Source organism: Thunnus albacares, chromosome 2 (genome assembly GCF_914725855.1).
Source record: "Thunnus albacares chromosome 2, fThuAlb1.1, whole genome shotgun sequence".
Classification (NCBI taxonomy): domain Eukaryota; kingdom Metazoa; phylum Chordata; class Actinopteri; order Scombriformes; family Scombridae; genus Thunnus; species Thunnus albacares.
Genome location: NC_058107.1, coordinates 31,775,960 through 32,003,522, shown reverse-complemented (window position 1 = coordinate 32,003,522; position 227,563 = coordinate 31,775,960). Strand labels below are relative to the sequence as shown.

Below are 227,563 nucleotides of genomic sequence, written 5' to 3'. Positions count from 1 at the left end.
GTTACAGTCATTTTAGCATAAAAGTTTCTTTTTGTGTTCCCCAGTGTTTCCTTGTTGAGTTATGATGGAGGAACAGTAGCACAAAGAGGGAATTTTTCACTAAAAAGACTAACTTTGGAAGATATCCACTTGATTTGGCTGACTGCTGCAGCCTCATATTATCTTTGGCTAAAGATTTGAATGTATTTTTTATAGATCAAGGACTGTAGGTTTTGTCCCTCATTTCTTCCCCTGGAAGCATGTTAGAGAGAGAGATCTTTTAATGGCCAGTATAACCAGGAGGAATGATTACAGCAAGCAAAAACTGTTTCAATGTTTATATGGGCACCTGACTGTTGTTTTAACACAGACATGAGATCTCAGAACATGGTGACATCACCAAAGAGAAATCCTAGGTTAGCCAGGAGGAGTAAACAAAGGTGAACAGTAAACTCATTTGTCACACTGTTCATTGTAAACATTCATCACAGTTTATAGAATGACTTTCTGGTTCAACTTTGACCAACATACCTACCATTGGTGTCTTGTGCAATGGGGAATTATTATAAACAAGTGTGTTCACTTTCAGTTTTGACTCCAAAGAAAGTACTGAACTGCTTGTTTACTATGCGTATGATGTCTTACTGCTTGTGTTTCTTGCTCTGTTGGATTTTCTTGTAGTGTTGCTGTCATGTTTCTAGATCTCAACAGTTGGTTAGGGTAGTATATTATTGTTTCTGCTAGAAATGATGGATGAATTAATAAGACCCAAGTTGTAATAAACAGCAAATTTTTTTTGGTAATTTTAAACAGTCTTTTTGCATACAGATGCACGTTCCATTCACCTCTCATTCATTCTCTGCTTCTCTGTCTGTTTTCTATTCTTTCTCCTTCTTTTTTTGTCTTTCTTTCAAAGGATGTAAAGCTGAGCGATGTTACAATAAACATTCCTGAGGGTGTCACCCACCCGGAGCCTAATTAGAGGCCCGGGAGGCCAAGCAAGATGGATGACGGCTGTGTGTGTCAGCGGAGAGAGACGAAGGAGGAGGGGCTGTGGTGCTCCAGCGGCTGCTGGTTATGTGCAGGTGGCTAGATGTAAACGTTAGCTTTTATCTTGGCTTTGAACACGGGGAAGCTCAGGGGCCTGTACAGGTGTGTGTGTGTGTGTGTGTTTGTGTGTGTGTGTGTGTGGGTAGGGGATGAGAGTTGAGAGAAGATGGTGGTTGGGGGGTTGTTACTGGTACAGATAGAGCCAGAGGCAGTCATTTGTCAAGGGGATCCCACTTCAAGTGAGCTTTGCTGGGGTCAGAGAGTGACACTGTAATGTGTGTTGTGTTGTGTTTGCAACCCCTAATGATGTGGATCATATAGACACTGATGTGGCTGCGTGGGGGTTGTTGGCCGGGTCGCACAGACTTCAGACAACAACCAGATGCTTTGGTTGAGTAATTGTATTGACTCACTGTGTCCCCCATAGGAGTAGATGCAAGACGTTGTGCGTCAGTGTGTGCCAGTCTGTTTTGTTTTTAATTAATGTAATGAGCCAAGTGATGGCAGAGATTATTTTGGTAGTGAGGAGAATTATACCGACAGCAAACAGTGACTCATTAGTGATGTCAGAGAAGGAGACAAAATCATCATCCTTTATTCTTGTCTCGTTGCTGCCAAAACAGAAAAAAATAACAGAAAAGTCTTTTCATCAGGGTGCAAGACTCATTTCCCCAAGTGCCCAATTTTAGCCACAGAAGCAAAGTCTACAACCACATAACACACTAGTTTTAAAGGATCAGTTCACTCAGTAACAAACAACATATAGTTTTGGTTTTATGTACTGAGGTTTTAAGATATCCTTTTGAGCCTTCTGCTGCCTCCCAAATATTGCTTTTGAAAAACTTCCCATTGTACGCTGTTAAATTGTTTCAACAGCAACGTGTGTTCCAGAAACAATATTACTCTGAATAACCCACAGAGTAGTGGACTGTGATCAGTTCTCAATGGAACTACTCTCTACCCAACTAACAATTTCTATCAAAACCGATTAATCTGCTAAACTTAATTCATTGTTTTATGCCAGAAATAGTGAAAAATGCTGATCACAATTTCCCAAGGTTGTGTTCAACCAACAGTCCAAAACCTAAAGATATTCTGTGTACCATCATATAAGACAAAGAATAGCAACAAATCATTACAAATTTTCAGTTGCTGGAACCGCTAAACATTTGGCATTTTAGCTTGAAAAGTGACTCAAATGATTAATTGATTGTGGAAATAATTGCAGATTAATTTCCTGTGAACAGTGTTCACAGCGAGGTCTGTGGATTATCATGAATAACCGGGACACAGTGTTTCGAAAAGAGACTGACTGGGAGTGATGAAGAACAGTGCAAAACAAAACGTTAGAGATCTTATGAGTTATTATGGGAAGTGTAAGTGAGGAAAAAAACCCCGCAGTCTCGCGCAGCTGCTCGCTCGCGCTGACAGAGTGCGAGCACGTGCACGAGCGCAAGCAACAGGATGCTAACTGCAGTTCATTTAATGGCCACTGGTGTCACTAGTGAGGAATTTCTGATTCTTACATATAGAACTTTTTTAAAAAATTGCAATGCTGTGAGCACCACAAATTAAATGTCATTCTTTTTTTATTGTATTGAAGTGGTTGCAGAAATGTCAGTAACTCAAAACCTGGAATAATAAACAGAAAAACTGTCTTCATAGCTAGATACCACTGCAGGAAACTGAGGGAATATGGGTTTGTTTTTTTATTTTTGCAATTACGGTTAACTGACCCTTTAAATTCTGTGCTCTCTCTCTCTCCCGGATGAAATTAAATGACGTATCGGGAAGAAAAGTCATACTAAAAAAGCGCCTCGGGTACATTGCGAGCACAGATGGATGCCAACAACAAAAGCATGGAAGGAGGAATAGCTTTGACCACAAAGGGGAGAAATGTGGCATTAAAATTCAGGGACAGGCACTCATGTTTACCCAGGAGAGAACAAGGACATGACATAGTCTTGGCTCCTGAATTCGTGAATTCAAAGTATCTGGGCCAACTTCTAATTCAACTATGCATAACTTCCCATCGGTAGGCAGGTCAGGGATACCAGTGTACTTTCTGATACATGTCAGTGGATTATTCTTGCTGTGACCTCCAGCCTCCGTCTTGCATAACTCATCAGGTAGAACACACTGGCAGGGTGAAGGGCTCAGCTCTCGCTGCGGACACACACGGTACTTTGAGGAACTTTGAATACCTGTTGTCTGACGTTTTCAACCTACAGTCGGACCTGTCTGAACGGCAAAATGCCAAAAAATAAAGTGTGAATGTCGTGTGTGGAAGTGCTGAGTTTTATCTGGCGAGAGCAAACATACAGAACAGAATTACAGTAACTCCAGCAGACCACAAGGAATGTGGCCGGGCAGCCTGTTCAGACAAGCCCAACATGTGATCACACACACACACACACACACATACACACGCATGCATGCACACACACACACAGACACACACACAGAAAGAGAGAGACAAAGAAGACAAAGGGAGCCTTGCTACCACAACTGCATCACAACATCACAGACTGATAGCAGGGAAGATGAGAGGTAATGACTCCAATTCAGGTTCATTTTCATATGGACACATCTATTTTCCCTCAATCTGAGGGCATCAAGTCAGCTCTGTATGAGCACAGACTCTATCCTGGATAAATATTGATAATAATATATAGAATACAGTGGTGGAAGATGTATTCAGATGATTTACTAGCAAAAGTCAGAAGTCTAGAAATTAATCAGTTCATAAACAGAAAATTAATCTGTTTAACCGGCTTCTTGAATGTGAATATTTTGTGGTTTTCTTATGATTCAAGTTAATCTCCTTGGGTTTGGTGAGAAAAAAAAACATATGAATAAGACATATGGAACTATCACTATGGATTCTCGGAATTTAATTGAGAAAGTAATTGCTAGATTGATTAATAGATGATGAAAATAATTGTTAGTTGCAGCCCTATTCAAGTCTTACCTGCCACATATACTTTAAATATCAAAAATAACGTTGTAGTGTAATATTATTACACATTAAATTATTGATTATTATCAATATACAGATGCATACATGGGTTAGACACATTTTAAAGTTCTAGCTAAGTGAGGTTGAGCTCATACTGTATATCAAAATTAATTATATTTTATGAACTAATCACATGTTTTGGTGGTATGTAAAATATTAATCTGCAAAGTAACTAGTAGCTTTGAAATAAATGGTCTAATATTTCTGAAAAAGAAGTACAGAGGTGAAGTAGTAGAAACTGAAAATACTCAAGTAAAGTGCGAGTACCTCTGAATCATTCTTAAGTACAGTGCTTGTGTAACTGTACTTACACTCCACCCCTTATTTGAGATTTGGTGCATATAATGTCAGATAGTAACTTTAGACTAAAAAAACAGCTGTCATGCAGTTTCAGGAAAGGTTGATGACAGCTCAGTCATAGCAAAATGTCAGTATGATTATAATACCTAATTTCACTGTAATCTAAGTGAGTTTTTTTTTTTTACTATCTCTGGGCCACACACTTACATTTCTCAAAAGGGCACACGTCATGCTAGATTACTTTCCCAGTGCACTCCATCTCAACCCTGTCGGTTTTGGCAAAATAAATGTTGGACTTACTTTCTTCGAGAGTGGTGAGATCATACTGTATTTTCTATTTTTAGGATCCTGGCTGCCTTTGGTTTGGACACCTCTTCATAGTGCTGCATGATACTCGCAGTGAAACACACGAGGGTGCTGTTTTACACTTAAGATGGGAAGAGATTGCCAGTCTGAGATAGAAAAGAGGTGAGAAGCTCACACTCTGTGCACCTGTTTCTATCTAGTGAATGAGATAAGAAAAACTTTAATGGATGTGACGTCATTCAAGGAGTACAATTAGTATTTTCCCACATCCTGATTGTACATTTAAATCTATTGCGTTTCCTTTAGGAAAGACATTTTTGCAATATTACTAGTCTTTAAATGAATGCCTGAAATTGACATGAAAATAATTTGCTCATTTTTTTTAATGCAACTCAGTTGGAGAAAAAAAACTTAAGAAAAATACTGTGAAAGATGTGTTTGACTCCCAGTTATTCCCACCAAAGGTTTTTTTACCTCTATTTAATACATGTTAGCAAAAACACAGACAATATTAAACAACATATAGACTGTTTTTGAAGTTCCTTTCCATCAGCTGGAACAAATTTTGAATTTCTGCTTCAGGAAATAGTTAACAAGTAAAATAATTTCAACATGAATCAACATGATACAATGCAGGATCATGTACAAATCCTCCTCATTCAATGTCCCCTCTTTTCTATACTATAGCCATAAACATGGTGTATTGCTGAGGTCTTTGTGTGCAGTTTAGTACTGAGCATGCATGTCATAGCCCAGAGGTTCCCAAACCTAATTGACCCCCAAGTAGATTTAAACCTCACCATAAAAATCAACACAATACACCCATAATATTCCACAGGGGACTTATTGTGTGCCTCTGGTACTCCAATAACTGTCAAAGTTTATGGTTCTGGTCTTCTGTGGTATCTCTTGAATGCCTGTAATCACTATAGGGACCTAATAGTGAATACATAATGAACTTTTGGTGCTTTAGTTTTTACCTTATGAAATTCCTATAATATTCCTATGATGTTCTGTTGTATTATGACGTTATTACAATAGGAATATGCAGTCTTTAAGCGGAGAAGGCGGTTTACACTTTACTAACCTGCTGTTCATTGCAGCATTGAGTCCAGCCTCCAACCCCAGCACCGCCACCCTCCCTCCACCTCCCCTTTTCTTTCTGTTGCTTCCCCAGCGCTGCAGGTTGAATCTATTGCCCCTATTTCCTGTCACATGGGTTGGAAATAGGATCCCTGCTTTCTACTATCTAGTCCCGTCTTTGTGGTGTCAGTGTAGTAGTTGCAGCTGAAGGACCTGCCTTGAAGTTCAGGGACTTTTAACGTCGACCAAAGTGCGACTACTGCACAGACCCGGACAGTCAGTCAGCCAGTCCAGCAGCCCGCCGGTCTGCGCATCCGTCCGTCAGGCTGCACTTCACCTGAGAGCCAGTTCAGACTCTTTAATCACACGATGGATTCCTGGACAGTCACCTCTGCTCTTCTTCTCGCGGGGTTTATTTCTTCCGCGGCTTTCAATCATTTCGAGACCGGTGAGTTAAAACTTTTCTTCCCTGTTGTTTGCGTCCTTTCTCGGGGATGTCTTCCCGATAAATATCTACGTTGTCGGCAGCGTCTCCAAAGTTGCTCTTTTACGCGCCGGATAGGAAAAGTACGACAAGATCATTGTTGACTTCCCAAATGTGTCACTGTTAGCTCACACAGAAACATTGAGGTATATATTTGAATGTTATAGCGATGTTTGCTCATTTCTCATCGAGCATGTCACAGATTGCAATCGCAGTAACTTCATTCATCGCTTTTGGTTCAAATCCCACTACAGCACTGCTGCTTCCCAAACTGCATGAGGTCTTTAATTTGGAGGTTTCAAGAGGGCAGCCAAAGCAAAAAAAAAAAGAGGAAATTGGTTTGTTGTTATTCGATGAGTTTAAAGACAGAATGTTGAGGTATTTTTAGCGGAGTGACTCCACACCTACAAGGTAAACACTTCTAGTCCATACCGTATCCAAAGGTGTCCTCAGACTTAGAGACAAAATCCCCCTAAAGTGGAGGTGCATGTAAATCTATAAAAGGCGTAGAAATAACCAGAAACCCGTGTTAAGTTGTTTTAAACGCTTCGACGGGCTTGCAATCCAAACCTGCAGCTTTTACGCACTGACTCCCAGTCTCCAGCACACTCTGCGCTTCTTGTCCTGCTGTGTTTACCTGCTCTGCATCAGCTCGGCATCGTAGCTGATCGATCACAGTAAAGTCTTATTTGATTTACCATATTTTCAATGGATACGGTCAAATAAAAAAAGCCCTATGTCCTTTTTTAATCTCCATAATAAATAAATTCTTTTGGCTACACTGCACTGCAGGTTATGCGTTTTTAGTTGACCCATACAGACATCAGTTCCCCTCGAAATGAACTTGAAACCCTCAGCGTAGTCATCTGATTAACATCCATTTAATTTGCCATCAAGTTCAGACTAATACGCAGGGATATGCTCGAGTCTGTCTGCAGGGCTTCAAAGTTACAGCCGGATCACCATTCAAAGCTGCCGTCCCAGAGAAAAATTTGTTTTAATGTGAATATCTAATAATGATGACCACACAAACCAAGCTTCTCCTTGCTGTAATTTGTGCCGCGTTTCATGTCGAAGCAGCAAATCCTCATGCTTTCCTTTTTAATTTTTTTGTCTCTTAATTATACCCTTGGATTTCAAATTAGAGGGTCCACCATCTGGGCTAGTGCGTAAGTACTCCCATGTGTACCTATGTATTAACAAAGTATTTAAAGCAATGGTATTCCCCCTCATAACACTGGGGAGAAAAAAGGCCAAGTTTATGTTTAGTTTAAGTCAGCTGTGCCATATTTACTGTACAGTAAAACAATAATTTCATGCCTCTACAAGAAGTCAGTCCCTATGTTGTAAATGTAAGAGAGATGACTGTTTTCATGCTGTTTTTTGCTATATTTTGGCCAGATGCCCCTAATATGTTTAGACTGTGCAATTAAAAGGTCAAACTGGATGTGAAACCTGACAACACCGAAAGGAAAAATCCACCCTAAAACCCTTGTGTACTTACAGTAAAGACACAGCAGTTAGTTAAGCTTTCATTGCAGTTTAGTGGTCTGTTTTTTCTTACAACCACAGATTACTTGTTAAAAGTCTGGAGTTGCCATAGAGTATATTAGCAGAAAACTGGTCACATGCTAACTGGCCACTGGTCAAAGAGTCAGAGTACTGTACAAGTCAAGTTCTTTTTAGATGTGCAGTTTTGTGCTCATGTTTAACAGGAGAAATGTATCGAAGGAGATGGAAGTTTATGGTTGATGCAACATGTTCGTGCTCTGGAGATTAGTGCAAAGGCATTCTGGTAAAAGCAGGACCCTCAGGGGAAGTGGATTAGTCAGGTTGAGGGCAGACAGGCTCTCCAAAACAAACAAAACAGAGACATAACTCCTGGATTGCACTGATTGATCTGGATATTGTGTTATTAATGTGGTTTAGCACCATCCAGATGCATTCATACGAACGTGAACAACTCTGTCAGAAGAATCCAGGACATGTCTGTGTGGTATGAAGACGAAGTAAAAATGCGGGCATGTGCAAATATGAATTCTTAAACGCAGCAGACTTTTCCTTTAACTGCTACAGTCATGCAGCAGTTTATCAATGCACTGCAGAAAACCTGCCGCTGTTGCTTTTGTGACGGAGCGTCTAAAACAATTATACTGAAGTGCTTTCATTGTCCTGGTAGACTGCAGTGTCACATCAAGCTGAATTGTATTAACAGCAAAAGTGTTTTTCATCCTGCGCTGAGGGATAATCATGTGCTCGAGTGATATGCACGCACACACACACACGCTGAGATGTATACACACATTCACACATAGTATGCCAAGAGGAAAAGAGTGAAAATGTAGCCGAAGGTTACAGATGACGTGTGGTAGTTGTATCGGTGAAGCAGCTAAGTGCCTTTATGCAACCTATGATATGAGAATGACTCTTCATCCATGCAGCACACTTCATACTGTGCGTTAGTTAAACACCGACTCTTATCCATAATGTATATGATCTATCATCCAGTAAAACACCTGAATTTAGAGGCTTTATAAAAGAACTCATCCAGACTCCCACATGCTGTTTTGTCTGACTGCGGCCTGCCGTTGTTCACTTGGCAGCTGCTTAGACCCTTCACACAAATGTACACACAAGTGGAAGCTGAATCCTGTCAGAGCTGTCAAGATGAGGCGTAATTGAGTTGCTCCGTAAGCCGGTAATGATGTAGCTGATGGTGTTGGTGTCGCGAAACAAGCTCGAGCTGGTTAATCAGCGGGGAATTATTTTGTTTCTTGATGTTCCTAGAATGACCGGTCTTACTGGCAGACTGGAGATGCATGGCTCCGGTGAAAGCAGTGGCGAGAGTCCCATAGTGCATCACACACATGCTTGTGCTTCTCTTGTTTATGTATATGATGCAACATCCCATTGAAATGGAGGCTGGGGCGGCTTTTTGATGAAGCTGGCAGTGTTGCTGTTACATTAAGGTGGCTCACCTTTAAAGTGATCCATTTTAAATTCAATAGCAAGCTGTTTTCCTGTTTGCACTTGCAAGGATAACTTATGTCCCTATCTATCTTTGTGGTTCCCTGCCTGGGGTTAGAAGAAGATTAAAGTAAGTCATTTGCTTTCCTACCATAAGTTAGATGAGAAGATTGATACCATTCTCATATCTTTCGGTTAAATATGGAGCTGCAACCTGAAGACAGTTAACCTAACCTTACCCCAGGTAACAAAATACTGTAGACAGGAATAAAGTTAGACCATGTTTGTTTAAGCCATACAAAAACAGAGATGTAAATATGGCAATTTGTCATTTAAAAGGCTTATGTGCCAATTGTGACCTTTTCTTTGCTTGGAGCAGTAACTCCGCTCGTTGTCTTGCAACTGTTTGTGGCAAAGTAATACTCCAGCACATAAGCTCCCCTTCAATGACAAATTGTCATTTTTACATTTTGGTTTTTGTACAGATTAAATAAACAAGATATAACATGTAAATTTGTGCACTTTAGAGGTGCTGGTAGGAGGATTTTGGTACCTTTGGACAGAGCCAGACTAGCTGTTTCCAGTCTTTGTGCTAAGCTAAGCTAACTGGCTGCTGACCGTAGCTTTATAATTAAATAGACAGATATGAAAGTAGCATCGATCTTACCACCCAACTCTCCGCCAGAAACTGATTAAGTGTGTTTCCCATAATGTTGAACTATTACTTCAACAATCTTTGCATTTTTCTTGGCAAATACTGGATAGTTTTACCTATTCAGACCCTCTAAACATTATTCAATGAAAGAATCTAAGAATGGTTGAACTGCTCACAGCTCAAAGTCATATGCGACCTGTGACAAAAGATTGTAAGCAGGTGTTGCTTGCAATTTCAATGAAAGTGTCACAAGGCAAAAAATGTTAGGAACAATTGATCTATCTGAGCCCACTTTTCAAAGTCAGAGCAACATGAAACAAGTGGAGTCACAACCTGTGTGTCTCTGGACATTCTTTCTATTACTTTCAAAGAAAAACAGCTTTGGCTCTGTCAAGCAGAGACCTGAAAAGGGCAGCTTGTGACATTTTGGCAGTATGGAAGGCACTCTGATTATGAGATCACAGAAGGCAGAGCTGTCAGAAATGAGGCTAGATGAAGAAAACATCAGGTTAATATCAGCAATGTGCTCAACCAACTGAATCTTAGACTGATTGGAGGAGGCGAGGAAGTTCCTTATAGGACTTTTTTTTTCATCTGCAGTCTTTGCCAAGTCTACTTAGCTGGAAATGCATGAAAAAACTTGTAAGGCCACACTGGGAATATTTGCAGTGGCTGATTTCTGTGCAGTTAGGTATCTTATCGAACTAACTTATGGCAGGAGAAGCAGATAGATTATTTCTATGCTGAGCCAGAGATATTTAAGCTTTTTAAACTTACTCAGCACGGGCACTTTAGTTTCTTCCTTGAAGAAGTGCAGACATCAGATAGAGTGATGGGTTGATGAATGACAGCATGTGTTGTGATTTCTCTTTGTAGCTTGACATGCATATGAGCTGCTGCATAAACTGGCATCCCTCTGTTTCATCTGGCAACCCACTCTCTTTCCTGCTCCCCGTCTGATCGTTGTCCAGCAGGGCACGGTGTTGGCCTGGACTCTGTCAGATTCATCGCACTCAGCCGCAGACGGAACTGGGCGTCGCTGTGTGGTGCAGCAGGCGAGGCGAGGTGGCCGGAGCGTGGTTTAAAACATTGCACGAACTCCTGAGCAGTAGCTCACACAGAGGTTTGGATTGTAGTTTTTGGTCCTGGCAACAGTTCAGCTGCTGTGTTCTCTAGGTTTGATGTGTGATTGATAGGAATCTGCAGTGGCTACATGGCTTATGGTTATGGTTATTTTCAGATTTTTTTAGCTTAACATCAAGTTTAAAAAGATGTGTGCGTTTGTGCGTGTATACGCTCACCTGCCTGCGAAACAGCAGGCAAAAGGATGCCAGAAGCTATTCAACATTTCTATGTATGCAAGTCAAGGTTTTTGTCAACTTTTGACATTAGTCTGTCAGGATGTTCAGTGTTTTGTGTGTTTGCTTGTGGACCTACCTGCGTATGTGTGTGGGGCTGCATCTAGTGGTTATTTTTATGATTGATTAATCTGTTGAGACTCAAAGTTCGTTCTTGACCTTGGAGGCAGCAGCTGAGAAAACGATCTTACCACAAGGTTCATTTGGGGCTTTTGATCATATCACATGATCTTCATCAGCAGATCAAGTTAGCGCTTTGAAGTGGACATGTCCGAATCTGATCCGAAATATGCAGGACAACCCATGGAACAACCTTAGCAATGAAGGCTACGGGGATATATGAGCATGCGAAAACAATCTGATGTCATCATGAGGAGGAGAGGTGACATTGCAAACAAAGTGTTCAGAGCAGGCTGAATGTCTTGAATGACTTTCATACATTCGTTCACCACGAGGTCCAAGTTTTGGACCTTTGACCAACATAGACATCTGACAGCATAACAGTATATAAATAACAGAAATCCTGTTGATTGCTTTTATGATAAATCAATGAATAAACCTTTAAAATATCAGAAAACTAAAAAAAATGGCCACAACAGTGTCCCAGAGCCCAAGGCGGTGTCTTTAAATGGCTTGTTTTGTCCGACCAACTGTACCATATATAGCAAAGAAAAGCAGCAAATCCTGATGTTTGATGTCAAATTTCCTTGAAGGACAATAAAGAATCCATCTATCTGTCTTTTGCCTTTAAAGATTTTTTGAAGATTCATTTTCTGCCACTTTACTGATCGATGAATCACCTAATAATTTCAGCGCTACATGTGTGTGTTTGAGTAAAGTTCAAATGTGAGGCAGCTGTGGCCATCTGGAGTCTCTATAAACTTCCAGTATTCTTGGCTGCTCAGGATTTTAAAGGGGCCACGTCAAGTGTCAAACCAAGAAGTCTCACATGCTCTATCTGATGCCCCTCCTCCCATCAAACCAACCCCCCCCCACACATACACGCACACATGTACACATACACACACACACACACAAACACACATGACCGTCCATCTCTGCCCAGACCCTAACTCTTCCTCATACACCCAATCACCATAACTGTCTCGACTTAATCCACTCTCAACTTGTAAATGCAGTTTGTGACCCCTACGACAGAGGGATCTTTGTGACTGTGTGAGTGTGTGTGTGTGTGTGTTTGTGTGACAGAGAGGAAGAGAGAGAGAGAGAGAGAGAGAGAGAGAGAGAGAGAGGGAGAGATACTCTGAATCGTCTGTAAGATAATAACAGACCATCTTCAGCCGTTTGAAGAAACATGAGCTTGTGTTGGCAGAGGTGTTTGCGATGGAGCGTTGCTTTGAGGAGAGACAGCGGGTTCTTAAAGAGTTTAACATAAGGGCTTTTGGTGTGCGGGTAAACCCTCTGTACTCAGTGTAAGGAGTGTCAGAAGGCATTATGGGAAGAGGGTGCATGGGGTCTGGGTCTCAGATGTGGGCCCTGCGGTCCCCCCCGCTTTTCCGGTTCAGAGATGGAGATGGAAACCTCTCCTCTCCTGGTGAGCTTCTGTGTAGCAGACACAGTTCAGACAAACCACCACAGCAGACTTGTGTACTTTAGTGAGTGTCTTCATGATTAAAGACGTGACCAGTCAGAGTTTTAAGCCTCCAGAGTGAGGACATTTTTGCAAGGCAGGTTCATCTTGGTCCGGACTTCTTTCAGGATTTAGGCTTATGTTTAATTTAGGCTCAGGACTTTGAGTTAGGGTTCAATTTAGGATTAGATTTTTGCAGTAATTTAAAAGGACAAATTATTAAACACCTTCTGTCACTGAACATCACAAGAAAAGTGTCAGCCTGCTTTAAAGAGAAGCATTCATATATTAAGCGCGAAGGCGTTCCATCTGCTGATGAAGACCGTGAGATGTGGTTGAGAACTCTAGAAAAAGATAGTAAGTTGACCTTGAGATAAAATTTGACAGTAACAGTATCTATTTATTTACAGAGAGAAGCTGCTACTGAGATTTTTCAAATTAAGTTATTTCGCCCTTTGAGTGCCTCATGCCATGTGACATTTATTCCTCTTGTACTGGGTTTAGCTCTGGACAAAATCTTCATACCTCTGCATATCACACCAAATCTATTTGAATGAATTTTTTTGCACTCTGGGTAAGAGGAAGCATAAGTTTTGTAACTATTTTTCTCTCTGATAATATGAGTCCCCTGCCTTTCAGTCAAGGGCATGCAAAAGTGTCAGCATCAATCACAAGACAGAACAATCTTCCAGGCATACATGGTTGCTTTTACTCTCTATATTCTCATCAGTCATTGGAATGATGGGTAAGCTGACAAATGGGCTAATCTCCCTAAAACATTTGTATCATTTGGTTTACAGTCTTCCTTTAAATGTCCTGCAGGTTGCATGCAGGTTTAGTCAGTATGTCCTTATTGTTTTCACAGTAAACCCAGCCAGCCTGTCTCCTCTTTTGTTGTGTCCATGCATAATCAGCTGCACACAAGCCCATATGGAGCCCTCATAAATCTTCAGTGGAATGCCCCAAGAGGTTAAGTTTAGCAAGACAACAAAAAACACCAACAAAAACCAACTTTGCATATCGACTCCAACTGCCACTGGCACTGTGAAGTGACTGAAAACAGACAAGGCTAGAGGGTTATAGTGCAGATATGCTAAGATGCTACTCTGCTCTTAACTGTTAGCTTAACAGTTAGCTTACTTTACTTTAGCTGTACTTAAGTTTACTTTAGCTTACTGTGTAAATAACCTCAGCAAGGATGCACATGTGCTTAAGTAGGCAGCTATAGCTCATCTTGCTAACAGAGATACCTGAATGAAAATTTTAGATCAAATGATTGATGCAATGAGACTAGTAGTCAATTGATTGATCAGTTGACATTCCCTCATTCAAGCTTCTCTGCTGCTTTTCTCTTTGCTGTAAATATAATATCGTTGGGTTTTTGAGTGTTGGTTGGACAAAACAAGGGAATTATGATGAGAATGTTGCAGTATTATTTGACATTTGATAGACTGAACAATTAATCAAGTAAAATCTAGAAAATAATCAACAAATCAATACAATTTGGCAGCCTTTCTACAGCCTTTCTATAAATATCACATAATATGTTCCACTAAAAAGTATGCTTCCAGGTTCACATAAATAGATTGACACAGATGATTGTGGATACCTCTTCCTCTGAACATCACCCAGTATTGTTGTACATTTGTATGATACTTAATGGACCATGAAGTAGATCACAAACTAATCCATAGCTGATTATATAAACCTCTTTATTCTTCAAAGGGATGAAGTGTGTGAGAAAATAGCCTCATCTTGTGCCTCCATGACAGCAACACCAGCTCACAGAAGCTACCTAGTTTTGATAGATGAGGAGACACAGAAAGTCGCACTTAGTGACAAAACCAGAAGAGTAGAAAGTTTGAAAAGGAAGAAAATAGAGCAGAGCATTTTCCTTTTTGCATATCCCAACACTCATGATACTCAGCATGTCTTGACTTGTGAAGACAGGCCAAAGTTTTGAAGAATTCCCTCATTTACTTGGCTGAAACTAAGTGGAATCTGGCTCAAGGTTGGTAACAGAAGAAGAGAGAAAAAAAATACTTTAGGTAAGAAATGTGTGCCCCTGTGTCAAGCTTCTGCCCATTTACTTCCTGTTGACCTCTGGGTGGTGCCCTGCGAAGGTCAAGTTGCGGGCAACGCCCTCGTTCTTTCATGCCAAGGGATTGGACCGCCCAGAAAACCGCCAACCACTAAGACGGAGAAACAGACCTAGTTATTATAAACACAATCATGCTTATTATCATGCCGCTGTGATTCTCGTCCTGTCGTGTTCAAAGGCTTACATTTGTTTGATCACAGTACCTCTTTCTGTGTCACTCCCTGCTCTCTCTGTTTCTCTTTTTAAACTTCCGCTGAGTCTTTTTTTTCTCTCACCTTGTGCAAATCACCACCTGCTCAGGCGGTTGGTTGGACAACCCAGCATGCAAAGCAGCCTTGCCAGTTCCAGCTTCAGGAAACATGATGGTGATAGGTAGCCCACCTCAGAGGTGACGAGGCATGACGGATGCGATAGTCATGTAAAGCACAGATCGCCGAGAGAAAGAGGCGTCCCCAAACAAAGTAGTGCGAGGTTGAGTGTGTCACTCCAGTCCCTGATCCACGGAGGCGGTCCCGTGAGACAACATGGAATTAAGCTGTCAAGCCGCTGCTGGCTGTACACAACTGTCAGGCTTGAAACAGATAAACAATGTTTAGGTGGGAGAGTGTACTCATGTGGCCAGAATAGTGGTTTGTGAGGTTTTGTTTCTCAAAGGTCAGTCAGGACCAGTCAGAGTATTTTCTGAATGAACTGTGACATGTTAGTTTTGGATGGAGCTCTCTGAAACAATGCAACATCTTCCACAACTCTCCTCGTCTCAAAGCTATCTAGATTTTTCTCCCAACTTTTTCCCTCCTTCTCTGTCAACTGATCCACCGCTCTCTTCTCTTCCTCTCCTTCGTACATTTTAATACTATTATGCATGAGCTGTGTTCCCTGGCCTCTCCGTGTAACTTGACATTTGCGTATGCATGAAGAGACCCACTCCAGTCAATGCCGAATGACATTCTCTCTCAGCTTTGGTGGTGCAGTCAGAGCCCATCAGCTGGAACACACTCCAGGGCAAGGAGGGTAAATCAAATAGTCAGAGAACAGTAATGAAATACCATAGAGCCTTATGTTCCTCCATGAATTCTATTAACTTTCAAACAAACAATTGTTTTCATTATAAAAACACAATTTAATTCACAGAGAATGGAATTTTAAGTTTTAAGGCTCCGGGGAGCAAGTGACTGATGCATGAAAACATAAGACAAATATAACTTTCTCCCTTCAACATAGGATTCATATAATGAAGTGAAATCAATAGAGCTGCCCCTTAACAGTCGACCAACCGCCTACTGTCTACTGTATGAGAAGAGTCTTAGGCCATATTCAGACCAAATCAGGCAGTGCGGCGGAAACGCCAGTCCTCCCATTCATTTGAATGGGGGTAGTGCATTTAGGCTGCAGGGGTTTTGGCCACAGCGGTGTGGCGCCGCAGCGGCGCTGCAGCAGCTCTGCACCAGCCTGTGGCGAGAAAGTTGATCCAGAATCAACTTTTGAAGAAATGCTACCCAACGTTACGCTGTGGTGGCCAATCACAGCCGACGATCAGACTGATCAGAGCTGTATGTACAAAGACATTACTAGAAGGAGGGGGGGAGGGGGGGGGGGCAATTCTCTTTGTTTGTTAAGAGTAAAATTAGACTTTGCGGTTGTCTTCCTGACTCATTTTAAAAAAGATGAGAGAAAAATAGAGAGAGAGAGAGAGCACCAGCGAGCACGAGGGAGAGAGCAGCTGTGGTCGAGTGAGCTAGAGAGTGAATGAAGAGAGGGAGCAGTGGTAGCGAGAAAGCAGGTGAATCAGATCAATAAAATTTTGTCTGAATACGGCCTTAAATTTGGTCTGATTTGGTCTAAATATGACCTTAGACAACCAAGTTTTCATTGGTCAGTTAGTCACAGGAAAATGTGTCACATTCAGGAGTTACACCTTGCCAAGATTAGATCAAAACTTAGTATGGCTTGACTGTGTATGAAACGCTAGAGGGCTTTTAATTTGAAACAACGGATATAGGAAATAGCGACACGTGGCGTCACCCGGCCGAGGCGACCAATGAAGTCCGCTCAAGGCCAACAAATGGTCATCACTCAGTCAGTGACTCAGTCTGCTGTGATAACAGAAGCATTGATTCCCATGGAAATATCTGTCCACTCCGGCACGTTCCTGCCAGGAAACGGCCTAAAATGAGAGATAGGAGGATTTAATGGAACTAACTGACCCACAGGACTGAAAAAGGTAACTCAGTCGCCCTGCTGCTTGTTCAGACACATTCATTGTCATTAACAGGCGTCTCGCTTTATGTGCGTTTGAAAAATTTATATTTAAAAGCTCATTATTATGGTTTTGTATTTCTCTGTTATGTAGCACAGTGTTTATTGTGGTACTTCTAACATTCTGTCTCAGCTCTGGAACTCAAACCATTTTCTGATGCCCCACAAAATATATATTTAAATAATTAAATTAATATCACAAACATGCAATGACTAGTTGACTAATGGCTTGAACTAACCAATCTTAGGCGAATAGGAAAATCTTTGGTCAGGGGCAGCCCTCTAAATCAAAATGTGTCATCAGCTCTAAGCGTGTTGACATTAGGAAGTGCAGCCTTGCTGTTTCCTAACGGCGCTCATTGGCGGTGTATTGTTTCTTCATTTCAAGGAGAAAGGAAAACGATTAGACTTTGGTTTGATTTGTTTGGTACAAGCTCAAAACCGTTCTGGCATCTTGTCTCTGTATTTCTCTTTCTGAACATACTATTAATAAAGCTTTTGGCATAGTATGATTAAGGTAAATGAGCTGTTATTCTTTCTTTGATTCAAACATGTAACATGTTCCAAACATCTCGCCAGTGATTGGTTGGGTGTTTTTGCAAAAATCTCCACAGACTGAGTTTCAAAGCAACCATGTATTTTTGTGGTGTCACATGCAATTCTGAGTTTTGAGAAGCGTAACCAAGAACATAACGGGAGGATATTGAATTGCTACTGTGTGAGACATGACCTGTCCGGCGAACTTTAGTTCTTTTTATACTGCAGTTATGGTTGGTCCAGGGCCACTGAGGTCTGTGCTCCACTGTGGTAGAGTAATGGCAACCACTTTAAATAAATGGAGAGTAATTTCGCTGCTGAGCCCCGGGGTCTGGTTTGTGTCCAGCTGCAGCAATTTGTGGCCGAAGAGGCAAATTGTCGCCTTTCCTCCTTGGAGGAAACGCCCACAGACAGGACTGATTTGACAAGGCCAAGCAAGTGGACATGGCTAAGTGGACAGAGCAAACATTTGGACAAGTGAAGGGAGCAGACACAGCTAAGTGGACAGCAAACAAAGGAACAATGCCAGTAGCGGGCAGAGCTAAGAAGCCGTGACAGGGAAATGTGCAGTGGATCAGAGAGCTCAGAACAGAGGTTGGACAACAAGATTCGGTGTGGTCGTTTTTGAAAGAATATGGAAATAAACGTCCATTAACTCAAACAGTGATACCCCTGCGATAGTTAACTGAGCTTAAACAGTTCATAGACCCTACTTTACAAGTGCATAGAAACATCCCAGTCAACCGTTTTCACTAACAACCATTGTCCCTCAAATTGTGGAGCCAGTGATATCCCATTGCAATGTGAGACCCTTTGAAAAAGGCTTGAACTCAAAAGGGATGAAACTCAAGTCACCAAGAGGCCCTGATTTAGTTGTCTGTCTTGTATCGAAGGTGAATACAGCTCCCTGAGGTGAACACAAAACCCGGCTGGGCCTGCAGCAGCCTACGTGGCACCAGACCTTTACCAACGCCAACCGAGGGGTGGTCACACTCGGCCGATGCCATGAAACAGAATCTGCTGGCCCTCAATAGATCCACCGTAATGGATCCCCTTCTCAGCAAGGCCAGTGGGATGCCCCCTATCTTTTACCAGAGCCATCTGGTTCCCAGTACTGCTGCTCTTCCCACAGCCTCACAAACCACAGTGAAAAAGGATCGCTTTCACAGTCAAGATCAGGAATTGGAGACGTGGCTGGTTAAAAGGGGTCTGAATGTTGAACACTGTGGTCCCCTCTGTAGGAGCCTATTGTGCTGTTGTTATTGTGTCCTGGGAAGTATGCCCTGTTGCCGTTTATCTGACAACCTTTTGTGATTTGATACAGTGAAAATGTGCGCTCTGTTCGTATTCTGACCAGGTCACTCAGGCAAAATAATTAAAAAAAGAAAGATTTGAACATGTTAGGAAATAACAGAGAGTACAATCCTCAAATTGAGATGAATGTGCACTTTGGTGATAATGATCGCGGATTGTTCTAAAGCCAACAACAGGCACAAAGCAATTCTGTGTAGCGAGAGATTACAGTAAAACATCTTGACTGGTGTGTGGCTCTAGCAAAGGAGCTTTTCTCCGCAATGTACAGGGATTTAAAGTGTAAAAAAAAAAAAATCTAAACATACCCAGGAATGCTGAGGGAACAGACCAATGCCTCCATCTGTAGCTTACAAAGATTGAAAAAACAAACACGTTGCAGCCTTTTTTCTGATGTGTTTGCCACTCTCTCCAAACGAGCACGCTGGAGATTCATTGGATGTAGATGGGTGCATGTTTGTGCCACTGCCACAATTCACCACTGCAAGCAAGCAATAGTAAAAGTTGCTTAAACCTCAGAATTCAATATACATCTATTACTGCTCTTTTGATGTGGACCCCACTCCCCCCCGTGCAAACTCCCCTCTTTTGTCTGTCTAATTCTCTGCACTGCCTGAAGGGTGAGCAAAACCCACCATTGGTCTGCTTTAGTTACATTTAATCACAACACATTGCTCTAAGCCTCACTCAGACATTTGACCAAGTTAAGCCCAATTTCCAGTAACCATGTTGTTCCATTTCTGAAGGGAACAATTACCAAAAAGGGGCCTCAAAGCTGCCTATATGGCTCAGGATCCTCTGGCTGATGTGACACTCGGCCTTGGTGGTTGGATTGTGGAGAATATCCAGGCATATTGACTATAAAGACTTATTCAGCGATTGTTTATCTAGTTTTGTCAATTTGCACAGCAATATAACATAGATACGAAGGTAAACAAACACAGTAAACACAAGGGATAAGTGAGAGAATTATGGAGGTCATAAATTCATACAATAAAAGAAGTTAACTTACTCCCTATGACTTGTATAGTCCTTTATTTAATTAAATAAATATCAAATAGAATATAGGTCATACAAAGTGAAAATTCAAAGCAAAATTTTAAAAAGGAAGAAAATTACCCATCTAACCAGACCATCTAACTGTTAAATGGTACTGAAACAGAGAAGAAATGCCTGATTTGCTAATTTGCCAAATTAAATTTTGGTGTCACATGTGACGGCTGCAAGAAATCTTCACAACAGGAAATAAGTAATCAAAACCTAAGAGCAAAATATGAAACTCACTTCCAAACAGTAGTGAAGGAGTGCTCTGTCAGGAGAAAGCTGGATAGCATCTGCTAAAAAGATAATCATCATCACCTGTACCCTCACCAAAAAGGAAGAATTTAAACATGAGGGGTGAAATGACATAATGATAAAGTCCCCAGACTGTATGAAAAACGGCCTTCTGCAAAAGTTCTTTGACTATCACGACTTTTAAATCATCCATTCACTTGACAGATGAAGATGACACATCGTTCTGATTTAATAATGATGCCTGTTAAGAATAAACAGGAAAGAGAACTGAGCTTTTGATCTGGCGCAGGAGTGTTTTGCCTGTTGAGTGTATGTGTGTGTGTGTGTGTGTGTGTGTGTGCATGTGTGTTTTTGCATTAGCAGGGCAGGTCACATTGCTCCCTCCCCTCGACCCAAGACCTTTATTTATCCAAGTCAGACTTCATCTTCCCTGGACCCTGTAATCACACAAGACCTTTGAGAGAGAAAGAAGAGACAGAAAGGAGGTGGTGTGTGTTTGTGTGTGTGTGTGTGTGTGTGTTGAGTGGGTGGGTGGGTGGATGAGTGGGGTGGGGGGGGGGTGGGGGGGGGTGGGGGGGTCTGTTGCACACAATCCCCTGCAACAGCACTGACAGAGCTTCAGCCCAAACCAAACCACATATAATTTACATTCCTCAGATACCAGCTAACCTGAGCACAAACAGGACGATCGAAAACAGGTGTGTTCAGCGACAGCCCTTCTCTTCTTCTTTCATGGTTCACCTTTCCATGAGGTGCTATCTAGCTTTGATGTTAGGGTTGGCTTAACGTACAGGTCAAAAGGCCTAAATATGGATCTGAGGTCCAACGCTGCGTATGAGTCGAAATGTTATCATTGGCGCAACAAGAAATATGGAAATCATCCTGGACAAGAGGCGAGCTGAAGCTGTACTGGCCCAACAGCTTACATAACGTTACCACAAATTGATTACTGCCTTTGAGAGCCGGGCCCATTGTGAGGAGAGGAGTTAGGAGATTGACAGACACGTGCACACAAAAGTTCAAACACACACAAGCTCAGTGGGCGATATCTACAGTTCAATGATGAGTGGGTGAGAATGGCATCACCACAATGACACTGGCCCTACCACTGAGGGAACAAAGGGGCCTGTGTGCGTGTTTATGTGTGTGCGCGAGTGTGTGTGTGTCCTTCCTTCCCTCCACATCGGATCCATCTTAAAATACTGCGGCTGCTCTACTGATGAAAATTGCTCCCTTTCATTCTTACTGTAAGTGCATCTGGGGGGAAGTTTGAGTATGTGGGGGGAGAAGGAGGGGAGAAAGAAAGAGCTGGAATGATGTGGGTAGGAGTGCAGATTAATGCATGTTTTGTCACTGCATATGTTTATCGGGGCATCTGACAGCGCAAGTTGACTGAGAGATCATTTTACCATCCATTTACAGGCAAAAAAAAAAGAAAACACCCCCATGCAAGACCATTAGCAACAGTGAGCCATCATGTCTTGTATCACAAGCCGTAGATCCTCTGCTTATCAAAGTCTGCCTGCGATGAGGAACCCATATGGGGATGTGTTATTTTCCTCACAGAAGACACGCATTAGCAAGACATATTTTCTCTCTCTTAAGCCCAGCATTGGTTGTTTGTTTACTGGTAAAGGGCGCGCGCAGCTGTGCCACAGAGCACAGAGGAATGAGATTTGTACCTTCAAACTCAGACCTCTGACATTGCATATGCTGTCTCTCGTGTTTGCTGTTAATTTTATAAGCCTGGGCTGTGTCGGCCCTGTCTAGAACCTGGGGAAATTTGAAATAAACCAAGTGTTCACTTCATTGGTGCTATGCACATGGAGGAGAAAATTAGAGCGTGGGTCTGCAGGATCATAAAAACAGTCTTAGTCCCACCCTGACTCACTCGGGTAGCACGGTGGCTCAGTGGTTAGCACTGACACACAGCAAGAAGGTCCGAGGTTCATATCCCAGCTGTCCCAGGTCCTTTCTGTGTTTGTGAGTTTGTATGTTCTCCCCACGTTTGTGTGGGTTTTCTCCCACCATCAAAGACATGTATGTCAGAGTTAATACTCCTGTCAGTGCCCCTGACCACTGGCACTGGCAAGAAAGAACTGGAGTCGGTCCCCGGGTGCTGCACCACAGCTGCCCACTGCTCCTAGTGTATAGGATGGGTCAAATGCTGAGGATACATTTTGTCTCAATGTATGTGGGTACAGAGAAATGACAGTAAAGAAATTTTAATTTTAATCTCTGTGTTTGCCTCTCTGTTTTCCTCTCCTCTTTCTTTTCTGGTTAATTTTGTTTCCCCTGTCATCACTTTTGTTTTTCACAATCTCTCCTTTGGTCTCAATGCTCTGCTCTAATTTGAAGTCTGGTTTAATTTAACATGGATCGATCCGAGAAGTGCTAATTGTGCACCGCAGAAAACTTTGAACCGAACACCCTCAGCCCATCTCTTCGTCTCTATCTCTGCTCCCTCCTCCCTCCTACCTCCTACCTTCACTTAGTCCCTGCTTTCTCCTGACTGCACAAGTCTTGTTTACTCTGGTGTCAGAGTTGGTTTAGAGCAGGTTCAGTGGCATGTGTTCAGCATGCGGGAGATTTCCCCTTCTGTTTATTTAACCCTGTAACCCCCTTCTACTTATTGTATGGAGAGGTGTGCAATTGTGTGGATGTTTGAGTGCCTTAGCGTGTCAGGCATTATGGAAAACAGGGACAGCATTAGAGGTGAAGAAGCTTTTAATCATGTTTGGATATATGGCCTCTGCTTTTGGCAGATGTTGAGTATGACTTGAGGAAACAGTAAGGAGGTTCCAGAGGGAGATAACTGAATGCGACACCCCATCCGCCCTCATGTCAGGGTGGCTGGCGGGTCCCTGGTGTCGACATTCTGCCAGTGGCTTTTTCCCCCAGGGTTTCAGCAAGTCCCTGAATGTCCTTTACGTCATTGTCAGAGTCTGCAGCCCATCAGTCACTGCCTGAACGTTTGCCAAGCAAAGCTCAAAATTGTCCCACCTTATTCCATCCTTGTCCACTCACAGAGCCAAACTACCCTTGATCCATCTGTGCTGTTTTTTGTCAGATACCATCCCAGGCACTATGGGAAATTCTGCAAAGGTGGATGTTTTATCTGCCGCCGTGTTTTTGCTGATTGAATTTTCAAAATCACTGGAGACATAACACTTAAATTTAGGGCCAGAGAGCAGAAAAAACCTTTTTAAGCTTGCCATTTTTGCGACAAGGAACTTCAAACAGAGGGTTTTTTTGGCAGAGCGTTTAGCCCACCAGTGGCTCCAGCAGATTAGACTCTTTCCATTACAGAGCTAAATAATAGGGGCCGTACTAGAACGAGATGGGGCCATGTTTTATAGGTGCTACCCAGCAACTTTGGCAAGGAGTCCTGTGGGTCTGTGGCTACTGTGGTTGTGAACTGGAGAGGTGGTGCAGCAAAGAGTTTTTGCAGGAAGAATGGTGGTGGTGGAGGCTATTTTGAGCCTGAATGAGGTCTTGGTTTATGGCCTGGTTATCTGGGGCTACAACCTATGACAAAAGCATGAAATGAAAAGGAGGACTGTAAAATCCCATTGGAAAGTCATTGACCGAAGAATTAACTGGTTAGAGGCATCTGTTCTCATCACATGGGAGGCACCATTGCTTTTCTTTTGCACTTTCATTGACCCTCTCCCATGAGTGCGCTTTGAAAAAAAAAAAAAAACTCTTTACAGGAGAGGCGAGATCAGAGAAGCAAAGAGGCGAGGTGTGGTCCATTAACCGCTGAGTCCCCCCCTCTGAGAAATCACTGACTTCTCCTCAGCAAGATCCAACTTCATTATAAGAGCCTCACTGAATCTGTGACTATCCTCCTGCAATCCTCTGAAGTCTGGTGTGGTTTGCAAAATGGAAATGGATGCTGTTGGGGAAAAGGGGAACCAGACTTGTGTTGCAGCCAGCTGTGTCCCCCCAGAAAAGAACTCTGTAACCCGCTACATCTGGCCTGGTTTGGCCTGGCCCTGGCCTCTGTTCTTACTATACTGACATTAATGAGCACCACAACAGTAATGGCTACCAGGATACTGTGGAGGGGAAATATATTATAACAGATTGTGTATTAATAATCTGCCATTTCTGTCATCTTAGTTTGTTGACTTTGGAAGGAAAGGAAACTTCGTATGTGCTCAGTGTGCAGCTTCCAGTTTTTGGTGGTGGCGGTGCCTCTACAAATTAACTTTTTGTGTACAATACTGTACATCCATGTTTCTCTCATACGCTCATTTTGTGTAATTTTATTATAGTGGAAATATTGCTCATGCAGTAAGCCTGTTTTGCTGTCCCCAGAGCTCCAAGCATATAATAAAGATGGAAGGAAGCTCTTTATGTCAGCCCTCTGTGAGGAAGCAGTCGTCTGTAATTATCGCTGCTTTTCATCCCTCGTAGCAAACACAACAAATAAGTGCTCTTGTGTGACCTGGCAACGCATTTCACAGAAACCATTTGTTTGTAAGCTTGTTTGTTTGTGTTCTTGAGATCACATGACCAAATCCCCGTACTCCTTTCTTTTTCTCACTCCCCCCTCTTTTCTTGGAGCATCAAGTGCATTTGAAGTTGCAATGTGGAAGTCATTAGCCACAAATCCCAACAAATATAATAACAGGGCGATTAGTTCTTTCTCAGCGATCCGCTGTTTTTCTTTTTTTCTCTCTCTCTTGTTGCCGGGGTGGTGCAGTGTTCTGTGAGCGCAAGGCTTGGTCAAGGGCGAGTCCTCCTCTTTCCTTTCCCGGACTTTCTCTATTTGTAGATCTGCATATATTTTATAGGATCCCCCATCCCCACCCCCCTTCTCTGCGTCTTTCATGCGGTGGTGGTTCTGTTTCCCATCACGGTCTATGATGAAACCACAAGAAAGCCCAGGCCCATGTGACGAGAGCGCAACAGTTGCTTGGTGACAAGGAAAGAGTGGTGAGGTGGGGGCTGGGCGTGTTCAGAGGGGAGTGGGCCTGAAGTGGTGATGGTCCAATCAGCAGATGAGCTCTTCATTTCCTCTAGGACAAGGATAAAATGCTCGTATCCACACTACTCCAACTTAAAATTGTCCTTTTCTTTTCAGCTTGATAGATGTGTGGCCGTCCGCAGGGCTCTTAAATGGTCCATTCATCTTTACGATGGCCTCACTTATCTCTGAGTCCTTGCAGATCTGCTACTTCCCATTCCCACCACAAGCAAATGGTGCCTTGAAACCACATGGAACACTCCACCGTCTCCCTCCCGGTGGCAAAACGCTGACATATTTACCATCTCATCCTGGAAAGCTAACTTGGCTGCAGCAGGGCGGGATGATTGCCAGCAGCAGCTCGTTCCAATCGGACCATGTGCAGACAAGCTCTGCTTCATCCTAAAACTCCAGAGTAAAGTTTCCTGAAGGAGGATAGGAGACATTTACAAAGTCATTTGGCCCTTTCTTTTTGATACAGTGCATTGATCAACGCTGCACACAGCCAAGTTCAGTCATTTTAATACCCGCTCTTTTCAAGGAGAAGATATTTGAAGGACGTGAGCTCATTTGGGATGCAGTTGGTTGCCCTGTGCCTGCCCGATGTTATCCTCCCTGACTGGGGCAATAACAGTCATGATTGCTTTTGGGGAGCAGTGACTCATGATTGTGCTTGTGCAATTGCCAAACTCTCAATAGCAGTGTTTCCTTCTCTTTCTTTCTGTTGCCGTGGCTGCCGGCATCAAGAAAAGAATGTAAATACAATAAAAATTCATCATCTTTTCAAAGCTATATATATCATAATGTACTGTGCATATCCAAATAACATCAGTCTTGAACGGAGCGCTCTGGTAGCCGAATGGTTTCTGCACATGCCACATAATTCAGTTCGATTCTAGCCAGAGACCTCTGTAGTATGTCATACCCTTCTCGCTCTCCTCCTGTTTCCTGTCTGCCTCTTCACTGCCCACTATCCAATAAAGACAAAAATGCCCAAAAAGTAAGATTAAAAAAAAAAGAAAAAAAACATCAGTCTTGAGCTATGTTGGTATCAGAACCAAAATTGCTTCCACATCTCCAAAATCTTCTGCAGTTAAAGCACTCCATGGTGATCACACGCAGCTAATGAGACCTGCCAAGTGTGTTATTACTGTGTTATTTAACACACCTCATCTGTCCTCTGAGTGTCAGCCCGACGATAACTTGTTTCCTCCACCCCTCTCATTCGCTCCTTCGTGTCAGGGTGGCAAGAGCGTGACCCCTGTTGTAACACCAATTAAGCTGTTTTTCTTATTTTATGAAGTTATGTTCTGCCTGAGCCACTGTCAGGTGGATTTACGATCCGGTGGTTGATATCCTTGCATGCCAAGGCAGTATTAATTTGCTAAGAGAGAGGGGAGCCATTTACAGACAATAGAGTGGCATTATAATTGTAGGAACCTGACACCCTGCAGCTCTTTGCTGCTGTTGAACTCCTGTCAGCCAGACGATGGATGGCTGATAAGCTTGACTGAACAACACAGCCGAAACAACTTTAATTAAAAGCAACTTTGGCTGACACACTGAGGATGGCCAGGGCCTCTGATTTACTAAATAAAGTGATAGCTCTACTTTTGTGGTGGATACAAGTGGCTGGAATGCATGTATGCGTGCAAACTAACAGCTATAAATATGGCAAAAACTTGGTAGAAAGTATGAGAAGCTAATTGCTAAACTCATGAAACTTTTGCAACATTTGTTTCTCGTTAGGCTCCACAATTCTATATTCATTCACTTTCCTCTAACGTAATTGACTCACAGAAATTTGATTTGTGAGTTTATTGATCTCTCGCATATTAGAAAAGAACTCTTTTTGGGCTTTTAACTGTAATAACTGATTCTGCCCAGCTCCTCTAGACCTGTGAAATGACATGTAGAGGTTGCCATCTAAGGATGGACCTGGCAACACACTACAGAAGTTGCATTACAGAGCTGTGAGGCTGAACAGCTTTGTAATCCCCCAAGAAATTTTTGTCTGTATGTGAGTTGAAAGGGGATGACAGAGATGGCAAAAGCAGCAGAGGAGAGAGGAGAAAGGGAGCAAGGAGAACAGACAATAAGATACGAGAGATAGAGAGAGAGAGGAAGTTGGGAAACTTTGGACTCAAGAGAGAGGGAGAGAGAGAGGAAGTTGGGAAACCTTGGACTCGAAAGAGAATGAAAAAGAGCCTCGGAGCACAGCTGGCTCACCAAGGGGTATAATGACTGTCATATTGCAATGCATTAGCTCATACTCAGCCCAGACAGCTTGACTTGATGAAAGGGGCCGGTCATTGGCTAACCACGTACATAGCAACAAGACCCCATGGAGACGAGCCAAACAAGCCAGTATTGTTTTTTTCCTGTTAATGTTTGATTGACAGGCATGATGTGAAATTGCTGTAATAGTTCCGCGTGCTCTTGCTTGACATTTTGAAAAGCAGACGTTAAAGTTAACACTAGAAAGTGTTACATATTTTAAGAAAAGAAAATGTATATATTGCGAAACTTCATCTTCAGATCGTTGCCCGTGTGGCATCTTTTGCGTCTACTCTTTGCATAATGCAGAGTGAAAAGCCTGTTTTCGTCCTCGTTGGTTACACTGAAGGGGTATTCTGCTCTGTCAACAGATGTAGCAATTGTGAGCACCTGCAGTACAAGTAATCATAACAGTCACATAATAAATCAATATTTTCCATCGTAATGCAATCAAAAGAGGAATTCAGTTGTAGCTAAAACTCTCTTAACAGGAGCCCCCCTGAGGCTCAGTGCGATGAGCGGTGACGGCCCATCACACTCCCATCAGCTATTGTTTATTTGAATTTTCTCTCTCAGGGAAGAAAAGTCTATCACCAGCCATGGTTTTGCCTTGGGAACTCAGCTCTCTCTCTTTCTCACTCTCTCTTCCTGACTCAGCCATATGGTTGTCATACACTTCCTGGAAATTCAAGCCATGTTTGCTTTTTCTGTATATCCGTGGGGGGGTCAGGGGGGGTTCTGTGCCTGTGCGTCAACATTAATTGAAACAATACTGTGATTGATCTTGCTTTAACACGTTTGGCCAGAACCTGGCCAAAGTCTACAGTTATTCCAGAGTTATTGTCTATGATCATTCCAAATACGTTAAAACATTTTAATAGCAAGAGAGCATTTCACTGAACCCAGATTCGGAATAAAGCAGATCACATATGTGGTTGCCTTTTACATGCCTGCATAAAAGCTCTTTCCAAGCTTTTGATTTCTATCTTAATATATGTCTAATCCCTTATTACAGACACCAGATTTTGATTTTGTTTCATTTCTCTCACTTTCTCCCTTTTATTTCTCTCCTTCCAGAGTGTTACACTGCCAACGGGGAGGACTACAGAGGCTTCCAGAACCAGACTAGCCTGCATGGTGGTAAACCTTGCCTCTTCTGGAATGAGACCTTCCAGCACCCTTACAACACACTCAAATACCCCAACGGAGAAGGCGGTTTGGGCAGCCACAACTACTGCAGGTGTGGGTTTTTTCTTTATCTGGCAGTTTACTGATTGTAATACCTGCAAAAAAGATTTACTTTTTGATAATGGTGATACAAGAAGTCATCAAATCAACTGTTACCTTAATGTTCAAGTTTTTATTTCAAATAATATGATTGTGATTGTTTGAGGAGGGGTCAGCTGATACTGTTGCTGCCTTAAAAACTAAACTGAAAAAAATTATTTTATTGAGAGTTTAGGCTTTTATGTAATGTTTTCTATCTTTTTTGCAGTTCTTCTTAATGCTGCTTATGTCCTGTGAATTTCCTGACTTTGAAAATATTTGAATGCAGTGTTTGGCAATAGGACAAACACATTATCTATAGGATAAATCTAAGAGGGACTACCACTGCTTGAGGCTGAGGCCAATGAGAAAGTGCAATACCACCAACGGCCACTAGATGCTGACTACAAAAAAATCTCTTGCTCCAACTGACATCCATTCAAAAAGCATCAATTTGTCTATAGAAATACTGAGTCAATATTTTTTTTCAACGAGTCATTGTCTCACGTCATTGGTCTCAATCACACAGGCCCTTTCATGAGTGTGTTGGTGGTCATTTTGGAAATAATTTCTCCATTAATAAGATTTGAAGACTTGTAGTAACTTTGATGTCGGCCAGGATTATGATACCTGCCCTGTTAGCTAATGTAGCTAACGTTAGCCCAAGTGTGCACCTGCTCAGTTGTTCCCAGTAAGCTAGCATTCGCTTCAGTCCGACTTAGCAGGGTGTGTTTCCAGAGCGTGTTAATGTGACACCCTGTACTTCTTATTTGGAAGGTTCTGGCTCCAAACAAAGAGATGGCGCTGACCATAAGCTGCAACTGTGGGCTTCAAATCGGCTCAAATGTAAACCAATGGGTGATGTCACAGCCTGCTACGTCCATCTTTTTAGACAGTCTATGGTTAAATCTAGGGCTGATTAAAGGTTTTGTAATGCAATGGTGTACTGCAGTTGTAGATACTGGTGTACTGCGACATACTGTAAAGTGGGTCAAAAAGCAAATGAGACCGCTCTGCAGGTTCCTGTCTCATACAGTTTGTGTGTTGATAGCACCTGTGTTTTTTGAAATTATTACCATGCGTGCTGCTGCTCTAGGTTCATTTCTTTCACAGTGGCTGCAGCCATGGGGCAAGTCAGTGAGACATTTTTCTGTAAGAAGTTTTCACTCATTTCGCTACCCAGAATTTCAAGTAAGCTTTAGCTCTGTCTGCACTGGGAGAATAACAAGGTGTTTCTCTTGTCTCACATTGTAAAGCAATCTCTTGTCATGCTGAAAATCCAGCAAATTTACCACAGAATCCTAAGCAGTGGCTCACAGTGTATTCCTGCAGTTATCTTGTTTGCTTATGATAATTATAATTTATGTAACTGATGTCAAAAATGCTGCGTGTGTTACCTTCAAAATTCATCTGTCTGAGACTGACTGATACGGATGTAAATAAGGCATTTGATTTTCAGAATAATTCAGAACCAGGTCGCTGTCATTTGGGTTTGAGAGCAGGGTACCCGCTCAGACATTCACCTCTGAATATTTTATTGGTGGTACCAAAACATAACGTTTAGCTCTGTCATCACAAGGACGCGAGCACGCTTGAAGAGTTTGTGCAAGCAAATCTCCATCATCCCTGGAATGTGAAGGGACACGGTGGCTTTGAGTGTCTTGAAAACCCTTTATATCCGTCAGTCACACTCCGAGTACAACTGTCAACGTTGTATGCATGACTGTCAAACGTGTATATTTGTAGGGTGCTGCACTCTTTTCGTGAGTCAGTTCAAATTCACCGAGACGTCCAGAACAGTGGCTTGGCCCAGATCACCAGCCATAAGAAACAGAACACCCCCTCCTCCTTGGCCCAAAGCCTCTGAAACATTTCTCTAAGTCATGGTTGTAAACTCATAACACAGCAATGCTTTGAAGTGCTGCTGGATGGATTTGTTTTTACTTGAACTGGATGGGAATTCGGAAGATTTATGAGTAGGATACAGGCAGAGGATGGAGGAAGGCTTTCCCTGCACATTAGGAGTGTATTATGTCCAACAAGCAATGCAAAATGGACATCTTCTTTGTATGGATTTGGCTGTTTTTTTGGCCACCTATGCAGTTAGCAGCTTTTCCAACTCACTGACAGCTCACAGCTTTGTTTCTTCCTGACAGAGGGATTTCTGTCACTTAGGACTGTAGCTACAAATATTCCCAGTCTCTCTCAGACACCCTCCTTGTAAAGAGTCAGTCATCAGCAGTGCAATGGGGACCAAAGTGGCCACTTCATTGTGAAAAGATGAGGGATGGCATTTATGGCATGTCTGCACAGGGTCAAGTATTTGTACATGCATCCACCCACACGTGTGTGTGTGTGCGTGTGTATGTGTGTGTGTGTGTGTGTATGTGTGTGTTTGTGTGCACATGTTGGGAACATGTATGTGCCAGTAAAGGAGAGGGTTATCCTACCACAGAGAAATGCTCATTTGTGATGTTTGATTTGCTTGATCACAGTGTTGGCTCGTGACATGGATTTTTCCAGCCATGTGGGGAACTGTCTTGGATGTCGTTGCTTAATTTGATTTGCAAATCTCCTTATTTACATGAAGTGTGTCTTGCAATTCAAATTCTGTTTCCAATATTTCTTTTGCCCCCTTTAACCTTCAAACGCTTTGAAATCTCCTCACCTGAGGCTTTTGTGTAGGTTTCTGGCTAGAACTCCACAATAGGTGGTAATTCTTAGACCAAAGGGGGAGATAGCAAAATGAAAGCGAGAAGGGGAGGGTTAAAAAAGGAGAGCCAGGGCAGTTTTGGCATGTCTGACCCTGGAGCTAATTGTGGTTTTATGAGTTGAGAGCAGAGGGCAGGGCACAGGTGGATAATGCAAAGTTGGGTGTTTAAGTAACACACGGCTCTAAGCACATATCAAATGTTGAGGTAGAGGATTACAAACTCAGTTCTCGTCCCATCGCAGCATTTCCCCCATGATTTATTCGAGAGGGCACCAGAGTGGTGCCGGAGAATTTGAATTGCTCAACTTGAATAGTTGCATTAAAAAACTGAATTTGAATCACATAATTTGAATTTGTATTGTGTAACTTGAATAATTTCATTGAAAAACTGAATCTGAATAACATAATTTGAAATTGAATTTATTTGTTTGGAACTGAATTCCAATAAACTTGAAACTGTATGTAGTATTATGAAACTGAATTCAGTTGCTCTGAAGCTGTATTTGATCCTCACTGGAAATTCAACTCTCTATATACTACCACATTCAGTTCTCACAATTTAAATTCTGTTCTTGCAATTCAGTTTCAGTTGTCTGAGACACACATCCGGTTGTTGAGGAAGAGCAATCGAGTTCAGATTCGCAGAACTCCTTTTCACGTACTGTGACGATTATTTTCTCTCAATGATATCAACGACCAATGGGAGCTAGATATATTTCGAAAGACTCAAGAATTTTCTCTGTTCTATGTAAAAACTGTAGTTTTTTGTCTTGCCGTTTTGGAGAAAAATTGCTTTATTTGAGTTTTGTGCCTGATCTGTCACCATAGTAACATTTTGGCGTAAGTGGGCTTCTGTTAATACTATCATATCGTAAATGGATCTAGTTCATTTTTGAAATTGCGCAAAAATCCCCTTCAGTTCTCTGGACATGATACTCCGAGCTGAACGCCACCAGTTTTCAGCATGTTTGTATAAACATATGAGAAACTGAATTCAATTTCATGATATGACATTCAGCTTCAAGTTTATTGGAATTCAGTTCCAAACTAATAAATTCACTTTTAAATTATACTATTCGTATAAATGATTCAAATTCAGTTTCTAGTGACACATATTTCTGCCAATAGAAAGAGCCCTTAGAGCACCCACATTTCATCTTTATAGCCTGCTATAAAATACTCCAGTGAAAACAGGGAGAAACTGTGAAGAGGGGAAATGTCACATTATTCCCCTGCAAAAAAGGAGCACAAAACCTCAGGAAAAGGACAAGAGCTCTCGTGTCTAAGCTGAGAATTAGGGAGACTCATTTCAATAGTGAATATCACATTACTTATCATGAGTGCGGTTCAATCCAGAATTCATTTCGTATCATGAAGTACAAGTAAATGATTTACTCCTAAGTCTGGTATTGAGTTTAGTTGTAACTCTGCAGTCATTCTGCACTTTTACACTTAAACAAGACACTTTCTTCATTTCCTAAGTACTTCTATGACCTTTCCGGAGTACTTCTTGACATTCACACACAAATCGAAGTCTCGATTTATAATTCATTTATTGTTCCTTCCAATCTGCCCCTAGCGTATTAGTATGAGGGTGTGAGGTGCACGACGGTTCAGTGGGTGGTTGAATAGCTTTGCCAGCCATTTCCTGGCTATTTATATGCAGGTGTGTGTGTGTACTGTAGAATTTATGAGTGTCCACTATGGCTTCTAATGCTTTTCCCTTACATAGATGAGATAATGGAAATGCCAGAGTGAATAATGCTCCCCAAGTTGATTGTAATTGAATCTCCATGATATCAGGTGCAAATCTGAGGTCAGGCAAACTGCAGCCAAGTTGTCCACCATTTGTATGACTACATTATGGTCCCAGTGCACTGCTTTGTTAAATTGAAGAAGTTAATAGAAGTGTCCCATGAGAAGATGTACTGTGTGGCACTAAAGCATCAGCCATCAACATTATAATAATCTCAGAATGCGAGTAGGAACCAATTTCATACAATGAAATGTGTCATTTAAATGTTTGGACATCTGTCTTTCATAGGTCACTTCCCCCAAATTACAAGCAAACATACATCTTTGAACCATGCAGATAGTTTTTCTTTTATTTGCCCAGGTTTTGAGATATTACAGAGGTTTCCGTCCCCACCCCAATTCAATAGAGGCGATCAGAATTTTGTTTGTGTCTACCAAAAGTTGAAAAATTACGATTAAAAAATCACATTATCTCTTTCCAGAAACAAACAAACAAAAAAAAAGAACAAAACTCTCTGAGACACATATCTATATATCTATATATCTATCTATCTATCTATCTATCTATCTATATATATATATATATATATATATATATATATATCTAGGTACCGCTAAAGGTAAGTGAGAAATTGTTCTTTTGTAATTTGGGTGAATAGACTCTTAAAAGATTCGTCAAGGAACACGGTGGTTTGTTCACCAGCACACATGACACAAGAACATCCCAACCTTGTATTTAGCGCAAGTAGACCATGAGAGAACAACAATAGACAGTAGACTATACATATCAGCTCATGACCAACAAGCCCTCTCCTTCAATACATGCATTCATGCAGTGCAGCAGCAGGCAGCAGTTTGCATGCTAAATCATCCAAGTCAATTAAAGACTCTTCTCTCAGGCAGTAAATTGCCAGACTCTGATCTGCTGTTGACCTCAAATCCCAACCCAGACAAGCTTCTCACTACCACTTTCCAATCAACATTTCTCCCACTTTACCATTCTTCAAAATGAGGCTCGTTTAGCTTTCATCTTTTTTTTTTTTTTTTTTTTTTTTACACATCTACCAGTTTTACTAAACAAAGGCAGTGTAGAATCAGGCAGTTAAGTTTAAGCTCATGAATAAAAGACTTCAGCTCTGCACACAAGAAGGATGTTATTTCCAGCATTTGCACACATAGTTTGATGTAAATTATTTAGAGATTTTTATGTGCAGGTTCACAGTGCCAGGCATTTTAAAGATGATCATAAATTTTCTGATTAAGGTATGTGGAAAATGGTTATTAAAGAAAACCTTTTGAACAGCAGCCAGCCAAGAACAGCTGTTTTTCTCGGCGTTCAGATGTGAGCCACTCAGTGCAGGCCGGAGAGCCCTGTGAGGCAAATCCAATGTGGCTATAATTGGCTCTGTACCGAAGTGTGTGGCTTACTCCGAGCAAAATGAGTCAATCAGCGTAATTGTGACAATTAAGTGTCCAAACATCTTCTGTGATGTACCTCTGGGTATAGGAGTTTTTCATAAAGCTCTTCTATACTCAGAGCCAAGCAGACCATCTCTGACGCATATGGATATAAATGCAGCCCCCCCCCCCCTTGCCTCCCCCACCAAAAAAAACCCCTAAAGACACACACACACACATATACACACTGGCAGTAACTTTTATCAGAGTGCCTCCACAAAGACCAAAGTCTGTCTCTGTGCTGCCGGGTTAAATGAATGGATTTCCGTCCATGAGGTCTGCCCTTATCTGCACTGTGGCACCTCGGCTAATCTGAGGCTGTCTGCTTTCCAAACTCTGTTCTACCCTTCCTCCCCTCACACACACACACACACACACACAGAGATACACAGGTACCTCGGGGCAGGATTGATTATGTTTCTCTGTCATGTGGGCTGGCCTGTTCACCTTATCCTTGCGGATGATGTTCCCATGCTTCTGCTAAAAGGCTGTGTACAGGTGTTTGTGTGAGAAAGAGAAGCATGAAGTGCTATTTGGGGACCAGTGGGGGAGAGTAAACACAAAAGGGGTACACCACATCATTTACTGATCAAAGATGCCGGTGGGTCAGACATGGGATGGGTGGTCTACAGAGGATGTTTTTTTTTTCTTTTAACGCTGATGGTTGTAATTCATGTCTGCCTCCTTAGGGGGTGATTAAGAAAGTGCAGTAAATTACATAAGTGGCTATAGATGAGGCCTTGGGAGTCTTATTTCAAATAGAGCTATTACCCGTTGACAGGCATGAAAGAGAGAAGGGGAGAAAGAAATAGAGAAAGGGTATATAATCCAATGTTTTGATGGTTGGACCCAGTTTTTTCTCTTTTCAGCCATTTCAGCAGAAGCCTCAGGCTAAACAAACAGGTGTCTGCCTCTGATCTGGGTGGAGCAACAAACAGATATGGGCTCATGATACGGTGCTGAAATTTACTGGAAAACAAGGCTGGTTTGCTGTGAACATGAGAATATTTCAGGTTCGGGGTCACAAGAGAAAGTCAGGGTTGTTTTGATGGCAGGATGCTAGAATAAATATTAGATAACAATGTGACTAGATGAGTTCTTTCTTCACACATTTCTGTTGCTGTCAGGGTGCAAGAGAGAGGGATAACTGATTGCCACATAATGAGAGTGAAAAGCTTTAAGGCACTTAAATTTGAGTTCAACCCAAAAAAGTCTTTACAACGACATCTTTGTCAGTACCTCATTCTGAGTGTGAAAAGAGAGGAGGAAACTCAGGATACTGTTTTTGATAGGAGAAGAAAAGAAATGGAAACGCCCTTCACAACTTTGTTCACAAAAGGCGAAATGGGATAGTGCAGCGCCGCGGGGCTTTTTCGAGATGCTACAATGAGGTGTGTCAAAAAAGAAGAGAAAAGGTCTCTGGCGATTACAGTCAGGGTTGAAAAAAATAGCTATGTCATCTTAGAAGGCTTTTTTAGTTGACGGGGTGTGTATTTTTACAGTCACAGTAATCCTGAAATAGAGCTTAAAGAGCTGAAACAGCACTAAGAGGAGCTCCCGCTGCATTTGATTTCATTTATCTGCTATTAAAAGGGTCATGATTAACAAGGTTGCATTATTACCCTGGAGATATGGAGCCTGCACAACGCTTTTAGGTATTTCTATGTTAAATCCTGCTTCTCATTGCTTTTGTAAGTGAAACTGAAAAGCAAAAGCACCGAGGGGCCTGTCAGCCTTATTATGATGGGTTAAAAGTGCCTTGATGAGGTTCAAAAGAAGCTGCGGACTCAGACAAAAGCTTTGCCCCATCACCCATCCCTTTTTCAGGTCTGTGTCTGACCCAGAACAAAGAGCCTCCCCCTCCACCCCTCCCCGACCTCTAACCATCTCCACCCATCAAGACCCATTGGCCTGGCCCTTAACTGACATGCATGGTCAAGCCTCCAGAGTGCCGAGGAAAAGGCTAAACCAACAAGCGCCAAGGGGTGCTACTGGGGATGATTGACACAGCCAAGATAATCTCCCCCTCGGAAACACTATTGAGCATTCAGCCTTCTGCAGCAGGGTTTTCAGTTGATAGCCTGTCATTGTCTTGTTGTTTTTTGCCCTCATGTCCCTCCTATCATTCTTTCTTCCCTTCCTTTCCTTTCTTTTTAACCTTCAACACCTGCCCGACGCACCTCTTAAACTACAACCACAATCTGCAAATGCAGTTTGTGTGGGGAAATAATGTGCATCCTCACAAGTTTTTTCATTCCAAGATCTCTGTCCACACTTAAACCACCAAACATTTGAAACATTGCTAAATATCATCCTGATTATGTTTTGGTTGGCCAAAAAACAAAAACAAAAATGTGCATCACAACCAACATCTGGTAAGGAGTAGGAAAAACACAACCTGTTTACTCTGTTTTGTCCCCTTGAAATACAGCAGTTTTCATACGTTTGTTGTTATCGTTTACATTTTTTTAAACTGTTTGTGTTGCTGCAGCTGAACGAGCAAAAAAGAGTGATTTGATTACAGCTTCTAAATGCTTCTTGTTAACCAGGAAAACAGCAGTTTTCTGAGCTGCTGCATTCAAACATCAAGCTACACTATTTTATGATATGTGAAGACATCTGACATAAACATGAATACAACTGTGTTGTGTGTTCAGTTAAATTGGATATGAAATTGAGAAAATGAGAAAATCACAGAGTGGGTTAGAGACAATAGAAAGTTGACAGTGTCTGAGCAGATACATGTCATATTTTTCCAATTTGACACAAAAATGCAAGGCTGGTGTTGTTGCATTTCGCTGGTTTGGAAGGAGGTTTTCAAAAGCTCAATTTTGTGAGAGAAAAAAAAAAAGAGATGCCAAAAAGGAGAGAAAAAGCTGTTTTTCAGCTTTAAACAACTTTGTGTGTACATGGTCTTAACATTTTGGCCCGTATCTCTGCAGGAATCCTGACGGGGATGTTCAGCCGTGGTGCTACATTGCAGATCATGAAGACGGGATCTACTGGAGATACTGCGACATCCCTACATGCCAGAGTAAGAGACTGCAACTCCTTTTTCTCTTTCTGTCTCTGCCCTTCCATGCCCCCGGGGGCTATATCATGGGCACACGGACCAGCCACTTTCATTGCTATGCTCATCTGCTCGCCTGCTATGAATAGCTTTTATAGACTGTATGGCTTGTACACAGCTATTATCATCTAAAAAATGCCTCTAATTGCCTCTCGTCACCCCTCCTCCTGCCATGCCTGGGCCTGCCCCTACTTTAATGCGAGCTGTCAATCACTGCCTCTGTGTGTGAGTATGCATGTGTGCGTTTTTTGTACGCGCGATCATAAGTTTCCCCTTTGGCTTTTCAGCTTGTTTTGACAGGCTTTTTGATGTGAGTGATTATGTGCATCTACCTGTTTGTGGATATATTTGGATGATTTGTTCACATGTGGGTATGACACTGTCCCGGTCCAGTTATGCCTGGATAGATGTGTGATGGACTGTTTGGTTAGGGAGACTCCGTGCTTCTGTGTGTCTTCTCTACCAGTTTGGCACACATTTACAAAGAGCTGCTTGTCTTTAATCACATTACTTTCATTCCCTCCACCTTTTTAATCACTGCTGTTGAAAACAGACTCATGTGGATCAACCTACACTGTTTTTGATGCCAAAGATCAGAATTCCTGCAGAGGAGATTGAGATCCAGCGATTTGCTGCGAGCATGTTTGTTTTCTCAAGTAACTGTCACAAATGGTTATATTTCTTAGGTAATTAGAGAGTTCTATGCTATTTAAAAATCATGTGTTTTTCACTTTTATTCTCTCTTAGTACATGGTGGTTTAGATCAGAAGAGTTATTGCATTAGTACCAAAAGAATCTGGTGACTGAACACATTGCAAAAGATAAAGATGGCTCTTGAATGTCAGCCAAGTGGAACACAAATTCTTTTTAACTGAAATAAATATTTCATTTCTTTAATCATGAATTACATTCCCCTTTCTTATGTAATCAATCTTTACTCTTTTCCTGTTTTTTTCTCTGACATTAAACATTCATTCTCTCTATTTCTTTTCTTTTATTTATTTTTTTTAATGCCAGTGTTATCTCACCTTCTGGCTATTGCAGTGGGTCTTTAGGGGGAGATAGCATCAGTATATGCCACATAGATGTGGTATACATCATCTGAAAGCTGGGAACATGAAGATTAATTTGAGATGCAGCTCAGCACTATGTGTCAAGTCATAAAGCTGTTATAAACATTGTGTTCTGGTTAGGTGCCTATTCAAAATTTGAAGGTTTAGAGTGTATAAGGGCTAAGAACATTATGATGGAAGTATATGATGATCATTCCCATGCTCAATTATGTCTCATAAGTTGGTGCAGCAATTTTTTGACGTTCAGCGATTTCTGTAAGAATTGCATTTTTCATCCTCTAAATGCGCTAGGTCTCTACCTTTTGGTTATGTGTGAGGCTGTGATTATCCCAGAGGTCACAATAGGTCATTTTATACAGTGAGGTCAAGTTTCAAAAAATGGTCTCACTACAATGAAATGGCTACTGTGGGGACTAACATCATCACACATGAATAAATGGGCAATGAATAATGGACTCATTGAATCCTCAAGAGTCTCAGCTTTCCAGTCATACCCAATTTATGCAATTCCAAGACTGTTTAGGGACTGCAGTTGCAGAAATATTCAAATACACCATTTTTAGAATAGGTGAAAATAACACATTTGTACCGCATGCGAAAAACTGCATAATTTTTGTCAAAAACTGCATGGCATTAGCATAAAGTGGGCATGTCTGTGAAGGGGAGTCTCATGGATACCCACAGAACACATTTTCATTCAGATATCTTGAGTTGAGAGGTCAAGGGATCTTTTTGAAAATGGCCATGCCAGTTTTTCCTTGTCAAAATTTTGCCTAACTTTGGAGCATTATTTAGCCCCCTTCCTAACAAGCTAGCATGACGTGGTTGGTACCAATGGATGCCTTAGTCATTTAGTTTGATATATTCACTTCTTCACTGTAGTTTGAGGTTAATGTGCACTTGAGGTGGACACTAGTGATTGGGGAACAGGGAACAGACTTTCTTGTGACTTTTCATCGTAGTAGGTACACTGTACCGCTAGGTCTCGAGAACCCCCCTCCGCCCCCTATAGCCATCCCACCATTATACTGTCTGAGTAGATTTTTGACTAAAGGCTGCTGTTTGAATAGCCCAGGACCCATTAACCCATCTGATAATGGCTGTTGGCTGGATGGCTTGTGTGTATCCATGTATTTATCCATGACGTTTTTTGCATGTGTGAATGATTTCATGTGTATAGGAGCTTGTGTGTATACCATTAGTCTTTTGACTGACCTATTTCAGACAACTGTCAATTTAACTCAGCATTTCCCGGCCGATATCCCAAACCTTTGTGGTTTCAGAGGAAAGAGGAGAGCAGCCCACACCGTCTCTGTTTGGAGCCAGGCTTGTCCCTTATCTTTGGTAAAATTAGGCCAGCTTTTGTTCCAGATGGGTTTGCCATGTGCTGGTTCAGCCTTGTTTTTGTCTAGGATCCAGGACTGCACAGCGTGTAACCCATCCTTGCGACATGTGGCCCATTTCTAATGGCTGAGAGCTTCGCCTGTATCAAATCCTGTCTTACAGGAACATTTCTCTTTCTTTTAGGGCATTAAGAGTTATGCAGAACCCTGTAATGTAAGAAAAAGAGATGAAGCTTGCTGTGAGCCAAGCATCCAGTGTCTTGAAAACATGCCTGTTCAGTAGAGACGGTTTCTCCCTGCAGGGATATGAGGGACCTTTCAGACACGAATGCTCTGTCTCATCTATTGTGAAACCACAATCGCCACAGGGTGCCTCACCTTCTGGCGGTGCCTGTTCTCAATCTGCTGCGCTTGAAAGCTTTCAAGCTGCCAAGTGAGAGAATGCTGATGCTCTCTCAGTGTCAGTGTTCTCACATGCGGCTGGCAAAGAAAGGCTGAAAAACACTGTGGTGTGCCAGAGAAAGGGCAACAGTGGTCTTTGTTTTCATTTTGTCTGGCTTTTTGTTTTGTCTGTGCCCTCGTTTTGTCTACTTTTTTTGCTTATGTTTGATGTTGCGTGGTTGGTAGTTGGTGGCCACTTGCTGAGGCACCTGGAGCCTGCCAACGGTCAGTCTGTTATCCAGCTGGGTTCCCTGTCATCTAGGGTCATGCCACCCTGGTGAGGGTGACACACCCTGGTGGAGCGCAAACTGCCAGGCAGGTCACATGAGGCCAGAAACACATAGTCTGACAGTGTGGATTACAGTGTAGGTCACGACATTTGTTGATCCTAGTAATCCCTCATGGCAGCAGTTATCATGCGGTGGAATTATCTAAGCATTTCAAAAAGGCATGCTGTCAAGGCACATCGTCTACTGTACAAATTGACATTTCCACGGTGCACGTTGTCCCGGGTCCTTCTCATTTCCAGGCCACTAAATGCTCAGCTAAGCATAGCCTTGTCATGATTGTTATTTATTGAAATCCAGTTCCTGTGTAGCAGACCAGCCTAAAAACTAAAACTTCTAAAGGATGCATTCCCCTACGTTGAACCGATTAACTTGAGCTGTGTTGTAACAAACATTTATATTTATTGTTAAGTTCAGTTTTCTCTATAGGCTAGTTCAGTACTGATGCATTTGTGTAAAACATAATGTCAGGCTTCAATGTGTAGGGCAGAAAAGGCTTATTGTTGTCTTACAAAGAATGCACATTCTAATGAGGTGTGAGGAATTTACCAGTGGAGCCTCTGGCCAAACCAGTAGGTTCACCAGATACAAACTATAGCTGACAGCTCAATCCATTATTACAGGAGTTTTTAGTTTTACACAGACACAGTCAGACGGTTCCTGGAAGGTCTTGAACATTTGGTTTTGGTTATATGTCCATTTGCATTACTGATTAATGTGATGACAAAGGATTTGTTTGGGATTTTAAAGACAATCCAGTCCGTAAAGTAATTTTGTTAAGTGTTAGTAAAACCTTACAAATTTAAAATTTATTTTCATAGCTCTGTATGTGTCAGTGTTGTGATACTGTGGTATCTGTAGATGTCAAAACACTTGTTAACAAGAGGATCAGCTCTATAATTAGAAAACATTTGACTGATTTGACCAGTGAAAATGTGATGGATCCTGTTGACCGTCTATCCTTTTAAAAAACTTCCTTTCTTATAATGTTTCATACTGGCAGGACATTTTGTTTTTTGTTGGCTCCTTTAAGCTGACATGCATTTACTTGACGATATGCCCCGGCTGAATTTGATTGACACAGAGTGAAACTGTCAGGGTTAAGTCCTACAGCGTTTGCCAAGACAAAGACGGTTTGATCTGCACGTTGGGAACTCATCTCTCAACAGCACAAGAAAAACTTGTTGTGCCACTGTGTTTTCTTGCAATGGAGAAATGTGGAGCAGCTATGAGGTTTTCCCCTGTTTCAGTACAGTCCTAAAGGGATAGTTTACAGCACAGTAAGCGTTAAATCCACATTGACGTTTATCCACCTTTTCTTCTTTTTTTTTTCTCAAACTTAATTTTTCCAACAATTCTTGACATTGAGCAGAGTTGACAGGTATTTACAAACAAGAGTAAACCTCAATACATATCCTTTTTAAGCATTCATAGTCCCAAGTAGGAGGAGTCCATCTTTGTAGAAATATGTCCATTTTCATTTGTAAATGTGCCGTCATGCATTCCATTGTGTATACCTGTTTTAGTCTTATCCAGTCTAGTCCATTGAGTTATGTTTGTTGACAGTACTTTCATCCAGTTTATTGCTGTTAAATTATCTATTTTTTTTATCAATATGATACCATATGTTTACAGTATCTTCTTATTTAACACAGTATTATTGTTGGTGACATACCTGCTGTGTTGGGTAATGAGACTCTGTACGTCACAAGTCCTGTACACTACTTTTGTGATATTTTAAGATAGTCCTTTGTTATAGACCTGTCACTGTGTTTGCACTTCAACTTTTAACCAACTTGACATATGACTTGAATTCCTCACTTACAGTAGGTCATACTTTCATCTATCTGAACAATCGAGGCAATGTCTGATTAACCTTGTCTGTCACCGTCAAACAATAGTCTCAATACCAGAGGCACTACATCCATCCGTCTGGCAAGCTAACCAGCCACACCTTGAAGACATTAAAACAAAGTAGTTATGTGTTTGGCCCAAGATTTTATTACTGAACGCTGAGGAAAATATGCAGTGATGAGATATTGCCTTCATTAAGGGTGATTTATGAAGCTGCTAAATGGCACTTTGAAGTTGTAGGACACCTGAGTCAACCTCCAGCGAGTCATGAATGAATCTGACCAGAGATCTGTGTCCAAGAACGACTAAGCTGCTCTTGTTCAGTGTTTTGGGATGAAACTGAGCTGTCCAGGCCAGGGTTTTACAGGGTTTCACACAAGTCTTTTTTGAAGTCTGCCTCCATTGTTGTAAATGTCTGTCTTTTCTTCTCAAATACAAGCTGTTAAATTTACTGTTTTCTGCAATAAAAGAACTCCACTTCCTTACGGTTAAAAAAGATCTCCACTTCGAAACAAACGTAGTAGAAGTGCTGTAATCAAAATAGGGCTGTGATTATTGATTATTTTCTTTATCAGTTAATTTATGGATTCTTTTTTTATTTCTATGATATGATATATTCATAGATTTTCCTCTGGCGCCACCATGAGGTTGACATTTTTGATTTTTAGCCAAATGTCTCCACAACTATTGGATAAATTGCCATGAAATTTGGTGCAAACATTCCTGGTCAAACATTCATGGTCCCCAGATGATGAATCCTAATGACTTTTGGTAATCCCCTGACTTTTCCTCTAGCTCTACCAGCAGGCAGAGGTCCAGTGAAATGTCTCAACAACTATTGGAGGGAGTACCGTGAAATTTGGTTCAGACATTCACGTCCCCCTCAGGAGAAACTGTGACTACTTAATGATAATAACTTTATTTATGCAGTACTTTTTAAAACAGCATTACAAAGTGCTTTAGACAGGAAAAACAAAAAACAGATCACAATTAGATCAAATCCAGCAAATAAAGGTGTAGAGAATACAATAGGAACAGCCAGAAGGGCCCTGACTGAAGTGACACCCAGAGCCATTGAATTCTTGGCATTTATGCTTAGTAAAGGACTTAAAATGATACAAGTTAAGCTGAGTCCAAATCAGTTCCAGGGCCAGACATAGTGCGGTTTGAGACAAGAACAGGTCCAAGTGGTGTCAAGCCAAGTCAGGACCAGATTAAACCCGTCACCAAAACCGTCAATAAGCATGTAAAAAGTAAAGCCTCTTAAAGAAGACAAAGTGTACCTTTCTCTGCACCAGCTACAGTAGGTGCGTCCAACAATGCATGGATTATATAATACACACATGTCTTATTCCTTAAATAACAGCGTTGTAAAGAAAATGAAAAAAATGTGGATCAGGTTGTAAAAAGATGCATCTTTGAAGATTTTATGATAGGCAGGAAAAGTCAACTGAACAAGCTTGAGTCAAAATAAGCAAGAGGCCGAGACAAGTCGAACATGTTGGACATGTGGTCTGGAAATGGATCCCAGACTGAAGTACCACAGCCTTGCCTCGTGGCTGTTGTGGTTGCCTGAACCATAGATGCTTTCAGGTTCTGTTATTGCAGTATTTATCTCACTCTCTGCCATTGTTTTCAGAGGCTGAATAGTTCCCCTAGGTGGTCTTGTACCAGCTTTCACCACAACCAACCCTCGCAACCAGCATACTGAGGCAGGTTCAGGCATCACTGTGTGGAGAAGGGTGTGTGTGTCTGTTGTGTTTGTTCCTGTACTTTTGACAGTGTAAAAACAGCTCTGAGATTTAGACTTCTTTTAGATTTCACAGAGAGGATATTTTTATGAAGTGAGGTCATTTTGACCATTCCTCAATTCATTTAGAGGCTATTGTAGGTTAGAGTACAATTAAAGAACTAACAGTAAAGGTCAGTCATGTTGTTGATGGTTATGTTTTGGCTATGTGTTCTTAAAAAAGGCAAATGGTTGACCTGTTCTTCTGCTTAAAGATTCATACAGTTATAACAGATGTGCTGACAGAGCCAACAAAGAAGAGGCTTATCATGTGGCTCTTCTTGAAAGAGCTACATTCATAAAGAGTCACTTTCATATAATCCAATGAACAAAGTAAATAGAGGGGCCTCTGAAGGATAGAAATAATGTGTGTGCACACGCGCATGCAATCAATGTCCAAAATTATCTTTTTGGCCTCACCGCCGTCAACCTTTAAAAACTTACCTACCAAGATGATATTTTTTACCAACCAAATTAATTCATATACATTTTTTATAAAAAAAAATATGCCAACCTCAGAGTAATTTCATGTATAAAATACAGCAGGTGTTGTGAGAGTAGATTTAGAGTTCTATTTTAAATCCTGCACCCTCATACAATGGGACTTTTTGTCTTGTTTTTTCTTGCCATTGGCCTCACACTGACTGTGTGCCTCCACATGGGGATGAAGTAAACTTCCTGCTAATATTAGACTCAATCGGCATCCACAAAGACACAGAAAGAAAGCTTTGAAGTTGTTTAGGGACTACAGCTTTAAAGCAGCAAATCAGGAGCCTGTGAAAAACACAGACATACAAAGACTGTACACAACTGAGACTGACATTTTGAGTTCTGCAGAGGCAAATTTTGGAGACTTTAAGGCACTGACGTCTGTCGGTTTGACGCGTCCCCTTTCACCTGCATTAGGTCTGTCCTTACCTGGGGAAGAGGGAGGGGGAGCTTTGAGCATTGTTATCTTCTTCTGACCTCTGACCTCCTCATGGCTCCACCCATACCTGCCCTCAGGAAAAATACCTGCCTGCAGTGCTGTGAGGAAACTCTCAGACAGAAAGTAGAGACTCTCACAAAAACAAACCAGAGAACATCACGTAGATTTAATCTTCCAGCCTCTCTCTCTGGCTCCTTCCTTTTCTCAACATAGCTGGGGTTAAATCAGCTAGGGCCATTAGGGAATTAAAGGTATTGATTACGAGGAGAGCCGGTTGTGTAGAATGTTTGCTAATGAGAAGAAGTAAATGGACATTGTTTAGTTCTTGTCTTGGGGAAGAGGAGGAGATGAATAGTGGGTCAACCGATTTTGAGGGCTCATAGCCAAATGTAGACCAGCATGACTCTGCACAAGTGCAATAAATGTAATTTTGTTATTGGATATTGTTCAGCAAGTTTTTCCCTGTGCATGTGCATTTTGCATATTTAAGCCAAACTTGATTAAAATTAATTTGCATAGTCGATATACTTTTTAATCGTGGAAAGTAAGACTGTGACAGTGTGGTACAAAACCGGATATGTTGGCAACAACTGTCCATATTTTCCATTAAATTAACTATGGATAATGACAGTCCAAAGAGGATGAATCCTAATGTTTTTGCTGACCACCTGACGAGTGTCTCATAGGCCAAAAATTCTCCACAAGACACAAAAAATCGAAATGTCCAAATCTAAATCTATAGACTGTTGTGAAATTATGCCCCCCAGAAGATAAATCTGTCTGATTTCTTCTTAAGCATTACATTAACTTCTGTATTGTACTACCCTCAAAGCCAAAATATCAACTTTGCACACATGACATAGTTTATAGTTTATAATAATCTAATGGGCATGTTTGCCACGAAATTTACTGAGCACATCAATATTCCCCCCTTTAACAAGCCCCTTTGATTAACGACCACATGTCTTTTTCTCTTGCTCCATCCTCAAAACGAAAAAGTTATATGATTAGTTCCAGGACTGATAAAGCTCTAAAAAAAATAATCAGCATGTTGTTCATTACTTTCATACTGGGGGATGTGATGGCAATTGCAGCTTGTAGGGGCCACTCATGGTGCCTTCAGCTGTAAGTCTGGTTGTACATACACACAAAGATTGTTTCAAACAATGGCTGGAACCATGCTTTTTCTCTCTCTTTCCAGTGTTGTGTCTCAGTTCGGGATAAAACAAATTGTCGATCAAGCAATTAGTCTTTTCAAACATCGTTAGGTTTTGTATTGTTGGTTGGACAAAAGAAGGAATGTGATTAGATAAACTTTAGGAAATTATAGAGTCCATTTCCCACTATTTTCTTCCATTTTATAGACCAATCAATCGAGAGAGTACTCAGCAGATTAATCGATAATGCCTTGGGATGAATTATGTGCAACATCTCCTAATTGGAATTAGAAAAACATCATATCATATGTCACATGTGAGGGAACGTGACAGAATTTGGACTTTTTTTTTGGAATTTCTTTTTCACATTGGTGGCGACTTATTCACTGTCATCGACATCCAGATAACCAGGACGACGTGCCGCGGTAGACAAACGAGAAGTCAATCTCTTTGGAAGTGAATGATGATAAATGGAAGTGCGCCGCCATGCTTATCTGATGCCCCGAGGTGGTCACAAAGTGTCTGCTCATCTTTTCATCTCCCAGTCGCCCGGGTATCAGGTCCCCTGGGACTCCTCGGGACATTGGTTATTTGGTTTGTCAGGTGAGGCAGAGTGATGCAGTGTGGCGGCCATTTTTCATCTCTTCTCTGCATTGTTCGGCCTGGTCTCTGAGAAGGCACTAATTATTTATTTAAAGCTCCGGCTCTTCCCTCTTCCCTCTAATTAGATGGTTAGTCACTCTCCCAGGGCCCCGGGCTGGGGCATTGATCTCCTCCATCCCAATCTTGTTGTAACACAGCCTCCACTGCACACACACACACACACACACACATACAGAAATGTTTAAAGGGTAAGGCTGGTTATTTGCTATATTTTTCTTATTGTCAACAAATCTCATGTGCAGAGCCAAACCAACAATGAATTGATCTGTTTACAAGTATTATATGTGTATTCAAAGCCTGATATATCTTATTCCTCTGTGCCGTAGACCTCCATTGTTGTAGAAAAACTATTGAAAACACTCTCGCTGAGCCACACTGTTGCATTGGGCGACTGTTCCTTCTCCCCAAAGAGGAGTAGGCACGGTAGTTTGTGTAGAAATGCCTCCAAAGAGTAATAACAGCAAACATGTTTTCAGTCTACTACATAGTATATTGGACTAGTAACTTAAGTAGAAAGTCAAGAGGTTGCGATATGTTGCGCAACAAGTTAACAGAACCGTGTTCCCGCACATACTGAGTTCAGCCTTACACTGAAATACTCTCCGGAGACTGAAAATGCCATCGCTGTCATTTGTCTTTGGAGCCATTTCCAAACAAACTATCCCTCCCAAATTTTTTCAGGGCCAAGGAACATGTCACCCGATGCAACAGTGTGGCTCATTGATGTGTATTTAATAGTCTTTGGACAACAATAGAGGTCTACGGCACAGAGGGATAAGATATAGGATTTGGATACGCGCGCGATACTTCTAAGTAGATCAATTTGTTGTTGGTTTGGCTCTGTACATGATCTTTGTTTACAATAAGGAACATATAGAAAATCAGCCAGCCGTATCATTTAAATGGGATAAAAGAGGACGTACAGATACAGTAAACATGCACATACCGTACTGACATACAGAGTCTCCCTCTCACGCACACATGCACACAAATACCTGGTTTTCACTGACACTCACTCAGCCCAGCAGCGTGTCTTGAACATCTCACTAGCAAAGTCAGTCAGTCACATACAAATACTTCTCTGGTTCTGCCCAATAATAAGTCCTTTATTGTCTAACTGTAAGCTGTTCCCATTTACATGCGGGAGAGAATTTATGATCACCATAGAAAAACAAAGCATAAACCCAACAGAAAAACATAATAGCAACTCCCACCTACTTACAAACAATGCTGAGTTTCCAGAAATGATCGTCCTGGGGGAGTTTGTGGGATATTTCACTGTTTCTTCTGTGTTCTCCCAGGCTGCGGTGCAGTCGACAAGACTAATCATGGGCTTGATGAAATGCAGCAGCTGTATTTGTTTATGTATTCAATATACTGTACTACAAAGGGAGTAATAAATGGGGCAGAGACACAATGAAAGGGAGACAGAGCGAGGAATAACGGCAGAGAGACAGAACTGGATGGAGGGAGGAAAAAAAAAATCACATAAACACCGACTGTGATAAGTGTTGTTTCCTTGGTTTGTTGCACTTAGCATTCCTGGGAAGGCAGTGTATGTTCCAGATGTGTGCGCGTGTGCGTATGTGTGTGTGTGTGTGTGTGTGTGTGTGTGTGTACATCAGAGTTGAATGGTTAACCTGCTGGTGGTGCATTAATGGGCTGGTGGGAGTGTTTCGAAGGCTCCAACATACCTGTGTTTTAAATTACTTGTATCAAGCCTTTTAGCACTTGAGGAATGTGCCTTTAAAATCCCATTTCTCCTCTTTTGACCTCACTGCTTAAACAATCCCTTTACTAACGTGGAAGCACTAATCACTTTTTTGTCTCCGGTTACAGTGTAATTCGATGTTAACAAGGTGTTATCAGAGATTCTTATCAGAGATTTCCTCCTTTCAAGGCGCAATTTACTTTCATTTTATTCTTAAGTGATATCAAAACTAAATCTCTGAGATGTCAAATTCAATGTAGGAAAATAATACTTGAAAGAAATGTGTGTCTGAAAAACTTCTTCAAGGCTAATGGGGCATAAAAAGAAAAACATTTAAATGTTTATGCATTCAAAACACTGCCAGAAGACGGAGCATGTGATATTAGACAGAAATGTAAACAGTGAAAGAAGAAGGTGAGACATCGTAGCGGCATAACAGCACTTTGGGAATGATTGGTGTGATTTGTGCATAAAAATGAGGTGAAGAATATATAGTATATATACAGAATATACTGTATGTAGTGTGAAAAAAGAGGAGACAGCTGCTGTAGTTTGGCTGGTTTCCTTTTTACTTGATGTCACAACTTTGACAGAACGTCCCACCTGTTGCAAACATCTTCAGCTGTTACCTCATGTTGAGTCTCTCAGCTGCCTGAATGTTGTTTATAGGAGATTAATCAGCTTATATAAAAGACAAACAAATCAGCAAATAAAATGTTAAGTTGCAAATTTAAAGGACAAAGACATTCTGGAAAATGGGCATAAATTTCACCGTGACCACAATCATTAATTATAGAAAGCCCACGCCATCACCTACACAGTGACGCCACAGCGGTGATGTTATTTATGATCTGTGTGGGTGCTTTAAACTGACCTTTCATGCTCCCACATCCAGAATTCTTCAGGCAGTAAGTGAGAGGCCATTCAGTGTTTTTTTTTTTTCATCGTGAGAACAAGGAATATTTTTTTTTTTTACCTGCCCAAATAAATTCATGTTGGATATATATGCATCTGTTTCAAATGTATAGATTCAGGTGATGGTATAGGTGTCTATATTTAAAACATCAAGAACATATATTCTGTACATATTATTTCAGCTTTTTATTTAAAATGTTTGATATCAGGAGCCACCTGAGTTGTGGTCCTGGAACCAAACGATACTTTTTGTGATACCTTAGCTGGAGGAATATGTCAATGTTCCCTTTTGTCTTTTAACAGAAGAACTATCATCTGAAATTGGTGAAGTTATAATTGAAATCAGAAACTGTCTGATCAAAGAACAAGTAAAGAGGAGTTTGAACAATTCCATGCCAGCGGTAGGCGCCAAAAAAAGTATAGACGTTCGGCACCCAGACCTGATTTTGGTGCGTTATTTAATGTATTTTCCATGTTGCTGCAGGCTCTTTTTACATACATTTTTCAGTGTCATCTTGGCTTCTCTAGATTACACAGAGGACAGGTTGTGAAAATAGTTTTGTACTGAAATCCTCCAGTGTTTCAACAGTGATTATAAAGCAGAGACTTTTAAAGGTTGATTGTTCCTTAAGGCTTTATATTCTCTCTCTTTCTCTCTCTCTCTCTCTCTCTCTCTCTGTCTTACCTCATCTTTTAAGTGAACATATCTGGCACACTGTACTGGGTGGATGCAGGCAAGCAGAGTCTGGCTGTTAAGAGTAAAGCTATTTTAAAAAAAAAAAAAAAAGAGAGAGAGAGAGAGAGACACCCACAATCCCATTAAAAACAAAACCATTCTTTAGCTCTTTCTCCTTTTTTTTCCCTAGATATCTTCATCTTCTTTACACTCCAGATGTCATAGAAATTTATAACTTGATGACATGACCCCCTCCCACCCCCCCACCCCCCCACCCCATCCACCCACCGGCTCATCAACCTGCTCGCATGCGCTCCCTGCCAAGTTGCACTTGCCAAAGCCTGTCGTACATGTTTGATGTTTTGTTTGTTATATCCCTCTGTGTTGTTCCTTTCTCTTTCTCTCTGATGTGTTTTGGGTCGGCACTGTTGTTGTGTCTGCTGTGTGGAAAGAGGTGTCTCCTGTTCCTGGCTAGACAGACACCCGTGAACTTTGTTGTTTTGCCCGATGCCTCCTGTCTGCGTAGCACATTGTATTGCGGGAAGACTAACTAGCCGCTCCTTTCTGAGCTAAGGCAGCAGGCTTCCAGGTTGTGATGGGTATGGCTGCAGTCGAGCTTTGTTTAGCTCTCTGTCTTCTTTTTTTTTTTTTTCTTCACTTTTTTTAAACTTTGTGGGAGTCCCCCCCCCTCCCTCCCTCCCCTCCCTTCCCCCCCCTCCTGCTGTGATCTCCTGAGGTTTTCAGAGGTCTGGTCTGGGCTGACTGGAGCATTTATGCACCTTGTGTTTCCTCCGTTTCTCCCCTCTGGCTCGTTAAAGTCTGAATTCCACCGACAGCTTTGAAGTGTGTTGAATGTGTTTGTGTGTTTTTTTTTTTTTTCTTTTATTGTACGTGGAGACATTTGCACTTGTTGCGTCTGCAAAGCAGATGTTTTTAAAGGAACAATGCTTCGCTCAGGCGTTTTTCATGCAAGGACAATTTCACACAATTTATTTTTTGATAAACGCCGTGTTCGTACGGAAGGTGCAGTGCAGAGGCTGCGGCCCTCTCCGTCTCCGGTTCCATACAAACCTCCGAACCTCTGATGTGATACGATCCCACCACCTGCTGTTCTTCAGACAGCGCTTCGCAGCCCCTGGGACGAGAAAAGGACAAAGACAGATAAATTGACTGTAGTCTGCAATCTTCTTGTCAAAGCAAAGTGAAAAAAGAGCACTGCTGCCTTTAATCTGGCTGTTGAGCCCCGCAGTAGCATTTTCTCCTCCACTTTTTCAAAGGCTCCATTGATGTGGTACCTGCGTGCCTTGCTTGGAGGGAGGGTTGTTGGTTCCCAACCAGGTGTTTATCTCTCTTCTCTTCTCGGCTCTCCTCCTGCACACTTCACTAGGGTTAATCCAGTGTATAGCTAAGCGACGGATAAAAAAGAAAAATGCTGTTACAGCACTGTCCTGCCTCACCCTAGAAAATGTGAAGTATAGAGAATATTCTCATTACTGTCATGTTTGCAGTTTAACTTGTCATATAATCCAGCCCTTAATTCTGCAAATATGCATCATGGAGTCTTGCTAAATGATTCAAACACCCGTATTAATCCATTTATGAAGCGTTGTGGCTAAAAAAAAAAGGAATATTGCACACGGTTTGTTGCTGGTCTGAGGCAATCTCAGAGCGTTGTCTTGAAGTGTTGAATCATCTGTCAAACACGGTTTCAAAACAGAACCAAATCATGGCTGCAGCCAAAGGCTCGCTGGTCACTTTACAGTCAGCAAACGTGAGTGAAACGCAGGGAGCAGCCTTTTCCTCTCCCAGTCTGTTTCATTTCATTCCCCCCCCCCCCCCCCCCACCCCCCCCCCCCCCCCCCCCCACCCCCCCGTCTCCACTCCTTCACTTTTCCAGTCTGTGGTGGGCATTCTTGTGGACAATAATTTATGTAGAGTCTAAAACATGTCACACTTTTACCCCAAAAGCCTTTGTGCCTCATTCTTACATAAACAGAAAGAATCTGCGGCATCTGTTGTACATGTAGACGAGGTATCGTGCCAGCCGAAAAAGTTAACATTGGGAACAAGTGGCATGCCAAAGACAGCGCACGTGTGTGGTCTTTATCATGGGGAGGGGACAGGTTACTCCAGTTCACGAAGACAGTGAGTGATGCCCCTCTACAGCGATGTTATAAACATTAAAACTGAGTTGAGTGCTATGTTCCTATACCTCTTTTTTTCCTTATGCAGAATCTGAATATATTCCAAAATTGAATCATGACAGGCTTGTAAAAAATGGCTCTAGCGTTTTACTGCCAACGACTAGATGTTCACCGGTGGAACTAGCTGTCATGAGACAAGCAGGCAGCTTTCAACATGCAAGTGTTTGAGAAGAGAAGACACACACAACAACTGAAAAGCTCTGGTGTAATTCATTTTCTAGGACAGTGTTGGTATACAGAGTCAGGGGACAAAACCACCCCGCAGTCTCAGCTTGTTGTCAGACTTTGCAGCATCCACAAAGTAAGACTCACAAATAAGACATGCTGCTGTGTGATATCAAACTTATGATCAAATAAATGTCTTGCTATTTTTTTTTTATCAGTATGTGAGGAAACTGCATTGTTGAATTCTCTGCTGAATCGCATATGCATTTATATCGGTATCAAGCAAAATAACCCCCTGTGGTGGGCTTACTCCGGGAAATTCACCATAGTTTTTTACTGTATGTTCCAAATTCAGTAGCTGCAACACTGTTACTTTTCATGATTCTAATATACTGCCAGTACAAACTTAAAATATCAGACTTGACCTGTTTTTCCGCTGATTTAATTTCCAGTCGTTTTGAGTTTAAAAGACTGCAAGACTGCAGGAAGATCAATCACACTTTGAAATCTGTATTAAAGATGAGTTGTACCTCATTTAACTTGCAGTTAAAGACACTAGATGGAAATTGTACATGCTCGATTAAGAACAAGAATGTACTGTAATGTCACATGCTTTTGATTTTTGCATCCTTATGTTGTATCTGAAAGCAGCATTGACAACTATTTTGGGCACAGACTTTGCTCTTGTCTTTCCTGTCTTCTTCTAATGAGCTCTTTTGTACCCTTAGGTCAGATGACACCAATTCCAATTAGAGTGAAGAGCTTTGGGGGTTGATTTTTTTTTTTTTTTTATACTTGCAGTGAAAATTACTTTCAGATTGTGCATTTACTTCTGTGTGTCAAATTCGTTTAACCTCAGAACATGGAAATGAAACAGGAGTAAGCCCGTTTTAATCGCAATGAAAAACAAATCACAAGCGGGATGTAGACCGCTGGAAGCTTTGTTGGCACTTCCTGAGCTATTACATTGAATTTAAAGGCTTTGGAGGGTTTAATCACCGCGCTGGATTTTGAGAGATTGCATAGTATTTGATGAATACACAGTGGATTAGGGACGGCGGGCTGATTCATCTGACTCCAATGTGATCTAGAAAGGTGTCAACATCCATTTTCCACCTATCTGTCTGGTCTGGGATCCATCTGCGATTGTTGGCCTATTTGTGTCATACCTCCCCCTGGTCTCACCTAACAAGCATTTTCAATAGATGTTGATACGATGGATGGCAACACGCTGAAAACCAATAGGGTATAAAAAAAGTAAAATGAAAAGTGATGCAGAAGTTGTACAGTATGTAGCTGCTTCTTGCATCAACCAAAGTATGTCTCCGGTAGCAGTTCAAAACCAAAAACAGTTTATGTGTTAATATTTTATGGAAAACTGATCCTGTGTTTATTGGAGAACAAAGGTGTTGCCATCTGTCAAATACCAGCTAGGAATTCTTGGCACATCAAATATAGAAAACCCATTGTCTCACCACACGCACACACATGTGTAGAAGAGGCTACATCCCTAATCTGATGCAACTTGCTCTCATATCTGACAGGGTACATTTTCGAGATTCCAGCTTCCTCTCGTTATGACTCAAACATCTTTGTCCCCTCCATCGCCTCCTCATCCCCTATTATCTCTTTCCTCTTCTTCTTCTCTTCTCTTCAGAGGCCAAATTGTTGGCTGGCCTGTTGACAGTTCACACCAAAACACTGAAACAGAGGCTTTATTACTTCTGGAGTGTGTGTTACCATAGAAGTCCTGTGTCTGGGGTTTACAGAGCAAAGTCTGAACTTATAGGAAGATGTGGATGATGCGCTTCGTAGTGTTTAAGACACATTTTGAATGAAGGAATGAAGTCATGCACTGACCTTTTCATGACTTTCTGTAGAGATGTCAAGTTTCTCAATAAAATGAAAATACCACATCTGGTCACATCTACATCATGTTATTGCTCAGCAGCAAACTGACCTCACCCATGATGACACTGATAATCAAAATAATCAAAAAATGATATACTTCAAACTCCAACACCCATTTAGACTGAACCCTGCAGCGGATCCAGAGGGAAACCTGGATCTACGATCGAAATTACAAAAAACACTCTCACAGCTATGACATTTGTACATGAACCGCTAATAGTCAGCATGTGATACAGAGTGCATCGAAGTTATTGTGCGTAACTAATCGTTTTTTTCCTCTCCTCTCTTCTTCTTACAGTGCCTGGGAACTTGGGCTGCTTCAAAGACAGCGGCGATCCCCCCACCCTGTCCGGCACCAGTGAGACCTCCAACAAACTCACCATCCAGAACTGTATCAGCTTCTGCAGGAAGCAGAGATACAAAGTGAGATTTGAAACTAAAGCAGGATTGTATAAAAGAAAATCTATAACCCGAGAGCATGTTTTAAGTCAAATGAAAACTGGCAGCTTCTGTGGGAGAAAACATAAAAAAACAAGCTCCTGGCACTCATACTGGCAAGTTCAAATGTGGCCACTCACTGAATGAGAAAGCATTCAGTCAGTTGCCCCTGACATGTCTAAAGTTGACATGAGCTGTCTCTTGCAATAGTCAAGCTTTCATGTAAATCATCTGCATTTACGGGCAGTTTCCTGACAATTATCACCATGATGTCCAGTGCAGTCAGTACCCCCTTTATTCAGCCATCAAACTTCCTGTTTGAAACCAAGCAGCGGATGACAAATCATCACAGCAATCAAGGCTGACAGCTGGAAATGAACGGTTATTAGCCCAGTGGGCACCTCCTCTTCAATGCATTTTACTCATCTCTGAATCTGGCATGCCATTGTCCCAGCTATAAACAGTGCCAGGTGTTCATTTTCTGTCTCAGCAGATCCGGTTCAGCTCTGTCTGCATCGACAAATAGTGACAGCTTCCCCCTCCCCTCTCAATTCAGCAGATGTTACCAGATGTGGCGGCAGATTGGCATCGTCTGCCTACCCTTGGACTGTCACTGTCCTTAATGTGCATGTGAAACATCAGTGCTCGGAAGTACAGATCCCGTGTGACTTTTTGACAAAGAGCATGCCTGATGAGTTAGACAGCGATACATCACTTGTTTGCTCCGCCAGAAATATTCACGTTGGTGTTTTCAAACGTTACTTCATCAGATAGAATAATGCAACAAGGACGTAGCTTGATACATCTTGGCGAGAGCAGAGGCTCCATAAATTCCTATTCCATGAGAAAAGACGCAGAGTGGGAAATGATGCAGTACCTTCAGTTGTGTGAACTCATTTAGGGCCTGAAAATTGGACAATGGTGTCCTTTTGAATGAAGGACAATAGCTCTTTTGAGGACAAGCAGCCATTGGTGGCGAGGTCAAGATGTGTGATGGTTTTTGACGTTCCACATTCCTACTCCGACTCCGCTTTCAGGAACAGTTTACTAACAGTTTTGATTTTGAAGATAGATAGGTGCTATTTCTGTAAGGTTTATTCTGTACTCTCTTTGTACAGCTGTGTGTTTGAAAGGCACAAGGAGGCTTCTAATCAGACGAACTGAGAGGTTGTAGTTTTCCAGACTTGAATTACAGAATCTTGTAATCACGAGAGAAAAAGTAATTAGGGCACTTTAGTCTAAAGTCACTTTCAAAAAGACAAGGAGTTACATGAAGTGTTTACTAAGTGTTAACACAATGTCACATAAAGCTGATATGAGAAACTTAACTTATAAAAAGTACATGAATATGTTTTGTGTGTGCAGTTATTTTTATTTTCATGCAAATTTGTTGTGCAATCATATAATAATTGAATGGAAAAAATTTAAAATATTTTTAGAGTAGAGAGAAAAGCCAAAATCTTCATGTTTCCTCTACAAAGCATTCTCTGAGTCATCAGAATGACAGTCAATGTTTTCCTCACAGGCACCCATTGCAAATGGATTTGTAATGAGTAGCATTATGAGAAGCGTTACCCACAGTTTGTTTTGAATTCCTGACTCTTTTTGTGTTGTGCAGCTTGCCGGTATGGAATCAGGATATGCCTGTTTCTGCGGAAACGAAGTGGACCTGCGTGACCACGGAGAGTCACCTAGCATGGAGTGTAACCACGTTTGCTTCGGCGACCACACCCAGCCCTGCGGTGGAGACGGCTGGGTCATCATCTTTGACAGTGAGTATGAGAGTGTGTTGCTCTGTCTCCGACTTCATGATCTTTTCTGCTACTACACAACTTTGCAAATTGAGATTCTCTAGCTGAATTTTTCGAAAATTTGTAGTGCCTCTGTACCAAAATATAATGTACTCTCCTCTTCTCAAGGGTACTCATGACACCTGCTGTATGTCTTACTGATCAAGATTAATGTGATGGCACAAAAATGCTGAAATTGGCCCCTGTTTGGTCATTAGTTCAGAGACAAACAATCTGAATCTCAGTAGCTTCTAAACTTTGATAGCTTATACAGTATCTCTGACTATATCCTCCTCTTTTTTGTCCTCTAGCTCGAGTGGGGGCCTGCGGTGGAAACTACAGCTCTCCATCAGGAGTGATCTACTCCCCTGACTTCCCAGACAAATACTCGCCCGGCCGTGTTTGCTACTGGACTATCCAGGTGCCTGGATCCTTTGCCATCCTCTTCAACTTCACCTTCTTCGACATCTCTGACCAGACGGACATGGTGGAGCTATTGGACGGCTACACCAACCAGGTGGTTGCACGCTTCGACTGGCGCAGCCCACCACGGGAGCTGGTGAACATCACAGGCGACTTCGTCATACTCTACTTCTACTCAGACCGCACAAACCAGGCCCAAGGATTTGCTCTGCTTTACCAAGGTACTGCAGGATTTCACTGGCTTTTCTGACATTTCTTATGATAAGGGGTCCACCACAAGTGCTTTGAAAAAAGGTAGTTTGGTAAAAGCCTATGACAGTATCACTTCTAAGGTTTGAGTTTCAGCAAACTGCCTGAGCTACAGTATCCCTCACACCCACCAAGAGTCACATTTGCATGATCAGGTGCGTGCTGACTTGCTGGCTCCGTGATGGAGTTTTGTATGGCAGCCCTGGTTATTAGACTAATGTTAGCTCTTGTGAGGCAGTTGTCACGCCACTGGCAGGCCCTTTTCTCTTTTCATTTGCTAGTCAATGTCTCACAGCCCTGGGTGATACTGCATATTTAAATAATGTTTTGTTTTTCTAGGAACTCGCTCCTTTTATCAAGCCGCAGCAAGCTGCTTTGCTTCTTCGGAGTGTGTTCCTTGGTGAATTACATACAAAACACTGTGATACTATGCACCGTGCCTTCTGATAGCATGATTGCACTGCAGAGCACATATACGGCTGAGGAACTATAGCCCACGCAAAGTTGAAGACCTTACGGCAAAATATTTTATCTTTCCAGACTAATGTGGAAAATATAGATAGACTAATGTGGAAAAAGAAAAGCTGTCATCTTTTGTTTTCACACTTTGTTCTCCAACAATGAGTCTCTGCGTGAACAGTCTGAATGCACCAAAAATGATTTAATCGATTCATTTGTGGAGGTATGAGCAAAGCACACCCTGATATAATTCAGTGTAGGTGACATTCAAGCCCGCAAGTCGCTACACCAGCGAGGCAATCTGTCCCCGCTCCTCCCTTTCTGCCTCCATTTGTAATCTAGTGTCATTTTTCTCTCCCAGTGGCGTTACAGTAAAAACAATATCTGGAGGTCAGAATCCTCTGACCTTTGGACAGGCATGGTACTTTCTCCTCACGTCTTGGTTCTTGTTTGACGTGTGGCATCATGTAGCCAAGAAATTGAATCTCAGATATGTTAGGAGAAAAGGTCACCTCCTAAAGTAATAGAGTTTTCTGTTTTCTTAAAGAAAGATAGAGAGAGAAATATAGCGAATGAAGACAGAAACTAAAAGGCAAAGACAACAGTTAGGCTGAGTATCAACACTAAATACATCTAATATCTCCTTGGTGACACACTGAGTGGTAGAAATGGTAATTTCAGGGTAAACACTCTCAGATGATGATGGCAGAGGGTTTCAGCTGTGCCCGGGTTTTGAAGCAGGGTATTTTGTTTGCAAATGGGGAACATGTGGGAAGTTTTGGGAACATCACAGTCAGGTTGAGCTATTATGTGAAAAGAAAAAAAAAAAATCCCATGCTGCTTTTAACATCCAACCACCATTCATGGATGAGTGGAACAGGCCTGGATCAAATGGTATTAGGAAATAGTTAGGGAGTGTTTGATTTAAGCTAAGTGGGACACAAGATGGGTGGGGTTTACCATATCGGGACATTTTGGTAACCGGCTCGTCTGTTATGTAATCTGAAGGATCTGAAACTTAGAATTATGATTATATTAATTATATCTTTTAAATTTCTGTTTCTTATTGCTTTAAGAATAATTTAAAGAGACGTGAGTTTAAACATGTCTTTGAGACAAATTAGAAAAGCATGATATCTCATCATTTCAGGTTGCTTTTAGATTTCGGACATGTTTTTCTTCGCCAACGCCTAGAACAAATATAAGTAAGAAAAATAAAGAAAGAGTCAAGTGAGACATGAAAATCAGCATGAGACACATCCAAAGTTTTTTTTTTCTCACGAGCAGAAGTAAAAGAAAGTTCTGAAAATCACACAGTGATTTTAAATAAATCACATCTATGTTTAGGAGAAGTAAATGAAAGGCAGAGGAGATGTTATTTAGGATATTGCTTTCCTCTAGGAACACACAAATGAGTTGAAATAGTCCACGCTCTCTGGCACTGTTGTTTTATGAAGCAAACTCTGCCCATCTGGTGCTCTGAGCAGGTTAAAACAAACAGAATTTATTGCAAACACTTTTTGAATCATGTCTGGAGCGCACAGAAAAGCTCTCAACACCACATGTTTACAGCATGCCTGAGTGTTTTTGCAAAGTCGGTCTGTTTCTTAAGAAATGGAGTTAGTATTAAATATTCACTTGTGACTCTGCTGTGTATACTTTCAACAACATAATCAACATGATGTATCCTTTTACTGCGTGCTTGCACCAACAGCCCACTTTACCCACAGGCATAATTAAATGGGTGTTAAGTGATCAATGTCCTCAACTTGTAGAAATTACAACAACATGGCAGACTTTCTTCTTCTATTTCCCCACTTTGAGAGCCATGAAAGCCTGTAATACATAGAAATAGTCACATCTTCACCACATAAAGATGAGTAGCATGTAGTGATCAGGTGATATCACACATTGCAGAGAACTGTAATGGTATTCCACTTGAGGCTGAGAGAAGTGCCTGAAAGAAAGTAATATTAACAATTATAATATAATAAGACTATTTTTCAGAGATGGAAAGACTAACTCTGAGAAATGATTTATAGATTGCAAGATGGACAAAATGAATAATAGATTTGTTTGAATAATGGAAATGGCAGCTGGTTTTGCTTCTCCAGCCTTCTCTAAACTTGTTTCCACCCTTTTCTTTTTGTTTTTACTGTTCATGTCAATCACATTCAAATTATATACATTATATACATAATGTAGATGGTGCCAAGCAGTGTTGTTGCTTATTTTGTTGTTATTGACAAATATAAAAGTATTGCAAAGAATAGTTTTCCAGTATCAGTAAATACGTATATCACAATTAAAATTACATGAATCAAATTTTACTTGAATCATTCATTTAAACAACAGGATTTTGTAAAACTATGACACACTATGCTCTTATCAGATAATTGGATAATCAGAAGATTATTATCTCGTCCCACAGTAATCCAAAAACCGTAATACTTTCATAATGATGTTGTTCTTATAAATGTCAATCTTTTGAGCTTGAGAACAAGGTTACTGTTGAAGATGAAATGTTGGTAGTTCATGCGTACTATCATTCTCCATTGCTGAACAGTTTGCCAGTAATACTGCATGTGTGCATGTGTGTATAGGTGTGTGTGTGTGTGTGCATCTGGGTGTTCGAGGGGATTTCTGGAAATGCCAGAAAGTCGAAACAAATGTCAGCACCTGGCAAAGTAATCCTTGGGTCACTAGCATTGATCAGCACATGGGTCACATTGTGCTTTGGGGCAGTAAAAAAACCTTTAACTGATCTGAGGTAATGTCTACACCTTGATAGCGTCAGTAACAACATCCAACCGTCTATAAATCTGTCTAAATCACTTTGTCTTGTTTCCGCAGCGCTGAGAAGCCAAGACACCAAAACAATGGATGCTGAAGGAGAGGACGAGGATGAAGGAGAGGACATCTCCAGCACGGTGGGGCCCCAGCTGGCCGGCAGCGTCACAGAGAGATCCAACAGCACCTCTAATGGACGTTCCTCCCAGATCCTCTACGTGATCACGTCCAGCCCCGGTAAACCGGAGCACAACATGCCAGGTCAGTGGGCTGGACGCGGCGAGACCACCGGCCACAGCGCTAGTATGTTAACACCCATGATACACTGCACTTTCTGTATCTCTCTCTACCTCTGCGGGGATGTTGTGGGAGTTTTCTTGGCTCCGATTTAGCATGACCTGAAAGCCCACAGTAACTTCTTATAATCATACATAGGACTAATGATACATTATGCTCATGTTTTTTTCCTGTCAGTGACTTATAGGCTAAATTAAGTTAGTTCAGGTCTCCCTGCTGATCACAATCAGAGCACTTCTTCGCCTGAGCTACGCAGAGTGGACTAACGTGTTTTGAGCTCTTCTACTTTGGTTAAACACTATCCTCTCCAAGCTCTGAGTGTTCTGTCTCAAAGGGCTAACTGATGTATTTCTCAGCCAGAGAAGAACAGATGTGCATTGATAATGCATCACCATTTCTTGACAATTTGCTGGCTGAACACTGGTAACAGGTGTGCTAGCGGTGCTTGAATATTTCTTTGCTTGCTAATCCTTTCAGTCTGCTTCAGTTTGTTTTCATTACCGTGTTACTGTATCTGATGTCTTATAACTGTGTTGCTCCCTCCCTCTCTGTAGTGTGGACCATCTACGCTCTGGCTGGTCTGCTCATACTGACTGTCATAGCCATGGTGGCAAAGCTGCTGTTGCACATCACAGTCAAGTAAGTATGAGGACGATTGAGGTGTGCATGATCAACCAAGCATCAACTGTCAATGCATTTATATCCCGGATTACGGTTCATTCATGTCATATTGGAAAAGGGTGAAAAGACAGGATGACATTCACACATTTAAAGCTCGAATTTTTATGTTATTGTGACATGTCTGATGGTATACTGTAGAAAAATGAGACAATCTTGGTGAAACTTAGTGCAGTCTATGTGTTGCTTTCAGCTCATGAATGATTGCCATGAATTCCTTTATAGTACCACTAGAAGTCTCCAAAGCCTGAACTTTTTAAATCCTACACATACAGTCGGGGAAAGTTTGAAATTTTCTGTGTTAATTAGCTTCCACTGACAGAAAATGTTTAAATAGATACAAGAAAGTTTTAAGTTGGACCAAAGCCAAGTGTTTGGTGCACAGCAAGCCTTGTCTTTATTTTTAACTCCTAAACATACTATAGGGGCTTTAACTTTTTGCCAAACAGCACAGCATTAAATCATCTTTTTTTTATCATGGAAGTAAAACCTTCTAAAAAACAAAGCTCAACCTATGCTGCCAACTAAGTTAAGGTTGAGAATTTTAGATAAATGACACAAAATATTCCTACCATCGATAACTGTGCTATAAATGTCAAATTAAGTAGTAGATAATTGAACCTACAAAAATATCCTGTGTGACTGCCACTAGAATTTGTGTTTTAAGTAAACCCATCATTGTTTTAATGTATTGAATCTTTTTCCATTATTCTCTTTCACTCTCTTGACTCTATCTTTCCTCATCTCTGTTTCCTACCTCATCTCCTATTTCCTCTCTCTAATTGTTCTCTGTTGTCACTGTTGTCTGTTTTCTCCTTCTCCTCCTTTTAATTTTTTTTCCCCTTTGCCTCTCAGGTCGCCCAACATCCCAACAGTCAGTGGTTCAGACAGCTGCAGCCAGAGTACGGCCTCCTCTGAGCCCTGGATCATCCTGTACCGGCCCTCCACTATCTCCCTCTTCAAGAAGAAGCTAAAGAACCACCACGGCGACCTCAGCCCCCTGGTGGGCAACTAGCGCCACTGCTGCGCTGCTACCGTTAACCAAACGCCACCACCACCCACAACTTCTCTGTACAAGGGCCGTCAGATGCCAAGCCCTCAGACAATGAAACTCTATGAGGCGCTAAGCTAACAAGCCAACAACTGAGCGGCTAATGACAACTGACTGAGTGACTGCTACTAAATGGCCCGTACGTGGGCCGAAAGTGGCTGGGCCCTCCCATCCTGCTCAGCACCAAAGACAAGGAGGACAGACAGGGCTGTCAGTGACCACAGAGTGGGAGAGGAGAGCGAAAGAACGGAGTAAGATCTGCAGCTCTGACAAAGACACAAGGACGCTTTTAACATGCAGGGGAAGCTTCGCTGGCTCAGTGAGATTCCATTTCCATCACACACGGACGTCCATAACAATCAACATACTGTACCTCCCGAAAACCCTCCAGACTGCAGGCTCACCAGTGAAAACACAACACAGCCAGGCAAAGAATAACGGCTAACTTCACTGTCTGTGTTCAGTTTAGGAAACAGGGAGCTTTACCTCTTCCTGGTGCTTTAGAGTCACAGTGGCAACCAAATCATCAGTATCAAAGAGAGGATGAAGAAACGGAGTCTTTGATACACATACACATATGCTGTAACACTTAACAGCTTAACAGTTTTATATAACTCTTCTAACTGCCTCATAGGGATGATGAACACTTGCAGCCAAAAACCAGAATCCTCCCATCCAAAGAGTTGTGTATTTATTTGTGTCTTGATTCTGTAAGCAAAGTGCTAATGTTTCTTTTTGATGTGTTTCACGTGACAAGCAGCTTTCTGAAAGGAGAGGGGAAACAGGACATGGAGACGTCACACCGAAGGTAGATATCACAGCACTTTGGGGATGAATCACTTGCTGTAAAATGAAAAGATCAGAGAGAAAGAGAACACGCTCGCCCACTCGTTCACTCAGCGCTCTTGCAGATTTGGGTGGGGAGAAGAAGTAGCGTCGTTCGCTGGGGGGGTTGGGTGGCGCAGTTTGCAGACAAACTGCCATTTAGGGAGGCTTGGGAAGATCTGAGGGCTTTTTCTGCTCGGTTGTGGGTGGGAGTCTTTCCGGTTTGATGGTGTTCAAGTGCCTTAAGGATCTCCTCTTCCCTTGTCTCAGATTCCTCACATCTGTTTCTTTTACAAAGTGGACTAGGGTCCCACAAGAGTCTGCACTTCTTTAAAATCAGCTGTAAACTCTGTATGTTCAGAGTTTCATTCCAAAATAAGATAACCACCAAAATGTAAAGGAAAAAAATTATGCCACATCTTGTACAGTGGTTGAAAGCATTGAATCAAGAATACATCATAGTCTTTTTAAGCAGAACACACTCAACTAAACACCTCTCCAGACTGGATCTTTGGCATTTTTGTTATATGATGGACATTAGATGATTTATTTTTTTCTAAGAAGAACACATAGTTATTTGGAATAGAAATCTTCATGTACTAACGGACAAGGCTTTAAAAGACAATTTTGTTTTCTAATTTCTGCGTTTGCTCTTATAGTCTTAGTCTTGGACATTTACTGAACATATTGTTCACATTAAGTTGTCTTTTGATTACAGGGGGGGGATGAATATTGTTGTATATTATGTAATTCAGTGTGGTAATGATGATATGATGATATTTATGTCCGCTCTTTCATTTTGTGTCTCGGCAAAGCATTTGAGAGACCCGTCAAAGTGCTTTTTGTATTTACTCATCAACTGCAACTTTGTGGAATGCAGCTTTTTTTTTTTTCTTCTCTTCTTTAGACAGCAGTAAATTGCCTAAATTCACAAGACGCTGCAGACACCGAAGCTTTTACTTGTCGCCTTGATTTCAGGCCAAAAGGTTGAGCGCAAACAATATACCCAGACAGAAATGTAACCAAAAGCACTCAATGGTACTATGCACAAGCTGACAGCAGGTTTGCAGCTGTGAGGGTTTTCTGTGCCATTTAAACTACTTGTGAAAGGTCAAAGTCTACTGGTGCAACATTGGCATAGTAATTGGCCTTTCCTGTCGTGGGACTGGATGTTAGAGGGTCAAAAATCTTCCAATGACTGTCAGAATAAATAAAGAAGAGACCCGAAACGTCAATGCACTTAAATTTGCTTCTAGTTCCACGTGAAACGGTACTTGTTTTTACTTTTTAAGTTCAGTCTCAGTGAAAAGAAAAAATGCACTTAGAAGATGTGCAACAACCTGAGCACTTGAGACAAAAGGTTATATTTTACACATAATGCAGCATCACAGTGACATTCAAAAGAGAGGATTTATAGCTTTCAAGAATCAGACAGACTTTTAGGCCCATAAAAAGACGAATAACCTTTCTTCCCCAATCAGAAGTTTGTAAAAAAATGTGACTCTGTCCTATATTCTGCCTGTCTGCTCAACTGTAACTCATGTTAATTATTGCAAGGCAAGAGCACATGCCCCTGGGTCTGTGATGTTCAGAGCAGACCATGCGTAGAGAGAGAGAAAAAAAAGGAGCGTGGATGTGGGAGCGATGGGAAATTAATGTGCGTTCAAATCAAACACAAGCTAACGAAATCTGACAGTTAAAATCTAACATGGGCATATTTGTTTGGATAGCCTGGTGAATTATGCAAACTCCCATTTTCTGTCCCGTCCTCCAGTCAATCGGAAAATTCCACGCTATCTTCTGAGCGGTGGAAACCGTCTTTTCCAAAACTGTAGTTAATGTGAATGTCCTGTAGTGTTCGTTGATGTGAAAACACCAGAAGCCCTGTGGAAAATGATCTCGAGGGGCCAAAACATTGTTTTCATGAAATTGTACATAGCAAAATAGTGAAAATTTTAATTTATACAGTAAATTATTGTTATTTTGTATGTGAATGGGATATAATCTATCTTTTGTATAAGTGAAGTACCTTTGTAGTTTTATTTAATGTGTCCTGGTTCCAAAATAAACACTGTATGCATGTTTCTTAATACTTTGTCATGATGATTCTTCTGTTGTCCTCTGTCCTCTTAATAAAACATTTATTTCATCACTGTACATAACATTACATACCCAAGTGGCTGAGAAGCATATGGGCCACAAATACCAGATCAAGCTAATCCCATTCACTCTTCCCCTTTGAAACCTTTTTTGTGCACAGCACTGTGAGAGAAAATCAAAAGGTGCAGTGTGATTTTCCAAAATCTCCCCGCTTGGCTTAAAAAGATTCAGACTTCAGTGTTTGCATGGCGGGACATCTGCACAGCCTTCTCCTTTTCTTTCTGTGAAGCTTAATACTTATCTGTGAAATGACTCCCAGACTGTTCAGAGATGCACACACATGGAGGGAGGATTTAGAGTGCCATGTGTAACCCATTGGCTCCCCTCCGGGATGAGGTCAAGCATGCAACCTGCAGATTTTTGAGGGAACAGCAGGAGTCCAGCTTTACAACTGGAACACCATGAAAAAAACAAACATGGAGGGACGTGTAATAAGCTGTAACACTTGGGATGTTTTCAAGAATGATTTCTTAATTCGTGAAAGGTGTTACTGTGTTTCTTTCATCAAGTACTCACTCTGAAGCGGTTTAAGGTCTGTTTGTTTATGTGAAACTTGCTATTTGTTGGCAAGGCCAATGCAACTCCACAGAGAACCAAAATAATCCTCTAAAATATTGCGAGTCTTTCCAAACAGGCTTCTATTGAAGTGCATTTTCAATAATGAAGCCGCTAACTACAGACTATGTAAAACACAAAAACATGAAACCGTTTAGGTTTCCAGAAAAATCTCTTGATGATGAAGAAAAGGACATGCTTCCAAAAAGCAAGTTACCGTAGGACCTGTGAAGCAAATTGAGAAGCAAAAGGCTTACGCAAAAGTTAATCAATAATGTAATAAGTCTATTAATGGTCTGAAACATTCAAAATCATCCAGAGATCAGCAAAAACACAGAGCCTCAGGTCATTTGAAGATCATTTAGGTTAATTTCCAATAAAAACATACACATTCCAATACAGGAGGCTAGAAACATCAAACTGTAAATAATCCTTTTACTCCCTCTACTGGTGATGTGATGTTTGAAAACACATTTCCTCCAAAGTACCCTGATAATAAGGCTCGCTGACAGCTCGCTGGCTGAATAAGATAGTCTTTTTAGTAGCCACAAAACCCAGAAAGGTGCTGAATAACATTGAATTAGTCAAAAGTACTGTAACTATAACAAACATAGATTTTTATTTATTTTTTGCCCATGTGGCCTTTCTGTAAAGTTCTGTCATCCATACAGCCACAGTAAGATATCAAATCTTTGAGGCCTTTTACACACCCTCCCATTGATCCCAAATGGTTTTCTCTCAATAGCAATTGTGCAGCTGTAACATTAATCCTTAACTAGACTCTGAACATTATCAGCACTCCTCTGGGTCCCTGTGAAAAACCCTTGGCTTGCAGACCAAGGAAAAGAGACTGGTGTGAGCTGATCCTTCTGAACCCGAGTCGACCAGTAATTAAGGCAACAATAGGACAATACATTGCAGTGTCTGGTTACTATAAGAACGAGAAAGTGAGAAGAATGGAAGACAATACCTGCCACTTTCTGCACTCAAGGTACTGAAGTCATGTAGATTGGGAATGAGGTACTGTACTGAGCTGGTCTCTCTCCCTTGATGGATTTGAAAAAGAACTGTGTGAAAGCGTCTGGTTTACTGGCCGTGCAGGAACTTGTCTGTTTTGATCCGCCTCGCTCTGCCATATTGTCTGTGACCCTGGTGCAATTAAGGCAGCCTTATGCCCTTCAGTGGTTTTGAGTACATGCATTGACCTGTTTAATGCTTGAGATTTCCCTTCTATTATCGTATCTTTATGCTGTTGAAAGCTGTTTATATATACACTACGCAGCTTCTACTGTCAGGACAGCTGATTAGTGAGGATGAACCATTTTGAAGATGTTTTAATAATTTAGTCACAGATTCACTTGTTCCAGCTTCTCAAATGTGAGGATTTGCTCGTTTTTCTGTTTCACTGTAGGGGTGGGGAGTTGATAACCTGATTCTACTAATGCCACTAATTCTACAGGTGATGGTTCAATCCTGTGGGTAAAAATATCACAGTAAACGGTATTATGATGATAATCATCAAAAAATTATTGAAACTCTATCATTATTGTTAAAATATAATTAAATGACTTCACATCATGATCGCCTTGGATTTATTCACTGCACATTGGTCTGTTTGTTGCAGCTTTGTTGGAAAGAAATAGTATCAAAAAAAAGTTTAAAGGACTGATTCACAATTTTTCAAGTCTGTCTTAAAACAACAGTCAGGTGTCCAAAATGAATATTGAAATAGTTTTTTCTTGCCATCATCATTCTTCCTGTTCATACTGGCCACCAGAAGATTCCTTATGCACGTACAACGTAAGTGATAGGGGCCAAAAACCACAAGCCTCCTTCTGTGCTCAACAGGGAAACACTGTCTGAGGAAACACAAAGAGGGAATTTGATGCTTAAAAAAAAAGACTGTAAATGTGGCAGATATCCACTTGACATACCTAACTCAGACTGCTGAAGCCTCGTATAAGCTTACAAGTTAACATTTTGAAAATGCATCATAGTCTACAACAGTGGTAGGCAAATAGCGGCACAAAGCGCCAGCAAAAATATTTGGCACCCTGATGAAAGACATAATACATAATGACATCATTTTCCACAAACCTACTCTAGATAACAAAATAAATACAAGGCATGTGTAAATCCCAATGAATATAAACTTGTTTCATCTAATCCTGCCCCCACACCAGGAGAGGTATTAAAACCGTGGTTGCACCATGCTGTTTGAACAGTGCATGCTGCTGAAACTAAGTCTAATAAACCAGAAATGACATTTTGAGATTAAACATTGAGTTCATTCTAACACAGTTTTAATTCAACGACTTAGCCTGACCAGAACTGATTTGTTCTTCACAAACACAAATAGGTGGAAGGTGAACAGAAATGGTGTGTTGATGCAGAAGGATGCTGTCTATCATGTGTGGATAACCAATAAAGTACATCTCTAGTCTTCAAGTGCAATATGTTCATGTATGAATAATGGGGGAAATGAGATCTGCCCTCAGATACAATCCTAAAGAGTGTTATAAATCAATTTCATTTTTTAATGAATTAAGAGAAATAAACAAAACATTTAGGCCTGTGTTTCCACCGCACTAACTAATGGCCCCCCAATGAAAAATCCTGAAGAAACTAGCTTATGGTTGAACCTAATTGCTGATCCCTGGTCTAAAAGTTTGAACCAAATCAGTGTGGCAGTGTGTTATGTCTCTATATTCAACATGATATCTTCTTCCTTGGCACAAAAATACAAATTATAATCCTGCAAATGTATAAAGTCTGGAAAAAAAGCACTCACAAGCATCAGGTCCGGGAAATCATGCAGTCAAGATATTCTGTTTGAAGTATGTCATTTGTTTCATTTGGGTTTCTGCCTATGTAGGTATGGAAGGAAACAAGGGTGTGGATATACTGGCCAAACAATGACTTAAATCACAGTCAGTCAGCATGCAGGTTATGTTAAGTAAACTATCATTAAAAGTCAAATGCAAAAAGTGTGGCAAGAATACTGGAATATCAATGACACAGGAAGACATCTCTATAATATACAAAAACATGTTGGTACTGGAAGGAAGCTGGGCAGGAACCGAAGGGAAGAAGTAGTTATGTCCCTTCTAAGGAGCACAGAGGACTTAATCAAACACTGCATAAAGTAGGTGAAGACTCAACTGGACCATGCATGCATTGTAATCAACCTGCATCTATTCAACATGTGCTACTGGAGTATCTATGAGGGGGGAAAAGGAAACTGATATCAGCACTGAAAGAAGCAAAGCATAACATCACATTAGGGAATCTTCTTGAAGAAGCATCATGGCGAATATATTAATTTATTTTCAATTAAATGCAATTTTATTTATATAACATCATAACAAAAGTTATCTCAGGGCACTTTTCACATACAGCAGGTCTAGACAGTACTCTTTAATTTACAGAGACCCAACAATTCCCCTATGGGCAAGCATTTGGTGACAGCGGCAAGGAAAAACTCCCCTTTAATGGGAAGAAACCTCAAGCAGAACCGGGCTCTAGGTGGGCGGCCATCTGCCTTGACCAGTTGGGTTGAGAGGGAAAGAGGGAGAGAGGGGAGAGGGGGGAGAGAGACACAGAGAAGCATAACAACAACAACTAGAAATGCATTTCCTGTGCAACATGCGTGTGAATGCTGACAGCTGAAATAACTTGCAAAGCATTGCGGCAAATACTACACACTTTTTCAGCATCTCCATCTGTACAACTTTACAGGATTTGGTTACCACGGTATATTACATTTAAGAGATATGGCAGTTAATAAGTAGTATGGTGATGATTTACTCATGACCACAGGGTGGAGCTATTGGTCCCATGTGTTCATATGTTAAGCATTTCCACATAGGACACCTGTCCATGTAGTATGAAGCACTTTTAGTTTTTGAGATACCACCTTGCAAACATTCCTCCCATAGACTTTCTGTCATGGACTCTGTGTTTTTGGACTTTCTGTGTTTTGTTTTTTTTTGTCTTTCTGTCTGTCTGTATGTATGTATGTAAAAAAAATGTTGAAAACGTTTAATATCTTAAAAAATATAAGTTATAAAAGTAAAAAAGTAAGAGCATTAGAAAGTTGTTGTTGTTGTTTGCTGGACACCACCTCCACAGCCAGTGGTTGAATGATGACATGCGGCTATGTATGTTGATCTGGCAGCGGCCCAGAGAAAACGACGGACTCCAACATTGTCTTGCATATGTACACACCGACTCAACATTAAATATACAGTCACCTAATCAAATATCTTAAGGAAACAGGTTTAGTAGAGAGAATGTATCTATCTATTTTAATCTACTGTTTCATAATCCAGTCCAGTAGGTAGCGTTAATGCACTTTTATGTTGGTTTTCAAACCACTAATAAACCCAGAAGAAGACGAAGAAGAAGAAGAAGAAGAAGAAGAAGAAACGCATCAAAGAAATTCATATTAAAAGTTTACACAGACACTATTCCTGCAATGAATTCATTCACAACTTACGACCCAACGTTTATTTATTTACGTTTATTGTATATTTATTGTCTGTACTTATTCATGCAAATTTTGGACTCAAATTTCCCTATTAATCTGGGAGACTCATCACAATCTTGGTTATTATTACAGAAAGTATTGTCTTGTTTTTGAATGTAGAGTCTAACGACAATGAAGTTGATAACTTGATAACTTCTTCAGTTTCTCCCAAAAAACAAACAAACAAACAAATGAAAAAAACTTGTTTTATGTTCAGATTATGATTCTATCTGCAGGGAATCTAAAAACAGACAAACAAACAAACAAACAGCTTTAAAGATATCTCATTTCTTGAGAAACATTGTGGACAACATTTCCAGATGTGATTACCTATACTTTTACATTGTACGATTTTATTTCTGCTTATGTTTCATACTCCTGTACTATTGTTTGTATTGTAATATTACTGCGTTGTTAATAAAGTTTTTTTTAAAGGAGTTCTATGTTGCTGTCGCGTGTGAATGACGACAGACCGACGGGCAATTGAATAACCACGGTCAACATGGCGGTGTCCATGAGACAGTTGGTCCGGAGGGTGATCCGTCTCTCTAACAGAAATATTAACGTTACAGCTGGTGGAGTTTCAGGTCGGTCCGGTTGCTGTTGGGGACCGTCGTCTTGTCGTTGTTTCAGCGATAGAAACACGCATTTTGGCTTCGAGACTGTGCCAGAGGCAGAAAAGGCGAAGAGAGGTGGGTGACAGCGTCCCGGAGAGCAAACCTCATTCAAAAATCTCGCTATTCATCAGCTCGTTATCTGCCGGTAAATATTCACACCGTGACGAACAGGAATTGAGATGTTTTTAAAATCCTGAAGGTCTCCTGGATAATTCGGCGTTACAATTGATCCATGAAGTGACACTTCTGCTCAATAAAACTTCTAAAAAGAAAAATGTATAGGTGATTCCCACCGCTGTGCAATGACTATTTAAGTGGGAATTGTATGTAAATTTGTGATGTTTGGTGTATTATACGTATGCCAAACTTAATGGTAGAAGGCATTAATTAATATAACGTTTTAAAACATGTTGTACCAGCAGTTTTGCCTTCACAGCAACGTATTATAATGTGTCAATTTTTTGAATGGAGTCTGTAAGGACACTAAAAGGGGCGTTATACAGGGCTGGGACGATATGGCAAAAATATCAAAATTGTTAACTATTTTGTATTGCTTCAATAAATATAGTTAAAGTATACTGAAGAAAAATAAGGATCAATCAAACATTCTGTATAGAATTTCACAATTATTATTAGGAATATCTGCAATACGATGGGTTCATCACTACCATCTCATGGTTTCTTGTCCTAGCATTTACAAATCCTTGGTAGTAGTATTTGCCTAAATATATAGTGACATTCTAGTAAACAGTTAATATTCAACATTAAATTAAGTGCAGTTGCATTCACTGTCCCGTACACATATTCACCCGTCGAGCATACATTACACATAAAATACAAAGAAAGGAAATGTGTATGCTTACTATACATATATACGTTAATGTCTGACATTAAAAGCATAAACGCAATGACTACATCCCTGTGTTACTTTCAGGCTGCTTTCAGGATTTTTAAATGATATTTGTCATTTACTTGTGTAGGATTGTGTTTTGTAGTAACAGACACGCAGACACATTGCTTCATACACTCAAAGTGTTGCATACTTATACAGACACATAACAAAACCTGTATATCTTTATTAACCATATACAATTTAAAAAGTATTTTGTTTGACCATATTTTATGTCTGGCTATTGCAGACATCCCATTATCCAATTAAAGATAAACTTAAGCTTGTAATATACTGTAGATCATGTGAAAAATGTAGGAGTGCTTTACAGAATGACAACATGAACCCACAGATTTAAGTTAATTTGTTTATTTGTCACTTCAACTGGAAGAAATATTGTTAAAATGAAATCATGTTTCCTCAGCACCAGAGTGTAAAACTGACACAAATGTCACACAAAACACAAAGCTGTCAAGACAAAAATACTAAACATTTAAAGTGGATTGGTGCATGTAAACCTCAATGCACCAAAATATCTGAGTATATTCAAATAAAGTGCTTACAGCAGAGTAGAAACATAAAACAAGCCCTGAACAGCTTCCACTGATACAGATGCTTTCTTTCCGTTTTGCTTTTTCAGTGTATAAGGTGTTTGAGAATGTGGCCCAGAAGTATGACATCATGAACGATGCCATGAGTCTGGGGATTCATCGACTGTGGAAGGACGCGCTGCTGCACGTCATGAACCCACAGCCTGGTGCGCGACTACTGGATGTGGCAGGCGGAACAGGTAAAGAAGCTGAAACATCTCATATTTAATTTTTGTTTATGTAAGACATAAGCATAGAAATTCAACATAAAGTTTACTGAGCTTACTCCCACACTGGTATCACTCCGCTGCAGGTGACATTTCTTTCCGTTTCCTGGAGTACGTTCGTTCTCAACAAGAGCGCCAGAAGCGGCGGGTGGCGAGGACCATGCAGACGCCTTCGTGGCAGGACATTTCCAACAACTACTCTGCCGAGGACAAGGAAGGGCCCCAGGAATCCAGAGCGGTGGTGTGTGACATCAACAAGGAGATGCTGAAAGTGGGCAAGCAGAAAGCCGACAGCACGGGCATCAGTGCTGGTAAGTTTTCACCTGTAAAACTGCTCCGAGTGTCCCAAAAGAAAGACACCTGATCCCTGTGTTTACCCCTCAACTGGGAGGTTTCAGCGAGCATGTTTACATGTACATAGATCAGGTTTTTGGGGTATCCCACTCATGTAACTGTGCATGTAAAGATTCTATGGTTACATGAGCCTGTAGAAGCCCCTATCCTGGCTTTTGATTCTGATTGGGTTGTTCTGAAAGCAACTGGGATGTAAACACTTCATCCAGGTTTCTGATATGACTGGATATAAAAACAGAAATGTGTCAAAAACTGTTTGTTCTTGGTCTTGATTAATTATTCTTTTATCATTTTTGATTTAAGTCGTAATATTTTGCTCATTTTAGTTTTATTGAGGAAAAGTTCTTGTACGACTGTTTTGTGTTACAATGAGATTAAACGCTGATGCTGATTTAAGAAGGCTTATTTTGTAAATTTGAAAAAACGGTTTTGTACAAAAACATGGTATTGATGAGGAAACTCATTAGCATGTTGGCACCAAATTGAAAAAAAATAATCGTCAGCTTCATGCACATGAGCATCTTTGACTCAGTTTAGGGAGTAGTTAGTCAGAAAAACAAGCTAAATATCTAAACATGAACTGATTTTGGTAGGAGTGACAACCTGACGCCAGTCAGAACAGAGGAGACATTGAGGATTACTTGCTGCTCTGGTCTTAATTTACTGACAAGAAGTTGGGAAAAACCAAACCCACAGCGTTTGATTTAATGATTGATTGACAGTGCCAGCCGCAGCGGAGCCTCACCCAGGATTCAGTCCAGTAAATCAGGTACAGTGGCTTCATCTTGAGATAAGTCACCAAAAGTGACTGATGTTGATGTTGAGGAGTGAAAACAGTCCTGCATGGACAGCAGACAGTGATGAGAAAACTGTATCTCCTCTGCTTTTCTATGTTCTATAAAAGCAGCAAATATAATCAAAAGATGAGCCGAAGCTCACGGCTGTTGAAGTATTGCGCAACTTAATGTGTTCAGTGACAGAAACTGTCTTTACTGAGCTCAGATTGCGGTTGTAGAGTTGATTTGACTGGATGTCAACAATCTGCAATCACTTTATGCATGAATATAAATTAATTGTGTGCAGACGTTCGTTCCCAAGCAGTGGAAGCTCAATCCTGAGCACAGCGCACAAACTGGAACCGCAGATACAAAAAAACACTTTAATTATAAGTGTGTGAGACTCCTGTGCAACCATGCGTAACCTGAACAGAGCGCACAATAATTGTTGCAGGATTACGAAACAGAACTATTGGTTCAAAACTTATCACAAGTTTGCAAACTGGAATTACAGCTTAGAAGTTAATCACATGAAAAAAAACATGAAAACTTCGATCAAGTAGAAAGTTTCTGTTATTTCTGACTTGAGCGTTTGTGCTTCTTTGTGTGTCAGGTCTGTCGTGGGTGGTGGGGGATGCAGAGGAGCTGCCCTTTGATGATGACCAGTTTGATATTTACACCATCGCCTTCGGCATTCGCAACGTCACTCATATAGATCAGGTAAGTGACCGGAGCGTCACTGCTGCTTTTCTCTAACGCACAGAAGATCTTTGTAAGAACAAGGTGGCGCTGCAGCAGCTCTGCATTTAGTGATTATCAGCCTGTTAATGGAACATGTTTGGATCCACAAAGCAGCGTCCGTCCCTGTCAAACTGTCATTTAGCAGGAAACTGAGCATTACTGTCGACTCCTGTACAGTGATCCATTTGAATTAATAAAAAAAAAAATGGTGTCAGAAAGGTTGCATAGAAAGACGTGTGATAACATTACATATAATATGTTGATTCAAAGGCTTTAAATTAGTTAAAAATCCTGAAAAAAAAAATTATTTTACCACTTTTAGTTACATTTCCATCTCATGCACAAGCATTATAAGGACTCAGGGTATAATTTTTTTAGTTATATTTATATTTAATGTATTTAGTAGCTAACAATTCTGTTCATTATTTAATAAACTCTTTTTTTTATTTAACTGATTCATTTTCTATAAAATGTCAGACATTCATAAAAAATGTCCGTCATAATTTTTTAAGAAGGTGACATCTTCAATTTAACAAGTATAAAAACAAAGAAACGTTTGGCATTTCTGCTTAATAAGTGACTTAAATGATTAATCGATGATCAGAAATCTTACATTATACATACACATATATTCACTCATCATTTCACCCCCATCATCTCTACTTTTGTGTAGGCGCTACAGGAGGCTCTGCGGGTCCTGAAGCCTGGCGGCAGGTTCCTGTGCTTGGAGTTCAGTAAAGTGACAAATCCTGTGTTGGCAAGGTGAGGAGGAGTGTTCGCTCATGACGGATGACTTGTGAATATATATCAGCCCTGTAACCCTCAAAAGTTAGATTTATTGCTGCCGTTATGAATCCAACAACTCGTTATAGCAGCTGCAGCTTGTTTTTTTTTGTTCCTGGAGGTTGTTGTGAGACTGCTGATGATCTGTGTCCATCCAGGCTATTATAGACACCAGGAAAGATCTGTGCAAATCAATACATAACAGAACTAATCTTATCAGTTTCACCATGTTCTGGGAGAAGTGTTAATTATTTTCCTGCTTTGTTAAATGTGTTACTTTCATTTTTCATTTAAGTATTTTACCTCCTGATAATTAATGTAAACAAAGGAAAACCTGCAAAATTTAGACATTTCCAATAATAATATTGGCATTTTTGCTTTTAAAAATTACTAAAATGATTAATCAATTATAAAATTAGTTTATCTGTCAATCGCCGTATCAATTAATCGACTAATTGTTGCATCTCTCCATCTATCTATCTATCTATCTATCTTTTTTTTAACCTTACTGACTTTTGTGTCCTTCCACATCTGCAAATGTGAGAGATGACGTTAGCTTTGTTAGCTTTGGAAAGACACTGCCCTCTTCTGGTTTCGTACCACAGAGACCACCAGTAGATTTCCTCTTAAAAGTGACCTCTGGCTGCGTAGTACTCCATAACTATAACATCAATGACGGCTCTGTTCCATTAAGTGTCCCAGTAAGCCATTCCAGTGAACCAGCATGCACAATAGCAGGGCCCTGGAACTGGCTTATCTAAATGAAATGCAGTTTTTGTTAGCCTGTGTTTTTCCTGCTCCACGGCAGTAGAGGCTGATGAGGCTGCCAGCCTTTTAGACGATTGACCAATAATTTCATATATGCCTCAAAAGCAATATTTACATATACTGTATAATTTAAGATGTCATGGGAAAAGCATTTCATTGGAAATATAGTGATGTTTTACTCTATGAAAACAAAACTTTCCAGTCTAAGAAAACATTGCAAACATACGTAGACCTTAGAGACATTTGGGATTGGCAGCCAATTCCAGAGAAAACAGCTTTTGACTCTTTGGGTAACTCGTTTCCTCTTCCATTTTTCAGGCTTTATGACACTTACAGTTTCCAGGTAATTCCAGTTTTGGGAGAGGTGATTGCTGGAGACTGGAAGTCCTATCAGTATTTGGTAGAGAGCATCCGCAAGTTCCCCGACCAGGTGAGAAAAATGCATTCCTTTATCTCTGTCTCCCCATTTCAATTATCTCCATATTAAGGCTATCTTAAATTATTTTGTTATTTCCCTTCTTATTTTACAGCTGTTATTATACAAATTTCCACCATGTTGCTTCTGTCATTTTAATTTGATGCTGTTTTGCTTTTTTTCTGTAGTTTACATGTTTTTGTTAGATATGTAGTCTTTCTTACCTACTTATAATCTCATGCTTAAACTAAAGACTGTTTTCATTATAGATAAATCTATTGATTATTTTTTGTGATTAATTGATTGTATGTTTTCAAATTGATTAATTATACAGTCTATAAAATGTCCAAGGTGACTTCTTCAAGTGTCTTGTTTTGTCTGACCAGCAGAAATGACATTTTTATGATATAAAACAAAGATAAGCACTACTGTCTTAGAGTTAGACGCTGGAAGCAGAATTTTTTTTTGTACTCTATAAATGACTTGAATCAGAATCTTTGCTGATTAATTGTCTGTTAATCACCTAATTGATTAACCAATTGTTTTAGCACAATTTGCTACCGTTAACTTCTCTTCAAGCTAGTTAGATTTTCATTGGCTTCAGTTATTTGACTGCGCCGTAGTGTCGCTTTGTGGCTACAGCGTCGGTGTGTCATTTCTTCTACTCTTTTTCCTTCTGCAGGAGGAGTTTAAATCTATGATTGAAGATGCAGGTTTCTACTGCGTGCAGTATTACAACCTCACTGGCGGTGTGGTGGCTCTTCACTCTGGTTTCAAGCTGTGAGATGAACTTCTAAAACCTCCAAATGAGCAAATACACTGACTCTGTGTTTCAGGCTTTTCCGCCTGTATGACAAACTGTCTGCAGGGTTCTCAGACATATCATAGAGCAAGAAGCCTCAGCTCTTCTCCGCAGATGTCACTGCACGACAGAGGAAAATCTGAGCTCAGTGGACATATTTATTACCTGTAAACTGTACTTTTTACCATTATTAATATAAAGAATTTCAAACTAAATTTGTATTTGGTGTATCAGTGGTAAGACAATTGCCAAGTAACTTAAGTTTGAAGTTTTTTTTTCCGGTAACCTACATTTTGGTAATAAATAAAACCTACAAATGGTTTATAACTACATCAAACAACAGCTGATGACTTGTGGAAATAACGCTGAATGTAAATAATGTAAAAGGAGGACACCACAACATGAGTTACTTGAATAAAACTGTATATTTTACAGATCTTTGTACACTTTAATTACAAAACTGTATGGTACTAAAGTTTTAAAATCGGTTTTTTGGTCAGAGAAGATTTAATCGTCTTGTGTGCAATTACCATGTATATACAAAGTCTCATGTTAGTGATTTTTCTCAAAATAAAAAGCAACCAAATAACTCAAACGTTCATACACTCTGAACATAAGACATGGCTTAAAGATAAATATATTAGTAAATAAATATTCAGAGAACATATTTCCATTCATGAAAATGTGTTGCTATACAGGTACAGAAATATACACAGATTGATTTCTAGCCTTTTTTAAACATTTGTAATGGTAATGACAGAAAATAATTATATTCTTAAAAAATTAAAAAATATTAATTTTTGTACACATTTTAATCTTCTTAAGTGCTAGAAACAATAACAAAAAAAAAATTAAATAGTGACTCAAGTACCCCAAAATGTTATATTTGCAGTAGGTACATATCTCTATGCAAAAGGCAAGATTAGATTCTCACTTGATTACAGCACTGGGTTAACTTATAAATAGGGTTATTTCAGAAGGATTTCCTCTGTGTAGAGAATGTGTATATTTCATAGAAACAGTATAAAAACAGTCTGCAGGACAAACAGAAAGGCATGAATGACAAGCATTGATATCACGAGTACTGTATGTATTATGCACGGCACGATATGATTCAAACGGAAAGACTGTGGTATGTAAAACTGCTTTTTTTTAAAAAAAAAAAAAAAAAAAAAAAAAAAAAAGTCACAGTACAATAAGGAACCCTTATGAAATATGAGTCTTTTCCAGCTACTTTCCTTTGGCCTTTTGATACATGCTAGAATCTTAAGAACCATAGATATTTATTAGAGCATGCCTCATGGAGGAAATCGGGTAAGTGACAGCAAAAATACACGTTTTAAGGGCTTCCGAACAAGAGGTAGAGTGCTGCACTCTACCTCTGAAGAAATCTACTGACCCCGAGACACCTTCACTTTAAGTCTGGGATTCGACCAAAAGTTTTGCAGTGTCTTTAGATATTGCTACAAATAGCTTACCAGCGTAAGGCTTTCATGTTGCTCTGGCACATCTCATACAGGTAGGCCACTACTGGACAGAAATGCAATGCATAAAACAAATTCTGTATCATATTGAATAGAGACCAGTGTCAGCCTTGCATTCACATTTCTATGCATTTTTTTTTCTGTAATATATAGCTTCTTCTCCTCAGAGAAATGTGTGGGTCACAGACACTTAGACCCATTTCCCTGCTCTTGGAAAAACAAAAAAAAAAAAAAAGGAAGAAAAAAAAAAAACAATCATGTCTTTCTGTTTTGGTATAGCTATGTCCGTACAACCTATTTGAGTTGGTGGTTGAAGCTTTATAGGCAGTCAGTGTTCATGTGCGCACATATACAAAATGTATACATGTAGATGTTTGTGAATTAAGAGTATACTTTTTTTTTTTTTTAACTTTTAGGAAAACAAATACTCCTGTATTCCTAGATCTTACACAGAAGATGGAGTCTAGATGTTTTGTTCTTGACAAAGTCTGAAAAATCTCATAAGAAATGGGCCCAATTTCATAGCATTGAAGGGGCCTAACCCTTGATGGCAGCAGTCTGCAAATAGATGCCATTACCAACCACTCTAATTTCTGAGACATTCGTGGCCACAGGAATGAACTTGATACACTGTATATCTAGAAATAACAGGCCATTTCAGTAGAAATCCACACAATCTAAGATGAAAACATTCAGCGCTCGGAGAGCACAGTTAGAACAAGGCAACTGAGGGTTTCAATGATTGACTGACTGACTGATACGGTACCAAATACATACTTTTGACTGGACTCAAGTTCATATACCCAGACCTCCATCATTTGTTTTACTGCTTCCCAATGCATTAGGGCTTGCAGAGAGCTGAGAGTGAAACAAAGCCCTGGTCTCCTCCTCCTGAGGGTATGGCTGACCTCTGAACTGTCCTGAGGTGAAGTACCCCTCCCTGGGCTCATGTCGCTCCCCTGTCCGCACCTCTGCCTCCACTGTCACACTGACAGGCAATAAACTGCTCTGGGTCTCTGCCCCTGTGCCCATTTCACAATCTGTGTCCTCAGGAATTATGGGTATTCTCTGGTTGAGTTCGCAGCAGGCCTGTCCAGAACAGGCCTCCGAGTCTGCATGCGCATACTGCACATTAACAGCGTAGTCCTCTGTGTAGCGCCCTGCTGTGGCCCTGTGGACCTTCATCTCTTTGTAGAAACAACAAGGCAGCCCTTCGTAGCTTACCTGCTCCGAGGAAGGGCACATGTGCTCAGAAGCAAAGTAGTTCTTGGAGGTGGAGCTCTGAAATTCCATCCCCCTGTGACAGTGTCCTGAGGCCAGAGGCCCAGCTTGGTCCAAGTCCTGCCCCTTGCACTCCACATTGGGAGGAAGCACCTCGAAGCAGCAGCTACAGGCTGCAGCCCCAAGCTCCCCTGACTCGTCTTGCGCCCCCTTCCCCCTGTCTGCTCCGGTAGCCTCTAGAGCCCCGCCTGAGGTAGTGCTAGTGTTGCTGTTCTCCCTGGGTTCCAGTGATGAGCGACTGCTGTAGTTGGGCTCCAAGCTGCAGTTGGAGAGGTGGTCCCCCGAGTTATATCCCGAAGCCCCAGGAGGAAGCTGGAGGCAGTCATGTCCCAAGGGAGCAGGGGATGATGAGTCCTCGGCAGGAACTGAGGTGCAAGCCGCAGCCCCCGCTTCCCCCGCAGAGCCCCTACACGGGCTCTTACTTCGGTAGACGTAAGGATCGTAGTCACTGCTCAGCGAGCTGCGGAAAGTAGAGCAGCTACCGTACACCCCCTGGTTGCTGACCTCAGTACAGTCCAACATGGAGTCACTGGAGGAACAGTGACACTGGCCTGAGCTGCTGCTGCTGCTGTCACTACCAGGGCAGTCAGCGAGGTAACCGCTGCACACTGAGCGGTGGCCATGGTAACAGCTCAGGCCAGAAGTGCTGCCGGTATCACCTATCCTTGAAGAAGAGGCAGGTGCCATGTGTACCACTGTGGGGTATAACAGCCCCTGCTGGAAGGCCCTGCTGTGGTGGCCCTTATGAGCTCCTCCACCGCCGCCGAGCTGTCCTGCCATTGCAGACCCTTGGCCACCCTCGGGTTGCTGAGGGAAAGTCAACCCCTGAAAATAGTAGTGCTGGTACATAGTCTCGTACTGCGAGAAGCAGGCTGCTCGGGAGAAGTTGCGCCCGTGGAATTTGGGTCGTTTAAAAGCAGGGTGATGTGGTTGTGCTTGGTAGGCAGGGGGTCCACGGTGCTCCAGTCCGCAGTGGTGGGGGTTGAGTGAGTGGTCCAGATGGAGGGTGGGGTGGTAGCTCCGGAGGAAGGCAGACGTTGATTGGGGTGGGTACAAACCTTGAGGATCTGGGTGCTGGTCCACAGTGAGCACAGTGATGGGGTTGCCGTGGGGGTCCATGCTTGTTCTGGTTGGGTAGGCTGTCACCTGGCCTGCACGGTGCACCCTGCCAGGATAATGGACTGGCAGCACCACCCTCTGCTGCCGGCCGTGGACTGGGTTGCCAGGGTCCATGCATGCTGGTCCTGGATTTCCCTTCTTTTGCTCTGTGAAAAAAAAAAAATTAACATTTCGAATCTTACAAATGATAAGTACCTTTATGAATGAATGTGTTCAGTGCTGTAAGTACCAATGCAATAACAAGTCAGTCTTTCATAACAGGGGACAGTTTTTGTCCATCAGTGAAATAAGTGTCACTGCTACTGACAAAGGGTTTTTCATGTAAACATCAAAGCAATTAGAAGTTGTGCACCAACTTACCGATGATGTTGTGTCTACAGTGGGGACAGGTGTGATGCTGGAGCAGCCAGGGATCGACACATTTTTTATGGAATCTGTGTGCACAGGGGATAACCCGCAGCTCCTGGAGGGGAAAATAAAAGATTTAATGGTCACTACTTGTATTGTCATCTACCAAAAATAAATAGCAGCAAAATACAGCAACAACAATAGGATAGGAGGATTAGGCTACAAATCAAAATATGCTGGTTCATTTTTGTTATTACATTAATGATTATATTGGAACTTTTAAATATGAAATATTAACCTCCAGAAAAGGTACACAGCAGGTGGACAAAAATAACAAAACATCTAAAGTAGGAGGAACACTCACTCACTTTTCTTCTTGTATTTATCTGTAATAAAATCAATGGCAACAGTCCAGCATAAACACACTGAGGTGTGAGTGAAATGTTTGTGTTGTGTCTGAGTAGGCGGTTGTTTTTTTAATTTAATAAAAGAAAAACACAAGAAGAAAATCTGGATCTTTGTTCCTACCTAGAGGCACCTTAAAAGGACTTTTACACATTCAATATGAAAGATAACAGGTCGAGTCTGTTTTTTACTTCAAAACTGCCATCATAGTACAATACCCCCGCAGTTACTTTTTTTTTTTGTGAAACCCTGTTTTTCCTTTCAGGGTTCGCATCAGTAACCTACTACTGAAAATCACAAAGATAGCTGCACGTTGTTAATGTGATTTAGTTAAATGTGCCAAAGTACATCTCCAAGGCAATAAAATTCTTAATATTATATGTATGCCAACAGGGTTTAAAATTCTCAGAGGGTGAATTTAAATGTGTGGTCGAGAGCGTGTAGATGTCCAGAGGGTGGCAGCAAAGCCTTACAGAACCCTCAGATGTGGTGATAGTTGTGACTGCAGGAGCCAACTTCACATCATGCCACAAACAAAACTCTTAACTAGATGCCACACCACAGTACAAATACAACTTTCATACTCAATGTCACCGCTTTCTAGAACAAAACAAACAAACAGGGGTGTACACTTGAGGATTGATATGAAAAGAATGCGACACTTTGCATTCAGATAGAGAATTGTCATTCCAGTACACAAAAGCAGGAACACTATGAATATGAATTATAATATTCTTTTCCAGTGAGAGCTCTTTCACTGCCATAAATACTTTACTCTGTGGCTTAATGTGACTCATCTTTGGGCTCTTTTCCACCCAAGCTTTTGTTGCTTGGTTCACTGCTCAAAAACCGCTTTGATGCCATTCAGCCTTTTATATCGCCACTTCCTCTGTGCAATCCTGGCGCCATGCTTTGTTGTGTTTTCTTCTCCTCCTTACCGAAGAGACACATTACCACAAAAAAAAAAAAAACACACACAAAAAAAACAAAAACCCACACACACACACACACACACACACCAACTATGTCCCCCTGGGCAGTGGGGTTTGTCCCTCCAGTGTCCATGAATGAGGATGAGCAATGCTGTTTCAGTTAACCATCAAAGTCCAAGATTAGGACACATATGTTGACAAGAAGGCCACACGCAGAAAACAGGAAGCCTAATCACAACCCGATGCACTCTGGGTACCGTTATCTCTCCAGGTGCTCTGAAAGACTGACTTAAACATCTGAAAAGGCGCCGGAAAGAATGTCACTGAAGACTGCAGTACTGTGGTCCCCAAGCACATCAGGGGAACTTCCATTCTATTGTCCACATTACTGCATTATGTTTCATGTCTGCAGAATATGCGAGGAAAAAGAAAACAAGCTCAGTGGGTAGATGACCACACAAACACTGCCAAAGCTAAGAGGCCTGGCTTCAGCGTGGCCCACTTAGACAGTAAGGTGCTTTGAATAAAAATCATTCACCAAATGCAGATGGTGCATGTTACTTCTGTGTCTATTTCAAATTATCTTTCTGTATCAAAGGTCAAATGTTGCTCAAAATGCTCTTCTGGTGAAAAATGTGTATGATGACCTTGTGTGATACTCTGTTAATAATGTTTTATAAATGTAATGAAAAAATATTGGACATTTTCAAATGAGCAGATTGATTTAAAGTGATTTAAATCATTTTCTGTCCCCACACATCAAAACATTGTGCTTTGTACTGCAAGAAGACACAGTTCACCACTGTTTGCAATAAACAAAGTCTTCTTGTTGCATGCGCCGTGCGTAAAATGCTTATGGTAAACAAAAATGAAAAGGATAATGAGTGGAAAATGCAAACAAGCTGCTGATTATGAGCCTCATAGTAATTTTAAATCAATACATGATTATTGATTCAAGTATTTGTGATACAACGTATTGAAAATCTCTAACATTTTCATGTAAAGCTGGAAATAATCACAAAGTTTGAGAATTCAGAAATATTAAAGGATGACTCCATCCAATTTTCCACGGACGAATAAGACCTGGCGGGAGTAGAGCAGCAGCAACAGTGAGTGCTCCGTCTGTGTGTGTGTGTGTGTGTATGTTAGCATGTTTAGCAGAGCAGCAGTAACAGTGCATGCTCAATCAGTCTCTGTGGCTACTGGCTAGACGGGCTAGGGCGTTTATGTTGGTTTATATGTAGCAACATCATCATGCGGAAACCTACGTCAGGTCACATGGGAAGAAGTTTTTAGAGGGGCTTGGGGAAAATGCCATTTTGATGCTAAAACATACGTACCTCAACCAAAATTAGAATTTTTGGATTTGAATACATATGGAACAATGCTGGGTGGCTACAGAATGATATGAAAAACCTCCAAAAACCAAAAAAAAAAAAAAATGGACCCACCCTTTAAAAACACAAGAAGTAATGTAATGTAAAATGAAGAAGAAATACTTAAGATTCTGCACTATGTCTAGGTCAGCAATCAAATTTAATCAAATGTGTGGCAATGACCAACTTAACTCCTTTGTATAAAAAGGTCAGATTTCCTTGAGTTATACTGTCATGTATTACTTGATTGCAGCTCTGCATAGCACTTCTGCCCAAGTCAAATTCCCTTCATTTATCTCATCTCATCTCTTATCTTATCTCATCCCTTCCATTGAAGCATGTGTTCAGATGACACTCAGGTGGATTTGATCTACTCATCATTCAAGTAACTCAACATCTAGCCAGTGTTCACCTATGCTCCAGTATATATGGCTGTGCCTCAAGTTTCCAGCAGATCATTGCTTACTAAGTAGCACTGTGATAGTGGGGAACATGGCATCAGTTGTATCCAAAGCACAATCAGACAGACCAAAAGTGACCAAACCATCAGAGGATCACTACATGAAGCTTAGTTCCCTGAGAGATAGAAAAGCAACTTCATCTCAGATACAGAATTTGTTAAATAAAGACTCCAATCAGCAAAAGTACTGTCGAAAGAAGACTGTCTTCTAGTGGTCTCAGGATGAGTAGCAGTTTCTAAACCACTTCTCAGGAGGGGAAACAGGGCCAAACGCTTGGGGTTGGCTGAGAAATGCCAGCATTTCACAGTGGATGACTGGAAAAAAAGTCCTATTTACTGATGAATCCAAGTTTGAGATTTATGGCAGTAACAGAAGGGTGTATGTAAGGAGACAAATAGGAGAGAGAATGATACCATGTATCCAACTGACAGTGAAACATGGTGGTGGGAATATTTAAGTCTGAGGGTGTTTTGCCTACTCTGGAGTTGGACACCTGCACCGAATCAACTACATCCTGATCAAGGAGAAGTACCACTCCATTCTTCAGAGACATGAAACACCCTCTGGTTTGCATCTTTGTGCAGAAGGATTCATAACTGCAGCAGGATAATGACCCGAAACACAACTCAAAGCTTTGCAAGAACTACTTGAAGACCAAGGATTCCTGACTGTCATGGACTTTCCTACTACAGTCACCTGACCTCAACCCCACTGAACATTTATGGGGGGCACTTGGAGACTGAGAAAGCCAAGCATTCTCTGACATCATAAGAAGCTCTTTGGAAGATTGTCAAATCATGCTGGGATAACATGCGTCATCAGGTTTCCCACAAACTTGCGGAGTCCATGCCAGCTCGAGTGCATGTTGTCATTAAGGCAAGAGGGAGACATACCAAATACTGAGATATTCTGAAATTCATGTACACTTTTCAAAGATTCAACTTTTCACTCAAATTGTTAAGCTGATATTATCATTTGGACTTTTGGATCCCACTGTATAAACAAGAATTTTCTAATTTTATTCACTGTAAGAACAAGTAAAAACAACCAATATAGTAAGCAACAGTTCATGGCAAGTAACAACACTGCTTGAATGATAGTATTAGATTCGAAAGGACCTATAGTGTCAAGCGAGGCTGAAAAAGACAAATATATAAATCAGAGTTAAGTGTTTTTTTCTTACCTCCCCATCAATGTACTTCTCCAGACAGATGGCGCAGTCAGAGGTGGAGCTGCTGCTCAGTGAATCAGAGGCTCCGCAGCTGCTCTCGCGCTGGGCTTTTCCTTTGGCCTTGAACTTGCGTGTTTCCATTTTTTCCAAAGCCTGGATGGCCATTCTGTTCATCGAGCTCTGCGGAGGGGGGAGGAAGATGGACATGGTCAGCAGGAATATCTGCGTGTCTTGATAAACAACATTTAACTTTAAAAAAAAAAAAAAAAAAAGACCCTTTTAGAGTTCTGCAGAATTTAGCATGAAAGCCAATAAACATGAGAGAGTCAAGATAAGACATAAAAATGACAAAACTATCAAAGACTCAGGTCAACTCAGTGATGTTTTTAAGCAAACACGCTGCCAAATGTCTGTGCTTCACTGTTGATGAGTGTTTACTTGTGAACTGTGTTCAATGTTGATGTGAGAGGCTTGATGTAGTCACGATTTGAGACTTTTCCCTTTGACAAAGTACATCATTTTGCAATGTTTGACTGATGAATTAACAACACTCTCTCCGGTTATGACTCCGTTCTCTTTTATCTCTAATTTGCTTCGTGCCGCCCTAAAAATGTTACTTATTAAAAAATGGAGACTGATACAGAGCTGCTTATCAGGATTAAACTTAATGACTCATGTATAGCAGCCTTTATGATTTATAGAAGTCACTGCTAGTGTACGTGACAGAGTTATTTATGCTCTGGCTTTGCTAAACTAGTTTCCCTGGTGGGTGTTTCTTCCTTTAGCGAGGAACTTTACTCTTTACTCTCTTGCTGGTTAGCAAGAGAGTAAAGAGTAAATCATTCTCATCACAGTGTTGACAAAACATGAAACATGAAGAATGTAAAATCTGTATAGTTAGTACGTGGTTAACTATAGTTTTGTGTGGGCAAACCCTTAAGGAATCCTTCATTAAACCTAAAAGATGTTTGTAAAGTTTGTCTGCTTTTTACAGTTAAATTGGATTTTTAAAAAGTCAATAAACTATGAACTATATTTACCCTCCACAAGCAGTTCATTAATTTTTCACATTTCAGGAAGGAAAAGGTTGTTACATGTGACAAATTTGCCCCTGGTGTGAGTCGTTCTCTTAATTAACCACCAAAGGAAGTCACGACCAAGTCATACACTGCTGTGACACACACACACACACACACACACATACACACCCATCAAACACCCATTATACACCCACGCACAGAAAAACGAGTATGGTTAAGACACATTCACACACACACACACATGTGCTGGCAGGATTACACCTGTCTTAACGGATGCTGCTACAGGTTTTCTGCTCCGTCATGACATCTCTCTGCAACAGCCAACCTCTCATCAGCGTTAATTAAATGCTAATCCTGATTCATGCGCCCGACGTAAGCCTCCACTGAGAGCTTTTTGTCAACACACGGGGAGGGAATCAATCAGCGGCAGAGCTACCGTCGCCCGACTCGACGCCTGCAACTCCCAGTGAAGTCGCGTTGACTGGGAAAACAAAGCGCTCGTGTATTTTGGGTGTGTTTTGTTTGTGAAGCATGCAAAGTTTGGTCCTGTGTGAATCAAACTTGAATAAATAATGTTTGTTTTTTTTTTCTGAAGTTGGTTCTTCAAACTTCTGTTCTAGTGGTGATGAGTGATGTGTGATTAGACTCTAACCTGGCTTCTCCTTTGCTTGAGTTTGATCTTGATGAGCAGAATGAGGCAAACCAGCGACACGACCACGAAGAAAGCCAAGAAGATGCCCATGTCGAAATATTCCGTGGGCTGCTGTGGAAACAGGAGGGCGAGAAAAAACACAAATTTGTCAAATAATCTTCACATACAGCTGGTGTAAAGGGTCACCAAAAAAGGGTTATTTCCATTCACTGGTTGTTTGAGATAACACTTTTGTTAGATATTGAGTAAACCTGTGCACTCAATGCTGTGATTCATTCACTCTACATTCTGCAAATAAAACTCAGGTTACTCCTACATCTCCTATACAAGTTCTGCAGAGTTCAAACAAGAAAAACAACAAATTTGACACCTTCTCTTTTTTTCTTGAGAGATATGAACCAGGATAAGAAGCCGACTACCTCAAAGAGGTAGTTAACTTCTGTGTGCCCATGTCTCCCAAACATCTGTTGAAAATCCACTGGGAGAGGTCAGATTGCTTTAATTCTCCATCAGAAAATGGTCACTTATCGGACAGTCCTTTCTCTCGGGCTTTCATTATGTCAAGCTATTTGACCTCAAAGTGTGCTGGTCTCTTATCAAATATTCCAAGCAAACAAACAGCTCTTTGAATGGCTGATATTAATCTTTCACAGTGCTGTGAAAAAGTCCTCGGCCTCGGGGGCAGCGGAGAGCGGAGAAGAAAGAGAAAGGGTCAGATTTCACAGCTGGAATTTTTCGTTTGTCTTTCACATCTAAAAACTTTTCAGCACTGTTTTTGAGCAACATGTCTGCCTCTTCATCATCATGTTCCTCACATGTGCCTTGGATTTGTTTCAGACACACACACACACACACATGCACGTGATCTACACGGAGCGGTTTTCGGGTTTGGCAAGAGTCCTTACCCTCGGTGGTCTGTGTTGTATCCGAGCCCGAGCCACTTTCTGCTTGTTGACGATGTTCATCAACTTAACGGCGTCGTTGCCCTTCACGTACACAACCGGCCGCTTCAGGGGGTCCTCGGCAACCTGATTCAGCTGAGAAGAGGACAGAGGAAAAATACATTCAACACCAGATGTGCTAACGCAAAACCAAAATCAGATATAAATCTGGGTAATAACAACATTTATATAATAATTCAGATGTTGTACAGATGTTTACATCAAACACGACACCCGATTATAGCTAAAACGTAGCCAAAGGTTGACGAAAACTTCTACCTGAAACACGGTGGTGCTTTTTTTATTACACTCAAGGACTCAACAATCTGAAAATGACTCTATGGTGAGACATATGCAGTATGTGATGAAGCATTGCAAGCAGACATATCTTAATTTTAAGGGGACATAAGGCAAGCAGTTTGGGAACTACAACCCTAATGGATGTGAACTGTCTGAGGGTGAAAAAGCCAAAGGCATCAATTCTTCTTTTACCAACTGGGGAAAGTGACCTATAGGCTCAAGACATGGAAACTGTGGTCACGGTTTGCCAGTGGGAGCAGGAGGAAATAGTCAATGAATAGTATGTTCTGGCTTTCGAGTCAGTTGACATACTCCTTTACTCCTCCTCTCCCTCCGTCCTCTCCCTCTCGTCTGCTGGTGGAATCTGTAATTTGAAAAGCCCAAGGGAAATACCGAGGATATTCGCATTTCTATTTCTTCTGCTGTCGTCATGTTCCCCAGAGAAATACTGTATGTTCTGGTTTCAAAGTATAGATGTTGGAACTTTTGATCTCCCGCTCGATTCTGGCGTGCAGCTCACCGCTTTGAGAAACGACTCCACCAAGATTCTAGCTTGGCCTTTTACAAACAATACATCATTTAAAAAAAAAACACACCTATAAGTCCTGCATTAAACTCCAAAGAAAGAAAAAAACCTTGAGTGTATCACTTTTGAAAGAAAGTTAATCACAAACTTAACTCTTCTCCCAAACAAGTGTTTTAGCCACGAGCAACACTTGGCCTCACATTAGAGTATAAAATGATTTAAAAAAAAAAAAAAGAAGTCAAGTACATTAACTTCATAAAGATTCTCTCTAAATTTCGGCCCCGGGATCTTAATTCTCCCTAAGCTCCTCCTCCCTGCCCCTCGGCCTTGTGGGTCCTGTCTCTGCTGATCGGGCCGCTCTGACTGGAAAAGCCTCTCGGGGGAATTTAACACAGCCGCCCAGCGCTGCCTTTCATGTGGTCTCCGCGCAATCCCTTTTATCTCTCAGCTACGCGCTTTACGACCCAGCGGCAGAGAAGAAGAGGCGAGGAAGGGAGGAAAAAAAAAAAAAAAAAAAAAAAAGCTGCAAGTCCAGGCCTGGCGTGGCGAAGATGAATACCACAGGAGAATTCTTGCGACAAAGGCGCTCAGACGAGCAACTCGTGTATTATACCTCTCGACAGCGAAAGACACAGGAGACAGAAAGAGTTGGAAGAAGCAGGAATGTGAGTGTGTCTGGGTGTGTGTGTGTGTGTGTGAAAAGAAATATACTTTGTTCTTACAGTAGCCTACAGTATGTGTGTTTCCCCCCCCCCCCCCCCCCCCCCACAAACATGCACTCAAAGACAGATCCATGGTCTCAGGGGTTGAGGTAATGTGCGCTACCTGTGCAATTATGAGCTCAACAGAGTTTGGTCATGGTCTAGTGAAAGCTGAACCTGGATATCCATTTGCAGTCCTCTCACAGCACAACTCACTCCTCCAAACACACAAAGTTAGAGAGAGCTCAAAGGCCCAAGAATGGTTGAATGAGCAACGCTGATCCACATGCTTTCGAACAGAAACTAAAGATAGAAAGATCATTGTTTGTACAAACAGCACACACACACACACACACACACACACACACACTGCCAGTCAGAAGGGCAGGGCATGCTGCTGAGCTCTATTCAGAAGTGAAAGGCAGAGTGTCTTTAACAGACAGACCGAGACAGATTAAAGCGTTACAGTGTTGTTGAAACGTGAGTGTGTGAATGCCTGGGTAATTTTTAGGGGGTGTACAAACCTGATCGATGGCATCTGGATTTTCTGACACATCAAAGATGACGGCCGTGGCTCCTCTCTGCACCGCTCTCTTCGCCTGCAAACAGAGGAAAAAAAAAAAATCATTATTATATATACTCAAGTGAAGAGGAAAAAGCGAGGAAATGTATGATCAGATTCTTCTTTGTCAACTGCAATATTTTGGAGGTGTCACGTTCAAATTAGGGCCACTAGAGGGAGTTCTCTGCCTGAGTGTGACCGCGGATCACCTGGAACCAGTGAATGAGGAAGAAAAATGACAAGAAAAGCAAAAGTCAAGTAGTAAACAAGCCATCGATCACATTTGCTGGGATGTACACATGCGGTCTTCGATGATGTCATTCCATGTCAATCTGTATCGCGTTACCCTTAATAGCATGACATACACTAAAACAGTTTCATCCTTGTATCGAGGACCGATGCATGCGTTGCTGAGTCGCATCACATGGAGCTGAATCTGAGCTGAAATTCTGTCGTGCACGCTCAGGAAAGTTGAATAAAAGTTATCAAGGGTTTCCAACCGCTTCAAATCTGAGCTTCTTTCATCTGAGAGTAGAGAAAGTCATAGCAGAGAGAGAGGTCTTTTGAAGACTTCTGCTGAAGGCAAAAGATAAAGGAAATGCTTGGATCTGCAGAACCCCAAGTATCTCCTTGCAGAATCCAAATTGGCTTCCCCTCTACGGCAAAAAAAAAAAAAAAAAAAAAAAAAAGTTCCATTATCTTAACTCCTGCTTTCCCCTACAACACGTTCTCACCCCGCTTGATTCATGGTGCCCTATTTAGACAACGTTTTGATGTCTGCACTACATGATCTAAAAGAGCGCGGCTGGGATCATATCCTGGTATTATCAAGTGCCCTTGGGTTCTTGCCAGCGCTCTTCATAACTGGAGGGAAAGGGGTGGGGTGGGGAGGAGGAGGGGGGGGAGATCAAAGTGACAATGTACAGTGCTGTGACTCTGCTTGCAGAGTGGCTGGAGAGTGTCACCGCTCCGGTCTGCAGGCACTCACAGAGGACAGAGAGAGAGAGAGGAGATGGGAAGGAGTGGTATGTGCAGGGGAGGCGCAATTTCTCTTTTCACAACACATCATGTTGATTTCTGAGGTAACGACACTCAACAGCTGGGTGTTTCTGCATTTTTTTTTTTTTTTTTTTGGAGCAAAGAGGAAAGACTAAAACATAGTTTTGTTCCACTATGAGGGGCCAGAACAGATTAAATGCTCCAAATATTCCCAATATTTCTATATTTGGTGTTTTGATGATGGTTGTGGAAAAGCTCTCTCTAACACAAAAATCCAAGATCTGGTGACCATGAGGGTCACATGATGATTCACATCACTTATCATACTCCTCAAACATTACGATGACTCATCATGCTTTGTATGGAAACATCTGCATTTGTTCTGTTTGTCCAATCATTTATTCAGACGGCTGTCATAATCCTGTTGGTTAGTTTCAACTTGTGACAAAGGCTGCAACTAAAAAAAATACTTTCATTATTCTTTGATCAGTCAATTATTTTTCCCCAATTACTTGTTTAGTCAATAAAGTGAGAATGCCTTTAGAGCTGCAACAATTAGCTGGATCAATAGAAACTTAATCACCAACTGTTTTGCTAGTCGATTCATCGTTTTGAGTCATTTTTTTAAAGAAAAAAATGCTGAGATTCTTTGATACTAACTTCTCAAATATGAATATTTTCTGGTGTCTTTAGTCCTCTAGGATAATAAACTATCTTTGGATTATGGACTTGACAAAACAAGACATTTGCGGTTGTATCTTGGGCTTTGACAACTTATTGATTAATCTAAATCGATTGGTTTATGATAGTTCCTCTTTTTTGAGGCAGCTTGTTTGGCATGATCTGACACTTTTTTTAAAAAAAAACTCATCCAAGGTTTATATTTATATACATAATTTGGCCTCTTTGCAGCTCTGTTAGTTGTCTCCTGCTCGCTCTGAAGCTCATACTGAAGTGCTGATTTCCTGAACTCTTATATAGCTGACGAATGCTACACGGCACAACAACATGATGCAGCTCTGTAACTGTTACAGTGCTTATGTTATTTCACCAACTTCCTGTGTGTATTATCTTCAGACAGAGGTTAATGATTAACTATATCTGTCTAAGAAGTAGCACATGTAGCTTAAGTAAGTTGCGATATCATTTTACCAATGTTTCACCAACAGTAAGCATGGCACATTTCACTTGTTTATCCTCCAAAACAAGAACTAGCTGTGTTTGCATTCTCTAAATATATTGTATATATTAGATGAACTCTTGCAACACACAAGCATGGGCCTGAGATCTTCTTCTTCACTGTAGATACTGTCCCGTATGAGCAGTTAGGTGGGACTACCGCTGCACGGACAAGTTACAGCAGGAGGGGAAATAGAACCAAACTAACAAAAAGCTTTTGATAATAATGGGCGTACAAACGTACCGCGATCTATGAATTCAACTTCGAGTGTAAATCCGCTTCAGGAAAACGTTATCATGCATCAGAAGCGTACGAGCTACGTCTCAATTAGATTTCCCCTTCGGTTTAATCCAAAAGACAAGATGTTTATGAATCTGGCTTTCATAGCTCATTAAAGACTAATTAACCCTGCAAACTGATTCGATCTTTACGAGTAGTGAATGAAAGCCTTATTAAAAACACTGAAACATTAAAAAAAAAACAGCGACAGCGCTATAAATACAAGCTCTTCCAACTTTCTCTCTCTCTCCCTGCCTCCTTTACATAAACTAACATCGCTCTTTTTTCTTTCTTCTTTCTTTTTTTTTTTTTGTACTTGGAAAGTTCAAAAGCGAGGAGAGCGAAATCTCGCTCGGCTTTTTCCCTCTCACCCAGTTTTTCTCTCAGCTCCACACTGCCAGGCTCCAGCCCCCCCCCCCCCCCCCCCCCCCCCCCCCCCATTTAATTCAGCACAAGTCTCGCTCCTTTGATGTTAGCTCTCCCAGTTAATAATTAATAGCTCTCGGTAAGACGCTTTCAGAAGAAGGAGATCTCCCTCCTAAAGAATCTCCACTCGGGCAGGCCTAGCGCTGCAGTGTAGGGACTTGCCTGACGACAACAAAAATGCACCCACAGGCAAACTGGCTCTCTCTTAAAAAACATGACACATCTCCTTCTCAGCCCTATAAAAAAAAAAAAAAAAAACCTACAACCTCTGACACCAAAGGAAGGATAAATACTTCTTGAACTGTGACTGTTTGTAATATAAAAAAAAAAAAAAAATTGTCATGTTGCTACAAAGTTTTAAAACGCTTCAGTGAGGAAATACTGTTTACTTCACTGACTCACACCGGCTATATAGGATTTCAAGTGGCAGAGCTCCTGTGTAAGGGGATATTGTGCAAGCAATTCGAGACAGCAGTCAGTTCTCCCCTGCCAACTTTACAAAAAAAAAAAAAAAAAAAAAAAAAAAACCACTGGAGAGCTTTCATTCATAAAAGTTTCATTGAGATCGAAGAGGAATTTCAAAAGTCTGTTCCTCGAGTTTATCAGGGTGAAGTCGATGCCGCTTAGATGACACTCTGATCCTCTCATTCAATGATTAAAGATGATTGTGTCATTTCAGGAATCCGATATTTTCGACGACGAAGGCTGCGATAAGACACCGACTCTGGGAGAAATTGTTGAAATCTTGCTCTTTTTTTTTTAACCGTCAGAGTGCAGAAGAAGAAGAGTTTGGCAGGTTGCAGTTTATTTAAGATCTGAGCATCTCTAAAAAATAATTCAAGCTATAAACTTTCAGAGAAACTGCAGCAGGAATGGGAAAGTGAAAATCCTCGAAATCCTAGAAAAAAAAAGGCACTGATAATGATGTTTAACTATCAAAAATCAGGAAAAATTGTTCAAACCTCGTCACTTTTTTTAGCTATCAGAGAGCAAACAGCTTTATACAAGCACACAACAACCTTTAAGACAAAGTCGACGGGTCATCAGAAACTTGCACCATTTGAAATCCTGCAAAAAAGCACACAGCTAATATTCTTCTCAAGGCTGAAACATGATCACTAGCCCACAGCCTGAGTGCCTGACTGTCATTTATGCTCAGAAATTGGAAAAGTTATTAAGATGCATGAATTTTTCAGCCAATAAGGGAGTGGCAAGTAGCATTTTTTAAGATTTGAGCTTTATACACATAGCAATACACCTGTAACAATAAAATAAAGGTATAATCTTGAGACTAATAGAAAGAAGGCTGCTAATCAGGAACTTTCTCTCCTGCTAATATTGTCCCGAGTCCTTTGATCAGTCATCCATACTCAAAAAAATCAGCTAAACTCTCAACCTCAACACACGGGGTGTGTGCGGTGGGGGGGGGTTTCACAGGTACTTCACAACACTGCTGGCTAAACAAACTTCCCGCTGGCTTGGAGGCATGAGAATTAGGGTACAATCTTCCCTGAGTGAACGAAAAAACCGCAGCAGAGAGTACTGAGAAGCCAGTCTAGACACAGAGGAAAATGAAAGCTATGTTTAGCATCCCTAAGTAAGCCTGCCAGCTTGTAAGATCTGAGGGAGACATTTTCACTCGTCTGGAAAAAAAGAGACTTTTTCTCAGCGTAGGCTCTCGCTCCGTCGTTCACATGGACTGAGGATTCTCATGTTGAACACAGCGGGCGGTTACAGGACGGTGCAAATGTGTGTAAATGTGTGCATACATGTAAAAAAAAAAATATATATATATATATATGAGACAGGAGGTTATGTGTTCAAATAGACAGATACACACACACCTGGATTACACCTGCAACATCTGGCTCATGCACTAGTTCCTCTATCACCTCGCTCCCCTCTTTCTTTTCTACTTTCCTCTGCTTCCCTCCTTTTTCTTTCCTCCTCCTCCTCCTCCTCCTCCTGCTTTCCTTCCCCTCTCTCTCTCTCTCTCTCTCTCTCTCTCTCTCTCTCCCCGCACTGCTATAATTAAGGCAATTAAGTCTTCAGAAGACTCTCCACTGCTATTATGCTGTAATTTCATGTTGCCTCCTGGCTTTACGGTTTATTAAAAGATAAAGGCATACTTTTCTCCCATGGATTTTTCTTATATGTGGTTGCCTTTTTCTCCCCACTCTCCCTCTCAGAGCGAGCAAGCGCGCGCGTGTGTGTGTGTGTGTGTGTGTGCCAAGACATTATTTACAATCAACTAAAATAAAAAAAAAATCAAAAGTTTTCAACGTGGCAATGTGTCATCTGATTGCGAGCTGGCGAAGCCCGGAGAGAGAGAGAGAGAGACATTAAAACTATGTTCCACCTCTTTCTCATTCATTTCGCTCGTACATACTGTACTTTCACACATGGCGTCATCCGTGTTATCTCGGCGTTTTTCATTACGCCGGAATTCAGTCATTTACCCTGTTCGTCAAGCGCGTTACTCAACATCTTCCTGATCTCCTACCGTTTGATGTTAACACCTCACTGACAGACTGTTAAATCTGTCATAACATGTTATTCTGTTTACAGATACTCCACATAATCGTATTGGCCCTGTGACATGTTATCAACTGGTTTGACACTCTTCACCGTGCTGGATTCGCTATCTGCCGTGTCATGACAGCTCCGAAAAAAAGGACGTCCCTGTTCCCACAGACACATAAAACACTATTCTGAAAAAAAAAAAAAAAAAACATTTTACAAGGGTATAACATGAACTCAAATAACCTTGTTGAGCTTAATCCTGCCAATAACTTCTTTTCATGAATCCCTTTCCGCTCATATTTAAAGGTTTTTCAGTCACGGCTGTTAATTTTCATCCCTGTTTTGCAGGTTTAAAAAAGAAGGAGGTAAAAAAACTTTCTCTGGTGAACGTGCGTCCCTTTGAGAGTTTAACAAGTCATTGTTCAGTTTCTCCCCCCCCCCCCCTCGACCGTCCCAAACTTTTGAACTCTCCCATATTCCTGTTTAATATTAATGTGGATGCTGTTAAGCCCCCAGCTGGAGCGTTTTACACAAGTCCCTGGACATCTGAGGCACCATTTGTCAAACTGCATGCAAAATGTTTACGAAGCACATAAAAATCCACTTGTGTGTCACACCGGTGGATGACAGGGGCCAGCTAGCCTCCTCGAGCTGCTCTCCATTCGGCCCGGCTTCATATAAACGGGCAGTTTACCCAACATAAACACACAGGGGAAAGAATCACTTGAAGTGCTCAGTGAGCTCAGTGACTGCCATTAATATCAAACTGCAGATAAGAGGTTAGGTCAGGAAGTGAACACACAGAGCTGATTATTAAGTGTCTGCAAGTCCGGGCGCCCATCTGAGTTCAGTTCACGAGATAAAATGAATCAAAATGAGATCTTAAAGTCTCCCCCTCAGGTCAAAAAGAAGTTTTTCTTACTGTTACTTAAGTGTTTGAGCTTCGCTGTGCAGAAGGATGTATGTGCACTAGAGTTTCTGTGTGCTCACCTTGAGATCTGATTTTAAGGAGGCGGGCCTACGAGTGTGATTTGTGACATCACAACTAGTTTGGAGCCAAATCGTGGTCCAGTATGAAACGTAGGAGAAGCAGTTGATGTCATTTTAAGGATTTTTGTGACATAAATGAACTTTTTTTTGTGGAAAAAAACACATTAGACACAAAGTATAACAAGTATTTTTATGTCTTAAAACATGTCCGGAGGGGATCTTTAAGCTTAAAGCTGCAATAAGCAATGCTTGGCCACTAGGGGGCAGAAAAATATCAAAACACTCCCGACAGGTATATCGCCAACACAAATCTCTGGCTTATGAAGGCTAACGTGTTGGCTGGCTTACACACACCCATTAAACATCCAGCAAACTCAAAGCAACATTGACATTCATTCTGTCCACCTGAAGAATGCCGGGTGTCCAATATAAACTCTGGTTTGGTCTCCACCGACCCCTGAGAGAAATATCTGGCTCTTTAACCGCTAGATGTTTGATCTTCTTCACTGCTGTCCTTGTCAGAGCTAAATCCTCTACATGACTCTTATTATATTGTGTCATTACGGAAATAATAATGTGTTTCAATTTATTTCCTTTTTTTTTTCTCCAAATTTTCAATCATGACTGAATATTAAAGTCTTTGTACCTCAAGCACCAATCAAGACGCCTTAGACGCTGTCCTTTGAAAGATGTTGTGAATGAAGATGTGAAAGTGTGGTCCACATAACTCACTGTTAAATCTCACTGTGAAATAGTCAGCACATATATATATATATAATCAAACACCTGCATGAGCTCTGTGACATACTGCAGATCAGGCTGGATCAATCATCAAATATGTGGTCAGATTTGTAGTCTTGATAGTTTGTGATTTAAATGAGGCAAAGTTCCTGTATGGCTGATTTTGGTCAAAGTGTTTTGTCGAAAAACATGTGTATGTTTCTCAAAGTCATGTGATCTATAAAGTTTTTGTATCTGCTCTGAATGTCAGGTGGTGTCGGCACAAGTGCAGAAAATTTTTGAAAACTACTGAGTGCAGAACAGGTTGAAATATTGGCTCACGGTGCCAATATGGAGAAACGTAGCGGTTTGTGGGTAAACGGCACCATCAGTGCAGGAAGACCGAGAGAGAGAGAGAGAGAGAGAGAGAGAGAGAGAGAGAGAGAGAGAGAGAGGGAGAGAGAGAGAGAGAGAGAAAGAGATTTGGGGCGGATGTAATGACCTCACCATCAGACAAAGACGAGGCCCGCCCCAGGTACACTGATCCCCAACCATGCCTCCCTGGTGTACATCATGTACAAGACCAGGTAGCATGCGCATGCACACACACGCACGCACTCACACACACACACACACACACACACACACACAGTATGTAATGACTATCTCTCACTGTGTCTTCCTCCCTGAGGCAAAATCAGTTCCCATGGGTGAAGTCTCTTATTTCCACTGGTTTAAATCCCCAAATGGGAAACAGAGTTGTGGAAAAAAACGATGATGAGATGAGCCCATTGCATTTATTTCCTTTAGGGGGGGGGGGGGGATGTGTTTCACAAGGTGGCCATCTCCTAGATGGGTGTGAACAGTCTCTTTAAGACAGTAATGTCAGGTTTGGAGAGAGAAACAGAAATCTCTAAGGGGGACAAAAGCATAAGAACAGCAGGTTTTCTCCAGCGATGCTTCTAACATCAGTTCTCCAACTGTCTTTAAAGCTAAAAATGACTCTAGAATCGTTCAGTATTTCTTCTTTTCCTCTTCTTCGCCTCATCTTTCCCTACCAGTAACCACTACCCCCCTCCTCCTCCTCCTCCTCCTCCATTTCTGTCTCTGCCTCAGCGCACAATGTGGGGTGGCCATTCACCGACTGACCATTGCATAACCAGAATTATACAAGTGAATTGTGCTATCAAAATGTGTGTGTGTGTGTGTGTGTGTGTATGGGGGCACCTCTGAGGAGGCCTGCCAGTGGAACTTGGCAAAGAGCCGGCTCCCATTAAAGAGTCGAGAGAGAGAGAGAGAGATAGAGAGAGAGGTGTACTGGGGAGCGCTCCCTCTCTTTCATCATAACACTCATACATACTGTCTCTCTCTCTCTCATACACCTCCTGTACTGTACTAAATTCTGACCTTTTGGCTGGAAACTTCCGTAAAAACACTGAAAGGGCCAAAACTGCAAATTCATACTTGACTGGTTATCAAACTTTGATACTAATATCAAAACTTGTCATTGAATTCCTGGTTTGATTCGTACTCTTGACCCTGATAAAAAAAAAAATCATCATTTTGCCAATTTTAGACTTTATTTGATTTAGACAAAGTTCTTAGAAAGTTGTGTATGACAACTTTGGCTTATTTTGTCAAGAAAAAGACGTCACACACTACATTCACAAATCAAATCACAACATATAACTTTAAGATATCAGTCACATATTGATTGATGGGATAAAAATCAAGTACTTCAGTTTCTTAATATAAAATATATGACAAATCCATCTTTATTGGGAGCGTCAGTGTCCAGACCGCTTTGAATTTTTATCACTTGAACCGTTTTTGTCCTCTTGCCAACACACCTGATAGAATAGTTGGATGTGCACGAACTACTTTGTGGATTTCCTTTGTTAAATGAGAAAATGTTCTCAAAAGATACTGAAAAGATGAATCAAAACCCAGGTGTCATATTGAACCTACTTTCCAGAAACATTGAGATTTGGAGGCAAAAAACAACAACAACAACAACAAATAAACAGTATGAAGCATGAAAAGAACATGTCAAAAAGGTCAAAAGGTTTAGGAAATGACATCCTAGCTGACAAAGTGACTTATACAGGCAGAAAAATGATCTACAGGATTATGGAACACTAGAAAACTTTTTTTTTTGGAACAAAACACCTTCATCAGGGCAACATAACAAAGAAAACTGTTCTGAAACACTTAAACACTTGTCATCGTGTGGCCGTGATGAAGGATTCCTGAGGAAACACTGCGGTTTCTATGAACTAACAGACATTCATCAGCCTCTGAGCTTTTTTTTTTTTTTCTTCAAGTCAACTTTCCTATAATTTTCCAGCAAGTGCGTTTTTAGCGATGAAATGACACAGCAGCACTTTCGAGCGTCGCGAGCAAAGATGCGACGAATAATAAATGATGGATGAGGCTCATCCGCCGGGCTGGAGAGTTCCTGTCAAATACCGAGCATTTACACATCTTTTCTCTCTCTAAATATACGGTTGTCTTGCTTGTTGTGCACCACAGGCAGCATTTCCTGTCTCTCTCTCTCTCTCTCTCTCTCTCTCTCCACGGTTTGAGGTCTTGTGGCGTCGAGCGAGCGCGCGCGCACACACACACTTACACAAACATAAACACACAGATGCAAAGGCATTGACTCAGTCTGCCACTAATCAAGAAGCCTTTTGAGTCCTCCTCTCCTCCCGCTGCCCACCGCTGCTCTGCCCTGCCGAGACCAAACGCTGGGGCTGGAGGAATGGACAACCGCTAATTAAATTTCCTCCACTTTTCCTCTCCGTCCCTCCCATGTTGTTTTCTTACCGGTTTTGGGCTCTGGCCCTTTGTGAATCACAGGAAAATAAACAAGCTTTCCGGCTAGGGACTAGAATACTACTTTTAAGTGCCTCTTCTCCAACAAGTTGTTTGAAATAAAATTACCGGACTTCTTGGCGAGATATATACTGAGATAATTAGTGACGGCCATACCTGTTTGTTTTTTTTTTTTATGTGTGCAAAATATTGAAGGAGTAAAATACTGATATAATTTTTTGAGATTATCTGTTTTATCAGTCAAAAGCCATTAAAGTTTTAATCTCTCTTCTCTGCAGCAGTAAAACAAGATGTTTGAGACATGAGGTAGGAAATAACTCGGGATAAGAAATAGAAATTTTGATACTAGGTTCTTTTTTTAGTCCTAAACTCTCCAAGGAACACCTGAAGGCACCAAAAACTTATTGAAAATTCAGGATTACCATACTTTTCACGAGATGAGGGGCTGTCAGACGGAGGGAAGAAGTAAATGGAGGGAGGACGATGACGTTGGGAACAAGTAAAGACAACGGAAGCACGTGATTTATGCTCGACTGTGTACTGGCACATATGAGATCAAATCTTAAGTGTTTTTATTCGATGGGATTCCATTTTTTTTCCCAACAAAGAGTTTGGGGGAGAAATCTCTTACAGCCTTGAACACACACACACACAAAAAAGTTAAATTTATGTTACAAGCTAGTTTGAGATAGCATTCAACATAGCCTGTATTATCTTGACTCCCCTACTCCCCATTGGAGTTTATATTTCCTCCATATTATATAATATTTTAATACATCAATAATTTGTCAGGGTGAAGAGCCATTCACCGTATTCATATGTGTCATATTAGTCCTGCACCTGGACTCCAGATGTCCTTTATTCAAACAGCAGATGTCCATTACATCAGTGATATTACAGAGACCGCTTGTTTTAATGTTGTCCTTTCTGAATTGCGAGATTCGTTTATAAAAGGCGTACGAATTCTAGTAGTAAATTTGTGATTATGTCGAAAGCATATGTTATGCAATGTAGCGTCCGAAGACGCCAGGAGATAACGGCTAGTCGCCTCCAGCATGACAACATGAGCAAATCAGCAACCTGATGAAAATAATACAGTTACTCAGTGACTTGAACTAAATAAAGATGCGTTCACTTCTGGCACATATAAAAAAGGGCATAAAAAAGGCCTTAAAGGTTGCGTTAGTACACGGAAGAAAGCTGAGGTGCCGCTCTACTTCTGGAGGGACTTTGGCCTTCACACGGGAAGCTGATGAGGTGTTTTATATGCCATAATATTTTTTTTTTGTGATACGTGACACATATTACTCTGGGCAAGAGTCTACGCCGGGGCCAATTGATTCGTGATAATGTCCCATGGAAAAAAATGAGCTGTGGGCCTTTGTTGTGGTGCACCCGAACCCATTTTGCACCAAGCACCAAGCAGTATTCCTGAATGTGGTGTTAGTTTGCAGAAATCATTTTAAAACACAAATTAGTTCAAGAACATAACTGAAATATTAAAAAGGTATTAAAAGTAGATTTTGACACAGGCAGGACTCCTTTATAAGACAGGGTTACAACATTAGGTAAAGCTGTGTGAGCCTTCGGGGGATTTAGCATTTCAGTTTTTATTGTGTTGTTGAGGTTAATATACCAAACGACTTCGCAATTTATTAGATTACCACAAAGTCATTTCCCTGAGGCAGTTGCCAAACTTGGCTGCTTGGGAATCCAGCCTTGGTGTATGCTAAATTAAGAAACACTGCTGTTAGACTAGAACATTGGTTTTTTACCTCCAACAACTATAACTAACTGCTCATTAAGTCAACAGTAGTTTTCCAGCCTTAAACAGTGAACTACTGTAACTACAATATCCAACCACACAGGTGCACCTGTCATTAACAGCTGACATGAACGCCACATTTAGCTACATGCATCATTACTAAACCCACAGAAACCATAGCGTCATATTAACAGTATAACCTGAACATGACTACAAAACTAGACGGTAACATGGCAGCATCTGTGCTTCCCTTTACCCAGGATGCTACAGTGTGAATTCACACTATGTCAGAATATAGTGATCTGAGTCGAGCTGAGGCGTCTCAGTAAACAGCCACTTTGCTCCTTCTCTTAATTCGTCTGCAGTCATACGGGTTTTCTCTAATCTCTCTCTGCCTTGAAGCTGCTTTAGGAGACCATGTCCCTGCATGCATGAAAGAGAAGTTGCTGTTGTTGCATCTATCCTGCTGCAGATGGAGGGGTGTTGCTGCCGCCGCATGCTTTCCCTGGGCAAACAAGGCAGAGCAGGTCAGGACTCGGCCCTCTAACCCCCCCATGTAGCCTCCTTTCTTAACTGTACCTCTTTTTTTCTCCCGCTGCGTAGCCGCCTGCTATTGACTTTGGTTGTTTATTTCATCTCAGAGCGGTAAAATGTAAAAAGGAAAGTGCTGCAGAAGGTGCTACTGGGTTCATAAAATGCTTGAAACTTTCTTCAGACTGACAGATATCCCTTTGATGAGATCTATCACTGTCAAACTTGAAAGGGTAAGACTGCAAATGCTTTGCCTTTTGATGGCAGAATGAAAGTGGAGCAAAAGTAGTGGTCTAAGAAAAGGTGCGGTATGTGCTGCGGTTCAATGGGGCATTAAGTCATCTATGATAGGAGTTCAAAAACCTCACCACTCAAGTCTAAGGGTTCCAGAGATGGTTCACAGGATAGAAAAAAAAAAAAAAAAACACAAAGAAATAACGTGTTTGTTTGAAACTTTCTTCTAATCTTCGCCTGTTTTTCTCGCGATATATACCGGATGACTGAACTTTACATCGTCACGCACATTGAAACACATTCAGATAAAACAAATCTGAAAAAGGTAGAAATCATCATTTCTGGTTGAACCGGTCACAAAAAAACTGACCAAAAAAGGTGGGGTAACTACCTTTTTTTTTTTTTTTTTTTTTTTTTTTTATAACAGTGAACTGGATTTCTTATCTTCATCTGACATTGCATGCACCTTTCCTTTTGTTGTGTCCCAATAAAGATAACATCAAAGCAGGAAATGTCTGTGGCTGTAAAAAGGATTTGAACAAACCATGGCAGCGAGATGGTGCAATATTCCAGTGTTTACCTCATTCAGTTACCACTTATCTCACCAAGTCAATCTATATGACTGTATCTTAGTCAACAATTAAACTGCCAGATCCTTCCGACGGGTGAAAAAGTACATTTACTCATGTAGCGTACTCCGGGTTTTGAGGTACTTTATACTTCTACTTTACCACATTTCAGTGGTAACTATTGTACTTTTTACAAATTTATTAAACCTTCTTATCAAGTAAAAAACTTCATCCACCGCTGATCATAAAGTCACATTTAACCATGGACAACCACCATCCAGATGTCCCATTGAAATTTTATCACTATATTGGTCTCTAATAAATGATACTAATATCTCCCGGCGTCTGCCAGGTGAATTCCTGCCCTCCTTATCTCCATGTTTCTCTTTCTCTCTCCTTCCATTACCTCACTGTCTCAGCTTTAATGTCGCCCTCATACACCCACACACACACACACACATATACACACACACACCACTTCTTCTCCATCTCCTTTTGCTAGGCCCAACCTTGGCTCCCTGGCGGAGCATAAAAGAAAAAGTTTTAAACCACAAGAGCAGGATGCCATTTTCACCCCCGCTAACCCTCCGGTGAAGGAATCATCTATAGCGGGGAGAGGCCTCAGATTAGCTGTGCGGGGACCAGGGGAGGGGAGGGGAGGGGGGAGGGGGGGGGGCTTCAGTTTCCAGCTTCCGTGCCAGGCCATGGGCCCGAGCCTTAAAGACAACATGGCCCTGACATACACAGCGGGGCGGCAGGACACGAGGATTCTCACGCACACACACACACACACACACACAAGCGCATTCCCCCTACAAAGCAACCGGCTTAGACGGAGATGAAGAGAGAAAAGACAGGGCTTTGGTTGACGTGGGTGGATGTCTGGTTCTATCTTTACTAAGATTTACTTTTTCCACGGCTCATCTTTTTGATCCAGCGCCGCCCCGTCTTTCTGGGTGCTGTTTGACAGACAGGAGAGCTTTAGCTGCGGCTGGTGTCTGACTTTCAAATAACAATCGTGATTAAGAACTAAAAATCAATGTAAGAGTGGGGGGGGGGGAGAAAAAGAAGTAGAAACTACTCCGCAGCGGTGATAAGGGTACTTTTCTTGTCTTTCCTCTCAATTTCCCCTCCTCTCTTCTTCTCCTCACTCCCTTTTTTCTCCCCTCGCCTTCTCTCTCTCTCCCTCCATCTCTCTCTCTCATCTTAAGTCCCCGGGGCTCCTTTCTTCTCTCTTTAAATAGGGGCCTGAGCTGTGAAGTCTAATAATGGTCATTTGGCCTCCCATTGAAAGCTGGGTAATTCGGCCCAGGGACGGCTCACTTTGAGCCACATGACACAAGGAGCTTCCCAGTGACCATGGAAACCAGCTCTGTGGGATCCCGGGCGCCTCCAAGCGCCGTGAAACGTGGTGAGGCAGTGATTTAGGAGAGGGACTTTTTTTTTTTTTTTTTTTTTTTTTTTTTTTTCAGGAGGAGGAGGGGGGGGGGGGGTGGGGTGGTTGGGGATCGACGTAGGAAGGTGGGTGCGGGTTCCAACCAACGCAGCCTAAGAGAGAGGGGGGGGGTGAGAGAGGGAGAAAGACATGCAGAGACACAGTGAGTGTGAGAGAGAGAGAGAGAGAGAGAGAGAGGCCCCTGCCTGGTCACAGTGGAAACCTCTCCCGACACCCCACCAGGAAGAGCGGCCAAGATAATATCAGCAAGTTGAGGCGTACACAAACATGAAAGGAGAGCCCAAGAGGCAGGCCCCTGAGTGCGCCGCGCTTCACAAGCTTTTCTCTCTCTCTCTCTCTCTCTCTCTCTCTCTCTCTCTCTCTCTCTCTTTTTTCTTCTCTCCCTGCTGCTGCTCCTCCTCTCTTTTTCAATTTCTCTTTCTACCTCTCCCCCCTCCATGCTGCGGTGTTTGAAAAGTGTTTGTGCAAGCATGTTTGGGGCAAGGGGCAGGTGGAGAGGAAGCAAAAGAGTTTACCCCCTTAACACTGCTAAGCTAGCCGGATGCTGCTGATTGGTTACATTTGTTTCTGTCCTATAACTTTTTTCATTTTTTCAGTTTTTAATTTGGTGTTTAGGGCTACTACGGTATCAAAACATTGTGAATGCAATTGCTTATTGATCATTTATTGAGTGCCCTGTAGTGAGTTTAAATAGTCTGTAAGAACTTTCAGGTTTTTTTTTAATGTTTTTGTGGGGGATTTGCAACCTTGAAAATATTTTCTGTAATCCGTGAACTTGACAAAAAAAAAAAAACATATAGCACATTTTTAGAGGGCGACATAATTTCGAGGAAAGAGAACTGAAGAGAAAGTTGAAATCCGCCTCAAACCGCTACATCTAACAAGGCAGAGAAGTTCATGAAGTTACTACAACATTAGTCACCATTACACTTCAGGCTACAGCTGCCAATGTATCGCTGCTCTGATTTAAACAGCCCAGAATTGACTTTCAATTCGCTGCACTCAACTGAAAAGAAGTAAGCCCTATCATTTTCAGGAATAGCATAGGGGGAAAATTGTGTTATCGATATCCTTCTTGCATCTTTATGGCTACACCGTGAAAAGATTTCTTTTGAGAGCTTTAAGGAAGAAACAAGCTTCATCGGTATTGAACAAAAGCCACTGAAGTAAATCAATCACTATTGTGGTTTCACTGCAATTTAACAAAAACATTCTGGAGACTGCACAGTGTCAAACTACATCAATTTCCTATCTGTTGTCAAGGCTCTCTGCCTCGCTAAAAGATCTTTGCAGTGAGAGGCGAGGAAGAGGAAAGGCATAAAAGTGGAAAAAGGAGTGAGAAGAAAGTGATGAGAGAGACAGTGAGTCATTCAGCCGTCTGCATCAAAACACGAGCCGATTCGCCGGGCTTCTACTTCTTCTTATCCAGACTGATAAACAGCGGATGAGCTAATGCGTGCACACATACACAACATCAACGAATACACCCACCGATCAGACAACGTTGCAAACCATGAAGGACAACACAGTGTATTAGAAGTGGTCTGAAAACAAGGCCAAAATCCAGCCAGTTCAATCCAGCATCGAAGCGCCTTTTTTACAACAGGCCCCGCGGCATGACACCCTACTGGCAACGCCGTGGCCTCGACGCGACCTCTAACACACACCTGAGTGTGTAGGACAGCTAACCTGGCCGCGGGCTCGGAGCCAGTCGACCGCGATATCACACTCATCTGTCTGTTGCCGTTTCTTTCTTTTTTTTTAATGCAGGGCTTTCTCTTCTTCAGACGCACACACACACACACACACACACCCCATCCTTGTAGGCCTGGTGTACTTTCTATGTCCCCATCATTCCACTCACATACACACACTACACCCTCTCTGCAGCTCTGGCCGAGATGCCAGACACAGTTAGAGTCCAAAAGCCACTTAGCACTAAGAAGCAGCAGCTGTTTGCTCTGGCGTGCTGTCCCATAGTGCCAACTTGAGGGCCACGGTAGAAGACATAGTCCTCTGCCCGCTCACATTGTTCCATGGCAACTGTGGTTTTCGGATTATGTTTGTATGTGTGTCAAAGACAGAGCTTCCCACACAGGATACACATTTTATGGTTGTGTGCCTCTGGCAAAAACTTTAAAGTAGCTAGCTTTATTTCTGGGAGGATATGTCAATAAAGATCTTGAAACTTTTCTTGTTGCTCTAGTTATTTTTAAGTGCTTTGTAGCGGCCTGTCTTGCGCTCCGCTGCAATGAAATGTTGTCTTTGGCTGGTGTTTAAGGTGGAACTGATCGCGGTTCAGAGAGACGAGCTGGTCAAGGGCAGCGCCAGGCCACACACAACAAGCGCATACCAGCGAGATTTACATGCTATGCCAGCCAAGAGGCTTGCTTTACACAAGCTGCAGGGCTGTGTGGGAGGATGGGTCGCATTTTTCTGCTTATGTGCATACAAAAAAAAAAAAAAAAAAGTTGTACCAAGCGAGACACAAATCCCAGCCACCCACTTACCAAACCAGACACATTCGCCTTCGTCATCTTCTCGAGAAGCCAAGCCCCCGACCTCTTTCCCTTCACTCTGTCCTCTAACTCCCACTCCTTTCTCTATCCGCCACCGCTCGCTCCATTCCTCCTGCCCTTCCTCCCTTGGCTGCCCGAGTTGGGGGGGGGGGGGGGGGGGGGGGGCTGATGTCATGAGAGCGCGGGCAGGATGAAAGGGGGAAAAAAAAAGCCGGCATGCTAAGGCCCCGTGTGGCCGTTGGACTGACATCGCGGTACTTGAAAGAGGAGATATCTCACTGGCACGGCGACAAAGACCCCGACCAGCCTGGGCCACCAATGAAAGCCAGTGGCATGAGTTCATGTTCCAGAGGCGCTGCCAAAAATCGCAGTGTATGTGTGTGAAAAGACAGTGTAGAGAAGTAGGGAGGGAGGCCAGTTCTGAGAAGCAGCGGGGAGGAAATGACAACCGAGAATATGTTATTGACTGCAATAAATAGTTCAAATTGAGAATGGATACATGCGTGCGGAGGTGTGAGCGTGATTTACAACATCTACAAACACCTCAGAGAAAACAAGAGACTTGATAAGCTCTAACTAAAAACTACTTGCGTGTGTGTGTGTTCTGCTAGCGCTGGGACACCTTTCAGTGTCACCGAACCGCTTCAAACACTGTCTCAAACACATTTAATTAGCTACAGTATGAAGCGATATGCTCTTGGCTTTTCTTGCTGTTGGGGGGGAGGGCTACTGCTCCTGGCACACGGAGGTCAGAGGTTTACCAGTCCTGCAGCTCTCACAGGAACCAGACAGGAAGTGCAGGAAAAAACTGTGTACATATATATGACACGCCAGCACTTTTGTGAGGGTTTGCTCGTGGACTTCAGAGGCCCGGCACGACTGCCCCTCTTTTCCTCCTCTTCCTCTACTGCTGATATTGGCTGATGTCAGAGCGTCTCTGCAACAGTGAGAAATCCTTAAGTCGCTCAGCTGGATAATTTAGTAAGAGCTAAAAATCACATTGGTTTAATATTGACAGCAGCATCAGCAGCATATAAGGAACTGTGCGGGATTTCTTTTAAGTCGAGTAAGGAATAAAGATTAAAAGAGAAAAAAACGAAACTACACAAACTATGCAAAGACCTGCAGAACCTAGACAGTGAATGCATCAGCCAATTAGGACCGGACACTTAAAATAAAAGCAAACGCCATCCTTGTGTGCAGCCGACTTTAAATAGAGGAGAGAACGCCGCTTCGTACACGTTGACCAGCTCCTAAGCACAGCGGGGGGGGAGGGGGGGGGGGGGTCCTTGTGTTCCCAGACACTTTATATTTAGACATGGATTAGAGTAAACAGCGTGTTTTCCCTGCAATTCCGTTTTGTGCATTCACTGGGATTTTTTTTGGTAATTGAATGGAATCTAAATTGACCAGACAAGACCCCGACACTGTTGGTGGCAAAGTGGTAGCAAAGTGGAGTGGGCTCTTGGGTTCAGACAGGGGCCAGTCGGGTAGGGCGAGTGGGGGGAGGTGTGTGGGGTTGCCACGCATGAGGCCAGACCAGGCGGGGTGAGTGTGTGTGTGTGTGTAAAAGAGTGGGCATAGTATCCGGACTGGGGCTGGGCACGGTGGCCTGGCTGGCTGGGCAGAGTAAGCAGACTGGCAGGGGGTAAACACTGCGCTGTCTGGCCTGGCAAAAAGCGGCGGTGCCAACGCAAAGCACCCAGCTGTGTTCGGGCCCCGGGGCGAGGGTCTGTCAAGATGCAACAATGGGCTTTCCCTCCTCTAATTATAGTCCTGGCTGAATAAACACAGAGGAACTAGAGTGGTGTAGAGGTTAGGGGAGGCTGGCTGGAGGCCAAAAGGTCACAGGGCAAGGTTCCTGCCATCCTCACTACACTGTCCCTTAGTGAAGCACCAAACTCAGAATGTATAAAAATGGCCTGCTCATTAGCGCTCTGCTTTGACTGGTTCCACTGGGCGGAAGGTGTGGGTTTTCTGGTACTCCGGGCGCCCTTGTGGCTCAGTTGGCTAAGGCACATGCCCTGTACCCAAAACATTCTGGGTCTGAATGTCCACCCTGTGTTTTCCATCTTTCCTGTTTTTAATTTGTTCCATAAAGCCTTAATCTCAACAACAATTAAACAAAAGACAAGCCGGTATTGAATCGCTGCCCTTTTGACTTAGCATCCTATCTGATGTTACATACCTGTAGCTAGCCACAAGAGACCAGGTATCAGTATGCTTACAGTATTAAAAACATCCCCTACTTACCATTAAAATCATCATTTTTTTTTATAGGCTGAAACCCTGTCAGTCTTACCGTCCTACAGGCATACCGTTCTCATGACAGGCATTCAGTTCCCATGACAATTATAGTGGTGGTAAATAGCAACTACTTTTGTAAACCAGTTATAGTTTCCTTGGTTTCCCTCTGGAACTGTTAAACACCCCTCAAACATGGATGCATTACCCGTGTGAAGGCCGTTTACTAGTGAGCGAAGCCGCCGCTGAGATGGATATATTCTTAGCTGCAGTCGAAGAGAGAGAGAGAGAGAGAGAGAGAGAGAGAGAGAGAGAGAGAGAGAGAGAGAGAGTGTGTGTGTGAGCGCCGAACATTAGGTCAGTTTTCAGGTCTCACTATAAGCATCTGTTAGGTAGCGGCAGCAGCAGCCGTCACCGGAGAAAGTGCACCATTAGCATGTCTATATGGTACAAGGGCTCCTTAAATTATGAATGGCTGCTCTCTTTCTGTCAGCGGGCATGCACAGGATAAATGAGACTATAGCCAGAAACACCCCCCCCATCCCCCCCCCCACTCCCCCCACCCCTCCATCCCCCATCCTCTGGGGAATGTTGGTACATTCCATTAAGAGGAACACTTAATTAAAGCATGATAAAATACCACTCGGAGACTCCAGAGGGGTCTGGGCACTGGAGGAGGGAGGGGGGGGGGGGGGTGATGAGAGACAAGGGAGGGATTCAGTTCAACCTTCATTCTTCCAGCAATGGGGAAGTCAAAAAAGGAAAATAAAACAAAATCATCCCTCTGTGAATTGTCTGCGTGACTACAAAAAGATCAAAAAGATAAAATTCTTAAAAGGTTTTTAATTAAGTGGGAGAAAGAATTTGCTTTAACTTGACTGTAGCAAAGGGGGGACCGGGGCCGTCTATATATATAAAAACACAAAACAACGCAGAGCCGTCTGCACATTTCTGCTCCGTCGCTCCCAGGAGCCAAAAAATTTCTCAAGCTCCAAACATTCAATACACACCTGATAGCCATTTCTGTTTATTTTGATCTGTAGCCTTGAGACTTTCAAGATTCTGTTTGCATGCAAAAAGTAATCCAATTCTCATCCTTTTAACGTCCAAAGATGTGAAGTTTGGCTGTAGATAGCAGATATAAAAAAAAAAACAAAACAAAAAACACTAAATTCTGGGTGTTCTGGGTCTGGAAGTCTGAGTATTTTTACCCTGAATATGGCCGTATAACAAATATGCAGCGAATGAAGCAGTAATCCAGTCATCTGAAGTCCAGTATTAATACCACAAATATGTTTTTCAACTGAGGCAATTAATCACAATAAGGTGTCAAAAATAACTCGAGTCCAACTACAATATATTTATAACAAAGATGATGTTTTCAGAGCTGTGTTGCTACATTAGTATTCTTTCTGCCTCACACACACACACACACACACACACACACACCACAAAAAGGTTAACATCACTGATATATTTACCTTTCCCAGTACGGTGAGACAACTGGGGTCCAGCTCTGGTTGCTCCAGTTTCACCACTCCGACCCAGCCGTACTCATATAGGTCCTCCTCATCGTTATTGTTACATAATCCCAAAGGATGCATCTGGAAAGAACAGATAGAAAGAGAAATTAGTATTCGCATCAAAACAACAGAGTTAACAGGTAACTTCAAAAGGCGATGATGGGTAGCCTTGTCATGAACCCTTCGGTATAACATCGCCGATACAACAAGTAAAAAGGATAATAAGTCACATGCACACATGGCAAGTTGTATCTCCAGTTCCTTATCTCCATGACAACATGAAACGCTGCCCCACACGATGTGTCAAAGTTTGAGGGTCCCGGCATCAACGGCTTATAGATTTGCTCCAGGCGGCTGGAGAACTGGACTAATCTCTCCTGGATAACCCCCGTTGTTTGAAGGAGTGCAACAATTTATAATCCACTTGTCACCTATTTTCCATTATGAAACATAAGAGCTTAAGAGCATTACGTGTCTCTGAAGTATTCACCGTGTGCGGCGAAATCGTGAAAGATCTAAAACACGGGAGTACGGTATTCTACCTGACCCCCTCGAAGAACAGCGGTTGTATTTCTATTTAAAAGGTGCTTCTACTCTTACTGCTGCAAATGATCAACGTTTCTGCAGATTCTACTGTGCGTATGTGCACAACGACCGGAGACTTTTCATCTTCTCTCGCTAAAATTATGAAAATGGATGCTGATGTTTCCCATGCAGTGTGCTCAGTGTCTATCAGACTATTTTAAGTTGTCCTCTCATTACACTCAAGGCCACTAAATTGGCCCAGTTCTCTCTGCCAAAAAAGCTCTGCAGAGCCAGCTCCTAGACGATGTCTTTAGAGAAGATTAAAGCTAAAGGATGGCAGACATCACAAACACTGACTCACTCCCTGGGCCCAAAAAGAAAAGAAGTTGGCAGCCTCCTTAATTGCAAACTAACAAAAGCATTTATCTTAAAGTATTTATCTCAAAGCGCTTCCGTTACTTTACTTGAATTATCTTGACTGTGGGAAGATGATGAAGAAGGCTAGAAGACTCGCCAAGTGTCAGACAACTTGTAACAGAATGAGATTTTTTTTTTTTTCAAAAAACCTGAATCTGTATCACACGTTTTGACATCAAGAGACGGCTAGAGGCCGGTTATCTGACCGTCAATCTTGCGGATGTGCTAGTATGCACTCCCAAGAGGTGTCTGTATCGTGAGGGAAGTTAGCAGATAACCCTAACAATCACAGCGCACAAACACACGAAACCAAAAGCAAAAGGCGGAGGAGAACAGCTGTCAGCCAGTCACTTTGAATGGAATAATATACTTTAAAGCTCTGATGAAACAAGCTTGGATTAAAACTGTAACCAAGTGGTGGCCCAAAAAAATCCTGGATCCATTCCCCGTCCTGGCAACGGAGCAAAGACAAGTTTCTGTATTAGCATTAGAACTGGGCCAAACTGACCTGCAGGCCACTTATCCTATTAACCCAATGACCACAGCAACCCAATCAGCCAGCATTGTGGCGCCGAGCCCTTGGCCACTCTGGCCCTGGGGCCACTGCTGATGATGACCCAAGATACCCTTCTCCCTCTGGTGACCCCTGACCTTTGAACCCCACTTTATCACGTTGGGAGCAGGTTAGTCGTGCAGCAGGCCAATTGAAGAGATATTCAGCTGGCGCCTAGTCACTTCAGTGCCACAAGGGGCGAGGGGTCAAGCCCCTGACCTGAAGGGGTTTTTTGGGGAGGACTTAGCTAAGAGTAAGGGGGTCAAATGCAAATCAGGCGGACTATGGAAGAGTCATAGGGAAGGAATGTGGACAACGTGTGCCGCTCTAGAGCTCCGCAGCGTAGCGTTTCTGCCTTAAGGGACGAAAGCTGACTGAAATCTTCACACTATCGGCTCTAACTGTGAAGAGCGAGGCAGGCTGGAACAGCAGATGTCGATTTGGAGAAATCACAAGCCTTTAAGGTAACCACGCTGGAGGAACATTTGAAACCGAAGACACATACACTTTCTCTTGAAACGGATTCTGAAAAGATCATTCATCCTTGAATCCTCCTCCTCAGGCCTCCCACACACACACACACACACACACACACACACACAGAGACAGACAAATGTTAGTATGACAAAAGATTAGGCTCCAATGTACAATCACAATCCTCGTCCTTCGAATCAAAACGGCTCATTCTCACAACAGAGTTCAGAAAACCAAAGAGGAGGTCATCATGAAGGAAGGCTACTCTGTCTCAAAATACCTTTTTTTCACAAATCCACAGGATGCAGTCGTCTTGTCCGCCCGGATTTCATAGATTCACTATGCATTTTCTGAAAGCTGCTTTTCTACAGCGTTTAATCTGTTTCAAATCCCACACACACAAAAACCAGCCGTGTTCACCTGATGCGAGTGCACAAAACAGAACGGGAGGGTAGCCCCGTACTCACGGGACCGCATTTGTGCACACGGAGCAGAAACGCTCTCTCGCAAGGATGCTTTTCCTGCTCCCGGATACTGCTCCGTGTGTGCTCGCATCACGTGCACGTACCTGCTTTTTATGTGCGCTGGGTTTTGCAACTAATTAAAACGCCATACTTTTCCTCTATTGAGCATACGTGTGCGGAGAGCTACTGAGCCCCCGGATGACTGTTTTGGAAGGTAGATATTAGCCTAGGGGGCTGGCAGGAGCAGGGAGACTGCACAGGTATACATTACATACACATTTGGTATGATAATTTCAGAGTGTGTTCTCCCTCTCAGCCTTTGGAGGACGCCAAAATTGAAGGGGAAAGAAAAATATAAAAAGAGCGTAACCTCGTCAGGTTTCCATTCGAGCTGCATATCCCGACATGCCGTTCCCACTTAATATCATTCTACAAGCTGACAAATTCTCCTGCGCATACCGTACACATCCCAGTCAACTAAGGTAACGTTTTGAATTTGATGTAACATACAGTATCTTATGAGGATGTTGTTGGGGAGGAAGCAGAGCGAGTCAGTGTAGGAGGGGATCTAAAGAGAGGCCTAATCTGTCTCTCTGTCTCAGTCAATCTAAAGGAGGACCAGGAAGTGGAGCGCTGCTTGCTGTGTGATTATGACCTTTCTCTCCTGCTTGTCTAACAAGATGGCAGTGGGGAGCCCCGCCTGTGCCCCTGGGTCCTGAACACTGGGCCATTGTGCAGGGGGCTGTTGCACTCCAAATGGGGCAGTGTTGTTGTTGTGGACCATGTTGTTATTTTAGAGGCTGGCCATTGCACCATTATCTCCACCGCAGGGATTTTTTTTTTTTTTTTCTTTTTTGTCAGATCTTGACGTAGGCGTTGATGGATGTGGGGATGGGGAGCAAAAGGAAAAGGAGCTCGGTTTGGATGAGAGACGAGGCGATTTAGTGAAGTGGGTCACAGCTACCGGGCCGCGCACACAAAAGAGTAACGAGCACATATGCAAACATGCCTTCCCGCGCGCACACGCACGCACACACACACACACACACAGACAATATGACAGAGACTGTCGCCTCTCTTGTTCCAACTAGCTAGCTTTCCCCGCTAGGCCCCCAAATCACACAAGCTCAGCCCACTGGAAACACCCGGTTGCTCCACTTAGCTCTGCTCCTCTATACCCAGTGTTTTGGGTGAAGGGCATCCGGCGCCCCCCAAAGTACCACAAGGGGGCGGCTCTTGTTCTGCCCTGCCTTTTTTCCTGCCCCTGGGGGGGAGGGAGGGGGTGAGGGTGGTGGAGGGGAGGCAGCCTTTCACATGAATATCCCATTACACAGGCCACACTCTCAATGAAATCCTGGCGGGGATTTGAACTCCACCTGTCACTCACGAGCTGGCCACACCCCCCTGCCAACCCTTTCTGCAAAACCACCTGTAGAGAAAGTTCTTGCTCACATGGTGATGCTTTTTTTTTAAAGCCAATACATCTCAGTGCACAATGCTGTGATATTGTCTTTTTAGTACAATGACATTGATTATAATATATCGGTTCATAGTGTGGTTTTGTGTTATTAAACAGTGCCTCAATCTTAATTTAAAAGCTGGTTGTCATATTTATAAAAGCTTCCACTTCCTCTATTATTATCTAGGAATGTTTGTATTTTATATATTTGCCAAATTTCTTTACATAGTTGCCTGTTTTCACATGCTCACATTCAGCTACGAGAAAAAAAACATAAATCACAAAACCTTCTTCCAACTCTCTGGTCTCACTCTGGTCTTTTATGGTCCTCTTCTCCACCAATAAGTGACCTGAGAGTAGGGTAATGGGATCAAAACGGGGCCCTACTTCTAAAAAGCTCCCAACACTCCCCCCCAACCCCCCCCCCCAAGGCTCTCAAAGGACATCAAAATGCAAGTCACACCATCCAACGCCATTCTTCTCCGTCTGTCTGTGACACAATTCGCCGAGCCTTTGATCATACAACGACCACTTCTGGCCCCCTCCTCCTCCTCCTCCTCCTCCTCCTGCCGCACCCCCCTTTTCCTCTCTCCCTCTAAATTATTGGTGGCCCCCGGTTACAGCCCCCCCCCCCCCACACACACACCATAACCCCTCATCCCTCCCACACCTCCAAAACAAGTCACCCTCCCTTGCCCTCATCATGCTATGTCGTCCTTGCATGAAAGAGCTCGTCTTTTTTTCCTCTGCACAGCTGTGTATGTGTATGAATTCTATCCTCACTTGCACTTCCACTTCAAAAAAAAAAAATTAATAATCAGCAAATTTGTTTTCCCGCTTTACTGGACTTTTGAAAAAAATCCCTTTGAAATCCTCATAACCACTCCAAATGTCTGTATTTGCAAATGAAACATCCCCCAGGGCTAAAAAAAAAAAAAAAAAAAAAGCTTTCTTTGTGACAAAGCAGAAATTTCAAAAAGATTTCTCTCCTCACTTGCATTTAGCACCAGCAGCTAGTAAAACCTTGTGAACTTCAGAAAAAAAAAATGATGCTTGTAGGGTGGCAAAAAAATCTAAAAAAATTCTAAAAAGGAGTTGCTGAATTGCATGTCTATTTAAAGTTATGCACTTGCTGAAACATGGCGCTTAATGTGCTGTGCATTACAACAAGGCATCCTTCGCTATAACACACCAGGAGCTCACAACATCAAAGGCAAGTAGGCGGATTGGAAAAAAGGAGAATGATCCCTGAGCTAAAAGTGATCTATACAGGATGCAGATATAGACGCCGGGCATGTACGTCCTTGAATCATCAACTCTCAAAAAAAATCTGTTTTTAGAAAATCTCAGGCATCAATATTTTTACCCAGAACCCTGTTCCAACACTTCTCGCCATGGCATTCAGGTCACGCTGAGGATGAGTTTTCCTGTCGTAACAATCAAAGCTGCCTCGTTGTCTGAAGCGTGTGCCAAGCCAAGGACAAATTTTTACAAGATGTTCTTTGTGAGGCCGGCTAAATGATTAACTGGACGAGATCTGTTGTTCATGGATTTCTTTTTAGAAATTCTGGAAGAAGAGCTGGCACCTATTTCACACGCACACACAAAAACCTAGAGGAAGAAAAACCCGGGCACGGCGCCAGTCCTCACACCCACCTGCTTCCCCGGCGTCGCGCATGTGTTTACGTGTCTCACTGTTTGAGCGCAGGCGTGTGTGGAGGCCGGTCTGTAGCCTGAAACGCATCATGGGTGACCGAAGGGGGTAACTCAGTGGCATCTCTCACTGCACTGACCGTCCGTTCTCCGTGAACTCATTCACCCCCAGCGATGAAGCATCCCGCCCACCGCCTCCCGGGCCTTTAATTCAGCCCGACCCCTCCGACCTCCTCCGACACCCCCTCCTCCCCACCGACAGTTTCCCCCTCCCCAGCACTATGCTTCGACCTCCCTCTCTATGGGGGGGGGGGGAGCATTGTCAACTTCCTGGAATAACACACAAGCCTTTGCCAACTGAGGATGGCGGGCGGTTGTGTTGAGGGATGTGGGCATGGGTATGGTCCGAGGGGGGGGGGGGGGGGGGGGTATGTCTGATCACAGCCCGCGAACCGAGTCTCCTCTGGGTTCTGCGGTGTCCTTTCGGAGTCTCATGACCGAGGCGCGACTCTCGGAGCTGAAAGATGACAGCGAGAGCTTTTTCAGGCCAGGATGGAGTAGTGTGTGCAACAGGATGTTCATGACTAGACACTAACAAGCACACACACACACAAAATACACCCATTGCACCATCCTGAGCCACATAGTACCTCTGCAGACACTCACACACCATCTAGCAGTGTCAACTTAAAGAGGTACTGCACACTTAAACATGTAAACTAAAATTATATGACTGTACCGTGATGAAACACATCAGCGCTGGTGTTGATATTGACATGATAAGTTTGTAAAAAAAAAATCGGCATTTCCTGGCTTGAAAATGGCTCAACATGTTTTGTTTTAATTGTAAAAATCAGCCCTGAACCTTGCAAGGCCAATGCTGACAGAGTTGATTGTTTGGGGCTTATCTACGTCATGAAATACCTCCAGCGTCACACACACACTACTTAGTCACAAGGCCACGCCCCCCCCCCCCTTACAGTCATTGCCCTGCTACATATTTTAAATATGCTGGGAGGGAGGGAGGGAGCAGAATTTGGGTGTGTGGTTACTCTTTAATCTCTAGTCTTTAAATCAAGCCAAATTAACTCTTGCGAACACAGCATGACAAATAATATCACAGTAACGTTCAATAAAAGTCCAACATATTCATGAGCAACTGAATGTTTTGCAGCTCTCTGACTGCTACGAATGACACAACAGCTCCGAACAAATGCAAACATTAACTGTTTTGTGTATGATTAATCTGCCGTTGTCTTTTATCAGTTAATCTATAGTTTAGTCTGTAAAATTGTCAAAAAAAGTAGTAAGAAATGTCCGTCACGTTCAAGTTCATCAAGTTCAAAGAGCCCGAGGTGACATCTTCACACTGCTTCTTTCGTCTTAACAAGTGTCATAAACACACACACACACACACACACACATATATATATATATATAAATAAAACAACAAAGAACTGCAAATTCTCACATTTGAAAAGCTGGAGCCAGTTAATGTTCAACATTTATGCTTGATAAATGACTTTGAACGATGGATCGATCACTAATTTCTTCATCTTTTAAGGAAAACAATCACCTCAGGGGTGATGCGTGTTTTGTTTACAAAACCAACTCAGCAATTATCATTAGCGCTCGCCTCATGATGCACTATAACAATAAAAACACAAGCCGATATAGCTTCACAATATTTTCATGTCTGTCTTAAAACAATAATTCAGGTGCTTGAATGAACACTGAAACAGCTTTTTCTTGGAGCTGTAATCATCTCCTCTGTTCATACTGACCATCAGGAGGTTCACTCCTCATGTCCTTTCAATGTAAGTGATGGGGGACAAAATCCACAGTCCTGCTTGAGTGCAAAAAATGTATTTAAAAGTTTATCTGAAGCTAATATGAAGCTTCAGCTGTCGAAATGGATCAAATCAAGTGGATATATTTCAAAGTTACTGTCTTTCTAGTGTCTAATTTGCAGTTTTTGTTACAATGATGCCCACTCGATTTTACTAACTTTGACTGCTGAAGCATCAAATTAGCATTAGAAAAACTTTTAAGTACATTTCTGTACAAAATGACAACTGTGGATTTTGTCCCCCCCAGGAGGGATGATCACCTGGTGACCAGCTGACTATTAGTTTAAGACAGACTTGGAAAAACTGTGAACCTATCCTTTAAATCATACGCAATATCACAATACCCCTGCAGTGTAAATAATAACATTTTATGCAAACCAGCACATAACGACACTCCATTTTATGCAACATCCAGCAAAACAAGCTGAATAAAACTGTTGGCCAAAACACACAAACTAGCAAAATGTCAACACCATGTTAGCACCAGCTCCTCCACCAGCCACCCTCCCTGACAGCAAACTGCGGTGCGGTCAGGACGCAGTCAACTTCACCCCCCCCCCCCCCCCCCCCGTGCCCAGCAGGGCAGACATGGGAGCATGCTTTAACCCCACCCCCCACAACCTTCCTTCTTCTGCAAATTGCACAAACGCCTTCCATTAGTAATAAACACAAATAATACTAGCACATGCTCTTCAGACCTCTAGTAAATATATAGAAAAAGAAGAAGGTGAGGCTGTTTGCTTGGAGCTTGAATGAGCTCAAAAAAGTGGCATCCTAATTTAAAATATGTGAGAAGAAAAAGTACTGTCACGCAGACACACACACATGCTAATGAACGCTCGGTTGCACAATCTACGAGATAGCCTCACCAGCTGCCACATACATGCAGCGATATCTCATCTACAAAATCTGCTAACTCGCCCCCGGTAACAACACGCCTGCTGAAAGAAACTCATCAGATTTAAAGAAGCACAAAAAAAACAAGAGAATGATCACTCCGCAAGGTGTGATTTTCATTCATAACTGCGTGTTTGCGTGTTATGATATAAGTACATATTTTTGCAAGAAGTGAGTAGCGAGTCGCCATTGATTGACAGTCATAAGTCAAAAGGTCAAATTTTCCCAAAGTCTTGTGGCCATCTGTTCATGTGGAATGCCTCCTCTTCCATCTAGCTTTCATCCCTCCCCGTCTCCTCTGTTTCATTATCTCACCTTCCCCGCTGGAAGACGAGTTGTCTGAACCCTGAAGAGCTAAAAGGCATCATGCCTGAAGGACAAGAGGAAGGAAATCAAAAAAGGGCCTTTAATCCAGAATGATGACCCAAAATAAAATCACCGAAGCAGAGAAGGAACGGGGAGACTCTCTCTCTCTCTCTCTCTCTCTCTCTCTCTCTAGCAAAGTCATTTTAGTTCAGGCTCTGTGAGGTTAAGCTTCTGGTACCCGTTGGGATGTGTGTGTGTTTAACAGACACTCCTATAAACCTTGCCAGGAGGATTAACAGCGTGTGTCCTTGGCTGCTCAGGTCAGGGTTACCACCAGACTCAAGACATGACAAGTATGGCTTTTCTTTTGTCCGTTTGTTGACAAAAATGAGCCCGAAAAGGTTTTAAAGTGACTTCAGGCCAAATTATTACGCAAATATTGTATGTATATAATAATCTTGTTTATGGAATTAAACTTGTTTAGGAGGAAAGAAATAGAATAAATATTTCTTTTATTTCTATATATAGAAATCTGTGAGAAAGAAAATTCTGCACGTCCCCTGAACTTTCTGTCCAGGGGGGATGTTTCTCTAAGTTGTTCTATCAATTTTCTAAACTAAAAACAATGTCAGTAGAGACATGGGATGTATTTTCCTAGTCAATAACATGTCTTCAAGGGTTTATTCGTTCAGTTACTATCACAACATGTCGGATAATCTCCAATCAAAACAACACATCTTCTGAGTTTTCTTATCCTCGCGCAGAGGTTCAATGTCGGACAGCACACGGGAGGGGTGGGGGGGTGGGGTGGGGGGGGAGAGAAAGGAGCACAAGAAAGGAGCAGGAGTTTTGAATTGCAGCCTTCTATGTATAGCACACACAAATAGACTCACAAACTTACATACACACGACATACATACATACACACACACACACACACATACACACACCTCCCCTCTCACTCTCTCTCTCTCTCTCGGTCAGTCTTTGCCCCTCTCGGTCGCTCTCTGCCCCTCTTTCCCAGCACTAGAAATAACTTCAAAGGGGGCTGGTAGCCTTGAGGAGAGAGAGAGGGAACAGGATCCAGTTACAGCGGAGCAGCTGGGAGGGCCCTACAGGTGGGGCCCCCGACACTCCTCCTCCTGTAACATTATCAGTGTAAAGGGATCCCTCTGCTTCTCCTCTCAAATAATGAAGACTTCCTCTCTTTTGTCTTCCCCGTTGGGACTAAAGGAACAATTAGCCGAGCTAGCCTGGGCATCCATCTTTTATTTTGGCGGTCTAAAATCAAAGAAAAGGAGGAGTGTGAAAAAGAAGAAAAAAAAAAGTTGGGGACTGAAGACAAAAGTTTATGAAAGTCAGCTTTACTCTTGGCACTGTTTTTTTTTTTTTTTTTTTTTTCTTCTTATGTCAAGGGCGTGCGAAGCGAGCTAGCTCGGTGATGTGAGCCACAGTGCAGGCATCATCTGTTCATACCCCCCCACCCCCACCTCAAACCAAGCCCCCCCCCCCACCCCCACCGGTCGCTGTCCCCTCCTTAACCTCCTCTGAAAATCACCTCCGCGCCATCTTCATAGCAACGGGCAAAGCAAACAAGTGTCATGGTTTCAGTGCGAGCAGGGGACGCTGGCAGAGGACACCTAATATCATGTAAATGTCCTGATATGTAGCACAAGGCTCCGGGGTTGACAGCTTTAACACTGAGCAGGACGCCGAGCTTGTGACTCTATTAACTCTATGCGAGTGCATCCCGAAACCGTCAATGGCGTGTGTGTGTGTGTGTGTGTGAATGTGTGTGTGTGTGTGTGTGTGTGTGTGTACGCACACTCAAAAAAAAAAAAAAAAAAAAAAAGTCTCCCTGGTGTCACTTTCAGCTCTTCAGTCTTTAAAACCCAGAGTGACACGAACAAAGGACGGGCCGACAAAAGTACAGGGGTCAACATTGGGCTGGATGCCACCATTTTGGAAAGAGAAGGGTGGGGGTGGGGGGGAGTGGAAACAACTGCACCCCTCTTCCCCTGAAGAGATCACAGAATCTATGCGCGAAGATAAAAGTAACAACAGCGAGCCAACATATTGTCTCCATGCGCGTGAGGGCCGCTGCCCTTATGAGGACAATTACAAAAAGTAGGTGAACACGCGCATAAATTATTTGTCAGCATCAAGGTGCCACAGAGAATTAATTAGCATGACTAAACAATGCAAACAAGCAATGGGAAACGGGGCTCGTTAATAAACTCTTCTACACAGCGCACAACTGCAGAGTAGCACTTGCAAGTACACGTGTTTTTCTACCCAACATTTCTCACAAGATTCTCAAAGTTCTTGATCAGCTAATTGATTCATCCTTTAGACTATAAAATGATAGTGAATGATGCTCATCGCGGGTTATGACTGCTCTAGGTGATGTCATGATTGGCATGTTTTGTCCGAGCAACAGTCCAAAAATCCAAAAGATATCAAATTTACAATGATGCAAAACAGAAAAATACAGCAAATCTCCACATTTCAGAAACTGAAAGCAGCACACGTTTGGCACGTTGGCCTGATAAATGATTCGAAATGCATGATCGATTAGCCAAAACTGTTGTTCTTTTTCTGTCCGTCGACTAATTGTTTTATCAACTAATCATTTCAGCGCTACCCCATTAGTCAAACGGCTTTAACTTTCTGCAGGTTAAGTTTCCAAACCACATTCAGCTTTGATGCGGTTAGAGATTCCGCTCGCTGCCAGCACTGCCCCAAATATCACTGGCATCCCCCGCTCCGGCCCGCTCCTCTGCAACCCTCACCATAAAACAAAAGTCAATGTCACTACTTAATGAGCTATGATTAATGCTGCTGCAGAACGGCTGGTGAGCCCGGGGTGGGGGGAGGAGGAGGAGGGAGGTTGCGCATACCTGGCGCAGTCAGTCCACTCTGTATGTGTATGTGTGTGTGTGTGTGTGTGTGTGTGTGTGTGTGTGTGTGTGTGTGTGAGAAGGCTGAGGGGTTGAGCTAAAAGTGGACCGAGGGGAGGATTGCAGTCATCAACACCTAGGCTCTGACTGGCCTTTGAAGTTACGCGGCGTCTTTGATGGCCCCGGCCATGGAGGAATGCTGCTCACCCTCCCTCCCCGCCCATAAAGCCCCCGGAGTTGTGGAATGCGGCGCAAGCTGCTGCTGCTGCTGCTGCTGCTGCTCGGCCCGCTGGAATGGGATTAGAGTATAGGCCCATATTGCCCTTCCTCCTCCTACCCCCCCACCTCCCCCCCTCTCCCACCCTGCCCTTTGTGGTGGACAACATGGCGGCAACCTTGCCCAGTCCCCCAATGTTTGGGCCAATGGTGAGAAGAAGAAGAGGAGGATACAGTATGTTCCCAAGTTGCGTTTTCCCTTAGACTCTCCTCTCTAATTCAGTCTGTTTTTTATAAATGAAGCATGAACACTCAAACTGTTTCATTCAGACAAGACACTTCAGCAGCTTCATTCACTGATTTACACTTTCTCATCAAGAAAACATAAAAACATCTGATTTCATCTGATTAATAGTTTAGTCAGAAAATTGCGCTAGGTGACTTCTTCACATGTTTTGTTACATCTGACCAACTCACCACAGCCCCAAGATATTCAGTTCACTATAACATAAGACAAAGTAAAGCAGCACTTTTTTTTTTTGCATTTTTGCTTAAACATAAAAAAAAAATATTATTGAGCAATCCTCAGAATCATTGCAATAACAATGTTGATGTTGAATGCAATGATTTGAAGTGTTCCGGTGGTTTGTATTACACCACAGTGAGTCTACACATGTAAAACCTTTTTCTTTTTGTTTGTTTTTAAATCACAATTTGAAAAAAGTATCATTAACACAAACAACAGGTGTTATGAACACATCATCATGATTCCACTAAGTCCATCATTTCCAGCTTTTTTTTTTTTTCCTCTCTCATCACGGTGACTTTTCACCCACAACAAAAAAAAAACTGATTTCAGTGTGGTCGGTCTTCATTTGAAATTTTCAGTATTTGGATTTGCGGTATGAGGGGAGCGGTGGCAGAGGTGGCCTGCGGAGATCAAACACGTCCGAGGCAAGCAGCTGGCCCATTATCAAAAGCTGCACCACCTAAACCTTGATGCTTTGAGTAATAGATTAAGGGAATGGCAAACACTAGATGACCAAAGCCACATGCTAAATATGCACAGTAACCCAGGCATATCAAAGCTGCAATATGAAAGCGACTGTGGACTCTCACACACACACACACACATATATATATATATATATATATATATATATATATATAAAAATAAATTCATGTGTGTGAGTATTGTGTGTTACAGCAGGAGATGAGTGTTGTAATCCAGCCGCTCCTCAGAGAAGAGACAGACAGGGCTTTCTGCAAAGGTCAGGTTCATTTTGTCCACACACACACACACACACACACACACACTTAATGTAGTGAATGACCTTCCACACAACAACTACACAAACAAGCCATTTTGGCCATGCATGCCGACGTCTGTCAGGGCTTGGTTACACAAGGCTCAGCTAACCAGAGCACTGGCCAACGCTGCACACAGTGTGTTTGCTGAGGATTGTAGCTCCCTGCCAGTGAGAGTGAGAGGAATGTGAACAGGACTTACAGTACATGCACATGTTCACACACTTAAAACGAATGTGTGCACAGACGGTGAGTTTCATATGGTAAGAGCTACTCCCCCCCCCCCCCACCTTCCTCTTTACCTCTGCTTTCCCCCTGGCCACAGTGTTTAGGGAGGGAAGGAGGGAGGGAGGGAGGGCAAGGTGGAGAGGCAGCCAGCATTAGCACTGGTTTCAGGTTTCAGACGCCTCTGACTTGTTTTCTTTAGGAAACACTTACTGGGGCTCCAACTACACCAGAGGAAGTGCTCACCTACATCACTTCCGGGTCGGATGGCTAGGGTCACGCTGCACTCGGGGGCTCCATTAAACCACATGTGGAATGCGTTTAGTGTCACCAGCAATTAACCTCATGAGTTAGTTTCAAATGTACCGACCTTTAAAGAAAACATGGAGTAATAAGGGTGAGGGGGGGGGGTTTGCGAGATTGATTTTCTCTTGTGAAAACTGGCACACGTAGAATCAGCCCCTGACACATTCCCAGGTCTTTTCTTGGCTCGCTTGTGTCTTTTTTTTTTTTTTTTTTTTTTTCCTGCCACCCCTCTTTTTCTTTCACTTGCTCTCTTGTGTCTGAATGGCTGTACGATCACCTTTCATGACAACCTGGAGGGGGGGGGGGGAAACAGGAGGAAAGCTTGATGGAGGAGCTCAAGGCCCTCCAAGGAGCTAATGATATTCCAGAGGAAATGAGAATGTGAATAAACAAAGCCAGGGCCATTTCCAGGAATAATGCAAGAAACATGGATTGGGGTGGACTAGGGGGACAGGATGGAGTGAGGGGAGCCATCATGCAACTTCCTACTTATATTCCTTCAGGGAAGACCTTGAATGGCAAGAACAGGAGCACCGGAAGCTATTTGGATGTTCTCCAAACCGCCAATAGTCTCCAGTCTTCTAATTGTTGTAGCTTTAAGGATAATATACAAGCTTTTCACACTGACACAATGCAAATACATACATGCTTGCAAGTTTTTAGAGCCCAACTGATAAATCTGCATAGCCAGTACTTTCAGTCGATATTTGTACTGATATATATGATGGCCAATAAGTAATTAGAAATGCCTGAACTATGTTTGAGGTAATTACAAAAAGAATGAAATAGTTTGTCTATTAAAGCGCACTGACAAATGTATTTTTTAACCAAAAACAGCTCCCGCTCACAGACATCTCCCATACATATGCTGGTTACAATTCTTCAATAATGAAATATAATGGATCCTTATCAAAATTTTTGTTATGTGTTCATGTTAAAAATTGAATATCAGTTGATATACTGTTATCAGATTTAAAAAAAAAAAAAAAAAACTCTCAAACATCAATGTCAGTATCAGCCAAATCAAAACTCCAATATCATCAGGCTCTACTACAGATAAACACTAGTTCTGAAACAATTAGTCAATTATTGGATCAATAGAAAATGAATCAAGAGCGATTCTGATAAACAATCAATCGTTTGAGTCCTTCATAAAGCAATAAAATCTGTTCCAGCTTCTCAAATGTGAGGAATATTCGGTTATTTATCATTGTTCATTGAACATCTTTGAGTTCGGACAGGTAGTTGGACAATACAAGATCTCTGAAGATTTGACTCTGCGATTAAACAACTAAATGGTTAATTGACCAGAGATACATTAGATACATTAATGAATACTTAAGATCATTATTTGCTGTTTTAATGAAGAGACAATGTAAAATAATTGCAGAATAAGCATCAAGCAAACCTTTCTATTTTGACCGCAAAGTCAATTAAACTTTGGACAATAGTCAATGCAAGCCTTCAAAAAAAATGTAAACATCATCGACATAATGTGAGATACTTCAATCGATGAAAACACTGTTCATCTAAAAGTTTCCATTTAAGGCACTTATTAAAATATTCTTTAAAATTCTGGGAGGTCTGAGACACAAGCTAGGCTAAAAGGCACCAGGATGGACCAGTGGGCAGGTTTATCCCACCTCTGAACATGAAAGCAGTAGCCATCTCTGCATGTGTTTTCGGAGCCTCTCCCTGCGCTTATTCTGGCTAGTGATCAGGTTATACAAGTCCCTCTTTTCAGAGCTACACCGTAATACCGATATCCCCAAAGAGGGAAAAAAAAAAAAAAAGAGAGAAGGAGGAGGTAGAGAAGAAGAAGGGGGGGAAAAATCCTATCTGAGAGATTAACTCGCAGCACCCAACCGAGCCAGTGCTGGGTTCACTGGCTCACTCAGTCCTATCTTACCCACTAGTCTCTTGTTCTAAAGCAAAGCATGTCTTTGATACTCGACTAGAAGGAATCTGGAGGCGTTACAGGTTTCTTTTGTGCTTTGCGCTGCACAGAGAGTCTGTGTGTGTGTGTGCCAAGGCTGGGATTTCTTTTCTTTACCCCCCCCCCCCCCTCCACCCTCCACCCCCTTTCTTTTTCTCCCTCGTCCCTTTGCCTTCATCTCTTGCGCCCCTTCCCCCATCCCAAACACTAAATCAGTGAATCATAAACCTTTTCTCTCTTTTTTTTGGAGGTGGGGGGGGGGGGGGTGGGGGGGGTTGGGGGTCGCCATCACAAACTGCTTGCTGTCCAAAAGCTCAAACTCTTCCTGTGAAAGTTTCCAATCTGCTGTAATTAGGGATCAAAGTGACCATATTTGGGTGGGGACTGAAGGTGATGACCGCTTCAGAGTTTGGAGGGTGGATAAGGGGTGGGATTTTGGACAGAGGAGGAGGAGGGGAGGGAGGGGGGGGGGGGGGGGGGTAGTTGGGGGTGTGTGTGGGTGAGGTTTGACTCCCCTTGGAGATTTTCTTAAACCCATTACATCAGCTTTTTTCTGCTTCATGGGCTCCAAGTCCGGGGCTTTTGTGAGGGTAGAAAATGACCTAAATTGACATTCAGAGTGGTTGTGGTTGGTTAATTGTGGCCAGGCATTTTTGGCATAAATAAAACAAGATTCAAGAGGCCTTCTTTAAGCCTTTTGCAAATTCTGCGTCTTTGTAAGCACGGCCTCCAATGAATGTAAAGTGGTCATACCCAAAAATCACGTGAGCTTTGTCAAATATGCTCAAACCTTGCAGATCAAACGCGGGAGGGGGGGCAGCTCTATCAGAACGATTCTGAGTAGCGATAAGAAGAGCACGATATCAAAGTGAGAAAACGCTCAGCATAAACACCCACGCTGTGATCAGGCTTTTGAATAAAAAAAAAAAGCTCTACAGTTCTCACCGACTGTGCAGTACATACCATCTCTGCTTTCCGAATGACCAAAGTATCAGACTGTTTCAGCTTTGATTAGCCACAAAGAGGCTGTCAAAGTGGTGCATCCACATGCTGTGGCTCCCTTTCACTTGATAGCACATGTTTTTCTATAGATATGATAGCAGAAGTTGATTTCGGTCAAAACAAGCTCTTTTGAAAAAAGAAAAAAAAAAAAAAAAAAAAAGGGGGGGGGGGGGGGGGCAGAATCAAGAGAAAAGTGTGAAATAAGAAATGATGCAGCAGTCCTGCTAAGCTCTACCCACACATTCTAATCAAAGGCTTCACAATGGTTGGCCTAAAAAAACATAAAAGAAAAAAAGGAGAAATTCAAAAGAGGCCACTTGCTGGTGCCGGGCAAACTGATCAGCAGCACATACACTGTCAAAAGCTAGTGGGAATGTCAAAAGCACCACTGATCTCTCTCTTTCTCCCCTAATGTGATCAAACAGGGGTTCATTCCTCGGAGGAGGTCAAAGAAAGAAAGAGAGGGAGAGAAAGTGAATGGGAGCTTTGGTGCGCCATAGGAAGCCGGCCACCAGCAGCACAACCAAGCAGTGAGCACAAAACAACATGCTGTCTCTCAAGCTTTCCTCCAGTCCCACGGCAAGGGGGAAAAAGAAGAAGAAGAAGAGTGGACCGAGGAGGAAAGAGTGGCTGGGCAAACAGTGAGGGGTAAGGGCTCAAAAGGGGCCTGGTTGCCCGGGTGAGGGGGACCCGCTGCTCCAACAATGTCCACATCAAGCGTCCGGCTACGGGCCAGGCCCCGCAGAGGTGTGCTCCCAGTGCGCTTGGAGGTCAGTGGCATGGACAAAAGGGAAAAGGAACAACCCTACCCTGGCAGAGCAGCTGGGCTCAGGACATAGAGGCTTAGGACTTGAGAAGAGGTGTGTGTACAAGTGTGTGTGTGTGTTTGGAGGATGATGAGGGGGGGTAAATGATAGAGAGAGCAAGCACAGGATGGAGTATGCTTTGAAACACATCAAAAAAATGTTCCCTGAATCATCAATAGAATTGCAAAATCGGTGGAGACGCTGGTCGTGAAAGTAGTTTTTCCCCCTCACTGTAAATTCAAAGTTTTCTTTTCATGAAATCTTCAATGGTTCACAACAGAAATACAAATCTTGCACATGGTTCTAAATACTTCACAGCCCATGAGTCTTAGTCACCATCACTATGGAGAGGAAGTCAGTCACAGGTACAAAGAACAAAGAATTCAGAACATCTCATCATTGCAATTGGGAACAAAACACTACACCAACAAAACTGACCCGTAATCCTACAGTAAACCGATTGAAATTGCAGAGTGTTTCTACAAAGCGTAATCTTTAACTTCTGATCACCGTTAGCCACATACACAACAGAATTTTAAGCTCAGTGATCAGATGTTTAGTGTACATTAGGGGTCATAGTTGACTTTTTTTTTCCTCTTCCTATTAAGCAAGGCTTGTACTTTTTTGGATTTTTTTTTTTTTTAAATCAAAGAACTGCATGTTTTCTAATACAGCTCATCTTTTGTGTTGATCATTCAACCAGGAAACTTTATTTCCCCATCAAAGCCTTGGAAGTGCTCCAACTGCAAGTCATCTAACACTGCCTATGCAGACTGTTACTTCCAAAATCTTGGATGCTCAACATAACTTCACCTTCATTACAACTCTAAAGAAGAAATACTCAGAAAGTTTTTTTTTTTTTTTTTGCAATTTAGGTTGCCATAACGATCCAGCCACACCTCCTTCTGGCTGCTTGAAAAACAGTGTGCTCACAAACCCACACACACACACTCACACACACTCACTCACTGTCCCTCCACACACACACACACACACACACACACACACCAATAAAAGGGGGGTGGGGCTGCTGCGGCGGTGATCGGACAAACACTGTTCTTGGAACTCTGCCGAGCGAGGCTATTGTGCAGGCGAGCGGTAAAGAGACAGAGAGAAAGGTTTGGGAGGGGTGGGGGGGTGGCGTTGAGGTTGCTTCAATGGCTGGCTCCATCAGTGGGTGGAGATAAAAGGCAGCAAAGGTGCTGGGCCAAGTTGAGGCCTGGCTGAGGTGGGGAGGGAAAAATGGTTTGGAGGAAGGACTTGCAGACTCGCAGTGGCAGGTGTGAGCAGGTGAGGCGGGTCAGAGAGGAACATCTAGTTTAGCCAATCTCTTATCAAATATCTTTCCTTCTTACTCCGTTTTATTAACAAGAGTACTGAACAGTACTGTAAGCAGTTATTTATTTATTTATTTTACCATATATTTGAAATAATTTGGGTTTAAACTCAAGACACGTGCTTTAAAACCTCAACTGTCTGCATGGCTAAATAACATTAAAGAATATGTGGGTTTTTTTTTTTGTAATTTGGGTGAACTGACCCTTTAACTGTGAACTCTTTCTTTTCCTGAAAAAAAAAAAAAGAAGTAAATGTTATCTTGCATGCCTGTATCCTTTTACCAGTCACCTCAGGGCCACATGGGCTGAAGGTCTGGGTGTGGATCCATGTCACCCGGCCATTCAATCCCCCTCATCTCCTACTCCGTCAACCCACACCACACCGCCTGAGGACATGGGCTGTGGATTTCATACATTCCACTGTGGGTGGGGGGAAACACTTCAGATTCTCTGCTTAAGTGCTTTTGATTTGAAGGATTTCATGAGATTTTGCAAAGCCGCCTCTGAGAAAATTGAACTTTTTTTTTAAAAAAAAAAAAAAAAAAAGGAAAACATGTAAAATAACATACCCCCCAAACACCATGAAAACAAGTTATTTAGGGCAGGGGGGGCGTGTAAACCACCCTGTAAATATTACCACAACATCAGCGGCAATTACAAGGAGAGAAAGTGGCATAAACTAGACTGTCATGCCTTCGTCACTCCACCCTGTGCAAAGCCTCTACAAAAATGAATGTTTGCGCCTTGGGCAACAGAAAAATTCCCTTTCTTGCTGTAGGAGCAAAATAAATAGTCTACATGAGGGCAAGGGGAGAGAAAAGTAAATTTTAATTGGTGTGGAAATAATTCCATTACCATATAGCTCCCTATAAAAGGCTGATTTGTTCTTTTGATCGCCCCAGTGAGTGTTTATGAAGTCACTGTGGGATCAGCCCGGGCCCAGGGGCAAGGCCAGCCACCAGAATTCCTCCGAACATTTGTTTAGCAGCAGGCCGAGTGCAGAGCGGTGCACAAACGCGGTATTGTTCCTCCCGTTCTCACTGGTCGCGCTGCCAGAGGTAGGAGCTGACTGGGCCGGAGAGAGAGAGAAGGAGAAGAGGGGAAGGAGAAGTTGTGGGGTTTGAGGGAATAAGCAGACCCTGGGGATAACCCGCCCCTGAAGAGTTAAACATCAAACCTGCTTTACACACACACACACACACACACACACAAGCACTTCCTGCCGTCAGCGTTACCGGGCCCGCTTTGAAAAAAAGGTAATGGCCAACTTCTAAAAGATCAGGTCGTTTCACAGTCGAGAGGGCTGTTCCATCGCTGAGTGGTCAGAGCTTCCCCCCCCCCCCCCCCCCCCTCCCCTCCTCCCCTCCTCTACACTCCTCGGCAACGTTGTGGCTTATAAATTATACAATCAAAGCCAACAAGTTCCTCCCACATCCATGCCTTTGTATGGGGATATTTGGAAGAGATTTATCTGCCCAAGAGTTCATGACTCTAGTGTTATAAACCCCTAGGGATCCATGTTATTTGATTTGTTTTTTATTAGAAACAAGGAACCACTTAGCTGGCTGTAACCTCTGGGGCATTTGGCTCCACATCTAAGAGGATTGCAGGTTGGAAGCCCTTTTTTTCTGAAAAGGGACAGCAATGGCAAATACTGCCTCTAGAGATGAAAAACAAGCTGGCAAAACTGTGCAAAGTTACTGTAATGTAACTGTAATGTCTGGAAGCCAAAAACGTTGGGTGAGAAGGAATTTGCAGATTTGGCAAATTGTACGGTGATAAATATTAACCGTTCAATGTAGCAGATTCACCATCTCCTGAGAGAGACTCCCATTCAAAAAAAAAAAAAAGAAAAAAAAAAAAATCATGGCTTTGAGCTGATTTATACCGCAGTGTGATTATGTGATTTATTTTTAAAATCCAGTCTGCTAGAGCAGTTACTTTGAGGTTCCACCTCCATGTTTGTGTTGAACAGTGAGGCGATTGTCAAAGCTAGACTTTGTCTCTTTTGATAGGCAATACAGACCCTTTTCAAACTCTTAATCACCGTGATGAAAATATTAAAAAAAAGAACAGAGAGGGACGAAGGGGTCAGGGAAGGAAGGTCTGTCTGTCGCTGCTTCAACCAAAGCACCTCACCATGACACCTTGAAGACGAATACCTCAATTCTGAGGATCGGAAGATGATGAATGCTAAAAGAGGACGAGTGCATATTCAAATAGCTGGCAAGTCTGGCCTATTTTTTGCATATGAAATTCCATTGCAACTAAGGGTCAGGACCTCTGGGTCCTTAAGGAAAGAATGTGTGACTTGAAATTGAAGACCAAAGGGGCTGCTTGCATCCCCTGGCCTCCCAGCTGGGGAGGACAGCATAAGCATCAAAGAGGCCCTGTGAATCTTCAGAGGGTCGATCGGGATAAACTCGGAGGGCATGTGAAGGGTCTCAGAGAGAGTTACCGCTGATCGTGCATCGCGTGTGGAAGCCCCCCCCCCCCGTCTTCTCCGTCTACAGCTTCTCCGTATTTCGTGAATTATTCAAAATAACATGAAAAGACCACACTAGCCTCAGCCATTAGAGTCCCCAGGGCGTGCTGTTAGCATGTTAAAGCGTGAGTCACACAGTCCAGTGAGCAGTGCGTTTACCTCACGTTTGTCTTGGCCAGCTGTGCGGTGCTGTATTAGTGCAGCGCGAAGAATGATGAAACCTGTTGTGACAGCCACGGCGGCTACTTCTCCTCTGTAATGCCCTCCTGTACTGTAGTAGGTGAGCGGTGAGAGAGCTTTTTGACACTTGAAGGCAACATCTGCATGCTATGTCTGATCTCCAAAACCAACATAGTGGCCTATAGACAGGAATCAATGCTGTCTTGTCACAAATTATCATCCCTCTACTCGTCAGTTTTTAAAAATCTATGCAGAATTAATGCCTAAACAAATCTTCACAAAGTTGCAGTGTTAAAGACTGTTGTAGTAAATCTTCCTAACATGCATCTACAAAGGCTTTAGTCAGGATGTGGTTTTTGAAATAAAACTGCCATTGCGGTACTTTGTGATGAATTGCACTGACCATTTTCATGTATGACATGTGCAAAAAGCACAATCATTAGATATTTGCAACATTTTTTTCCTGCATGTGATGGATATCTCCCTGAAACAACAAGTGACACTGACAAACAGCGACATGATTGGCTAATATAGTGTTGTTAGCGGCTATGTATGGCAGGTCTGAAGCTGTTGAGTAAAAATCATAATCTCTGTCATCAATATTGAGCAATGCTCAAAGTTCAAATTCACAGAGAAGCCAACATCTGAACAGAATGATTATATCCATCTAAACCTAGAACCACGTCAAAACATTGAAAACACAGGTGGGAGGATACAGGCTCGGGTTGGCGCTGCGGGCCCTTGGCTTTCAGCTAAACCCGTGTGTGTGTGTGTGAGTGAGTGTACCTGGCATGTCACAATAACAAGCGCTGGTCATAGGCAGAGAACAGAGTGTCTTTTGTAGGGAGAACCAGGACAACCAGCATCCCCCTGTTGGGCTCCTGCCCCTATGAGAGAGCTGAAGTGTCCCGACCTCCAGCACCTAGTCTGCCAGCCAGCCAGGGCCTGGCCCGGAGAAGCCTGTCATCACTACCACAGAGGCCTCTATTCATCCCCCCAAAGACAAAGCCAAAAGTGTACAGCAGCCATCCAAGGCATCCCAAGCATCCAGATATCCACCAGCGATATCATTTTAGGCTTTTGTGAGCCCGTGCTTTGGTTTCCCCGCCGTTCTCAACCCACCATCCATGCTCTCCATTCCTTCCACGTCCAGGATTTATCCGCTTTGCGGTGCAAGGAACTCACATGCAACGCACATCCTTGGTGCACAGCGACCACACAATGGAATCGACTGGTAATTAGCGACATCATTTTCAACATTTTTTTGACCAAAAATCCATGAAAGCCTTTAAATTTTCGTAAAAAACACCTGGTGTCAGGTATGTTGTTGATGGATGCACATGAGGTGATGCTTCTTACATGTCCTGCAGCAGTAACAGCTGTTTCTGTGGGATAACCAGATGAACAACTGGAATGCTTTCAATGTGAAAAAACATGCACGGGTTTTCATTTTTCAACAATATCTTTCCTCCCAGCTGTGGAAAAATGTTTTTCTTTAAGAAATCTTTGCTCTCTCATTGGTTGGGTGTGTCTGGGTGAAGACCGATACGTTCGCAAAACCGAAATCCTACACAGCAATGACATATGTAGAAAAACAAAGTGTTGCCATCAACACACGATGGAACTCATTTTGCACGATTAAACACAGATTTTAACCTTCAGTTCCTAAGCTCTCAAGGATTTATTCAAACAGGACACACATGGTACCAAAAAACTTTGCAACACAACATTTCACACACAACGTTCAACATAACATTTTGCTTTGTTTAGGCGGCGTTAAACGTAACTTGAAGTTGAAAAGCACTACCGGTGTAACTGAAAAGTTGAAGAAAAGAGCAGCGGCTATAAAGAAATTCAACCTCATCAACGACAAATCTTAAGAAAGAGACATGTTTCTGCCATCAGTGTTTGACTGGTGAGATATGTAGTGCAGAAACACCATTTATGTTACTTTTGTATTAAGAATAAGGAGAGAAAAAAAAAAAAAGGCACGTGTTCACATTGCTCACTCCCGTGTCAGACCCTTCTGGTCTGGCCGTCCTCTGGCCACACTGGACCCCTGAACTCAGTGGTGAAATCTCCACCTGCTGATAGCATCAGCTGCCCCCCCCCCTCCCCTCCCCTCCCCTCCCCTCCCCTCCCCTCCACACCACCACCACCACCACCACCCTCCTCTCTCGGGCATGTGTGGCGGCTGCTGATAAAAGAATTGTAGATAAGAGGAAACACAAGCTGTGATGAGGAACACATTGCCACCAGGAGAACAGAACAGAACCCAACATCAGCCCGGTGGAAAGGAACGAGAAGGAGAAAGACAAGAGGGAGAGAAGGAGGGAATGAGAAGAGAAAAGGCGAGGAGACAAAAGAGGACGGGATGAGAGAGAGAGAGAGAGAGAGAAGAGAGAGAGAGGAATGAGAGGGAGGCGGAGAGAGAATCTGAAAATGATTATAGGAGAACACTGAGTAGAAGAAGAAAAAAAAAAAAAAAAAGCTGTTGTGTATCCCCGGGCTAAAAAGAGAGAGAAGAGGAGGCTCTGTCAAACAAAACTGAACAATAAGAACTATAAATGGCCAAAGAAGTTAAAGGAGCAGTCATTCCTGAAGGGAAATCCCCTAAAACTGCATTAAGTCTATGTATTTCTACCCAGCCGGCTCATTGTGAGATTTGGAATACATGCGGTTTTGTCAAAACAACAAAAAAGCAACTGCAATCAAAGTTCCTATATATCCCATAAATATGACACGAGACGCTAGCATAAATACATAGCACTGTCAAAACATATACAGAACTGGACGTTGTTGCCGTCTTTAGCGAGCACTACTGCAGTATTTACCCTGCAGGAGCTAGAGTGAAACTGAAAGCAAGACTTTTTGGCAGCTGCCGGTTTAAGAAATACTGTTCCAATAAAAAGGTAGTGCATTGCAGTAACATTGTTACACAAGAAAATAGTCATATTTATCGAATTAATCCAGCAGACTCGCTCTACTAGCGACTCCATCAACTGACAACAAACTGACAAGCAGACGTTCCAGAAGACACAAACCGATCCTCTCTCTCTCTCTCTCTCTCTCTGCCGTTTTCCAGTTCACTTCTCTGGAAAACAAGAGTGAATGTAAATAAATCTGAGCTGTTGACACGGTCTGAGAGTGGAGGGGACAGGTGCCACAATGACACCAGCGACCTCCAGGGGGGATGTATGCATCCCATAGCAGTGTCCCCTTTCAAGATGGACACCGGAGGGGACAAGCCAGTTGGTCCACCCAGGGGTGTGAGCGGCACAGCAGCGGGTCAACTCTGCCACAACCAGGGAAACACCGACAGCTTAGGCGACACTTAGCGGTGCATTGTATCTAAAAAAAATAAAAAAAAAGGCGTATAATCTTATTTCTGTCTCCTATGCTTTAGATAACAGTCTCAGTCTTATGTTGAAGAATAAAATCCCTTCTGGTGCTCTGTTAGATCTTATTTTTTCTTCCCTGCATTTTCTTTCTACATGATATCTTTTTTAGGGAAAACTGCTCTCTTTTCCAAAAAAAAAAAAAAAAACAAATGTGCTGTGCTCACTGTAAGTCATGCTGGATAAGAGCAGCAGTGGAATGCTTAAAATGTAATCTAATATATATAGCTCAAAAGAATCCATTAGCCCGCATTTGACCAAGTACGCCCTGCTTCTGGCCAGGCTTCCTCCTATTGGCTCTGAGTCAACGCAAAGTGTCCTGCTAATCCAACAGTTGTCTGGCTACGCTGAAAGTCACCTCTGAGTCCAGCTCTAGCACTCGCGTCAGGAATCCACAGGCTCTTTGCATACCGAGCGGCCGGATATCCTCTAGTTAAAGAGGGCCCACTAAGCCAGGGCCATGTGTTGGGTTGACTAAGGGGGAGGGTGGGAAGGGGGGAAAGGGGGTGTTTTTAAGGGTGGTGGCAGGGATGTTCAGGCAGTGCTTAAAAGGCCTTCAGAGTGACATCAGCATCACTTTGAGCTCACACAAAAGCGAGTGAAGTGAGAGCGGACTGTTCAGGTTCCATAGAAACCAATCCAGTTTCCTGCAGATCCTCTCGGAGCCGTGCACCGCGCCGACTAAAAAAAAGTGCAGTTGCTTCTTCTTCTCTGAGCCCGCGGATCTGTACATCTGTGAATGGCTTTTGTGTTGCTGCCGGGGCAGAACAAAGTGAGTTCAGGTTACTGCACTCCTCCCGTTATTGGCCCACATTGTCTCTAATTATTCCAGCAAACATTGACACAGCATGTGTGGTCTCACATTTATACTCCGTCCCCCCCCCCCCCCCCCCCCCCCCCCCCCCCCCTTCCCCTCCCATGCTTAACAGAGTGGGAGAAGACAGAGAGAGAGAGAGAGAGAGAGAAAGAGAGCAGAAAACAGAAAGAACTTATGAAAAGGAGGCAAGGAATGATGAGAGAAAGGAATGTGCACTTTTTTTGGTGCTTAATTATGATGTAATTATAAATGAAAATGCATCGAGATGTACTAAAAATGCTTTGGTTGTTTTCATGCCAGTACAGAGAACTGCAGCGTATACTGCAGAGTGAGGGGGGTTTTCCCTCACCTTTCTCCCAAATAATGCCATGCCAACTCCAAGCTTTTAATACATGAACAACCAAGACCAACCAACAAGGGTTAGAGGGCATAATGATGGAGTTTTTTAGGATGCAATGACTGAAAACAGAAAACAGCCCTTCTCCACAACTTTAAAGCTCAATCCCACACTCTAATTTGAATTCTGAAGCTTTCCCGTTGCCTGGGCGATTCTAACTCCAGCTTTTGCAAAACAATAATTATGACGAATGTATGCATCAGTAGCTTACCAAATCCTCTGTCCATAAGCTTAGCTTGAGGCAATGCTGCAGAAAAGCTGACCCAAATATGCTACATGTGGTTGCCAATGGGAAATGGTTTAAGGTTAGGCACCAGAACGGGTTTGGTGTAAAATCAAATCACGAAAATTTAGAAATGGTTGCAAGCTTGGTTTCAGCTTAGTTACAGTAAAAGTGGCACTAGTCTCTTGTTAGCGTTTGGTAGCAGCCCTATAGAAAACCTTAGTGGAGTGTGAAGCCATTGCTGTGATTGCTTTTCACATAAAAGCACTTCGGAGCAGATCTGCTGCAGATTTTTTACTGGAAGCCATTAAAGCTAATGGACTGACTCATCTGTTAGGAAGTATAACATTTTAAGTTTCCTCAGATGGGGTCTGAGTACGGACTCAGACTTTTTTTTTTTTTTTTTAATTTTTCACATCTCTTCTGAGTTTCAATAAAATCCAGTTTTCTCACTGAGAATTTGCAGCTTTATCGTATTTGAGAAAAGGCTGAATATATTAACGCTGCAATCAACATTCGCAGACAGCTGTACCTTTACAGGAGAGATGTGGTGTGACACGACAGCATAACCTCGCACTACAAAGCACTGCATGTCTTTTTCTGCAATGTCCGTGGATGAAGTTTCTGTGTGCTAAATCTGCTCAGCCATAGTTACTGCAGATGTTTTTGCTAACACTTGATTCTATTAATTCCAAAAACAACATATCCTGGTCAGGCTGCAAACATAAAACACCTTTCCTGCACCATAACACCATAACAAAGAAGATGGAGAAGATGGATACCACTCTTATGTCTGTTTGTTAAATGTGAAGCTACAGCTAGCAGCTAGTTAGCTTTGCTTAGCATAAAGAGTAGAAAAACAGCTAGCATGGCTCTGTCCAACAGAAACAAAATCTTCCTACCAACACCTCAAAAGCTAAATAACTAACTTGTATTTCATTTGCTTAATCCATACAAGTGTAAAAATGGCAATTTGTGCTTTTACAGTGGGAAGAGCCAGATTAGCCATGTCCAGTCTTTATGCTAAGCTAAACTAACCAACTGTCAGCTGAAGATTCACATGGAACAGACATGACACCATGAGAGCATCAATCTTCTCATCCGACCTTCAACAAGATAGCAAATAAGAGTATTTCCAAAAAATGCTGAACTATTCCTTTAATGACACTTTGCTCAAGAATATATTTGAACTTTTCTATTGCGTAAATAAATCTACAACATACAAATTGCAGATCCTCCTGCAACTATTATATGAGAGAGAACCATGCTTCCAAACGCCTGGTGAGGCCACTATCCAAATCTCAGAGCCACATTCCCTGGGACGTGTTTATTTCAAAATGCCTGCGGGATTCATGTCACCCCCGGGGGTGACAATTTGACTTTGTCACATGCCTGTGGGATGCAGACGGAATAGCAAAGGGCTGTATTGGCCCGTCTTTTTCTGTCATTCCCATCTTCTCCTACTCGATCGCTCCTTTCTCTCAAAACAGCATTCTGAGAAAACTAGATTCCTTGACAGGTCCAAGGACAAGTTATCATTAGCGAGCCAAGTGTGTTTGGACAAACTGCCCGTATGCTGCCAAGCAAAGAATAGCCAAGATCTCTTCAGTGCCTGAAAAATTGCTAAAAATGAAAAATGCTGCTTATACAGTGACATATGACAGACAGAGGAATGTAGATAAACGGGGGAGAGGTGTGATTGAGAAAGTGCAGTGACACGAATAATGATGTGCTCCATCTTACTACGCAAAGAAACAATGATTTGATTGCTACTAACATTAGAGCCCCATTTTCTCTCATATGCCCGCCCTCTAATTTACATTTGAGTAAAATAATCAGACCTAAAAAAAAAAAAAAAACACAACCTTGACATTTTTTCTTGACAACGACATACTGAGGCAATGAGGGGTGAACAGATGGATTGCAAGGGGACATAAACGGACACAGCTGGCCAGGAGTAATTGTCCTGACCTTTTCATATACACTCAGGTTCACACTGAGCCAGGAGGGGGGGGGGGGGGGGGGGGGGGGGTTTGGAAGGTAGGGGTGGTGGAGGGAAGAGCACAGATACAATTTGCATGATGGAAAATGTCATTTCGATCAGCCTAACTGCTGACCGCTGTCTGTAAAGATCTTGTCTTGACATTTGTATTCCATCCTCAACTTTCTCTCACTTATTCCCCCAATTCAGAACAGAATCGAGGAGTATATTCATGTATATATATATATATACACTCTTTATGATCTATTGTAAATAACATACTGTGCAAATTAAAATATCTGTCTCCGGATTCCCTGAAAAACAAGTGTTTTGCCTCCAATCCCGATCAGTCGTTTATATGTAATAAGTGCAGACACAGAGTAACATTTTACTATGTCATACAGCTGCAAGGTGAACAATTAGAATAAAGAAGCTCGACATTAACATTTGTAAAGCAAATTTAAATTTAGTTATGTTTGACAGCTGAGTAGCTCTGAATTAAGTAGCCTCCATCACAGCTTTCCTTCAGTGGTTTCCTACGGTATTTTGTACAGTATCCCACAGTGTTTCATATAGTAACTGTGTAGATTTAGACAGCCTCTCTTCATCCACAGCATGAAGTTCAACTACAGTTCAGCTACGACGCCGACAAAACGACTGAAATAGAGGCAACGCGATCATTTACCAACATGAAAACGGACGTGCCCGCTTCTTTCAACCGATACACAATATCAGTATGGATACAATTATTTGAAACTGCTGACTACGCTCCGCATCAGGAACAGGTTTCAGAGCTTTAGCAGAGTGCGATGAAGCATCTTTAAACAGTCGACACGCTCGCAGCACATTGTGTTAAAATTAAAAAATGGGACTGGGAGTTAAACTGGCTTTACTGGATGAATTCAACCAATTACTTAAATTATATAGGAATTAAAACAAGTCAATGTAATTGCCAACAGGAGAATCTTGCTCGCAGTCAAGACAAGTCACGCTTCAATGATTAACCTCGATTCATCATTAGATACTTAATCATCCGGCTGGGTGGCAAAGTTCATAAACAACTATTTTAATAATTGTATAATCATTAACTCATTTATCAAGCAAATATGACAAACTTTTTGCTGTTGCACGTCAATGTAAACTGAATATCTTTGGCTCGGTTAGACAAAACAAGGAAGATGTTACTCTGGGCCACATCTCTGCATTTTCTGACATTTTACACACTGCAACAATGAATCAAAAACAGAGTCAACAGATTAAATGATAATAAAAAAAAATATCTGTCAGCTGCAGCCGTACTCAAAGCGAGGTTAAAATCACGTTATGAGCCGTGTTTTGTCTCAATCCATTCAAGTACAGCAGATTAGCTGGACGGTCCTGTGATAGTCATGAACGCTACAGTCTACGTGTCGGAAACAAGGAGCTCTCTTCTTTACAACCCGGCAACAAAGGCTTTGTGCTGCAGTCCTGACTTTCGAGTTCGACCCAGAATGCAGGATGAGTTAAAAGGCCGACCTCCGCGTGAACTCCGAATAAATAAAAGTGCAGCTGTTTACTGCCAATTGAACATCAAAGCGATATACAATCACAAAACAAGGGCGGGGGAGAAGATAACTTCGATCAGAGGCATGCAAATAACCTTTGGCAAACCGAATCAACAACGGTGAATTATTGCCGTGCGCTCTCAACAAGCCAGATACTTTTCCTGCAGTGTGTGCCTCTCAACTGTCATGGGAGCTGTCAAGGAGTTATCAGCCTGATGATCATGTGGGCATTTTTGAAGGGATCTGTGGTCATGCTTAGTGTAACACACATTACAAGGAAAAGTACATGCACACACACACACACACACTCACAGGCCCTGTATAAACTTTACAAAGAACAGAGTCAACTCTGTTCCACCTGTTGTGTACTTTAGAAACGCCCAATGGATTAACCTATCTGCTGAAATCAGATAAAAAACTGTTTCCCGTTCCAAGTCCTCCATCAAAAACGTAAATAAAACTTTTTTTTTTTCACCAGGATCCTTACGTTAGAGGAGCGTCAGGAGGTGACCTAACACCTTCACCTGTGAGGCATTCTGAACACTTCGGTTTCAACAAAACACTCCAAAGTTTTTTTTTTTTTTTTTTTTCACCGTGCTTGTGCAAGGGAACACCTCCACCTTTATTTGTATGGGAGAGGATTTAGCTTGAAGGCCTGCAATTACATCATTCACTTTTGCAGTGCTGCATATCAGGGCCGGCATTACTCAGAGAGGCCTTTGAAGAGTTTGGCCCAACCCTCGCTCTGTCTCTCTCTCTCTCTCTCTCTGCTTCCCTCCTCCCCTCCACCACCCCCCTTCGGCACTGCCTTTGATGTTAGCGCGTGGAGCTGCGCCGAGCGTCGCGGCCCTCCCAGGCCTCCCCGCCTCGCCTGATCCTATCTGCTCAGGCGGCACATTCATGTGGTTTACACCCGCAGCACGACTCCCGGCAGCTATTCACCCAGCCCTGTAGGCCCCTCCCTGTTCAGGGTCCAGGGGCTAGAGAGGGAAGCAGTGTGGCCTTAGCTGCCAACGGGGGTCCAGAGGAAGGACAGGAGGAATTGTGGAGGCTTTATCAAAGCCCGAGGCTGTACTACAGAGCTTTTATTGGCATGGTATATTAGTTACTATATTTGTAGATTCATAAAAGGAAAAGCTACACCTGACCATTTTAGATTTGAGGAGTTCGAATCAAAATGCAACGGTGAAGGTTTAACTCTTACAACTACGGAAACAGTGATCGATCTTATCATCGCTTGCAACTGCAGTGCACCAAATGAGCTTTGCTTCAAAAATAAATATCGAAGAGAATATTTATTTCTGAACAGAATAATCTTTTAGCGACCGTGACAGCGAACAGAAAATAGAGAGAACCCTGTGTCCCCGATATCTTCAGTATACCCATGATACAGAGGAACGACATAAAAAGAAACCTAATTTTTCATTTCAAAAAAAATCTAGGGCGCTTTTTTAGCAACAGGAAGAGGAGGAGCTGAGAAGATGCAGTGATATATCTTCACTGTGGAGCCAAGAGACATGCAGCACTCTACCAGACGGCACAAAAAAAAAAAGAATGCACGGATAACCTAGCTTGTTCTCATCTGACCAAGCAAGCCCTATCCATCATACCTCTGGCCCCATTGTGTTACAACCTGGATCTTCCTCATTACTGGAACTACCTGCACACACACACACATGCACCAAGTAGGCTCTAGAAACCATGAGGTGTGTTGGGGGGGGGGGGGGGGGGGGGAGTAAGGGGACAGAGATGAACATAATGGGGTCGGAGCTTCCACCTGAAACTGATTTGTCCCCATCTGGCACCCCTGTAAATGACCTTTGCCACGGTTGTGTAGGAATCCATTAAAGGAAACAAAAAGGGGGGGGGGGGGGGGAAGAAAAATGGCAGGGTTTCTGACAGAGGGCCTGTCAGGAGAACCCTCACACATTAATATGATGAATTAGACGGTGATCAAGTGCGCAAAACCAGTAATGGCTTCCTTGAACAATAACTACAGAATCTCAAACTAGGCCTAACGCATATCAGTATGAATCAAAATGACAGGGGAGGGTAGGATCTCTCTTACATTAACAGCAACTGCGATATGTTTTTAGACATAAGAGGCTGATAATTATGTAATGATGTACACAAAAGGAAGAACTTTGAACCCTGTGTTCTTGAACTTGGGTGAGTGGGATAGATCTGCGATAAGACCTCTCCTTTCTGGAAAACAAACGAGAGGAGCGAAGGCACAAGTACATTGTAAGGTAGGAGGAGGAGGAGAAGGAGGCAGATGGAGCGTACTGCTCGGAGTGAAATGGACTCCCTGCACAGCTACCTTCCTAGTCTATTGGCAAAAAAAGTACAACAAAAGAGGAGGCTGGCGTTGTGGCCTTCCACGGTTAGTCAGCACATTCCTGGCCGACAACAAAGCATGCCTTTGCCTGGATGAGCCACTGTGAGCATTGTCATTTCATAACCCTCGACCCCTTAGCCTTTGTTTTGCAGACCCTCTGTGTCAGTGGATAAAAATGTGGGCTGAGGGGATGGACTGGCCTTTCAGCGCTCTTGCATCAAATGCAGACAGACACACCAAGGGCTATTCAGAAAGCAAAAAAAAAAAAACCCACTCTGGACTCTTCTTTATCTTTGACTCTTAATAAATGTGACTCAAAAATAACCTGAGTGAAGACAAGCTGTGTGAAAAATCACTTTTTTTCACCTGTCAAAGTGTGACACTATGTTGCGGTGCATTTGATATACCCCGGCACACACCATAGAAAAAATAATCACAGCCTCAGGGCGAAGCTGAATTAACATTTCCTCATGATCGGAGTGTAAAGCAGAGGACAAACGCAAGACGTTCATACAAATGAGCTCAGACAAATAATCAATACCAGTTCAGGAGTAGAGCGACAAGAGGGAATAGGGTTCCCCCCCCCTGGGAGAGGCCTGGAAGCTGGAGAGAAAGCTGCAGCGAGCACCAGCGCTGACTGCTAATCTCTCTTGGAGTGGAACATCAAAAGATCTGCTCAGCCACTCAGCCCAGTGGAAACTAACATAGCTACTGGGGCCACCAGTACTAACATGCACTTGTTCCAGGTGGAGCTGTGCAGTGAGTGGGAATGAGAGGATCAGAGAGAGAGAGAGAGAGAGAGAAAGACAGACAGGAGAAGACAGAGTAAAAGAGCCAGGGGCAGGAGAGTAGAACAGGGGCTGCTGGGTAGGGAGGTAGTGTTGGCCAATTAAAAGAAGTTTGGACAAGTGGTAAGAGATCCAACGGGAAGATTGACATACACCTGACTGAATGTTGACAGGCGATCAGTGCTTTCAGTGAACGGCTGAAAATATGATCTTAACTTACATTTACATTTTTACAGAATGTCACATACTTACCAGCAAGATAGTAAACAACTAGCGCTGAAACACTTTTCGATGATCAATTAGTGAATCGTCATAAAAGATCGGTTGTTTTAAGCATCAAGTGCAAATACCAAATATTATCTGGTTCTTGCTTTTCTCTCGTTTTACATCACTGCAAATTCAAATCCTTCGTTTTTTTTTGAAATGTCAATATCACATTTTATAGACAATTAATCGAATGAATAATTACATTTATCTGATGTTTTTAGAAAGCATTTTCAGAGCCTTTTATGCCTTTATCAGAGAGTTGACAGTAGAAAGATGACTGGAAACAAGGAGAGAGAGAGAGAGAGAGAAATTGGGAACGACATCATGCAGCAAAGATCCGGAGACGATGCTGATCATAAAACCGACCACCGGGGAACCCCAAAACAACTGAAGTGTTAAGTGACAATTCATCAGTGCACGCTAGTAAAGAAACAGTTGTAACCATCACTTGAAGTCATTCACATGCAATATAGGATGCATGACAAATTTTGGCTGCATCACAAAAGAGCAGACAGGCGGTGGGGGGTGAGAGTGTATGATAGTGTCGGGGTGGGAGGGGGTGGGGGGTGTTAAGCAAGAGAAAGAGAAAAACAGTTTAGTCTGTTCTATTCCGAAAAGGGGAGAAAAGCAGCCTCAAATTACTTTGGCCGGGACATGAAAGTGAAACAGGGTGGCGGTTAAGAGACGATAGCACTTAAAATACAGCTGTGACCGCCAAGCCAATAAATGGAAAAAAGTAGGGAGCAGCACTTTTAACCTTTTAAACCAGCGTTTGTGTACTGCTACTGTTGCTTTGGCGCTGGGAGTGGCCCGGTCCCTGGCACCTCCCGTCTGGGACCGGCCCATTATGGCCTCTTGGGGTTTCCAGCCTGTGGTGAGAAAGCGCGCTGGATGCCTTAAACCACTAAAGCTCTCATTATAGTCTAAATGCAGCGCGACACAACTCCTGCCAGCTCCAAGGTAGGAGCTCCAGTATTTAAGCTCATCGTTGTCTTAGCTCAAAACCACCACTTTCCCCCCTGCGCATGCAGTCAGGAAGAAAAAAAAAAAAAAAAAAAAAACTGCCACTTTCAAAGAACCACATCATGAAGTCTCCCAGCTATAGTTACTGGCACTTCATGCGCATGGGGATGAAGTTCAAAGGTGAAACAGCTCGTGGGTGTTGGGAAACTATAGCCTCTTCTTCCTGACGCTGGATTCAGAGGATGCTCTGTGTCCCCTCCGAGAGGAAGCAGGCGAAAGCCACATTATTCCCTCTGGTTCTGGCCGACAACACTATGAGTTCCATCTGGTCCTCTCGGTGCCCCTGCCACGTCCCTGCCTCAGCTCCTCACTCACATGCTGACAGCAGGGCCCGCTGGAAATCAGAGGCAGATGTGTGCTCGTGCGGTGCATCTCGCCTCATCTCGCTACAGGAAAGACGATTTGGCGTCAGATGGAGACAATGGAGAATGACGAGCGGCAGATGGCGTCTCTCTCCCTTCACGTCGAACACGTTCTAATCAGGAGAGCCGTGCGTGCGCTGTCAACAGTGATATAAATGTGACAAACACGGTGATGAGCAGTCTGACTGAGCATCCCGTGGAGCGAGGCCAGTCTAGGAATTCAATTATCAAGTACATCTGGAAGAAGAGCGCTGTCAGTCTGTTAAGCATCAGCTGGTTTCGTCAACCCACACCAATCAAGGTGTCTGTCTTGGTGACTTAATCAGGGGGATGATATGATGGTGCCATCATTGCACTGCTTAACGAACTTAACCCAAGTCCAAGCTGCTGCTGCTGATATGTGGAAAGGTGCAGCAAGACTATCAGAACTTCTAAACTATGTAAAATATGAAGTCCAGTGCAAGCGCTTACATCACGGTTTTTTCACTTAATCTCTTCTGGCCCAAAGCACTGCTGGGTTTTCATTTTACCAGACAGTTTTTTTTTCATTCTAGCTGTCTAATCAGGAAGTATCTAAATCTGGGATAAGAGGTGAATACAATTAACTACCTGGCAGAACGGACAACCTGCAGTACTCTGGTTGCCAAGAAGCAGAGTTAACAGGCACTGTTGTAAATACACCCTTTAAGTCCACTCATAGGGGAAATGCCTGTTGACACACACAGTCTAATTTCTTGACAGAACGGTTTAAGGAGACATTGATTACTTTACTATTACTGAGTCAAACTGGAGCAATCAGGGAACTGGCGTGGGAGGCCTGGGGTTTGGCACTGTCGCCAGATCTGCGTCGTCATCCTTCCCCTCTTAGAGCAGAGCGAGAAGCAAATTAACTTAATTTATTATTTTTGGCCCTGGCAGCGTGTGCCACATTTCGCACTCTTCAAACAGGGCTGAGCGGGTGTTAGCTTTAGGGAATTAGCAAAGGCGAGCTGGGAGTGTATGAGCGGTGATCGTGGTTGGGTCTTTGCTCAGGAACGCTGCCAAACTTCCCCGCGCGCTCCCCCACCCACCACCCACCACCCCACACCCCCCCCCCCCCCCCCCACACTTCCCCCGTATTTGAACCCATACCTGCTGAGGTCTGGCCACTACTGTACACACAAGGTAACGCAAACCCCTCAGGGCCCTGTTCAAACAGCAGAAGAGAGGACATGAAGGCCCTGTAAACCTCAGACAGACCAAAATCAAACACCCTATTCACAGAACATGAGACGGCTCAAAACCTTGAATGCAAAAAAGTAGACAAGTGCAATGGTTGCAGAGGTCACTGCGGACAACTGAACGCACAAGAACCTAAATATTTGTGTTCAACCCAATTCCAGTGTAACACTATATCCGTTACAACACCGCAGCAATTTCTCAACACGTTACTGCAATGTTATTTCACAAGTATAGAATTTGCATGTGGGGAATGTGATACCAGTTTAAAATTGTACTCTTCAGGTTGTATGGCTGTCATTGGTTGTCAAGTTTCGACTTTCATAAATCTTTGGTAGAATATGTGCTGTAAGAAATTCAAGACAGTGTGCCGTGCTGGATAAACTGCCCCTCATTATAGCCTGACAAAATATAAGCTGCCTCTAAGTGGTCAGAAGCTATGTTAGCAAAGAAAGCAAACCTAAATAGATGCGGTTTTCGATGTAAAGCTGAGGTCCGACATTTCTGTGTGGTTACTGAGTGGCGCCAAATGGCCATCACTGTGTGTAAACAGGGACCGTTTTTTTTGTGCTGAGTATCCCCTCCTTTGATCCCCACATATCATCTTTCTTTGAATGCAACAGTCTGCATTTTGAGGAAAAAACAAAAAAATGCATACATGCACTGAAAAGATGCTGCTGTGTGACTTGATATCCATCCGGGGGCATCGTTCTTACAGAGTAGCAAAGGGGGTGGAGAAGAGGATGCAGCTAGCTGGGTACATTCAGTATGAGTGCATGTTAACAGACACACAAATGTGCTAATGAGTCACAGTCTTGACTCACCGAATACGACGGCTCGTGATAGTAGCTGCTGAAATTCTACGACGCATCCTTCCGCTACACGCTGACTGAGTGAACTTGATTGAAACCAAATTTGCAGCATTTAAAAACAGCCCTCAACTCTCTCCATAGGCTGCATTGAAACCTGTATCCCCACCCTCCCACCACCACCATCACCACCACCACCACCACAGACCAATGATCTCATGGAGTTCAACTGTTTCTTCAGTGTCGAGGCCACACTTGAACAGCTATTGGCTTGTATACAAAAGATACAAAAACCCGAACCATCATCTTCTCTGCTTGTGAGGCTTTGTTCTTGCAACGACACTTCATCTTTTGATGATCCAGTACCATCTCGACATTGAAGAAATCCTTCATAGTGAAGTGACTAGCGTACAAGACTTGTTGGCCCAATTATCAATCACAACCTCAATCCAAATAAACTTGACATGTGTTAGAAACAGTTTGGATTTGAAAGATATGGCCAAATAAACAGATACCACTTCAAAGAGTGGATTATTGCTTCACATTCAAGTGACTACCAATCGATCATAAAGAGCTCCCCTCCATCATCCTCCTTCTTTCACACAGGACATGTTAGAGGTCAGTAAATAAAACATTTGGCTTTGGCACATGACTACACTGTACCTCAAACTCTTCAGTGCCTCACAAAACAGTGGCCAAGTAGATTAAGCAAGCGTTATAAATCTTCAAACAAACACTTGGCCCTAAAGAAAAGCTTCATATTTTAGTGACTTCCACTAAATCAAAAGTTGGATAGCCGATCCAACCATAACCAAGTCCAGCCAAATGCACTTGTCATGTTTCAGGGAAATAAAAGATGGAACATGGAGGAGTCCTCTTATGATAACTAGTTTCTTCAGCGTAATTCTTTTTGTACTCGATGTTTAATCCAAAAGCCGTAAAACGGTTACATGAAAGCCTCAGCCAAAAAACATGCAACTTCAAAGGCAGTGTTGATGACGGCTACATAGTAACTAACAGGCTGCAAGCGGCGGGACGTGTGGGTCAGTTTAACACGCTGATCAATAAAAACAAACCTAATCCACTATTAAAGCGTACTTTTTCCGAAATGAAAGCGAACGTTTGACCGAAACACAAACCGATAAACTATCACAACTGAGCACAAATCGGTCAAAGTTTACAAACTTTTTTTTTTTGAGGGAAGCGGTGGCGGATTTGTAACTTTTTTTTTTTTTTTTTTTTTTTTTTTTTTTAGGAAAACGGTTCCGAAAAGCGTGCATTTCTAGTTGAGGACAATTAACTGTAAAAGAGCGCTCAAGTGATCTCCAGACATCAACAAAATAACCTGCAAGAGCATGTTTTCCCTGTGAATGAATTCCACAAGATAGGAGCCATCTTGTGACCGCATATGCTTGCAAGCTTAGTACCATCCTCACACAGCCTACACACACACACATACATACACACATACACACACACATACACACACCGTATACAACTCTTGTCAACCCCCCAGCCTCTGTGGAAAAAAAGTTTTAAGAAGGGCAGCTTGGTAAAATTACACCCCGGGTCCCGGTAGTGTCGCTCGGGGCTGCTTCTTGTCATTCCCCCGTAAGAAAAAGACACTTTACACGTACTTGAACGATCTCCCCCTCCGCGCTGATAGTGGCTCCTGCTTTGGAGAACCGTCCTTGCAAACCAGTCGTGTAAGTAGTATAATCTCCATTGGGACTGGACTCGAACAGAACCACTTCCACAAAGGCAGTATCCTTGGCGAAAACGGTACCAAGAGAAGCGGCGACCACCAAGATCACCAGGACCACCGAGTCGGGTACACGATCTGAGCCTCTCCTCGGTGAAATCATCATCTTGCCGGCTGGATCTGCGCCGATCGGGACATAATTTCACACGGATTAATTAATCGGGTGAAGGTAATTGAAATCAGGTCTATGCGCGCTACGGGCGATGCGTCAAAAGAGTCACAATTGTGCAATAAAAGCTGAGCCTTGGCTGAAGCGTGTTTATTTCACCACTGCAAGCCTTGTCAATTACATTGCCTGCAAACGCTCCCTCTCTCTCTCTCTCTCTCTCTCTCTCTCTCTCTCTTCCTCCCTCCCTCCCTCTCTCTCCCTCTTTCTTTCTCACCCCCCTCCTCCTCCTCCTCTACAAAGCGGATCTCCTTTGATCTCCAAACACGTGATTTTTTTTTTTTTTTTTTTTTTTTTAGTTTTTTTTTCTCTCTCTCCCAAAAGGGTTATATCCCCACCCACCAATCTTTCTGACCCTCTCCTTTGCACTCCCCACTCTGAAGTGCCAGCACTCCAGTTAAGGAGGCACCGCGGACTTCACTGAGCTGCAAAAAGGGGACTTATTGTTTGTCAAATCTTGAAATTACGCCTTAAAGTTTGAGTTAATTCACGTTTTGTTGGGTTGATCGTCAAGCAGAGGCCACATCTACAGCCACTGTTGTAAAACCGAGCTGCCTGGTGCTGTTTTTTCCTCAGTTTGACACGTTTTTTGCAGTTGTACCACCTTAAAATAAACACTACCCTCTTCAGGACGCTTCATGATTTAAACCGGGCTAATTTTTCTAATCTAATTCAGATTTGCTCACCTCCAGGTTGCAAGCATGTCGCTGGAGTTTTTTCAGCAATCTCAGTTTGAGTGTGAACGTTTGTACAGAGTTTTTGTTTGTTTGTTTTGCTTTTTGTTCTGACTAATTAGGAATTTTAATCAAATCAGTCCAATGCGAAAATCAACACAATATTCCCTACAGTATCCCTGCACACATACTTTATGGTACTAATGTTTTCACCCATATATGGAATCACAACCTTTTACCTTATATCTCTTTAAAGATTTAACGGAAAACTCCTTATATCTCTTTAAATAATCACAAATCACTTCACTTCCTAAAGCACGTTTTGCTCATGAGAGCTGTTGTATTCCACATTAATTAAAGGCAGTTCATTTTGCACATATATAATTGTGCACCGCTCTTTAGACAGATGGATCTCCAATTAACTGCTGGCTTTGATCTTCAAAGTAGTTGTCCTCATCGAGACAGGCCCGACAAGCTTAGTCATATATCATTTCAGGCATTTCACAAACCTCTAAATATTTAAACGTAATTTGACATAATTTCTACGTGCAGAAAGTCAGCTGCAAATTAGCGGCTGAATGGGACATCTCAAGTGAAGTTGTAACAGTAGGCGTCTGATTTATCATGCATTAATCGATAAACATCACATTTCCCATGATCTGCTCTTTAAAACATGCAGGCATTTCCCCCATTTAAATAAACTGTTGATGCTTTTATTTACAGAAGAAGACAATTATTTCCCAATCATTCTCTGTTCTGGATAAAGAGTCTATTGTGAAACGTACATGCTGCCCAGTTCCTAGAGAACATCTTCTGCCTGGCGTCTTTTCTTTCAGTGTGTGACTGTTCATTATGTGTCTGCAAATGACCACATTGTGTCTTGAAAGGATGTTGAAAGAATAGATAAACACACACTATCTTTCAAATCCTATACAAAAGAAGACAATTTGAACCTTTGTGCAGCTGAGAAATGCATGAAAAGGCGCTCACAGTACCATGATGATGATACTGTACGTACACTGTTTTTCCTAAAGAGAAGCAACAAGACTTAAAGATGCCAGTGTAACGTTGAGACAATTTTAATATGATGTACCTAAAATAAAAAGGTCGCCGTTCGTAACCGTGGTTTCATTTGAAAGGCCTCTCTTTAAATTTTAGAACCAAAAAGTCATAATGAGTAGTGATCGTGAACCAAAGTTACAAAGTGTCCCACGGATGGGACAGTGTCGTCTAACAGGTTAAACAATAACGCATGAAATTGATTAATACAACTTTGGCAAGGCCTGTTTCCAATAATTCTAATCTCTCGCTTGCAAAGAAAACAATCTGGTGTTTTAAAGCTCTCAAATGAAGGGTGAGCTGTGCACAATGATAGATGTCCAAAAAAAAAAAAAAAACCCCGAAAACAAGGTCTCATCTTGCTGTCAGCTGTGTGGCAGTGTGATTATTAAAACCAACTGTGAGGACTTTTTAGGTCAAGAATGCAGCCGCCTCTGGAAGAAAGCGTGATGGTCAACATGTGTTCGGACTCAAAAAAGCAGGGAGGAAAACAATTCAAAGCTGAAACTTAAGAAGTTCTTCAGCGCCTCCAGCATGACAATAATTTACAGATCACATTGGATGTCACTCTGTTTTATGAATCCTGATCCACACCACATGGCCCATATCTGTCTTGTGGCACTTAACTTCTCTGTTTCTGTTTGTCTCATTCTCTCACACACACACACGTGAAATACAGATACATGAAGAAGAAGAAGAAGAAGTAACAATCAATAAATTCCTGAGAAAATATAAAAGGCACAACCAGCCATATCATGCATAAAATTCCTGCAAGCCTGATTCACTTTACCAGTTTACTAAAGGACCACACAATGCATCAGGGCAACAAGTTATAGTGATCCAATTACTTGTAGAGGTAATGTTCCTCTTTAATGGCAAGTCTGCCCTCTGCTGGTTGCTGGAAGTTTTCATTTCATGAGAGATATCTCGCTCTGCAGCTCCACTTTTGTAGTTTTCTTTAACTTACTTGAATCGACTGTTTACATGGTTTACTTTCCAACGTATTTACAACTAGTTTGGTGGCTATTCTGCCCTTTAAAACTCTCCGTGTGTGGTGTTCGTTCAATAGCAGCTGCGGATCTTCTCCCGACGCTCAAGTCTCTCTCTACACCAATGTCTAAACTCAGGCCAGCCTGAGAAGAATCAGCTGTCCGCTTTGTTTAGGCTGAGGGAGTGCTGAGGATGAGAATGACTTTGAGGGATGATAGCTGGCCCGGCTTTGTGTATTACTGTGCCATCTCTCCTGACAGGCTTGTCAGTTAGCAGGTTTACGCTGGTTTTCTTTTTCCAGATGGACTTGTAGAAGTAGGATTCTGCTACTATACTATAATAAGGACAAAGAGGAGAACTTAGAGTAAACCTAGAGGTGAAATAGTTGATTAATCAATCACTTGATCGACAGAAAAATACATTTTCTGCAGCTCTTTTGATGATCACTTAAATGTTAAAGTCAAAACAAACCCTATTTTTCCAGCCTCTAATTTGTGATTTTGAGATATGATGCTTGTCTTTGTCTTATATGACAGTAAACTGAATATATTTTAGGTTTTCGATTGTTAGGTGGATAAAACAAGCAATTTGAAGATGACACCTTGGACTTTATATTAGGAGTATTTTTCACGAGTTTGAGATATATTTGACTAAATGATTGATCCATTAATCAAGTAAAGAATCATCCAGTTAAAGAAACAGTTCACAGTTTTTCAAGTCTGTCTTAAAACAATAGTCAGGTGCCCAAATGAACATTAAAATAGGTTTTTCTTGCTGTGATCATTCATCCTGTTCATACTGGCCATTAGAAGATCCCTTCATAATGCACTCACAAAATGAAAGTGATGGGGTCCAAAATCCACAGTCCTCCTTCTGTGCAAAAATATATTTACAAGTTTATCTGAAGCAGCCGTCCAAATGAGTCAAATCAAGTAGATATCATTCAACATCACAGTGTTTTTAGTGCCAAAGTATCTCTTTTTGTTACTATGCTTCCACTGCAGCTCAACAGGGAAACACTGTTGGAGGAAACACAAAGAGGGAATTTTATGCTAAAAAGACTTAATGTGGCAGATTTCCAGGTTCTGTGGAAGAGGACCGGCTCCCTACATACATATAAAGGGTTCATTCCGAGGTAACAAAAACACAACAATTTTCAGGTGATTTTTCACTAATGAAAACATACTTATGAATATTATATTCCATTACTGCCAAGTCTGTTCTGCTAGATGCCACTAAATTCTACACACTGCACCTTTAATATCCAGGATGAACAGAATGAGTGATTACGGTGAGGAAAACCTCTTTCAGCGTTCATATGGGCACCTAACTGTTGTTTTAAAAAAATGTGAATCTATCTTTTAATAGTTATTTGTAGCCCTGAACCTGGAATTATTATTCGTAACATAGATTTGACAAAATTTTAATATGAATATTAAATTTACATGTATTAATAGTTTTTTTATTGCCAGTGAGTGAACAGGTTGCAATGCACCTTCCCAACTTTCTCAGTTGCTTGTATAAGCCTGTGTGATTTCTGTGTGAAGGACTCCGCTCGGTTTTTCCGCGAAAATCCAAAGGACGTGACATTTTTGCACACTCCCCAGTGCCTTGCCTCTCTCTCGCTAATGTCATCAAACAACTGGCACCCACCACAACAAAAACTGTGCTAACTTATCCAACTAGAAACATCCTACAGGTATTAGCTTTCCAGCTCTGTTATACACCAGATTGGCTGGTGGCTAGCCACCTAACCATGCTAGCTATCACTGTTTCTGGCTACAGTACCTTTGTTTTTTGGGGGGTTGAGATGGCTAGCTGTCTCCTTCGACCACCACACGTTTCACAACAAAACCGCAGTGCGTTGCTCTCCGGCCACAGCTCAATGAGCCTATCGGTTTTAGTAAACACGGTTGGTAAACAAAGTTGGTGGTTTGCAGGTCAGGTTCAGGTGGTTGATTGATAGATATTTTCGCAGGTTGGGCGGTGCAGATTGGCTCTAATAACGGGTCAAATGAGTGTGGTATTAAAAAACCCTGACCTGCGCACCACTACTGGCCAGTGGCCACAGTGCGGCAGAAGCCTCTATGTGTTTGCTCCGTGTGTGTGTGTTTGTGTGTGAGCGAGCGTGCACACGTACAGCAAGTGGTTATGTTATTATGAGAAGTGTAAGGAGTGCGAGCACATGCAAGCAATAGGATGCTGACTGCAGTTCACTTAACGTCCACTGGTGTCACTAATGAGAATTAATTCCTGATTCTTACATATAGAACCTTTAACTTGGGGAGATTCGTTAATTTTCTATGTGGCAGTATCAAGCAGATAATCTAATTCACAAAGATTGGTCTCAAAACACTACTGATTGTTTATACATCACCGCTGCATTACGTCAATGACACTTATTGTTTCTGAAAACTCCCCTAGCAGCCTGTGGGTGTGAATAAGAATTTGTGCTTAACTGACTTGCCTGGGTAAATAAGCAAATATGGAATAAACATAAATCACGGGTTACTAATAATACCCAAAAGGAACATTTGAATTTGTTTGATGAGTCCTTCAGCGCAGCTCTATGTTTACCAACCAGGCTCCCAGCCACTGTGAATTGTCCCTTTGTTGGCATGGTGCTGACGTTATGTTTTAATGAAGAAAGGAGATGATGAGGAGGGGGAGCATTTACATTCATGGCTCCCAGAAGAGCGCATCACTGCAGCATATTATTACATAAAGCAATTAGGGGGCCCCGCAGCCCCCAGATTATGGGAGATGCTTTCCCCATGATGACACAGTACGGTGATGACTATTGACTCCAGCCGACTCAGAGTATGTTGCATGTTTGCAATGATGTCACTGCACAAACCCCAGTGGGAAACTCTCATGAAATGTTCTGCAATGAATTATAAGTTGAAAGGACAGAGGGGGAAAAATATCAGCACCAAGGGAGGGGTGGTGGAGGAGAGTCCTTTAATAATAATAATAAAAACATTATTTATGGACTGTTTTTACCAAAGAAATGTCATGAAAACATGAAGTTTATGAGAACATTTAATAGATAAGTGACATTTAGCAAACCTTAAAAATAAACATATCGTTGGACTATCCTTGTAAGTGTGCTTTGGAAAATAATTTTTCAAAAGTTTGTTAGTGAACAAACATAACCAGGAAAAATGAGCAGATCAGTGATATTTGTCACCCACCAAAACTGTAAAATTAACCTATTTTACTATGAAAATGACATCTAAAATTAGAGTATTGCCCCCCAAAATTCAAAAAGATTACATCCAATCACATAGCAGGAACTATACCTGAATTTTACCACATTTGAAAGTGTTCAAAGTTAATCAAAGTGTTCAAAGTTAAGGTTTTGGTCAGACAATTTGAATTATAGTATCGACTTTACAGTGGACAAACAACATCATCAATCACCTACTTTTTTTCCCTCCAATTTTCAAATAGCTCATAACTAAATGTTACAGGCTTTGAAGTCCTAACTATTCAGGGGCTGGGCCCTTTCCTGGTCGGACCGCCCCCTTCGGATCTGGCTTGAGGGTGAAAGTTGACTTTGAAGTGCAGACTAGACCAGGGGGAGGTATTTCAATAGGCCTCTAGTTCAGTCGAGGGGTAAAGTTGCAGCCGTAAGGTGGGGGGGGGGAAGGGGGGAGGGAGAAAATGAGAGAGGAGAAGGAGTGAGAGAGAGAGAGAGAGAGAGAGAGAGAGAGGAGGGCTGGAGTCTTTTGAAATGAGGCACCTGTATGTTTGAGGCTTGCAAGGACAGGTATGTTCCCAGGGGTTAGGGGCTTTGGAGAATTCAAAGTCATTTCAGTCAGCCCAAACGCTCATAATCTGTTCTGAGAACTGAGGAGGATAGGGGGGATATGATGTTGATATACTCACACAGGCGTGAACATGTTCTCAAAGGATGGATGGATGGATGGATGGAATCTGTTCTTGCACACACATACACACTTTCACACACACACACACACACACACACAGCAACAATAAAGAAAACAGAGTCATTTAAACAAGTGCGGTGGCTCACTTTGCTTCCATTTGTGGAAAAAAGAAATCCGTTCCACCCAGCCGGAGCTGAACACTTCCTATACTCAAAGGGCTGTGAGCAATGTAGGAACAATTTTAGGTCATCTGTATTGTGGAAAAAAAAAAACTTGGCAACACAATATAACAAAAAAAAAAGAGAGTGAAAAAAAGGCAAGTGGGTGATGTCTTCATCAATGATCAAAGAGTGAAAGAGTGAGTAGCCTTTTCCCGTTGGCGACATGATGGGAGAGTGGATGAGGAAACACGACTGGAAACAGGAGATAGATGAAGACCCCTCAGGACAGAGTGTGTGTACAGTTTTTACGCACATTGGCATTATCTTTTTTTGTGTTTGAAAACTTCTGACAGTTTGAAAATCTGAAATGTTAAAGCTCCATTGTGCAATGTTTTTATTTAAAAATCCACTTGTATCATGAACATGAATTACAAAGCAATAATTAATATGGTCACTGGCAGAAAATATTGATGCACCAGAAGTTTAACCTAACTTGAGGGAATAGTTTGACATTTTGGGGAATATGCTTACTTGCTTTTTTTGCCAAAAAAGATTGATATTGACACATAGCTAACCCCTTGCAGAACCACAACATACATACATTTTACACTTTGTTTTTTTGTACAGATTTAAAAAATGAAATATAGATATTACTTAGTGAGCTTTAGGGGTACTTGTAGGCAAATTTAGTTACTTCGGACAGAGCTAGGCTAGCTGTTTCCCCCCTGTTTCCAGTCTTTATGTTATGCTCAGCTAAGCTAAGCAGACGCTGGCTGTAGCTTCATAACAGACAGATATGAGAGTACGCTCAATCTTTTTATCTACCTCTCGGCAAAGAAGCAAATAATTGTCTTTCACAAAATGTCAAACTATTTATGTAACTTAAAGTCCCCCTCCAGTCAAAAATGCTTTTTTTTCTTCTTGTTCCTTCACTTGGATATTTGAGCTTTGCTCAGCAGAATGATTGATGTGCAGAGTTTGGCTGATACATTCATCTGCCTAAAGTAGAATGTTTCTCTACTTACTCTCTACTTACTTACTGCTCCTCACTAACTTACGAGTATGATTTGTGACATCAAAACAATTTTGGAGCCAATCATGGTCCAATATACAACTTACACAAGTGTGAATGTGAAAACTTGATGCCTCCAATGCACATACAATTGCTTGGACATCTTGTATCCAGCAGTTAAACCCTTGAAATGAAAAATATCTGCATATAGATTCTGGATTCTTTAATGAGTGAGAAGGAGGAGACGTCATTTTAATGATTTTTAAGGATGTTATTGAATTTTTTTTGTGGAAAATCCATATCAGACACACTTGATATCGATAGCTGAAGAGCAAAACCTCCTATCTGAAAAATGCACTTTTTTGAGAAAACTAAAAAAATACTTGTTATTTCCTTGAAGAATGCTATTTGTTAAGGATACCCAATATATAATACACCGTTTTTGGACTATATTACCATATTATGTGTTAACAATACTGTAATAACTATACAAACATACCATAAACAATACCACATAATATAGTAATATAGTCCAAAAACAGTGTGTTATGTATTGGGTATCCTTAACAAATAGCAGTCTGCAAGAAAGCAACAAGTTTTTTTTAAACAAATTTACTCAAAAAAGTGCATTTTTCAGATGGGAGGTTTTGCTCTTCGGCCATTAATATGTCAAAGCAGAGAGTTTTTATATGTCTTGAAACATGTCTGGAGGGGATCTTTCAATTGTGCAATGCAAAACTTTTTCCTTAAAGCTGCATGACTCAATACTTTTATATTAATAATATGTTTATATTAATAACTCACACAAAATTATCAGCTGCTTCTGCAGTTTACCTCAGTACTAGAAAGATTTTTAGATCTTTAAGCTCTTTTGGTTTTTGGCCTGCAAACTCCACTCTCATCAACCTTGTCGCTAGTTCTACCAGATATTTTCAGCTAACAAAGCTCTGATTAACCAACTGACAAAGTCAGCGACGAGCTGGTGAACATAGAGGAACATTTGTCTGCTTAAGAACCATATATTTTTTTCTCATTAGAATTAGTGGGAGCTTACAGACTTACATTTGTCAGGTGGCCAGAAACACAACTCCACATGAATGCTAATGGTACTATGCAACTCTTTGCTAACATATTCGCCTTACCAGCTGTTTCAGGTGATAATATATCAGTGTTGTGTAATCCAGCTTTAACTAGTTGATTTATTTGTATTTTTAAAATGATTTTACATGAGGAAAACGTACCTCATTTTATAACTAAAACAGATTCTTCACTCAGTTAGATTAGATTTCTTCAAAGCAAGAACTGTATTAGTTGTTGGACTCATTTAATGAACTCTTTTTCATGAGCGTCCAATGTAGTATAAAGTTTTATTTGATCTTTTGTTTCATGTATCACAGTTTTAAAAATGTATTTATCACTAATTTACGTTTAAAAATGTGATCTTTTATATTATGATATTACTTTTAAGAACTTTTAAGAGGTTGTTCCTTGTGCTTGTAAAATGTACAGCGACACTTTAAAATGTATAATGTTGATTTTCATTTTCATATTACCTGCATGTCTATTACTATGTTTTTTTTCCCTGTTTTGTAAATAAATAAATCCATAATCCCCCTAAACTGCAAGTGAGCGTGAGCAGGACTGACCTACAATGACTGTAACTGCAAAGCAAAAACTTGTCTCTCAACATTAAGAAGAAATATGTGTCCAAGTCGTTCAAAATTAACTGATGTTAAGTTAGTTGTATAGTTCAGTTCATAAATAAAGCCTCAAGCTTTTCCTACTGCCACCTGAGGCTGCCAGATAGCAGATACCCAATTTATTTTCTGTTCCTCTTTTCTAGTTGGTCTGTCTTTTTATTTTAGTCTGACACTTTCTCCTCTATCACCTTCTCTCTATCTATCCGCACTCTTCTTTCTCACTAACTCCCTGTCACTCCTGCTGATGGGTTCGACATAATTCGCAAACCCCGCCGTTCGATTGCTCCCTTATTGCTTCTGACTGGAAGAACGGATCATCACTGAGGAGGAAAACAATGCGTCAGAGCACCAAATCCCAAACATCTAAATCCCCAAATGAAAAGCCAGTCTGCACATCACTCAAGCTGGTCTCAAAGAAGGGATCTTTGGTTTGCGTGAGAGGACATGCTGACATAGTATAACACTTTGCCACATGTGCCACCCAGTGGTTGGAAAGCAGTGGAGATGTAAGGATAGGGAGGGGGGTTGGGGGGGTTAGGAGGGGGGTTGGGGTGAGGGATGACTGGAGAACTGGTCGGGGAGAGAGAAATGCGGTTCACCATGTCTGAAAACAGATCATCTTTCCTCCTGGGTCTCTTTGATGTCTGTGAGACTTATTTTGTTTTCTGCTGATTTCGTGGTAATCTTTGCACATACACACCATTGTAGGATCCAGTGGAAAGAGACATCAAAGGCACTTCAGTTCAAACTAGTAGCCGGTAGACACAAATTCAATTTCCCTTGAGAATGAGATCTTTGTATGAAGCAGCAGCAGCTCGTTGAATTATTATTTTACTGTATTTAAATCATTAAAAGTTAACTAAACTTGGGCCAAAACTCTAAAGTTCTATCAGACAAAAACTTTTGATTTGTTCTCATAATACTATATCATCAAGAATAGTTTTGAACCAGAATATAATGTTTGTCTCATAGCCGATTTACCAAGACGTTGCGACAATAAACACCGTTTTGGTTAGTATTGGGGATAATTTAAGCATTTCTCAGTTCTTTACTTGTGCTTCACTAATGTCACAATGTTCTGATGTATGCATTTGTATTTGAATTTACCTGAACTACGTTGTGAAAATAAGGAAGACAATAGCTGTCCCATACAGACTACTGAAAAGGGAAACCAAAATCTGAACTAAAGAAGAAATAATGTGACTGTTAAAAACAACCAGCCAAAAAAAATATAGATACCTAAATTTTGGTTAACATCTATCTATCAACATCTAGTTTGAAGTCACAGCTGCTTGTTTTCCTCTAAACTGCAGCTGTGGGCTATTTCAACAGCACTTTAATCAAAAATATATACTTCTGCTGTGCTGAAGCTGGTAGTTTCAGGCCATAAAAGTCAACTGTATCATGAGGCTCTGGCTGTTGTATAATGTATTGACTTAGCTACTGAGGATGTGTTTTAAGGCAGCCTGGGCAGCTTGTGCCTATGAACTATTAAGTATTTTGGTGAAATTACTGCGTGCGGTGGGTGAGTAAAAGTGAAATTTCTACTGAGTTATCTGAAGTTTTCATAGACCCAGTTCAGCTCAAGGGAAAGTTACATTTGATTATTAGTGAATGAACATCATCGCTCTATGTCAAAATGTAATAATAATGCAAAGTGCATTTTAACTTGTTGAATGCAGGAAGGATAGTCCTCCACTAGGAGGCAGAAATGAGCCGGTCATGCAAGAATTTTGCTTGAATGTGACATCAACTATTAACTTTAAATTGTGGAACGAATTAATGCGATGCTCCACTATTTGTAGTAGAATTTGTATATATTTAATGTGAGCTTTCAGACAATCAAGATGTCAAACTATGCCTTTATTTCAGATTGATGTAAGAAGTTGTTTCATGAAAACCCTCGACAAGCACAGATAACAGATTACAGCAGAGACATAACTGCCTTTTCTACACACCGACAACCAAGCAGGGGAACTCAGTACTCTGGGAATTATTGGGGATTAGTAGTAGTGGGTGTTAGTGTAATCTGCTGTTGCAAACACCAGAGGGCAGTAGAACACATGACTAGTGAAGTCCAATAAAGGTGAATATCATATCTTACAACACTCTTGTTGTGGGACGTTTGCACCAAACATGTCTGAGTTTCACACCAACAAGAGGAAGAGGAAGTGACAGTCATGATGAAAAAAAAAAAAAACAAGTTATGATGAGTCGAAGATTAATGCGGGTTTCATCATTTTGGGGTTGGACGTCTTCCTTCTTGCCTCTGTGTTGCATCAGATCAATGTTGCTTCATAGCTGAGCCGATCAGATCTGCACAAGTGAAGACTAAATCATACCCAAATAATGATTAATGGTCAACCTATTTTCATATGGCACAGCGTATTTTTCACTATTCCTTCATTATGCATCTTCAGTGCAACCGAGACAAATTCCTGAATTTGGCAAATGAAGTGAGGCTAATTTTGGATTTTACATTTAGCAGAATTTAGTAGATAAAGCCTCGGATCTGATTTAGGTGTTACATTTGCTTTCTTAAAATAATGCAGGGCTCAGTCTTGTAAATATTTATGCAGAAAATAGATCACACATTCTGTCTTGCGCAGGCGATTTTTAAAACCACAACCACAACCAAAATGTGGCTTCCCTTCAAATGTGCTTTTTGTTGTTCTTAAAGATAGCACCAGTTCACAGCCCTGCATCGACACTAACTGTAAGATCCCATAGTCAAAGGTGAGCATAACATAGCGTCAACAGGTTTTCACAAGGCTCCTGCACGATCTTGCCCTTCTATATCTGAACATTGCAGTGTTGTTGCTGGCAAATAGTGTTGTTGTTGTTTTGTACTCAGCCAGTACAGTGAGAGCAGAGTAAATGTGGCCCATCAAACAAAAAGAGCGCTTTGTCAGCTCTCTGTACTAACAAAGCACGGCTTATCTGGGCTGACAAAGTGCTTGCAGAGACCCTAAGACAATTACGGAGAGGACGGACAACAAGCACTGTTCCACTATTTGGATTTAGGTCAATTTATAATGGAAGATGAATTTGGCTTGATCGCTTTGTTTCCCATGATGGCTTTCAATTAAAGGCAGAAATGTCATTTTGGACAAAAACCATATGATGGATGGATTAATTAAAAATATGTGATGGATCAAAGAGAAAAAAAAGCATTTCTTTCATCCAAGAGCAGGGACATCTCTGTCTGTTCTTTATTACTGCACATGTACACTAAAATGTGTATGCAAAGTGGTGGACACCTTATCCGTAGATTGGCTGACACACACGTCCATGCACTCACACACAGACACACACACACACGCGCTCAGATAAAAAGCCAACTGATTGTAGAGTAACTGGTGTAGAGTTATGAAAGAGCTGAGTGAGTTGCTGCAAACATCGTTCTTGTTAAGATGCAATGACACTGCAATTCAGCAGTGCTGCTTTTGCAGGGCTACAAAGACGTTCACACCTTCACATTGCACTGAGATGCAAAAATGATAAAGAATAAATGACAACTTGACATGTAAAATGACAAGAGAGAAAAAAACTAGAATGCATTTTCTAACATTTATGACGGCGCTGAAAAAAGGAGTAGTAACAGATAGAGAAAATGACAAAACATGAGACGAGAAAACTGAGAGATAGCAATGAAGAAATAAAACACTGAGGCAAAAAAAACAAGACAGAGCAGCAGATACAGGTGGAGGGTGTGGGAAGGCTACAGGCCGAGCAAACACGCCCCTGGATCGTGGGTAGGGAGCGACATGTGTGATGGGGAGGAGGTTAGCAAACACATCGACCCACCGCCCCCCTGCAGCTGGCTGCTGTCCCAGGGTGTGACCCCACTCACCCCTATTGTCCATAGTGGCTTTGCCCTATAACACCACCGTTTACACCAGTACCCGCCTCGGTGAGCACACATGGGCGTTACTGTTTACCCTGCATGCCATGCCTTCGCTGTAGAAACCAGGCCTTTCCTAGAAAAAAAACAAACCATGGTAGGTTAACAGCAGCTTCTAATTAAACACACACTAGTGTTTTGTTCTTAATTAAATCATGAGTGCTGGAGCAAAGTCATATTGTAATCTCATAATATTGTTTTAATCAAGGTTATAATTTAGAAACAGTGCTGTGGAGCGCAATGTAGGATATGACTGATGAAATTGATACCAGTTGAAGCTGCCAGTACCAAATATTTATGCAAATATCTTTAATTTGTCTGCTTTCATGCCAAAATACAAAAAAACAAACGAAAAAAAACAACAAAAACAGATTGTTAGAACTCCGTCCAACAAATTCTTTAACTAAATCTTCACAGAAAGAGTCTTCATCGATTCAAAATGATGAAATTCCTTGAATCAATAACTGGTTCCAGATCCACTGAAGAGGTGTGGTGGCTCCCCCTAATTCAATTACAGATAGATGGAAAATAAAGAAAATAATATTTAATTGCAGGTTTAAGAGCTGGTTTTATGTAACTGTAAGCAGGGAACATAATTAATATCATGTCAGTCAGGGCATTTGGTGCTGATGTGATTAATTAAACCATATGGGGGAGATTTCAAGTGTCATTATTAGAGACAGAGACAGTTTTTACAGCTAGTGTAGCAAAATCTTTGCTTAATTAATGCTCTCATGCCTTGAGTCTCATGGGGGAAATGCAAGAAAGTAACATATTCCATATTGAAATGATCACATTAATGTGTAGCTTGTGATCTTTAAACCTGTATTCAATCAATTATATTATTAAATTAAACTAGGCTTGTCTCAGTAAGTTTTCCTTTTTTTTTACAAGGAAGACTTTGCCAAGATAGGAGCATCAAGAAAAACATTTAACTTGCAGTAGCTGATTTTTTGGCCTCTTGGGGGCAGCAGAGCCAAGTTGTGAACACAACATCGACATATCAACATTATGGCAAAATTGCTCACAAACAGTTGCTTATTGACACGTCCAGCAGTTTCGGAGAAACATTATGCTTCATTTGGAGAAAGTGCTCCACTATGGTCACTAGCTAGTTTCTAACTGTGTTTTGTTTCATTGGTTTCATTTCATTTTTCCGCTGAAAACAGTGACCTGCTGTGGCTGAAAATGAGGCTATGAGAGCGCTGAGGGTGAACCAAAACAGTAAAGTTGCAGACGGACAGCTACACAATGAGTTTCGATGAGTTGAAACTTCTGCTTCAATCGGGTGATGACTCTCCGATACCTCTCACGTTGCACATTGTCATTTGATACCTGTTTATTATAAAAAAAATACTGATTATAGTCACTTGAAAGATCCCCCTTCAAATGTTGTAAGACATATATAAATACTCCTCTCTGAATAATAATTTGTGTATGATAGATTTTTCCACACAAAAGTTCAATTAACTAGTTAAAAAATCCCAAAACCACAACTATATATTCTGGAAAAATACAGAATCTATAAATATGAAAATTAAATTTAAAATTTCAAAAGTTTTACTGCTGGATACAACATGTCTCCTTCACTTAAAAGTCTATTCTCAGTGCATGAAAGTTTGAAGCTTGAAGTTTCCACATCACACTTGTGTAAGTTGCATACTGTACAACAATTGGCTCCAAACTAGTTGCAGTGTCACAAGATCATCTTTTAGGTACATACAAGATCGGAAGTTAGCGCAGAAAACTCTCTTCAGATATATGTGAAAAGATCTAGTTTCAAACTCTGCACGTACATCCTTCTGCACAGTGAAGCTCAAACATCCAAGTGAAGCAGATAAGTAAAAGACACTTTTAGAGGAGTGAGTTAAGACTTTAAAGTTGCAGACAACTGACATACCACAATGCACTAAAGCAGAATAGTAAGTACGCCCTCATTCAACACCATGAGGTGCAGATTTTATGTGGAAGTGCTGGTTGTACCTTACATCACAGCTCTGTCACCATCTGGAAGACATAAGCGAGATGTTTTTTTGATGCTTTTGGGACCAGCCCATTTTGAATTGTGGTTTCAAGGATCCACCCACCTTAATCACAGGCTCCAACTTTGAGCTCCAGGGAGAATCCCAAGTTCTGCATTTGTGAGTGTATCTGTATTTGTGTACGTTTGTGTGTGTGTCTAAGTACTGGTTGAGATGACTCCAGCAGCCAGACTATACATACATTTAGCTGTGCACACAGTCGCTCTCAGAGCCTCCAAGGCAGATTATCTGAATCCGAGATATGTAACCAATGATTTAAGGCAAATGTTAGTCAGTTAGTCCAATATTGAATTAAGACAACATTTCTGCCTAGGGTTTAAACTATTTCTAATTCCTTTTAATAGAGCTTCAAATAACAAAAGAATTTCTCAGAGAAATTAAAAAAAAAAAAGAATAAGGCCGATCAGTGATATGAATATTAAGAAACTCACACACAAATTAAGAAAATTCTGCTGAGGTGATATCACTTTATCATATTTTAAATACACTTTTCTATGATGAAAAGCTCTTTTTAAGACAAATGTTCTTTTATATAAGTGAATTAACTCTATACAAACACTAGTCTGGGAGCTTATCTTTTGTATTGATACAATATTTTTTCTTTTCCCAATAGAATAGAAGTTTTATTGTGAAATTGATGTTAATGGTATCTCAATGAATTCAGTATATACCCTATGAGCGAACTGTATAGGCTTTTTATGCACAATCTGCCTTTCATTCAGGCTTTGGTCTGCTGACTCCAGTGATGGTGGGGTGAGGCTTAAAACAGAAGTACTTACATTAACAATAATAGAACATCTTGAGTTGACTTTGAAGCCAAATGCAAAATCCCCAACTCTTTATTCATGTCAATGGGGCTTACATGGAGCTAATTAGTTCTGCTTGAAACTTTACAACCCTAAAAATCACATGGAAAAAACAGTAAGTGTTAAAACCAAACTACTCAAGCTTATAATATTTCATCATGAAAGAGAGAAAGAATAATGGTGTATTGAGATAGAAAGCAATTTTCATTTCCTAACTCATTCCCCCAAACAGTGAATGTCCCATCATAACTTAGCAACCATAACTAATCATGTAGGCTAGCCTACTCTGTATCTAAAGAGTTTTAACGTGAAGTTTGTGTCTTTTTATTGTCTCTCTGAATCAAAAACACAAGAACAAAATAGCAAAGGGTGGATTTGACTGTGTGTTTGACTGCTCCCCCTATTTGTTCCAGTCTTTCAGCATTAGATCATATATGTATCCATCAAGTGCATATTTAAGACCATTTCACATGGTTTGACGAATCAGCTGGCAACAATAAAACGACATCTGGAGACAGTTTTCAGCCAACTCATGGACTTAGCGTTAAGTAGTGAGCTATCTACAGCTGATGTTTCAGTTGTCAAAATTGACGTTGGTCAGCTAGAAACAAGAAGCCTGCTTTTGTGTTGTTAAAATTAAAATTTCAAATGGTAAATCTGCCTCCGTTATCATTGTAAACTGCACATGTCGCACTAGAATGGAAAGCAACTCAACTTTTTCCAGTGTTAAACCCAGATATGTTGTATTATATAAAGTAAAAAAAGTGATATTTTCTGAAAATATAACATTTCAAGCATATTTAAAGATGAGAATATACTTGACAAATGAGTAGGTTGAGTACTACTGATGTTTCTGATTTGGAACAGTTGTTTTTGAATAAGAAGTTTCAAGAAGCTCCAGGGCTCTCCTCAAGACAAAACAAACTCTTACACTGTATGGCTAGTTCAACTTCTAGTTCAAGTAATCTCAAAATACACTTTATATTCTTTAAAACCGGTCAGGCAACAAAGACCTTTAAAGTATAAAAGTAGCTTGAATCTCCTTGTCTCACACTGTATTCAATGAGCAGTATTTGTGTGTTCTTACATTGTGTTGTTACACCCATGTAAGCACATCATGTATTAAGAGGATTTTCATTAAGTACTTACAGAGCTTTAGTGTGTGGTTACAACTCTGTTCTACTGGGTGGGTTTATACGGTGGATTTAATCCATTGGGACATTTACTATGAATGTTGGGAAACATGAACTGAACACATGATTTGCATTATAAACGTATATAATCTGACTTTTACAATGTTACAATTTCATTAGGCAGATACTTTTATCCAAAGCGACGTACACATGAGAGTTAATACAACACAAGTGTGGATCAGCAGAGAACATTGTGAGTAAGTGTCATAAAGCTAAGTTCATGTCTGATAGGACGAAGATGCCAACAGGCAGTGCATAGAGGCGAAAGAGTGCATAGAAGTGGATAATAACTTTTTTTTTCAGTCCATCAGGTGCAGAGGTGTTCGTGAAAGAGCTGGGTCTAGCTTTTTTTTTAAAAGATTGAGAGGGACTCTGTGAATTGCTTGGAGTTTGGTAACTCGTTCCACCACCGGGGATCTTCAGAAGAAAGGAGTCTGGCTAGTGACTTTGGGCCCTGTTTTGGTGGTGGAAGTACCAGGTGCCTCTCATTGGCAGAGCGTAGTAAGCTGGAGGGAGCGTAGACCTAAAAGAGGGAGTTCAGGTATGCAGGAGCCGTTTTGGTTGCTGTTTTGTAAGCAAGTGTCAGGGTTTTGAATTTGAGGCGAGCAGCGACTGGGAGCCAGTGGAGGGATATGAACAGTGGAGTGACGTGCTGTTTTGGGTTGGTTGAAGACCAGACACGCTGCCGCATTCCAGATTATCTGCAGAGGTTTAAATGTGCATGCGGGGACACCTGCCAGTAAGGAGTTGCAATTGTCAATATGTGATATTATGAGAGCCTGTACCAGGAGTTGTGCTGCATGCTCAGACACGTAGGGTCTAATCTTCTTGATGTTGTGCAGGGCAAATGAGCTATGGAGGCCACGGAGCAATGGAGGCCACGGGAACCTTAAAGGTTAGTCGGTCATCGATCATGACGCCCAAGTTTCGGGCAGATTTTTTAGGCATGAGGTGGGCTAATTCAAGCTGGATGCTGATCTGTTGTTGTGTAGAAGGACTGGCTGGGAAAACGAGGAGCTCAGTCTTAGAGAGGTTAAGCTGAAGGTGGTGTTCCTTCATCCATGCCGAGATATTGGCAAGGATGAAGGACTGCTAGCTACCATCCTGCACATTGTCTCTGTTTCCTCCTCCAACATGCATTCATGACAGATTGCCACAGGCTACGTGCAGAAGACAGAATGTGGAAAGACTGAAGCATGACACATAATAGAGAAAATCCCTTTAGCTATATGACATATTTAATTTGAATTCTCTTATGTTGTTACACCTCTGCCTCACACTTGGTTTAATAAAAGTTGAGAGCTACACAAATATAGTCAGGCAGGCTCTCACTTCACCGACGGCAAATGTGAGACTTGTCTCACCCATGATGGGGGGATCCCCAACCAACTTTCCAAGTCAAAAATAACCAACTGCATTTCATCTTATGGCAGGAGGATTGTATATTATATTGCCTGTTCGTTCTCTTGAGTGACACGGTGAAACTTAAAAATGAGAAATATTCACTAGGAAGTTCAAATACATACCTACTTCCCCATTCGCTTTAAGGCTTGTGCTGTGTTAATGTCAGCTTTCGTTCATGTGGCCACAGGAGTTTGACCTATTTCTATATTGCTGGAAATAAAGGACATCCTGTAATTAAATCCTGTTGTCTTTCCTCAGTACTACACCACACTATGACACACACATACACACACACACACACACACACACACACACACATAAAAACCTTGACTTTCTCACATGTTGATTCTGTAGTGCCACTAAAGCTCCGCAAACAGGCCAGTGTTTGCTCTAGCTGCTGTAGCTGCTCCTGCTGAGGTGATAGACTTTAGGGCAAAGTGCTACAAGCTGTAAACAATGATGGTTCCACATACCGCAAACATGTGAATTCCTACTTGAGGAAAGATAGGGGTGTCAGGAAGAGAGTGTACTCGTGAACTTGCTCGATGTGTTTCTTTTTTTAGCAGTTTCTGACTGATTGTTTGCTTAAAGGGGACACCTTTATCTGATACGACGGTTGACTGCTGTTTTACATGAAGATGGGTGGTTGGACAAAGTGGTCAACGTCACTAGAGGAGTTTTATTGTGATGGCATAAAACACTACACACATACACACACACACACACACACACAGTCTTACTATAAAGTCTGTAAACTATGCCCCATAATACTAACTCATAGCTTTCACTTTGAGACTCTGCATACAATATAGGTTGTGAACTCAACACTTCACCTCTGGCTTTGTTTCAAGTTGAACAGCATTGTGGTTACTGAACTATCTCACGTTGGTGCCACTGCATCCGGTTGTTTTTGTTGTATTGTGAAGATTACCTTTGTAGTACACTTTATAGGTCATGCTTGCCTCCACAGTTTCACTACAAACTGCTTTAGACCTACTTCACATGCAGTTGAATGTTCTAGTGAATGTTCTAATGTAAGAAACATTTTGATGCAATCATTACTTTTTTTACACTCTCAAAAGTAGCTATTAAAAATTGATACATTTTTGTAATCATAATTTATAATTTGATCATAATATAGCAAATCAGATGGTGAACTCTGTAAATCATATGTGCATAGATGACAGAAGCATCCAGTATCAAATGTCCCTGTAAAAAAAGCAAATAATTCTTCAACATCTTTCAATTCTGCAAACCAGTGAATAGTAATAATGCCATAGGAATAAGAATAAGAATTTCCATGTCATGTGACTGTCTTTATCAAACTGTTGCCACTTCCGAATGGCAGAAACAAAAAAGGGGAGGGAACATTTAACAGACAATAAACTTTGACAACTCCACTCAATCAACAGTCCTTTGCAGGAAATAGGAAATGATTGTTTCAGGGAAAGCCTCTAGAGCAGTTGAACTTGTTTCATTTGTTTGATTAGACTCCCTCAAAGAAAAGTATGAGGAAACTATGCTGTAAAAGAAACAGTGCAAGAAGCACAAAATATCCTAAAGAGGCCAAACAACAAGTAACATTGAACCATGAAACTGAAGTTAAAAAATTAATTATTCTATAAAGGCAAATTATTTCCTTTACATTATCTGATTTGAAATCTTCACTGTGACCTTTTGCCTTTTTAACCAACATGAGGTATTTGCTTTGCTGCTATTTGTTTCAGAGGCTGTAAATACCACGCATATAATGGGAACAACATTGGGTGCAGGAAACTCCAACTCAGTGTCATAACTGCACAATCAATACACTAACAGTACAACATGCTAATAGTGTGACCTGAGACCACTGTGCGTGTGCACGTGTGTGTGTGTGAGTAAAATCTGATGCAACTCTTGGAAAGTTATCTGAGTATAGTGAAATTCCTGTTTATTCTATCAAACAGCCAAATCTGATAGAATAAAATAGAATAAGATGACTAAAGGGACCTATTGTTGACTTGAAACAAAAATTGATACCAAGTTTTGGTGGGGAAATTACACTTCCAATGAACTTATTGACAACAAGTTTTGATGGGGAATAGCACTTACAAGGGGACTTTGGGTAATTCTACTGCAAGCAGAGTGAAATTTCATCAGCACGGCAACCAATCACAGGCCGTGCAGCGACCGCGTCATAGTTGCTGACAGCCTATCAGGTGTCACCACGATAGTAGAAAAAGATCGCAAGCGCAGCTCTTCTCGGTCAACAGTTGAGAAATAACGACGACCGGGTGAGCAGGGAAACCACAAGGTTTCTACCGAATTCAATAAGGATACCCGGTTATTTCTGATTTCAGACCGCGCCAGGAGGCTATTCCAACATGGTGGTGGTAACAGCAGGGACCGGGGGAGCCCACAAAGTGCTCCTGATATCCGGGAAGCAGACCGGCTCCTCTAGCGGCTCACAGGCAGGCTTCAGCCGGCCCATCTCTGTTGTTTTACCGTCAGCGGCTAGCCCGGCGTCGTCGGATTCAGACTCCAACTCGTCTGCGGGGCCGCCGATACGAAAAAGACAGAGGCTCACACACTTGAGTCCGGAAGAGAAAGCACTTCGCAGGTTAGTTTTAGAAAAATATCTCTCACTTCATATCATATCTGCATGTAAAGACTCGTTTTTTTAAAGGACACATACGGCCATTGTTGCTAGAGTAACGACAGGGACACGCCCAAAGATATTGATCATTTTGTATAACAATGGAAATCTGGTTAGACGTTTAAACTAAAGCACCAAGAATGGAAAAAAAGCCGCAATGTTGCATCACCTAACATTATAAGTAGATTACCCAAGCTGTTTTAAATTAGCCCATGGGGCATTTAAATGGCTTAAACGTCGTTATTGTATCAGTTAGGACTTTGAACCGGCTTGTCAAACTGCTATCTGAGTGATTTGACTGTGGCCGGACCCGCCCGGCTCTGCTGTTACAGAGCAGGACACTGATATCCTGGTATGCCTGCGTGGCAGGAACATGGCCGGTGATTGCGCAGTAACACAGTCAACCCAAGTCATGTCAGGCCAGGGGGCTTAGTCAGCAACATGGAAAGAATGTGTTTAAATTACTGTTTTTTTCCCCCCCCTCTCCCTCCCCTCACCTCTTTTTTTTTTTTTTTTTTTTTCCAGGAAACTGAAGAACAGAGTTGCAGCTCAGACAGCCAGAGATAGAAAAAAGGCCAAGATGGGAGAGCTGGAACAGCAAGTCCTAGAGTTGGAGCTGGAGGTAATTTTTTGTTTAGCAAGACATGTTTGGACCCCTTGTACAACCTTCATCTCATTTTCCTTATATCGTCACATCACCAAAATATCATCTGAACTAAAACACATGTCCAGTCAATACATTTCATATTTGTAATTATGCCGTTATGATATCATAATGGCATTAAACAGCTATAATCAATTTGCCTACTGTATATTCATTAGCTGTCCTGTTCTAAATCTGTCCAGAGAGAACATTTCTTGTTTTCAGTCTTGACAGTAAAAAGCTTTTTTTTTTTTAGATTCCTGTTTGGTGCAGTTACATTTCTAGTTTCTGTTTATTTTAGCTGAGACACTTCATGCATCACTTCCCGATAAAGGATTGCAAGTTTCACGTACAAACATCTGTTTGCTATTTCCTCTCTGCAGAATCAGAAACTTCACATTGAAAACAGGTTGCTTCGGGAAAAGACAAGTGGCCTACTGACAGAAAATGAGGAACTGAGACAGAGACTTGGGTTGGACACCCTCGACTCAAAAGAGAAGGTAAGATTGTGATGCAGACTGTAGAGGGGGAAGCGGAGTGAGTAGGCTCACAGTGATCGTCCTAGTTGTTTTTTTTTTTTTTTTTGTTTGAGTGGAGTAACCATCATCATCAACCCTTCTTTCCTTCTTTTTGGTCTCAGGTTCAGGTTCTGTTGTCCACCGGGAACGACGCAGGTTTGGGGATCGGGTCTTCTGAGTCCGCAGCACTCAGGCTACGTGTGCCTCCGCAGCAGGTGCAGGCCCAGCAGTTCCTAAATCTGAAGACTTCTCAATGGATACAGATAGTCCTGACACTACAGACAATGAGGTAAGTCTCTGACAAAGATTTCTTTTTATGGAAACATGTGCCTTTAAGATTTAAATCCCATTTCTAAGAGGGCTCTGTAATAACTAGAGTCGGGTCATGGGTTACTAGGCTAATCTCCTGTTTTCTCTATTCTCTCCCCCCACCCCTCACTAGTCTGATTTGCTACTGGGCATTCTGGACATCCTTGACCCAGAGCTGTTCCTCAAGTCTTGTGAACAGGAGTGCCAGGAGCCGCAGGTGCTGTTGGTCGGAGGGGGGAACCCAGTACCTACCACCACACCTGCGACTCTGGGGACCCCATCAGTTAAGCTGGAGGCCCTTAATGAACTGATCCACTTTGACCACATCTACACCAAGCCCGTGGAGGAGGTGAGCGACGGGCAGTGCAACGACTCGGAGAGCGGCGCAGAGGAGAAGATTGACGAGGCTTCCTTCCCCATCGCCGAAGTGGTGGTCGAGGAGGAGACGGTTTGCATCAAAGACGAACCGGAAGAAGTCGTCATCCCCGACTGTAACGGTCACAGTCAGGTGGATGACTTCCTCTCTGTAGACTCCTCCGCTGCCCTCAGCGGCCTGGATAAGGAAGTCTGCCTGGCGGACACCTACAGTGACTCCGGATACGAAGGGTCCCCCTCCCCTTTCAGTGACATGTCCTCTCCCTTGTGCCCTGAGAGCTCTTGGGAAGACATGTTCACAAATGAACTCTTCCCCCAACTTATCAGTGTCTGAATCCAACCCTGTAGCCCAAGAAGTTATAATATATATACATGTAAGAGCTAACGTGTAGTGTTCAGTAACTACAGATCATAATAACATAGAACAGTGGTTCTCAAAACGGGGACTCCCAGTGGTTCCAGGGGGTCTCCAGCCAAAAGGGGAATAATTTATTTTCACTATAATTCCATCCATAAGTAACAATGACAGAATGTATGACTATTTTGGTCATGGCTTTCATACACTTTCTGTAATATAACAAAAAGCAAAAATCAAATGGGGATCCGTGGTCTAATTTGTGTCAATTTAAGTGTCCTTGACATGAAAAAGTTTGAGAACCACTGACGTAGAACACCACTGAACCCACTCGTCTGTAGGCTAAAGTTAAGCACATAATCTCCTTTTATTACAGCAGGTCTGTACCCCTTGTGATGCATTGACGTCACATTGACTTGTGGGAGATGGAGTTCAGCTCATTTTTTACCATCACTTAATTACTCCAGAGGATTTAAGATTGCTTACAAACCTTTCGCTCGCTGTTCAAATTTGAAATGTGGGTGGATTCCAGTATTTCTGTAAATTTATAGGGGGACGGGGACCGATCATTTAAATACGCCATTTTATTTATTTGTGTATTCAGCTTTGGAGTCACTGTATGTACGCATGTAAAAAAGCTTTCTTCTAATTTGTTGACCGCTCTCCTTGTAGTCTAATTACTGCATTAAAAAAATTTTTTTTGCATCGCATATTGTCTTCTTGTTTCAGTCATTGCGTAATACTCGGAAAGGGAGAAATGGACAGTGTTGACACTTAACAAGGCATAAAAAGATTCAAGAGCAACATTCATGATATTTTTCAGGAAATCTTGATCCTTTCTGTTTAGATATGAAATATCAGATGGGATTATCTGCACTGAATATGCACATGGAAGCAAGATATTCTTCTTAAGAAAGAGATGATACAGGATATGGTAATATAGAATAGGACTGTGCACTTTCTGTCCATGGAGGTATGTTCTACTGCCTTTTTAGTGAAAAATAGTGCTGAAATAACTAGTTGACTGATCAATTAGTTTGCAGAAAATTGCCCAAACTGTAGTCGGTTCCAGCTTCTAAAAGTTGTGGATTTGATAATTTTCTCTGCTTTACATCACATTTTGAGTATATTGGATTTCAATCTGTTTCAAGGTGTCACATTGACCTCTGGGAAAAATCCAGCCCCAACCCTCCCGCACCCAACAATATAATATACAATATAATTTTTGCTTTTTTACCTGTGACACACCACATTCTTTCACCCCTTCAGGCTTTCCTTAAAAACTCTGAAATCTGAAAAAGTAAAATCACTCGGGGGTACATGTTTACTATCTTTCCATCAGCTTGTTTTAACTTACAGATTAAATCACATCACCAATGAAATCAGTGCCCCCCCCAGCTTTATTTATGCCAACGATGGCTAATCAGATTGTTGAATGTTTACTGTTCTTTTAATTAAAGATGAAAGGTCAAAGGTTAGGGTATTAGGGGTATTCATTCACAAAACAGGTTTATCAGGTTAGCTTAACAAATGTTATGTTATCTTAAACCATCTAACATGAGTAGTCAAATTTTGTTTCACAGTTTAAAATCACATCCACCAGAATAAAGGGTGATCTTTTCACAATTATCCGTCCAACTTTCCAGTCCTCCTTTGTGAAATACTCAACGTACATGTGCAAACACACTGTTTATATTCCCTATCTCTCTTGTGCCAGCACAACCTCACATTTCTAGGAAGGAGGCCTGCTTGTATTATGTAACACTTCTAATGTAACTGGGAGTTTCCTGGCAGTCGAACCTGAGACAGTTTTAGTCTTTACTTCCCAACAGAAATAGGTCAGTGTAAGTATTGTTGGTGTTTTGGCCTGGTGGGAAGAGAATAGACACAGGAGGGAACACACCTTTCCCCTCAGGCCTTTAGTCTTAACACGTTATGATTGAGGAGACAGTCGCCCCTTTAAAGTTCCCCAGGCTGTGATTGGCATAACCTACCCATTGAACAAAAGCCTCTAGAGTCCCTGTTGTTGTTTGAGCTGATTAGATCAGGTTTCAGATGCAATTGATCTCAAGTCTGCAGGGCCTGGTTGCCCGTCTCCGTTAGCTTTGGCTCCTTTTCCCTGATTACAAAGCTTTGTATTGGTGACGTCCTCTATTATGTTTCTCAGCAGCTACTCGAGTTTGGGAGTAGTTTTATACCACAGCAAATTACCCAGAAGAGGAAGACGAATCAGCAACTCAGCTATTTCATTGTAATTCGATCTTTATTTTGTTGTTGCGGTAGGCTGAAGGAAACCACACCATCCTTTGACGTAGGTTCGCTGAGTGTGGTGAGAGATTGTACCATTTCCTGTCTTGTTGGCACAAAACCACAGCAAAGACTTAATCAGCCTCCTACAGGTGTTTAGCTGAAACTGAGATATATCTGCTGGAGCAGGTCTTTCGATTTCAGGCTATAGATTCTGGTTTATTTAGGGAGTACAGGCTAATTTCTGTTTCTATATAGGAGTATATATGCACATCCAAAGTGAAGAAGGCAGGTGCTGGACTGAAAGTGAGCAGATGTTGAAAAAAAATAAAGAAACAGCTCGCACACTGCAGGGCTCCTAATTTCTGTTTCTACTCTGTGAATGTGTGTGCTAGGTACAGTTTTTTCACCAATTGATTAGGTGAAATATGTGCGCAGATGTTTTGTTTAGAAAAGAATGATTAATGATGAGTGATGTCTGCACCCGTTGGACTTATCTGCATTATATATTAAAACCATTGCTCTTTTACTTCTTTCACCTTTTTCCTTCCAGCAAATTCCTGCTAATCCAAGTTTCCTGCCAAAAAATTCTTGTCCAATGCTGAAATTAAAGCACATTTTTCAGAATCAAAGCATATTTTTAAGCACTCAATAAGATTTCCTTTCAGCTGTTTTGAAACTCACACACAGTTCAGAATTGATCCTAAAGCGTAAAAGGAAATAAAAAAAAAAAATCAACCGTATGCATTTTAGTTTCCGTTTTCCATAATACTTAACTAGGTCAATAATGTTCTACGGAATCTGTCGTAAATCACATATCTGCTGACACCTCGCAAGAGAGTTCCTGTCACCACTTACAACCTCTTCAAACTAGTTTCTGTTTTGCTTGGTATGGTGTATGGTACAAAAATGTGGTGTGTAACATATTTGCATATATGCCGGGATGCATAGCGTGTCCTGAATTTTGCCCTGAAATACGGTAATTCAGGATAATTCAGGAATAATTTTTGAATGATTATCTGCAATTGGAAATGCTAGACTAGTATCTTCAGCGTGCTTTGTTTTAGTTTAAGCATTACACATTCATGCACATTTTTTATTGATTATTGTTGCCTAAGACTTGATTAAAAGTTCAGGTCAGTGTGCTCCGCTAAAGGCATGATGCCAATCTGGTTCTGCGAGTCAAAGTTCGTGCTTAAATTAGAGCCAGATTGGTCGCGTTAATATGACACTGTTGTCACTATGCACGGATTTGGATAAACGTTACTGCAGGTCTTGAGTTACTACACTCAGCAGTATTATAAAGAGGATTGCTAAACCTACACTGGCAGCTGCCACTTCAATGTAAATGCAGCTTTAACATTTGGAAGCTCTTCAGACTTGCGGTAAAACTGTGTGTTCAAAATGTACTTTTAAACCGAGAGCAACAGGGTCAATCAGCTCTGACAGGATAACAGAAACCCTTTAACCTGTTGAATTAGCTTGACTAGGCTTTACGACTTAGATTCTGAGGAATAAGCGAGCAAAAAAGAAAGAAAAAAACATTGTACCAGCTGATCAAACAGGATTTAACGACAAAGTGAGTCAGGTGTAAAGCAAACAAGAGGTCAAGGGAGTGAGAAGCACACAACGTGGCTCATGTGACAGTTTTCTCATGCGAGGGGTAATGGAGTTAGCGGGTGGGGGGGTGAGCTGGGGTCACACTCTCTGCAGTCCGCAGAGCCTAGGGGGCTGTGTGAGTTCAGTCACCTGACCCAGATGAGGTATGAAAATCGCTGAAACGACCCCCTTTGGCCTTCTTTATTAAAAGGCTAATGAGTGGGTGATCTCAAGCTACAGAGGGGAGGGGGGGTGTAGCCTTGGTATTTAGGGCACTTTATGAATGATTCAACTGGGTAAGAGTGAGTCATTGCCCCAGTCATTGCCAACAAACAACATCTGTCCATCGCTGTTCATGGATGTGGAGGAAAACCATTCACCAGCGTGTTTAAAATGCAAACTGCTGCACTTACTCACCAGTTCCCAGAAAAATTAAAGGCTTGTTGATCCTGTCTTCTCACATCGCAAAGGTGTGTTCCTATTATGTCTGGCTTGTTTTTCTGGATTTCAGTCAGTTAAAACATTCCAAATGATTGAACATGCAATAAGTTATTATCTAGAATAAAAGCTGTCAATCATCAGTCGTCCATCTGCACCCTCTTGTTGGAGCTGTTCTTTTCACTCGCAGAAAGAAAAAAACAAGACCAACATGACATTCCCGAACCTCGTCTGTCTTGTTCGGACCAACTCATGTGTTTCGTATTTGCATCACAACTTAAATGAGTGTGGCAAGAAGTAGGATATTATTGTTTGGTTGAACCACAGACGTACGATCAGTGACGCACACATACCAGTGTGCGCTCACACAGACGCACACTTCACTCTTGTGCTCAGTCAAGGTGGCTTACTCTCCAGCTGTGAGAGAGATCGTTATCCTCAGTTACCACTGGCAACAAAGGACGGCCAGTCAAGTGTGTTAATGCATGTCTGATCCGCGACTCTGAGCCAAAGCCCACTGAGGGAACAGTATTGCTACTTATGGGAGTCAGATGTGTTCCTGAAAGTGAGGAACATACAGTTCTAATTACTGCTGTAGAACTGGATTTACAGATCCCCTCCAGACATGTTATATGACATACACAGTAATCTGCTTTGAGTAGTAATTTGTGACTGGTATGGTTTTCCACAAAAACAGTTCAATTGCCTAGTTAAATTTTAAATTCCTACTTCACTGAAGAGTCCATTCTCAGTGTATGTGCTCCAGAGGTTCACATCATACTTGTGTAAGTTGCATATTGGACCCAATTGGCTTCCAAACTGGCTGTGATGTCACAAATCCTTCTTGTATGGTCATATCTTAAATTTTAAGATTTAAGTTGAGTACAAAGAAACTTTCACCCTTCAGCAGATGAATGTAAAAACATTTATCTATTGTCAAACTCTGCACATGCATCATTCTGCACAGTGAAGGTCAAACATCTAAGTGAATACCAAAAACACATTTTTGAGTAGACAGGGACTTTAAATATTTGGAAAGCTTACATGTATTACACTGTCATCTCAAGTATTATTCAAAAGCAGCAAAACCTATTTCCAAATCAGTACATTTCCATTGCACCAAGAAATTATACGTCATGTCTCCAAAGTATGTTAATTGATGAATGATGGATGACAAAGCAGGAAAAGTGATGACTGTACACACTTCTTCAAATCAATTAAGAAATCATCTCTCATCAAAGAAAGACCACCAAACTTTTGCTTTAAAAATCTACAACAACAACAACAACAAAATATTCTTTGAAACAAAATCTGAGGAAGCGAGGAGACAATGAGACATTTTGTACAATGAATGACAGCAGGCTAGCCAAGGTTTCCCGGAGTGATATTTAATAGGCACAAGCTAATGCAAGCTGCGGGAGGACTGGCGTCACATATTACACAAGGCTCCATTGCCATGGTTTCACTTCCTGTACATGTGGCAGGTCTGCAAGAGGCAGCCTGTTTGCTGGAAGAAAACATTAATCACTTGGATTCCTCCTACACAGCGTGGCAGCGTCTCTCTTTGAAGCTCTCTCAAAGGCAGCACACCCACGTAACAAAGATTCAGAGTGGATCAGGAGGATTTAAACTGCGCGTCACGAATATCTTTTGGTAGTTAAATGACTTCAGCTCTCATAACCTTGACAAAACTTTGCATTTTACTCATTTGGCAATCTAATTCAAATTCTGAGGTCCTAACTTTATAAGATAGTTTACAACTTTTAGAGTAGAGCAGGAGCTTCACTACAAACCAAAACTTTTGCATGGCCTTTCACTGTTCCTTCAAACCAGGCTCCTGAGGTTAAAGGCTCATGCGTCAGCCAGTGTTTGTCTGTAATTACAAAGTCTGCTCGAACATGATCATAGAGCACAGACAGACAGGCATGCACACACATACGCCAGCTAAGTACAGTAATTCCTCTGTGGAATTTCATCTTTCATGTGTTTTCATCAGGACCACCTACTGATATCTGAGACAATAAACATTTTTTATCCGTCACAGCTTGTACTGTGTCTGTTGTAATATCGAACACTCCTGCAGTGACGAGGTGGAAGAGTCATAGATAAACAGAGTTGCTGTAAGGTGAAAACTTTGTACTGCATGTCAGCTTTTCACACACACAGAAAAACCCTAACTTTCACATTACTTAAAGTGGGGGGGGGGGCATCATGCACATTTCCGGGTCAATATTTATATTCTCAGTCTCGACTGGAATATCTTTGCATGACTTACAGTTTTAAAAAACTCCTTATTTATATTATACTGGCCCTTTATACAGTCCCTCAGTTCAGCCTCTGTTTGAAACCGGCCTTTCTAGCTCCTGTTTCTTCAAGGCCCCTCTCCCAATGAGCCCACCCTGTTCTGATTGGTTAGCTTCCAGAAGCTCCCCCTTGGTAAACGTCTGGCAGCTTGGGAGGCTACGTAAACAAACAGTAGTAGTAAGATTTTACTTCTTTTTCTCGTTCTTTACTGGAAATTGAAACTTAGATACATGTGTTCAAGCCCAACGATCCAAACAACGCGTAAAACCGTGGAACAACTTTACCAACAGCCTGATCTGATGACCATCTGATGTCATCATGAGGAGGAAGTAGAGTTAACATTCCAAATGCAAAAAGGTACCCTTTTAGGAAAAGACTAAAAGTCAGCAGTATTCTTTATTGGAACTGCTTGTTGAATAGTCGAACAGCCTCAGAAACCCTGTGTCTGACAATGTCACGTCTCGTCTGGAGGCTTTTCACTCCTCTAACAAGTGTGGTAGCTTGGAACAGCTATAAACCCTTTTACCTTCCAGTGTGGTTGGTGAGCACGTTGAACGAACTAGCCTAGTTGTTGTCTAGTGTAACCCAGCCCTAAGCTGCTACAGCCATGCTAGCAGCTTTGAGAGGCTGTACTTAGTCACAGCAGTGCTTTGAGGTAAATGCTAATGCTAATTCACCATGTTAGCATTGATAACATTTGCTAATTGGTACAAAGTACAACTGAGGCTAATTGGTTTTGCAGGTATTCAGTCATTGACCAAAGTATTGGACTTAAGCTTAAAAAATGTGACCTGATGATGGCGACTGAAGTCAGGGGTTCATCCTGAGGGGAATAAGAATGAAGTAATGGACTGACCAACAGACTGACATCCTAGAACCACCAGCACAGATTTTGGTCGGAGAATGTTTTAAAACCATAGTCGATCATGTAATTGATCAATAAACTCACCAAAATCTGAATTGCAAAGTTTTCATGCAACATCTAAAAGTATCTTCTTTGGAACAACACTTGCTTTTAGTTATAAAATATTAACAGCTGAAAGTCATTTTTACTTCAATCACTGAAAGGACACTAACCCAAAATACAGAACTTTACTAAATTTACCTTCAAGAAAGACAGTATGATCAACACAAGTCCACAACACGGTCAATGCACCGTGTACTCATGGTCAGAAGTAAAGAATTAATAGCTAGCGACAGTAGACTAGCACACTTTCACCACTGTACCCACAACAGGTGGTTTCCCCCAGTGGCCTCAGCTGTAAAAGTGTCATATGTGTGTACTTTAAGCTAAAGCTACATGGCTATTTTAGTCAATGGTGAAGACAGCCTTTAGCCTAGCTTGTGTGACAGCCGCATGACAAGTCACTTTGAACTTGGCTGAGCTAAATGACATTTGTCACATTGACACGAAAGTTAAACTGATCGCCAATTCTTGTCCTGCTATTTGTGTAGAAAATTCGAGTGTGAGTTTGACTTTGAGAACAGCGTAGGTGCCCTTAACTGTTTGAGCAGTGATAAGAGAGTGTCTACATGTGCAAAGAGGCAGCTCAGGGGAATTTGTTTATCAGTAGGACAAAGGGCTCGGCAAAGGAACATGCAAGAGCAGAAAGACAATAAAGGAACTGATAAAACCTTATTATGAAGCCATTATAGGGTTTACATTTGATATTTCAGGCCTATAATACAAGATTAATTCACTGTTTCCAACATTGCCAGGTAGTAACAATAAGAAGTAAGATGAGATGTTTGTGAGGATGTTGTTTGAATATGTGATGTTACAAAATCACAACCACAAAAAAGAGCTGGATTTCACAACACCCAAGTTTCTTAGTTTAAAGTCGATTTCACTGCAGTTTAACAATTTCGAGATCAAGCTTTTGGTTGCACAACTTTTCACTACTATGCAAACACTTCTCTGTTCTGTCCATGCAGCCAAATTCACTTTCATAACTACACAAGCATGGAGACGCTGCTGCTGGTAAACTGGAGAGTAAATATTGAATTTTCCTGTACTGTAGGCGGCTCGGCCCTTTTGATATCATGCGGTGGAAAAAGAACACAGGGTTTTAGGATCAGAACACCTACATGACTTCATCCTCGTTTGGATGTTGAACCAGGAAACAGTGTGTCCTGTTGCTGTTTATTAAGCATATTTTCTGGTGTATAATAAATGATTTCAGCAGCTCTGACTGTAACGGTGGTGATCACAGACTTTAAGGTCATTCGGGTTATACTCGTTACAAAAACCTAAGACAAAAGTGATAGAGGCCTAAAATCCTCTTAAAATGCAATTGTTCGTTTTATAAATGTTGTTTTTCCTCGATCTTTTAATTTCGTCTTCTACCACATTTCAGTTTTAGTTCCTCTTTGATCCACTGTATTTTCTGTAGCCTGTGCTTCTTAAATTATGTGTTTCACAAGTACTATTTATTTAAGATCCAAGAACCACAGGAACTCGACTGCTGCCCTCCTTTTCTCTTTCTATCTTAAAGTCTTTTATACTTTTAAGACACTAAATCCAAAGCGATCACATGTAGTGAATATGTTTCAGGTGCAATTGACTCAACTGCAACTAAACTTCAGATATTCAGTATATTTTGGATGGATCACATTTCACAGCCACACTATTGTGCCACCAGCGGACCAGACTTGCAACAGCAGCTGTTAAAAAAATACTCCCACAGAAGTTGAGTTAATGTCTACCCAGTTTTTGTTCACATCTTTTATCATTCATAGCTAGTAGTGTAATATAATTATTTCTAAATGCTTAATGTTAAAGCAATCAGCTGTAATATATTATGTTTCTCAGTTATGAGGCTAAAAATCACTCCAGCCTGCCAGAATACAACATACAACCATAAATATATAGTTGGATATTTGCTGGAAATATGCTTATTCACTTTATTGCAGAGAGTTAGATGAGACGATAAATATTAATCCCATGTCCATGTCTGTATGCCAAATATGACGCTACAGCCAGATGACGGATAGCTTAGCTTAGCATAAAGTCTAGATGTCAGTGGAAGCAGCTAGCCCAGCTCCGTCTGAAGGTAGAAAAAAAAATCTGCTGTTTGTCTGCCAACATCAAGGTGATGAGACTCCAAGAAGTCACAGCATCCAACCGAGAAATAGTTGAGCAAATAACTGAATGTAGAGTCAGTGATTCTGCAGAAAGACTGCTCAATACACTTTTCGTCAAAGTAGGCGAATATCTCCTCATGGTCCATGAGCTGTTCATTCTCTGTGTGTGCTGAAAAAAAAATCCTGTGTTCATACACAGCTCTGGCTCTGTCAATGGGAAACAAAGAAAGTGGCTTGGATCGAGCCACACATCACTATTTCAGCCAAAAAGCAGCGGGTGTTCGTGCTCATGCACAGGACAGGGGGAAGTCATCAGAGCAGCTGTCTGTGTGAGGACATTACAGTCTCCCATCTCCAGCATGCATTGAATGGTGGGGGAGGGCTGGCGAACTAGAGAGAGAGAGAGAGGCCATGGACAATTCACATAGAAAGTATTTTCTCACGGAACAAATAAGCTTCCATCTGTCTATATAAAGGAAGGAATCTTTGTGTCTGTCTGTCTGTCTGTCTGTGTGTATGTATGTATGTTTGTCCTACACATATCTCAAAAACTGTTCATTCGATTTACTTCATACCTGGTGGATGTATTGCTGAGGACTCAAGGAAGTACAGTGTCGAGTGTGAAGTTGTTTGGATGAGTGGTTCTCGAGAAATATATAAAAATACCTCATAAACAACGTCGATATGCTTCTTCTTCAGCCCATGGAGTCAACGAGCGGAAATACTTACAGCGCCACTCTGCAATTGCAACCCACATTGTGGTCGGAGGTGGGATTACATCTGCAGTAATAATGACTTGAGAAAGTTTAAGAGACTTAAGCTCTACTATTGAACTGTGTACTGTGAATGAAACTTGGCTTGTATGTTCAAGACTTATGACTGGGTGTCTCAGGCACGTTTTGAATGGGCTCTGCGGTTAAAGCAAGGAATCTCTGTCTGTCTGTGTGTCCTTTGCATATCTCGAGAACAGTTCATCCGATCGACTTCACACTCAGTGAGTGTATTTCTGGGGACTCAAGGACATGTAGTGTTGAATTTGATGCAATTTGGACACGCGACACGTTTAATATCAATACGCTTTGAATCAACAGTGAACAGCCAGCTGCTCAGCTACATGTCTGAGTGCAGCAGGGGCTGTTTGATACAGACACCGTCACATCACAGCGGGGTGGTGCTTGTGGGCTCTGACTTGCTGAGTGGGACAAAGGCATGTGCCCCGCTCAATTAAACTGCCCGAGAGAGAAGAACGAGCACACACAGGAGGAAAAAAACAGAAGCGAATGCAGTAAAACTAACCAATAGGAGCCCAGACACATTTGATTGGCAGTAGAATTAAACTGCTCCTCACTGAAGTTTCTGTCTGGATTTAAACATTTAATTTATTAATTCCTTATTGTTTTAATTGATACGTTTATCAGTTGATACATATATATGCGGTTCTTGAGAAATAATAAGTAATCGGCCTGTTCTGAACAGCCACATTTTGATCAGGCACTGCACTAGTTTTATTAAATGTATCAATCCATACTGAATCCAAGACAGTCTCACGTGGGCACCCCAGTGTTTTTGTACACTCCGAGTCTGTTTCTGTCACGTTTAGTGAGGTGTAATCTGATCAGGCAGCTGTTAAATCACACAAATATCCTGCTGTATATAGGCTACGTTTTGACGTTGCTAACCATATCAATGTATCAATAAATACAAACACTGTCTATTTCTTCCCATGGAGCCGACATGCAAACTATTTTGGTTCAGTAAATTTCTGCTGTGAGTCAGCCTGGTGAAGTCAGTTTGTCCGGCTGTTGTCCTCTCAGCTCCGCAGGAACTGCAGCTGACAGACGGCTGCTTCCGCGGACAGAGATACTGAACGCGAGTGGATTGAGAAATGGAGAGGCCGCAGAGAGGCGGAGAGTGTGGATGAACTGTTGTGTTCACATGAAACAAATTTTTTTTCTGCTTGTGAATATGTGTGAGAGAAACAGAAGTGACTCTACAGCTGACACATCGCACTGGATTTCACCATTTTTCTCTTTTGGTTGCAATGCGCGTCCATGAATTTGGTGGGCGGAGCTTCTGAAGGAGCACAAAGGGAAGGGTGTATTTGTTTGGGTGTTTAGTCCAAATATCAACAATCTCTCTCCAGAATGACTGACTCTACCTTTAACCCATTGTAAAACCACAACTAGTCGTTTTTACACTTTGGTTTTTGAAGATGTAACGTGTAAATTAGTGAGGGCCAGGCTAACTGTTTCCCTCTGTTTAAAGTCTTTATGCTAAGATAAGTTAGCATAGAGGCCCTAGCTTAATATTTAATGGACTGATATGAAAGTGGTATCAACCTTCTCATCTTTCTAAGCAAGAAAGTGAATAAGCAAAGTTCACAAAATGTCAGACTATTCTTTTAAACTTTTTTTTTTTAGATTTGATTAGATTCAACTTTATTGTCACTGCACATAGTACAAGTACAGTTTTGTATCCAACCAGTGAGTGCAAATAGTAGAGTAAGGTGCTGATGAGGCAATATTTACAGGTGATAGTAAATGTGATATATGGTTAGACTATATAAACATTAATTGTATACAGATAATAAAAAGAATGTGCTGACAGATTTACAGATAGGGTGCAAGAGATAAGGCATATATATAAGTGATATACAGATGAAATTAAATGTTAAATTATATATGAGAACAAGTACAGACAATTGTTTTTTCGGGCAGTAACTCAATCATAACTCTGTTAAAACTCCAGACATGACTCAGACACATTCAGTGGAAATTCAGTAAGTCTCCTGGAACAGAAACACTTTCCAGTGCTTCTATTCACACCACTTTGCTCACTTCACATGAGATTCTTTTTCAGCTTCAGATCCTATTCTGTATAATTATACCAGTTTAAATCCACTGATTTGCAGCTACATATATTTATTATTATCACTTATGTTTCCTATCTTCCACTCCATTTTGTCTAGACTGGACTGAAGGTCTGAGACATGAACTCTAAAAACCTGAATGACAAGTTCTAATGAAAGAATGCTTGTTCCCCCTTATGTTTTCCTCTGCTACCCTGCACCCCCACCCCCTCATCCCCCTGCCCAGGGCTAAAGCGACGGGTGTGGGGGTGGGTTGAGCTTAGCTTCGAGACTGTGTGGCATTCCTGAAATGTGCTAGCTCGCTGCTGCCTGCTCACTGCTGCCCCTGTTCCCAATCCCACCCCTCCTCTTCCAGGCAAGAAAACTTTCCCCCTTTTTCACTCTGTACTGTCCCATCTCACATGGAAACAAATACAGTACATCTTATCATGAGTGGATAAGGAGGACTAGAAGTTATCACTGTTGTTTACGGGCAGTGGTAGTTAAAATAACAGATTTTGGCAAAAAATTTGGTTTCTTTATCATGCACAATCCCGCATGTATCATGTTTGACAAACGTTTTCCTGTCTAACAGTGCAGCTCATTAGGTTCAAATATTCACAGTCATAAGATGAGATTCAGACACATTCACTTTCAGTTCTTAGATGAGGGCAATAAAAAGTGATCCAGAGTTCATTATTATTCTTATCTAGCAGGCAGATAATTATGGGTCAGCCTCTTTTATTCACAACCCCATTAGAAGGCAAGGCATGGTTAAAGGTCAGCATGAGTGTCAGTTTATTAGATTGTTTATCCATTGTTTATATCATCTGTGTGCATATTTATGACTTGTAATAGACATTTCAAATAGTACTATTTTGCTTCTCTGTACAGACAGATAATACTATGTGTGATGGTGATTCATCCTAGCCAGCTCTGAAAAGCTTTTACGGTACATTTGCTGGTCTAAACACAGAGTCAAGTAGGTCTTTCCAGGAAAGCTTTTCTGACGAACAGAAAGTTATTACAATGAATTTCACACTAGTTTGTGTTAGACAAGTAAAAGAAGACGTGGGTAGTTATGATGTGGTTAACCACCACAAAGCTGTCTGAACAAAGAAGAGCTCTACCTACAGAAACACAAACTTAAACAACATGAAAGGAAAGAAGTAACATAAAAATTACCACATTGCACTTAAAAAACACGAAATAATCTGCCAAACATTTAATTTGTGAATTATTAATTTAATTAGGAAAGTTACAGGGAAATTAGTTATAAAAACAAAGACTGGCATGCATGAAGACATCTGACAACTCTTTGTAACCACTGTAGATTCCTTAGATAAAAAGGAAGAAGTATGCAGCAGTCTTACTTCCTGCTTCTCCGTATTATGTGTGTCTGTATCTCTGTGTTAACCTGTACATATGTATGAACATGTGTCTAATAGGGTGTGTGCATGTGCTTATTTGGACGATTTTACTTAATTATGAAGATATAAATATTATGGCTTCCAACCTTCACTTGTTACATTTTTAAATGGTTACTTCTTGTTGATGCAGCGATTGGTTTGAAGTTGGCATTTTCTCTGCTGCTGGCTGTCTGGTGCCAACATCTCCTACTTACCTATTCATGTGAATTCTGAGCAGGCTGAAATGCAAATGAACTATTCCTACTTATCATTTTTCCCTCATTACTCTTAAGGCTATTTTAGGCAATCTCAGCCTCAAGCTCACATTAAATTCATAGCCTCAGTGTGTCTGAGTGCTCTTTATCTATTTGTTCCAGTCTGTAGCCTTCCTTCAGGCCTTTCTGAGGATGGTTCACCTGGTGTATGAGGGGGCATGGTGGTACTGGGGTGGCAGAGTTACCCTCGAACACAGCCAGGCATCATACACCTCACTGGGCATCTGGGCCACATGTTCCATAGCAATCTGACAGAGGAGAAAGGGAGGGTGGGATAATTTAAATAGAAACAGAAACAGATCATGTATATTGATACCGTATATAGTCCGAAGTAGGACAAAAAGCACAAATACAAAGCTGAAATCTGATGTTACAGAGACAAGACAACTGATGGTCACATAGCCTTTGAAGTAAGAGATACTGGACAAACATTTTCATGTAGATGGAAATCAGCAGCATTTCTATGTCTGCTTTGTTTCATCCCAAACATCCCCCAACCCAGCCCACCTTGGTGTCCTCCTGCTGAGCATGAAATGGAAACCAAAACAAGAGGGTGGTCTGTTTTATCAGTACTGAGCTTCAGAACGAGGCGCTGCCACAGACTGCCCAGAGAAGGGACGCAGAGAAGAAACAGCCAGCGGCCTGACCCTCTACGCTGACCCTCTAAATCAGCAAGCCATCTTTACTGTCCTTGGGTGTCATTTATCAGTTGGTTTCCTGTCATTACACCTCCAGCTATCTGCTCTGGAGTCTGGGAAGGATGTATTGCCCCTCATTTCTGACCGGTAGGGGTGTGTTCTGGGAGTCTGGAGTCTGTTAAGACTTGGAGCAAGTTTCGTCCCTAATTGATGGTTTGGTGGGAGTGACTGTCGCTTTACTGTTGGGCTTAAGTTTGGGGGAAGATCAGAGGATTTGAACGGACGAAGTCCTACAGCTGAATTTCTTATATTCCTACCTAAGCCCTGTTAAAATTCTTGATGACAAATTGGGAACAAACTAACATTAAAAACAAACTAACTTTAAAAATCCTTCTCAAGAGGATTCTGGTCACAAAACTAAACCTGTTTCATGCAGTTGTGGCTGTTTCAGCTTGTTTCACCAGACAAAAAGGCATTATACATTTTTTTTTTATGTCCCACAAGAGGTTTGATAGTGTTCATTTGTGATCAACATTGTCTCAACCTGCAGGTGCTCCATTTTTTGTGTTTTCAGACCTTAAATTTCTCATCTGCACTGTTTTTTTTCTCTCAAACCAAGATGAGAATATAAAAAAATCCAAACGTTTTTCATTGTAGTATATTATTTCTTCACTATCAGTATTGGATCCCTGCTGGATTTTGCATTGACTTCAGTGTGACTTCCTACATAGACCAAAATCAGCTTTTCATCAAATTTGATTTATTTATTTACTTTCATTTGATTGGTATAAGTTGTGTGAAAGACAATATAATTGTTGCTGCAAAGCCTTCATGACAATTAAAAATGTGTCACACAGTTTTCAGTAGCTCTATTTTATTTGTGATATGTAAAGAGATACCTGGATGGCCACACACAGCTCAGGCAGACAGAGTTCCCACAGCTCCATGCCCTCCAACATCTTCAGGAAGAGCTGGGGTCGAACCTTGAGCGTCTGCTGCTCTGCAAAACCACTTAGCTTCTCCAGCACCCGGCTCACCGCTCGTTCCCTACACACCTTGTCAGCCAGGCGATTGGTCAGCCTGATAAAAATAACAGTACAAAGCAGCATGGGTGTCAGATCCATTGACAACATCATTCATACAGTGCTACAACAGATGATAACATTATGTTTATTAGGCGGTAATGTACATACAATCACACATATGCATACCACATGTGCATGCCGATCCACATAAATCTGACCTCACCCCTTCCCCAATAAACCCCTCCAACCCCGACTCCACATTCCACCCTAGATAATGTCTTCACCAGGCTACATACCACATATTGTTGCTGTGCTTGTTTTTAGTGTTGCTGTTTGTAGCGTCTGTCTCTGTGGAATTGCAGGTCACATGATGAGGAAGGTGATGGGGTCTGGTTATGTGACATAGGCCTTGATATCTCTGGAGACCGCTGTTCAGCTACTCCCTGGATGGGAGAAGAAAACTGAATGAAAAAAGGGACCGGAAGAACCTGTAAGAGCTCACTCAGAGCGCAGTTTATTCTGTACAGTCACACTACCTGTATTGAATTGTATTAGGCACACAGAGTGACATAACAGAGCAAACTGTGTGTAACAGTACCGGTCTGAGTGGTGTTAACCCAAACCCTAAGTAGAACAAAGGCTCACTGAGTGGATTAAAGTCTAAACATGATCAAACATGATAAGATCACATTCATTAAACACAAAACACCTTTATTCTAAGTGCTTTTGAGTCAAGTTATACATTCTAGTCAAAACATGCAAGAGAATTTGCAACCTCAAGAATTTGAGCCCCATCAGCTCTGATAACGAATAAATGATGAAACAAAATCAGGCATCATTTGTGAAGCAGAACAAATGCTGGCTACTGGTCCCCTGAGCTGTCATGAACTCCTTAATGAAGTTAAATATCACTTTTAATGTTATGTTCATATATTTTGAAGGAGAAAGAAGGAGAAGGAGAAGAAGGAAAAAGAATAATTTGGTAAAGATGAAACTTCTGAGAAACATAGCCTTCACTGCTGGGTGTTCATCACACTGATACTTGAATGGCACTTTTGGGAAACCAATGACAAAATGTTGGGGATGGATGGTTTGTCCACATAGCTCTGAGCCATCTCCTCATCTCTCTTGTCAAAGGCAGCACTCGAGTCCTGCGGCATGGATGCCTTACGGTTGATTAGATGGCTGATGGTTGAAGGGAGCTTGGCAGGACAGCTGGATGTAGGAGATATAAAGACAAACAATATTTATTGTTGTAATATGCTATAAAGTATGTCTTTCTCGCAGCTTTTGAAAGGGTCAAACATTTCTAAAAATTCACAAGCACATACCCAATCACTGTCATAAAAAAACATTTATGTAATGTGTGTTATGAAAGTTTGACAACATACTTTGTTGTCTTTTCACTCTGACAAATTGGATTTAAAATGAAACAATTACTATGACGTTAAAATGCAAACTTTCAGCTTTAATTTAAGGGTGTTTACATCCACATCAGATTCCATATCCAATTTTAGCAGACAAAAATCTATAGGACACGTTACAATAAGCTTAAATCAATTTTGTTGATAAATGATTTGTAGTCACTGACGGTCTAAAGTCTATGACACACAGTCACTAGCAGACACTTGGTATCTTCTCTGCTGATGCTCTGTCAGGTCTGTACTGAAGACATTTTTACTTTTTGGTTGCTTTGACTGAACATGCAGGATTGTTGTCTTGCTGCATCGTCCTTAAATTGGGGGCACTGTGTATAAAAAGGGTTACACTGTTCACCCAATATGTGAACACCCTTAAAGCTGAGAGCACTTTAACCCTGTGGTCACGGTTTAAATTCAAATACACTATGTTGGAGTACAAACAGACAAAACAATAGATAAAGTGTCACTGTCTAAATACTTAATATAATACTTAATACTTAAAACAGGTCATATTTGGTTGTATAAGGAATTAAGATTATGAACATGTGGAACATGTGAATTATGGGCACGGTTACAAGTGCATCTTTTGGAATGAGAACTCTTTACAGTCTTGGAGCCGGTTTGGTCGTCCGTCCTTTGAGATAATGGCTGTGTTTTGGAGTCAGGTGTTATGGAACCGGAACAGAGGACGGTTAAAACGAGTACGACATGTTTATAGTAGAGACAGTTGTGATAGGGATGGGTCAAAAGGGCTAAATACACAAGTGTCATGCCTATAAAAACTGACATTGGATCCTACAGTATGTCTTCTGAGATACTTCTCTTAGATATAAAAAAAAGTTGTGTTGCTCTTGAGTAGTTATATTTAGTAAGATTGGTTCTAATGGTGCAAATTTTTGTTTTTCTTATTTTAAAATGCAGCTGTTGACAGGCAAATCACATGTTTTCTTATGATGTTTTATGTACATTTGTGCCTCAAAGATGAATTTATGAATGCTAGTCTTAATATTTGCTGTGATTGTTATGTGCTGTTATATTTTATATATGTTTGTTTATATGTATTTTGCCACATAAGTAATTGGCCTTAGAAAATGTAATGGAGTTCATATGAACTGCATATATACAAGTACTACAAATATGGTGGCAGTTTGAAGTGTTAAAATTGCGCACATCAACTATTCCATGTTTGACGTTGTCGGTACAAACTCATAATTACTTAAAGCACTACTGGCTGAGAGAAAACACTCATCTGGCACATGTAATCAGTTATTGAATGGTGATAATCATGTGATCACACCTTTAACAGTCAAGGAAAATATCAGGTAGTGAACTGCAGGAGTAGAAAGCACCAATGATAACACTTTTACAACATGCCCCTTTTGTCTCTTATGCACAACACAATCCCACTGACGCTTCACAGCAAATTCCTGACATAGCCTCTCAGATCACTCCCTTTAAAGCTGTGAAAAGGCCAGAGGAGGAGTGAAGATGAAGTGGGACTAAAAATAGTGACAGAAATTGAAGGGTTGTCACCACAGAGCGAGTGAGAAGAGTACAAGTTGAGCTGCCACTGCAGCTTACTTTTCCCTGCTCTTCTTTTTTTTTTTTTTTTTACACACTGTCATTCCAGGAACATTCTCCTAGCCATGATAGTTTAGACCTTTGTCCTCTTTACAATTAGCTGCTGTTGATCTAGGAAATAAAACCCCCACTACTGCTCCACTTATTGTGCCAGTCTTGATGAACAACAGCAGTTAGGGGTAGAATTTAAGGATTTATGACTGGTAATTATACTGGGCTCTTATCTTTATACCTTGATTACTTGTTGTCAAAGTGTTACTACTCAGGTTCAGGGTGCTAAAATACAAGTCATGAGCTAGAGGGCTGATATAATGTTCACCTTGGCTCGTAGAAGTTACCTTAGTTGCCTTACCTTAGCACTAGTATTCTTGCTATATCTCCATGATCTGGTGACACTAACTTTAGTTTTTAAGTTACTTGTTGTTGGAATAACCTCCCTGAGGGCCTCAGCTGTGCTCAGATTCTCATTCATTTTACGAGCAGCTTTAAAACATTTATTTTTTTTGTCTGTTGCCTTTTTTCCTTTGTAAATGAATAATTGACTTCTTGTGTGTTTGTTATGAATAGATAGTTATCTTTCTCTTCATCTTTTTCCCCCTTTTTCCATGTAAAGCACAAAGGGTGTTTCCCTTGTGAAGTGTGTTACATAAAGTCTGCTTTCAATTTTACCCAATAGGTTGCATTTGTTGTGGTGACCTTTTTACCATTATTAGATAGGTTTACCCTTTCAGTCCTCTTAAAATTCTTCAAATGAAAAAACCCTTTGGCCAAACTTCTCACAACTCCTGTCCAATCCTGTGACAAGATAGAGTAGACACTACAAGAAGACACTGCTTCATTTTAAGGGGGTTAGAAGCCAGAATTGTTGGGACTACTGCTCTTGACTATATGCCATTTGTGACCAGCATTTCAGTAGGTGATTTTGAGTCTGACGAGAGTTTAAAATATATGAATAACAACTCAGAAGATGTGGAAATCTAATAAGTAGAAATATAAGTAGGGCTGATTGCTAAAAACAGATCAGGGCTTGGACAAGTATTACTGCAATGCATGTAAACATTTTCTTCATAGCTTCTGCTGTCATATATAATCTCATGGCGCCCCCCGGTGTTCACATGCTGTTACTACAGCATTAAATTGATGGAGAAAAATTTATCCGACTATGTAATCCCACTGACACAGCAGCTAGTAGTTTATACATAGATGTCATACAAAGTGATGACACAATAAATCTTCATGAAGCTTCCCAAGAGTATAAAGCATTCATTAAAATGTTAAATACCAGCCTAAATGATTCAACTTTTCTATGAGCTGTGACAAAATTAATCACAGTGTGGCAAATCAGGCAGATGAGGGGCTTATTAAAATGTATAGCATGATTTCTCACAAGGAACAGCTATAAAAACCTACAGCCAAAACTGTAATAGCCAATAACTTTTGCAAATTGGCTGGCTTTAGACTGAATAAATATGAGTTCTTATTTTAATTATCCCAAATGAATGTGGCGGATTAAGTATCTGTGGTGCTAAAAAACTACTGGGAGAAGACATTGAAATGGAAAGATAAACCTCTTAATCATTCAAAGTTTTACAATTCCTTTTTTCATCAAAGAGTCTGAAAAACTACTTATTTTTCTTTTCAAAGTAAAGAACTCCTCTTTCAACTTCATTTACCAGGGAAAACAATGTAGTGTGGGCAGAGCCACACATCTCCAGTGGCCAATTTCTGGATTTGAGACATAACTCTGAGGATTAGGCGGAACAGCAGCTAATTGCTTTAAACCAATGACGCTGAATTAATCCTTTGATTTTCGGACTCCTTTTATGATTAGAGCAAGAGCGCGGGAGGGTGAGAGGGAGAAAAAAAAAAAAACGAGAGAAAGAGAGAGTAATGGAGAGGGAAAAGAAGAAACAACAACCTGACAATGACTCAGGCAGCGATGGCTAGCTGAACAGTCTTTCATCAGGAGGTAATGATATGAAACCTGTAATCTACAGGGGGCGGCGCTGGTGGTGATGGTGATGGGGAATCAGATGACTAATTATACTCTGCTCTGAAGCTTGAAGCAGTGCACTCTGGGAGGCAGCACAGGGCATAGGGCTGAGACCTGGCAGAGGAGCTCTGATCACCCAGCTAAGTAGTGTATCGAACAGTCCCAACACTTATTTTGGAGTCCATTTCTCACTCAGCAGGTGGTATGTAAGGTGTGTGAGTGTGTGTGTGTCAGGTATTCCTCACGTTGTGGGGACATAAATCTGTTTACACAGTCATGTTGTGGGGACTCGCCTCCCTTGTGGGGACAAAAAGCAAGTCCCCTTAACATGAATCATTCATTTTCGGGTGAAAACTTGATTTAAAGTTAAGGTAAGGTCAGGGTTAGGATAAGTCTCTAGGAAATGAATGTAAATCAATGTATTGTCCTGTGAAGTAATGGAAATATAACCGTATGTGTGTGTGTGTGCGCATGAAGTGAGATGGAATTCAGGTGCCATCATGGTTTTTTCCAATAGTGTCTCGAACTCTAGCCGCAGGAATAAAGTGACTTTTTAAGGATTTGTGATCATTAGTTCATGTAGTTCATGTCAACGAGTTGTTTCTATGACAACAGAATTCAGTTTTCACTGTTTATGTGTGTTCATAAACTTGTAACTTTTTCTGAACAGATACAATTTGTGAGGCTGCAATTTTAAGTCTATGACAGTAAAAAAATGGATATTGTCTTGATTGTGTGTGTTTTCATACAAGAAACAAGGAAAAGCTAGATTCAATTTATGTATGTAGCACCAAATCACAACAGTTATCTCAGGACACTTTTCACATAGAGCAGGTCCAGACTGTATTCTTTAGACAGACTCTTTAGGTTCTCTAGTCAACAAAGTACAAGATAACGTCCATAATTAAAATACATATTTCACAACTTGTGAACACTGACCTTTCATAAATTCTTTTTATGTGTGCTTTTCTTAAATGCAGTAAACACAACCCACGTTGAAGGCACCTTAATTTAGGATTAGGCTGGTCTAGGGAGGAGTAGGGTTAGGCTTGTACAGGTAAGGATCAAGGTTTGGTTTATGGTTTAGGGAATGAAACTAGACAATGGAAGGTCATTATGAGCATAGAGAGACAAGCATGTGTGCGTCTTTTGCTCGTGTCTCAGCACAGTGACGGCACTGATGGGAAATGGACAGGGTCACTCTGTGCTTCTACAAATAGGGGATGAGTCAGTGTGACTGCATGCAGACCCCACCCCTGCATACCCTACAGAAGTAAGTCAAAGACATCCGTTTACACAGCGTATTAAAATGTGTCTCATATTCATGTCATATTCTGATGTGTCTGTGGACAATAGTCAAATGTTTTTGTTGCTCTTGCACTTGTTTATTCCCTTCCCTGCATGTGCTCAAGACTTATTTTTTCAAGTATTTTATGCTTTTAGCCACCTATTAGATTTTATGAGTGTATCATTACTGTAATTATGAGCTTAGATGTTCAGCTAAGGCTAACTAGCTATTCTTTGTAGGCCTATAGCAACTTTTTGTTTCTTCAGCTGCTCTTGGAGGCTCTGTGTCCTCCTCGGCACCTGGAACCAGAGAGGACAGACTGCTGCCTACAGTGGGGGCGGTGAGGTCCGAGAGGGAGGCCACGTTCACGAGGGAAGACTTCCAGTGAGTGTGGAGTCAAGCAGAGGAGCTGCGAGGGTGCCCGAGGAGAGCTCGCTGAGGCTTTTGGACAGCAACAGCGAGGAAAACAGAGAATTTGGCTTGAAAATATCCTTGCACATGTATGATTCAACACACTTACACACACATACAGTACTGTGAAAAAGTTTTAGGCACAAGTAAAGTGAGGATGCTTTCAAAAATATACTTTACATTTACATTTTGTCCTTTGGCAGACACTTTTATCCGAAGCGTCTTACAAGCGAGGCAATTCAGTCAAGTGTTAGAGGACAATGACTCAGAAGGAGCTGTGGTACAAATTCTCAAGCAGCTGATCAGGCACAAGTGCAATGAGAAGGAGCACTAGACAGAAGAAGGAGATATGAAGTGAATTCACTGACATGAATAGCTTTTATTTATCAATTAACTTATTACAAAGTGAAGTAAACAGAAAAGAAAAACTAAATGAAGACCATGCTTTGCCTTTAAACTGGCACCAGTTCTCCTCAGTACACTTTAACACAGTTTTTCAGGGTAATTGGCAGGTAGGTTGTTACAAGCATCTTGGGGAACTTGCCACAGTTCTTCTGTGGATTTAGGCTATCTCAGATGCTTCTGTCTCCTCATGTAATCCCACACTGACTTCATGATGTTGAGATCAGGGCTCTGTGGGGACCATGCCATCCGTCACAGGACTCCTGTCTCTTCTTGTCGCTGAAGTTTTTTTATGACTGACTATATGTTTGGGGTCGTTGTAATGTTGCAGAATAAATAAGGCACCAATCAGACACCTCCCTGATGGTATTGCATTATGGATAAGAATCTAATAAGAATATAATTGCCTAAAAGTTTTGCACAGTACTGTATACGCACACACGCACAAAGGTACAACAAACCATTTTTGTGGTCACCGGTGCAACAGACTTGAGACTTTCAACCTATAGAGGTCAGTACAACAAAGCTTTTCTGCCATAAAAGACTTACTGTGGAGCTGTTCTTGTGAAGTCGTTTACTTCCTAATTTAAATTCAACCTTCAAATTTGGGTCCAAATTTGAACCTTCAAAAGAAAATCCACCATTACTGACTTGAAATGTTTGAATGAATCTTGTGTTTCTGTTTTACCCAGTTTTACCTCAACCTGCATCTATTTAGGTTAGTCCTTTCCTACATTTCCCAGTTGCCTTTCTAAGAAGCTACCACAGCTCTTCCTCAATAAATAACACCTCTTATGGCTAAATTACATCTATGTCCATTGAGGCTACTGTCAGAAGAGAAATTAGTGTGCTATAATTACCTGTTTTCTCTTTGTATAACTGAGTTTCAGCACAGAATAGAAGCTCTTGACATTAGCTCTAAGGGAATAACAAAAACTTGGCAGTAACAAGTGATGGTTTAGATCTTTTTTGCATCAAACTCCATTTTAGCCATGCTAGAAATATCACAGTTTGATGTCTAGCCATATGTGTTTGGCCACTTGCCCTTGGGAAAAAGAGAAGCAGACCAACAAACAGTGAAAACGCCAAGAAATGGTGAAATTTTCATATAATAATAGCTGTTTTTTTTAAGTAAGAGTCAGTTCTAAATTTAAAACAGCTCCTCATGGGGACATTTGATCATCACAATTATATAAATATGCAAACATACACACACACACACACACACACACACACACAAACAAGCTGGCAGGTGGCAGCTTGGCACACACTCACAGGTAGACCAATCTCTCAACAACTGAGGATGACATATGAACAACAGAAAGGAGCCAGACATGTCTCTCCTTCCCCTCCATCCCCCCCCTCTCTCCCCTGTGCCCTTCCCTCTCTCCCGCCTGTCTGTCAGAGGAGACCCAAGCCTTAAGTGTGTGTGACGCTCCCATCAGCCTAATTATCAGGGTGGAAGGAAGCACAACACTTCAGCAACAGCGGCAACAGCTCTCCAAATGTCCTCTGCTGCCACACACTGCCATCCCCTAAGGAGTGTGTGTGTGTGTGTGTGTGTGTGTGTGAGAGGATGCTTTTTTGCTTATTGAGTGACTCAGTAAGTGGGTGTAGCCAAGCGGGTTTGACTGTTTCAGTAAGTGTGTCTGTGCATCAAGATTTAAGGCTTAGAGTCTATTAAGTGTGTTACTCAAGCATGAGTGAGTACATGTAAATTCACCTGACTTTTCTTCTTCTTCTTCTTCTTCTGTGTGTGTGTGTGTTTGTGTGTGAGGATCTGTGCATATAGGTGCCACAGTGCAGGATTTCTCTGTTTCTGCAGAGCGTGGCAGGTAGAGCTCTTTGAAAGATAAGTTCTGGGCAAACTCAGACCTCCGGCTGAGGACTGAAGAGGGAGAAAATGAACTCCTTACATGGCCAAAAGTACATGGACAACTGATAGTGGAGCATCTCATTCCAAAACCATGGGTTAAAGGATAGGTTTACAATTTATCAAGTCAATCCTAAAACAATAGTCAGGTGCCTAAATGAACACGGACACATTTTTCTTGCTGTAATCATTCCTCCTGTTTTTACTGGACATTAAGAAATCCCTTCATAATGCACTTGTGATACGTGATAGGTTACAAAATACACAGTCCTCCTACTGTGCAAAAATGTATTAACAAGTTTATTTGAAGCTTCTTCTCAGTTTCTTTTTGTTGCTATTGGTTCACTGCAGCTTAACAGGAAAACAAATTGGTACACTAAGAATGATTTTTTTTTACTAAAAAGGCTGTAACTGTGAAAGATATCCGCTCTGTTTGTCTAACTCAGACTGCTGAAGCCTCATATTAACTTCAAATAAATGTTTAAATAAATATTAGGATCTTGGTCAGTACGAACAGCAATAATTGCAGCAGCAAGCAAAACCTCTTTCAACCTCATTCATATGGGCTTGACTAAAAAAAAAAAAAAAAAAGAATTATGAACCCATCCTTTAATATGCTGCTATAACAGCCTTCACTTCTCTGGAAGACTCTCTTTTGGAACCTGGCTGCAGGGATTTGCTCCCATTCAGCCACAAGCGCATTAGTGAGGTGAGCCACTGATACTGGGCGATAAGGCCTGGCTCACAGTTAGTGCTCCGGTTGATCCCAAATGTGTTGGATGAGGTTGAGGTCAGGGCTCTTTGCAGACAAGTCAAATTTTTCTCAAGCTGGGAAAACCATTTCTTAATGGACCTGGCTTTGTGGCAGCAGAGGGACATTGTGAAGTTGAAACAGAAGCACACTATTATCTAAAATATCATTGTGTGCTGTAGCATGAAATTTTCCCCATAAGAATAAGGCTGGAGATATTCTGTGTTTTCGCATGAAAAGACAAAAACCAACAATTTGTTAGCCCTTCTCAATATATTCAATGTTATTCAAACTGGAATGCATTTGTTGGGGACTATTTTCAGGCGCGGACTAAATACGCTTATTTGGGATCTACTGAAAACAAACAACAGTAGCCGCATTTGTGATAATAAAAGAAGAAGTCAGCCACTGTGACGATCTCGCTGATGGGATTTTAGTAGTTTCTGGACAACAATGGAGGTCTGTGGCACTGAGGAATAAGCTACTGTATATCAGGCTTTGGCTACAGACAATACTTGTTGGAAGGATCAATTCATTGTTTGGTGTTGGTCTTTTTTTATGGAATTTGTTAACAAGAAGAACAAACATGGAATATCATCAGACTTATCTTTAACTGGAACTATGAAAACAGCCCCACACCAAAGACACACTAGAGCTGCAACTTTGTTTATTCTCTAAAACATCAGAAAAATGTGAAAAACTTCCATCTCAGTTTCCAAGACTCCAAAGTGACATCTTCAGATTTCTGATTTTGTCTGAGCAACAGTCCAAAACCTAAATTTATTCAGAAGAGGAAGAAGAAGAAGCAAAGTCTCACATTTGAGAGCTTGGAACCAGTGGATTTTTGATATCCTGGCTTGAAAAATAACTGCTGATTAATTTTCTAATCAATTAATTGACTAATCATTGCAGCTCTAAAGTACACACAAGTATGCAAACAGTGGTGTCCACATGCTTTTGGCCATATTCTGTATGTAATTAATTGAATATAAAAATAATAGTACAATAGAAATAAGTAAGTAAGAGTGAGGAATACCTCGGCTGAAACAAACTGCTCCCATTTGTTCTCAGTGGCTCTGTCTTTTTTCAGTATCTTAATCGTGGTCCTGCCTTGGCCAGGGTCTCTGCAAATGGAAAATAATAGCTGCTGTTGTGATACATTCATCACTCCGGCGACCTTCTGCGACCCACCACTAGTCGAAAACTGGCCTTCGAGGCAGAGACAGCCCGAGAGTCGCTCCGGCCATTATCAAAATCATAATTCATCGTATCGTAAAAACTGTACAGTGTTTTAGATTGATGCCCAACATCAGAGCTGCCCGCCTGGTGGAGGGCCCAGCAGTGTCGTAACCTTGTGATAATGTTTCATTTCATCCTCTCCTTGTCTTCCTGTACAGTAATACCTCAGCTGGATCATTTGGCCCATAAAGCTTAAGACTTTCTGGGAAATTGGATTTGAAGCTGAGTGTAAGGTCCTGGAGGCTGTAACATGACAACGTTTGGGTACCAAAAAAAAAAAATTCTCTTTGTAGCTCTTTTCTCCCTTTCCTTCCTTCCTTCCGTTCTTTCCTTTTCTTTTTTTTCCTATCAATTATTCAAAGCTTACAGTGGTATGCAATAATTTTCCTGTACTTCATTCTACAAGGAACCATTTTGACTGAGCACAGACACTTTTAAACTTTATGATTTCATCTATTCTCCTGGTCCAGGATTCCTCTGATACTTGAAGAAACTTCAGTGTTCAAATTATTACATGTGTTCTTATAAAAAGCAATAGAAAAGGGAACAAGACAGAAGTACAGAGTAGGACAGATCTGCTTCAAATCCACCACCATCATCCCCATTTCCAAACAATAGAAAGTGGCCAGTCTCAATGATTGGTGCCCCATAGCCCTCACCCCCATAACTAGCAAGTGTTTTGAGAGGCTGGTAAAATCCCTCACCTGCCCCATGCACCCTCACACCCCCGCCCCCCCCCTGCAATTTGCATACCAACCAAACAGAGCCACACATCCTATACACCGCCTTCTCCCACCTGGAAAGGACTGACACCTATGTGAGGATTGTTTGTGGACTACAGCTCAGCGTTCAACATCATAGCACCCTCCAGGCTTGTCAGTAAGCTCGACGAACACAGCACTGTATGATTGGATCCTGAACTTTGTGGTGAGAGTGGACAACCGCACCTCTTCACCGCTGACCCTCAGCAGAGGAGCGCCCCAGGGCTGTTGTCCTCAGCCCCCTCCTGTATTCCCTCTACACTCACAACTGCGTGGCGACACAGGCTTCATACACCGTTGGGATGTTTGCAGACCACACAACAGTTGAGGGGTTGATCTCCTGTGGCGACAAGACAGCCTAGAGGGAGGAACTATGGTGCCAGGACAACCACCTCACCCATCTCGAACACCAATCATTGTGGATTACGAGGGGGAGGGGGCGGGACTCACCCTCACCCTCTCAGTCACCATCAACTGCAAAGCGGTAGAGAGGGTTGACAATTTCAAATACCTGGGGGTAAACATTCACAGGGACCTGACATGGGTTAGCCACACCACCACTGCACTTCTGGTAAAAAGGCCCAAAAGCATCAACACGGCCTCAAGCGCCTAAAGAAATTTGGCCTGAGGCCCCAAATCCTCAGGGACTTCTACCGGGACACTGCAGGGAACCTTCTGACAGGCTGCTTCACCACCTGGTACAGCAGCTGCACCAGCATGACTGCAAGGCGCTAGGGAGGGTGGTGCACACGGCCGAGCACATCACTGGGTGTGAGCTGCCCAGCCTGCAGGAGCTGTACACCCAGCGGTGCCACAGGAAATCCCTGAGGTCATTACGGACCCATCACATCCACACAACAGCCTGTTCTCCCTGCTCCCCTCAGGTAGGAAGCACACAGGAGTCTCAAAACACGCACCAGCAGACTGAGGAACAGTTTTTTTCCCTCAGGCCATAAGACTACTAAATAAATAACAAACACAGGGTTTAAATTCACTGATTCTGTCTTTTTATATATATTTTATTGCTTTTTATATTTTGTTATCATATTTTCTTTTTATATATTTTTGTGTACTGTACAATATTTACTGAGCCTTCAAGCCAAAGCATTTCACACGTTTGTACTTTTATAACTGGAGTGACAATACACATCTTGAATCTTGAATAAAGATCATCATATATCAATATCAAGCTGAGGAAAAGAAAAAAGAATAATAAGAGTATAAAGAGGAAACCTTGGACAGAGCTGCCTTTGAGAAATAAAAGCAGACTACAGATGCAATGTTACAGGGAATGTGTGGGTTAAACATATGAGTCTAAGCACCACACAGCTGCTGCTTTTGCACTTTCTCTCCATTTTCTCTCTCTCAACTCCCCGTGGTGGGTCAATATCATGGGAGCTGAAACCTGGAGAAGGGTGGGGGGTAGTGGGGGCCGACAAAGATGGAAGAATGCAATCTCCTCGCTAAGCCTGGACCCCCTCCGGAGCTTTGGACTTTATATTTCATCCAGCACTGTCAGCTCGTGCCTGCAGCTCCCCATCACCTCCACCCTTCATCACGGGGCGCTCTACAGTACAGATGCAACATCTCTTCAGGTGTCTCGCTTAAAAACAGTGTGGATTTGACAGAAGTTACTCATCTGTCAACATGCAGAGGTCAGCGCCGTAATGAGCCAATCACTGATGGATATGTCACTCATGCTGGTGTGTTTTAGTCTTTAGACTGGGGCTGCAGGCAGTGGAATGACTCTTTAATAGTGAATGACAGTTCATGTATTATGTATGGGGCTTTTTGAGAGTAGGAAGGCAGCCCTAGTCATAATTCTAACGCTCTATGTGTTTTTGTGTCTCATTGCTCAATCTGAATGCGCCATTATCTTGTCAAAATAGCACACCAGCTAAAATCTTTGCAGGATTTATGATTTAGAAACATATTAAATTCCACAGGTCAGGTTTTAAAAGATCTAACCCCTGACAAATATTTACAGATGCACGTTCCCGTACGTACGCAGTGGCATCTGCCTTACATGGAACAACTCTATGGAGATTGAAAACACTATCCCTGTTATTAATCTTTGGAGCTGTTTCTAAACAAGCTAATGTGACCGTTATCTTCATGGTGAAGGAACATTTAGTGGTGTGGCTCACTGACGATGATTTTTAATAGTTTTTGGACAACAGCGGAGATCTACAGCACAGAGGAATAAGATATATCAGGCTTTGGATACACACACAATACTTGTAAGTAGGATTGATTCATTGTTGGTTTGGCTCTGCACATGAGATTTGTTGACAGTAAGAAAAATATGGAAAAATCGCCAGCCAAATCCTTTAAGCTTCAGTACCCAGATATCATTACATTTAACATCTGTAAACTGTTTTGCAGCGGTGTCCGTGCTGAAAAGTTTAAACTTATTTGGGCAGTTGGAGCAAGTCCATCTATGAATCTCAATAAGGAGATGATGACAGCCTGATAAGGTGCATTTTTAGACAGAAATCTTGCCCCGAGCAACAAAGCCAACTTGTTATTCATGTATTTATTCAAACTGATCACTGGTCAGTTGTGTGTGGGAGGAAACCCCGACCCTGGAATAAATTACTTGGGGTCCCAGCAGGCGGTGCAGGGGCCGACTCTGCCGGAGTGGTCCAGAGTCAAGGCCTCCTGCAGCCAATTCAGACAGCAGAGCTGGCGGTAGATGACCTCCCCGCAACAGGGCACAATGACATGAACTTCAACATTCATCTGAGGTTTGTTTCTCCGTAAAAGAGTCACATGTCCCCAAAAAAACCCCAAAAACAACAAAAAAAAAACCAAACACATTTTATGATCCCATTCAGACCGAGGCCAAAAATTCAATTTTTGCACAATTTCAATTCATCTGCCTCTGGAGAAAGCCCTTTCCTTGCTTCAAATATGAATATATTTCACATTTCTTTCTCAGAATAATTTGGGATATTTGAAAATAAGAAGAAACATTTGATGTGAATTGTAACATTCAAGGTTCAAGACTCATGATGGTTATATACATGTAGAGTTGTGGTTCATCTGGTAAAATCCAGTTAGAAAATGCATTTATTGTCAAATATGACAGCTCATAACAAAACAGCAATCTGTGAGTTTTTGTATAACAGCTTCAAATAAATAAATAACACAGGAGAAAACTGATGATGGAAGTTTCACTGAAATTAGACTCAAGTAAAACCACGTCATTAACCTGTCTCACTTCATAGGGGTCATGGATCAACACCTATAATGTGAATTATTATCATTAATGAGGGACGCAATCAAATTTGTTGTGAACATGTTGCTTGGATCATCTGAACAACACTTTGTTGGTTACAACCGAGCATAATAGCGCATTTTGCTTGTAAGATCCAGGGGCCAGATATATAAATAATGCATATGCACAAAAACCCTGCATAAGCCATTTTCCACACATATTTATAAAAACAAAATGTGCGGTGAGAATGTGCACACCTCATGCATAGTTTTAACAAGACATACATATTTTTCTAGAGACAGCCACGGATTATATGATAAGGTGGAGGAGGAGGTGGAAAAAGAAGGTGAGAGACAGAATCTAAAACATTGTTTAAGTTGTTAACTACACTGATTGTATGATTTTTATACGGTCTATACATTGATCTGTAAAATGCCAAAGGTATATTTATAAACTTAATATTTATTAACCACTTTTGTGTGATAAATTCGATCATTCTTCTAATTTACATAGGCGTCCTCTGTGTCCTCTGCGGCTCTGTTTTTGCTGTTAATATTCTTTTTTATCCTTAACTGGGACACACTCTATAAAGTCTGTTTTGATATGAGCGTTACAAACTAATTATTGATTACAGTGCTGACATTTAAAAATAATGATGATATCACTGCCAATGATGGTTTACAGGTCCATGTGATGAATTAATAATATGAACAGTATAAATAGCCGCATATTTCTGTCTTTGTGCATACAAACAGTTTTAGTTTACTGGGATGCCAGTTCTCTACTGGGACTTCAGAGAGAGGTTTTTCTATAAATTACAATAAAAACAGCCAGGACCACTTGATTCTTCTTTATTCTTAAAGTACCAGTGTGTAAGATTTAGTGGCATCTAGTATTGAAGTTACAGATTGCAACCAAAACTCACAAAAAATGTAAAAAACATGAAAGGCCCTCTCTAGAGCCAGTATATGGTTTGTCCGTTCTGGGATACTGTAGAAACATGGTGGTACAATATGGTGGCCTCCCTATGTAGATATAAAGGGCTCATTCTAAGGTAAAGGTTTCATGTGATTATACACTAATTAAAACATACTTATGAATATTATATACCATTTCTGCCGAGTCTGCTCCACTAGATGCCACTAAATCTTACACACTGGTCCTTTAATTCAGTGCTACAGAGATGCTGATGACTCTTGTATTTAATTATCTTTTTTTTTTTGGAGCTTTTTTTGTAGACTGATATTGCAGACAGTGTGGGTGTGTGTTAAGTCTGACTAAACGTTTTTCTTTGTTCTCTGGTCTCTTGAAAAATAAATCATCTTGAGTAAATCTATCAGTAGTCAAGTCAATTTTATTCGTATAGCCCAGTGTCACAAATCACAAATTTGCCTCAAGGGGCTTTACAATCTGTATAGCAATACAACATCTTCTGTCCTTAGACCCTCAATTCAGGAAGAGCTACAGAGGAGGGATTTTTCTCCCAGGACAGACAGACATGCAATAGATGTTATGAGTACAGAGTTGAACAAGAAAGACAAATAATAGTAATAGTACACTTAAAATTGCTTTTAAGTGCTCTGCATCAGTGCCACCAAGAAAATGTTTTTGTGTTTTTTAAGATGTCTCTGATTTTGATTTAGATCCAAGTCCACCCACATGAAAAGTTAAACAGCACAATATCCAGCAATTGTAAAGTGCCCCCTCCAATGGCCAAAAATAGCCACTGCAAAAACTAATTATACACAACACCCTTCATTTCCAGTCAAGCCCACTATTGTAGGTAAATTAAGTGGATAAAAAACATCCACATAAGAGGCCAGACCCTTTATATACGAGCTGCTGTAGTGAAAACAAATGCAAAACATGCCATCTCTCTAAAAGCTTGGTTACAGTGTCACCTGCAGTCAAGCGGTGTCGTCCGTCACCCCGACACTTTCACGCTTCGAGGCATTATGACCACATCCATTCCCATGATCTCTCCTAACACATCAAACACAATATGAATTCTGCCTTCTTTTCTTCCTCGCTCCCCCCAGAGCACAAATGTTGCTGCCCCAGGTCGCTCAAAGCTCTTTTCATTATCGACGAGGCCATTTGTCTGCCAGGCGGAGAGTCTGCTAGATTAGGATCTGTCAGATGTCAGGTAACAGCCTTCGAACAGGGTTGTTATTTTCCAGAGGTCTTGCCAGAAGACAAGGCTGCATTCTGGCAGTGGCAATAATGCCGTGTCAGAGGAAATGCATGTTGAATTGGAGGTGATGCATCATAAACACACGCTGTAGAAATTTGTCCCTGTAGAACAGTGCACAGACAAATATAAAAGACAGAGTGTTTCACTGTGTCCATGAAGACAAGGAACAGGTTTGAAAGAACTTAAATAATTTCTAAGTAACACTTTACTTTAACCTCCTATTCCACTTCCTGATTTAGCATCTATATAAACACGTAATAAATGAAGTATAGCACACTACATCACACAGTTTAGTTATGAGCAGATATGGGACTATTTTCAGCGAGTCTGGGCTGTTCGTAAAAGTCATAAAATCACTATGATCATCTTATTTGTGTTTGCAATGACTTTATAGCAGAAAGTAGACTTTAGACTTGACCTTAAGCTCAAGTCAAAGTCACAAAAATGAAGACTTGACTCTTAACTTGGACTTGACTGCTTTGAGAATTAAGACTTGCCGTGACTTGAGAATAATTTATAAGATAAAACATTCAAGTCTAAAGTTCTGAACTGACAAACAAAAAATACACAAGATGAAAAAACACAAATACACTATATATGATGCATATATATATATATATATATATATATATATATATATATATATATATATATATATATATATACATATATATATACACATACATCTATAAATATGAATACCCTTGTAATTGCTCTCTACAATACTATACTGTGGAATAAAGCATTTATTACATGATTGTACACATGTATGAATCCTTTGGAGGTTTAAAAATTGTTCTTAATGTCCTGATATGACCTTAAAGCATTTTAAAATAATTTAAGTCCCCCCTCCACTCAAAAAGGTATTTTTCTGTTGGATGATCTTTTCACTGCCGAATGATGTATGTGTAGAGTTTGTTTTCACATTCATCTCCTGAGGGAGGGAAAATTTATCTGTGCTCATCGTAAATCTGAGTTTAACATGTGGATGTATGAGCCAATTGTGGTCCAGTATGCGACTTACACAAGTGCAATGTGGAAACATAAAGCCTCCAGTGCACAAACACTGAGAATGGACTTTGCAGTGAGGTAGGAGACACCTTGTGTCCAGCAGTTCCACTTTTGAAATCAACAATATTTACATATTCATAGATTCTGGATTAAGGATTTTTAACGAGGTGATTAAAAGTGTGTTACGGTATAAATCACTTACTATTTGTTTATACACAGGTACAAATCATTCAATAATGGGTTTACAGCTTTTTATGAATGTGTTTTAAACTATGAAAGACCGTAGATATGACTAGAACTACATTTGACTGTGTTGTGATGCATTGATTAACTGTTTATATACCAGTTATTGACTATTGACCAGTTATTAACTTCCAGATGTCTGAATCGCCTCTGAAGGATTTTTTTTTAGTGATTCACATTGTTTACAATGAAAATAAATAATAAAGTGATGGTAATTCAGTCTGATTATCAAGTTATATAAATGCTAAATAGGAGTGTTACAATAGATTGTTACAGATTTATTTCACAAAACTGCAAATGTATCTTGGCTTTTTAGCAAACTATGGGTATCTGCTAGTTTGAAAGCTAAAATGTTCCTGCTTTGCCATTTAATCGTTTTCAACCACATAACACTACAAAACACAATATGTGATACATACTGTATTGCGCTGTTGTTCACAAAATAGTACTTGTGCATTGTAGGCAGCGTTGCCATCAAATCCTCTATAGAAGATCAAAGCAGTGCACAACACTTGAGAGGCAGAAAACCATAAATGTTGCTTTTGTGAACCCAAATTCTGTGTGTGTTTTGTTGTCAGTCAACACCTGAGTTTCTAACAAGGAAGATTTGTCAGAGAAAACTTTTTCTGACACGTTTTTCAGAAAGCTCCGGTTCACGCAGCATCAAAGCAGCCTGCCGAATGAAAGAAATACAAAATGAAAGCATCAGGAGTATCTGTCATTGTCAGATGTTTTGCATTAAATATTCAGCGATCTGCCTGTTTGTTTTTCCTTGTTTGATGTTTGCTGAGGTGTACTAACACATCTGTTGACATGAATCAAGTGGATGAGCACTGACTAACAGAGGAGGGTGGAATAAGTGCAGTGATTCCTTAAAATCAAAAGCTTTTCTCACCTTTACTGTGCCACAGGGTGCAGTGATTCTTTTCACAAATCTATGTCCTCATTCAAGCACGGAGTGAATAGTTCAATCATGACAGGGGGAAGATAATCAGATATTATACCAAACTCTCTGCGCTACATTACTGAAACAAGAAGTACTAACTAATCTTCTTAGCTCAGTTGCTTTAATTTGATTTACATGTAACCTCTGGTGCCTCATACAAATCGTTTTGAAGGTCAAACCTTTGAATTTCCTCATCTGGCTGCCCTGAACACCTTCCTGCATGAAGTAACCTGCAGAGAAGTACAGTACGCAACAACTCTTCCAACATACTTTATACAATACTGTGTACAGTACAGCACAATACTGTATAAGCACTGTATGTTTGAAGATTATATACTGACAGTGACATGCTGAAGGACAAAGCAAAGCAGCTGCGTTTCTCACGTCTCTTTCACTGGAAGTCACGAGTGTGTCGCCGCTTTTGAGTCGCTAGGGTGGGGGAAGCAGAGTGGGTTTTTTTGCACGACTCCATCTCCATCTGTTAACAGGGAATATCATTTGGTAGAACAATGTTTTTATAAGTAAAAGAACTGCTGACTCATGAAAAAATAAAGATCCCCATCAATCACCAAGATATATTATGGTACGTGAAAGCAGCGCACACCAACCAAGAGCAAGCTCTTGACCTCTCTGAGGTCTATAAGGCCTGAAGAGTGTGCGCTGCACAACATTTTTTTAACTGTGTATTACACAAATACTCAACCAAACAGAACCCAGCTTTTATACAGCTTGCCACCTTGAGTATCTTTTAACACCACAGCATGTATAGCTCAATCCAAGGCCACCATCTTGAATATTGTTGAAGGAATACACTGTTCAGTGTCTTGTAACCTTACAGTGGTGCTTCACTAAGCAGAGGGGAGGTCAAGTGAGCGATGGACAGGGGTGAAAGGACGTGCTGTCTGGCTCTTCTTGGCAAAGGCCACCTGAACCCGGAGATGAACACTAGTACAGTGCTGTTAGCTTTTCTTGCATGATGCTGCAGTACAATCGAGATGTAATTGACATAAGTAACGGTGATTTGTAGGCAGAACATGAACTGAGCATAATCTCACTGAGTTTTGCTGAACTATATCAGCTCGCATGCAAGTTTGACTGGTTCAATATCAACAAATTGATGCTAATACAAGTAAATGCTAATGCTAGTCAATTATGTTAATACTAATGGATTTTGTGGTCTGAATGAAGCTGCTAATATTTTTGTAGCAAAACTTAAATTCTTTGAAATTTTAAATTTTCATACCATATATTACAAGGATTCATTCAGTGTCTGTGAATCAATATTTAGGTGGCTCTAAAAATTCTGGGACATGTTCAGATGAAAAATAAAAGAGTAGAAACCATTCCTGAACAATTAAATTAATTAATAAAATGTATTTAGAAGGTTTGCTGCAGGTTTGGCAGACTGTATTTGATACTCCAAATTTTATTAAAACCCTATATATCAAATATTGTCTAGGACAGTTTTATGATCCAAAGAATATTTGCAACACCACTGTAAGTTATACATATATATATATATATATATTATAAATAAGGAATAACTTTACATAAACCCCTTTAATAGGCAAGTAGCAGTAGCAGTGGAAGAATTACAATATGTACAGACAGAATTACACTGTACTAAAGTACATGAAGTACTCAAAGGGTGAGTCTGGCATTATTCTTTTTTTTTAACAGTATTATCAACAAATTCCATGAAAAGACTAAAACTAACAACATGTTTGTCTGTATCTCTGTACTTTCTAACTTCCTTAACCTGTCTGTAGCCCCAAGCTCACTGGTTCCTACTACAGACATACATGTTTAAAAATATATAGTTTCACTTTCTATAAAAAGGCTCTGTAATTTCCTCAAACCGCTGAACACTGCTGTTTTTAGCAAATGACAATCAAATAAGAGGAAATAGTGCCTTTGCTGGGGGCTATTTTCAGCTGTTGATTAATACACATTTAGTGCTCGAGTGAGTATTTACAGTAGCAGGAGGCGTATGTTAGACTGACTCAAAATAAGCTACAGTGCTCATATTCATGGTAATGTAGGATGATGTCACTTAGTGCAGTGGCTCACTGATGTGTTTTAATAGTTTTTGGACAACAATGAAGGAGCCATAGAGAAATAAGCCATATCAGTCTTTGGCTACACAGGCAATACTTATCCATCATAGTTGGGATTTGTTGACAGAAAAATTAGAGAATATTGCCAGCCTTATTCTTTAAGAGGTTTAAAAAGTTAGAGGCAGTGTAATAGTGTTGGAGTGGAGAACTAGTTAGTTAGTCCAATCCTTGATCTGATTTAGAAATAAAGTATACATTATACACTACATACGCCTTGCAACCAGGCTGATAAACTTAGCCAGAGGGAGATGCTGCAAGGAGAAGTGATACTGAGCTGATGTGAGATGTTGCCTTACCCCTCTGAATCACCGTCTGAGTCAGAGGAAAAACGAGGAGGTCGTGGCTCCGTCCTCAGCTGCTCCTCCTTCTTTATTCGCTGCCTCTCTTTCTTCCTCCTGCTCCTTCTGTTCCTCTTTCTGCAGGAGCTGGAAGCAGCTCTGGCCCCACTTAATTGCTGATGCCAAACGCCTGCAAAGCAGGGAAACACGAGCGAGAGTCATAAATACAGGGCATCACCCAGCATGCTTTAATAATGATATATGTTTGCTTTCCTACAATCCAAATGTCATAAATAAAAAACAAAAAAAACAAAATGCACATAAACCACAAATGTCAAGCCTACGCATTAATCTCCTGTCTTAGTCGGAGACATAAAAATACCATCAAAGCCAATGAGTTACGGTCAAAAGTGCTCGTACACCATTAGATTAATCCCTCACAACTAAGTATGCAAACATACACACACACGAGCACACAGTAAATTACCGAAATCAGAGCACACCAAAGCAGCAGGCAGGCACAAATGACACCTAACTAGAGCATTATGGGAGAAACGTGTTACGTCTGGCCAGATGAATGACTTAATTATGGAGGTTTAGCTTCCAACCATAACCTTTCCTCAAATACTGTTTGCTTGTTTTTCTCATACTGCACGCGCAATTACCTTTGCATTAATGCTGCGGTGGAAAATTAAAAGACATGGAAGCAACTGTCGAGGTGACTTTGCCAGGAGAACGGCCAAGGTAACACACCTCGATGTTTCTTAATCATTTCAAATGAGTGGTTTGCCTTCTTGTGAGTGAGGGAGGCTGAGAAAAGTGAGTCAAAGTGCAGACTGCTGCAAGGCTTGATGTAGTGAGCTGGAGTGGAGAGTCAAGGTGGTGAATGCTACCCTGGTTGTATGATCCTTTGGAATCAAAAGGAATTTTACAGGGCTGTTAAATGAAATGAGGGCTGCGGTTTAGCTTATAGCGACCTTGCTCATAGTGCAGGAAGCTCAGTGGTCATTAGGGATTTCAGTATGACTGACTCAAAGATAAGCAGTCACATCAAATCACAAAGGCAATATTAAGGGAATAATGTATATAGGGTAATTCAATGTTAATATGAACTGACTTTCAGTAGAATTGTATTAAGAGGGTATGAACAAGGTGTTATCATTTAACAAAATTTTGCTGTTCATGAATGAATGCTACCAAGCAAACTATTAGAGCTGCAATGATTAGTCAGTTAATCGATTAATTGCCAACTATTTTGATAATCTATAATCATTTGAATCTTTTCCAGTTTCTGAAATATTTTCTGGTTTCTTTAGTCTCTATGTCAGTAAACTGAATATCTTTGGGTTGTGAACTGTTATGGACAAAGGAAGACATTTGAATATGTCACATTTTCTTTTTACTCTTTATAGACCAAACAACTAATCGATTAATCAAGAAAATACTTGACAGATTAATCGTTAATGAAAGTAGTTGTTCGTTGCGGCCCTATGAACTATAATTTAAAAATGAACAATATGAGTCATTTAAGAGTTTTTGACCATTGCTGGTTTTACTGAACAGTATCTCATGCTTTACTAGCACACTGATGAGGACTCAACTGTATTCAAACATGCAAACAGATGCTTGACAACAGTTTCACACTCCTCCACTGATCGACAGTCAGAGGTGGTAACATGCCAAGAAACATGTTAATGAATCAGCAAAAGGCAGTGAAGACTGCTAACTAGTGAACATGAAAGTTAACAAATTTGCATTTTTTAAAATATTGATTTGTAAGTGTTTTATGAGGAAGGAAAAGCACTGAACACATTTTTTAGGCCTCAAGGTTGGCTTGAAGCAGTAGTCGATGTTACTGGTGTTACATGGTGTTAGTGCGGACGATGGACGCTACAATTATAAACTAAAAATGTTCCAGTAGAGTCCCAGATTAAAAATATGGACCTGGAAATGTGCATGAGATGTCCTCTTTAAAGTACCACAAACACATTTCATAGTATCTCATCATTCGATGTCTGAAGCACACACTGTACGATCCTTACAAAGTCAAGGGATGTGCTGATCCAGGGAGCAAATGTGATAAAATTCCTTCTTTTCTGGAGAGTTAAAGCGTGTGGCTGAACCTGAACCTATAAACCTGTAATGATCTGTATCGAGACACCTTCAGTTTGTGGGCTTACATAAAAAAATAATGGGTGCAGGTGTTTAGCATATGCCATCAGTGCACGTTGGCTTTTGTTTTATATGTGTAATGAATAATAACACAGGTCATTGCATTAATTGTTATGTATTTTGGCATGTTGTGACATATACTGCCCAGCTCTACATGTATACCACCCTTTTAATAAATTAACAATAAAAAACTTTTGTCATTTGCATTTTATATTTTACAGCAAACGTCCAGATTGACTGCAGTGAATGTGACAACCAAAGACGCTTAAATTTCCTGACAAATATTAACTGATAGGCAGGGGTGTGAGGATCACAGCTACAGTGACCTGACAATATTCTGGTGACCTCTCTTCTCTTCTGAGCCTACTTGATTTTATTTGCAAGAGTGAAAACAGACAAGTAAAGACTCAAACGCCTGCATATGTTATGCTCTATTTCGAAAAGATGGCGCCATGAGTGAACGTGTCTCAAGCTCAAGTCTGTTTGTCTTAGTTGCTTTGTAAGTTCTCCTTTATCCTTAACTACATCTTTTTGACCTGAATTGACTAAAATAAATAAATCAAGCATTAACTAAGACACTCTATACAGTCACAGGATTTGTGTATTTTATCTTTTTGCATCCCTGCCCAATGAAAAAGCAGCACATTTCACTCCAAACTTTGTGGGATGCCTGACATGCTGACCCATTTTGATGCAAAAGTGGATCCCATTCAAAGTAGTCTGAGCAGCACTCAGAATTCCTTAACTACTTTGGGAGAACAAGCTGATTTGTTATTGCAGCATGTTGGGGCCAATGAGGACAATATGCAGGAGTTTGTCACTCAGGTTCAACAACTCCTACCTGATGGACAAAGTTGATGACTTGGAGAACCAAAGCAGATGCTCTAATCTCCGCTTTGTTGGAGTTCAAGAGTTCGCTGAAGGCAATGACATCATCTGTTTAATGTCAAGGCTGATCCCACAACTTCTGGAACAAGACAACTTCCCCACTCCACCGATCACTGAGAGGGCCCACTGATCTCTGACTATCCAACAAAGCAACAGAGCCGGTCCCAGGTCTATTAAACTTCTTGACTTCCAGGATGAGGTGAAAATCTTTCACCTTGCCAGGGAGAAAGAGAAGCTAGAGTATAATGGGACTCGCATCTACATCTATCCAGACTTGATGAGGAGGTGCCGGAGCTTTGATCCTGTCAAACACAAGCTTTCTAAACTCAATATAAAGTACTTTCTCCGTTATCCTTGCACGCTGTGTATTATAGTTGACAAAGAGCAGTGCTTCAGTTGCCACAAAGATGTTGAAACTGCCTTCATGTAGTCTTCGACTTCTCCAGGATAATGATTATCTGCTGAGGTGCAGATACAATACTACATGACTCTTTATCTACTGCCTAAGCATTCAATTAGCATTTCTCATCTGCCTCTGTCTGTTCTACTGCATTACTTGACTCTTACCTGACTACTGGCTTTTTTTTTTTTTTTTTTAGCAATATTTCATGTTGCTGCAGTTCTTTTAGGAACTTAAGTTCACAATGCCATTAATGAATTAAATGTGAACAGTGGTGCTGGACTTGATGGAATAGAAAACATGTTCATTAAACTAGCTTCCCATTTTCTTATCTATCCCCTTGCTGATTTATTCAACCTTTCTTTGTCTACATGTGAGTCACCAGCTATCTGGAAATATGAACGCATCACTCCACTCCATAAAGGAGGCAATGTACTTGATCCTAACAATTATAGATGTATATCCATTATATGTTATGTATTATAAGTCTTTGAAAAATAATTTATAATCAACTTTCATATTATATCAGTATCAACAATATCTTATCACCATTTCAATCTGGCTTCAGGACGAACCACTCCACAACTACTTCCCTACTTAAATTCACCAGTGATGTGTTCTCTGCTGCAGATAATGATGAACCCACAGGTGCAATCTTTATTGATTTAACTGAAGCTTTTGATTTTGTTGATAGCTATTTGCTTTTAGATAAACTCCATGCTTGGCCTTTCTGAAAATGCAGTTCTGTGGTTGAATTCATACCTTCATAACAGAAAACAATGTGTCGTCTTACATGGGAATAAATCTGATCTGGTGATTCAACAAAGAGGTGTGCCCCAGGGTTCAACATTGGGACCACATCTCTTCTCTATTTATGTAAACAATTTATCGTCAATTTTCAGTAACTGTTCAACTTTGTGCTGATGACACTGTGATATATACAACTAAACCTGATCTACCACTACGTCAAGCTTCTCTTCAGTCTGATTTCAACATCTTATGAGATTGGCTTTCACATAATAAATTATTGCGCAACAAAACAAAGTCCTATATCACAATCTTTGGTACCAGACAGAAACTCAAATCAAAACCCGGTTCTTGAGTAATAACCTGTAATGATGTCACTCTTCCGCATAAAGTCGATAAATATCTTGGTACATGGCTTGATCATGTCTTACGTAAAGTCAACTTTGGAATCAATGTTTTACATCGGCAATGTTTTACCGACAGTGTTCATAAGAAACTTCTTCTCAACTTATACTTCAGATTCTTGACTTGATGTTGTCTATCAAAACACTTTACATTCAGACCTTGTTCCACTTAATACAGCATATAATAGACTGAATTTTCAGTCCTCAACTTATATTAAAATGTATTCATTTCAATTATCCTCCTTATTACAACAGTATCTTGTACCTTTTACTTCAAATTATTTAGTTATCAAGTCTGCTCACCTCTATTTCTCTGTCCCTCATGCTAAGAAAACAAATTGGCAAACGAGCTTTCATGTTTCCAGCAGATTGGAATAATTCACCTGTTGGTATTAGATCCATTTCATCACTTGGTATGTTTAAGCATGCCCTTTCTTCTTACTTTGAGATCGACTGCTCTTTTTATCAATGAAGCTGTCACTGTTTACACCTGATTGTATTTGGTGATCTAATCACACTCTACTGTTTATCTATAATTGGCCACTTTGTCCAACTTGCGGTTGTAATGTTTTCAGTGTTTTCATTAATTAATGTATGTGGTTTGTCTTTGTTCTTGTTTTTTTGTTTTTTTGTTTTTTGTCTCTCTGTACATTGCCGTAGTGATAATTGTGTTTCTATTTTTTTATTTATTTTGTCACTCCTCTGTTGTTATGTAGTGATTGTGATATATGTTGGGACCCCCTCGAAAAACAAGATGGTACATCTCGAGGGGTTTATCCTAATAAATAAATTTTGAATAAATGTTCCAACCCTCTGCTGTTCCAGTTCTTATCTAGCGAGCAGCTGGCTGGTAATATTTCGCCCACAAGTGGAGCCAAGCACCTCGGCCTAGGAGGGGGGCACTGAGCACTTGTGTTCCAGCATTCTAATTTGGCTCCATTCGGTGATACACCGAATGCACCAGTTTTGCTCTGAGGCATGTCTGTTCTATTTGCATACCACCACACCCCTGATATTACTTATTAATCTTCAGATGTGACATCTAAGTCCAAAATGCAGCAGTCTTAATTAAAGTGTGTTTCTATCAGCATCACTAATGACTCGTAGCATCAAATGTGCAAAAAGTTTTTCCCTGGAGTAGCTGCCGGCTGCCAAGAGTGTGGGAGGTGGCTCAGTGACCTTGCCTCAGACGTGACTAATTTTGTTAGCTCTTTGTGCTAAAGTGACTCTTTCACTTTGTTTCAGCTAATGCTTTTTTTAAATTGGATAAAATCTTCTAATTGTTAGGCAAGTGGGTGTCTTTCTGCTTGTGTTTGAAGCACCACATGCACAAATGTTTGTGACAACAGCAGCGGTTGTGCCTGAGTGTAACATGAAAGCTGAACAATAATACGCTGAAGGGAAAGGAAGGAAAAGAGAGAGAAAGAAGCAGACAGAAGAATGCTGCTGAGTCAATGACAGGCTGCACTATTTGGTGTGAAAAGAAAATAAAAGGCATTGAGAACAAGCAATGTATCATCAATACATAAACACACAGTGAAACGTATGTGTTTGAAAGCCAAGATGCTCTGAAGTGAAACCCCATTATGTCTTTTCTCATCGACCACCATCTGTCCTTCCAGTCAATAACAAATTATTCTTCTTTGTGAGAGTGAATCATGACCACAAATCAAAGGCTGGCGTAAAAAGCTCATTAAAGATGACAATGCTTGGAAGGAGGACTTGATAGGTGGTTAAAAATTGATTTCAATGTAAAAAATTTAGACATTTGTGAAAAGGCGGGGTGGGGTGGTGGTGGTTGAGGGGGACAGTTTTAACAGATCAGATCATGGGAGCCCTTGGGTGGCAGCTTGTTGCCAGGCAACAAAAGAGATAGGGTTCGTGGTAGGTGAGGAATCTTTACAGTGATTAGAACAACTAAGATGCTGTGTCTCTTTTCTGAATCTACTCATTGCCTCTACTCATCACTTCATTGTAAATTCCTCAGCATGAATTTTTCATGCGCAAAATTATGATAAAAGCCGTCAGCGTCGTGAATTTTGCAGGGTATGATGCACAAGCCACTGCAACGTGACGTAAACGAGCTCAAACACATTTCATAATTAAATCCTAATTATAAATCTAGAAGAATGTAACTTGGAAGTATAATCTGTCAGCTACGATGTGATGAGAAACAGGACTTGCAGTAGCGCTGACGAGACAGCGTGGGATGTTTCATGTCAACATCGCCTTCGACAAATGGCAGACCGCGACAACACAAGCTGGTGCAGTCATAAATGACAGAGTACTACAGGCGAGGGTAAGAGCCAAAACACTATGATTAGGCTTTATAGTCTGATCAGACATAACCGGGCAGTAGGGAACTACAAAGACGAACTGGACTCTCATCGTTGCTGTACACCAGATAATTTTATGTAATGTGACTGTGTGCTCAGAGCATGAATGGATTGATAATACCAACAAAGACACAAACACAAAAACATATTTTATATATACATAGAGTAAATAGCATAACAGTTGCGGTGCAGTTGATATTCAAGTGAATATCTTTATATTTGTGTCCTAATTTCCACCAAATCTTTAAATGGGAGATAAAAGTGACAATAATTACAGCTGTGTCTGTGTTTTCAGGATTACCTAAATCGTGTGACAAATCCCTGTCCAACAGAAGAGAGTTAGGGCCATTTGAAATGCATTATTTCACATTATGTAATATTATTAGCCCATGAGTCTGATATTTTTGTGACTTAAATCCCAGAATGAATAATTTTCTCAGAATGTCAAGACTAATCAAAGAATTATTTTCCATTTGGCACTAATAATCTTCCATACTGTCTACTTATAAAGATTTTGACAAGTGAAAATATACCAGAACCTGAAGTAACCTAAAACTATTTATCTGCTTTATTGAATTCTGATGTGACAAGTAAGTGATAATACAGGACATATAAAATAACATACATATAAAAATAACAGAAAAAGTTCAAGTGAGTCCAGTATTTTCACCTCGAAGTGTATTTTTGCATTTATTGCACTGATTGCATATCATAGCCATTTAAAAAAGGAAAAAACAAAAAAATTTTGAAGCTTTGTTTGTAGCCAGTTTAACTCATGTTTACTTAAATACTATGATGGTTTCCTGCTGTAACTGATGATTAAAGTGTTGACTGCAGTATGTTTGAGCTGCTCTAAATTAGATAAGAAGATGGACCACCCTTATGTATGGAGTATGTAGTATGGAGTTGAAGCCGAGAGATGATTAGCCTAGCTTAGCATGAAGAAAACAGGTTGCTGGAAGCAGGGGGAAAAAGCTACCCTGGCTCGCCTCAAAATTAAAAAAGACACGTACTAGCACCTTTAAAGCTCACTATATTGTATCTTGTTTATTTCTAACACAAACAGAGAATTGAAAATGACAAGTTGTGGTGTTACAGGGAGTTACGTGCTGTAACTACTTGATGCTACGCTAGGCTAATCACCTCCTGGCTCAAGAGTGGTATCAATCTTTACTCACTCTCACCAAGACAGCAAATAAGTGTAATTCTTACTGGTCCTTTTATGAAAACTGTGGTCTGAAGATGATGGGGAGTTATGAGGACATTTCTGGAAAGACACACAGCTGTTTTTCAGTTTTTCAGATTTAATATTTGTCTGCCGTGGGCACAAGAAATTAAACACATTGTTTTGTGGTGGAGGCAGAAATCTCAAAGACAAATATCCTAAAACCCGGACAAATAAAACTAAAACTATCAGCATGACTAGATACCATTAACAGTATGTGACAAAATATGTTTTTCTTTTTGTGATTTGGGTAAAGTGACTTTTTAATATGCTGTAATGTTGTGAGAACAGATAATGGTGATCGTATGGTTTACAATTCTATTAAGATATTCCTTATGACATATGGTATTGCTGTGAAACAGACCTCTATATGTCAAATGATTCCACTTAAATATCCAGGCAGAAACACAAAACCAGGGTGATTAAGTTTAAAAGGTTTACTCTGTCCAGAGAAGCAGCTTTCAGCATGTGAGCTGACAGAAAATGGGCTGCCATTTGGCCAAAAAGCCATCACAGCCCCAAATCATCACTACTGTATTCACTTGCAGGGATAAACAGCCACAATTCACTCGGGGGTTAGTTTCTTGTGTGAAAATGGCAACCTTTCCCCATAACACCTGTATGAATAATTCAGCACTCTGGGCTCTATCAGAGGCTGTCAGAAATGTCAGACGGTTGGAAGTACCCTTGGCCTCCCCCAGAGGATGTTGTCTTAGGGGCTTGCACACACACTCACAACATACACACTTGACCAAATGCCACAGCTTTTTCATTGCCAGAGCTCTACTGCCTGCAGGACACTGAAAGCCGAGCACACCTGCAGTGAGCAAACTGTTGCAGTTTTCCCCTTTTTTTATGGGCTGTTATTGTTAAATGTGACTTTTTCTTCTACAAGGTGCTACTTCAGTCAGCACTTTAACACTGAGATAAACAGGAAAGGCTGCACTGGTTAGGGAGATCATAATTACAGATCATAAGCTGGACATGTTACTTTTGACTGAAACTTGGCTGGACTCTAGTGGTAGTTTTATACTAATAGAGGCATCACCACACAAATTTTAACATTTTAAATGTTTTTAGGTTTGATAGGAGAGGTAGAGGTGTAGCAGTACTCTTCTCTGATATAATTTTATGCAAGTAAGAGAGCTAAACAACCTGCTGGAGGCCTTTGGTTTCTCTCAGCATGTATGACCCACTCATAACCTGGACCATACTTTAGACTTAATTATGTCCAAAGGAGTTAATGTCATTCATATGTCAGCACTTGACGTTGTTTCATCAGACCATTACTGCATCTTTTTCTAAATCAATCTTGATCCTTCAAGGGTCAACTGTCAAAACTGTACCAGAAATGGTACCTGTCTGCTAACTCAGCTGATATCTTTGCTATCAATTCTCTAATCTAGTAACGTCTAATATGTCATCCTGTGATGACACGGTAATCACCTTTAATCAAGGTACTAAACTGTTTTTAGATGATATTGCTCCTGTTAAAATCAAAGTGTTGTCTGATAAAAGTCCTTGGCTGACAGATTAATTAAATAAGGAGGAAGAAAAAGGACTGCAGAAGGGCTGAGTGTAAATGGCATAAAACCCAGCTTCTAGAGCATTTTGATATTTACAAAAATCTATTAATTAGTTATGACTCAGAAATTAGAAAAGCAAGGCAAGCATTATTTTAAAAATATAATAAACAACAATACACACAATTCAAGGGTTCTCTTTTGTACCATAGATACACTTTTAAATAACTTCAAACTTCAATTCCTGGTGATTTTATTTCCACTGATGAGTATGAGAACTCTGCAGTTCACAAGAAAATAATGACTATAAACCCTAGCAATCCTGTTTTCAGCCAAACCATAGTACAGAAACAGCCTTGGTCAAAGTAATTAAAGTGAAAATAGACAACTTTTTTGCTTTAACTTATCATTATGAAGTGTTGATTGCACAGTGTCATATATAGAATATAACATATATATAGAATAATGACACCATCTGTATTTAGATTGGTTCCCTATAAGTCTCGCTTTCACTATGCAATTCTGTCTGCCACCAGGTACAAGGGAAGTGCGTCAACCATTACATAACCAATAGAGGAAGAGAAAAGCGCTTTTGTTCTCCCTGGTAGCTACCTGCAGCTATATCTCATAATAATATGTTAGGTGGACAACCTCTTTCTATTGTCTTATTGCTATATGATAAATGTGGAATATTACACAGGTAAATTTGATGACACACTACTTATAGCTGTGTATGCTGAGTTTTAATTGGATTGAGTATACTACTGAATAAACTTTCTTCCCGTTAGCTACCGAAGCTAATGGAAAGCCCCCTACAGCCATAGAATACTGGATCAGTATCCAGTCAGGCTGATCTACTTGTTCATATGAAAATCTACAGACAGAAAATATGTTATCACTGACAGTTTCTTTTATTTTATAAAAACATAAACATGCTACCAACCCAGTTGGCTTTTCTCAACACATTCTAAAGAATTTCTATTTGCTTTCAAGTCTCCATTGTAGACTAAATGATTGAACAAACTCACACTTTTTCTCCTAATGTTTTCTTCTAACGTCCCTCCCGCCAACCCCTGTTGTAGTTACTTGTTTGTGTGAAACATTAACATTACTCAAACTATATTATTACCATGCAATGCAATAGCTTCAATTCAATATAAAATTGTGACAATTTCAATTTACCTCTTCAGTGAACATGCTTCTTTCTTCACTCTTATTTCCAAAGTGGTGTTGATCATTTCTTCATAGAGCTAGGCTCTGAGGAAAACAGAAAGTGATCCAGTTGTCTTTGTGAGAGCGGCGCGAACAATAAAACCACTTTGAAATGTAAGGGGGGGAAAGTTGAAAAGTTGTCTGTTTTCACTTTAATGACTTAAGAATAAATAGTGACAATGGTCAAGTTTCTATTTTAGTATTATTGGAGTATAAGTGCGGCATTTGACACTATCGATTATGATAATTTAATGGAGAGGCTTGAGAGGTGGGTTGGCCTGTCTAGACCATCACTGGACTGGTTGTTATCATACCTCAAAGGACATGATTTTAATGTTTGTCTTGGGAATTTTAGCTCCAAAAAAATTTTTTTAGTCTCATGTGGTGTTCCCTGGGGGTCAGTTTTAGACCCGTTACTATGCCCCCGATAACCTGAGCCCTATTGACACGCTATCAAAATTTAGGATGTTGATAAATGGATGTCTAGTAATTTTTTACAGTTGTCAGTGACAAGATGACAATCCTTGTTATCAGGGCAAAGGCTAACAGAGAGGAAATCTATTTTAAATTTGTCACAACTGTCTGCGGAAAGTGTCACGCAGCTCAGAAAACTTGGCGTCATCCTGGACGATGACTTCACTTTCCAAGCCACATAAGCAGCATAATTAAAACGGGATTTTATCATTTAAGAAATATCACAAAGGTAAGGAGCTTTTTATCCCAGGAGGGTGCTGAAAAACTCGTCCATGCTTTTGTTTCCAGTTGGCTAGACTACTGTAACACGCTGCTCACAGGAATACCTAAAAAGCATCTCGATCAACTGCAGCTACTCCAGAATACAGCTGCTAGAGTTGTAACTAGAAAAAGGAAATGCGACCATATAACACCTGCGCTGAGGTCGTTACAATGGCTTCCAGTAAATTTTTAGAATTTTAACGCTCATTTTTAAGGCCATACATGGTCTTGCACCCCGATATCTCTCTGACATGCTTGTGAGCTATGAACCAGCTAGACCCCTCAGGTCATCTGGAACAGGCCATCTGGTTATTCTCCAAAACTAGTGAAACTGGTTTTAGCTTTTATGCTCCAAGCCAGTGGAACATCCTACCCAATCATGTTAGGTGTGCTCCAACGCTAACGTCTTTTAAAACTATTTAAATTGAAAACATTCCTTTTCAAAGGTTTTAATTCATGTCTTATTATTTTTTACCGGTCAGTTGCTAGTCTTAGTTATTTTACTTTCTTAATGGTTTTTAAATCAAATGTATGATTCATGTGTTTGTTTTAATTGTGTTTACTTATTGTGCTTCCACCTAGAATGAAATGTGCTATATAAATAAAGTTTTGCTTGCTTGCTTCCTTACTGCAGCCCACATCTGTATGGGTGAAAGAGCAGCTAGACACCACACACCTATATCAACACTGTCTCCTGCACAAAAGACAGCAGGGATTCTTTTTTTTTTTTTCCATATTTGCTAAACATCCACAGATGTAACTCTCACCTGGCATGGCCTAGATGCTTCCTCAGGGATGTGATATCTGCTCTTTTTTCAGCCTGAGTACAACAAACTGGCAAACTCTGAAAGCAAAATGCATCCCAAAAGATTAAGACATAAAAACAAAAGGACAAGCAGCTATTATAATTTCTTCTTCTAAGTTGCTCGGGAGCTCAGAGCATTTCTTCTCCCATGAAAGACTCGTCCCCATGTGACCTCTGCAGAGGCAAATCGGGCAGCAGGCCAAGGGTAAAAATTGCATCTCTAATATGACATCGCTTATGGAAATGACGGATAATCAGGCAATTAATCTCCACATAATTAACTGCAATGAGTAAGAAAACCTCCTTATGTAAGATAAACTGATGTTTTCTACAATGTAAATTAGATAACAGGGTGTGAGAGGAATATAAATGTGGGCCCAATGATTAACTGTCACACCTTACTTCCTCCTGTGGAATCTGGAGGGTTGCTGTTAATGGGTTGGTCGCCTATCTTTGGTGGGTCATCTGTAGTCGCCAAAAAAATAGATCATCAGAGAGGAGGCAAAGTTTGGGACTGGATATTCATGAGGAATCTTTTATCTTTTGACTTTTCATTTTATTCTATTTTTATGGGTCTACAAAACACATAAAATCAAAGGAACAGTTATTTACAACATGGTCCCAAGATATGAGAAACAAAAAGACAAAAACATAATGAAATGAAACAATAAAAATCTTTAAAATCCATGTTGGCATTTAAAGAGTTTGGGTTCTGTCTCAGCAGCATTTACTACACCATCACTAAGAACGCTATTTCGACTTTAAAAAATTACAATGTCTACCTAAGGGAGCGTTTCTTCCCTCACAATAACTGACACAACTTTTAATTGAGCCACTACTCACACTCTGACCACGGATCAATGACTAAAAAGCAAGCCAAAGATATTGATCTTGATACGTCTTGTGTCTACTTCATTTTGTTCAGGCCTCCACAGATCCACTTTTCAATTCCAGAAACAACATTTTTCGCTTAGTCATTGCATTCACAACTTTGATTACTGGTTCAAATGCCATGTAAACTGAACTCCTCATACCACACTGACCCTATAGCGGGTCAGTCATGCTGTGCAGCCAAACTTTATTCAGACTCACAGAACTACATTTTAAATTCTAATAAAGATGCAAAATATGTCAGGCTGAATTTGCGGGTTATGTGCATGAAATAAATAAAAAAAACATCTATATTTCCATTTCATTGAGAGGTGTAACCATACACTACTCAACATGGAATACATGGGGCCCTGGGTTTGAATATTTCACTCAATGTAAACATCATTTACATTTAATGAACAACTGGAACAGGCGGAAACAGAATATATATGCAATACTGTCAGACAGTGTGGAATAAAATGATTTCTCTGACGTCAAAGCCGAGGAAACTTTTAGAAAAAGAAAAAGACAACTGAGTTCCAGAGAGTAAATGCTGAATTGTTGATGGTTAATACAGCTAAAAATGCTACTCCCCTAAATGTCATGGCTTTGTTAGATTTACAGATGAACTGGACAAGGACCAAGCTAAAGTCTTCAAGTTGCACCATCTAAAGGACAAGAGAATGTGCTGGAGAGCATACAAATGTCACGGCCGTCATTTTTCACTGTGAGGCTTCCCTCTGAGAAGTCTTGCCTCTACTCAACCCCTGCTCTGCCCCGCAGTCTTTCTTCATCTTCCTCCTCACCCTCCTTTCCTCATCATCCCCTTGTCCCCACATGCTTCTGCTGATGGATGAGCTCATTTGCTGCAAATCCCTTTCGAGTCAAACCAGGACACAGTTGTTGCTTTTCTGCTACTTCAGTGGACACAAAGAATAGAGACCTCAGCATATGAATACTGTGTGCAGACATGAATACATACATGTATTGGAAAACTGATTCTTTTAGAAATGTTCTATGAAGTGGTTCTTAAGCTGTGTATTTCCAGCAAAACCCAGGAGTAGCACACACACACACACACCAAACAATGTTGTTAGTATTGCATTTGTCTTAACAGCACCGCAGAGAGCTGAATCAAAAGCATTGTAAATGAAATAACATTGAGCAGGAAACTGCAGAAGATGAGATTGCCTTGTTTTCCATCCTTGGTGATTTACAGTTTATATGGGTCTATTCTTGTTTACTGTAGTCATAGAGACAATGGATTGGCAACAGGCATGGCTAAACCAATTCAGCGAATGAATTTCTTCAAGCAATAGCATCATTTTATGTTAGATCGAAGTTCAAGCCTCGCTCCGTATTATTTCTGACTCATTGCTGGCTGCAATATCTTGTAAGACGGCATTCCAAAAATATATTTCCATAGATAAGCCACTTCATTCTGATGTGTCAGTTTTGATATGGACCACGTCTCCCTATTTGCTGGCCAGCCGGCTTGTCTCTGCCACTGAGCCAGCCTCACAATAACTATGATGAATGCAGTGTCCACAGGAACAAACCAGCCATCTGACACTTCATCCCCCTTGATGCATTTGCTGCTAATATTCCGTGGATCCATGGCGGGCTGTTTGAAGCCTCATGATTCGCTGTGACTGGCCTCTGCTGAGCCCTCCCCTGAGCATAGGTGACTGTAATCATCTTACAAATGGCAATGTCTTACTTCAAATGCATTTGTTGTTGGGAGCGGGGTTTGGGGGATCAGACACTGCATCTGTGTTACAAATTAGGAAAACTGACTCTGCAGAACCCACCGGGCCTTCAAAACTATCTCTGAGATCCTCTCCAATTGGAATCACACTGAGGCTGGTTAAAGTAAACTGGGTCATGGGTGTGTTTCCCATTCTTTGATTGCAAGTCCGAAATGCATTTTCGTCTGGGCTAGAAAATTTGATTTGTGACATACTTGATGTGCTTGAGTGCAGAGAAGGATCAGTGTCCATTAAAAATAATGAAACGACTGGTGTTGGATGGGAGTGTTGAGGGAGTGGGGGGGGTGGGGAGGTGAGTGATGAATGAGCGATAGAAGTCCTGCCATGAAATGAAAGGGATCACACACACAAACACAGAAAGATATGAACATATCACTTGAGAGGGGCATTAGTAGTTCAAGGGAGGAGAAGCAAGAGGGACCATGAAGACTTTCTGATCTTTACCAACTGCCAGATGGGATGGGATGAATCAGAAACTGGAGGGGGGGGGGGGGGGGGTAGCAGAGGGTGAGAGAGATAGAGAGGGTTTGGGTTTCTTCAAATGAGGCTTGTTTTGGGTGAGATGAATAAACTGCCAGTGATCTTTGATTCAAGA

At 41.3% G+C, this 227,563-nt stretch overlaps 5 protein-coding genes across 7 annotated transcripts; 3 read left to right on the top strand and 2 right to left on the bottom strand.

Annotated features, from left to right (window-relative positions):
* The first annotated feature begins 5,230 nt into the window (after positions 1 to 5,230).
* On the top strand, positions 5,231 to 66,014 carry kremen1 (kringle containing transmembrane protein 1). Of its 2 annotated transcripts, none has more exons than XM_044330662.1 (9): positions 5,231 to 6,185; positions 28,623 to 28,785; positions 37,680 to 37,771; positions 55,223 to 55,347; positions 56,981 to 57,134; positions 57,464 to 57,796; positions 61,137 to 61,334; positions 61,925 to 62,009; positions 62,904 to 66,014. In XM_044330662.1, exons 1-9 carry the CDS (start codon positions 6,107 to 6,109, stop codon positions 63,061 to 63,063), a joined length of 1,389 nt encoding a protein of 462 aa, XP_044186597.1. In that variant the 5' UTR covers positions 5,231 to 6,106; the 3' UTR covers positions 63,064 to 66,014. The 2 variants fall into 2 exon arrangements, with proteins under 2 accessions (XP_044186597.1, XP_044186587.1); XM_044330652.1 differs by having other exon boundaries at positions 61,137 to 61,376.
* A 5,609-nt stretch (positions 66,015 to 71,623) lies between these two features.
* On the top strand, positions 71,624 to 78,563 carry coq5 (coenzyme Q5, methyltransferase). The gene is made up of 7 exons (XM_044330638.1): positions 71,624 to 71,859; positions 73,314 to 73,463; positions 73,577 to 73,801; positions 75,234 to 75,340; positions 76,035 to 76,123; positions 77,231 to 77,342; positions 78,010 to 78,563. Exons 1-7 carry the CDS (start codon positions 71,670 to 71,672, stop codon positions 78,109 to 78,111), a joined length of 975 nt encoding a protein of 324 aa, XP_044186573.1. The 5' UTR covers positions 71,624 to 71,669; the 3' UTR covers positions 78,112 to 78,563.
* Positions 78,564 to 79,293: 730 nt separating this feature from the next.
* On the bottom strand, positions 79,294 to 150,781 carry znrf3 (zinc and ring finger 3). 2 transcript variants are annotated; one of them, XM_044330615.1, is made up of 8 exons: positions 150,323 to 150,781; positions 112,180 to 112,302; positions 91,391 to 91,465; positions 89,304 to 89,435; positions 88,399 to 88,509; positions 86,719 to 86,886; positions 82,374 to 82,476; positions 79,294 to 82,159 (listed from the first exon to the last, which is right to left on the bottom strand). In XM_044330615.1, the coding sequence occupies exons 1-8, from the start codon at positions 150,551 to 150,553 to the stop codon at positions 80,409 to 80,411; spliced, it is 2,694 nt and encodes an 897-aa protein (XP_044186550.1). In that variant the 5' UTR covers positions 150,554 to 150,781; the 3' UTR covers positions 79,294 to 80,408. The 2 variants fall into 2 exon arrangements, with proteins under 2 accessions (XP_044186550.1, XP_044186560.1); XM_044330625.1 differs by having other exon boundaries at positions 88,399 to 88,506.
* Positions 150,782 to 171,675: 20,894 nt separating this feature from the next.
* xbp1 (X-box binding protein 1) lies at positions 171,676 to 174,396 on the top strand. Its single transcript, XM_044330603.1, has 5 exons — positions 171,676 to 172,050; positions 172,612 to 172,708; positions 173,113 to 173,229; positions 173,370 to 173,536; positions 173,690 to 174,396. The coding sequence occupies exons 1-5, from the start codon at positions 171,815 to 171,817 to the stop codon at positions 173,865 to 173,867; spliced, it is 795 nt and encodes a 264-aa protein (XP_044186538.1). The 5' UTR covers positions 171,676 to 171,814; the 3' UTR covers positions 173,868 to 174,396.
* A 13,712-nt stretch (positions 174,397 to 188,108) lies between these two features.
* LOC122971423 (coiled-coil domain-containing protein 60-like) lies at positions 188,109 to 191,284 on the bottom strand. Its single transcript, XM_044338067.1, has 3 exons — positions 190,450 to 191,284; positions 190,028 to 190,208; positions 188,109 to 188,738 (listed from the first exon to the last, which is right to left on the bottom strand). The coding sequence occupies exons 1-3, from the start codon at positions 190,452 to 190,454 to the stop codon at positions 188,628 to 188,630; spliced, it is 297 nt and encodes a 98-aa protein (XP_044194002.1). The 5' UTR covers positions 190,455 to 191,284; the 3' UTR covers positions 188,109 to 188,627.
* Between the last annotated feature and the right edge of the window lie 36,279 nt (positions 191,285 to 227,563).

What these genes read in the sequence shown, in the direction of transcription:
- kremen1 (XM_044330652.1), top strand. Translation starts at nt 6,107, where the DNA reads ATGGATTCCTGGACAGTCACCTCTGCTCTTCTTCTCGCGGGGTTTATT. An exon ending in GGCAGCCACAACTACTGCAG is followed by an intron (nt 28,786 to 37,679) that starts GTGTGGGTTTTT and finishes GTATCTCTGCAG; the next exon opens with GAATCCTGACGGGGATGTTC. An exon ending in CTGTTGCACATCACAGTCAA is followed by an intron (nt 62,010 to 62,903) that starts GTAAGTATGAGG and finishes TTTGCCTCTCAG; the next exon opens with GTCGCCCAACATCCCAACAG.
- xbp1 (XM_044330603.1), top strand. Translation starts at nt 171,815, where the DNA reads ATGGTGGTGGTAACAGCAGGGACCGGGGGAGCCCACAAAGTGCTCCTG. An exon ending in GAAGAGAAAGCACTTCGCAG is followed by an intron (nt 172,051 to 172,611) that starts GTTAGTTTTAGA and finishes TTTTTTTTCCAG; the next exon opens with GAAACTGAAGAACAGAGTTG. An exon ending in CTGACACTACAGACAATGAG is followed by an intron (nt 173,537 to 173,689) that starts GTAAGTCTCTGA and finishes ACCCCTCACTAG; the next exon opens with TCTGATTTGCTACTGGGCAT.
- LOC122971423 (XM_044338067.1), bottom strand. An exon ending in AGCTGTGTGTGGCCATCCAG is followed by an intron (nt 188,739 to 190,027) that starts GTATCTCTTTAC and finishes CTCCTCTGTCAG; the next exon opens with ATTGCTATGGAACATGTGGC.
- coq5 (XM_044330638.1), top strand. Translation starts at nt 71,670, where the DNA reads ATGGCGGTGTCCATGAGACAGTTGGTCCGGAGGGTGATCCGTCTCTCT. An exon ending in CAGCACGGGCATCAGTGCTG is followed by an intron (nt 73,802 to 75,233) that starts GTAAGTTTTCAC and finishes TTTGTGTGTCAG; the next exon opens with GTCTGTCGTGGGTGGTGGGG. An exon ending in ACAAATCCTGTGTTGGCAAG is followed by an intron (nt 76,124 to 77,230) that starts GTGAGGAGGAGT and finishes TCCATTTTTCAG; the next exon opens with GCTTTATGACACTTACAGTT.
- znrf3 (XM_044330615.1), bottom strand. Translation starts at nt 150,553, where the DNA reads ATGATGATTTCACCGAGGAGAGGCTCAGATCGTGTACCCGACTCGGTG. An exon ending in ATCCAGATGCCATCGATCAG is followed by an intron (nt 89,436 to 91,390) that starts GTTTGTACACCC and finishes TCCTCTTCTCAG; the next exon opens with CTGAATCAGGTTGCCGAGGA. An exon ending in TCAAGCAAAGGAGAAGCCAG is followed by an intron (nt 86,887 to 88,398) that starts GTTAGAGTCTAA and finishes CCCCCTCCGCAG; the next exon opens with AGCTCGATGAACAGAATGGC.